General features: G+C 48.0%; 1 protein-coding gene across 1 annotated transcript; it reads left to right on the top strand.

Moving 5' to 3' along the window:
- The first annotated feature begins 954 nt into the window (after positions 1 to 954).
- On the top strand, positions 955 to 197,379 carry INCA1 (inhibitor of CDK, cyclin A1 interacting protein 1). Its single transcript, XM_086946634.1, has 6 exons — positions 955 to 1,041; positions 7,605 to 7,721; positions 68,091 to 68,130; positions 94,865 to 95,073; positions 178,422 to 178,611; positions 197,180 to 197,379. Exons 1-6 carry the CDS (start codon positions 995 to 997, stop codon positions 197,345 to 197,347), a joined length of 771 nt encoding a protein of 256 aa, XP_086802760.1. The 5' UTR covers positions 955 to 994; the 3' UTR covers positions 197,348 to 197,379.
- Positions 197,380 to 275,969: the final 78,590 nt, after the last annotated feature.

The following is a 275,969-nucleotide window of genomic DNA, read 5'->3' on the forward strand; positions in this document are numbered from 1 at the left end:
AGGGTGCCATGAACCCTATTGGAAGCAAGGACGATGAGCTTCCTTACCCTGGACCTGTATCAAGCCTTAGGTCAGGTCCAGTGCACCGCTTGAACCCCTAGGCACAGATGCTACTGCAGCACTAATGAGAGCTACAACCCTGCTTACAGCTCTCGGAATCCATCTTGCCCCACTCAGAGTTATACTCACTCCCTTGAGAACAAATAGTGCATATTATTTTGCTAGAAGGAAAACATTTTTCGACCTTCCCTCTGCTTGCCAGTCTTCATTCCAGCATGACTATGACAGATTGAATGGTGGAGAAGGAAACGTTATTTACTTGTAATAGCAGTTCTACAGCATTGATATCTTTCACAAATTCAGATGTGACCTTACCTGCTCCCATTTTGCTTTTAGAAGGTTAACTTGTATGCCTTGTCCACTGCTATGAAATGTGACAGAAAGTAGTCGTTGTTGGCCGTGGAGTTCAGATCACCTCATTGTGTAGCATTTGGACAACGTACAGTGAGGTGTATGTTCAACTAAATAAGCACAACAGTATTGACAGTCAGCCGTATTAATATTGGTCCTGCTGTGTACAATGGTGTGGGAATGTTTCAAGCATTAGAATCTAAGAAGCTTTCCCCAGTTCATTTTCCATAGGATATCAAGCAGTGTTACATAAATCAATAGGTTGAGAGGATGAAACATAATGCATACAAGTCAGGTAATGAATGCTGCCCTCTCTTTCTCTCTTTTTCTCTCTCTCTGTCTCTCTGTCTCTCTCTCTCTCTGTCTCTCTCTCTCTCTCTCTCTCTCTCTCTCTCTCTCTCTCTATATATATATATATATATATATATATATATATATATATACATATATATACGTTCATATTTATATATTTAATTTGAATATGTACATGTTTCAGGTACACAAAGTCTGCTGCATCGATTTAGTGAGACAGGTGTTGACAGGTGTTGCTTCATACGAGAACTGTGTCCATAGATTACAGATCATGATGGAAGAGGAGAATATGGATGAAAATTTGATCCCGTTTGCAAAGTAAGTTAGAATAATTAAAAAAAATCCAATGGTTTCTATTTTGCGTGGGCAATACAATGTTTTCATCTCTCATTTCCGCATATATAGTGCAAAGGTAATATGACTTTAGGTCAGAAAATGTGAGAAATTCTTATTGCACAATTGTGTCTGAAAAATATAATCACATACTTTCAGTAGTACCAAGGTATTATCGTATTATCGCACCATATTAAAAGTACCCCTTTTCTGGTGGTAATGCGGAACACGAGATGAGAAAACCACTCTTTCCTAGCAAATGGGTTAGAGGTAGATATAGGGAAGATCTTTCAATTTCTCGATGGTTCTCTTTGCTGTGTCATGTGTTATTTTATCCGGAATGGTGCTCCCCTTCAGCCTGTCACTGCTCCCCTCCCCACTTTCTTCAGTGGTCTGGGTCTCTGCTTCCTCGTCTCCAAGATCCTTCTCTAGTCCCTGTAACATTTCTCTCCTTCTCCATTGTTCTTTGCTTCCCCTGCTTCTCTTCTCCTCTCCTCTCCTCTCCTGTCCTCCTTTCCCCCCTCCTCCGGCATCATCCCTTGTTGAGGCAGACCAACCGCACACAGGGATAGTTAAAAAAACCTGCATTTTGTTTCAACCTCCCTTTACACCATCCTACAGAGAGCTCTTCAAAGTTAAATGTAAGCTCATTGATATAAACCTAGATAGTCCTGTCTGAGTGTAAGGACACCTAGACTTTTGTCCAGATATATGTATTTATAATAATCTTCTGGCAGTGTAGGTAGACACCCCAGTGTTGAACAGTTCAGTGACACTCCATAAGTCATTGACTGGCTAGCTTTAATTGCATTTATATGTAGAAAACTACAGTGCTGTACATAACATATAAGCCACGTTGCAGCATTTAACATAGAATGTGTTATACAGTGAAACATCTGTGGTAACTGAAAAAAATGAAGGGAAAGGTGCATGTCAGGTTAAAAGTGCACCAGTCTCATTCAGCATGCACTGTAACTTTAAGAGAGCCTACAGCTTCCTTTACCCAGCATGCACTTTAATTGGCAGTTTGATTTACAGCATCAGTTTAATGTTTTCAGCTCATGCTGACTCGAACTCAGGACACTTCAGATGTCTTCAGAAAAGTGTTTTGATATTCACACAATATCTTTTGAAGAATAAAATATATTCCCTGTCTTTTTCACCTCTATGTAATTATCTTCTCCTCGTTGTGACCTTACTTTTTGTACAGTGCACCAAATGGGGGAGAGAGAAGGTTGTTTCTGATCCTCATGATCTGCATGTGGTCTGTCTTTTAGCTTCTTATTCTGTTAGAGACCTTCCACATCCTCAAAGAATGACAAACAGGGCGCTTAAGTACAGTGAAGAAATACGCCTGAAAGGCTAACTGGAAGTACTCAAGAGCTGAAGTGGAAAATAAGAGAAAGAGGAAAAAAGACAGGACCTACTCAACTGCACCAGGCTCTTTCAGTGTAAAGGACACCCACTGAGGAAGATCCAGGGAAAAGAAACATCAGAAGCATCCCCACCATCGCCCCAGACACTCCTATACATCTGGAGAGCACAGTTTGTCTTTGATCTTGAAGCCATTGGCAGTGACGTGTTCACAGTCGACAGACTCTATAGTTCAATCGTGTCCACACCAATGGCTCAAATACAATATCTGCATCCATGATACCAATTCCATCGATGCTGAGACCAGTGCCTACGATGGCGAAGGTTACCACACTGATGACCTGTCCTACTGCGAAAAAGGGGATGAGGACAGTAAGGAGGGCTGCTCACTCTAACACAAAGGTCTTCAAACGTTTGAATACCGAGACCCCCGTCAACATTTTGAGGTGTAAGGACACGCTCCTGACAAAAATTTCTAAACCTGTAGGCAGGGCTAATGGAATTTTGAGGCAGGTGAGGACCAAATTGCGCAACAGGCTTGACTCAATTGTGTGGGAAGAAAATGTAAATGATGTTATGTGATACCACGTATTTTGGGATAGCATTTCTTCATTATTTTGACATTTTTTACACACAGTAACACTGAGGAAATAGTTCACCCCATCAGTACCCATTTATAACCAGAATGCAGCAATTAACATCAGAAAGATTTCTAGTCAACCTTTGTGACGGGCCTTGCACTCTACAGGAATAAGTGTTGCCACATTAGAAGCTCACCTGGCCCTGGCCGGGAGAAGCAGGGGTCCTGGCGGGTTTGTGCAGAGTTAAGCAGTTCACCCATGCAGCTTTCCTCTCACCCCCTCCCTTCCATCCCTCTCTCCTCTTCTCTCCCAACCCCATATCTCTCACTTTGCAGGCCATTTTCTTTCACTCCTTTTTACAACTGCTGAACTGTCCCCATTCAACCTCTCACTTCACCTTTAAGCACCTCTTGCCATTCTGTCTTTTCACTGCCCTCATCTCTAACAGTCTCTCGCATTTATCTCATGGCCTCTCTGGTCCCATCACCTCCCGTGCATCTCAGCACTTCTCATTCACCTCGTCTCTCCATTCCACTGTTTGTCTATTTGTATTGTACACATCTCCAGTCCCCCATTCATCTTTCACATCTCCCCTTTGTTCTAACAGAAGCCCTCACCTTTGGCTCACACTCACTTCTTGTGTGTCCACACTTCTATTCTGCAATTCACATTTCTCCTGCCCGACCTCTTCAATCGAATCCTCTCACTCCCTTGCTGTCCTCTCTCATCCTCTCATCTCTCTCCTCTCAGCAAGCATACGGGTCGGACCCGTATGCTCCTCTCGCCCTGTGCCACTCTGCTTATTGTTCCCTAATTCAGGAAGGCACGAATTGTCTGTCTCGCTGTTTTGGTGCAGGCCGCGCAGTTATGGAACTTGCACCCTCCTTTGCTTCGCTCCATGAAGAATCTATTATCCTTTAGGAAGATGTAAAAACCTGGCTCTATGCTCTGTAGGTCCGCCCATTTGGCTGGTTCTCCTTCTCCTTCTGTGTGTTTCTCATTTACCTTCAGGCAGCCAATGGTTGTTAGCCCCAGGACATCTTTTGGTAACAGAGGCACACTACAAATGTAAATAATAATAATAGGCAAAAGCAGGGGAACACTCCCAGCCAGGGCTGGCACTAACACTGGTCGCACACGGTGCAACAGTCTTTTTTGGTGTCCCACCCCGTTTCCTCTTTCTCCATGAATTCCTTCACTGCCACTTGCCAACAATGCACCTCATCTCTCTACAGCACCTTTCAGACAAACATTTCATTTTTTATAGAGCTACTCATAGTTTACTCACACTCATTTCTGTGATCTACATGGTACATATTCTTTGTAGCAGGCACATTAACCCTCTGCATTGTGTGGGTGACGAGTGCCCATGTGAGTGCACAGTGAGCGATGCAACAGTGTGAGAGTAGGGTAAGAGGAGTGACTGCAGGGTGAGTGAGGTGTCCGTATGAATTTAGTGCTAAGAGAAGGTTTTTGCAGGCTCTTTAAACAACACGTGGCAAGCATTTTTCTTTTGGCAACCCTACTTTATATTCCTTATCATGAAATGTATTCTCACACCAAAGCAGTAAATGTAACCTACATATGTAAGGAATAGGCAGAGTGGGGACCCAGGGGGTACTGGGACCATGAAAAAAACTAAGCCTCTGTAACCACTTTACAAAGGCATGTAAATATGCAAATAGTCTTTAAATACCTGTGAAAAGCTCAGGTGTGCCGGAGATAAGCCTCCAGACACTGCCCAGCCGAGCCCACAGCAGCTCCAGCTCGAGTTGCACTGCAGCAGCCCGGCTGAAACACAGCACGGGGGAAGAGGGGGGCTGAAGCCCTTGGGCCTCAGCAGAAGTGTGACTGGGAGCTCGACCCCCTTTGCATTGCTCCACGGCTCCCATGGGGGTCGCGCCCCACAGTTTGAAGACCCCAGCTCTAACAGGAGGGGCTTAGGTCGCATTACAAAGGTGGCAAAGCCTTTGAAGCTCCCTTCCATGGATGGCTGTTCCTGATTTCTGCTGGTAAAACAGTATGGTGCCTTGGGATGACAGCATGTCAGAATGTAGGGACATAGTCTCTCTACAACATCAGTATCCGTCGGCCCAAATCCTGGCTAGCACACAGTACCTCACCTAAACTCCTAATCTTCCCAGAAGTAGCCGGTGATTTTGGCAACCTAGCACATGACCCGCTAGTCCTCAAGGGCACTGTGTCCCTCACTCATGCATGCCCTTAGTAATCAAAAGAAAGACACAAAGAAAGCTTACAATACATTTATTAAAACTATCAAAGCAAATGTACTGTGATCTCTAGGCAGATGAAACTAAACAACGTAATTAGCATTACTATCAGGCTGTATAAAATATACATCCCCACCATGGTAAATGATCTATCTGCCTAGGCCTGCCCCTTCTGTGTTAGCAAAGGGATATATTAGTGATCTCTGGGAGTGGCAACAGACCCCATACCTGGTGTATGTAGTTAGGTGGTCCGCATCATTAGCTGGCATTCATTTCAGGACAGGTCTCTCTGCTGGGGACGAGACACAGTTTATATGATAAGAACTACTGTGATGCAAAGCTGCAGCTGTGCTATTGTGTTATGTCTAAAACATTAGGAGCTGTTGCTGATCGGTCAAAGAAAACAGTACACCATGTTGTTATGTATTCTAAGCAACCTTGGATAAAATGTGCAGACCGAATCCTGAGAAGAATCACTGAATAACAAACAACATGTACAGCATATTCCAAAAAGAATGTCACAAAAATAAATGTGTTATGTGTGGTTGTGCAAAGCAAAGGCAGCCTAAAACATCTAATATGCAAAACAAAGGGAGAACCAAAGTGGGCCAAGAAGGGAAATCACTACACCATTACATAGGCAATTAGAGTGAGTGAGTTACCAGCTACCACGGAGGAGGACGTTGTATTGCTTGCTGATCTAGGAACCAGGGGATGCTTTAGCTCACTTTATTAAGAGTGCCCAAGCAGGAGGATTAATATACATTTCCCCCACAACAAGCTAACAATAATAGATAGTCAGACAGAACCTTCATCCCATGCCTACTACCCTGGTTCCAGCTCTATTTGGACTATCATCCATATTTTGATGAGAATTATATGCACAATATTGAAATACCTTTCTATGAGTGTATTGGCAGAACGTGACTACAAATAGATATATACCGCTTAATAACAAGAACAACTCGGACAGACCAGATTCCTCCACAGAGAACTATTTGTTGAACAGGATGCCCCTTTGAGCACAGTAATACGTTACAGATATATCCACGTACCCAAATAACCACGGGAGAAGATATAAGAACACTATCTTATCTTTTATTTTGCCCTGAAGAAGTCCCAAGAGGACGAAACGCGTCGGCTGTAGCTCCTGTGTGTGTTTTTTCACTCTCAACTGAACTTAATAAAAGAACTCTTAAAGAACACAAGTAACAACTAATGTGATTTTTGCTGTTAACCTCATCAAAGTTATCAGTTTTTGCAAATTCTGAAGTGGTGCACCTTAACCTTGTTTAAAATGAATTACCAGCTTTATCTGCTATTGAGCCCTACTTGATTATCAGTCTCAACAGGGTAGTATTAAGAACACACCCCTCTTATCTCTCGAAAGTCATATCATAGTTCCATCTTAACCAAGCTATTTAATTCTCTGTGTTTTTCTCCAATCCATCATTCCAAGCAGAGAGATCTTTACCTTCTCTAGCTGTGGAGAGTCCTAAAGTTTATCTAGAAAAGACTAAGGGCCAGATGTACGACCCTTTCATTGAGTGCCTCACAATTTGCGACACATTGCGAGGAGCTAAATGAAATGTACAACAGTGTGTTTAAACTGTTTTGCGATTCCCAATGGGGTCGCAAATTGCAAAGCTCATTAATATTAATGAGCCTCTCGCAATTTGCGAGCCCATTGTGAATGCCAGCCCTCCCAGGGATGGTGGCCTGCTGGTCTCAGCAGACCACAATGTCTGAGACTGCTTTTTAATAAAGCAGATTTTTTTTAAATGCTGCCCGTTTTCCTTAAAGGAAAACGGGCCGCATTTAAAAAAAAACTAAAAAAAACGTTTTTGTTTCATTTTTTTAAGGGCAGGCAGTGGTCCCAGGGACCAGAGCCTGCCCTTAAAAAATTATTTCGCATGTATTTGCAAAGGGGAAGGGGTCTCCTGGGGACCCCTTCCCCTTTGCAAATGCATTACCACCTACAACATTTTACGATTGCAGCAGCCATGTCATAACTTTCTTTTGTTTTGTTTCCTTTTTAGCCATGCTGCAGAGCATTGCTAAAAACTATTGGAAAAATCAATAGGTCCCAAAGGCAAGACATATTGACTTTGCCAATGCCAATGCTTGTTCTTTTTAAAAAAAGAGAATCAAAAGTGACAAACACATTCCAAGTGCATTTTTGGGTTTGTGTTTAGTTCTAATTTGGATGTAAAAAAAGGAAATGGCTTGGATTCAGATATTTTTGCAAACTGTATTCCAAGATGCCATATATCAGGGGATTTATTCTTATATTCGTATGTGTGCATTTGCATAGACTTGTAACTACTATTGGTATAATTTATTATGTTTATTTTTTTCACAGGAGATCCAAGATGGTAAGCAGATATGGGTCTGAAAAAAGACTCACAGAGCTTACTAGTAATTGCAGTACCCAGTGCTACAGTGGTGAATTTTGGAACAGATTGGGACAACAGCCCAGGTGCCAAGCCTTTTAAATGATTAAATGATTTCTTAACTACTGTTTGCAGTGCTTCCAGATGTCTGTTAATAATTATTTTTTTCTGTGCATATACTTCTGGGTGGAATCTTTTTATGGACTTACATCGCAACACTGAGAGGGTAAAACATTTTCATGCTTAAAACCCATTTTACTTCCAGATCCTCAGCCGAAACAACTAAGATTAACAGGTGGACCATACTGTTATTTATTTTTCAAAGGCAACTTCCCGAAGCAGGGACTTGACTTTGAAAAACAATGCCCCTGATGTGCTGAGGGTTTTCTCCCAGCATGTGAAAGACATTTGAAAATTTGAGGTAGCAGTCTCAATGTTGCGGTCTTCCAAGGACTGGACCTTCTTCCTCTGTGAGAGTTGGTGGTCAGGTGCCAGTATTGGGGGACTGTAACAAGGTTTTCTTATGTTGGTGGATCCCTGTCTATGATGTTGGAGGACTACTACCAAGTTCATGTTCTCTAGTGTGGGGGGCTTCCCCTCCTGCATGTTCTTCTGTCTTGCTGCTGGAGGTGGACTTCTGGGCAGCAAATTTGATCTCTCAAGCTATTGTTCAATTGTCCTTGAGGTGCTTTAATGGCGAAAGGCCTTTTTCTGCTAATGAATCTTCCGATGAGACACTTTACTCCGTCACACTTATATCTTCGTGAGTATTGGCACAGTGGCTTGCAGTGCGTTGCTATTTCTTCAGGCAACCAAAGTAACAGAAAATGAAGTTACCATTTCATCCAGTGCTTTGCAGGTTACGACCCCAATAACGGCAGCAAGCTACAGCATCTGTGAATCCTTCTCTGCATTTAGCTGCAATGTTACAGGAACGAGGTCTGGAGATTCAGAAGTTATGGTGTAGGAACCCTACTTTGCTTCAGACTATTAGCATTTGAAATGTGGACCTTTCTGCAATAAGTATTCAGCTCCTTATTGCTCAGGACATCACATTAGTTGAGCACATTTTTAGATTTGCTAACAATATATTTTGCCTTTTGCCTGTTTTACTGGCTTCCACTCATCCCAAGTCGAGTTTTTTGTTTAGTTCCCTCTTTGGTGCCGCTTTGGCATGAGTCTGTGCCTCTGTGTCCTACTCAGATCCTTCCCTGAACTATTACTCAGGTTTCTTGACTCAGTTCAAGAGAATGTTTAAATGCCCTGATATTAGGTGCTCAGCAAAAGAGACCTGTGTGCCATTCAACAGGGAATTATGAATGTTTTCTTTTATGTTACCTAGTTTAGACAATTAGCTTGCAAAACGAGTTGAGAGAGCGTAAACAACACTTTTGATGAAAGATGAGGTATTAAAAGCCAAATGACCTTCCTTTTTGCTTGAGTTATTTGATGCTAGTTTATTATCTATATATCTTTATTTATATTTACTATAAAACATCACCTTCAAAAGACAATGTTGGAAAATGTAAGAGGTGCTGGTATGGTGGGTCCATCGCAGTGGTCATCTTGAAAAGCTGAATATCCAGTTGAGTAAGAGCATAGACAGGTGCCTTTATTGTGCTGACCCGTGTCATTAAGTAGAAGAGTGCACTCTGCAACCACCGAGGACTTCAGGAAAAACATAAACCTGTACTCTGTGAGGGAGATAGGAATGGCTATGTGGACTCCATTATTTAGCATCTTTAAACCCCATGGTCAAAGTCTGTTTTATCTTCAAATAATACTGCAATATAAAGGTCACTCACTTATTTCTCTGTCTGCTGTTCTGGATAGTGGATTATTGGGCATGTATGTAGTTGGAGCCTGGACTTTGGCTCAGCTAATACAATGAAAAATCAAACAAACTCTAGAAAAAGTGCAGATGGTTGATGGGTCCTTTTCAAAGAGATCAAATATCAACAAGATGGATATACGAGTAGATATTAAAACCCACCCAAAAATTGGATCATGTGGTATAGGTACTTATTATAGCACAAACTAAAACTCCTAATGTTATTACAGGAAGTAGAGAAAACAAATTCATTTACAAGTTGCTGAGATGTGCAACAAAAATTGCACAAGAATCAATAATGTACATACATTTTAATTATTTATTTAAAACCATTGTTAATATAAGAACAAAAACAAATTGTTTTGAAATTTTCTAGTGCAAATTTACAAAGTGCAAGTTCATATGATCACCAATATATTTCAAAACAGTAATTTCCTTGGCACATTGGTATAATTTTTTATATCTACTTCATTATTTCAAAAGACAAATAACAAATGCAAATTTAAAAAAGTGTAACATTAAAAACAGGGAAATTATCGACGCAGCGTTTTGGCAAACATTTGATAGCTCTTCACCTTCTTCAGGACAAAAATTATTTCAATTTATCGAATCAAATTATATTGAGACCTAAAAGAAGTTGTCTCTTGCTTGAAATTGCAAAAACACACAATGGAAGAGAACTGTATTCTTCTCCCGTGATACAATGATCGTGAGATTCTATGTGGTCGTCAATAGACTTTAAACGACACACGCTTTGACGTTGTTAATTAATTTATCATAACATTCAATAAAATGTTGGTGGCCCAAATGTATTAGGTAGAGTGTATAAAATATCTATGATAAAAGGGGTCAAACAGACAGCTTGCTTATTATAGTGCTGCCTGCAATGGGGTGGCCGTAATATTATTCAAGATTGGCCCTCCCTATTCTGGCAATCCAATCAGTATTGCCAAACTGCCACCTTACTTTGACGTATTGTTGTGTGGCTCGGTTATAGAAGCCCAGGTTGAACAATCACTGGACTCTGTACAATCATCTCACAGCTCTACCGGCCGTACGTCTCTATCCTCTAATTCCAAGTGTTTCAAACCTGGTTTGCATAGAATATTACGGCTACCCCATTGAATCAGTTTTTTCTGAGATTTATCAACTGTGTCTTTTAAGAGATTATCTATCAATACATTATGGTGTATCTAGAAGATGTTCTTATCTTATAAGAATCTTGAAGAACATTGGAAACAGGTGGCCTTTGTACTGTTAAAACTGCAACAACATCAACTGCCTTGCAGACTTGAAAAATGAGACTTCGAGCGGGGTCACATTCAATATCTTGGATTTAAAATATCAGCCAAATCGATTTCCATGAATCTAGGGATTCATGGAAATCATACTGGGTTGGCAATTACCTTCTAAGTTTATAGAGCTTCGCTGTATTTTTAGGCCTGGCCAATTTTGATCAATTGTTTATCTAGAACTTTGCCTATATGATGTCATATATTTTTAGATCCTCAAGAACCAAAGTAAGCCTTCACCTAAGCATCTGTATTAATATCTCCAGACCTGTCAAAAGGTTTTTGTTAGAGACGGACGCCCAAGAAAGAGCTATTGGGGCAATATTCTAACAGTTCTGAAAGGATGATAGCTTAGAACATCCAATTTGTTATATATCTCTTGTTAACCCATGCCAGTAAAATTATTCTGTTTTTGAGAGGGAGCTCAGATGAGTCAAGCCGGCATGTCTTCAGCAGTTTTATGTACATATGGGGTCCCGTGAACCATGCAAAGTCTGAAATGGCCATCAGAATGTAGGGCCTTTGTGTCAAATAATTTTTCCCATTCTGTGTATAAGGGATAGTTAGTTAGTACATCAGGGCCTTATTTTCTTCATAATATGCAATGTCATACCAGCTGGTATGCCTGCTGGTCCCACCTTTTTGCTCAATATGACTTCCGCATTATATGTATACTGGGTGCCTTCGAATATTATTGCAAATGCCTCATCCTGCAGCCATACAGTTGATCAATCTCAGCTAAGCCAACTTTTGTGCTTACATGTCAGGTCACCAATGAGATACATTCTTTTTTTTTAAAAACAAATTTTATTGAAGATTGTTTACAAGGTGCAGGCCCCTGTACTTCAGAGGTAACCGCAGGACATTAGAACCACGTCAATTATAGTACAATCTTGATTTCTGCCTTGAGAATAAGTCAACCATTGCATAATACAAAAGGAAACAAGGCCCCCCCAGCCCCGCCCAGTCCCCGAACCCCCCGCTCCCTCTGACCCCCCCCCTTGCCCCCCCCCCCCCCCGGTCGCATGGTCAACATACCCTGTTACTGGTTCAGTAGCAAATCCCTGAACACTATGTGTGTACCTGTCGGCATCCACTCTTCTCGCCTCTACCAGCGGGTCTTGGTCCACAGGAGGCTCTAGCCAGAGGCCTCTAAAGTCGGCCCACCTCTTCCAAATTTTGTAGCGTTTCTGTGGGCAGCCTCTGGCCATGAAGACCCGTTCTTCCAGTCCCATACAAAAGTCAAGCCCCCTCTTCCATGCTGCAACCGCCGGGGCTCAGGTGTCTTTCCAGGCTCTCGCCACATCCCTTTTAGCTAGCGTAAGGCCCAACAAAAGCAAGTGCCGCTTGTACACATTTCCACCCACCCCCTCCAAGACGTGCAGAAGCCCCAGTCGCGTTGTTCGGGGGAGTTCCCAAGCCCAGCACTTCAGACAAGCATTCCCACACTCCTCTCCAAAATCGAGCCAGGGCCGGGCAGCTCCACACCGTGTGTATAAATGTCTGTGCTTCCTGTCCACAACGCAAGCATTCCGGAGACTCTATTAGGCCTGCCCTCCATAAGCGGTGCCTGGTAAAATATGCCCTATGAAGATACTTAAATTGTATCAACCAAAGGCGTACTGAAATGGCTGCACCCCTAGGCCCCGCCAACGCTTCCCTCCAATCCTCCTCATCAAGGGCCCCCACGTCTTCCTCCCAGGAGTCCTTCAGTTTCCGTAGTGGCGTGGAGCAATGTGTGACTAAGGTTCGCTATATACTGGATATCTTTTTGGGACCTAACTCTCACATAAATACTTTGGCCTCTATGGGGCTAAACTCAGGAATAGATTCCAAACCCTCCTAGCTTGGTGAAAGTGCATGGCGGAATTGAAGGTAGCGAAAGAATTGGGTGCAGGGCATACAAAACTCCTGACTAAATTCCTGAAAGGACTTAAGGGTCACCCCTTTTACTACATACCCAGTGTGGATATCCCAATGTTATCCCATCCCCCAAATCCTTGTAGCGCTGCTAGGCCCGGGAATCTACCATTACGCCAAAGGGGGGTTTCAGTCGTTAACCTGTTCCACCATCCCATGCGCCGCAGGGCTTGCCTCCAAATTTGAAAGACTAACTGTGTGCCTGGTGTTAATATATTTTTTTTTAAGGAAGACCATGAGGAACATGGCGGCAGGCTGACGTCTGCCGTGGGAGCTCCAGACCGGGAGGTGGTTTTCCCCGAAGAGAAGACGGCGATAAAGGCTTGAGAACGGTGAGGGCAGAGCGGTCGCTTTGTAGTGCAATGCGAGCGGTATTTTGATGAGGCGTTTTTGTTTTTTGTTTTTCCTTGCTACGGAGAAAACGAGCAAGAGCAAGAGGTGGCGGCATCAATACTGGTCCGGAGCGCACCCGGCACTAGGACCCAGGGGAGACGGAGAGAACGAAGACGGAGTCAGAAAGCGAAGGCAGCCGGCGGGGGAGATAGTTACACAACGCTCTTCGGCAGTGTATTATGAGCTCATACAGGCTTCTTCCAGAACCCGATTCCGGTCTTAAGGACGGTAAAGTGAAAGGAACCAGTATCACTTTCGCCATACAAAAGGAGAGGAGGTATCTCGGCCATACAGTGCGGGGGTCAGGGGGCTGGGCTTATGCGTGGGGGCAAGCCAGGCGGCTGTTGGCAAGAGTAAGCCTCAGCTCGCCATTAATTAACAATTTCTCTTATCGCGCCTCGCTAAAGGAGGGGGAGGAAAAGGGGGTTCAAGCGTTTGGACACCAGAGGGGCATTGTTGTGCTGAAACTGAGCAGTGGAAGGGTAATATGTAAGCTGCAGCGTTTGTTAGGGGATAAGGGCATGGACTTAGGAGCAAGCTCGGTACCAGTGAATCTGCATACACACCCCTGGCAACAAGAGGAGATAGTCGTTCTCTCAGAGAGCCTGGTAGGGGAGGAGCATAAGAATAAGACTACCATTAAGGATAAGGAAAGGAATTCAGAGCCCTCTAACATACCCCCCCCCACACCCTCCCCCCCCCAAACCACTAGTCAGGAATAGGTATCAGTGGAGGTATCAGTTGAGGTCGAGATTCGCCTTACAGAAGACAGGAGCTGAGGTCCCTGGCACCGTCATTGCAGGGGCCATCCCTATCTCCCCGATAGGAAGAAGGAGGGGTAGGAGGAGTAATATTGTGGGGGAAGCAAACAAGCAAAAGCAAAAGCAGAAGTCCCTGAAGACGTGTGGGACAATCCCAAAGCCTACCCCTTCCTTAAAGGCCTATTTTAAAATAATGGGGAAGGTGGTTGACACCTCAACAGGGGGAGGGAGTGTCCCATGTCCCAGCTCTTCTGGATCCCCGGGCACATCCAGTTACCCCCGTCAAAGGACCCAAAAGGTACAGTCGCACCAAGCGTTAGAAGTTTAATAGATCATACTTCTCCTGATATACCTGGTGTTTCCTTTGCAGTGCCTCTTAAAAACAGCTATACGGTGTTGGGAGAGCTAGAGGATGCAATAAGTCAAGAGAGATCTGAAGAAGATCTAGTGCAAGTAGATGAAAACAGAGCAGAGGGAGTACTTATAGGGCAGAAGCCGGCACAAGCTGCTCAAGCTAGTCCCTTGCCTCCTGCAAGATTGCTGGAAACAGCCCCTGACGCAGGCTTGTCACAGGTTGGAGCTCTCCTTTTAAGTCTTAGAGAGGACTTATTGACAAAACTGGATCAGAAATTCGACACATCTGAGGCCAACCAAAAAATTATTCACGATCAGTGCGCCAGTTTGGAACCAAAAATTGGTGGATGTCAGTAAACGTACAGAGGTGCTTGAGGAAGATGTAAGCTTGTTAAAAGGAGCTTCTCAAAGACATGAAAGGGACATTGAAACACTAAGAGCACGAAATAGGGACCTACAGATGGACGTGGAAAGACTAGAAATCCACTCAAGAAGGAATAATTTGAAATTTTTGAAAATACCTGAAGGATTGGAAAATGGGGATGTTAAAGCCTTTATCTGCAAAATTCTCAGAGAGGGCGTCCTAAAAGACAGTCCAGAAATAGACCTTGAGAGAGAGATACAAAGAGCCCACAGAGATCCTTTTAGGCAGCGCTCAGGAAGGTCGGATCCACGAAAGATCTTGGTGAATTTTCTGTCCTTTTCGGTCAAAGAATTAATCTTGAGTAAAGCTCTGAAGGAAAAATCCTTACAATTAGGTTCAGTTAACTATCTGATCCACTCTGATGTGGGGAAGATAACAGCACAAAGGCAGTGGGAGTTGGGGAGTCGAATGCCTGAGCTGAGGAGTTTAGGGGCTCAGGTGCAGATGAAGTTCCCTGCTTTTCTGAGAGTGGTTTGGAAAAACAAAACTCACAATTTTAATTCTGTACAAGATGTTGACTCCTTTCTCACCTTGATGCGAGAGAAAACGTCTGAGTAAGAAATATAAAGTTGGTAGAATGTGGAAAGACCTAGAAAAACCCCGGGGGGGTAGAGATTAAAACCAGATTGATAAATAGTTTAGAATTCAGGTAAGGTGATCAACGGTGTGTGTTTTTTTTTTGGTGTGAGTAGTTTTCAAGAATAAGGAAAGAAATGGAAAGGAAAATAAGGAGGTTGAAAATAGAAAGAAAGAAGGGAAAAAAGAGGGAAATAATGTTTAAAAAAAAAAAAACTTTCTAAACACAAAGAGTATATAACTTGAAAAAGTAGGGAAGAGGGGAAGAAGAATTGTTTAATTAATCTAGCTTTTGTCGTATCCACAAAGTTAAGTAAACCACAAGGGTTACCACCTAGGGGTCTGGTGAGCTCCCGACTGGCGACAAGATCGCCGTAGGAGTAAAGGGGGGGGTTCCTCAGGGGAGGGGGGTAGGAGGGTGGGGAGCAGGGGGAAAAAGTAAAATAAATCCTCATATATGTTTGAAAGTAAATCATGCACAGGTAGGGAACTGGCTCAGAATGCTTAGAGTGATCTTAGAGATCTTAGAGAATTATGGCCAATACAACATGTAGCATAAAACTAATAAGCTGGAATGTCAATGGGTTAAGAGATAGGACTAAAGCAAGAAGGATCATTGGCTTTTTGTTTAGATCAGGGGCACATACCTGTTTACTAGAGGAGACACATGTGGAGAGGGAAGAATGCAATCAAATCTTTGGGAGATGTAGATGGGTCCAGGACATTTTCTCCTCGGGCTAAAGTGGTAGTACACGGGGGTGGCCATGATTATTAGAGCAGGTATGGAGATCAGGCTGATAAAACACGAAACAGACACCTCAGGCAGATGGTTGATAGCTTCCTTGATTGCAGGAAGTACCCCTTTTGTTTGTGCAGTCTACTATGGCCCGAACTTAGATGCTCCGGGGGCTCTGATGAAACTTAAAACCAACTTAATAGAGACAGTAGGCCCGATAATTGTAGGGGGAGATTTTAATCTTATTTTTGATAGAGATCTAGATAGAACATCAAGAGTGAGATTCCCCCCCCCCCCCCAAAAAAAAACAAGTCAAGAACTCAAGAACATCATGAGGGATTTTAATTTGATAGATATTTGGAGATTTAAAAACCCAGGGGGAAGAGATTATTCTTTTTATAGTAGAAGATACGGGCATCACTCTAGGATAGATTTTTTCGTGGTAGATAATAACCTCTCATCGGCAGTCGACTCTATATCATATGTTCCGGCAATTCTGTCAGACCACTCAATGGTGGAAATGGTGGTCAATTTAAAACAGGAAAAACTTCAAATGAGATGGACACTGGACCGGACGGTGCTATTAGAAGAAGAGGTCAGACAGAATTTAGTGACCCAGTCAGAAGAGTTTTTCAGGGCAAATACTGGGTCTGCAAGCAAACAAAAATGTTGGGAAACGTATAAAGCTTTTTTCCGAGGTTTGTTAACAACACTGATGATCAGGAGGAATAAAATGAGGAAAGAGAAAAGGGAAGCATGGATCTCAAGCATTAAGCTTAAGGAGCTGGAGTTACAGAAGGCATCGGCAGAGGAGTCGGATAACAGGCAAATTCTTCAGAGAGAGTTCGATGGTCTGCGAGCAGAATTTCAAGCAGGGTTGGACAAGGATTTGAAGGAAAAGTGGGACATTAGTAATCTACAGCAGTTTGCTTATGGTGAGAAGTGTGGGCGTCTCTTAGCCTGGAAGGCCCGAGCAGACAGAACAAGAAACCAGATAGACAGTTTGGTTTTGTCAAGCACAGGGGAAAAGACTAACGAGGATAACCGTATCAGGGAAGAAGCAAGGAGATATATGCAGTCTCTATATGGATCTAACTCCTCTCTGGGTAAGCAACAAGCAGATTCATGGTTTGCAAATGTTCAGCTCCCTGAGTTGTCTGAGTCAGACAGCTCTTACCTTAGTTCAGAAATTAAAGAAGGGGAAGTCAGGGCTCAGTTGGCGAAAATGGCTAAGGGTAAAGCTGCAGGCCCAGATGGGCTTCCAGTGGAGCTGTTTAAGATTGTTTTAGAGCAGATAGCAGGGGTTCTGACTCTTTTGTTTAATGAAGTCTTACTCAGGGGGGGGGGGGGCAGGTCCCTAGGTCATGGGCTGAGGCAACAGTCACATTACTGTTGAAGCCAAATAAGGACCCGAGTAGGATAGAGTCCTATAGGTCCATTTCATTACTAAATGTGGACTATAAAATATTTTCGGGGTGCTGGCTACGAGATTAGCAAAGGTAGTAAAATCAGTAGTACATTGTGACCAAAGGGGCTTCATTCCAGACAGGCAGCTCAATGAGTTGACCTTTCAAGTGGTGGCAGCGATGGATGTAGCTCAAGAAAAGAAGCAGCCTCTGACCATAGTAGCAGTAGACGCCGCGAAGGCATTTGACCAGGTAGACTGGGACTACCTTTGGATGGCGATGGAAAAATTTGGCTTTCCGAAGAAACTACATAACAGCCATTAAGCTTCTATACTTAGCCCCGACAGCAAAGGTGCTAGTAAATGGTTCACTGACTGAGCAGTTTCTTATCTTCCGAGGTACGAGACAGGGATGTCCCTTATCCCCCCTTTTGTTTGATCTATATATAGAGCCTTTTGTTTGTTTATTAAGAGCAGATCCAATAATTAAACCCTTCAAGATTGCGGATATGGAGTTGAAGCTGGCATTGTATGCTGATGATTTGTTAATGTTTACAACAAATCCGGATGAAGCGATTCCCAGACTATTAGAACTTGCAAAGGGGTTTGGTAATATTTCGGGGTATTCAATTAATGCCGAAAAGACTGAAATAATGGAATGGAATCAGCAGACCAGCTCAATGGGGAAGAAGAATAATATGAGGTATCTGGAAATCCATCTGGTCAATAAGATAGAAGAAATCCCCAAAATCAATTTAGAAAGGGTCATGAAAGACACAATCGCTTTATTACATCGCTGGTCCTCTCTACCGTTAAATATTTATGGGAGAGTGAACCTCCTGAAAATGATAGTGCTCCAGAAGGTAACTTTTTTATTTAATGCCATCCCATTATCTTTTCCAGTACCTTTAATTAAAAAACTCCAAGGAAAATTGGGCTCATTCATCTGGAATGCTAAAGGCCCGCGAATAGCATGGAAGAAATTAGGAAGAGGTCTCAAGACAGGAGGGCTTGCCTTTCCAGACTTAATGCTGTATTGCCACGCTTTTCATTTTAAGCATTTTAGAACTATGGCGGGCCGTATGGACCAATCATCAATGGGTGTGCTATTTTCTGCTCTATTAAAGGAGGTTCCTCAGGGAACAAGTTTCTTCCTTTACAAGTTTGGGGACCCAACATTTTTTTAAAAAGTGAGGTTGAAGATTTTAAGGTCAGCTTTGAAAAATTGGGTATTTGTAAGGAACAAACTAAATATTTCTTATTATGCGCCGCAGGCACCCATATGGGATTCACCGGGCCTTCCAGCCTGTCTAAACGATCAATTATCATTACCTTTGAAGCAGGCAGGGTTGGAGAGATGGGGAGACCTGCAGGGAGATGGCCAACTTTTAAGTTGGGACATACTGTCGAACCTAACTAGGGGGTCTCTGACGCGGTTTAAATATTACCAATTGTCAGGTTGGTGGGCAAAGAGACCTGGGACACCCAACGATAATAACCCCCCTAACCCCAAATTTGATGAGGTAGCCAGAAGGGGTAAGTGGAAAAGTCAAATATCTTTCTGGTATTCGGCAATGTTAGAGGGGGAGGATGTGACTGAGGCTGAAATCAGTAAATTGTGGTGTAATGCTCTTACCCCGGTTAACCGGTCCTTTATGGATTTCTGGCACGACTCCTTTAGGGTGTTAAACGCTGCAATTAAGCCGGCTGCGCTGAAAAGAAATCACTTATACACCATGTACAGGGTTTATATAACTCCGAAGAAACTGGCAAATTTTTCAAATATAGACTATAACTGCCTAAGGTGCGGCCTCTTGAGGGCAGATGATGTACATATGTTTATGGATTGCCCTGAACTGGCGGAATATTGGGGGAAGATAAAGGAATTTCTGGAAGAAGTTCTCTTAATGCCTATATCAGTACCAAAGTTTACAGTAATGTCTGGGCTTGTCACGAACTATCAGGTGAATGACCTTCCCACGAAATTTGTATTTTACATTATCCTGTTAGCAAGGCGCGAGATTTGCAGGGCATGGAAAGATCCAACTCCCCCTACCTTTGCTAACTGCCTGAGACAGATTATGTTAACTAGCAAATCAGATGTGGCATGTGATCCCAGAAGTGAGTCGAATGTTTGGGCAGCCTTGGTGGCATGGCAATCTCGATGATTGGTTTTCCAATGATTTGTCTGGAGCCCTGCTGGTTCCCCGTACTCCTAAGTAGCATGGGGCGCTCACAGATCGGCGAAAAAAAGGAGTTTGGAGGGGAAGGTAGTGGCTACTTGAGGGTACGGGTAAACCAACTTGCATCAGGCCAAACCAACGAGGGTCGGTGCAGAACGGCCAGCAGTGCATGGAGGAGCCAGTGTCCCATCAAGAGTTCCATGTGTGATATATGAGGATTACCAAAAAAAAAAAAAGGAAAGTTTGTATTGTCTAAGCTTTAATGACATCTACGGAACTAGACGTAACATAAAGGAAGACAACTTTAAGATTGCAACCTAATCTTTGCTTCCTTCTATAAGCTCTATTTATGCCTACTCCTGAGCTTCAACAAGAAGTCTTATACATGTGTGAAAATCCAAAAATTTGTGGACATTAAGGAATTAACGCTACATTGTACCTAGTACTTTGTTCCCTGTGGTGACCTTCATTCCAAGATGAGGTAAAGAACTATTGTGAGGAAGTAGCCGGTTTGGACGACAATCGTACCTTACCGTGGACTAACAATGGACTGCAACACCCACGATCCTTTACTGTTTCTTCTCAGGAAAGCGAGAACGCCGAGTACCGTAACCCGGAAGGGGAGGAGCATCAACCCGGAGGTGATACGGCAGAACGAATAACAGAACGCCATAAAAACGCAAGGGTGAAAACAATCAGCGTCCACGTTGAAGACGGAGAAAGGAGTACCGAGAAGGAGACCGAAGACGCGGGACCCGAGGAGACCCAGTTCAGCCCCGAACAGGACGTCGAAGACGACAGCTGGTGCGAGGACTGGTGGTGTCCGGTGGATGCTGGAGAGCGGCCGTGACTCTAGGAAGAGTTACGGCAGGGTTGGTGAGTGATACCGACTCAAGGGAAATTGTATTGGGAAGCGGGTGGAAGAAGACACGGGAAGGGAAATTGAGTGTTTATGACCGTTGCTAGTTAAGGGCACTATTCAATTGGGTAAAGCCAAATCCCGAGTATCCGTACGGGGTAGTTTAAAGTTCTTGATAATACGTTTCATCCTGACAGCCCTATTTCTTTTTGACACGGTACACGTTTGTCGAGTCTTGCCCTAAGCTCTGCGACTGATCGTATTTATGAGCACTCAGTACCTGCCTAGCCACTATATAGCTTCCGCCAATATCCTGAACTTCCCTTATCACTATTTTCTCCCACTTTCCCTTTCCCCACACGTTACCCGTCAGGTTTCTTTTTGTCCCTAGTCATGAAAGGTGTGGTGACGGTATTACTGCTGTCTCATAAACTTACTTTAGAGTTCTCACGATACCCTCCTTTATCTCCCTTCTCTTATGAGCCACCGGGGCAAACCGCCACGTCCTGAAGACCTGACGAAAACCGCCCGAGCCCTTTCATCGCCGGAAACCTCCCCGGGGACCTCAGAGGAAGAAGAAGACGACAAGTTTGAAGATTCCCTACCTACACCCGTTACCTCATCCGTTGTATTCAATAAACCTGTTTCCTTTAAACCACCACTACCGCCTCCACGCTTGTTTATCAGACCCGCCCTCTTACAACTATGTTTCCACATGTCCAGTCTGTGCTCAAGTAAAGGTGATACATTCCAAATTTTTGGGTTATCTAGGCCTTTACCTGTTTCTCTTCACCTGTATCATACAATGTTCACATTTCTTTGCTGATTTACCTCCTTTGAATGGTTACCAAGTCAATATGGTTACTGTAAGTATCTTTTCTAAAGTGGATACTTTTTCCCCATTCAAAGCAATGCCTTCTTCTACAGTTATGATGCAACAATTTGTTATTGATATCTTTCTACTATATGGATTGCCACATAATATTGTTTCAGACAAGGAGCATATGTTTCCTGTTTCGGGAAAACTCTTTCTACATCCTTGGGCTTTAAACACACATTTTCATCCCGGTACCATCCACTGACTTGTCGTAAATATTTAATTTACCGTCTTAATTTCTATGCAGGTAAGTACTTAATCAATAATAACTCAATCGGAAAGAAAGAAACAGAGTCCGTGGTGTTAGAGTTCTTAGGGGTTTTATTCCTTAAAAAGGAATCGTTCCGGAACTGGATATCAGGTTCCTGCAACCACAAAGGGTCCAGGAAGGGATAGAGCAATATTTTATTGACAATACATAGCTTATATACTTAATTTACACCATAGAAACCAATATAGGAGGCGTAACAGCTGAGAGAAGACAAGATAACAGCATCCACGTGTTACAAGTACGTAATCAGAAGGCGTGGACTAGGCGTGAACTAGAGGTGTGTGCTAGAAACGTCACAGGTAGGTGTCACATGGGGGTGGCACTAAACAGAAATGTTGCAATGTCAGCAGAAATCGGAGGCTTGGATGCGCGCGCAGCTGCATGACGTGTGATTGACGTGGAACTGGAGGGTGCAGGGGGCTTGACATTTACACTGACAGAAAGAGACAGAAGTCTGGCATGTCAGATCAGCTTGTACTTCTATCATATCTGATATCTGATGTTTGGGAACCATATTATCTGAACGGAAAAGGTCTCTGGGGCAGAAGCTATTCTATACTGACTGTGAGTGCGTGTATAAGCGCCTAAGTGTCTGCATGAGAAGCGTGGGGCATGGGCCTTCCATGGGAGCATGGTAACAGAGGCTATGAATTACTTGCACGGAGACAGGCCGGCCCTTTGGCTCTGCAGCTGGGGGATGTTTACTTAAACTAGTAGGCAGGAATGTATTTTCGAGGAGCGGAACAGATAATTTGAAGGTTGTAGTCAGTCTTGGCAGGCAGCAGGCTGAGCTAAGCGCGGTGGGCCGCGCTGGAAGTAAGTCAGAGTTCACGGGTACAGAGACAGCCTGGGCTGAGGCTTTCAGAGTCAGAAGCCAGAAAAAGGCTCGATGGCAGAAATTCAGGGCCTACTTTGCCAGAGCTGAAAAACGTGTAAAGTGCACTACAAAAAGACGTTGGCATAGCATACTTAGGAACGGACTATTCAACCCATTCAGGGTGGGTCTGAAAGAGGACATGTTAACGTTGGACGCAAATGTATTTGCGTCTTCATAGCTGGCACAGGAGGGAAGTTACATGCAATTTAAGCTGGTACATGGAGACGGTGGGGTACACGCTAGGGAACACAACTTGACCATAACATTTATATTTCCTCATTCCCTCCTTGTTCCCTACGGACCCTTCATGATATATCGATCCTCATGAATCGATCAGTTTGTTCTTGTAACATCATTTGCTCTTCTTTCTTTCTTTCACGTCTTGAAAGAAAACTGGAATGTTCAATGCATGAAGTGGCGCACAGTCCACAAATCGCTGGCCCACACTGCAAGCACAGGCAGCAACTGAATACTAGGACTAGGCCAATGCCTAGGAAGGATAGGATCTTCCATCCCCAAGCGGTTAACGTTGTCCAGAACCAACCGGACCAAGTCCAGGTGCCTGGATTCTGATGTATCAGATTAGCAATTTTATGAAGACGTGTAATAGCTTTGTATACAGATGGCGCGTTTTCTGGAATGAAAACCCAGCAACTTGACCCGATGACCTTACAGGCTCCACCTCTATCTGCCAAGATGACGTCAATAACAAGACGATTCTGAAGGACAACAACCCGCATGGCGGACTGCTCTTCGGTTAGGTTACCTAGGGCGGAGGCAGTTTCATTCACAACTGCTTCAAGTGTTCTAGTTAATCTGCGTATTAGTTTACTATTTTGGACGGGGCCCAAAAAGAAAAAGAATCCTTTATTAAAATCGGTGTATTGTTCCCATGCCGTTTCTGTGTAGTCGACAAGCCGGAGGTCTCTTCTGAGTCTATTCTTTACTATATTTGTATTTCTGTGATAATCAGGAGGAGCTAGAAAAACAGGTGGCAGAAGGAATGCAATATAACAGGTACCATCCCAATCCGGAGGTAAGCGTATGTATGCGGTATGACCACAAACAAAATAGGAATGACGGATAGCTTTAAAGGACGATTTACCATGATCACTGAATTCGACCACAGTAGTACATTTACTATGACCTAAGTGTACTGAACCTTTCTTCCTGACACATAATTCACCAGTGACTGGTAATACTGACATAGCGGGCAGAACTGGTGCAGCTTCGGATTCAATAGTAAGAATCATAAGGTTAATTGTGTAATTACTTAATCCATATACTTCATTTTCTAGATCAGTTCCTATTCTAGTGGGGAGTCCCTCCTTATCAGGGTAACAGACGTCGAGCAGGACTAAGTTCAAGTTTCCCCAAACCCAGCTCCCGTCGAAAACAGCAATATCAGGATCTAAGGAATTAATTATTTTAAACCATGCACCACAGGAGCCGTTGTGAGTGAACGGGTACGGAAAGAGGGGCAGAGCTCCCTTGTAATTCTGGTAGGGAGGGAGTCGGCCACATATCCAACAATTTGTAGCATTATTAGTCTGATGGGAATGATGTAGCATACTAATGAAAGTGTTGTTGCGCAGCGCAAGTCTGTAAGAAAGTTCATTTGGAGGTAACTCGCTAAAAGAATGTTCAGCAGAAACATTGTAAGCAGATTGTTCACGCTTGAAAATAGGGCAATAGATAGGAAGTAGTATACCTGCAACAATAATCAGAAGACTTAGAAAAAACATGATTAACAATGTCACTATACAGTGACTACGCAGTGATTTGCAGTATGTACGTTTCTTGAATTGTCTCTCTCTCTCTCTATCTCGATCTAGGGGATACATGTCAGAAACTATTTAACCGATTCACCTAGGGGAGGACTTAAACAATTAAACTGTCTGACTTGCTAGATCGGAGCTTTAGTCGATACTCCTCTTGGGGAGTTTTCTCTCGTTCGGAAACTTTAAAGTCACTAGGCTCGATACAGTCTTTGGAAGGGGTGGACGAGCCTGGGTCTGGTTTCAGTTCATTGCATAGTTTAATATGGCTCGTGTGGATCCACCCCTTTCTGCCCTCCACTTTCACTGCTGTCCTCGTAGTAAGAAGGACGGTCTTCGGCGCTTTCCAGCGGGGCTCCAGCGGACTTTTCCTGTCAAAGTTCCTTATTAACACCAGGTCGCCAGGACGGACATCATGCGGCTTTACATCAGTGTTGTCAGGGAAGGCTGCGGCAACCTGTGAACGACATGATTGGAGTGCAGACATCAAGGAGGCAAGGTAATCTGTCAACATATTGCAATCAACATCAGTAATTTTCTTAGGAATGGGCGTCCCCCACATATTCGGTGGTCTACCAAAGACCACTTCGTACGGTGATAGTCCGGATCTCGAGTGGGCAACCATTCTCATATAGAACAGTGCCACTGGCAGGGCGACTATCCAGTCGACCCCTTTCTCTTGACATATTTTACCAAGGCGGGTCTTTAATGTCTGGTTATGCCTCTCTACAAGGCCTGCGGCTTCGGGATGTCGGACACAATGGAATTTCCACTGATATCCTAGCAGCAAGGAAACTTGCTTCATTAATTCGGATGAGAATGGCTGTCCGTTATCTGAGTACACGACACGAGGCAAGCCGTACCGTGGGAAGAATTCACGAACCAGCTGCCTGGCAGTGGTCGGAGCAGTGTAATCTGGGACTGGATATGCTTCGGTCCAACGGGAAAGTGCACAAACAATTACGAGGACATATTTGAATCCTCGACAATGGTCCATCTGGATATAATCCATCTGGAGGACTTCAAAAGGGTGATCGGGAGGATGAAATCCACCTTGCTCTACAGGGACGCTTTTACCTGGATTGAACTGACAACAGATCATGCAAGTACGCACTTTCTGTTTTGCTGCTGCTCGTAAGTGTTTATTGCTCCAAAGATTTTGTAAACTGTCTAACATCGCTTTCTCTCCTAGATGTGCTGGACTATGTGCTGTATTGATCATGACTTGAACCATAGAATCAGGGAGAAACCATGTAGATTTTCCCTTCGTCATCCAACCTTGATCTGTCTGGATCCCTCCTAGTTCAGTCCATTTCTTTATTTCATCTGGGGTAGCATGTGTCTGAATATCGATTACATCTAGTGTGGGATCCCTGACTGTCATACAATTTGTCGGTCCTATTGTCTTTGTTATGTCAGTTGTCTGAGTGTGAGTCAATGCTGTATGTTTTGCTGTCTGGTCTGCCAGGTCGTACCTAACTAGGGGGTCTCTGACGCGGTTTAAATATTACCAATTGTCAGGTTGGTGGGCAACGAGACCTGGGACACCCAACGATAATAACCCCCCTGTTATGGCTGGATTTTCCGTTGAGATGGGATCAGCCCCCAGGGGCCCCTATGACCCAGCCAAAACGTACTCACCTTCCCTCCTTAGACAGTATTCACAATGGATAGATGTACGGATATATATATATATATAGGTCGTACCTAAGGATGGGGAATATACATAGATTTTCTACAATATCTTATTCACATCAGTTGGTCTCGCGGCCACCCCGACCCAGACCGTTCTACCCTAGGGCAGATCTGACACACAATCCGGTGCGTCTACACATGGGCCTGCAGAACCCAATGCTCCCTTTTCCAAACTGTTCGCAATCCTGCGAAACTACACGCTAGTTCGACCTCCTAGCGCTCTCACTTATTCAAGCCACAATCCTGTGGGTATCGGCACTGGTAATCCTCCCCAGTGTTCTCATTAACGCCGCATATCAACGACGACCACATTCCTATGAACAATTATTGGGATAATATCTCAGTTGTCTACTCGGGATAAAACTACAATAATAACTTTGAATATAGTTTCAAATTATATAGTGTACTCCCTGCTCTTGGCATCAAAGGTCCACTCACTCCCTCTTTATTCGATCACTATTTACCTGATCGGGATTTCACATCCGCTCACATAAACAACGCTCGGCTAGGAGATACATTTACCAAGATTGAACATGAACATGAGGCACACGATAATTCCATAAGAATTAGGATATTTATTAACAATAGACACAAATCACATTACTATGCAACATAACTTCTGCAAAGAAAAGGTAAAGATTAGAGTGCACATTCTATTAGAGTTAGGCGGAGGTCACCTGATTAGTGGGAAGTCTGGACTCGGCAGTCATCTAGGTTCCCTTCTCGTCTCTGTATCCTGGCTCGCCTTGCAGTCACCCCCAGCCGTCACAAGTACACGTCTGCACCGCTAGGCTCAACCTCGTCTGCTTCCCTTCAGGACACCGGAACCTTGCTGATTATTAGCTACCGTCTCTCTCTCTCTCTGTATCAGTGCGCTCCGCGCTGCTTCTCGTTCAGTCTTTCTCACAGAGTTTCGGTCTTAAATCTTTCTCAGACTTCAAAGATGGCGACTTGTCCACCATAAGATGAATAATGGCAGAGATGCTAACGGCTAGATGCCGCCTACGGACTAACTGACAAACTGACTAACACCTTCGCTAATATCAAAGCCCGTTCCTTCATGGAAATTCACGGCCAGTAACCTGCCGCCCACCAAATTCTTGTACCTCCCCGTACCAAGGACACTTTCCCAGCCGGCCGGCCTGAAGTTGTGTCTTCGGAGTGGAGAAAAATACATTCCTTCGATAAGGGCTAGCCTGAACCGGTTCTCTCCAAGCGAACAACAGCTTAAAACTAAAACACTACACTTGACCTAGAAAGCCTTCTCGGCTACCGGGCAGAAAGCAAAATGGAGTCTGTCTCGTTTAAGGCCTACGGAGCCCACAATATGCATAGCTCCATGGAAAATAGCCCAGCATGTTAGCAAATGAGCAAATCATAACTAATACTTATATATCTATCCCCTAACTTAAATTCATAAGCCTTACTTTAAGGAAAATGGCACGAAAATGCCCTAATATATGTAAGACAGGGGCCCTGTCTAAAGTCCTAGTCCCTATGCTATGGGGGTGATAGGCTGGAGTCACTCTCCATCATTCTCCCTCTCCAAAGAGCCAGCAGAAGGGCAGCCATTACATTACACCCCTTGACTCCAGTCTATTAACCACAAACTAAATGGAACTAACATCAGTAGAAGAATAATAGGAAACAAAATTAATCGATCTACGACCCTTACTAAGTCTAAAAAATTGGAGCAAGGAAGGGATGCACTGAATAAAGCAACAAATGGCTATCAGGATACAAATAGCGACAATAACCCTCCCTAAAATCTGTCGTAAGGAATGCAAGTCAGGCAGCCAATTAAAAAGCCAGTCAAAGAAACCCTGATCTATATGTTGTCTAATTTCTGCAGTCAAGTCGTGGAGTTTGTCAATATGGGATTGGATAGCTTTAGAATGGTCAGACAAGTTAAAACAGCACAGACCTTCAAAATCAGCCATGTTTCAGCAGAAGATAATCAATGGCGGCCCTGTTTTGCAAAATAGCTCTACGTTCACCTTGGGCATCTAATAAGAGGTCAGATAAAACAGTGGAAGTTTGGTTAATGGACTTAACCATCCAACAGGCCATTTTGCCGATTGTTTTGGCATTATAAACGGCCAATGCAGGCACTCCAATGATAGAAAAAGCTAAACCAAGGTACTCTGATCTGGAATGGAGATGAACAGAGGAATCACAATCTTCATGCAATGACATAGAATCACGTACAATACGGGAATGTGAAGTAGGATGTGAGGAAAACATTAACAAACTCAATCTAGTGATGGCACATGGGCCACCAGAAATATTGGCAGGAATATAGGGCCAAGATGAATTCCCGCAGGAGAAGAGCCATCCAGCTGGCAATAACATTGAACGATAATGGCTAGTGGCTACTAATAAACGTTTACAGGTCATATTATTTTTTACTGAAAGACATGAATTCGGAAGTCTCTTTGAACATAACAAACGTTGATGGGCTGAAAAGGAGGTAGCGGCTTGGAGCTTCAGCTTCAAGCACTCAGTAATAGCTTTAGGGTCACAAGTCATGATGAAACATAGGTCTCCAGGGGTAATATTAAAAGTAGTAATGCGGGAATGAATAGGGACATCAAGGTCTGGAAGAGCAGTACATGAGGGACAAAATTCGTGGGCCGCAAAATCACCCAGAATAACATTAGGTCGGGCATTAGATATATTAAAAATATGACGTAAAGTCTCAGTGGATGCAGGGACAGCAACCAAACAGGTCGCTAAAATTTCAGTGACTGATTTCATGGGCGTAAGACAGAAATGTGGAGAGTTCGTCACCCGCTTTGCGAGTGTAATCCAGAAATTGGTCGAAGTTGCCCACGCAGACCGCGGGGCTCGAATTATCCCATCAACCGGCGTCGGTGGATCCTCTCCTCTCCCGGCGTAGCAGGCCAAAAGGAGTCCAGCGCCGACACATCCTGCAGCAGCAATCCAAAGAATGATCTGAAAGAATACAAACACAGACCTTAATCATTCTCGTAAGTAACATTTATCAGCTGGGACAGCTTCCCAGCCATCTTTCCCTGGCTTCATCACCAAAACGGTGTTGTCATGACCGGTCGCAATAATATCAGCCTGTTCAGGAGGATTTTTAGGCGATTGCACCCATATCTTAGCTCCAGGAAGATCAGACGATCCGAAGCCTTTTTGTCCTCGCACAGTTAGCAACGTTGGGGCAGAGCCTTTTTTGATCTCACCACTGAAGACAGGCATAATCAGTAACTGAGCAACACGGTCAGACTTTTTGATGAACAAATCCGTCTCACTGCTATTAAGCAGGAGAACCTTAATCTCTCCCTGATAATCACTGTCAATTACTCCTCCGAGCACTTGCACACCTTTCAGGGCCAGGCCAGATCTTGGGGCAATTAATCCAAAGCTACCGGCAGGTATACAGACACCAATGCCAGTTTCAACAATGATTCGATCCTTTCCTGGAAATTTAGCATCATTTAAAGCATGCAGGTCGAGGCCTGCGGAACCTGGGGTTGCTCTACATGGAGCCAAAGCACCGGGGGTAATTTCCCAATACATGACAGTGTTCGATACAGAATTGGGTTTCGCATCAACATTTGGAGGAAACAAACGCATCAAAGGAGATTCAGCATGTAACAAAGGGCGATTATTTAAAATCAGTAAAGCTTGAAGTAGGACATCTCTCCACTGGCTGTAACGGTCATCAGTCAACTTGCGCAACTGTTCTTTCAACAAGCCATTCATTCTCTCAATCAGTCCTGAAGCTTGTGGGTAATATGGAATATGAAACACCCAATCAATATTATTTTCCGTACAGAATTCCTGCACCAATCTTCCACGAAAGTGGGATGCATTATCTGATTGAATCTGGAATGGGACACCATAGTACAGAATAATTAGCTCCAGGGTTTTAATTGTATTCACTTGGGTAGCGTTCTTGCAAGGGAAAGCGACCAAAAGGCCACTATAAGTATCAACCACTGTGCAAATATATTGACAATTTCTGCTCATAGGGAGCGGACCAATATAATCAATCTGCCAAATTTGGGCGGGCAATTTACCTCGATGTAAGTGACCTCGAACAATCTGAGGCACCTCTTTCTTCCTAGAATGCTGACAAACGGGACAATGTAGAATGACATCTTTTATTAAAGAAAAGGGAATATGAATTCCATTATCGGCAGCCCACCTGCTAGTGGCTTTCTCTCCAAAATGTCCTGCTTTCTGATGGGCCCACTTCGCCAATCCCGCCAAATCAGAATCCTGCATGTCAACCACTGCCTCAGAAATTTTAGACTGTTCATCTGCAATATTATGGAAAAATTTGTCAAGGGAGTCAATTGGAGTATGAGCATCCACGTGAAAGATTGTTACAGTACTCTGCGGGAGCAATTCCCAAATTTCTTGCCACAGTTCCTTGCCCCACAGTTCCTTTGAATGCAATTCCCAATTATGAGAATGCCATGTTGGCAACCACACCGCTAGTCCATTCGCAGTGGACCAGGAATCAGTGAAAATATGACATGTGCCAGGTAGTTCCTGTTTCAAAACTTGGTAAACTGCATAGAGTTCAGCATATTGACTACTCTTACCATCTCCAGTTGTGCTTAACAATTTCTGCGTAATCGGGTTGAATGAAACAGCTTTCCAATGTCTTTTGTCACCAATGAACTTCGCAGAACCATCCGTAAACCACACATGTTTTCTATCCTCCACGGACAGATCATCAAATGATTTACCCCACTTCACGGGAGACTCCTGCACCACGGGAACCGAACACTCACTTTCAGTCTCATTGGAGGGCGCCTGCGCCACTCGCTCATGTAAAACCGCCACACCTTTCGGACCCACACGTGCCCTGTCCTGAATGTACCATTTCCATTTAATCACACTAGCCTCCTGAGCATGTCCAATTCGGTGAGACTTCGGTGAACTCAAAACCCACTGCATAATGGGAATTTCAGGCCTCAAAATCACAGCATGGCCTAGGGTCAATTGCTCGGTATCCACCAGAGCCCAATAACAAGCAAGCAACTGTTTTTCAAAAGGTGAGTAACGCTCACCAGCCTCGGGTAATTTTTTGGTCCAAAAACCTAATGGCACTTTTTGTCTGCCCTGCTTTTGCCACAAACTCCAATTGGCATACAAGCCTTCCACGGACACATTCAAATCCACATCACCTTCACTCACGGGCCACAAATCCAAAGCATACTGAATAGCTTCTTTAGCCAAATTAAAGGCAGTCTGTTGAGGTTCACCCCATTCAAACGCATTCTTATTACGGGTGACTCGATACAGTGGAGCCAAGATTTGACTCAAATGGGGAATATGCTGACGCCAAAATCCAAACAAACCAATAAAGCATTGAGCCTCATTCCTGTTTCTGGGAACTGCAAAATCAAGTATTTTACGCTTTACTTGTGGGATCACTTCTCTGTGACCCTCATGCCAATTAATACCTAAAAATTTCACATTTTGGGATGGAGTTTGTAATTTGTCGGGATTAATTTCCCAGCCTTTCGCTCGCAAACAGTCAATGGTCTGATCTAAATGGGACTGTACCTGGTCTTGCGTTTCACCTTGAATCAAAATGTCGTCAATATAATGACAAACCTGAACTTGTGGATTCGTAGGCACTTCAGACAAATGCTCCGCCACCAGCCGGTGACAGATCGTAGGACTATGTATATAGCCTTGAGGAAGACTCCGGAACGTCATTTGACGTCCATTCCATGTAAAACTGAATTGTTCCTGACATTCGGGGGCAATCGGAATTGAAAAGAATGCATTAGCAATGTCAATAGAAGCATACCATGTACCTGGATGCTTTTGAATTCTTTGAATCAGCGTGACAATGTCAGGCACTGCAACAGTCAATTTAGGTGTATTTTTATTCAGTTCTCGATAATCAACAGTCATGCGCCAAGAATTGTCACTTTTGCGCACGGGCCAAACGGGATTATTCCAAGCAGATGTGACCGGAGTAATGACTCCCGCGTCAACCAAATCCTGAATAGTAGCAGTAATCTCTTCATGACCCCCTGGGATACGATACTGCTTCTGACAAACCACCTTCGTGGCCAAAGGTATTTTAATAGGTGGCATTCGTAAGCGGCCAACCCGTACGGGTCTGGTCGAAATGTACTGTCTAGTTCCAAATTGATAACAACCATCATCCAGATGCAAAGTCATTCCTTTCAAAATGTCAATTCCAATTATGAATTCCAAAAGTGGCACAACCAACACAGAGTATTCTCTACGAGGAATTCTACCAATTTTAATTTCGAGTGCAGTTTGAACTGCGGGTGTCTCTTTACCACCCAAACCAGTAATTGTAAAAGACTGTCCATGAAATTTTTTCGACTTACCATGAATTAAAGTGGCCTCCGCCCCAGTATCAACTAATGCTCGGGCCCTTTGGATATTACGATGTTTCCAAAAAATCTCAATATCTACATAGGGTCTGTAATCTCTGTGAGCCCACTTGCGTACCGGAGCTTGACCTATTTCCTAGTCCTTTTTCCCGCGTTCCGTCAACCAAGACAAATCAGGGTAAATGCTCTCAGTTTTCTTTGGTATCAATATTTCTTGTTCATATCCGTCTCCAGTACGAAACGGATTAGTGTCATGTTCAAAAAATTGTGAATTACGGTCAGAAAGTCTGTTACGATCCTCTCTCTTTCTCATGTCAGGGGAATAACTCCTTTCATCTTTTCGTCTGTTAGAAACACGCTCATCTCTCCCCCTCTCACGATCATCCTCTCTCCCCCTCCCGTCATTACGATGAGGGGATCCATCACGTTCATAACGCCGATCATCATTGCGATCAGAATTCACACGTCGCTTCTCATCACCACTGTCATCCGAACCACGATCATACTCATTCTTTCGCACACGACGGGCACCCTCCTTCCGATCCAAACCACGCTTACGAAACATGTCCCATAGGCGATTATTAGGCTCACCGTCAATGTCTTCCCTTTTGACACCATCAGCAATGAGAGCAAGAAACATGTCACGTCTAGAGAACTTATAGTCCCCACCAGTACGACCCTCAGGTCGAGATTGTCTTTCAGGTTTAAACCATTCACCCAGCTCACCAAGCTGACGAACAGACTCAAGCACAGCAGACAAAGGATTGCCAGTTTGGTTAATCAATAATGTCATCATGACCTGCTTGTAAGCAACAGGAGAAGAGCGGATAATGCGATTGCGCACAGAAGATGTTAAAAGACCATCCAATAACCTATCAGCAGTACTAAGAAAGATAGCAGTTTTCATGACTTCCTCCTTTAAACGTTGCGACGCATCGCGCAAAGTGTACCACGGTTTCTCATCAGTGGGCCAATCAGATTCAGTTGGATATTTATGATTACAGCCGTCAGACGCAAGCTGGAGCAAAGTAATTTGACCAGCACCATTATAGTTTCGAAAATGATCTTGAATCGTAGAATCAGAACTTAAAGAGCAAAACCGTAAGCAATCAACAGCATCAAGAAAAATACCGGCAGCGCCAAGTTCATAAAGACGCACCATCCAGGTAAGCAAGGCCTCACCAGGCCGTTGTCGAAATCGTTGTAAAATGTCACTAACTTCCTGCTGAGTAAAATCTTCAATACAATCTAGAGCTATACCAGCCGGGTTACCAGGGGCTTGTTGTAGTTTACGTCGAAACACAGGGTGAGCAGAAACTTCAGGAAGAGCTTCCGAGGAAGCCCTCATCTTAGATTTAGTATGGCAATCAGGGAAAGCTACGTCATCCGAACGGGAAGAACGAGCACGGTCACTAACAGGACCTAGATCAGTACATGAAGCAGATTTACAATCACGTCCGGAGCGAGAAGACTCGCGCTTGTCACCCTCCTCCGCCGAGGAGTCAGAAGTATGAGAATCCCAGATATTACCGTCCCACTCATCGGGGTTCCAATCCATTCCAGCTTTTGCTACATCCATACGCACTTTGCGTGTAGATACACGACCACGACGATGTTTATACTTATATCGTGCAATACGGACCGCAGCTCTTTCGGCAATGGTCTGATATGTTTCAAGTTTATCGGCAAGCAATTTATTTTGACAACGTAAAAGAGTATGCACATTTTGCAACTCAACACACTGTCCCTCCATGTCCTTAAACTGCTTTTGTAGCTGTACAAACCTCTCATGCAATATTCTATATGCATTAAGAACAATCCAACCTCTGCGTCCTAAAATAGGAAGCTCATCACCCTTCACTACTGGCGCTTTCTGCAAGCACGACACCACATCGGCAGGCTCCGCCTGCTCCAAGCATGAAGACCAATTTTCACTCAAACCAGTAGAATCGGCCCACTCACGGGCCAAAGCCTCGTAAGGGGTACATTCCCAGCCGGGAATCTGAATCGGTAACTTGAAAACCGACGATGATTTTTTCGCAAACATAATGACACAACAAAGTTATATACACAATTATAAACAAAATTATATACGTACAAGCCGAGCGCAAACCAACAAGATCAAAACAATACAATGCACACAGGCTTCGTAAACAGTTCGTGACGCCAGATGTTATGGCTGGATTTTCCGTTGAGATGGGATCAGCCCCCAGGGGCCCCTATGACCCAGCCAAAACGTACTCACCTTCCCTCCTTAGACAGTATTCACAATGGATAGATGTACGGATATATATATATATAGGTCGTACCTAAGGATGGGGAATATACATAGATTTTCTACAATATCTTATTCACATCAGTTGGTCTCGCGGCCACCCCGACCCAGACCGTTCTACCCTAGGGCAGATCTGACACACAATCCGGTGCGTCTACACATGGGCCTGCAGAACCCAATGCTCCCTTTTCCAAACTGTTCGCAATCCTGCGAAACTACACGCTAGTTCGACCTCCTAGCGCTCTCACTTATTCAAGCCACAATCCTGTGGGTATCGGCACTGGTAATCCTCCCCAGTGTTCTCATTAACGCCGCATATCAACGACGACCACATTCCTATGAACAATTATTGGGATAATATCTCAGTTGTCTACTCGGGATAAAACTACAATAATAACTTTGAATATAGTTTCAAATTATATAGTGTACTCCCTGCTCTTGGCATCAAAGGTCCACTCACTCCCTCTTTATTCGATCACTATTTACCTGATCGGGATTTCACATCCGCTCACATAAACAACGCTCGGCTAGGAGATACATTTACCAAGATTGAACATGAACATGAGGCACACGATAATTCCATAAGAATTAGGATATTTATTAACAATAGACACAAATCACATTACTATGCAACATAACTTCTGCAAAGAAAAGGTAAAGATTAGAGTGCACATTCTATTAGAGTTAGGCGGAGGTCACCTGATTAGTGGGAAGTCTGGACTCGGCAGTCATCTAGGTTCCCTTCTCGTCTCTGTATCCTGGCTCGCCTTGCAGTCACCCCCAGCCGTCACAAGTACACGTCTGCACCGCTAGGCTCAACCTCGTCTGCTTCCCTTCAGGACACCGGAACCTTGCTGATTATTAGCTACCGTCTCTCTCTCTCTCTGTATCAGTGCGCTCCGCGCTGCTTCTCGTTCAGTCTTTCTCAGAGAGTTTTGGTCTTAAATCTTTCTCAGACTTCAAAGATGGCGACTTGTCCACCATAAGATGAATAATGGCAGAGATGCTAACGGCTAGATGCCGCCTACGGACTAACTGACAAACTGACTAACACCTTCGCTAATATCAAAGCCCGTTCCTTCATGGAAATTCACGGCCAGTAACCTGCCGCCCACCAAATTCTTGTACCTCCCCGTACCAAGGACACTTTCCCAGCCGGCCGGCCTGAAGTTGTGTCTTCGGAGTGGAGAAATATACATTCCTTCGATAAGGGCTAGCCTGAACCGGTTCTCTCCAAGCGAACAACAGCTTAAAACTAAAACACTACACTTGACCTAGAAAGCCTTCTCGGCTACCGGGCAGAAAGCAAAATGGAGTCTGTCTCGTTTAAGGCCTACGGAGCCCACAATATGCATAGCTCCATGGAAAATAGCCCAGCATGTTAGCAAATGAGCAAATCATAACTAATACTTATATATCTATCCCCTAACTTAAATTCATAAGCCTTACTTTAAGGAAAATGGCACGAAAATGCCCTAATATATGTAAGACAGGGGCCCTGTCAAAAGTCCTAGTCCCTATGCTATGGGGGTGATAGGCTGGAGTCACTCTCCATCATTCTCCCTCTCCAAAGAGCCAGCAGAAGGGCAGCCATTACATTACACCCCTTGACTCCAGTCTATTAACCACAAACTAAATGGAACTAACATCAGTAGAAGAATAATAGGAAACAAAATTAATCGATCTACGACCCTTACTAAGTCTAAAAAATTGGAGCAAGGAAGGGATGCACTGAATAAAGCAACAAATGGCTATCAGGATACAAATAGCGACAATAACCCTCCCTAAAATCTGTCGTAAGGAATGCAAGTCAGGCAGCCAATTAAAAAGCCAGTCAAAGAAACCCTGATCTATATGTTGTCTAATTTCTGCAGTCAAGTCGTGGAGTTTGTCAATATGGGATTGGATAGCTTTAGAATGGTCAGACAAGTTAAAACAGCACAGACCTTCAAAATCAGCCATGTTTCAGCAGAAGATAATCAATGGCGGCCCTGTTTTGCAAAATAGCTCTACGTTCACCTTGGGCATCTAATAAGAGGTCAGATAAAACAGTGGAAGTTTGGTTAATGGACTTAACCATCCAACAGGCCATTTTGCCGATTGTTTTGGCATTATAAACGGCCAATGCAGGCACTCCAATGATAGAAAAAGCTAAACCAAGGTACTCTGATCTGGAATGGAGATGAACAGAGGAATCACAATCTTCATGCAATGACATAGAATCACGTACAATACGGGAATGTGAAGTAGGATGTGAGGAAAACATTAACAAACTCAATCTAGTGATGGCACATGGGCCACCAGAAATATTGGCAGGAATATAGGGCCAAGATGAATTCCCGCAGGAGAAGAGCCATCCAGCTGGCAATAACATTGAACGATAATGGCTAGTGGCTACTAATAAACGTTTACAGGTCATATTATTTTTTACTGAAAGACATGAATTCGGAAGTCTCTTTGAACATAACAAACGTTGATGGGCTGAAAAGGAGGTAGCGGCTTGGAGCTTCAGCTTCAAGCACTCAGTAATAGCTTTAGGGTCACAAGTCATGATGAAACATAGGTCTCCAGGGGTAATATTAAAAGTAGTAATGCGGGAATGAATAGGGACATCAAGGTCTGGAAGAGCAGTACATGAGGGACAAAATTCGTGGGCCGCAAAATCACCCAGAATAACATTAGGTCGGGCATTAGATATATTAAAAATATGACGTAAAGTCTCAGTGGATGCAGGGACAGCAACCAAACAGGTCGCTAAAATGTCAGTGACTGATTTCATGGGCGTAAGACAGAAATGTGGAGAGTTCGTCACCCGCTTTGCGAGTGTAATCCAGAAATTGGTCGAAGTTGCCCACGCAGACCGCGGGGCTCGAATTATCCCATCAACCGGCGTCGGTGGATCCTCTCCTCTCCCGGCGTAGCAGGCCAAAAGGAGTCCAGCGCCGACACATCCTGCAGCAGCAATCCAAAGAATGATCTGAAAGAATACAAACACAGACCTTAATCATTCTCGTAAGTAACATTTATCAGCTGGGACAGCTTCCCAGCCATCTTTCCCTGGCTTCATCACCAAAACGGTGTTGTCATGACCGGTCGCAATAATATCAGCCTGTTCAGGAGGATTTTTAGGCGATTGCACCCATATCTTAGCTCCAGGAAGATCAGACGATCCGAAGCCTTTTTGTCCTCGCACAGTTAGCAACGTTGGGGCAGAGCCTTTTTTGATCTCACCACTGAAGACAGGCATAATCAGTAACTGAGCAACACGGTCAGACTTTTTGATGAACAAATCCGTCTCTCTGCTATTAAGCAGGAGAACCTTAATCTCTCCCTGATAATCACTGTCAATTACTCCTCCGAGCACTTGCACACCTTTCAGGGCCAGGCCAGATCTAGGGGCAATTAATCCAAAGCTACCGGCAGGTATACAGACACCAATGCCAGTTTCAACAATGATTCGATCCTTTCCTGGAAATTTAGCATCATTTAAAGCATGCAGGTCGAGGCCTGCGGAACCTGGGGTTGCTCTACATGGAGCCAAAGCACCGGGGGTAATTTCCCAATACATGACAGTGTTCGATACAGAATTGGGTTTCGCATCAACATTTGGAGGAAACAAACGCATCAAAGGAGATTCAGCATGTAACAAAGGGCGATTATTTAAAATCAGTAAAGCTTGAAGTAGGACATCTCTCCACTGGCTGTAACGGTCATCAGTCAACTTGCGCAACTGTTCTTTCAACAAGCCATTCATTCTCTCAATCAGTCCTGAAGCTTGTGGGTAATATGGAATATGAAACACCCAATCAATATTATTTTCCGTACAGAATTCCTGCACCAATCTTCCACGAAAGTGGGATGCATTATCTGATTGAATCTGGAATGGGACACCATAGTACAGAATAATTAGCTCCAGGGTTTTAATTGTATTCACTTGGGTAGCGTTCTTGCAAGGGAAAGCGACCAAAAGGCCACTATAAGTATCAACCAATATATTGACAATTTCTGCTCATAGGGAGCGGACCAATATAATCAATCTGCCAAATTTGGGCGGGCAATTTACCTCGATGTAAGTGACCTCGAACAATCTGAGGCACCTCTTTCTTCCTAGAATGCTGACAAACGGGACAATGTAGAATGACATCTTTTATTAAAGAAAAGGGAATATGAATTCCATTATCGGCAGCCCACCTGCTAGTGGCTTTCTCTCCAAAATGTCCTGCTTTCTGATGGGCCCACTTCGCCAATCCCGCCAAATCAGAATCCTGCATGTCAACCACTGCCTCAGAAATTTTAGACTGTTCATCTGCAATATTATGGAAAAATTTGTCAAGGGAGTCAATTGGAGTATGAGCATCCACGTGAAAGATTGTTACAGTACTCTGCGGGAGCAATTCCCAAATTTCTTGCCACAGTTCCTTGCCCCACAGTTCCTTTGAATGCAATTCCCAATTATGAGAATGCCATGTTGGCAACCACACCGCTAGTCCATTCGCAGTGGACCAGGAATCAGTGAAAATATGACATGTGCCAGGTAGTTCCTGTTTCAAAACTTGGTAAACTGCATAGAGTTCAGCATATTGACTACTCTTACCATCTCCAGTTGTGCTTAACAATTTCTGCGTAATCGGGTTGAATGAAACAGCTTTCCAATGTCTTTTGTCACCAATGAACTTCGCAGAACCATCCGTAAACCACACATGTTTTCTATCCTCCACGGACAGATCATCAAATGATTTACCCCACTTCACGGGAGACTCCTGCACCACGGGAACCGAACACTCACTTTCAGTCTCATTGGAGGGCGCCTGCGCCACTCGCTCATGTAAAACCGCCACACCTTTCGGACCCACACGTGCCCTGTCCTGAATGTACCATTTCCATTTAATCACACTAGCCTCCTGAGCATGTCCAATTCGGTGAGACTTCGGTGAACTCAAAACCCACTGCATAATGGGAATTTCAGGCCTCAAAATCACAGCATGGCCTAGGGTCAATTGCTCGGTATCCACCAGAGCCCAATAACAAGCAAGCAACTGTTTTTCAAAAGGTGAGTAACGCTCACCAGCCTCGGGTAATTTTTTGGTCCAAAAACCTAATGGCACTTTTTGTCTGCCCTGCTTTTGCCACAAACTCCAATTGGCATACAAGCCTTCCACGGACACATTCAAATCCACATCACCTTCACTCACGGGCCACAAATCCAAAGCATACTGAATAGCTTCTTTAGCCAAATTAAAGGCAGTCTGTTGAGGTTCACCCCATTCAAACGCATTCTTTTTACGGGTGACTCGATACAGTGGAGCCAAGATTTGACTCAAATGGGGAATATGCTGACGCCAAAATCCAAACAAACCAATAAAGCATTGAGCCTCTTTCCTGTTTCTGGGAACTGCAAAATCAAGTATTTTACGCTTTACTTGTGGGATCACTTCTCTGTGACCCTCATGCCAATTAATACCTAAAAATTTCACATTTTGGGATGGAGTTTGTAATTTGTCGGGATTAATTTCCCAGCCTTTCGCTCGCAAACAGTCAATGATCTGATCTAAATGGGACTGTACCTGGTCTTGCGTTTCACCTTGAATCAAAATGTCGTCAATATAATGACAAACCTGAACTTGTGGATTCGTAGGCACTTCAGACAAATGCTCCGCCACCAGCCGGTGACAGATCGTAGGACTATGTATATAGCCTTGAGGAAGACTCCGGAACGTCATTTGACGTCCATTCCATGTAAAACTGAATTGTTCCTGACATTCGGGGGCAATCGGAATTGAAAAGAATGCATTAGCAATGTCAATAGAAGCATACCATGTACCTGGATGCTTTTGAATTCTTTGAATCAGCGTGACAATGTCAGGCACTGCAACAGTCAATTTAGGTGTATTTTTATTCAGTTCTCGATAATCAACAGTCATGCGCCAAGAATTGTCACTTTTGCGCACGGGCCAAACGGGATTATTCCAAGCAGATGTGACCGGAGTAATGACTCCCGCGTCAACCAAATCCTGAATAGTAGCAGTAATCTCTTCATGACCCCCTGGGATACGATACTGCTTCTGACAAACCACCTTCGTGGCCAAAGGTATTTTAATAGGTGGCATTCGTAAGCGGCCAACCCGTACGGGTCTGGTCGAAATGTACTGTCTAGTTCCAAATTGATAACAACCATCATCCAGATGCAAAGTCATTCCTTTCAAAATGTCAATTCCAATTATGAATTCCAAAAGTGGCACAACCAACACAGAGTATTCTCTACGAGGAATTCTACCAATTTTAATTTCGAGTGCAGTTTGAACTGCGGGTGTCTCTTTACCACCCAAACCAGTAATTGTAAAAGACTGTCCATGAAATTTTTTCGACTTACCATGAATTAAAGTGGCCTCCGCCCCAGTATCAACTAATGCTCGGGCCCTTTGGATATTACGATGTTTCCAAAAAATCTCAATATCTACATAGGGTCTGTAATCTCTGTGAGCCCACTTGCGTACCGGAGCTTGACCTATTTCCTAGTCCTTTTTCCCGCGTTCCGTCAACCAAGACAAATCAGGGTAAATGCTCTCAGTTTTCTTTGGTATCAATATTTCTTGTTCATATCCGTCTCCAGTACGAAACGGATTAGTGTCATGTTCAAAAAATTGTGAATTACGGTCAGAAAGTCTGTTACGATCCTCTCTCTTTCTCATGTCAGGGGAATAACTCCTTTCATCTTTTCGTCTGTTAGAAACACGCTCATCTCTCCCCCTCTCACGATCATCCTCTCTCCCCCTCCCGTCATTACGATGAGGGGATCCATCACGTTCATAACGCCGATCATCATTGCGATCAGAATTCACACGTCGCTTCTCATCACCACTGTCATCCGAACCACGATCATACTCATTCTTTCGCACACGACGGGCACCCTCCTTCCGATCCAAACCACGCTTACGAAACATGTCCCATAGGCGATTATTAGGCTCACCGTCAATGTCTTCCCTTTTGACACCATCAGCAATGAGAGCAAGAAACATGTCACGTCTAGAGAACTTATAGTCCCCACCAGTACGACCCTCAGGTCGAGATTGTCTTTCAGGTTTAAACCATTCACCCAGCTCACCAAGCTGACGAACAGACTCAAGCACAGCAGACAAAGGATTGCCAGTTTGGTTAATCAATAATGTCATCATGACCTGCTTGTAAGCAACAGGAGAAGAGCGGATAATGCGATTGCGCACAGAAGATGTTAAAAGACCATCCAATAACCTATCAGCAGTACTAAGAAAGATAGCAGTTTTCATGACTTCCTCCTTTAAACGTTGCGACGCATCGCGCAAAGTGTACCACGGTTTCTCATCAGTGGGCCAATCAGATTCAGTTGGATATTTATGATTACAGCCGTCAGACGCAAGCTGGAGCAAAGTAATTTGACCAGCACCATTATAGTTTCGAAAATGATCTTGAATCGTAGAATCAGAACTTAAAGAGCAAAACCGTAAGCAATCAACAGCATCAAGAAAAATACCGGCAGCGCCAAGTTCATAAAGACGCACCATCCAGGTAAGCAAGGCCTCACCAGGCCGTTGTCGAAATCGTTGTAAAATGTCACTAACTTCCTGCTGAGTAAAATCTTCAATACAATCTAGAGCTATACCAGCCGGGTTACCAGGGGCTTGTTGTAGTTTACGTCGAAACACAGGGTGAGCAGAAACTTCAGGAAGAGCTTCCGAGGAAGCCCTCATCTTAGATTTAGTATGGCAATCAGGGCAAGCTACGTCATCCGAACGGGAAGAACGAGCACGGTCACTAACAGGACCTAGATCAGTACATGAAGCAGATTTACAATCACGTCCGGAGCGAGAAGACTCGCGCTTGTCACCCTCCTCCGCCGAGGAGTCAGAAGTATGAGAATCCCAGATATTACCGTCCCACTCATCGGGGTTCCAATCCATTCCAGCTTTTGCTACAACCATACGCACTTTGCGTGTAGATACACGACCACGACGATGTTTATACTTATATCGTGCAATACGGACCGCAGCTCTTTCGGCAATGGTCTGATATGTTTCAAGTTTATCGGCAAGCAATTTATTTTGACAACGTAAAAGAGTATGCGCATTTTGCAACTCAACACACTGTCCCTCCATGTCCTTAAACTGCTTTTGTAGCTGTACAAACCTCTCATGCAATATTCTATATGCATTAAGAACAATCCAACCTCTGCGTCCTAAAATAGGAAGCTCATCACCCTTCACTACTGGCGCTTTCTGCAAGCACGACACCACATCGGCAGGCTCCGCCTGCTCCAAGCATGAAGACCAATTTTCACTCAAACCAGTAGAATCGGCCCACTCACGGGCCAAAGCCTCGTAAGGGGTACATTCCCAGCCGGGAATCTGAATCGGTAACTTGAAAACCGACGATGATTTTTTCGCAAACATAATGACACAACAAAGTTATATACACAATTATAAACAAAATTATATACGTACAAGCCGAGCGCAAACCAACAAGATCAAAACAATACAATGCACACAGGCTTCGTAAACAGTTCGTGACGCCAGATGTTATGGCTGGATTTTCCGTTGAGATGGGATCAGCCCCCAGGGGCCCCTATGACCCAGCCAAAACGTACTCACCTTCCCTCCTTAGACAGTATTCACAATGGATAGATGTACGGATATATATATATATAGGTCGTACCTAAGGATGGGGAATATACATAGATTTTCTACAATATCTTATTCACATCAGTTGGTCTCGCGGCCACCCCGACCCAGACCGTTCTACCCTAGGGCAGATCTGACACACAATCCGGTGCGTCTACACATGGGCCTGCAGAACCCAATGCTCCCTTTTCCAAACTGTTCGCAATCCTGCGAAACTACACGCTAGTTCGACCTCCTAGCGCTCTCACTTATTCAAGCCACAATCCTGTGGGTATCGGCACTGGTAATCCTCCCCAGTGTTCTCATTAACGCCGCATATCAACGACGACCACATTCCTATGAACAATTATTGGGATAATATCTCAGTTGTCTACTCGGGATAAAACTACAATAATAACTTTGAATATAGTTTCAAATTATATAGTGTACTCCCTGCTCTTGGCATCAAAGGTCCACTCACTCCCTCTTTATTCGATCACTATTTACCTGATCGGGATTTCACATCCGCTCACATAAACAACGCTCGGCTAGGAGATACATTTACCAAGATTGAACATGAACATGAGGCACACGATAATTCCATAAGAATTAGGATATTTATTAACAATAGACACAAATCACATTACTATGCAACATAACTTCTGCAAAGAAAAGGTAAAGATTAGAGTGCACATTCTATTAGAGTTAGGCGGAGGTCACCTGATTAGTGGGAAGTCTGGACTCGGCAGTCATCTAGGTTCCCTTCTCGTCTCTGTATCCTGGCTCGCCTTGCAGTCACCCCCAGCCGTCACAAGTACACGTCTGCACCGCTAGGCTCAACCTCGTCTGCTTCCCTTCAGGACACCGGAACCTTGCTGATTATTAGCTACCGTCTCTCTCTCTCTCTGTATCAGTGCGCTCCGCGCTGCTTCTCGTTCAGTCTTTCTAAGAGAGTTTCGGTCTTAAATCTTTCTCAGACTTCAAAGATGGCGACTTGTCCACCATAAGATGAATAATGGCAGAGATGCTAACGGCTAGATGCCGCCTACGGACTAACTGACTAACTGACTAACACCTTCGCTAATATCAAAGCCCGTTCCTTCATGGAAATTCACGGCCAGTAACCTGCCGCCCACCAAATTCTTGTACCTCCCCGTACCAAGGACACTTTCCCAGCCGGCCGGCCTGAAGTTGTGTCTTCGGAGTGGAGAAAAATACATTCCTTCGATAAGGGCTAGCCTGAACCGGTTCTCTCCAAGCGAACAACAGCTTAAAACTAAAACACTACACTTGACCTAGAAAGCCTTCTCGGCTACCGGGCAGAAAGCAAAATGGAGTCTGTCTCGTTTAAGGCCTACGGAGCCCACAATATGCATAGCTCCATGGAAAATAGCCCAGCATGTTAGCAAATGAGCAAATCATAACTAATACTTATATATCTATCCCCTAACTTAAATTCATAAGCCTTACTTTAAGGAAAATGGCACGAAAATGCCCTAATATATGTAAGACAGGGGGCCTGTCAAAAGTCCTAGTCCCTATGCTATGGGGGTGATAGGCTGGAGTCACTCTCCATCATTCTCCCTCTCCAAAGAGCCAGCAGAAGGGCAGCCATTACATTACACCCCTTGACTCCAGTCTATTAACCACAAACTAAATGGAACTAACATCAGTAGAAGAATAATAGGAAACAAAATTAATCGATCTACGACCCTTACTAAGTCTAAAAAATTGGAGCAAGGAAGGGATGCACTGAATAAAGCAACAAATGGCTATCAGGATACAAATAGCGACAATAACCCTCCCTAAAATCTGTCGTAAGGAATGCAAGTCAGGCAGCCAATTAAAAAGCCAGTCAAAGAAACCCTGATCTATATGTTGTCTAATTTCTGCAGTCAAGTCGTGGAGTTTGTCAATATGGGATTGGATAGCTTTAGAATGGTCAGACAAGTTAAAACAGCACAGACCTTCAAAATCAGCCATGTTTCAGCAGAAGATAATCAATGGCGGCCCTGTTTTGCAAAATAGCTCTACGTTCACCTTGGGCATCTAATAAGAGGTCAGATAAAACAGTGGAAGTTTGGTTAATGGACTTAACCATCCAACAGGCCATTTTGCCGATTGTTTTGGCATTATAAACGGCCAATGCAGGCACTCCAATGATAGAAAAAGCTAAACCAAGGTACTCTGATCTGGAATGGAGATGAACAGAGGAATCACAATCTTCATGCAATGACATAGAATCACGTACAATACGGGAATGTGAAGTAGGATGTGAGGAAAACATTAACAAACTCAATCTAGTGATGGCACATGGGCCACCAGAAATATTGGCAGGAATATAGGGCCAAGATGAATTCCCGCAGGAGAAGAGCCATCCAGCTGGCAATAACATTGAACGATAATGGCTAGTGGCTACTAATAAACGTTTACAGGTCATATTATTTTTTACTGAAAGACATGAATTCGGAAGTCTCTTTGAACATAACAAACGTTGATGGGCTGAAAAGGAGGTAGCGGCTTGGAGCTTCAGCTTCAAGCACTCAGTAATAGCTTTAGGGTCACAAGTCATGATGAAACATAGGTCTCCAGGGGTAATATTAAAAGTAGTAATGCGGGAATGAATAGGGACATCAAGGTCTGGAAGAGCAGTACATGAGGGACAAAATTCGTGGGCCGCAAAATCACCCAGAATAACATTAGGTCGGGCATTAGATATATTAAAAATATGACGTAAAGTCTCAGTGGATGCAGGGACAGCAACCAAACAGGTCGCTAAAATGTCAGTGACTGATTTCATGGGCGTAAGACAGAAATGTGGAGAGTTCGTCACCCGCTTTGCGAGTGTAATCCAGAAATTGGTCGAAGTTGCCCACGCAGACCGCGGGGCTCGAATTATCCCATCAACCGGCGTCGGTGGATCCTCTCCTCTCCCGGCGTAGCAGGCCAAAAGGAGTCCAGCGCCGACACATCCTGCAGCAGCAATCCAAAGAATGATCTGAAAGAATACAAACACAGACCTTAATCATTCTCGTAAGTAACATTTATCAGCTGGGACAGCTTCCCAGCCATCTTTCCCTGGCTTCATCACCAAAACGGTGTTGTCATGACCGGTCGCAATAATATCAGCCTGTTCAGGAGGATTTTTAGGCGATTGCACCCATATCTTAGCTCCAGGAAGATCAGACGATCCGAAGCCTTTTTGTCCTCGCACAGTTAGCAACGTTGGGGCAGAGCCTTTTTTGATCTCACCACTGAAGACAGGCATAATCAGTAACTGAGCAACACGGTCAGACTTTTTGATGAACAAATCCGTCTCACTGCTATTAAGCAGGAGAACCTTAATCTCTCCCTGATAATCACTGTCAATTACTCCTCCGAGCACTTGCACACCTTTCAGGGCCAGGCCAGATCTAGGGGCAATTAATCCAAAGCTACCGGCAGGTATACAGACACCAATGCCAGTTTCAACAATGATTCGATCCTTTCCTGGAAATTTAGCATCATTTAAAGCATGCAGGTCGAGGCCTGCGGAACCTGGGGTTGCTCTACATGGAGCCAAAGCACCGGGGGTAATTTCCCAATACATGACAGTGTTCGATACAGAATTGGGTTTCGCATCAACATTTGGAGGAAACAAACGCATCAAAGGAGATTCAGCATGTAACAAAGGGCGATTATTTAAAATCAGTAAAGCTTGAAGTAGGACATCTCTCCACTGGCTGTAACGGTCATCAGTCAACTTGCGCAACTGTTCTTTCAACAAGCCATTCATTCTCTCAATCAGTCCTGAAGCTTGTGGGTAATATGGAATATGAAACACCCAATCAATATTATTTTCCGTACAGAATTCCTGCACCAATCTTCCACGAAAGTGGGATGCATTATCTGATTGAATCTGGAATGGGACACCATAGTACAGAATAATTAGCTCCAGGGTTTTAATTGTATTCACTTGGGTAGCGTTCTTGCAAGGGAAAGCGACCAAAAGGCCACTATAAGTATCAACCACTGTGCAAATATATTGACAATTTCTGCTCATAGGGAGCGGACCAATATAATCAATCTGCCAAATTTGGGCGGGCAATTTACCTCGATGTAAGTGACCTCGAACAATCTGAGGCACCTCTTTCTTCCTAGAATGCTGACAAACGGAACAATGTAGAATGACATCTTTTATTAAAGAAAAGGGAATATGAATTCCATTATCGGCAGCCCACCTGCTAGTGGCTTTCTCTCCAAAATGTCCTGCTTTCTGATGGGCCCACTTCGCCAATCCCGCCAAATCAGAATCCTGCATGTCAACCACTGCCTCAGAAATTTTAGACTGTTCATCTGCAATATTATGGAAAAATTTGTCAAGGGAGTCAATTGGAGTATGAGCATCCACGTGAAAGATTGTTACAGTACTCTGCGGGGGCAATTCCCAAATTTCTTGCCACAGTTCCTTGCCCCACAGTTCCTTTGAATGCAATTCCCAATTATGAGAATGCCATGTTGGCAACCACACCGCTAGTCCATTCGCAGTGGACCAGGAATCAGTGAAAATATGACATGTGCCAGGTAGTTCCTGTTTCAAAACTTGGTAAACTGCATAGAGTTCAGCATATTGACTACTCTTACCATCTCCAGTTGTGCTTAACAATTTCTGCGTAATCGGGTTGAATGAAACAGCTTTCCAATGTCTTTTGTCACCAATGAACTTCGCAGAACCATCCGTAAACCACACATGTTTTCTATCCTCCACGGACAGATCATCAAATGATTTACCCCACTTCACGGGAGACTCCTGCACCACGGGAACCGAACACTCACTTTCAGTCTCATTGGAGGGCGCCTGCGCCTCTCGCTCATGTAAAATCGCCACACCTTTCGGACCCACACGTGCCCTGTCCTGAATGTACCATTTCCATTTAATCACACTAGCCTCCTGAGCATGTCCAATTCGGTGAGACTTCGGTGAACTCAAAACCCACTGCATAATGGGAATTTCAGGCCTCAAAATCACAGCATGGCCTAGGGTCAATTGCTCGGTATCCACCAGAGCCCAATAACAAGCAAGCAACTGTTTTTCAAAAGGTGAGTAACGCTCACCAGCCTCGGGTAATTTTTTGGTCCAAAAACCTAATGGCACTTTTTGTCTGCCCTGCTTTTGCCACAAACTCCAATTGGCATACAAGCCTTCCACGGACACATTCAAATCCACATCACCTTCACTCACGGGCCACAAATCCAAAGCATACTGAATAGCTTCTTTAGCCAAATTAAAGGCAGTCTGTTGAGGTTCACCCCATTCAAACGCATTCTTTTTACGGGTGACTCGATACAGTGGAGCCAAGATTTGACTCAAATGGGGAATATGCTGACGCCAAAATCCAAACAAACCAATAAAGCATTGAGCCTCTTTCCTGTTTCTGGGAACTGCAAAATCAAGTATTTTACGCTTTACTTGTGGGATCACTTCTCTGTGACCCTCATGCCAATTAATACCTAAAAATTTCACATTTTGGGATGGAGTTTGTAATTTGTCGGGATTAATTTCCCAGCCTTTCGCTCGCAAACAGTCAATGATCTGATCTAAATGGGACTGTACCTGGTCTTGCGTTTCACCTTGAATCAAAATGTCGTCAATATAATGACAAACCTGAACTTGTGGATTCGTAGGCACTTCAGACAAATGCTCCGCCACCAGCCGGTGACAGATCGTAGGACTATGTATATAGCCTTGAGGAAGACTCCGGAACGTCATTTGACGTCCATTCCATGTAAAACTGAATTGTTCCTGACATTCGGGGGCAATCGGAATTGAAAAGAATGCATTAGCAATGTCAATAGAAGCATACCATGTACCAGGATGCTTTTGAATTCTTTGAATCAGCGTGACAATGTCAGGCACTGCAACAGTCAATTTAGGTGTATTTTTATTCAGTTCTCGATAATCAACAGTCATGCGCCAAGAATTGTCACTTTTGCGCACGGGCCAAACGGGATTATTCCAAGCAGATGTGACCGGAGTAATGACTCCCGCGTCAACCAAATCCTGAATAGTAGCAGTAATCTCTTCATGACCCCCTGGGATACGATACTGCTTCTGACAAACCACCTTCGTGGCCAAAGGTATTTTAATAGGTGGCATTCGTAAGCGGCCAACCCGTACGGGTCTGGTCGAAATGTACTGTCTAGTTCCAAATTGATAACAACCATCATCCAGATGCAAAGTCATTCCTTTCAAAATGTCAATTCCAATTATGAATTCCAAAAGTGGCACAACCAACACAGAGTATTCTCTACGAGGAATTCTACCAATTTTAATTTCGAGTGCAGTTTGAACTGCGGGTGTCTCTTTACCACCCAAACCAGTAATTGTAAAAGACTTTCCATGAAATTTTTTCGACTTACCATGAATTAAAGTGGCCTCTGCCCCAGTATCAACTAATGCTCGGGCCCTTTGGATATTACGATGTTTCCAAAAAATCTCAATATCTACATAGGGTCTGTAATCTCTGTGAGCCCACTTGCGTACCGGAGCTTGACCTATTTCCTAGTCCTTTTTCCCGCGTTCCGTCAACCAAGACAAATCAGGGTAAATGCTCTCAGTTTTCTTTGGTATCAATATTTCTTGTTCATATCCGTCTCCAGTACGAAACGGATTAGTGTCATGTTCAAAAAATTGTGAATTACGGTCAGAAAGTCTGTTACGATCCTCTCTCTTTCTCATGTCAGGGGAATAACTCCTTTCATCTTTTCGTCTGTTAGAAACACGCTCATCTCTCCCCCTCTCACGATCATCCTCTCTCCCCCTCCCGTCATTACGATGAGGGGATCCATCACGTTCATAACGCCGATCATCATTGCGATCAGAATTCACACGTCGCTTCTCATCACCACTGTCATCCGAACCACGATCATACTCATTCTTTCGCACACGACGGGCACCCTCCTTCCGATCCAAACCACGCTTACGAAACATGTCCCATAGGCGATTATTAGGCTCACCGTCAATGTCTTCCCTTTTGACACCATCAGCAATGAGAGCAAGAAACATGTCACGTCTAGAGAACTTATAGTCCCCACCAGTACGACCCTCAGGTCGAGATTGTCTTTCAGGTTTAAACCATTCACCCAGCTCACCAAGCTGACGAACAGACTCAAGCACAGCAGACAAAGGATTGCCAGTTTGGTTAATCAATAATGTCATCATGACCTGCTTGTAAGCAACAGGAGAAGAGCGGATAATGCGATTGCGCACAGAAGATGTTAAAAGACCATCCAATAACCTATCAGCAGTACTAAGAAAGATAGCAGTTTTCATGACTTCCTCCTTTAAACGTTGCGACGCATCGCGCAAAGTGTACCACGGTTTCTCATCAGTGGGCCAATCAGATTCAGTTGGATATTTATGATTACAGCCGTCAGACGCAAGCTGGAGCAAAGTAATTTGACCAGCACCATTATAGTTTCGAAAATGATCTTGAATCGTAGAATCAGAACTTAAAGAGCAAAACCGTAAGCAATCAACAGCATCAAGAAAAATACCGGCTGCGCCAAGTTCATAAAGACGCACCATCCAGGTAAGCAAGGCCTCACCAGGCCGTTGTCGAAATCGTTGTAAAATGTCACTAACTTCCTGCTGAGTAAAATCTTCAATACAATCTAGAGCTATACCAGCCGGGTTACCAGGGGCTTGTTGTAGTTTACGTCGAAACACAGGGTGAGCAGAAACTTCAGGAAGAGCTTCCGAGGAAGCCCTCATCTTAGATTTAGTATGGCAATCAGGGCAAGCTACGTCATCCGAACGGGAAGAACGAGCACGGTCACTAACAGGACCTAGATCAGTACATGAAGCAGATTTACAATCACGTCCGGAGCGAGAAGACTCGCGCTTGTCACCCTCCTCCGCCGAGGAGTCAGAAGTATGAGAATCCCAGATATTACCGTCCCACTCATCGGGGTTCCAATCCATTCCAGCTTTTGCTACAACCATACGCACTTTGCGTGTAGATACACGACCACGACGATGTTTATACTTATATCGTGCAATACGGACCGCAGCTCTTTCGGCAATGGTCTGATATGTTTCAAGTTTATCGGCAAGCAATTTATTTTGACAACGTAAAAGAGTATGCGCATTTTGCAACTCAACACACTGTCCCTCCATGTCCTTAAACTGCTTTTGTAGCTGTACAAACCTCTCATGCAATATTCTATATGCATTAAGAACAATCCAACCTCTGCGTCCTAAAATAGGAAGCTCATCACCCTTCACTACTGGCGCTTTCTGCAAGCACGACACCACATCGGCAGGCTCCGCCTGCTCCAAGCATGAAGACCAATTTTCACTCAAACCAGTAGAATCGGCCCACTCACGGGCCAAAGCCTCGTAAGGGGTACATTCCCAGCCGGGAATCTGAATCGGTAACTTGAAAACCGACAATGATTTTTTCGCAAACATAATGACACAACAAAGTTATATACACAATTATAAACAAAATTATATACGTACAAGCCGAGCGCAAACCAACAAGATCAAAACAATACAATGCACACAGGCTTCGTAAACAGTTCGTGACGCCAGATGTTATGGCTGGATTTTCCGTTGAGATGGGATCAGCCCCCAGGGGCCCCTATGACCCAGCCAAAACGTACTCACCTTCCCTCCTTAGACAGTATTCACAATGGATAGATGTACGGATATATATATATATAGGTCGTACCTAAGGATGGGGAATATACATAGATTTTCTACAATATCTTATTCACATCAGTTGGTCTCGCGGCCACCCCGACCCAGACCGTTCTACCCTAGGGCAGATCTGACACACAATCCGGTGCGTCTACACATGGGCCTGCAGAACCCAATGCTCCCTTTTCCAAACTGTTCGCAATCCTGCGAAACTACACGCTAGTTCGACCTCCTAGCGCTCTCACTTATTCAAGCCACAATCCTGTGGGTATCGGCACTGGTAATCCTCCCCAGTGTTCTCATTAACGCCGCATATCAACGACGACCACATTCCTATGAACAATTATTGGGATAATATCTCAGTTGTCTACTCGGGATAAAACTACAATAATAACTTTGAATATAGTTTCAAATTATATAGTGTACTCCCTGCTCTTGGCATCAAAGGTCCACTCACTCCCTCTTTATTCGATCACTATTTACCTGATCGGGATTTCACATCCGCTCACATAAACAACGCTCGGCTAGGAGATACATTTACCAAGATTGAACATGAACATGAGGCACACGATAATTCCATAAGAATTAGGATATTTATTAACAATAGACACAAATCACATTACTATGCAACATAACTTCTGCAAAGAAAAGGTAAAGATTAGAGTGCACATTCTATTAGAGTTAGGCGGAGGTCACCTGATTAGTGGGAAGTCTGGACTCGGCAGTCATCTAGGTTCCCTTCTCGTCTCTGTATCCTGGCTCGCCTTGCAGTCACCCCCAGCCGTCACAAGTACACGTCTGCACCGCTAGGCTCAACCTCGTCTGCTTCCCTTCAGGACACCGGAACCTTGCTGATTATTAGCTACCGTCTCTCTCTCTCTCTGTATCAGTGCGCTCCGCGCTGCTTCTCGTTCAGTCTTTCTCAGAGAGTTTCGGTCTTAAATCTTTCTCAGACTTCAAAGATGGCGACTTGTCCACCATAAGATGAATAATGGCAGAGATGCTAACGGCTAGATGCCGCCTACGGACTAACTGACTAACTGACTAACACCTTCGCTAATATCAAAGCCCGTTCCTTCATGGAAATTCACGGCCAGTAACCTGCCGCCCACCAAATTCTTGTACCTCCCCGTACCAAGGACACTTTCCCAGCCGGCCGGCCTGAAGTTGTGTCTTCGGAGTGGAGAAAAATACATTCCTTCGATAAGGGCTAGCCTGAACCGGTTCTCTCCAAGCGAACAACAGCTTAAAACTAAAACACTACACTTGACCTAGAAAGCCTTCTCGGCTACCGGGCAGAAAGCAAAATGGAGTCTGTCTCGTTTAAGGCCTACGGAGCCCACAATATGCATAGCTCCATGGAAAATAGCCCAGCATGTTAGCAAATGAGCAAATCATAACTAATACTTATATATCTATCCCCTAACTTAAATTCATAAGCCTTACTTTAAGGAAAATGGCACGAAAATGCCCTAATATATGTAAGACAGGGGCCCTGTCTAAAGTCCTAGTCCCTATGCTATGGGGGTGATAGGCTGGAGTCACTCTCCATCATTCTCCCTCTCCAAAGAGCCAGCAGAAGGGCAGCCATTACACCCCCTAACCCCAAATTTGATGAGGTAGCCAGAAGGGGTAAGTGGAAAAGTCAAATATCTTTCTGGTATTCGGCAATGTTAGAGGGGGAGGATGTGACTGAGGCTGAAATCAGTAAATTGTGGTGTAATGCTCTTACCCCGGTTAACCGGTCCTTTATGGATTTCTGGCACGACTCCTTTAGGGTGTTAAACGCTGCAATTAAGCCGGCTGCGCTGAAAAGAAATCACTTATATACCATGTACAGGGTTTATATAACTCCGAAGAAACTGGCAAATTTTTCAAATATAGACTATAACTGCCTAAGGTGCGGCCTCTTGAGGGCAGATGATGTACATATGTTTATGGATTGCCCTGAACTGGCGGAATATTGGGGGAAGATAAAGGAATTTCTGGAAGAAGTTCTCTTAATGCCTATATCAGTACCAAAGTTTACAGTAATGTCTGGGCTTGTCACGAACTATCAGGTGAATGACCTTCCCACGAAATTTGTATTTTACATTATCCTGTTAGCAAGGCGCGAGATTTGCAGGGCATGGAAAGATCCAACTCCCCCTACCTTTGCTAACTGCCTGAGACAGATTATGTTAACTAGCAAATCAGATGTGGCATGTGATCCCAGAAGTGAGTCGAATGTTTGGGCAGCCTTGGTGGCATGGCAATCTCGATGATTGGTTTTCCAATGATTTGTCTGGAGCCCTGCTGGTTCCCCGTACTCCTAAGTAGCATGGGGCGCTCACAGATCGGCGAAAAAAAGGAGTTTGGAGGGGAAGGTAGTGGCTACTTGAGGGTACGGGTAAACCAACTTGCATCAGGCCAAACCAACGAGGGTCGGTGCAGAACGGCCAGCAGTGCATGGAGGAGCCAGTGTCCCATCAAGAGTTCCATGTGTGATATATGAGGATTACCAAAAAAAAAAAAAGGAAAGTTTGTATTGTCTAAGCTTTAATGACATCTACGGAACTAGACGTAACATAAAGGAAGACAACTTTAAGATTGCAACCTAATCTTTGCTTCCTTCTATAAGCTCTATTTATGCCTACTCCTGAGCTTCAACAAGAAGTCTTATACATGTGTGAAAATCCCAAAATTTGTGGACATTAAGGAATTAACGCTACATTGTACCTAGTACTTTGTTCCCTGTGGTGACCTTCATTCCAAGATGAGGTAAAGAACTATTGTGAGGAAGTAGCCGGTTTGGACGACAATCGTACCTTACCGTGGACTAACAATGGACTGCAACACCCACGATCCTTTACTGTTTCTTCTCAGGAAAGCGAGAATGCCGAGTACCGTAACCCGGAAGGGGAGGAGCATCAACCCGGAGGTGATACGGCAGAACGAATAACAGAACGCCATAAAAACGCAAGGGTGAAAACAATCAGCGTCCACGTTGAAGACGGAGAAAGGAGTACCGAGAAGGAGACCGAAGACGCGGGACCCGAGGAGACCCAGTTCAGCACCGAACAGGACGTCGAAGACGACAGCTGGTGCGAGGACTGGTGGTGTCCGGTGGATGCTGGAGAGCGGCCGTGACTCTAGGAAGAGTTACGGCAGGGTTGGTGAGTGATACCGACTCAAGGGAAATTGTATTGGGAAGCGGGTGGAAGAAGACACGGGAAGGGAAATTGAGTGTTTATGACCGTTGCTAGTTAAGGGCACTATTCAATTGGGTAAAGCCAAATCCCGAGTATCCGTACGGGGTAGTTTAAAGTTCTTGATAATACGTTTCATCCTGACAGCCCTATTTCTTTTTGACACGGTACACGTTTGTCGAGTCTTGCCCTAAGCTCTGCGACTGATCGTATTTATGAGCACTCAGTACCTGCCTAGCCACTATATAGCTTCCGCCAATATCCTGAACTTCCCTTATCACTATTTTCTCCCACTTTCCCTTTCCCCACACGTTACCCGTCCGGTTTCTTTTTGTCCCTAGTCACGAAAGGTGTGGTGACGGTATTACTGCTGTCTCATAAACTTACTTTAGAGTTCTCACGATACCCTCCTTTATCTCCCTTCTCTTATGAGCCACCGGGGCAAACCGCCACGTCCTGAAGACCTGACGAAAACCGCCCGAGCCCTTTCATCGCCGGAAACCTCCCCGGGGACCTCAGAGGAAGAAGAAGACGACAAGTTTGAAGATTCCCTACCTACACCCGTTACCTCATCCGTTGTATTCAATAAACCTGTTTCCTTTAAACCACCACTACCGCCTCCACGCTTGTTTATCAGACCCGCCCTCTTACAACTATGTTTCCACATGTCCAGTCTGTGCTCAAGTAAAGGTGATACATTCCAAATTTTTGGGTTATCTAGGCCTTTACCTGTTTCTCTTCACCTGTATCATACAATGTTCACATTTCTTTGCTGACCTTTGAATGGTTACCAAGTCAATATGGTTACTGTAAGTATCTTTTCTAAAGTGGATACTTTTTCTCCATTCAAAGCAATGCCTTCTTCTACAGTTATGATGCAACAATTTGTTATTGATATCTTTCTACTATATGGATTGCCACATAATATTGTTTCAGACAAGGAGCATATGTTTCCTGTTTCGGGAAAACTCTTTCTACATCCTTGGCCTTTAAACACACATTTTCATCCCGGTACCATCCACTGACTAATGGCCAAACGGACTGTGAGCCACAGTTTGGAGCAGCAATGACACAAAAAATAACTGGTTAGCATACCTAAACATTGTTGAATTTACATATAATAAAACCATATACTCAGCCTCCAAAGTTTCTTTCTTCTTTTTATGAGGACTTTATCTATACTTCTCTTTTATCCCTCATATTTGCACTTCAGTCCCAGCTGCTTCAGACTTCATAGAACTTTTGATAGAACAAAGACAAATAGTTAATAAAAACATATTATCACCAAAAGAATCTATGAAGAGGCCTGCAGATCCTCATAGATCTCCAACTCCAACCTGAGCATCTTGTGATGAGATCTGGGTATCCTCATGATTCCTTTGTAACAGATGTTTCCTGTGAAGTTCAAACCACAATATTTTGGCCCTTTTCCAATCATCAAAGAGGTCAGCACTGTCACATTTCAACATTGTTTACCATGTTCTAGGATAATATATCCACTTTTTCACATATCGGAGTTCACACTTTTATTTTAAATACTTCTTATTGCAACCTTTTATTGCACTACGACCCTACCAACGTTCATGGTCTAATAAAGAAGTCTGTGATTCCTGGCCTTTTTAGGGATCGATTGCACCTTCTAGTGGACTGTTTAAAGATGCATTTATTTGAAGATTTAGGAGGTGTTCATATATACAATTATGCCAATTACTTACACACAGAATATCAGTATAAAGATACTTCTCTCGTAGGAGATTTCCAGTTTTAGTCATAAGCACTGAATAGTCCCACCCATGTGCGGGGACCCTAGAGCACTTCAATACATCTTCTTAAGTGTAGACGTTTGCCTTTCTTGAGGAAGGCCTGAAAAGACACTTACGATAGAGGCAGATTCTGCAGCCGTTATACCTAGGGTACAATGGCCAAATTCTTCATCATGAAGACAAAAAAGGGCCAGAATGTAGTAAAAAGGGACGATTTGAGATGATTTGAAAATAGCATAAATCTCCCTCACACACCCTTTTGTAAGATAGAGATGAAGGAGAGCAGGACAAAGTAGCCTTGTAGGTTGTCATTGGCTGACAAAGAAACGGGGCCTTTAAGAACCCAGAGACCACCAGTATTCCATCACGCACAGCAGATCGCAGTTACTTCAGTTCTTTTTTAAGACGATGTGAGAGCATATGTGTTAGAAATGGGATCCCTGGCTGGCCAGGGCTTGCGCCAAAGTCAGTCAGAGACCACCACTCCTAAGTCAGGGCAAGGGAGTTACACGCCAAGATAACCCCTGCTCACCCTCTAGGTAACGTGACACGAGCAGCAAGGCTAAACTTGGAGGCTATGTGAGTTAAGTATTTGCGCACGCACCCCAGCAACAACACCCAAGGCCCACCACAAAGGTAACTCCACACAAGGTTATATATAAACATAGCCTTTGTATTGTACCAAACACATTAGATAAAAACACACACTTTATAATGTGCCAACAGGCACGGGCAGAATTTACAGGGGATATGTACAAGACAGGGCCACATGGACCACTGTCAGGAATATGCACTTTTAGATTTAGTACTTGGTAGAATTTGCCCTTGTAGGAATAATCACTGTAGCACCAAATAGAACATAAAGCACACAACCAGTAACTACTGGTAAAGGTTAAGTACCACCTACGCAACCCTATCCACCTTAGGAACAGGTCATGCAGGGAACCAGGACCTCACTAGCACCACCTGTACTAGAAAGAACAACCACCTAAGTATCACAATACCTGTAGGGGTATAAGCACATTACACATGATGCATCACAACACATTCAGAGGTGCAGGGAAGGAAAACACATGAAGCAGAACCTACATTCATCGGTGTAAAAACAAGGCACATGACGCATGGAAAACACATTCAGAGGTGCAGGAGAACACAATTGTGTAGAAATGACAATAGTCACTACCTGTGACTGTCCCTAGGCCCTCTGGCCTTGTTGGGGCTAGGACTCCCTGTGTCCCAATGTCAGAGGGTCCTAAACGTGGCAGCTGCCTACTAAGTGCTGGACAGCTGTGTAGACACTGATGGGGCCAGCGTTGGAGCCTCCCAGGCACTGAACCAAACGATTGCCCTCTGAGCCCCTCTGGTCTCTACAACAACTGATTGCCCCCTAGAGCCTCCCTGGGCTCACAACAAGGTGGGGGGCAAGGTGGGAGCGGCCCGCTGCCTTCTGGGGTTGCTCTACCACAGAAACAGAATGCCCCCGGAGCCTCTGGGGCTCGTAGAAATAAATATGTCCCCACGAGCCTCTCTGGCTCATCAAACAAGAAATGCCGCCTGGAGTGTCCCGCTCTGGGACTTCAAATCAATAATGCCTCCTCTGGAGCCCTCGTGGCTCTGAGTAACCACAGAGCCCGGATCCTCTCTGGGCTCGAAAGCAAGAATGCGTCCCGAGCCTCTCTGGCTCCGCAACAGCAATGTGCCTTTGCGTAGGAGTCCCCCCTCCTGGGGGACTCGAGGTCGAGAAGATGCTGTCGGGGTGGGGGAGAACAATGGAGGCACCCCCTCCTCACTTTCCCGCCCGTCAGCACTCACCAGGAACAGCGCGTCTCCTCTGCACGGCGGCTCCTCTTCTTGGTGCGGGGCTCTCTCCGCACTTCGGGACCTCGTCGGTATCCTTGCACAAGCAGCGCGGGGCTCTCCTTCAGGCACCAGAGCCCCGCCTGCACCTGCAGCCACTCTGCTTCTTGCTTCCGGGTGTACCAAGGTCCCGCCCCGGCCTGCCTGACTTCCGGTTCGGCCGGGCGGCGACGGGGACAACTTCGCAGGGCAATGCCGGGTGGACACCGGCCTCAAAGATCAATAAATCGCTCCCAAAGCGCTAGTGAAAAAATAAAGCCAAGGTCCTTGGCAGGGTGGGCACCTGCCAGGGGACTTTAAAATCGGCAAAAAGCGGAGTGGGCTCCCGCGCCGCTCCTCACGCAAAATGCGAGCCAAAGAAATGCCGGGTGGGCACCGGCCAAAGCACACGAAGCGCTCCCAAGCGCTACAGACAGGTACAGCGCTCCCAGGTGCTTTAAAGCAGAAATCAAGTGCTCCCAGCGCTTAAGGGAACAAAAAGTCCAGCAAAGTTCTTTTAGGCAGGCAGGGGGGCAAGGCTGGGACCAGAGCCAGCTCACTGGGCCTCCAGGCAGGGAGGCAGTCCAAGTGGCGGTCCTCCTGGCGCCCAGCACAGCAACAGCCCCTCTCAGACAGGATCCTGGAACAGAACACCTTGTGTGGGGACACAGCCCCCCTTTTTTTTTTACACCTTTTCCCTTTGTCTTTGCTCAGGGTGAGGGGGAAAACCAGTCACAGCTGGTTTTGGAGCACCCTTGATGTGCTCAGCCCCTCCCTCTATTCACTGACAGGGCTAGGGTCATTCGACGCACCACAGGGGGCGGAGCCAGCATTTTGTGGGGAAAGCCCAACCCTATGCAGGACCCAGGTGCACTCCTCCCCAGCCATCAGCATGCTAATCTCCACACTCACCACCGGGCAGACCCATCCAGACTCCTGGAGCCAGGCTCACCAGCCAGCTCCAGCCAATCACACGCCAGACACATTTTACACTAATATGCCAACTCCTAGAAGTGGCACTTCCACACAAGACACAATCATGCTACATACATCATTGCGAAGCATTCAATCACACGAGTCCGCACATACCAAACTCGAGCCTGCACTCCCCACGCATCAGGAACTAACATGGTCACATACATTCCCCATGCATTCCTATGGGAGGGCAGGCCATTCTCACACGCGCTGGGACACAGTGAAAGTGCGCTGAAACCAAAAAAATCACTTTACCAATTCACCATTAAAAGCAAAAAGTTTAGGGGTGAACCTGCCAGAAGGGCCAAGTCCAACAATATGTATATTGCATAAATACCTCTGTCCATTCCTCTGGGGAGTAAAGAGGGTTGCTTATGACTATAATGGAAATACCCTTACGAGAGAACTGGAGTTACAGGTAAGAAACTATTCATTCTCTCGTAGGGGAATGTGGGAGATCAGGTTTGATATACAGGCGAGGAGGCTGTATATAGGTGCGAATAAGTGATGGTTTATTTGCAACAGGTATAAAGTCAGGGGAAACAGATGTCTGAGGGTCACACTGTTCTTCTTCGGTTCTTTCCTCTTCTTCGGGTCTTGTGGAGGGCGATGTTCTAGGCTCCTCGTCGTCGGAGTCCAAGGGTTTTCCCCCGGAGGCTCATAAAAGAGGGAAAAGAAGAGCCGTCAGATCAAAGGTATCCTCGGGGAAGTAGTAAGGTTAACCCGTCACCACACCGTGCAGTGTTCTAGAGTTTATGAGGTATCGGATAACGAGTTGTGGGACTGTACAGTGATTAGGGAAGAAGTAATAACGTGGGAGAAAAGTAAAGGACTAGGATGGAATGACTTCAGTTTAAAAGGAGCACCTTCCGTTATTTCCAAACAAAACAAGGCACCTTACGACAGAATGGATAAAGGGATAAAGAACAAGATGTGGTTTCAGCTTAAGGGGTTGCCCTACACAGTGCTTCATACGCGGGATTAAGTTTACCAAATTCTAAGTGTTCAGGTTTTCCTCTCCCCGTGCCCCGTTCTTACCCACCCCCTCCCTCCAAGTCCCGTGGCACACCCCACTCACTGGCTCTGCCGTAACTCTCCTGAGTTACGGCCGCTCTCCAGCCTCCTCCGGGGTACTCCACCAGTCCTCACACCACGGCTCGTCCGGTTCTTCTTCCCCGACGTCTCCGACCCTGGATTCCTTTGTGCTGGTCCTTTCTCCTCGATACTCCGTCACCGCTTCTCCTTCTGGCGTCCTCTCCTCGTGTTCAGCACCATGTGAGTGACCCCCGTCCGTCTCACAATCCTGTTCTTTCATTGGCCTCTCGCAACTGCCTCCGGGGTTAGTCCCAACCCCTTCCGGGTTCTGGTCGCCAGCTCTCTGTGGAGAGACAGAAAGACGTCATGGACGTTGGTGTTTTGGATCTGGATTCCTTCCGATGTCCCGAATCCCATGAATAGCAGGCTGACCACGGGGAACCTCCGCCCATGGGGATATACCGGTAAGTCCTTCCTCACAGGGATTTCCATTTATAGTCATAAGCACTGATTTGAAGAATAGCAAGCCCATATCCACTGAGAGTAGTGGAGGGGACAGAGGATGAGCCAGAATGTTCAAGCAAAGAGATTTCTGAGGGAAGCCTGCTCTACTTAAGCGTCTGCTCTGGCATCAGAGTCTAGGTAGCAATGTTTTGTGAATGTATGAGCCGATTTCTAAAAGCAAGCCAGAGGTAAAGTGCCTGCCCTCCTCCTTTCAACATGATTAAATTGGTATACTATTAATTGGCATATTTAACTTACTTATACGTCCCTAGTATATGGTACATGATGTACCCAGGTCCTGGATGTTAAATGGTAGTAGTGGACTGCAGCACCTCTTCTGCCATCCACTACAATGGCAGTGCAATCATGACTTCACCCCAGCTGATGACACGCTGCTCCTGAGGCGAAAAGCCGGGAGAGCGCTCGTTTTTTTTAAAATTGTTCACTTGTGCATTATTGTGTTTTAAAAGCAAACTACTATCACCCCAAGCCTTTGGCAGTCAAAAGCGGACCCTCCGCAGACCAGTAACCGGCGCGCAAAGCGCTTGCCAGCGCCACGGCCGATTGATAGGCCACGCCCCCTTCGGAGGCCACGCCCACCGCCCTCAGCATTAAAGCGACGCTGAACACTAGCGTCTCCAGCTGATGACACGCTGCTCCTGAGGCGAAAAGCCGGGAGAGCGCTCGTTTTTTTAAAATTGTTCACTTGTGCATTATTGTGTTTTAAAAGCAAACTACTATCACCCCAAGCCTTTGGCAGTCAAAAGCGGACCCTCCGCAGACCAGTAACCGGCGCGCAAAGCGCTTGCCAGCGCCACGGCCGATTGATAGGCCACGCCCCCTTCGGAGGCCACGCCCACCGCCCTCAACATTAAAGCGACGCTGAACACTAGCGTCTCCAGCTGATGACACGCTGCTCCTGAGGCAAAAAGCCGGGAGAGCGCTCGTTTTTTTAAAATTGTTCACTTGTGCATTATTGTGTTTTAAAAGCAAACTACTATCACCCCAAGCCTTTGGCAGTCAAAAGCGGACCCTCCGCAGACCAGTAACCGGCGCGCAAAGCGCTTGCCAGCGCCACGGCCGATTGATAGGCCACGCCCCCTTCGGAGGCCACGCCCACCGCCCTCAGCAATAAAGCGACGCTGAACACTAGCGTCTCCAGCTGATGACACGCTGCTCCTGAGGCGAAAAGCCGGGAGAGCGCTCGTTTTTTTAAAATTGTTCACTTGTGCATTATTGTGTTTTAAAAGCAAACTACTATCACCCCAAGCCTTTGGCAGTCAAAAGCGGACCCTCCGCAGACCAGTAACCGGCGCGCAAAGCGCTTGCCAGCGCCACGGCCGATTGATAGGCCACGCCCCCTTCGGAGGCCACGCCCACCGCCCTCAGCATTAAAGCGACGCTGAACACTAGCGTCTCCAGCTGATGACACGCTGCTCCTGAGGCGAAAAGCCGGGAGAGCGCTCGTTTTTTTAAAATTGTTCACTTGTGCATTATTGTGTTTTAAAAGCAAACTACTATCACCCCAAGCCTTTGGCAGTCAAAAGCGGACCCTCCGCAGACCAGTAACCGGCGCGCAAAGCGCTTGCCAGCGCCACGGCCGATTGATAGGCCACGCCCCCTTCGGAGGCCACGCCCACCGCCCTCAGCATTAAAGCGACGCTGAACACTAGCGTCTCCAGCTGATGACACGCTGCTCCTGAGGCGAAAAGCCGGGAGAGCGCTCGTTTTTTTAAAATTGTTCACTTGTGCATTATTGTGTTTTAAAAGCAAACTACTATCACCCCAAGCCTTTGGCAGTCAAAAGCGGACCCTCCGCAGACCAGTAACCGGCGCGCAAAGCGCTTGCCAGCGCCACGGCCGATTGATAGGCCACGCCCCCTTCGGAGGCCACGCCCACCGCCCTCAGCATTAAAGCGACGCTGAACACTAGCGTCTCCAGCTGATGACACGCTGCTCCTGAGGCGAAAAGCCGGGAGAGCGCTCGTTTTTTTAAAATTGTTCACTTGTGCATTATTGTGTTTTAAAAGCAAACTACTATCACCCCAAGCCTTTGGCAGTCAAAAGCGGACCCTCCGCAGACCAGTAACCGGCGCGCAAAGCGCTTGCCAGCGCCACGGCCGATTGATAGGCCACGCCCCCTTCGGAGGCCACGCCCACCGCCCTCTATTTACCATTCCATAAATATGTGCCTCCCCAGGAAGCGCAGCGGACGAGCGCAGCGGGCGCGACGTTTGCGCGCCGAAGGCGCGCCTAAGGAAAGCCCGTCTGCGCCCGTCCGCGACCGACCGAGGCCCGAGGCCATACACCCTGCTCCTCGCATTCAATACTCCCACTCGCAACTCACTGCTCATCAAGGCAAGTGGACTCTTTCTGCCGCCATCTTAGTTCGTATTTCTAATCTTGGACTACTAACTTCACATGATTCAGTCCACACCAATTTCTTGTCTTCGCCCCTTAAGACCAGTTCCTCTAATTCGCTCCAAGATGTCCTCCCCCCCACAGCAATTAATGCTGTGTATCTAAATACAAGATCGGCTGTAAAACACCAGCTCGATCTTTTCACCCTACTGGAATCCCTTAAACCTGACTTATTATTTCTCACCGAGACCTGGTTCTCGGACAGTTCTCTTCCCTCCCTGCTGGCGATACTCCCCCCGACCTACTATGCCATTCGAACCGACCGCTCCTCGGGCAGGCCTGGTGGAGGGGTAGCTCTGATCGCCCGTAAGGAGCTTACTTTTCACCCTCTAGCTTCCCCCTCCATGGGAATCTCAGACTGCTTAGTGGTTCGATCCCTCTCCTTTACTCCCCCTCTGACTTGTGTCCTCGTGTACCGACCCCCGTCTTCCCCTCAAACGTTCCTTCCCTGCTTCCAAGACCTAATGGCGACTCTGGTTGTTAACCACTCTTCCATCATTGTTCTGGGAGATTTTAATTTCTGGCCCTCCGACCCGGCGGAATGCGCCACATCCAAGGAATTCTCAGAATCTCTTCAGTCGCTCAACTTTACATCAGTCGTCAATGCTCCCACACATAGGTTGGGACATATCCTGGACCAAATCTGGCAACGCGATTGCCCGGTCAGTTCTCTTTCCATCTCCCCATGTCCATGGTCGGATCACTCACAGATCACTTTTTCCCTATCCCCTGTTCCACCACCCAAGCCCACTCCTGTGAGGAATGTCTGGGCGCGCTCATGGAATCGTGTCGACATCGAAGCCCTATCGACCCTCCTCTCTTCTTCCAGCCCCAATTTGACCGCGCTACCCTCCGCCGGTCAGGTAGACGCTATTACCAATTGGCTGCGAGCCGGGTGCGATACCGTCGCCCCTTTAAAACGCATCGCAACCAAACGTCCTAAAGATGCAAATCGCTGGTTCTCAGACGATCTAAAGATCCAAAAACTCGCTCTCCGTCAAGCCGAACGACAATGGAGACGAAACTACTGCCCCATTGCCAAAACCCGGTATACTGAACTCCTCACTCAGTATAAGAAAGCTATATTAGACTCAAAGAAAAACTATTTCTCTTCCAAAATCCAACTCGCGGAGAACCGGCCAAGAGAAATCTTTTCTATCGTCCAAGACCTCGCCTTTTCCGATAGAGCTTCACTCAAACCATCACCGTCTCAAACGCTCTGCGACTCACTCAATCGCTTCTTCCTAGACAAAATCACCAAAATTAAAATCAAAATTCCCCCTCCATCCCCGACCTTCACCGACTACCGACGTCCTCCAGCCACTGCTCATTTGGACTCAATTCCCCCCCTATCGACCGAGTCATTTCTCTCTATTCTTCCGCTGGTCAAGTCCGGCTCCCCGCTGGACCCCTGCCCTGCCTATATCCTAAAGCAGATCTACACCTTCTGTCCCGCACCACCCCTAATGCTCCTCAACAACTCACTGGCTCAGGGCATCGTTACCCCTGCACTCAAATCGGCAGTGATCGTACCGATCCTAAAAAAACCTGGAGCAGATCCTTCCGACCCTGCCAACTTCCGCCCAATCTCCCTCTTGCCTTTCCTGGCAAAGGTATTGGAACGACATGTGGTAAAAACTCTGAGCGAGTTCGTGGAAAGCCACGGTGTTTTGGCCTCAAGACAGGCCGGCTTCCGCCCTGCCCACTCAACTGAGTCCGTTATAACATCGGTCCTGGACAACCTCCGTCAAGGAATGGACACCAATCAACAACAGGCCCTGATCCTCTTAGATCTTTCCGCCGCATTCGACACCGTGGACCATACCATCTTACTCTCACGTGTCGAGGCGGCGCGAATCCGAGGAACAGCCCTACTATGGCTATCCTCCTTTTTGAGTGGGCGGACACAGGCGGTTCGTCTGGGAGAGTTTTCCGCAGATTCCTTACCCATCCAGTGCGGTGTCCCCCAGGGTTCCTCTTTATCCCCCCTTTTATTTAATCTTTACATCGCCCCCCTTATTTTTGCTTTACAGCAGCTGGAGGTCTCTGTGTACAACTATGCAGACGACCTCCAGCTTATTTTCCACCTTTCCTCTGCCCCCGAGTCTATATCAAAGGTTCAGTCCATCATGACCTTCATCCAGGACTGGATGAATTTCAACCACCTGAAACTCAACCCCGATAAAACGGAGTTGGTGTTGACGGGTGGTTGCTCCAGTCCCTGGTCCTCCTCCTTCTGGCCCCCCTCATTAGGTCCCCCACCCACTCCTGTAACCTCTGTCAAAACCCTTGGTTTCAAAATAAATAACCAACTTTCCCTACACTCCCAAGTCTCTGCTGTGGTTTCTTCAGCCTTTCTCTCACTCAGGACTATCCGCAGAGTCTCACGATTTTTCGCCCCAGACGCGCTCAAACTAATTCTTATGGCCATGGTGACATCTCGCCTAGATTATGGCAATGTCCTTTATCATGGCATGCCCGATTACCTTATGAGGCGCCTCCAGCTGGTTCAAAATCAGGCCGCTCGGCTGGTTTTTAACCTTTCTAAATCACACCATGTAACTCCTCTCCTCTTTTCTCTCCACTGGCTCCCTGTCCGGCAGCGCGTCTTATTCAAGCTCGGCTGCACCATCTTTAAAGCCAGGACAGGTTCTGCCCCTGCCTTCATTAACTCGGCTATTCAAACCTACACTCCCTCACGAGACCTCCGATCCTCCTCCCACCACCTTCTCGTGGTTCCCCGCTTCAAACGGAAGAAGTGGGGTGGCTCCAAATTTGCAACCACGGGCCCAGCTTTTTGGAATTCTCTCCCATTGCTCCTCAGAACCTGCACCCAATACCCCCTCTTCCGCAGAGACCTTAAGACCTTCCTTTTTACCCAAGCCTTCCCATCCTGAATCTTCTCCTCTCCCCTTTTCCGACCCGCCGAGTAGCTGTTGCCAGTGAGCGCCAAGAAACCGCCAGGTGTACGAGCGCTATACAAAACCCTTCAAATTCAAATTCAAATTCAAATTCACTTCAGACCTATAGTTGTAGCCTGACTGTAGCAGTGAAAAACTGCAATTTGACCTGTCAAAATACCCTTTTGAAAGGTAAAACCCTCCCTTTTTTAATATTAATAAGTCACCTCTTTGTAGGACTTGTCAACCACAAAGCAGGGTGCATGGTATGTAAAAGTAGGACATATAGAAATTTAATATTAATATTTTCCTATACTGACTAGTACTCAAAAGCTATTTTCACTGTGACAGGCCTAGCTGTCCTATGTGGAAAACCTGAGTACAGACTAAAATCCTAATACTGTATCACAGGAAAGGGACTAGCTAGAAAAATAACTACCCAACTATGTTTTAATAGTTATTAAAATTGAAGTCAATGGTGAAGTCGGATTTTAAATAAATAATAAGGAAAACTAACTTTTAGAAAGTTACCTTTTCCCTGTCTGAAGTTCCTGGAGGCTAATTTGCATTTGCTCTCCAACTTCTTCCAGCCAGAAATTAGCATTTGATTAGGTTAAAATGCCCCCTAGGAGCAAACAATAGTCTAACCTAAATGGACAGAAGTAACTCCTCTGAACCTCACCGAATAGGCAGGATGGGGGCTCTGGTCATCTTCAATGACACTACAGTATCACATCTTGCTGCACTGTCAAGTCCTGCTTGTCAGCTCTGCTGGGTTTGCATATATTATGGGTGCTCAATTGAAAGGTAGAAAATAAAATGTTTGACAATTCTTGTGTTCACTGGCTGGCTGCTGGAGATCCCTTCTTTTGTTCTACCAGACCCCTGTCTCTGGGTTTATTGTGGGTATAGTGACTGCTTCAAACTGGATGTTTGAGTTAGATGTGGGAGGGCAGTAAGTTAACCATGCTCTACATACCCTCCCCAGCCCCCAGAGCCCAAGTTTAGTTTGCCTAAAGACTTTTACTCTCTTGAAGCAGCACCCACCGCAATGTTAAACATACAGGATGTGACCGCCAGGGTGGCGGTCACCTCCTAATCTGCACGGAGGGACCGCCTCTGCCCCTGCGGACGGTCCCTCCTACTCTGGGGTGGCGGACGGACGAAGGTCCGTCCGCCATCCTAATGAGGCCCTAAGTGAGGTTGGGTTTGGTTAAGAGGGAAAATAGTTGAACATTCTAGACTCCTGCCAAACAGAATACATTTACTTGTTTGTTTTTTTCCTACATAGTGAAGTTCTTGCTTTGAGTTGGGGTAAGGTCCTGAGGCTTTGTATTATGCTTGCCAGTGTTTTGGAGGTATTCCAGATTTGGAGATCCGTGAAGGAGCTCAAAGATCATGACAAGAACTTTCAAATTAGACCCTTGACCAAAACTTGAGCCAGTGGAGTTTCCTGTCAATCTGTCTTTTATGTAAAACCACGAGAAAGTCTAAAGCATATCAAATGTACGTAAATTACCAAATCTTGGTACAGTCGTTACTGGTATGCGACAATTTATTGCCTATGTAATTCACTTCATTACTCTTGAGATGTAGGTATGGGTCATTAGTTGTTCTGATAAATTAATCATTTAAACTTCCTATTTTCTAGCGCACACTGGATGGAAGAATACAGGACATCGCCAGCACTGGTATGTTCCTAGAGGAAAATATAGCAGCATTTATAAAAAATATATATATCTTGAAATGTTTTAGTGACAAATGTTGTAGTTGAATATTAGGGCAAAGACAAACCAATAAATGCAACACAGAAGAAAGTGACTGTTGATGGCAGCAACAAAACTAAGTGTCCTTCCGCCTGGTTGGAATTCTGGAATCCACACTACAAATATGTTTGGCCTGCAATACCTCAAAATGGTTGTATATGCATTTTCCTATAGTAAAATTAAGGTAATACAATAAGTACTTAAAAATATTTCAATTCAGTCAGATTTGCAAAAGTTTTTTTAAGTTAAAACACAAACTATATATCTAATGTGTTTTACACAGATCTTGAAATGGTTCCGTTTCATTCTATGAATAGCATCTCCACTTTTACCTCGCCAGGCAACCCTAACCTCACATAAACCATTCCTTATGTTTCTATCTTGTTATCTTCTTTAATTTTTATAGGAATATCTTTATCCATGAACAGTTTCCAGGAATGCACGTTTCAGTGTTCATTCAAAAACATTTTCTAGCCTGTTGTGGGAAAACAAGGTAAACTGTTTTAAGACGGTCCCTGAATACCCCATCTTCTCTTCCACTAAATCTAATAGCCTGTCATGTTTAACAGTATCACATGCAGAAGGTAAGTCAAGGAGGATTAGAAGGCACTCTTCACTCTGATCTAGCATTTTTAGCATGTTGTCAGCTATGTGCGTGAGTGCTGACTCAGTACTATGGCTCTGCCAGAAGCCAGTTTGGAGTTGGTCTAGAAGTTGAAATTGCTCTATGTGGTTGCAGAGTTGAACCTGGATATGCTTCTCAAGGAGTTTCGCCAAAGTGGGAATATTGGAGATTCTGCAAAAATTATTAGGGTTTGAGCCATCTGCATTAGGTTTTTTTCAGGATGGGGGTTACCTGTCCTACTTTTAGGCAGTCGAGGATAGTGCCTTGATGAAGAGAGGCATTTGCTATCTTGGTCTTGAGTGGTAGTATAGAGGATTTGATCTCTCTGAAGAAATGTGGTGGTAGCGGGTTCATGAAGTGATTTGAAGGTTTCAATGCTGTAAGAAAGTTGTGGATTTTGCTTTCATTGAGGGATATGAATGTTTGCCATGAAGCATTGTTTATGGGGGAGTTCCCAGGGAGGCTGAGCTTCTGGGATATAGGTGGAGGAGGCAGAATGGCATGAGGAGTAACCGGAAAGAGCTTCATCTTTGCTTGCTAATCTTTTTCAATTTTTTGGGTTTTGTCAACGAAGAAGGAAGCAAAATCCTCACAGCTAGGAAGCATACTGGACCCATTACAAGCTGGATTAGGATGATTATTTGATTGTTGTTTGACAAGTTCAAAAAGTTTTTGGGGATTTTTTTTGCTAGATCCAGTTGGGTTCTGAAGAAATTAGTTTTGAAACTTCTGATTTGTTTGTTGCTGGTATTTTTCACGGATATTAAGCGTCTTAGGTAAACAATGGACGTTGAGAATCTCCAAGCTCTTTCGGCTATTGTCTCCGATTGCATTTTTCCTCATTTAGGCTGTAGCTGAACCAAGGTTTAGAGTCTTTGGTGGATATTCTTTTTAATTGTAAGGGCACAGTCGAGTCTAGGATGTTCAAGATAGAGGAATTGCAGTGGTCTGTGAGGACATAGACAACAAATCATGTCATCCTGGGGAGTCAGGATGTTGTTATTTAGGGCAGACAGATCTTTAAGGTTTACATTTTGCAGACTTCTATTCCTTTATTTAGGTGTTTTTAGTTGGGACTTTTTAGCACTCACCTTCTGTGCGATGAGGAAGGTGCTACCATGGTTATCTGTCCAATCACAAGGGACAATAGATTCAAGTCGGATTTTGTCAGTTTTAGAGATAATAAAGTCAAAGGTCTCTCCCTTGATGTGTGCACGGCTGTCTCTGAACTGGGTCAGCCCGATATAGAAACATTTTAAAGCTGTTCATTGCATGGTCATTCAATTCATTCCAGTGTAGGTTGAAGTCTCCAAGGAAATGCTGGGTAAAATGTTGATCAGTGCTGGTGGAGATGATTTCCATGATTTGTTTAATGAATGGTAGATTGTCTCCTGGTGGATGGTAGATCGCGTGAAGTTTGCAAATGAATCTATTGTTGTTAGTAATATCGATGCATAAGTATTCGCAAGTGGGCAGTGCAACAATTTGGGACTGTTTCACAGAGATTGTGTTATGGTAGCTAAAGGCAACTCCCCTGCCCTGTCTGCTAGCTCTATCTATTCTAATGATGTTGTGACTTGGGGGGACTAGTAAGTCTAGAATAGGAGAGATGCATCTTTAAGCCATGTTTCTGTTAAGGATCACAAGTTTGAGTTCATGTGTGCGGAAGAGGTCGGAAATATCTGGTGCATGTGTCACCGCCAATATGCAGTTGAGGAGCATGCACTTTAGTTGAGAAGTGGAGTTAACTGAGGGATTATGATTGATGTTAGTAGGTTTAAGTCTTTGTTTATCGTTTTCCATCTAAGACGAGGATCAAGAGGGAGGTGGGAATGTGGCCTAATGAAGAGGTCCATGGCATGAGCATGGTTTCCAGTACAGATCTTTTTGGGCCTGATGGACCTTTGATTGACCACCAGCTCTTCCGTGATAGAAGTAAGGTTCCGTAACTCTGCCTTGAGTTGACTAAGATTAAGAGTGATATCATCTAGTTTAGATTCCAGCAAGCATGGTAAGGCGTGATCATGCTGTGAGGGAGGAGGCCTAGAGTAGAAGGGCAGCCCTGGGAAATGGTATGGAAGTTACGTCAACAAACAGGGGGGAACGAGGTCACTGTCCCTATCGTAGGAGGCTCAGGAGCTGTGGGAGTGGGTTAAAGCACACGGTATAACCCTAAGAGCAGAGCATGTCAAGGGACTTCAGAACACTTTGACCGACACCCTCAGCAGATCTCTCTCAGGATGTAACAAGTGGGAGCTGGAGCACGAGCAGATGGAGAAGATCTTTCGCGTTTGGGGCAAGCCAAAACTAGATCTGTTTGCAACAAGAGAGAACACCAAATGCCTTTACTACGCCAGCAGATTCCCTCAATGGGGGTCAAGAGGGAATGCCCTGTCCATGCGATGGTCAGGGATTTATACGTACGCTTTTCCCCCCCAATACCATTGATACTGAAAGTGCTTCAAAAGATGAAGAGGGAATGTTGCAGTCTAATCCTGATCGCACCTCGCTGGCCGAGATAATATTGGTTTCAAGAGCTACTCTTATTATCACAGGAACACCCTGTTCGTCTACTTCCAACACTCATGATGTTGACAAGGGAAAAGGGTCAAATACTACACCCAGATCCACAGTCGCTTCACTTGCACGCATGGCTCCTGACTTCCTAGAATTTAAAGATCTAAAAATATCTTAGGATTGTCATGAAATTCTATCTAACTCTCGTGTCCAGAGTACAGTCAGGACGTATCGCTTAAAGTGGAAATGAATCGTCATTGGTGTGAGGCAAATGATATTCATCCAATCCAAGCTCCTGCGGAGGATATCCTTCCTTATTTGCTATCTATGGTCAAAGCGGGACTTGTGTTCTCCTCTATCAAGGTTCATTTCCCTGCAATTTCCAGATTCCGAAAGAGCTCTAACAAACCTTCACTTTGCTCTTCATCACTTATCAAACAATTTTTAAAAGGACTTTTTCGAGTCTTTCCTCCGATTTGGCCACCACCTTGTAGCGATCATGGGTACCCCGATACAGAAGGGCACGCACATACATCACAGGCACTTATCACTTTCCCCGGTTGTGAATGCCACGAATGTGAAACGCAGGTATTTACAGGGAACTACAAGTCCCAAGAAGCCTAGGGGCTAGGCTGCAGGAAATAGGCGTATAGAGGAGGATTCAGTTTCCTACTTAAGCCCCGCCTCCGCTAACAACAGGGCTTGGCAAACTGCCGAAGGAGCTTTCCACGGACCTGACATGCCGTGTTCCTGACTTTCCCCGTTTGTTTGTGGTAAGAAGAAGCTGCCACCTGTAGCCTTGTTTAAATTCACCAGCGCTAGCCTGCACCCGTTCGCTACGCCTATTTTCTGTTTCTGAAGCACCTCCGGGTCGGAAAGGTGCTTGCATCTTCGTTTGGAGCAGAACGAGAGAACGCTTTCCGCTTTCCTTGCTGCTTTTCCTTGTCTTGCCTAACGAGCGAGTGAAGTGCTTCAGGAATTACTGGCACAGCGCGTGTAGCGCTTGGATCCTTGTGTACCGACCATTTGGGGATCAGCGCACGGAGCGTTTATGGGCATTCCGTGGACAGAGGCGGACCCCCTTTTGAACCAGAGCGCGTTGAGTGGCGCAAAATCACACCAGTCTGGAGTGTGGCACTTGAGAGTCGGAGTGTAGGAAGGGGGAGGCTCTAGTTGGCGCAGTGTAGCACTAGCGACAAGCAGGGACTCTCTCTTCCTCGTCAGGGCTCAGGGTTACCTTCCAGACAACCTCTGCTTACCCTCTAGGTAGTGTGGCTTAAGCAGTCGTTAGGCTAATCTTTGGGGCACATAGGGTTAAACATTTGCAATATCACACCATCACAACCAACCCACCAGACAATGACACCAAACTGTATTTGTAAAAATATATATCTTCATATAGATTTCAAGCAGGTTTGTAAATACAGTTATCAAACTTTCAATAGCGGTTCCAGGTTACTTAAGTTCAGGTTGCCACAGTTCTTTCTTAGCAATAAGCAATCTTTTGGGCCGTCTGCCCAGGTTCAGTAAGGTTCAGTGTCTTGTAGCGCCTCAGTGCGCTTTCCGCTGTCTCTGCTCGCTTCAGAGAGGAGATCGGGCCTCGAGGACCAGGAGCTGTGCGAGCCTCGGTTTCAGAGGCGGCTCGCGTCAGGAGCAGATAGCGCGGTGCGAGCTCGAGTTGCAGGACGCTCGCACCATGAGGATACAACACAGTACCTTTCAAATTCTTGTGGAGCGGGCGGCTTCCAGGGGAGCTGTCCCACGTCGCGTTGCTTTTCCGGGGTCGCTGTTCGCTGCGGCTCTCAGCCGGGCAGGTCACGGGTCATCCGGGGCGGCGGTGTTCAGTGGCGGCAGGGTCCTTCCTTCGTCGTTCGCTCCGACCCTGGCGGTGGCGGTTGTGTGGTGGCGGCCAGTGGCAGTACGGTCCCCAAGTGCAGGACGTACCCAGCCAAAGTGCCGGTTGCAGCTGTGCGCTCACAGCGGAGCTGTCGGGCAGGATACCGACCAGAGGGGAGTTATCACAGGGCGGCTGCCCGTCTTCGCAGGTGGATTGACGGCTCGAAGCGCAGTCAATTCGGGAGCTTGGACCGGACGGGTCCTCCTTCGCGTTGCTCTCGGGCTCCCGGTGCAGATGCGGTCACGGTGTTCGGGCCAGCGGCGGCTGGACCTCACGTTGCTCTCGCTGTTGCTTTGGGCCTCGGTCACGGTGCTTGGGGGGATGTCGATGCCTTGGATTACGGGGAGCGTGGCAGGATTGCCCAACGCTCCCAGACTCCTCTGTCAGTACTGCGGCGATCAGCAGCACCCACAGTCGCTTTCTTCAGGGTGTAGCGCCCACTGGTCCTGGGGCGCTGGTCAGGGGGCAAGTTCAGCAGCAAGCCCTTGGAGATCTTTCAGCAGAGTTTGGCACAAAGTTTCACAAAGCAAAAGTCTTCTTGTAGTCTTTTCTTTTCCTCTCCTTCTGCAGCAAGGCACCAGACACAGGCAAGAGACAGCACTCTTCCTTGTCCTTCCCGGTCCTTCTCGTCGGGCAGAGTTCCTTCTGTAGCCCAAACAGGATCTAATTTACAAGGAGCAAGGCTCCTTCTTTTATACTGCATTTCTTTTGTTCTTGCAGGCCAGGGGGGCCTTTGCATAGCCACTTTCAGTCCTTGAGTACTCTGGTGGGTGTAATCCGGCTTCTGCTTTCAGTGTGAGGGGCAGGCGCATCAGACGCCCCACAGGAGGTGGAGCCAGCATTGTGTGGACAGGGGTAGCCAGAAGTACCTTGTGGATGGGGCTTCGCCCTTCCTGGGCCAGGTGTCGGCTGAGTCATCAGTCGCTCCCCAGGAGGGTGGAGCCAGCATTGTGGTGGCAGAGCACAGCAAGATTCAGAGTCAAGAGCCACTCCTACCTCCCACTAAGGTGTAATCTGCGCATTCACCACCTGTCATCCCCCAGCCCTGTCACTCACACATCCCAGACAGTCAGATCCACATACCAGCAGAGGCGGGCTGAAATGGTTAGGCAAGCAAATGCTAACTTTCTAAAAGTAGCATTTGCAAACACAGGATATTAAATTAAACTTTACTAAAAGAAGTATTTTATCATCCTGAGTTCAGGGATACTAAACATGACTCTCTACCATGCTCCCTGAGCCTGCTGGGATTATAGAGTGTAATAATTCCAGCAGCCCATTCTGGCCTAACGGAAGCAGGTAGCCTTACAATAGTGAAATACGAATTTAGTTGTAATTCACTACTAGGACATGCCACACACATCAGGGCTTGTCCTACCTTACACCTACAATGCACCCTGCCCGCAGGCCTACCATAGGGGTGACTAATATGCAGTCAAGGGAAGGTTCAGGGGCTGGCGAGTGGGTGCACTTGCCCAGCCGGCATGACAGTCGAGACTGCACGCGGGGTCTGCAATGGCAGACCCTAGACACATCTTAAGGCTGCTTCTGTGGGTGGCGCAACCAGCGCTGCAGGCCCACTAGCAGTATTGGCATCTACAAGCCCTGGCACTCCTGGTGCGCTTTACTAGGGACTAACAGTAAATCCAATGCACCAATCATGGACATCAATCACATGTACAATTTACAGTAGGGAGCACTTGCACTGCGGCACGGGTCGGCCGTGGCGCAGTGCCCTGAGTATCGGAAAACCAGCAAAACATCGGAGGCACACCAGCAAAAAGTGGAAGGGAAACTCACGCCAAGGTGCCAGGTCTAACATGTGTCCCCTCCAGCTGAAATGTGGGGGGAACTACCCTTCCCCAGGGAGTTCCACATCACTAAGGTGGAAAAATCTGGACAGACCGTCAGCGTTGGCGTGATCTGTGCCAGGGTGGTGTTCCACCGTAAAGTCCATACTCTGTAGAGAAATGGACCACCTCAACAGTTTCGGGTTCTCACCCCTCATTTGCATCAACCATCTGAGGGGCCTGTGGTCCGTCTGAACTCGGAAGTGAGACCCAAACAAGTAGGGTCTTAGCTTCTTCAGCGCCCAGACCACAGCAAATGCTTCACGCTCTATTGCACTCCACCTACTTTCCAGTGGAAGTAACCTCCTACTGATGAAGGCTACGGGTTGGTCAAAGCCCTCCTCGGTCATCTGTGAAAGAACAGCCCCTACACCATGCTCTGAAGCGTCTGTTTGCACTATGAATTCCTTGGAGAAATCAGGAGCCAGGAGCACGGGCGCCGTGCACATGGCAGTCTTCAGGGTGTCAAAAGCCTTCTGACAGGTGTCAGTCCAAATCACATTCCTGGGCTGCTTCTTCGAAGTCAGCTCTGTCAAGGGGGTCACAATCGTGCCATAGCCCTTGACAAACCTCCTGTAATACCCAGTGAGCCCCAGGAAGGCTCTCACTGCAGTCTGGGTCTTGGGGGGTTCCCAAGCCAGGATGGTCTCGATTTTGGGTTGCAAGGGTGCTACCTTGCCACTCCCCACTTGGTGTCCCAAGTACACCACGGAACCCTGCCCAATCTGGCACTTGCTGGCCTTGATTGTGAGGCCTGCTCTGCGCAGGACCATCAACACTTCCCAGAGGTGTCGCAGGTGATCTGGCCAGGTGCCACTGAACACCGCGATGTCATCCAGGTAGGCGGCACTGAACTCATCCAGCCCAGCCAACACCTGGTTGACCAATCTCTGAAAGGTGGCAGGGGCATTCTTCATTCCAAATGGCATAACCCGGAACTGGAAATGCCCATCTGGTGTAGAGAATGCTGACCTCTCCTTTGCCCCATCGGTCAAGGCGATCTGCCAGTACCCAGACGTTAAATCAAACGTGCTGAGGAACTTGGTAGCCCCTAGCCGATCAATGAGCTCATCAGCTCTGGGGATGGGGTGCGCGTCAGTCTTCGTGACTGAATTGAGTCCTCTGTAGTCCACACAGAACCGGAGTTCGGGTGTGGCTCCCGGCGCAGCAGCCTTTGGGACCAAGACCACGGGGCTGTACCAAGGACTGCTGGAAGACTCAACCACCCCAAGGGCAAGCATCTTGGAGACCTCCTCCTTGATGCAGGCCCGGACCCTGTCAGTCACTCTGTAAGCCTTATGCTTCACAGGTAAGCTGTCTCCTGTGTCCACATCATGGACGCACCAATCTGTCAAGTTTCGTCGCGCCTCCAAGATCAACGAGCTCCGCCGTGGAAGAAACTACATTACCCAGAGGGCTTAGCGGCAGAGAGGCGGAGCATAAATAGACGCCACTTCCTGGAGCCGGCGTCGGATATTCCGGTTCGTGTTTCCATTGCGTTCCTGGCGACTCTTCTGTGAGGTGTGTTTTGAGCTGTTGGTGAATCATTTGCAGGTTGGTGTGTTCATTTCCGACGCTGCTTCGTCATTCCTGTCCTCCGTTGGAGAGCCTTGTCTTCGGCTATTGCGGAGGACGGTTGCAGTTTTTTGGCATTGTTTTCTTCCGTTCTGTCCTCCGTTGGCGAGCCTTGTCATCGGCTATTGCGGAGGATAGATAGAGAGTGTCCCTGGTGTTTGGATCGTGTCTCCGTTAATGAGCTCACCCCCCCCTAGTGCTCGGGCTCTTGCGGAGTACACGCTTTGTTTGGCTTCTTCCCGTTTCCTCCGTTGGCGAGCCTTCTTGCCCCGGCTATTGCGGAGGAAACCGTTGTTTATCTTTAGTTCCAAGACCCTCTGTTGGACAGCCTTCTTGCACCGGCTATTGCAGAGGGTCTTCATTATCATATTCCTTTGCTGGGACATCGAGATTACCTCATCGGACTTCAATGGCATACAGGTAACCCTTGTCTCCAGTGTTTGTGGGTGACGTAACCCTTACATTTACTTTGGGAGAGTAACTGTATAACTGCTTACCTGCTACTATACGTAGACTTGGATACACGTTTCTTCAGGGCTCTGAAGATCAAGAGTAGGGTACGTAGTGTTGTTTTCTTTCCCTCATATCAGTATTCACTAGTGCAGGGTCATAGGGGGGGTGTTTTACTATCGTGTTTTATATTTACAGGGAAAGGCAAGAACAGGCTGACTTACGTAATCTCAGTATAGAGAGGCATATTCTGAGTTCAGGCGGTCAGCTTTCTGCATACAGGTATAGCAGGATATAGTCTGAGTGGTATTGTGCCTATAGTGCATACTTATAGACTTGACACCAATCCCTTGTTTGTTTCTTTCTTCGCAGCTCTCCCTCCCTGCTGTCCCCATCCTATCCTCCCTGTTTATTATTTTTGCCCTCACCTGATCCTTCCTTAGCCCACGGCTATTATAGCATTCTGGGCTTGGATAGATCTGGAGGTGGCCTACTTGTACCACAAGCTGATCCTGAGGACGGAGAGGATAACACAATCTGTGACACTCGGAACCAGGGAGAACAGATCTGGAAACTGCCCCAGCAACTGGCGGCAGTCTTCCTGTTGTTCGGGGGTCAGGGTGGGTGAGAGGTTAACTCCATCCACTGACCCGTCTTTCTCACAGGCCACTAAGAGGTCAGGAAGAGGCTCCGACTCCTCTTCCATTCCATCATCAGTTGCCAACAACATGCCCACTTCGGACCTTCTTAAGTGGGGCTTGAGGCGGTTGACATGTAGGACCCTCAAAGGGTTCCTGGGCGTCTTCATGTCCACCAAGTATGTCACTGGGCTCTTGCGCTCCACAACCTCAAATTGACCTGTCCACTTATCCTGAAGGGCACAGGGTTCCACTGGGGCCAGGACATACACCTCTTGTCCAGGCTGAAGCTCGACCAGAGTGGCATTCTGGTCGTACCACCGCTTCATCTCCTCCTGGCTTGCTTCCAGATTTGCCTCGGCAAGTTGTCTGAAGCGCCTGGTTTGGTTTCTGAAGGCCAGCATGTAGCTATATACATTCTGGGGAGGTTTCCTGGGAGATTGCTCCCAGCCTTCCTTTACCAAACTCAGTGGTCCTCTCACGGGGTGACCGTACAGCAGTTCAAAGGGGCTGAACCCTAGGGACTTCTGGGGTACCTCGCAATACGCAAAGAGCAGGCATGGTAAGAGGACGTCCCACTTACGCCTCATTGGACCTTCTAGGCCCATGATCATGCCTTTCAGGGTTCGGTTGAACCTTTCAACCAACCCGTTTCCTTGGGGATGGTAAGGCGTGGTGAACTTGTAGGTTACACCACACACTTGCCAAAGGGACTTCATATACTTGGATATGAAGTTGGTCCCCCTGTCGCTCACCACCTCTAGAGGGAATCCTACTCGTGAGAAAATTCCCATCAGTGCACGTCCCACCACGGGGGCCGTCACTGTCCTCAGGGGGATGGCTTCAGGGTACCGGGTGGCATGGTCCACCAAGACCAGGATGAACCTGTTGCCCATGGCTGTCTTGGGGTCCAGAGGCCCAACAATGTCAATACCCACTCGTTGGAATGGCGTACCGACCACAGGGAAGGGTTGGAGGGGAGCCTTGTTCCTTCCTCCGCTCTTCCCACTTGCCTGGCAAGTCGGACAGGTCCTACAATGAGCGTCTGAGCTCTTGTGCATTTGGGGCCAGTAAAAGTGGGTGACAAGCCTGTCACAGGTCTTGTCCATCCCCAAATGTCCTGCTAAAGGCACATCGTGAGCCAGACCCAGTAGGAAGGCTCTGAACTTCTGGGGTACCACCAGCACACGGGCTGACCCAGGTTCAGCAGCCTTAGGCTCTGAATACAGGAGGTCGTTCTCCCAGTACACGTAATGTGTTTTGGCCTGAACACCATTGGCCTGGTCTGCAGCCTGCTGCCGCATACCCACGAGAGAAGGGCATTCTTTCTGCTCCTTGCAGAATTCCTCCCTGGAGGGTCCTCCTTCTTGCTGTTAATGGGTCAGCTCAGGCAGGTCCCCCAGTTCAGCAATCTGTTCCCCTGTAGGCTCCAGGGCATCCCCCTCAAGGTCTGCTTCCTCCTGGACCGTGGGAACTTCAGGGGCCGGTTTCCCGCGCCCCTTGCGCCTTCTCCCTAAGGCCGGTTCCTGGGCCTCTCCTTCAGGCCCCAGGACCTCTTGATCACCCCTACTGGCTGCCATTGACCGGGTGGTCACGCACGCCCAGTCAGGCAGACCCACCATCCGTAGGTGAGTCGTCTTCTCCACCTTTTCCCAAGGGGAGTGCTCCAAGTCATTCCCTAGCAAACAGTCAACAGGCATGGTTTTCCTCACACAGACCTGCAGAGTACCAGAGACCCCCCCCCCCACTCGAAGGGAACTTGAGCCATCGGACACTGACTCTCTGAATTATCAGCGTTGATAACCCTACAGTAGGCATGGGGTACAACCTGCTCTTGAGACACCAGGTGCTGCCTCACTGCAGTCACACTGGCTCCTGTATCTCTAAGAGCCTCAGCTTCCTTACCATTGATGATCACCACCAGCCCATATTTCTTAGTGTTAGAGGGCAGGTAGTTTGTAGGGATCATCTCACTGTCTCCTAGTGAGACTAGGGTCATGTGAACGGGATCTCCACCCCCCGGGACCATCACTTCTTCTCCTAAGTGAACACTAGTCACTTGACGGGGCGGAGCACCAGTGGGTGCTGGTTTTCCAAACAGGCGACACTTGGGGTCACTGGATATGTGCCCCGGCTCACCACATTTGAAACAATTGAAGGGCCCCTTTGGAACAGGTCTACCTGTCGGGGCCCCATTCTGCTTTGGGGGTGGGGGAGGCTGAGAACCTTTCTGCTGGTCCCCTTGGGGATTACTTTGGGGGCCTTTTTGGAACCCTTTCTGTTTTCCCTTCTCCCCCCCACTCTTCTGCTGGGGACCCTGCCCACCCTTGGCAGAGTCTCCCACTGGACCCTTGTGGACCCTGGTGCTGAGCCAGCGGTCCGCCTCCTCAGCAAGCTTCCTCGGGTTGGACAGCTTGCTATCGATCAGGTGCTGGCGTAGCTCAGGAAAACAGTGATCAGACAAGTGCTCCCATGCAATTAAATCAAAGAGACCTTGAAAATCATTCACTTTGCTACCCTTCACCCAACCATCCAGTGCTCTGCAAAAGTAAGTCACATACTCCACATACGTATTCCCAGGCCGCTTAGTACATCCCCTAAACGTCTGTCTATACATTTCAGGGGTAAGCCCATACCTGTTCATTAAAGCTTCTTTCATGTGGGAATAGGATCTCTGATTTTCAACGGGCAAATCTAGCAGGGTATCTCGCCCTTCGCCAAGGAACCTTCCCCACAACCCCGCTCCCCAATCCTTGTCAGGGACCCGGTGGGAGGACATGGCTACCTCGTATGCCCTAAACCACTGTCCTATGTCATCCCCCTTAAAGAACTCTTTAACTACATCCTTGGGGATGTGCACTCTTGACTCTACCTGCACCGGCGTTGTGCTGCCACCAGAGGGAGGATGATCCAAGTTTCTCTCCTTTAGACTCATCTCCCTCATTTTCAATTCGTAATCCATTTGGTGCTTTCGCTCTTCTAGCGCCATTCTTTTGGTTTCAAGCTCCAGTTGGATTTTTAATTCTGCCAGCTTCCTTTCATGATCCCTCGTTTCCTTCCTGTCCGCCAGCTCCTCTGGCGACAGGCCTTTACCAAAGCTGTGCACGCTGTCTTGCCTTTCGAGATCCACCAGATCCACAGGTGCCCCCTGCTCCTCAGTGGCATCCTGATCCTCAAGGGCATCTTGAGCCTCCGGGGACTTTCTGGACTCTATCCAGGCTTTCAGGGCCTTGTAGAGCTCTGGCTTGTTCTTGCAACCGGCGTGCGGAACCTTGAGTTTTTTGCAAAAAAACTTCAGCTCATTCTTTGAGTATTTGTCCAGCTTTGCTGCATCCCATTCCACCTCCAACATCTCAGAGGTCGTGGACTCCGCTCCATCCAGGCTCTTCGTGCCCGGCATGGTTTCTTCGCTAGGGATCTTCTCTCTGCAAAATTACAATAAAACCTGTGGCCAAGTAACTGGACTGAAATCACTGTGCAATGGTCAGAAGTTAAGGTATAGACACTGCAAATGTAAATTCGAAAATCCTCACCGCTGCGTCCAATGTAGGAAGGGGGAGGCTCTAGTTGGCGCAGTGTAGCACTAGCGACAAGCAGGGACTCTCTCTTCCTCGTCAGGGCTGAGGGTTACCTTCCAGACAACCTCTGCTTACCCTCTAGGTAGTGTGGCTTAAGCAGTCGTTAGGCTAATCTTTGGGGCACATAGGGTTAAACATTTGCAATATCACACCATCACAACCAACCCATCACACAATGACACCAAACTGTATTTGTAAAAATATATATCTTTATATAGATTTCAAGCAGGTTTGTAAATACAGTTATCAAACTTTCAATAGCGGTTCCAGGTTACTTAAGTTCAGGTTGCCACAGTTCTTTCTTAGCAATAAGCAATCTTTTGGGCCGTCTGCCCAGGTTCAGTAAGGTTCAGTGTCTTGTAGCGCCTCAGTGCGCTTTCCGCTGTCTCTGCTCGCTTCAGAGAGGAGATCGGGCCTCGAGGACCAGGAGCTGTGCGAGCCTCGGTTTCAGAGGCGGCTCGCGTTGGGAGCAGATAGCGCGGTGCGAGCTCGAGTTGCAGGACGCTCGCACCGTGAGGATACAACACAGTACCTTTCAAATTCTTGTGGAGCGGGCGGCTTCCAGGGGAGCTGTCCCACGTCGCGTTGCTTTTCCGGGGTCGCTGTTCGCTGCGGCTCTCAGCCGGGCAGGTCACGGGTCATCCGGGGCGGCGGTGTTCAGTGGCGGCAGGGTCCTTCCTTCGTCGTTCGCTCCGACCCTGGCGGCGGCGGTTGTGTGGTGGCGGCCAGTGGCAGTACGGTCCCCAAGTGCAGGATGTACCCAGCCAAAGTGCCGGTTGCAGCTGTGCGCTCACAGCGGAGCTGTCGGGCAGGATACCGACCAGAGGGGAGTTATCACAGGGCGGCTGCCCATCTTCGCAGGTGGATTGACGGCTCGAAGCGCAGTCAATTCGGGAGCTTGGACCGGACGGGTCCTCCTTCGCGTTGCTCTCGGGCTCCCGGTGCAGATGCGGTCACGGTGTTCGGGCCAGCGGTGGCTGGACCTCACGTTGCTCTCGCTGTTGCTTTGGGCCTCGGTCACGGTGCTTGGGGGGATGTTGATGCCTTGGATTACGGGGAGCGTGGCAGGATTGCCCAACGCTCCCAGACTCCTCTGTCAGTACTGCGGCGATCAGCAGCACCCACAGTCGCTTTCTTCAGGGTGTAGCGCCCACTGGTCCTATGGCGCTGGTCAGGTGGCAAGTTCAGCAGCAAGCCCTTGGAGATCTTTCAGCAGAGTTTGGCACAAAGTTTCACAAAGCAAAAGTCTTCTTGTAGTCTTTTCTTTTCCTCTCCTTCTGCAGCAAGGCACCAGACACAGGCAAGAGACAGCACTCTTCCTTGTCCTTCCCGGTCCTTCTCGTCGGGCAGAGTTCCTTCTGTAGCCCAAACAGGATCTAATTTACAAGGAGCAAGGCTCCTTCTTTTATACTGCATTTCTTTTGTTCTCGCAGGCCAGGGGGGCCTTTGCATAGTCACTTTCAGTCCTTGAGTACTCTGGTGGGTGTAATCCGGCTTCTGCTTTCAGTGTGAGGGGCAGGCGCATCAGACGCCCCACAGGAGGTGGAGCCAGCATTGTGTGGACAGGAGTAGCCAGAAGTACCTTGTGGATGGGGCTTCGCCCTTCCTGGGCCAGTTGTCGGCTGAGTCATCAGTCGCTCCCCAGGAGGGTGGAGCCAGCATTGTGGTGGCAGATCACAGCAAGATTCAGAGTCAAGAGCCACTCCTACCTCACACTAAGGTGTAATCTGCGCATTCACCACCTGTCATCCCCCAGCCCTGTCACTCACACATCCCAGACAGTCAGATCCACATACCAGCAGAGGCGGGCTGAAATGGTTAGGCAAGCAAATGCTAACTTTCTAAAAGTAGCATTTGCAAACACAGGATATTAAATTAAACTTTACTAAAAGAAGTATTTTATCATCCTGAGTTCAGGCATACTAAACATGACTCTCTACCATGCTCCCTGAGCCTGCTGGGATTATAGAGTGTAATAATTCCAGCAGCCCATTCTGGCCTAACGGAAGCAGGTAGCCTTACAATAGTGAAATACGAATTTAGTTGTAATTCACTACTAGGACATGCCACACACATCAGGGCTTGTCCTACCTTACACCTACAATGCACCCTGCCCGCAGGCCTACCATAGGGGTGACTAATATGCAGTCAAGGGAAGGTTCAGGGGCTGGCGAGTGGGTGCACTTGCCCAGCCGGCATGACAGTCGAGACTGCAAGCGGGGTCTGCAATGGCAGACCCTAGACACATCTTAAGGCTGCTTCTGTGGGTGGCACAACCAGCGCTGCAGGCCCACTAGCAGTATTGGCATCTACAAGCCCTGGCACTCCTGGTGCGCTTTACTAGGGACTAACAGTAAATCCAATGCACCAATCATGGACATCAATCACATGTACAATTTACAGTAGGGAGCACTTGCACTGCGGCACGGGTCGGCCGTGGCGCAGTGCCCTGAGTATCGGAAAACCAGCAAAACATCGGAGGCACACCAGCAAAAAGTGGAAGGGAAACTCACGCCAAGGTGCCAGGTCTAACACGGAGACTGCGCAAAAAGGCGCTCTCCTCTCTAGGCACACACTTCTTCACTCTGCTTACCTGCCTCAATACCAAAGGAACCAGTCTTCTTGACAGGTATTCCAACGCTCGCCTGAGAGTCGGAGACTGCGCATAAAGGCGCTCTCCTCTCAGGGCGTGATACTGAATTATATTCGTAGTACCTTTGTTTTGAGGAGACACCTTGCTATATCCTGATGCCTTGCATTCCAGCAAGGGATACCTTCCAGTACAGCTTATTCCTGCGGTTCTCTTTATTTATCTTGGAAAGAACCCTTGACCTTATTTTCTGTAAGTAAAAGAGCATGTTCTGAATTCTTAAAGTTTGTATAGTGTGTATATGTGGTGCTTCTCATTCTACTCTTACTTTCTCTTACATACAGGGATCCCCGAAGGTGCTAGGAGAAGGTTACCCCACACCCTGTGCCGTAACAGGATATCTTTTGTTGTTTTATCCCCTTCCCTTTTCCCCTGGATACTTCTCTTCCCATAGTGTGGTATTTCATTGTGGTGAGGGCAGTGTTTAAGGGAGGTCGGGAACTACTCTTCACGGCATCGTTCCTGTTGGCTATACTAAAGGTTAGTGGCGTATGATACTTGGCGCTGCTGACATTTCCTCACACACCTCCGGAGTGGGACTTAAACACAGTTTTATCTCAGTTAATGAGAAGACCATTTGAGCCAATTCACAAGGCTAAGCTCAAAGTTTTTGACCTGGAGAGTGGCAATTTTATTAGCTCTTACTTCAGCCCGAAGAGTTAGTGAAATTCAAGCCTTCACCATTTCGGAACCCTTTTTACATTTCACTAGAGATTACTTGACTTTGCAGACAAACCCCAAATTCATCCCTAATGTACCGTCTCAATTCCATCTAAATCAGCCTGTAAAGCTTAAAACCTTCTTCCCGGACCCAGTTACGCCGGCAGAAAGAGCTTTACTCTCTCTTGACGTCAAGCGTTGCCTTAAATTGTATCTACAGAAGACTAAAGAAATCAGGTGATCCAAACAGTTATTTGTCGCCTATGGTCAAGCCACACTAGGACAGGCTGTAACGAAGGCAATCTATAGCCAGATGGATTGCTTCTGGTATTCATTTTTGCCATGATAAAGCCAACAAACCTTTACAAAGAAAGGTCAAAGCGCATTCCACCAGGACTATGGCGGCTTCTACTGCATTATTTGCCGCTGTTACATTAGAAAACATCTGTTGTGCTGCGACATGGAAGAATGTCCACACGTTCACGAAACACTACTGTCTACAGTCTGCGTCGCAGGACGATGCAGCGGTGGGACAAGCTGTTCTTCAACATCTTCTTCATTAAGGTTAGAATTATAATGTCTCTGATGTTGCATTTATTTATGTAGGGATATGAATATGTTTCTATTATCTTAACAGTTGTTAATTGATGGCTATTATTGCTCAGTATGTTACTGTACAATCAGTATTTCATTGTAAAGGGGTTTGGATACCTTATTAATATTCTAACCTTCCCGGATGTGTTGGGGAGTATATACACTCTGTCTCCCACCGGCGCAAAAAACACTATTTGGCTTACTGCTTGCTATTCTGATTCAAGCATGTGAATCTATGAAAGATACCCCAATACTGGATAAGAAAACAAGTTACTTACCTGTAACTACAGTTATCCAGTATTGGTATCTTTCATAGATTCACATGCACCCACCTCCTCCCTGGCGAGACAGTTCTCTATTTGGGATACCTACTTCTAACTTGTGCTAAGAAAATCTGAGGAGAACTGCCTCTTCTGGGAAGATTCTAGAGGGTGCTGGCAACTGATTGGTTGGAACTATTTTTTAGGTCTTTTCATATAATGAGGTAGATAGGCTACTACGTTTTGAGCCTTCTGGGCCTATTTTCTTTTAGCCTACTATTTTTTTTACTAAGGCACTGCTTTTGTGTATATATATATATATATATATTTTACTGTGGGACTCCCGCCTCGGCGACGGGGAATGATTCAGGCATGTGAATCTATGAAAGATATCAATACTGGATAATTGTAGTTACAGGTAAGTAACTTGTTTTCTTCCCCTAACGGTGAAAGATATTATGGAGGAACTGCGCCTTATTCGGCCATTTATGACTGACACACTACCACCAACCTTCAACGAATTGAAGATAAATGGTCTGGTCTTGATTCCAGGCTTTCAAACTTTAAACAAAAAGTTAACGACTCTCAAGATGTTGTAGTTAGAGTTGACGGTCTCACTTTAGAAGTTAATCAACTAAAAAAAAATTACAAAGGACTTGCAAAATCGCAATAGGCGCAACAATCTGTGCATTTATGGCATTCCGGAAGGTTCTGAAGGCTCAGACATGATTACTTTCTTGAAAACCCAAGTCCTTTAGATCATTGGCCTCCCTAAATCCATGGAATTCAACATTCAAAGAGCTCACAGACTGGTACCTCAGAGTGCATCTTCCTCTTCAAACCCAAGAGGTATAATTGCCTATGTCCTTCTATATTCAGATGTCATGGCTATTCTTCATGCTGCAAAACAACATAAGCAGATTCTATGGTCCGGTCACAGAATTTTCTTCAGCCAAGATGTCTCCAAGTCCACTGCCAACCGACGTAAGGAATTCCTCGACCTCAGACCCGCCTTGAGATCCATGAATGCACGTTATGGTTTAATCTATCCCTGTTTCTTCAAAGTTACTTACGAAGACAGAACTTTGAGTTTTGATGATCCAGCTGACCTCCGAAAGTTTATTCACTCTCACAAAAGAGAACTTATGGAATTGAGCAAACCCTAATTGTTCTGTTATTGTTTTCTCTGATTTGTTGTGTTTTGATGTTTAGTTAGTTTAATACAATTGTTTAACATTTCCTTGTTTATTCCTTTTCATGTTCCTCAGGTCTATCTTCTCTAGTGTTGCTGATGATGTTCCCCATCCATGTTGCCCTCGTGTATGTATCGTATGATTCATCCCGCTGCATTTTTTCCTAATGTTTGGTAAGCTCCCTTCATTTTGTCTCATTTGTTTACATCTTTCTCTTACCTCCATATTTTTATCTAGTCACATTTGGTAATCTTTTCCATCTCAGTGTTCTTCTTCTGTGTGGCTGTCTTGCCCTTCGCCGCCCCCCTCATACCTTAATGTCCTTTTCTTTGAAGTGTTCCTTGGCTTAAGCCTGCAGGCTTTTCATCATCTTCTTCTGAAGGAATCCTGTCCTCTTCCTTTTGTTTCTTTCTCTACTTCTTGTTTCTCATTTTTCGGCCCCTATTTCACTTCTGTGTCCACACATATTACTCTCTTCTTTAGACTTCTGCATTTTAGTATTACGCTTTTTCTCTGTTCTTCCCTCCATCTCTTACTTTGGTTTGTTTCAGTCAGATTTTATACTCTTCTCCTTTCTGGCTCTCTTCTTTTCTCTTTTACGATCTATTGGTTCCCTTCCATTTTACTTTATGGGTACCTTTTTCTCTGCATGTATCTTCTATTTCCCTATTGATTTTTAATTCATTTTTCCTAATTGTTCTTTCTCAATCTAGTGTATCCCCAGGTTACCTATCTTTCTATACCTCTTACTCATGAAAGGACTTCGTATAATTTCATGGAATGTTAAAGGCATGAGTAATCCTGTCAAGAAACAACGGGTATTATCTCACCTTGCCAGATTGAATTGTCATATAGCGATGTTGCAGAAATCACACCTTAAGTCACAAGACTTATCTTCGTTACGTAAACATTGGGTGGATGAGATTTTTTGCTCACCAGTTGTTAATAATAAGAATGGTGTGATAATTTTATTCCATAAATCACTGCATGTTCTCTTACAAAATGAGTTTATTGATACAAATGGTAGATGGTTATACTTAGATGTCAAAGTTAATAATAACCAATTCTCTTTTTGTAATGTATATGGTCCAAATGGTATTGATCTTTCTTTTTGAAGCGATTTTTCCACCTTCCTTTCCTCACATTCAGCTGAAAATTTGATTATGGGTGGGAATTGTAATCAACTTATGGATCCTTTCCTTGATCGTAAATCCCAAACTAGGTACATTCCAAATAAGATGCAAAAAGGATTCCTTAAAGCCATTACTACAAGGGGGTTAATAGATGCTTGGCGCACCTCACATCCTGACGTTCTAGAATTTTCTTTTTTTTCACCCATCCACAAATCCCACTCATGCATCGATTATATCTTTCTCACACAGCCTGTCTTACAATTGATGAATAAGGTAGAAATTGGTTCTATCCTCATTTCCGACTATGCCCCTGTTATTCTAGACATGGATTATCCCTCCTCATCTCCTACATCGTGACGGTGACGCTTTAACAATTCCCTTCTTTTAGACCTTCAATTCTCTGAACAGTTCACTTTATTCACTCAAGAGTTTTTTCTTCATAATCTTTCCCTCGTCCCTCAATTCCATCTTATTTGGGATGCTTTCAAAGCATCTGCTAGGGGTTTCATTATAGAATTTGTATCTCGGAAAAAAAAGAAAGCCCTCTCACACTCAACATTGCTTTTAAAACAAATCAAAATCTTAGAGCATAAGTACTTCACTACTAATTGCCCCAACACTTTACCCCTTCTTATTAAAGCCAAAATGCAATATAACAAGTTATCTTCGGATTCAGCTTGCAATTTTCTTCTTAAATTTAATACAAAAATGTTTGGTGGACGTAACAAAGCAGGAAGATCCCTAGCATATCTCAGAATCAAGAAACAAGAATCTAACATTGTAGCCATAAAAGATGATTCTGGGAATCTGCATCTTTCAGATGCCAATATACTTGAATGCTTTACTAAATAGTATTCCTCTCTTTACACTCCTGAAACCCATCCTTCTCCAGACCTCATTGACTCTTTTTTTCAGAATATGCCCAAACCCCCGGATAGTTCCCTTGATCTTTCATCTCTTGACGTCCCTATTTTTGAACGAGAACTTACAGAGGCTATTGCTCTCCTACCCAAAGATAAAACTCCGGGTCCGGACGGTTTTACTGTTCGATTTTTTTACATTTCAAAGCGTTCCTAGTTCTCCACCTCATGTCACTGATCAATTCTTTCTTGCTTGCTGGTGCGTCGCAGGGTTCCTTCACGCATGCAATGCTTTGTTTAATACCCAAGAAAGACAAAGATCCATCACTGTGCAAGAATGATAGGCCATTTTCCTTAATAATCACTGATTGCAAAATGTTTGCTAAACTCCTTGCCCTTCACATCAATAAGGTTATCCCCAATTTAGACAACATATATTAATCTGGCTTTGTTAAAGGACAATCATTCACAGATAACTCACATACTTTTCTTAACATCTTACATTTAGCTTCAAAGTCGGTCTCTCCTGTGGCGGCTATTACCTTGGATGCAGAAAAAGCATTCAATAGAGTTAGTTGGGATTTTATATTCGGTGCTTTAAGATGGCATGGTTTCAGCCCACCCAATATTATATTTATACAATTTTTATACTCGGCACCTACTACATCCGTCTGGGTAAATGGCTGTCAATCTCGATATTTTCCTCTCGTCAGGGGAAGTAGAAAGGGTTTTCCTCTTTCCCCCTTCTTTTCATTCTCGCCCTCAAACCTTTCCTAGAAACTATTAGATGTTCACCACAGTACACAGGGTTTCAATTTCATAACCTTGATATCAAATTTAAAGCATATGCATACAATATCTTGTTATTCATCTCTAACCCATCTGATTCCCTGCCGGCTTTCTTCTTCCTTTTACATGATTACTCCAATGTCTCCGGTTATAAATTGAATGTTGACAAATGAGAAAACCTGCCTTTAAATACATTTTGCCTCCCCTCCATGTTCCGGGATTCTGGCTTTGAATGGAACTCTTCGCATAATAAATGTTGAGGGGTTCTTTACTCCAACAGTTTCAAGGAAATTATTAAAATCAATCATACTAAAATTCTTAAGAAACTCTCTGCCCTCATAGATGGTCGGTCTCCACTTTTCCATTCTTGATGGGGTAGATTAACTACAATTAAGATTCTGCTTCTCCCAATCATTAATTTTTATCTCTCTATGCTTCCTGTATCTCTTCCTAATACCTTCTTTCGCACTATCAATAGTTCATTTACCAAGTTCCTTTGGAATAATCGTAAACCCAGAATTTCCTTGGCTCGCCTTCAACTTTCTAAAGGATTGGGTGGGGTTAATTTTCCTAACCTTAGACGATATCACTCGTCTTTCACCCTTAAACAAATTTGGACTTTTTTGTCTGACTCTACTGCTCCACCATGTACAGCATGGAGCGCCTTAGAACAGGCTTAGTATTCTCCTTTTTCCTTCCTTTTATCTATCCGTATTACTTCGCCTCCGAAACGTATTTCCTCTCCTACTTTCATTCCCTCCAGGGCCCTCGCGATCTCCTTATGTGGTTTTCATCTTCCTTCGGCTGAGCGTTCCCTATGCATCCCGATCCAGTATAATAAACATTTTAAGATTAACAATCGTGCCTTATTCTGGAAGGAATGGATTGATAAAGGCATTATCACCCCCCAACATCTGATGAAAGATGGTTCTTTTATGTCATTTACCGAACTCCAAACTTTATATGACATCTCCACTCAACACGCTCCTCATTATATTATACTTAAGGATGCTCTTACATGTTATTATTTCCAGGAAAACCCCATTGCTGCGCCGGAGCAGTGATCCCCTTGTAGGGATTCTATTGATTTTTCCACCCAATTTAAAGCTGCCACTATTTAAAAGATATTATCTCATTCCCTGCGATTAGAACTAAATATCCTTTGGAAATCTTATGGGGAAAAAGACTTAGACCTTGAACTCTCTCTTCAAACCTGGGACTCCCTATGGTCAAAAATCCATACCACCTCACATTCAGCCAGTACCCCACAGACCTTATATTATTTTTATAATAGATTATTTTTTACTCCTACTGACCTTTACAGATTCAAACTATTAGATTCTCCCAAGTGTTGGTCTTGTCCCAATGAAAAAGGGGATTTTCTTCACATGTTTTTTCATTGTCTCTTTGTTAAGTCCTTTTGGTGGTGTATCTGGTCAAAATTAAATTACATTTTATCTTCTAATGTCCCCTTCCACATTACACATGTTTTTCTGGGCAGCTTTTCCCCTGCTTGGGATACTCACAGTAATTATGGCAATTTTATTAACTAATTTTTAGCCATTTCGCTCCAGATCATTATCAATAATTGGAAAGACATCTCAAACATTTCATATCAAGCTTGGTTTGAATTTATTGTGTCATCATCACAGACTGGACCGAGCTTATGCTACCTCTACTGCACTGTTGATTAAAAGAGACTTATTTTGGTTGCCACTTACTAACTTTCTTTCCAGAGTACCAAATTGATTTTGCTTGTTGTATATTACATTGTTCTCATCATATATTTAACCTTGTCTTAACCCTGTTTTTGTTTGCATTACTTCCAGGACTCTTCTTTTCCTTTTCCTTTTTCTTCTCCTCTTCTCTCCCTCTTTTTCTCTCTTTCCTTCTTTCTTTTTCTCTTATACCTAAAATCTTTTAAAAATGCATTTACTCTTAGTACAGTTTTTATTCTATAAGAATATTGTTATGACTTTGTTTCTCACAACATGCTTTGCTTTACTCATATCCTATTGCTACATGACTTCTTTGTACTGATGTTTTACATTGTTTATTAATCCAATAAAGCATTCTAAACTCAAAAAGAAGGGCACCATAGGAGCGAGGTAGCATAGGTAATAATAATTGGCCAACTTTAGTGTTTTTATGTTTTAGTTTCCTAACCCTAATTCCATTAATTAAGCAGTGATTTTTAGGAATTTCTGAAGTTCTTTTAATTCTGTGCACCGGGGGTTAACAAGAGGGTCTGGCATGCAGCCAGGCCTTGCGAACAACCCACCTTGCGGCAAACTTTACTGCACAAGACCTATGGCTGTGTACAGTGTAATGCGCCGCAATGCCTTGCTTTCGCCCAGGTCCTGCGCAAAAAGTTCTTGCACAGCCAATCCCCACTGGGCATGGAGGCTTTTGGTTGTGTGCAGAAGTTGGCTGCAGGGATTGGCACTAGCATGGGTCCTGTGCCAAACCACCCAGCGGTCCGAACACTACTGCTCTTAGTCAAAGGTTTGGTTCTCCACTCAACTCACCATGCTGCTGCAGGATATGGCCTAGTAGTTGCACTTTTTTTTTTTTTTTTTTTACAAAAGCAGTCATTTGTTTCGGGGTCCAGTTCCCCAGACGCAGCTTTGTGAATTTGGAAGAACAACTGCATTTTTTTCACAAGTCTAGGGGTACCTCTGGGGCTCCTCTTATGGGCCAGGGGTCAGGTTTGCTGCCCTTGCCCCCTTACAGCCTGACTAATTTGTTTTTGTTCATAAGCAGGATCCAAGCCTTGAGTCCTTTTAAAACGACCACAACAGAAATGTTTATTGTGCAGCCGACCACAACAGTAATGTTTGTTTTGCAGCCGACCACAACAGAAATGTTTATTTTGCAGCCAACCAAACAGAGTGGGTCTCTGGACCACCATTGGAAAACAGTTGAAAATGTTCTTTTGCCCAGTGGTATTCATTTTTAAGTCGAACCAGGGCAGCGCATGTTGTGCTCTGCAAGGCATGCTGTATTAGAATATGAAAATGGAGCCCCACCAACTCTCCGCCCATATTTGTCATTGGTTTTTGTTATTGTCCTTCCTAAATGCTGCCTTCTGGTTTGGTAATAGGCTTGTTAGTTCCTCCTTAGTACCATCTTATCTTCATTTGTAAATTCCCTTGAGGGTTGGCCCTTACTTCGGCTGTTACACTGTATGTTTATTTTAGTCTGTAAGCACTATTTCTTTAATGGGTTTCTGCTCCTGCAGGCACTATGTGCTGTCACTTTCAAAGCAGTCCGGGATGATCACGGCTGCTGCTTTGCAATGAAATAGGTCTTGCATTTACGAGCATCTGAGCTACTACCATTATAAATGACGATGGCTTAAACTCTCGTAAATGCAAGACCTATTGCATTACAAATGTTTTTTGGGGTAAAACTGCTCCATACGGCGCTTTCACTTTAATGTCAGCCCACCCCTTTCTTTACTCATAGCTTGTCTAAAGAAAGGGACAGCTATTAAAGTGAAACCGCGGCATGAGGCACTTTTACCCCCAAAAAAGCATTTGTTTGTCAACTTGACAAACAGATGCTTTTTTTTTTTTGTAAAAGGGCCCCATACAGCGCTTTCACTTTAATGGCAGCCGCGCCCCTTTCTTTAGCTGTGGCTCGTCTACAGAAAGGGGTGTGGCGGACATAAATGTGAAAGTGCGGCATGGTTCATTTTTCCCAAAATTGCATTTGCAATGCAATAGGTCTCACATTTGCGAGAGTTTAAGCTATTTGCATTGTCATTTACAATGATGATAGCGCAAACTCTCGAAAATGCGAGGCCTATTGTATTGCAAATGCATGTGTTGACATGGCTTGGCAGTTCGGGCTGGACTGGTCCCATGAGGTACAGGGTCAGACTGATTTGCATATGGCCATGTCTGAACTGGGGTGGCAGAGTGAGCTAAAGAATGATGATGGATTACACCCAGATCATTTGACTGGGTGTAAGTGCTTGCAATGTTCAACACACCATCCATCATCCCCTTTGGTTTTGCTTTGCTCTCCCTAAGTTGGCAGGGTATGCCCAGACGTGGGTCCCTTGCTCACTTTGCAAGTGGATTCAAGATAGCCTGGCTGATGAGGGTTATGAACCCGAAACCGGTCACAGGATGCTTGTTTCCATTCCAGGGAAGACATGGCTTGGCAGTTCGGGCCGGACTGTGCCTATGAGGCACAGGGTCAGACTGATTTGCATATGGCCATGTCTGAACTGGGGTGGTGTAGTGAGCTAAAGAATGATGATGGATTAAACCCAGATCAGTTGACTGGTGGTGAGTGCTTTCAATGTTCAACACTCCGTCCATCATCCCCTTTAGTTTTGCTTCTGTTTTTTTTCTGGCAGTCTGAAAAATAATGGTCAAGATATATATCAAGTGAACTCTTCAAAGTCTGTACAACAGTTTTTCGTCTTACAAATATCTGGAGAAAAAAACTACTGAGTGAATTTACAGCTAACAATATAAATCCACTATTCTGTGTAAAGTTGTATTTTCATGCCAAGTTTGTTGCCAATCCAGCCAGCAGTTCTTGCTGCATAAAAGAGGAAAAAATTCTACTGCAATTAACATTGAAATCACTATGTTTTTGATCACACTTTCAACTTACTTTTTTCCCAAATGGATCTGCACAAAACGTCACCTGCCTAAACTAAGTCATTTTTACCAATTGGCTAACGTTTTTCCTGCAGAATCGTTACAATGTGCCAAAGTTACTCGCCACCAAAAATAGAACATGTAAAGTGAGATTGACCCCCGTTTTTGTGTGTGTAATTATATGTATCCACGTAGATTACTGGATCAAAAGAGAAGGACGTTTGTGTGTGTCAATGTGTGAACCGTTTTTATTATGGAACGAAAATAGAAGATGTTGCCTTTGCACAGGCATTTTATTTTTCAGTTCTAAAGATTTCTTTCCTTATTGTAATGTCCTGGTATGCGAGGGTAAAGGGAACTATTTTAATGTTTTGGGATGTAATTAACATAGCCACAAGGAAGAACTGATTTGACAGGAAAGTAACATTTTCTTTGGCCAGTGTGGTACTTCGAAATGTGTGATTAATATCTTTCATTCGAATTTACGTTCTTAAAAATCTTGAATGAATTAATTGTCCCGCCATTTTTTCTGCTAGCCTAATTAAAAAGGCCATCCAAATAATAATGTCTTTATGCAGCTCAAAACCCAAATCGACATCATCTAAATAAGCAAAGTATTAGAATGCCTAATGTGGGTGCTTGTTAGCAGTGCATGCCGGGTAAAGTGGCTGCTTCTTTCTCAACTCAGGATGGCCCATTTAATGAATGCATTCATCATTACAGCAAATTGTGAGCTAAAGACGAGCTCTTCATGTCTTTTTTTTATCCTAGATGTCAAATTATGCAGTCGAAAGACCTGATTCCCTAACAGACCTACCCTCGTTGCAAATAATTTCCATCCCCGAGAGACTCGTTTCTCCTTCAGAGCTGTGCAGAAACAAGAAGGGCAAGCAGAAGGGTCAAAAGAGAGACAGTAGTCATGTGATGTCGGTCTGCTGCCATCTAGAGGATCTCAGGAGAAGGCAAGCCACAATTGATCAGTAAGGCATTCTATTTATTTCAAACATGTTTCACTACGGTAGCTTAGGTCTAGATTTGAAAAATAGTTCACACCATGGGGTATAACGGTTTATTGTAATTTAAGAGCATTATTACGCAGATTGCTCAGTTAAATGGAAGGCTCTATCGTGATACCGAGGAGCACCTCAACTCTGCCCTCAACCGTTATCCTCCCCCCACCACAACCGACGGCAACTCCTCGCCCAACGCACTCCACAGATGGATTACTGACTGCGCAGACACCATCTCGCTCATCCGGAACTCCGACAGACAGCGCACCACGAAAGCCACCTTGTTCACCACTTACCTCTGAGAATCCAAGCGCACGTGCCAACGACTCGAGAAAGCTTGAAGGAACAGCAAAACCCCAGAAGCACCTCCGTCTGCAAGACCACCATGACAGAACACCACCACCTCATCCGAACCACAAAGAAGAACTTCATCCAGAATAGAATACTCACCAACTCACACAACTCTAAGAAATCTTCAGCATCATTCAAGAATTCACCAAATCCCCCAGCGAATCGTCCGACGTCCCTGCCTCCCAGACCTCTGCAACAAACTCTGGTCATACTCCATCTCAAGATCAGAACTCTCTACTTCAATGAGCAGAACGCAGACACCGACTCTACACCTCCAACCAACAATGCAACCCAGCCGACCATCACCGCCTGGACCCCCGTCACTGCAGAAGACACCACCAAAACCATGGGAAGTATACACTCAGGAGCACCCACCGACACCTGCCCGCCCCACATTTTCCACAGAGCTGCCTCCACCATCGCACCCAAACTACAACATACTATCAACTGCTTTCTTGAAACAGGCACTTTCCCCAATGACTGGAAACGCGCAGTGGTCAAGCCCCTCCTCAAGAAGCCCACCGCAGACCCAATGGACCTCAAGAACTACCGACACATCTCTCTCCTCCCCTTTGCAGCCAAAGTCACAGAGATCGTCAACAACAAGCTCACTAACATCATAGAAGCCAACTCGATCCTCAACTCTTCCCAACCTGGATTTCGTAGCAACCATAGCACCGATACCGCCCTCCTAGCCGTCATAGATGACATCCGTACCCTCCTGGAGGAGGGCCACATGGCCTCATCCTACTAGACCTTTCAGCAGAATTCGACACCGTCTCCCACCGCACACTAACTGCTAATCTCCATGATGTCGGCATCCGGGGAACCGCCCTCGTCTGGATTCGCTCCTTCCTCACCGCCAAACCCAAAGAATCAGACTCCCACCCTTCCGCTCCGTACCCACAGAGATCAGCTGCGGAGTACCCCAAGGATCCTCACTCAGCCCCACACTCTTCAACATTTACCTGGTCCCTCTCGCCACCATTGTAAGAAAACACGGACTCAGCATAGTATCCTATGCCTACGACACCCAGCTTATCCTCTCCCTCACCAACGAACCGAACGTCACCAGACCCAGCTTCCAGGAAGGTATAAAAGATGTCGCCTCCTAGATGAGCAACAGCTGCCTATAGCTCAACTCAGAGAAAATGAAAGTCCTCGTCCTCGGGTCCACCCTCTCAGCATGGGACAACACCTGGTGGCCCACCACCCTCGGCGAACTGCCCACACCCACAGACCACGCCTGCAAACTCGTCATCATACTCAACTCCTCCCTCACCCTGCACTGACAGATCAACGCAGTATCCTCCACACGCTTTAATACCCTCTGCATCCTCTCAAATGGAGCCCCCAAATCCCGAAGGATTGTCCCCCATGGACTCATAACCAGCAGACTGGACTACAGGAATGCCCTCTACTCTACTCCTCAAACTCCAGACAATCCAGAACGCCGCAGCTAGACTAGTACTCGGAATCCCACGACAAAACCACATCACCCAACACCTACGAGAACTCCACTGGCTCCCCGTTGAAAAGAGATTGTCCTTCAAGCTCCGCACTCACACCTACAAATCCCTTCACAACATCGGACCCCAATACCTCAATGAAAGAATCTCCTTCTACGCATCCAAGAAGAGCCTCCAATCCACCCATCTTGCCCTAGCCTGAAACCCACGCATACGCATAGCCAGAGAGAGGGAGCAATCCTTCTCCTACATCACAGCGAAGACCTGGACAAACTCCCTCTCAGCATCCGACAAATCCCCACACTGCAAGCCTTCAGGATGAGCCTCAAGACCTGGCTCTTTTGATGAGACGAAGCTGCGCTCTAACCTCCTCCACCCCAGTGCTTTGAAACCCTCACGGGTGAGTAATGCGCTTCACAAATCCCTGATTGATTGATAAATGACTATTAAATATGACTGAGTTCTACTGCCAATTTGTACTAACAAATGTAAACCTGAAACATGACCTGACGCATCTCAATAAAAAAGGGCCACACCCCCTTGCTATTTTATTCTGCATGAGCCCGTCGGACTCATGCAGTCGGATGTGCTGGTGATCCTCGGCTGGCTGTTTCTGATGCTCCTTTACAGTAGGGGCCTCGTTTGAGGTTTTTATTACCTTTTTGCTTTTACTGATTGGTTTTTCGTTTTCTTGCTGCTTTATTGGTTACCTCTTGGTGTCTGACTTTGGGAAACTGGCCACGGCTATTCAGGAGGAGATGGACTGCTCTGGCTTGCTTTTCCACATGGAACGTATATAAACAAACAATGGTTCGACAACTGTCCAACAAGATCCCATTAAAAAGTGAGAGCGTTTAGTAAATTCACGCTAAGGAGCTAAATGCATAGGGAATTTATACAATATTCATTTATTTGTAATTTTTGTTTTTCATAGAAAAAGTTTCAGGTGCTCACATAAGTGACAGTGTGCAGGACGTGACATAAGTGACCAAAAGTGAAACAAAACATCACATAACAACAAGATAAGTCCACATAAATATATACAATAAAACAGGGGAATTTTCTTCGCGTCTGCCTCTGGTTCTCGCCGTTTCTGGAATCCGGCTCCATCCTCCTCTGCGTCATTTCATTCTTCCCGGCAGTCCTCTAACAAAACTTTTCTGCTCGTCAACGCCAGTTCCGGCCCAGGAAATCTTCTGCCTTGGCTGGTCCCAAGCCTCCGGCAGATGCCTTCAAGAGAAAGTCCTGACATCGACTGTGTTTCGGCCGCAAGTCCTGTGGGCGGGAGGCTGTTGTCTTTCCTGGATGAATGTAAGGGATCTCTGGGCATTGACTATTATCAGGAGAGGCTATCTTATAGACTTTGTCGCCGTTCCTCCCGGCTGGGGCACCATCCTTACTCCTATCCCCAAGTCTCCGACAACGTGGGAGGCTCTTCTGGAGGGGGTTCGGGATCTTCTGTCGAAGAAGGCGATCGTTCCGGTCCCTCTGGCACAGCGGGGACAGGGATGTTATTCCATTTTGTTTCTGGTACAGAAGGTGTCAGGGGATTCCGGACGGTTCTGGACCTGAAGAGGGTGAATGGTTGGGTTCGGACCGTCCACTTCAAAATGGTGACTTTGCAGTCCATCATCCCGTTCGTGGGGTTCCGGGACTTCATGGCGTCTATCGATTTGCAGGACGCCTACCTTCATGTTCCTGTGGCTCGGACTCATCAGCAGTTTCTTCGTTTTGCGATTGGCAGCTTTGACTTCCAGTTTGCGGTTTTGCCATTCGGGCTGAAGTCCGCTCCTCGGGTCTTCACCAAGCTTTTGGCCCCTTTGGTGGCCCTGGTCCACTGTCAGGGGATATTTCTACATCCATATCTGGACGACTGGTTACTTCATTCTCCCTCTTTCCAGTTGACTCTCGATCACACAGAAGTGGTTCTGGTCGTTTTGAGGGAGCACGGCTTTCTTGTCAATCTGGGAAAGTCGTTCCTTGTTCCGTCCCAAGATCGTCTCTTCATTGAGGCCCGGTTTCGGACAGATTTGGGGGTGGTCACTCTGCCCGAGGCTCGGGTGGTCAAGATTCAGTCTCACATACTGTCTCTTCTGTCCGGACCAGTGCAGGTGGCAGCTCGTTGGCTCCAGGTTCAGGGGATATGGCGTCCACGTTTTTTCTAGTTCCATGGGCCAGGTTTCATTTGCACACGCTGATGGCTCATGTTCTGGCGCATTGGTCTCTCCATTGCCTTCCCCTCTCTTCTCCGATATCGGTTTCCCCTCAGATCATGACGGCTCTGGGTTGGTGGCTGGTTCGGGATCATCTGCTGAAGGGTGTCTCTCTCTCTCCTCCGGCTCCGGGTGTGGTGACCACGGATGCCAGCCTCTCGGGGTGGGGGGCCTGGCTGGGGGTTCATCAGTCCAGAGGCTTCTGGTCTCCCACTCAGAGCAGGATGTCATCAAACTGGAGGGAGTTGGAAGCGGTCCGTTTGGCTCTGTTGGCCTTCTCCCGGTTTCTGCAGGGTTCCGTGGTCCTGATCAGGACGGTCAACATCACTGCCATGGCTTACGTAAACAGACAAGGGGGGACCAGGTCCTCTTCTCTGGCCCTAGTGGCGAGGCGTTTTTGTTTGGGCGGAGTCTAATCTGTTGGCGCTCTCGGCGATCCATATTCGGGGGGGTGTCCAATTCCCTGGCGGATGCCCTCAGAGGGGCCATTCCGTCCTCTTTGGATTTCTGCCTTCGTCCGGAGTTGTTTGTGGCTCTGACGATGCGTTGGGGTGTTCCGGTGGTGGACCTCTTTGCGAATGTGGACAATGCCTTGGTGTCCCGCTTTGTCTCCCGCAGTCGGGAGGGGTCGGCCTAGGCGGTGGATGTTCTCTCCTGCCCTTGGCCCCGCGGGCTTCTGTATGCCTTTTCTCCTTTCCCCCTTCTTCTCCGCTTCCTGCTGCGGGTCCGCTCCTCGGGGGCTTCTGTGATTCTGGTGGCTCCGGCTTGGCCTCGTGCCTCCTGGTTTCCTCTCAAGTGGTGATGAGGTCGGAGGTGGAGTGGTTGCTGCCTCTGTCCCCGTCCCCTTTGATCTTCCCGGCGTTACAACAGGATGTTCTGGCCTGGATGCGCTTGGCGGCTTGGAGGTTGAATGCTTAGGTCTTCTGCGTCAAGGGGTTCCGGCTGGTTTGACCTCTACTCTGCAGGCGGCTAGGCGCGCGTCGACCAACAAGTCTTACCTGCGGCACTGGCGTTCTTTCAGTCGGTGGTGTCTTGTCAAGGGTTTGGACCCTACTTCCTCTTCTTTGTTTGAGGTGATGCTGTTTCTTCAGGAGGGTGCTGCCTTGGGCTTGAAGGTTTCTTCCCTTCGTTTGCAATGGACTGTTTTTAGGGCGTTTAGGAGCTCTTGGGGCAATCTCTCGGATTCTGAGGGGTTGGTCAGTCACCTTTTTAAGGGTTTGGGTAATGTTCTACCCCTCAGAGGCATTTTCCGACCTGGGATCTGTCTCTGGTCTTGGACGCCTTGATGTCCTCTCCCTTTGAGCCCTTACTTTATGTGGATCTGCGCCTGTTGTCCTTCAAGACTTTCTTTTTGGTGGCTATTTCCTCTGCTCGCCGCCTGGGTGAACTGGATGCTCTTTCTTCTAAACACCCTTTTTGTCTGGTTTTTGAGGACAGGATCGTGTTGCGGCCGATTCTTTCCTTTCGTCCTAAAGTTGACTCTCAGTTCCACAGGGATCAGGAGTTGGTTCTTCCTTCCTTTTTTGATTCCCCGTCCTCGGAGTCTGAGGTGCGGCTTCACTCTTTGGATGTTAGGAGCGCTCTCCTGGTCTATTTGGAGCGGGTCGCTCCTTTCAGTCTCTCAGATTCCCTTTTTGTTAATTTTGGTCCTGTGAATCGGGGTTTACGTCCTTCTACTCCTACCTTGAGTCGTTGGGTTCGTTCGCTGATTTCTTTGGCGTACAAGGAGAGGGGCACCTTTCTCCTTTGGGGGTTCAGGGTTGTTCCACTCGCTCCATGGCTGCTTCCTGTGCGGAGGTCCAAGGGGCTTCCATTTCTGCGATTTGCCGGGCTGCCGCCTGGGCTTCCCCGTTGACCTTTGCCTCTCATTACAGGATTGGACAGGAGGTTGACTGTTCTGATGTCTTTGGACACAGAGTTCTTTCCACTATGGTTCCTGAATAGTGGTTTTTCCCTTGTTTTCTGTGTTTTTTAATAAACCTGAGTTTTGCATACCTTCTTTGGTTGTCCTGTTTGGCTTTGTACATCTCATTTTGTAAGGAAGGGAAGCGAGGGAGGGACGATGAGGTAATGCTTCAATTACTTACCGGTAATTGCATTACTCTGAGTCCTACTCCCTCGCTTCCCTTACTTACATCCCTCCCTCCCTGATGGTCCAGGCCAACCTTTTGATGTGGTTTCGATCTATGTGGTATTACAGGAGGTGTGTGGGGGCTGGGACTATTTATAGTCCTCATGTGACAAATCACGTGGGTATGGGTGTCTGGTGAGGCAGGGACGCCTCATTTGTAAGTAAGGGAAGCGAGGGAGTAGGACTCAGAGTAATGCAATTTCTCCTCCAGGGGATACTCATTAAAGTCATAAGCACTGAATTATCTCCGCCCATAACTAATCCTACCCGTAAGTAATTGAAGCATTACAATCAGTGATAGCATGGTTAATGTTAAAAAGTTTCTAATTAAATGATTTACAAGGTGTTGATACATTGGACGATAAACCGCTACAATCAGATATCATAGGAGCGAGGTTAAAAATGTACATCAAACGACTTACAAACATTTTACATTTTGTCAGCACCACTGGAGTCAACAGCTGCTCTGATGACTAATAAAAAGAAAGAGCAAAGTACAGTATATAAAATAGCAGCAGGAGTTAGGCACAAAAGCCTGATAAGCCCACCAGGAACTAGCACCTCTATTACATTTTGCTACTGTGCTGATGCAGACAATTGCTCCAAACACTGGTAAATGCAAAGTGTAGAGTGCAATGTATAGAAAGACAGCAGACTTTTGTCAACAGAAGTAAGGTGCAGGAGCTTGATGTTCCCTAGGGAGGCTAGGGCCTTGCTTTCTCAGGCTACTTAAAACCAAGATAGACAAACTAACAAAGGTTTCATGGACGAGCTCGACGCTGAGGAAAAATCAAGAGAACCAAGTCCTAAGCTTTGAGGCAGAAACATGCTGTCACGCCGGCGGGAGGACCCGCTTCAATATATATCATGAGTCAAGAGAAAAGGCCTGAATTTAGAATCAGCAAGAGGACCGACATGAAGTCTGACTCTGGAGTAGAGCCAAAAAGCTCTGGCAATCAATAATGTTCCAAGGACAGAATTAAATGGCAAACTGACATGGAGACTGCTCAGTATGAAAACAAGAAAAGCTCTGGCACACTCCAGAAATGGCACTTTTATATGTTTTCAAACAGTGAAAGTCACGCTCATGACATTTTGTGAAATAAAGTAATGACAACAACCATAAACCATGATACATTAACTGTAACATTTCTAGAGAGTCCTTAAACAAAGCATAATTAAGGCTAACCATTAACCAAAAAACAAGAGAACAACATTATATCTTTGCATGTATTAAATACAGCGGACCCTTCAGAGTCAGGAACTGGAAATGTCATTGACTTGTTGCAAGAATGAGTACAGTCAAAACACAGCTTGAGAGGAAGTTACACAATAAATGTAAACTAATAAAGCTGGGAGGTGAAATGTGTTTAGTACTTTCAGAAATTAAAAACGGCACAAAGTGGCACTATGAAACAACTCTTTTGGGAGAAATTCAAGGAGCCAGGCTCGGTGTGGGGATCCACATTGGCAACCTCTGTCAGCACTCTGAGTGCAGAGGACATAATAGCAACTATCGACCACAAACAAATGATTAATAAAATCGCAAAGATTATTTCAGCGGAATAGGATCTCTGGGACCTAAGAGACCATTTTCATTGTAGTTGGGCGGTTGATTTATACTCCCATGAGCACCCCCTGAGTACTTGAGCCTGTCTCTTTCCAACCACTTAAAATTCTTGCTCATGATATTTTGCTTTAGCCTAATTCCACCAAGGTGCTATTGGTTTGGGAGAAAGAAGGAAGAAAATAACACTCAATGCAGATGGTGTAATCAAGCAGAGGAGTCGCTAACGCGTGTGATCTGTGTATGTGAAGGTTTAATAACCTTGAGGTGCCAATGGCTTTCTTCAATGTTTCAGACCCTAAATGTGAGGCCTTTTCATGGCAGTTGTATTAAACTACTTGAAAGGTGATTCTAGCCAGGTCAAAGGGCGGCGGTTTTGAAAGTTTCTGAAAGAAGCAAATGCAATCCAAAATGTTCATTAATGATTTTAGAGGTAACAGGAGCGAACTTGTATTGTATTGTAATTGCATTTATATAGAGCTTACTACCCCTGACGAGGCGTCAAAGCGCTTTTTCGGCGGGTGGCACGCTACTCCGGGACCCATTGCGGATTAGGGTTGAATTAGTATAGTGAAACATGCAAGTACATTTTAAGTGGTGGATAGGTTAGTCAGTTATTTGGATTTGGAATGATAGCAGAAGGATAGAGGAGGACAAATGTTTAAAGGATTAGTGGTGAATTAATATGGTGAAATATTAATTAATTAATTAATTGTGGGCTTCTAACGCGCTAGAATCGACTCCCGAAGGAGTATCTCTGCGCAGTAGACCACTGGGGAACCCGTCCTGGCTTTCCCTGTGAGATGGTCCCTACTGGGTATCTCCAAGGTGAAACCAGGGATCCCCGGCGTATGTGGGTGGCCGTTGTGGAGATGAGGCAAGCTAATGCCCAGAGTTGCCGAGTGTGATCCCTGGTTAGAATAGGCACCGAGGTGAGAATTATCAAGTCCGCTGACTCTGGTCCACGACCCTGCCGCGTCTGGAATTGAACCCTGGTCCCGGGCCGTCCTCTACTCCCGGGTCTGCTACCTCTAACCAGTGAGCCACACCACTCCACATCTGAGGTAATTTTAGTGGTGGATATTAGTCTGTTACTTGGAGTGAGAAGGATAGCGTAGGGATAAAAACGGAAGAAAGATTTGCATTCATATAGCACGTGTTACCCCTGATGGGTGTTGAAGCGCTTTTCTGGCGAGTAGCACACCACTCCGGAACCGATAAAGGATTAGTGTTGAAAATTAGTATAGTATAAATATGAAGTAATTTAAGTAGTAGATATGTTATTCAGTTATTTGGGCTGTATATTAGTATAGTTGAATATGGAATTTGAGAAGTGAACATGTTAGTCTGTTAATTTTGATTGAAAAGGATAGCGGAGGGGTAAAAGAGTGAAGGATTTTTTTTAGGTCTTAGCAGTAGAAAGAGGATTTTGGATAAGTAAAAAGGAGTTTTGGAGTGGAGGAGTCAGAGGGGAGAGTTTAGAAAGGTTTTTTTTAGGGGATCGGTGTAGTAAAAAGAGGTGTCAGATGATGCAAGGAGGGGTAGAGCAGGAGAGACTCTAGAATGGGTTATTTTTGGGGATCATAGTAGTGGTATGGGGTTTGAGATGAATGAGAGAGTGGATGTAGAGGATATATTGATAGATGTATAGGATGAGAGATAGGGTAGTGCATTGGAAGGAGTAGTAGAAAGAAGTTTGAGATGAGTCAGTAGGTTGGGATAGAAGATATATTGAGCGAAGTATAGGCTGAGAAATAGGGTAGTGCATTGGAAATGCTAAATTAGAAGAAAGTGATAAATATGTAGATCCATAAGTACATTGAAAGTATATAGATACATTAAGGGAGTAAGTATATTTAGATTAAATATATTGATAGAGGCACAGGATGGGAAATAGGGTAGTGCATTCGATATGCTTTTTCAGGAGAAAAGTAACAGACACACAGATCCAAGTACATGGAAGGAACATAGATGCACAATGCTCTGTTTGTGAAAGTGGATGGTGTGGGCTGGGTATTGCTAAATGAGAAAAAGGGCAGCATTTCTGGCCCTAGTCCCGACCAGTCTCGAACAGGCTCAAACATTCAACTACCCTTGTCCTCTCCGCCCTTAACAGGCTCAAACAGGCAACTACACTTGTCCTCTCCGCCCTTAACAGGCTCAAACAGGCAACTACCCTTGTTCTCTCTGCCTTTAACAGGCTCAAACAGGCAACTACCCTTGTCCTCTCAGCCCTTAGACTCGATGCCCGGGATGAGACGCCCTAACCCTGGCCTTTTATAGCCTTAGTAATCAGGTGACCCTTTCAGCCAATGGGAACCCTAGCCCTAACACTATCCAATCACAACACAAGCCCTAAAATCTAGAACCAATAGTAGACCAGGACCTTGCAGCCAATCTTAGCCCTAGTCCAAGCACCCAATCAGTTTTAAAACCCTGATCTCTACATCCAATAAAGACCTTAGCCCTACCAGTAGTCCCAACCCAAGTCCAAGCAGCCAATGGTACAGGTAGCCCTAGTCCCTACTTCCAATAGAAAGCCTAACCCTACTCTTAGTCCCACAACTAGTCCAACAACCAATCCCATCAGAAGCGCTAAATAGCTACTTCCAATTAAAGGTCTAACCCTAGCCCTAGTCCCACCCTACTCCCAACAACCAATAACATAGGAAGCCCTAGTCCCTACTTCCAATAGAAATCCTAACCCTAGCCCTAGTCCCAACCCTACAATGATTGAATCACAGACCCAGAAACCAATAAGAACCCTCAAATACCCAACCAAGGAGGACATTAACCCTAACCCAATAGAAAAACCAGGTTCAACCACCAATCAGTGTACACATGTGCCAAAAACTAGCAGACCATATAAGGTCCCAGCGACCTCAGACAAGGTTTGCTGGCCAAGGAGTTGGAAGCTGCTTCTCCTGTTCAGAATCTCCTAGGAGACAGACAGGCTCAATCCACACTTTAGACTTCTGCAGGTAAAGGCTTCTCTAACTCGAAATCTAACCATACTGTTTGAATAGAGCTTTACTCCCCCTGCTGGCCAAAAAACGAAGTGCACAGGCCCCAGTAAACACAGTTTAAACAGCTCACAGAAGCACCCTCTGATGTAGAATATCCCTGTTGCTGGGGGGGGGGGGGAGGCGTGGGGGGGACTGGCCTCACTGGCTTGTGAACACAAAATGATGGCTGGGGGTGCACTGTTTTAACAAACAGGTCTAGCACAGAGCAAAGGAGAAATTTGGAGGGAAAACAGATTTATCACCAAGGAATGAGAGGGACAAACTACAGAGGTAGGACTGCAAATCCCACAATTCAACACCTTAAATGCAAGCAATCATGGGCAGGGAAAAACCACAAGTTTAAAACACAAAACAGGTGATAAAATATGCAATCACAGGCAGGTCAAAACTGCAATTTTAAACAACAACCACATGCAAAGACAGTAATCACAGAAAGGGAAAATCGTTTTTTAAACAACTTTTGTTTTGGGAAGAGACAGCACTAGTCTGTCTCCTTACCACTTCCTGGACTCTACTCACTGCAACCTAGGGCACAGGTAGGCTGCAATTCACAAGATGGAGGAGAATGATTTGGGGTGCACCCAGCAAGGCCTTAAGGGGCCTGGGCAGGTGTGAGAGGAGGGCTCAGACTTGCCTGGTAGCTGAATAGCCAATGGTCCGCTGGTCTGGGGGTGGGGGCTGGGCAGCTGCTTCTACTGTTCAGAATCTCCTAGGAGACAGACAGGCTCAATCCACACTTTGGACTTCTTCAGGTAAAGGCTTCACTAACTCGAAATCTAACCATACTGTTTGAATAGAGCTTTACTCCCCCTGCTGGCCAAAAAACGAAGTGCACATTTCCCAGTAAATACAGAAGCACACTCTGATGTAGAATATCCCTGTTGCTGTGGGGGGAGGCAGGGGGGCTGGCCTCACTGGCTTGTGAACACAAAATGGCTGAGCCCTTCTGCAGCTTTCGGAACCATGTCCTTATAGCTGTTCGATGATATAGCCATACCATATACTCTTAAGTGCATTATAATCCTCACGGTTGATGCTAACTTTGGTTTGGCTTTATCAAAACATGTTGTGTAAGGTGTCAAACACTTTAGAATACTACCCCCGCCAGTTCTGGTGGCGGGGGTAGCATTCCACCCTTCTAGATGGAGCAGACATGTAGTTACTGCTTTACCCGGTTAAAGTTAAACAGAGCCTCAGCATCACAAAATGGATGCTGCTGCCACAGACACGAGTCTGACCTCCTGCAGCTGGACGAAACTCCGGCAAGGGAGACCTGGACAATAGGTTTTCTGTCGAGGGAGGTGCTAGCACATCCCCAGACAGCCTGTAGTGTATTGGGGCAGGGTGGGTTCAATGGAAAGATACTTTTCCAGACACTGCCTGGGGCACACAAGGTGCTCCATGCATAGCCCGGTTCAAACCAGTTGCTGAGGCACTCCAGCCCCGCTCTGGCGTGAAACTGGACAAAGGGAAAGGGGTGTAACCACCCCTTCTCAGGGTCCACCCATAGGAGGGACCTAGCAGGTAATCCAGCCCCTAAAATCAGTATAAAGATAGGAGCTGTGTCTAGAGACATTAGATTATCCTGGACTGAAACTCTGAAATGAAACTCTTGGACCATCGACGTTTTATACCGACTAGAAGACTGAAGACATCTCCCTTGTGGTCAAGGAGTGACCACCCTGTGCAAACAGGCTCCACCAGTAACTTGCTGGTTTGCTTTGTCGACGCTCCCGCCGGAACCCGAAGACTCAGCGACTCAGGAACTGGACTTTCAGACATCTCCGACTCCGATCCACATTCACAGCAAAGCTGAGACCTGTGGCGGACACGAGAGACGTGGGACCAGACACCCTGGACTACCTGCACTTTGCTAAATAGTGCAACGACCGAGGTACCCTCGAAGTTGTGCATTGGGGTTTGAAAAGCCCCAGACCAGAGTGCCATTTGCACCGAAGCTCAGCCCTCCACACTCCACGAGTGGCGCATGGGGCCTGCTCTTGCATTTCAGCTCGATGCGTCTTCCCGGTTGCTAGCCTGTTGGCTAGTTAGCCCTCCAAAGACTTTCTTTTGAAACTACACCACTTGCCTGGTTGCTCCGGGCTTGCTCCAGCTTCCCTGCAAAGGAGAAGCTCCCCAGACCTTGCTGGTCTGACCTGAAGCCAATCTTCCCTTCCTGCGTGGATTGCGTTTGCCAAGGCTCATAGGGTCCAATCCGGATACCGACACCACAGTCAACTAGATCCTTCAAGGGAAAGCTCGAATCCAGCTCCTCTTTGTCGTCGACACCTCCTGGTCCTCGTGGCAGCAGAGACAAGCTTCACCTTCTTCACCTGAAGCACTCAACATCACCTGGTTCCTTCCTGGTTCCTTCCTGGTCACTGGCTAGTGACCCAGACTCTGTCCCCTCTGCTTTCAGGTTCTTCCCATCTCTGGCCCACCCTTGGATCCACCCGGACACTTTTCTCCTGGTCGCCTGCAGCATTTCTTTGCAGCTCTCCATAGGAAACAGCGACAAAACCCGACACGAAAGAAGACCTATGACCCTGGCTTCCCTGGGTGAGGTAACTCGAGTACTCCGGTGCTCCCGTGGTGTTGACTCTCGAAGTGTCCTAGTTTGAAAGGGTTTTACCGTAGTCCATCCGGAAGTGTCCTTAATCAACTACTTTGTAACTTTTACGTTCCCATTATAACTCTATGGTAACTCCCGACTGTGTTTAGACACTGCACGCGTCTCCCGTGGGCCTCCTACTTCCAATCCTTTGGTTGGCCAGTGTAGCCCCAGCGATTCCCTAGGCTCTAGGCCTATTCACCATTCCTGAAGTGGTTCCTATACCACTTATGTAGTGTATGGTTCGTGAGGCCCCTAGGGCAGAATTTTATTTGTGCAACTTAAAGTATGCTTAATGAGTAACTTGTAATGTATCTCGATCTCTGACCTCCTAAAGAGTTCAGAGGGGTTGTGTTAGTAATAAATACATATATATTTTGTATATACCTTGTGTGGTGTCCTTTCATTTGGTATTCAAGGGATTATAATTGGTAAAACAGCTTGCTTTACATGCTCTCTGAAGTTTTAGCCTAAGACTGCTGGTCCATGCTACCACTAGGATAGCTGATCTATAAGGTTGACATTACAACCACCATCAATAAGGGTCGTTTAGACTGGTGCAAGGTGCCCACTAGAATAGTGGACATCATATACCAGGCTAACTTCTCACACATGTTGAATTGGCTACCCCCAATGGGCATAAGCTGACTTACTTATAAGTCCCTAGTATATGGTACCAAGGATGCCCAGGACATGTAAGACAGAGTGCCCCCCAGGGCTGCAGCACTGGTTGTGCCACCCTGTGTGGGACAAAGTACAAAATGGCTCCCAGCATGCCACTGTAGCCTAGAAGAGTTTTATACTGTTAGTTCGACTTTGCCATTTAAATTAATGGCAAAGCCCTCATTTGCCTTAACAATATATTTAAGTCTCCCCTAAGGAAGGCCTGTGTAGGCCTGAGGCAGGGAGCTATCTGTTATTAAGTTGGACATATGCTTTGAATCTGTCCTGACCTCAACACATCTAAATTGTTGTTTTGCTGTGGAAAACTTAGTAGTCCCATTGGGTAACACAGAGTTACCGGCTGAACCCTCAGCCTGGCTAACTTCTGAATGGGACTACTAAAATGGGTACTTCAAGGTATCAAATTAATCGTGGCATTAAACCCGATTTGGTGCCCAAATCGAATTAAAAGTCACTTTTAAAGAAAAGCAACTTTTAGAAAGTTGCCACTCTGTAGCCGGGTTTGTCCAATGGCCTCACACCATTACTGGCCACTAGACAGCTTTCTGCCCTGCTTGGGAGTAGTATGAACAAGTCTCAGGCTTAGGAATAACGGTAGCCTGCTACAGGGGGAGATATTACCTTCCCCTTGGAGGAAGCCACTATGGGTGTGTACTAAATGGGCCATTCATGTGGTCAAGTACCCCATGATGACCGTCGACTGTCACCATCCCAGATGGATTGTAGTGTGTTATTTCATTCAATTATATTGCATATGCCTGCCTAGTGAGAATAGTTATGAAATAGGGCAGTGTCCCTTTCTTTTGAGACCTTATTATCGACTTTGACACAGTCTTCTGTCAATCTTATTCTTTGACTTTATCTTGATTTACAGCAGGGCTTACCATTGGCTTTGACATGATCTCAGGTTACCTTGTGTACTAATTTAGTTTTGCTCTAGCTTCTTTACGTGCATGACAACACTTGCAGGACTGACTCCATTTTCTTGACTGTCGCCATTTTCTGAGCTTCACAAGGTGGGGAGGGCATGTTTTGCTCCCCACTTGTTTTTCGCACCTCACAGACCAGAACGAACTGGATGTTATCGAAGGAATGTACAAACTTCACCTCAAAGCCAAAATACAGAGGCTTGGCCAGCTACTGTCTTGACCTTGACGCTAACTGGTACGTCCCAGCCCGGTTAACTCTATGAGAAGGGGTCAAGGCTATCTTGAAGCTTTGTTTCTTGATTGAAACAGTACTAAAGCGAGGGGCCTCCACGGGCTAGATGGAAGTTCACCACAGAATAGACGTATTGCTGGGGGATCGGTTGGAATGCTGTGTCCTGACTGAACTCTCGTCTGGCTGCAGTATTGGATTCCTCTCAGTTTGGTTGGCGAGAGATGGCTTGGAAGCATCGCTCGGTGAGGTGTTTCTAACCACACTCTTTACTATTTTCTTTCTATTCTGTCTATATCTTGTTGTCTTTCTTTCCTTTAGTTCTCATTCTTTTCATTCATTATTGAATGTATATATTGCATTTTATTTTTGGTATCCTATTGTTACTTGAGAGTCTGCCATGACTAATGCTTTCGCCTGCCCGTGTTGAAGTAGTGTATGAATAAAAGTCATATGTGTTATATTCCATATGTTTGGATTGGTATCATTATCTTGCCTCAGTGGAGGGCTGGGGTTTGCCTCGGCCTGAGGGAGTAGTGTGGGTAAGATCTGTCCTTTTGGTGAAAAGCAGATTCCAGAACTGCGAAGCAGCCTTTGATGGGCAAATGGCTATCCGACTCCTGAGTGGTTGCTCCTTTGTTCAAATAGACACGTTGGTTGCGGGAACAGAGAGGGGAGACCAGTGCCCAAATCAGTTTTCCCTTTGGCATGTATTCCACAGGTAGCTACACCTCTAGGGTGGGCTACCAAGCTCTTAACATCCATGGAAGGAATCAGACATCTTGGGATGGGGCAGAATTGTGAAGTCTGGGATTGCTAGATGCCATACATAGCAGGAGGTCATCACAGGGTGGAGGAATCTAGAAGCCCATTAATTGGTGAACTCATAATTCCCTCCAAGGCACATTCTGGGTATAAATATGGCACACCTGGCAACCTGAACCTCAGATCATGCCAGAGCTGGAGGAAGGACTGATGAAGGATTGCCCTGTTGACCCCTGGACCTTGCAAAAGAGGCTGCACCTTCTGCTGGACTGCACCCTCTGCACCATTGGCTAGCAAAGGGAGGACTGTTCCGGTAGCTCCTGGCTCGAGGAAAAGATGCTCTTGAGCTGCAGACCAAAGAAGTGATTATAATAATAATAATATTAATAATAATAAAAGGCATTTGCAGAGCGTGCAGCTACCCCAAATGGGGTGTCCCAGTGCTATAATAGACAGTGATCAAGGCAGAGGACAGCGCAAGACTGGTCATTCCGATTAAAAATCCAGGTCTTCAAGGCCCTGCTGAATTCCTGTTCGGACTGCATCATCCGTAAGTGGGGGTGGGGGGAAGGTTGTTCCAACATTTTGTGGTACCCACTTCGAAAGTTAAGCCTCCCATTCTTGCTTTCACAAAGCGCGGTGTAGAGAGTAAGCGTTTGTGATTGGACCGCAGAGGTCTGTCTTGTTGATAGGGGCGGAGTCTCCTTCTCAGATAGATAGGGCCTCTCCCTTTTGTCTGCTCGAGAGGCAAATGTCAGTGCCTGAAATTCAATCCGCTTGGCTTTCGATAGCCAGTGCAGTTGTCTGAGGTAAGGAGAAATGTGGTGTTGAAGCGGGACACCACAGACCAGTCGTGCTGCTGCATTTTGAATGCTCTGGAGTCTATGGATCAGTCCAAGCGGTAGACCCATGTACAGGCCGGTCGCATAGATGGGAAGTGATTAAAGAATGGACCACGGTTTTGCAGGTTGAGTCAGGCAGAAGGGTTATAAATTTACTGATGGTTTTAATTTTGCCAAAACAAATTGCCAAAACCGATTGTACATGGGTCGTGAGGGACAGATCTTTGTCCCACCTCACAACCAGATTTTTGACCGAGTCTTTTGGGATGGGGGCATCACCCAGCTCCAATGGCCACCATACATAGGACAGGGAGTTCGGTTGATTAAAAAACAAAACCTCTGTCATGTCTGCATTAAGTTTTACAAAATTGCGGTTCATCCAGTCAGCAATGTTTTTGAGACTTTTTTTAGTGGGTCAAAGGTGGAATCAGATACTCCGCTAAAAGAAAACAGCAGCTGAGTATCATTTGCGTAGGATGTCACCTTAATCCCCATTTTGGTAATAAGCTCCGCCAAGGTTGTTAAATAAACATTGAAGAGAAGCGGGCTCAGGGCTTAACCCTGGGGTACCTCCCATTTCAGAGGTTTGGCAGGCGAGGTAAAGGGGTGGGTCAGGACCTGTTGGTTTCGGCCATGCAAAAAAGATTTCAACCAGTTCACAGCTGGACCCTGGATGCCTATGTCCTTCAGGTGGTCTAATAAGATGGAATGAGACACAGTGTTGAATGCTGCAGATAAATCTAACAACAGCACCAACATGGCCTTAGCACCTCCATCCACAGGGCGAAAGCCGGACTGAGACTCATGTACGAGGTTATTAGACTCGATAAACGCTGCCAATTGCTGGTGTACTAATTTCTCTAAAACTTTTGACGGGAGCAGGGAAATCAGCCTATAGTTGCTGGTGACTTCGGGGTCGGCTTTGGCTTTCGTCAAAATCGGAAGAAGAAACGCATACTTCCAAGCTGAAGGATAAACACCCTGTCTAATAGACGAATTCCAGATGGTATTTAGGTGGGGGTTGAGACACTCCGTGAGGGAACTGTATAGTTTGGCTGGCCATGGGTCACCCAGGGACCTTGATTAGCATATCTGAAGCTCTGTCAGAGATGCTTCCATGGAGATCTCAGCAAAATCTTAGAAAACTGGCCTAGGAGTCTGGCCAGGTTTATGAGCATATTTTCTTCCCCGAAGGACGGCAAGCTGCTGGGAAGGACGTATAAATCAGAGCAAATCTTTCCTCGAAGAAATCAGAGATTTTTTTACACAGTTTCTGTGAGGGGGACAAGCGTAAGTGAGTGCAACTGGATTCTGAAAGCCTTCACTATTTAAAAATGTTCCCTAGAAGAGTTCTTAGCGCTAGTAATGCGTTCAGCAAAGAAGTCTCTCTTTTTATAATAAGGAGTTTATGATAATCTTTGAGTGCTGCCCGATAACAGGCTTGGCTTTCTCGAGAGTAGGTTAGTTTCCAGCTGTGTTGCAATCTTCTACATTCTGATTTTTTTGCTCTGATATCCTCAGAAAACCAGGGCGCCCCCCTCCAGAGCCTGGAGGGGGACGTTCTCGCAGAGTTTACAGGTCTAAAAGGGGCCATTGAGTCGAGAGCATCACTGACCCATTTGTTGAGATTTGTGATGCTAGTCTCTAAATTATTAGATAAAGAGGGCAGGGAGTTCTGCAGGTTTTGCGAGAGAGACTCTGGGGTCACCCTAATCCAATTCCTTCTAAAATCTTTTGGGATGGAGTTTGGGAAGGGTTCTCCTTTCGCTTTTCAAGTGTATCCGAAAAGGGATCTGGAAGTGGTCTGACCAGATCACCAGTTCAGGAGGATGGACTGTCATGTCGGGAAGGTTTGAGCAAATAAGGTCTAGAGTGTGACCAGCCTTATGTGTGGGAAATAACACACATTGCGTTAGATTGCAGCCGGCCATAGTGGAAATGAAGTTAGTACTGTGCGGGCAGGTAGGATCATCCACATGAAAGTTAAGATCACCTAGCATCGTGAAGTTAGAGTACCTAGTGCTGGCCTGGGTGATATAATCCACCAGAGGGGGGTGGATTTAAGGCTGCAGGCAGGCAGTCTATAAAGCAGGAGCCCCGAGTAGGAGGTGGATGCAGAGAGTTTTATACAGAAGGGAAGACCTTCAATGTTATCAATCTGCACAAAGTTGGAAGTGGCGATCTCCCATATCACTTTAGGGATGATCGCTAACCCCCCCCCTGGCTTCTTGCTTTGTCTATTAACACAAACTATGCCATATCCCCCGGGGATAGCTAGAGTCACTGCAGTATTGGAATCTTCTCATAGCCAAGCCTCATTCAAGAACATAAGGTCCCATTTGTGTCTGCAAGGGACTGATGTATGTCCAAGGCGTGCTGGGGCAGAGATCTACAGTTGATTAAGCAAGCTTTTAGCTCCACAACCAAAGGGGTCTTAGCAAGGTTACCACACAGACCCTTAAGTAGCCCCATGTTGCGACTGGTGGAAGTAGTAAACCCACAGCCCTGACATAGACTGCATTGAACCCTCAGGTGCAAGACGAGTTGGATTGCAGCAGGTGGGAAATCTGAGGGCAAATAGCTTCTCATGACTCCAACTAAGCAGGGGATCCCTGAGAATTTGGACAACATCACTGGCCCTGGCCGCCGCCCGGATACAGACGGGCACAGACGGGCTTGCCCTTTGCCCGCCCGCTGCGCGTCGGAGCCATCAAGCCCTAAAATAACCCGGCTCGGGGGAAGGCTAGAAGGTCACCCTGCCAAGATAGCTACCCGCAAATGGCCCACCGGAAGTACAAGGCATCAATGGTTTCCCCCAGTATTGGAACTTCCATAGATTCCCATGCTTTTGTATCATTCCCCGTCGTCAGAATGGGAGTCTCGGTAACAAAAAAATAACATAGCAATAGGTACAAAAGAGAGAGAAAAAGGCCTAGGCCTCATTCCCTTTTGTAGCATATTCACCTCTTTGTGTAAAAGAGATAAAACTAGGCATCAGCCAATCAGAAGAGCCTCACCCCTTCGAACCCTCCTGAAGGAACCTCAGAACCTCAGATTTTCTACCGCACGTTGTGCTAGGGCAGTGGTCTCCAACCGGTTGATCGCGAGCTACCGGTAGCTCGCCATGGTCCTGTGAGTAGCATTTTGATCTTGTAACCCTTTATTTTCTTTTAACGATTTTCGTCCTTTTTTAATAGCTGTTGCGCCCTCACCCAAACCAGCTGGTCTGATAGGCTTAACTGAGCTTAGCAGTGGGATAGGGGCGGGCTAAAGAGGATGACGTTGTTCGTCATCTGAGTCATCACTATGCCACCTGCCTTTCGCACCGAGGCACCGTGCTGCATGAAATGTGCCGGTGCAGAAAGAGGCCGGAAATCTTGCCAGCTTGGCAGTAGCGTGGCGCAGGCAGTAATGAACTTCTAACCTACCAGTACTTGCACCACCCGCCCCTCCCTAGCTACGCCACTGACCGCCTGCCTTTTTCAGGCTGCCACGGAATCTCTGATCTGCGTGGGAAGCAGCAACAGATCAATCGGTAAGCCATGTGCTAAAATATTTGTGGTGGCTTTATTAGTTGTGAGCAGTGACGGCTGGCGGGGCAGTGCAGGGGAAATTAACAAAAGCCGTCTGTCTGGCCTCAAAGGCTATTTTCTCCTGCTTGGTGTCACCTTGCCCCGTGATTCTTAAAATTAATTTGCACCAGGTATTGACAGTGTTGGGAACAGATTAATTGGATATTGGATGTTTCTCTACAGACAGCAATCGAGCAACATAAATATGTATTTGCATTTTAGAGAAGACCTTTATTCGTGTATTCCCGGCAGCAGGGGACAGAACTATGTAATTAGCGCCCACAAATAGTTTTGCAAATAAGCACTTTTACATTCATGGGGCCCTTTTTGTGGCATTTGGGACTTCCCTCGACCAGATCTCGTTTGGTTGTGTAATCTTGGCTAGAGGCTTGTTAAGCGACTGATCTAGTATCAGTTTCTGCTGGTCAATGTGAAAGTGAAATGAGTTCAATAATTTTAAACATGTGTAGTGCATTGTGTGAATGGATGGGTTGCCCCTTTTAGTTCAAGGGATAGTCAGTTGTCCATGGTGCATCCTGTACTGGCTGTTTTCAATACCACATTGCAAGTCAGGCAGTTAGCATGATTCACCTGCCGGTGTCATATATTAGGTAACTTTATTTGAAAGGTTCTCAGATGTATTTCGGTGTTAAGAGAGAAATATGCTTTTCAGCAGGTCAGCTGTCAGTACTGTGATGAGTATAGATTCAGTGCTTGGTTGCATGGTGAGGGTGTAAAGGGGTTTGTTATTGAAAGGGGAATTAATTAATACATTGCACAGAATGGGGTCATGATACCTTATCAGACTGAGTCCACCATTAGTTGCCCATGCAATAATTTGCTCTCAAAACTAAAGTTCAGCTGGGCATTTCAACATTAGTGGGCTCCTGCGCAGTGCACGCTCCGGATTACTCATTGGCGGGCCGAAGTTGTAGAGGAAGATCGAGGCAGGGAAGAATGGTGGGAGGCGCATGATCCAATGTCACCCCAGTTATATTTGATAAAAAAATATAATCAGCTAGCATGCTCCTTTAATTGTCCACAAGGCTTCATCTGTATGTATGTATGTATGTATAACACACTTATAAAGCACTTTCTGTCACCCTACGGGCATCCTGGCGCTGAGATCAAGCAGGTCCTGAAACACGATCAGAAAGGATCACAGAGCAATTATCCTAACCTAGGAAATAAATGAGTTTTTAGTAGTTTTTTAAAAGAAAGGAGGTCTCCTGAGCATCTGAGCAACAGTGGCAGATCGTTCCACAGCTTGGATGCCGTGATACCAAACGAACGGCCGCCCATTCGCTTTCTCCGGAATTTAGGAACAACCGCCAAATAGGCAGAGGCAGAATGGAGAGCTCTTGCGGGGTTGTACCAGGTGAACATCTCCTGTAAGGGCAATGGTCCCGAGCCATGTAAAGCCCGGAAGACCAGACAAAGCGCCTTGAATTCAATCCTTTGAGGGATAGGGAGCCAATGCAAGTCCCTAAGAGCTGCAGAAGATGAGTCAGAACGGCGGCGAGAGAGTGCTAACTTAGCCGCAAAATTCTGCACTCTTTGTAGCTTGCCTATTGCCATAGCAGGTGCCCCCAGAAGTAGTACATTGCAGTAATCCAATCTGCTTAGAATAATGCTGCGGACTACTTCTGGTCTGGCATTGACAGGGAGCAGAGGAAGTATCTTCCTTAGAGAGCGCAACAGGCCCATGCAGGTGGATACTGTTTTGTCAATGAAACCGTCCAGTTGAAGACTCGGTTCCATTGTCACTCCCAAATTCCGAACCGAGGTAGCTGCTGCCACCGTGCCCTGAAAAGAGGGGGGCCAGAAGTCCTGTGGTAAAGATCGAGGGACCCGGTCCACTGAGCAGTGTAGCACCTCTGTCTTAGAGCTGTTAAATTGCAGCGAGTTGTTACTCAGCCATGTTGCCGTGGTGACCATACAATGGTGAAAGGTCTCCAGGGACACCGCATTCTCCCCTTCAAAGGAGAAAATAAGCTGGGTGTCGTCAGCACAATTGGTGACTGAAATGCCAAATGTTTTTATTAGCTTGACCAGGGGTGGAGGTACAGATTAAAAAGAATACGGCTGATGGCCGAGCCCTGGGGTACTCCCTGACCGACCCTTTTAATGGTGGACTTAAAAGGGGGCAGGGCAACCACCTGATGTCTGTTGGCCAGGTATGAAACAAGCCAATCCCGGGCGATGCCCGTCACCCCAACTTCCTCCAATCTCCTGGTCAGGATGGCATGGCTGACCGTATCGAACACTGCCGACATGTCGAGCAGCACTAAAAAGGCTGCTCGTCCATGGTCGGCACGCGAACGAAGGTCACTCAGAACAGTCACCAAGGCTGATTCGGTTCCATGCGCTGGTCTGAAACCAAACTGCGCCGCGTCCAGGCAGTCATTAACTTCCAAAAAACTGGACAGTTGTCTAGTGACCAGTTTTTCCAGGATCTTAATCGGAAAGGGAAGTAATGATATGGGCCTGTAGTTGGTGGGGCATAAGGGATCCAGTGATTCTTTCTTCAATAATGGAGAAACAACTGCTAATTTCCAGCTGTCCGAGACCTGGGCAGAGCCAAGGGATTGGCAACAAATTGCGTGGAGAGGAGGATACAACTCTTCCCGAAAAGCTTTCCAGAGTTTGTGCGGGATTACATCAAGAGGGGATCCGGAGGATACACTATCCGCTAGTACACCAAACTCTGCAAAAGACGGGAGAGGAAAACTTTCCAGCCTGGCTTTCCCAGCCTCCAACTCCGATATGGGAGGAAGAGCAGCCTCAGGTGTCGTGGGATTTAGGTTGCTCAGAATGGTCGCGATCTTGTCTTCAAAGGCCTTTGCCAATGAATCGCATAGTAGCTGAGAGGCAGGGATAGCGGTAGTGGCGCAGGCCGGTCGTGACAGCTCGTTGACAATTTTAAACAAAGCTTGTGCTTTGTTTGAGGCTGACAGTAAAGTTTCCTCCAAAAACCTCGCTTTTGCACACTTAATCTGTGCTTTGTAGGCTGCCAGTTCCTGTTTGAAGAGAATCTTATCCGAATCCAGATAATGTCTCCTCCATCTCCGCTCCGCCTGTTTACACTGCAGTTTAAGATTAAGAAGTTCCCTCGAAAACCATGGCATGGCGGTTTTTGTTCTGTCTCGCGTTTTTCTTATTGGAGCCAGCCTATCCAAATTGGTCTTAATTTGCTGGGTGAGCGTATTATAGCTTTCATCCGCGTTGTCAGCCAGCTGAAAAGCTTCAGTAAGCAGATTTGGAAGAATTGCGCCTCTCAGAAGCCTAGACCATTGTCTCCCTGTCCTGGCCATTCCTGTGTTACCAGTTTTAGAGCAGCCAGTCGGGAGAGCCACCGAAAAGAGGACTAGGGCATGGTCCGTCCAGCACTGCGGAAGGATATTGCTGACCTTTACCAGGCCAGCATCAGCAAAAACCAAATCCAGAACATGTCCCATCTGATGAGTCTTGGAAAGAACCAACTGCTCTAGTTTGATATTGCGACAAGCCTGTGTGAGATATGTAAAGGCTGAGTCTGTGGGTCCATCAGGCCACATATTAAAATCCTCCAATACCATCAATTTGGCGTGGGAGTTAGAGAGGTCATATATTAAATCAGTAAGGTCGGACACAGCCGAAGTACCGCCAGCCGGAGGTCTGTAACACAGGAGACCAGTTAGTAGTACCCCACCCTGTCCCTTCAAGGAGAACCCCATCAATTCATAGTTCTTGATTTGCTTGATTTCTAGCTGGGAGAAGTCCAATGAGTCCCTATAAATCAGTCCTACACCTCCTCCTCTAGCCCCAACGCGAGGGTTATGTCTAATCTTGTAGCCTGGGGGGCAGGCTTGTCCCAGTTCCATGCCGCTATCTGTCCTTGTCCATGTTTCAGTCATGAATAGGACGTCTAACTCATGTTGTTCTATGAGTAGCGCTATCTCTGTATGATGCCTGCATAAAGATCTCACATTCAGCAGGCCGCAGACCAGGGATTTGAGGGTTCCCTGGTCTGCGGACATGCAAATATGAGACCCTTGAATTATTTGTTGGCATCAAGGTCCAGCATGTGACTGGCAGTGGAGCAGCTCTTCTCCCTGAGCTCACTTGAATCTCACACGCACAGCCATATGCTGTGTCAGGTAGGCACTTTCACCTGTGGTGCTAAGGTGCTGTTGGGGCGCCAACAGTAGGTTTGGGCGACACAGCAAAAGAGACACATGTACTGCCCCAGCCTCACCAACTGCCCCAGTGGCTGTCAGGCCTCTGGATCATGCACCGCCAAGTCACCAAGCAGAACAGAGCTAATGCAGAATCACCAGATCACCATCCCCAGGCACCACTAGCAGCAAGTTTCGATCACAAGGAATCTGCTGTGCACCTCACAATGTGTACAAACTGTTTGGTTGAGCACTGCTTTCATGCAGCCATCATAGGTTAGCACCAGATTCTGCCACCCTTTATGTTTTTTAAAAGATCCATATATTTTGTGTACCAACACAGAATTTGTCAGATGTAATGGAAAGAAAACAGCCACTTGTTAAAAAAAATATTATTTTCACTTTTCAAGCGACGATTAATAATCGCTGAACTGATTTTTTCATTTTCTCTCCACGGGGAATTATTTAACTTCAGTGCATGTGCAAATCACAGTATGGTCTCTGAAGAAATGAGGCTTAAAGTCAATTAAGCTGCATATGGGGGTGTCTCTCATAAAAATGCGCGAGTTGCTTGGCATTTAGTAGCTCACAATGATTTTCACTGATCAGAAGTAGCTCTCACTTCAGAAAAGGTTGGAGACCCCTGTGCTAGGGAGTCTCCTTTGAGCTCTGCTCAACATCTACTCTTCAGAAGTTTTTCTTCAGGTTTTTTCTTCAGATTGTTAGCTGATCCTTCCAGGATGTCTGACAAAGAAAAGAAGAAGGCCCTTTTTAAGCCATGTTCCACATGTGGCAAGAAAAGACTTCATTGAGGATAAGCATAAAGACTGCATCTATTGCCTCTATCCTGATCACAAGGCTGCGGACTGTACGATCTGCCGCACCTTTTCAACCAAGACCCTCCGGGACTGTGAGGGTAGGCTTCTGACTTGGCTCCAGAAGTTGAAGTCCAGGAAGGATACTGTCTCCAGTGACAGTGAGGACTCTGCATCTGCGTCTTCAACAAGAAGGTCAGTCAAAAGGGGTAAGGGTTCCCCTTCTCCCTCTGTGGAGCCTCAAAAAAGACCCCCAGAGAGTCTGAGAGCCAGGGTCCAGGCAAATCTCCTCACCATGGTGAAAAGGAGAGGGTAGGGCCATCTACGCCTTCTAAGGGTTTGAAGACTGATCCAGCATTCAAAAAACCCTCTTCCCCATCTTCTGGAAAGACTGACAGAAGTTCCAAGGCGTCGTCGATGGAGGCTCCGTCGACGAAGAAAAAGAAGCCTAAACTGAAACTGGTTCCGTCGACGGGACAATCGACGACGACGGGATTGTCAACGAGGATGGAATCGTCAACGACAGCTACAACAGCGTCAATGAGGGAGTCGCCGACGACGGCATCGTCGATGAAGATGTCGACGACGACATCGTCAACGACGAGGGCGACGACGACAGTGTCGACGAGGGCCTCGATGACGACAACATTGACAACGACGACGGCGGGGATGTCGACAGTCTCGTCGTCAACGGCAGCGACGACGCCTATCTTGTCGAGTTTTCCTGTATCGCCGATGCATATTCCGTCGACGAAGCTGACGACGGCTGCATTTTCAGTTCCATCGTCGGCGGGACCGTCCACGATTTTGGCATCGGAGAAGAGAATCTCTATTTCAATGACCAGAATTACGACGGACATGACATCTCCCAGGAGGGTAACTCCCTTGCCACCAGCTCTGCTGTTTGATGAGGATGAGTCACAAGAGGATGATCAGGACTCATATGACTACGCTGACAGTCCTTCTCAACTTCTGGTCAAGTGCTAGGAGACTGATTCGGAAGGAGGGTATGACCAAGAAGATGATTATCATCATCATTCTGCCCAACCACAACAATATTCAGGTCAAGACATGGTTTCGGTTCCATCTTCTTTCCTGCAGGACCTACACAGGATGCTGCAGGATTACAAATCTAAAGCTGCAAAGCCTGCTCCGGCTCCAGTTGCGCAAGCCATGCCTGTCCCGGCTCCTACCTCAACAGCTGTTCCTGAAATACCAGCTCAGGTGTCCCCTCAGCCACAGGCACCAATTCCACAAGAGCCTTCCAGACCAGCAGACACCCATGATTATTCCTCGGATGAAGATCATAATTCGGACGATGGAGCTGATCAAGATTCTGAATGGGATGAGTACATCATTCCGGACCCTCCGTCTCCATGTCCGGATCCAGTGGAATACCTGCCAGCGGATATAGATGAATTCCATAAGCTGATGGAAAGAGAGACTGGCAGATTCAAGTTGGCAATGCCTGCGGTGGCCTCTGAATGTTTCTTGTATGATTTCAAGGAACCTTATAGGAAGACGACAAGGTCCATACCAATAGTGCAGCATCTGTGGGATGAAGGCCTTAAGGCAATGAAAAATCCAGCGACGGTGGTCCCTGTACTACCGCTTCTAGATAAAAAGTACAAAGTGCCTGACGATGGTCCAGCTGCCTTGACGGGCCACCGAAAACCGGACTCGGTAATTTCTCAAGCGGCGCAGAGAAAATCCTGCAACCCCTCTGCTCCTTTAACAACTCCAGACAAGGAAGGAAGGAGATTGGACAATGCCGGGAGTCTTCTGGTGCGGGCAGCTAATGCCCTAGCAATATTGGGCAGATACGACCGCCAACTATGGCACCGTTCCTGGATCAGCTTCCTCCAGATTCCAAAGCAGAGGCAAAATAGGTCTTACAAGAAGGGGAGGCTACATCAATGGAGGTCATTGACTGTGCCATGGACATTGCCACGACGGCGTTTCGTTCTCTGGCTGGAGCTGCGGTCCTTCGTCGCCAGGGGTGGCTGAAGGATACCTGGTTTCGACCCGAGATCCAAAATAAGATCCCGGATCTTCCTTTTGATAGAGAAGCACTATTCGGGAAATTGATTGACAACACTCTCCAAGACATCAAAAAGGACACTGAGACCGCCAGATCTTTGGGTGCGCTTCAGTACCGCAAGATTCATTTTAAAGGGTCCAGAGGCAAAAGTACAAACTAGAGAGGATCTTACCAACAACAGAGATACTCCACCTACGGCTCAGGTTCGCAACAATACCGCCAGCCTTATCAGCAAAGGCAGGGCCAATCCTCCAATTACTCTAGGTCTAACAACAGAGGAAAGCAGGCTCGCCAGGGACGTGATACGTCCAAGCGCCAATAGCGGCCTCCTGGCTCTTCCTACTGTACCCTCCTCCAAGAAGTCATCGGTGGGAGGCAGGGTATCCCAATACCTTAAGAATTGGTCCAAGATAACATCATATCATTGGGTGCTCAACATCATTCGAAATGGCCATACCTTAGAATTCACTCAAAACCCACCAACCAAGCCCCCTGCAGCCATTCCATCAAAACAACTGCATCTTCTGCTGCCCGAAGTTCATAAAATGCTCCTGAAGGGGGCAATAGAGCCAGTTCCCTCCTACCAAAAAGGACAGGGATTCTATTCCAGGTTCTTCCTGTTAAGGAAGACGCTGGAGAAATGGCGCCCCATTTTAGATCTCAGGGAGCTCAACGCCTATCACATCTCCCTGTCTTTCCGGATGGTCTCTCTTCAAGACATCCTGCGGCTGATCAATCCGGGGGATTTCATGGCCACGCTCGATCTCGAGGATGCGTACTTTCATGTACCGATTCACCTAACGCACAGAAGGTTTCTACGATTTACAGTAGCCAAGAGCCATTTTCAATTCAAGGTTTTACCCTTTGCACTTCGCTCAGCCCCGAGGATCTTCATGAAGGTGCTGGCGCCAGTAGCGGCATTCCTGCGAAGGAATCATTTTCAAGTCTTCCCTTACCTGGACGACTGGTTGCTGAAGGCCCCGCACAGGGGAGCTGCGCGGGACGCGGTTCAGGCATGTACAAACCTGATTCAAAATCTAGGACTCACTTTAAACAAAGACAAATCATCTCTGGTCCCAATCAGGAAGGCACGTTTCCTGGGAGCCATCCTGAACGCGAAATTCTCAAAAGCTTTTCCAACCCTAGAAAGGCGGGAAAAACTGCAGACCATAGCTCTGGACTTACGAAAAAGAAGGTGTCTTTCAGTACGCCGCTACAAATCTCTGCTGGGGGTAATTTCATCATGCATACCTCTGATTCCTCACTGCAGACTGCAAATGCGTCCTCTTCAGGAGCAACTGAACATCCAGTGGACACAGATTCACGGATCATTAGACGACAAGGTGGCCGTCACTCCAACAATGAAAAGAGCGGGGAGGAGCCAAGATGGCGGACGGGACAGACCCTTGAGCTCCCGGCTCCGTAAACCGTCTGGCTTCTTTTGGAAATCCTGATCATTTATCCTGACCTGCGCCGTCCTGCCTCGGTGAAATACTGGCACTGAAGTGACTGGCGTCTTTTTGGTACCCTTACCGGCGGATTTGGCGGCAGACTCTGTGTTTTTTCCGACCTCCGGCGCTTCCCCTGAACCCCGCGTGGATGGACGCCGCTGGACGCCGAGGGACGTGGACGGGGAGACGAGCTGGTGAAACGCTGACGACCACGGGGGAGTAGAGTGCTGCCCGGACGACTGGAGTCGGACCCTTCCATCTGGGTCAGACTCTCGCATTGCTGGTGGCGTGGACAACGTTGCAGCCCCCCACGGTTTGCTCTCCTCTGCCGCTCCGTAGAGAAACGGGCGGACTCCATCTTGGTGCGTCCTTCCTGCAGTGGACGGCCGATGTCCATGGGAAACGTGGAGGGCTCTCATCCTGTGCAGCCTCCGAGTTGTACACGGAGTTCCCCCGGCGGCTGCACCATTGCTTCTTTGGCTACCGCGCTCACCCCCGTATCGCCACTAACTGTTTGCAGCAGAGATGGACATGGCGCCTGCTCTTCCTGCCGAGACGCTGGCTGATCCTGGGTCTGCAGTGACTGTGGACCCATATGCCCCGGTGCCGGTGGCCGCGTCGAGGGAGCGGTGAGATAGCGCGGACCAGCTTTCGACGCGGAGTGACCCGACCTGTGGCGATATCCTGGCCGCCCTCATGGAACTGAAAGCGGCGATGCGGAGCACTGCCCGGGCACTGGCCCGGAGATTTGATGAGGCAATGCCTGACACGGGGCGATCTCGGCTGGATGATCCCCCGCCGACCTTGTTCTATCCTGGAGGGGATACAATGTTGCCGAATGAGGAGACGGGGGTGAGACATTCTCCTGGCTGCAAGGTACTGTGTCTACCCATCGACATTGTTACAGTAGCAGAGGCACCCGCTACTATTGACGAGATGACTTTGTCAACACGCTATCCACCGTGGCCCGGCAGATCATTTTCCTCGTCGAATGTCCCCCTCGCTGCCTCTATCCCTGGAGCCCCTGGGGTATGTTATTGCTGTGTTGGGGACCCAGCGGCACAAGGTGTCTTCATTGTTCCCTCTCCTTGTAAGCGGCCATCTTGCTTCTTTGTCCTGGTTAAAGGCGTCTCGCAGCAATGGACAGGCCCGGAGACATTCTGCCGATCCGGACAGGGTTGATGGACTGCATGTTGTCGCTTTGGTTTGATCGGCTGGCGGGGACCTGGACTGAAACACATTTTAAGATACTGGCTGAGTAGTTTTTAATATCCTGGTTTTTTTTTCGCTGCACGTCACTGTTGATTTCTCCTGTTGTCTATTTCTTCTGCTGGGGGGAGGACTTGTGCTGGACTGAGGTACTGGGTATTACTGATTCTGATCTGCCGGGTGTACAGTTTTTTGACATTGTGTGGTGCATGGCGCAGGAGACACTGACGGCGAGGGAGGCCGGGAGTTCGGTTGTTGGATGGGCTCCTCCCCACTTTTTCTTTTCCTGGGAGTAGTAGGGTGGTGTGTCCTTCTCTCTCTCCCTGGGTTCTACCGTGATTTTATGGACTTTTTCTTTTCTCTCTTTACTTGCTCTCTACATTTCGGGTTCTCTTTTTGGGGCGACAGACACACTGCTAGGGGGGGGGTAGGCCATAGCCTCGGCATGCGTGTAGGGTGGGGGGTCTTCTTCGGTTCGTTTTTTATTTCTATGGGCCTTCTTTTTCTCTTTTTCTGTTCTTCTTTCTTACGTGCTTTTTCCTGGGTCAGTGGGTGGGTATGGTGTTTGGAGGGTAACGGCGGGGGGGCACACCTCACTAGGTTTCCTCATCCTGGTATTCTAACTTCGTGCCGCCATTTTAGATTGTTTACTGTAAGTGGAATCTCCTGATGGACGTTGCCCATTTATTATTTAGATGTATGTTCTGTTCACTGATCCGTTCTAGCTTCTGTATCTCCTTATATATAAAATTATTTTAAAATTAACCTTATTATTTCCTGACACTTGGGGCACGTGGATTTACTGTAACACATATTGTATGCTTCTACATGCTGACGTGCTACCGAGTGGACGTATACTTTGCTACTGAGCTTTAAAAGTGTCGAGGCCGGCCGGATGGTTGTAGGCCCGTATTTGTTTTCTGAATAATGCTCAATAAAGGTTTACAAAAATTTAAAAAAAAAAAAACAATGAAAAGAGCGGCCCTGTGGTGAACAGACCAGAGAAACTTGTCCCAAGGTCTATCCTGCGTAAGTGATCCGTCTCCTCAAGTAGTGACAACGGATGCGTCGTTGGATGGTTGGGGTGCCTTGATGCAAGACCTGCATGTCAGTGGCATTTGGTCTCCTCACGATCGTCGGCTCCACATCAATCTCTTGGAGCTAAGAGCAATAAAACTGGCTCTACAAGCCTTTCTCCCTTGCCTAAAAGGTTCGCAAGTTCTCATCAGGACAGACAACACCACGGCCATGCATTACGTGAACAAGAAAGGAGGAACCAGGTCTCTCCTGTTGTCACAGGAAGCTCAAGAGATCTGAGAATGGGCGATCCTTCACAGGATGTCGCTGCAGGCAGAACACTTGCCAGGAATTCTTCACGAGAATGCCGACAGACTGAGCAGGTTATCCTCAGTAAGTCTCGAGTGGGAGCTAAACCAGCGAGTTCTAGAAGAGGTCTTCCGCCAGTAGGGCAGACCGGCAATAGATCTCTTTGCCACGCCGACCAACAAGAAATGCCGGTCTTATGCAAGCAGGCTTCACCACCGAGGATCATTGGGGAATGCGCTTCGATAGCCTGGTCAAGGACATTTGTCTACGCCGTTCCCCCCCATCTCACTGATCCCGAGGCTTATCAGGAAGATCAAAGTGGAACCATGCAGGATGATCTTGATAGCCCCTGCTTGGCCGAGACAGTTCTGGTACACGGAGCTCCATCTGTTGTCGCTAGCTCCTCCACTCCCCTTGGGGACTATTCCAGACCTTCTCACAATGTCCGAAGGACAGATTTGGCATCCAGATCCACAGTCATTACACCTGACAGCATGGCTCCTGAGCAGCGAGGATTTATGAATCTACCCATCTCGAACAAAATTAAAGAAGTCCTCTCCCAGGCGAGAGCTCCGTCCATGAACAAGACTTACCGCCTCAAATGGAAGAGATTTTGCATTTGGTGCAAGAGAGAGAAAATTGACCCCTTTTCTTCAAAACCTCATCAGCTTCTGCCTTATCTCTTGTCCTTGGCTAAGTCGGGGCTGGCTCATTCATCTATAAAAGTTCATTTGGCGGCAATTTCAAGATACAGACGGTCAGAGTCTGGACCTTTGTTGTGGTCTTCCAGGATTGTTAAGCAATTTCTAAAAGGCTTGTTCCAGATCTATCCATCAGTGAGGCCTCCGCCTCCTACTTGGCAACGGAATCTAGTCCTCACTCAACTCATGAAAAGCCCATTTGAACCAATTCATCGATCAGACATGAAGTTCCTTTCATGGAAATTGGCTCTCCTTCTTGCCCTCACATCGGCAAGACGTATTGGGGAATTGCAGGCTCTCACAATCCAAGAGCCTTTTCTGCAATTCAAAAGGAACACAGTTATCTTGAGAACTAACCCAAAATTCTTACCCAAAGTACCCTCTGACTTCCACTTGAACGAGCCGGTTGTTCTTAAGGCTTTCTTTCCTCAACCGGCTGCACCAGTGGAGAGGTCGCTACTTCTATTTGGATCGCACCAAAGGATTTCGGAAATCCTCTAAATTGTTTGTTGCTTTTGGTGGTCCGAGCAAGGGTCTCCCTCTGTCAAAGCAGGGGATTGCAAGATGGATTACCAATGCCATTCTACATTGCCATACTGCAGCAGGTAAACCACTGACTGGTAGGGTTCGAGCACATTCCACAAGATCAGTGGCTTCTTCAACAGCCCTCTTCGCGGGTGTGCAGATTAAGGACATTTGCAGAGCTGCTACCTGGAGCAGCGTCCATACCTTTACTAAGCATTACTGATGGAATCCTTACAACAAGAAGATATGGCAGTGGGCCAAGCAGTCCTGAGGAACCTCTTCCACTGTTTGGTAAGCTTTCCTTTCTATCCCACCTTCCGTTATTTTGCATATTTTGTATCTTTACGTCATGTTGGATATTGCAAAGTATGTTATGACACAAAATGTGTTTTTTATTGCTAACTGCTTGCTACTCTGATACAAAAGCATGGGAATCTATGAAAGTTCCAATACTGGGGCAAAAAAACAAGTTACTTACCTGTAATTTTAGTTCCCCAGTATTGGTAACTTTCATAGATTGCCATGCGCCCACCCACCTCCCAGGGGAAAGCTCAGCCTTCAGCAAATATGGTGACTGTTACACAATGGCTACGAAAATCTGTGGCTCTGAGGTTCCTTCAGGAGGGTTCTAAGGGGTGAGGCTCTTCTGATTGGCTGATGCCTAGTTTGGTCTCTTTTACACAAAGAGGTGGATATGCTACAAAAGGGAATGAGGCCTAGGCCTTTTTCTTTCTCTTTTGTACCTACTGCTATGTTATTTTTTTGTTACCGAGACTCCAATTCCGACGACGGGGAATGATACAAAAGCATGGGAATCTATGAAAGTTACCAATACTGGGGAACTAAAGTTACATGTAAGTAACTTGTTTTCATCTACCTCAAGTCCAGGATTCTCCCTCCACTCAATCAGCAAGGGTATTGCTGCGGTGGACTGGGGAGTAAGCGAGCAAGGAGGAGGCAAAACTTAAAGTGCAGGTAGGTTTACAAGAACGTTTAAAACAATAATAGCAGTTTAAAACAATACGAGCTAGAGAAAAGCGCTAACGCAGCATTGCCAGCAGAGAGTTACCTCTGCTTTTCAGTCCGCTACGCGTTGGCGCCATCAAGCCCTAAAATAGCCCGGCACGGGTGGAAGGCTAGAATGTCACCCTGCCAAGATGGCTGCCTGCAAATGGCCCACAGGAAGTGCAGGAGGTCATTGGTTTCTCCCTCAAGCCCGGGATTCTCCCTCCACTCAATCAGGAAGGGTACTGCTGCGGTGGACCAGGGAGTAAGCGAGTGAGGAGGAGGCGAAACCTAAAGTGCAGGTAGGTTAACAAGAACGTTTAACACAATAATAGAAGTTTAAAACAATACAAGCATGAGAAAAGCACTAACGCAGCATTGCCAGCAGAGCGTTACCTCTGCCTTTCCAAGGGTCATTCGACTGACCCCCTGGAACCAGCACCAGGGCCATCAAATCTGAAGTAGGCCAACCCGGTAAGTCAGTAGCCACTTCTAGAGAATTGCTGCTGACTGCTACTAGGCACACCAAGAGACCTATCATCGATGTCTAAATGTTGCACCAGAGTCTGCCACACCTGGGAGTGTCATCTTACTACAGATTTGTGGCCCAAGAGGGACACTAGCCTCCACCAAAAAATACCGCTGGACCCGCTGTGGACAGAGACCTTTAACCACTTTGCGGGGTGGCCTTCTACTGGCTCAAAGAGGACTTTGAGGGACACTGACCTCTGCTTCCAAAGTCACACCCCCTGGCCTATGGGCTGAGGAGCAACCTTCAGGACGACTCCATTTAAGTATATGGCGGTTGTTGTGTAAAGTTCAACACTGGACTGTAGAACACTTCTGTGACCAGGTACCAGTCCATATCATCCCTGGTGCCCCCCGGACCTTCTATCTGCCGGATTTAGTTGGGCCAGTGTAACCGAACACAACTTTTTCAAACTTTACGGTTACCAGTGCTTGTTTGAAGTTGTGACTAACAGAACTGAGATTTAAAAAAAATGTTATCTATAACTATGGACCCGCTGGAGAATTTTGCTCATCTTGGTCTTTAAAAATTAATTAAAAAATAATCTATTTTTATACATTGGTGTCGAATTTCTTTTGTGTTGTGTGACATTCTTATTTCGCTGTTTAGTGCTTTTAAATGCTTTCCATCCTCACCTTTTTTCCTTTAAGGCAGTGCATTTGTCTCTGATGGCTCTCCTTACCGAGAATAAGAATAGTACACTAAGGGCCAGATGTACGACCTAGAATTGCATGCGCAAATGGGTTTGTGACCCGTTTGCGCATGCAATTTCAGTCTTAGCCATGTACAATTCCTAAATAGCGATTCGTAATTCATTTGCGACTCTCTATTTAGGAATTGCAAGTCGCAATTAGTAAAGGTGCGTTCCATTCCTAATTGTGTCCGCAAATCAATGTACATATGTTTTGTGACCGCATCCAGAACACATATACCGATATCAGAAGCAAAAATATTGTTACACCTTTAAATAAACAAGTTTTGTCAAAAATATTTCCTCACACAATATCGACTACAATTATATTGCCAAAATAATTCCATTATCCTTAATAAACATATAATTACTACTTTTCACATGAAACAAATAAATATAATAAACATTAAACAATATATACGTGTTCTAACAAAAGAAAGTATGCGCTATCTTCAAAATAATTATAATTCACCCCTAGAAAAGTAACTAAATGCATAATAATATGAGCAAAAAATGACTTTCATAATTTACAAACATTTATGCAACAATATAAATAAATATATATATATATGCATATATATATATATGTATATATATATATATATCATATATCAAATAATATTCAAAAGTATCAAACTACATATTAAACACAATAAATAAATAAAATAGCATTAATCATGGAAGGACAATAATTGATAAAAAAAAACTCAAACCGATACTAAACTAATCAATAAAATCAAACTGTAAACAACTTAACCAATAAAATCACACAAACAATTACATCAACAATATAAAAGCACACACATTTTGTCAACTTAATACTGCAAAAATGACAAAAGCTTCAAGATGACAAATCTGTGCCAAATTCTCAGACCAGACCCCGAAAAAAGAAATATATACATCTCATCAACTATCTTGCAAAGTAAGTAAAACATATTCAAACCCAAACTTACTTTTATTTCAAATTAAAATTGTAATATTACAAATAATTAACAAAACACTTACCATCTTCTTTCTCTTTACATGTAATTACTAAAAGAAAATACTGCAACATAAAGAAAGTGTTAACCTGCCAAAAGACAACACCGATCACAAACCAGAAAAAAAACATTAAACTGTAAGGGGTCGATTCCGATGTCACTAAAAACACCACCCAATGATATTCGCAGGATGACCGACTCTTATCTGGAGCTTTTCTCTACAAATGAGCAAGTACGATGCGTATTACAGGCAAATTTCCGACCGAATCGTCGGCTCCGATTTGCGCTCTATTTAACAACAGAACAGGCCCAGGAAACACGGAAATCGAGTCATACGGAGGCTTTTCCCAACCAGTTTCCAGACATGCAAATACGATGCGTTTTTTCTACGCGTCGTACAGGGTGTCGCTTCCAGCACGTCACAGCATTCGAACGAGTCTGTTGTGTCGTGTTAATGCTTGGCTACATGGAGTCGTTCGCGTACGTGTCTGTCGCGTCGTGTATGTGCTTGGCTGTGTAGAATTGTTCGTGTACGTGTCTATTGGGTTGTGTTAATGCTGGAGTATGAGGCATCGTTCACATCCGAGTCTGCCGTGTAGTGTTAATGCTTGGCTACATAGAGTAGTTCGCGTACGAGTCTATCGCGTCAGGCTCCTTTCTTGCCGACTCGGCCGTAAAAAAAAAAATCCGTCCGAGTCGGCTGTAAATATCAAGCATCACATCGTACTCAGCCATTTGAAAGGCGTGTGTACGGTTCGGTCAGAAAATATGACAGCTCCATGTCGGGAAAAACGTTTGCCAGCGGAAATCGGAATCAGGCCCTTAGTGTATGTAAATTATTTTAAAATAGAAACTCACCCCAAAAACAAATAGAATAAACCCTAACAAACTCAACCTCTACAAACAACCAACAATTAAACATTTAAAATGAAACCGACGCTCTTTATTTTTCCAACAGAAAAAAGCACCTTTTCCACAATTCAACATCCCCAACAGAAAAGATGCAAAAAAGTGTGAAACATACATGTTAGTATAAATAATAAATGAAGTTGCAAAATTTTTCATGTAAATAACAAAGTTATAAAAAGAAAAATATGTTGTAATTATACAATTACACTATTTTTACACATGATAACAGAAAGGAAAGCAATTACTGGGCTGCATGGGCTACACCCATAGGCGGATGACACAGATAAAATTGGTGGGGCGGGTAAGTCGACATACGACATGAGAAGTAAAATTAAATAAAAAATAAAATCACTTATCTTGCGCTTGGCGTATCACCCCACTACACCTACAGCCAATAAAGTACATCGATCGAAAAAATGATTTGGAAATGCATAAAGGGCCGGATTACGAGTTCAGTACTCCATCGGACCCGCGAACCCATGGTGGTGTCCCTGGACCGCCAGACTGCTGGTCCACCTGCTGTAATATGAATACAGCGGCGGGACCACCACAGGACCGCCGCAATCGCTGGTGATCATGGATCACGTGGAAGTCAGAGGCCTAAATAAGTTTGCCGGGCCGTTGTGGCACCCCCAAGCAGATTTAGTGCTTAATTTGTGAAAAAATATGTGCCAGGGCTCTTGTCAAGAGGCCACTGCAGTTTCCACCACAAATTGCCCCTGAAAGGCTGCCAATGATAGTAATAACACAACAAATAGCTAGCACACTCCTACAAGTGTGATCATTCAGACTATTGCAAATCTCCAAAGCTAGAAGAATGGCATGTGCGGCAGGTAATAGTCATTTTTAATGGATATTGAATTAATAATTAACTGTTGTAGTCTTCTCTAAATTAGCCAGACAGTGCCACCTTGTGTCAGGGCTCAGTCCAGAACACTTGCATGTGTCAGGGACACTGGCAGCGACTGGTGCCAGGGAAGACAAATTAGGCAGAATACTGGGTACAGAGCTGCCCAAGATCACACAGCGAGTCAAAGGAGAAAGGGAATCCTAAGAGGAAGCTCTGTACAAGAGAATAAGAGTTAAGGCTCAGAAAGGACAGGTCCTCAGAGGTGATTTAGCATTCAGAAAAACTACACACAGGACAGATATAAGCCATATATATAAAACAACATTAACAATAAAGGGGATGTGGGGTAAAGCACTCGGGAGCTCCACATGGTAGTACCTCATCCACAATTGCTGTTACAGATACTGACTGCAAATACGCACATATAGGATATGCATGCAAAGGCAGGGTCTGTGGAGCTGATACCTATGGTGATGTTATAAATGTAACTCAAAGACAATACTCACAGTGAACAAGAAACACCACCTAGGGTGTCAGCTGTGCCCGTGGATCCTGGCGATCAAACAGTATCACACAAGGCAGTAACAGTAAGGTGGTAGAACTAAACACAAGCACAAAAGACAAGGAGCTAGCAAAGAGGAGTGCTTCATAGGAAAGAAAGGAAATCACAGGACACACTTGGCAGAAAGCAAGAAATAAACTTACAAGGTAATTCGGAGCAAGACAGCAGGAATAGAAAGACAGCAAACTAGGAACTGGAACCAAGGAAATGGGAAGAAAGGCAGGGATCAAAAAAGGATATACAGAAGTAGAGGCTACATGGGTATACCGGAATGGTGCAGGTTCAGGAATCAAGAAAACAAAGTAGCACTGAAGGCTGTGCTGGGGCAGGAACAAGAATTGGGCGGAGGCTCAAGAGTCAAGGTAGCACTGCATGCAGTGCTAGTTTAGGAACAGGGAATTACTAAAGCTCAGGAGTTAAGGTAGCACTGCAGGCACTGCTGGTTCAGGAGACAGGAAATAGCTACAGCTCAGGAAACAAGGAGTCAAGAGAGTACTGTAGGCAGTGCAAATCAGGAACAAGAAATAGCTGAAGCCCAGGAACAAAAACAAAGAATACCTATAGCTCAGGAAACAAGGTAACACTGCAGGCGGTGCTAATGCAGGCACAAGGAATAGCTATAGCTCAGGAATCAAGGAACAAGTAATAGCTATAGTTCAGGAATCAAGGAACAATGATTAACTATATCTCAGGAATCAAGGAATATCAAAAGTTCAGGAAACAAAGATCAGTCTCACCGGAACACACTACAATGACCAACACTGGACTGAAGGGAGCTGGGGCTTAAAAGAGCTCACAGTAGAGGAGCAACGCTAGCAACCAAGATGGCCGCTTAGGCTCCCGGCTCCGCCGACCTCTGTCTTCAGCCAGATAATCCTGTCATATATCCTGATCGTACGCCCGACCTCCGAGTAGATGAACCGTTGCTGAGTATGATGGAGCAATCCTGGGAATTTTATCGCCCTGATTGACGGAGTTGTGTCGTGTTTTGGATCTCGCCGTAACCCAGCGTGTGAGCCGGGGCCTCGAGTACTGGCCCAGCCGGGTTACAGTTGAACAACATCGGCCATGGGAATCTGACAGGGTCCGGTCTCTCGCAGTGGAGGTTATCCTAGCCCAATTCTGATGGCGGTCGTTTGGCCTGACTGATATCGAAGGAGTGGTGTAAATTTTCGTCTGTGGCTCTGTGGGGGGAGGCCCCGTCCTGGCGCCCCGGTTTGCCGCCCCCGGGGTTTGCTGGGTTGGGGCCCTTGCTTGCGGTAGCAGGACTCACACTGAGGCCGTTTGTCCGATGATGCACCCGCCGATGCCGTCCTCTCCACTCTTGCTTATTCCCCCGGAGAAACCGGACTCTCCGGGGAACACGCCTATGATTGAAATCGACAGAGCGGAGATGGGTCGGCCGAATTGTGAACCGTCATTGAAGACCGTATTGGCCGCAATTGGGGCACTTCATTCACATCTGGAAGCCATTGTTCATAAAATGATCGCTGGTATCATCGAAACTCGGCGCCCGAGTCCGGACCCTGATTTATCGCAAGAACAACAACGACCTGAATTTGCCACGAGGTACATAGTGCCGGAGGATGAGGACCCCGTGCTAGAAGAAGTGTTGATGCCCTTGGCTAGAACGCAGAGTGCTTGCGGACTTGGTTCTTTGACTGTATCGCAGCAATCACCATCGCTGCCGATTGAGACTGATCTACTTGGTTTTTCACTCCTGGGGACTTCCATTAGTGACTATCGTAAGGCAAACACGTCTTTTCCCTCCCTAGCGGTTTTCCTACATCTACGGAGGAAACAACATCTGGACTTCATGTTGGTGAGGGAGATCATATGTGTAGCTGAGGTTTGCAAAGACTCATCGTTTTTGACCTGTCCCAGACTGATCTTTATTGAACTCCTTTCGAACTTTGATTCTCCTGGGATTGTGATGGTGTTGTCAGACAGAGTTCACATGAGGGATCGGAAGGGCCAAGGATGAGATTGTTTGCCTGGGTCTGATTTCAGGGCTTTAGAGGACATGGGATCTGTTACCATAATATTTGCGGAAGGTTGGGCGGTGTTTAACATCTCCCATGTTTAGCTCTGTCTATACCCTCTGGCTACTTTTTGGTTTCTACAGGGGTTGTTCGTTGCGGGCGGGGAGGAAGGGAGACCGGGAGCCTGTATGAAACTCTGCTCCTCTGTTTTCTTTTCTACTTTTAGAACTTAGTTAGTTGGGGCGACAGGCACACTGCTAGTTGGGGTTAGGCGATAGCCATATGCAGGGGTGCAGGGTGGGGGGATGGGCCTATTGTTTCGTTTTGTTTTAGCTTTAGTTCTTATGGTTTCCTTTTTTTTCCCACTCTCTCTTTCAGTTTCTCTTCAATAATTTTGGGAATTATCCTGTACTTGTCTATCTTCTAGTATCTGGTGAACGTGCTTCTTTTACTATCCTGATTCTATGGGTGGATGGGTTCTGAGGATTTGCGCCTGAGTTGGGAGGTAGATTGAAATGTCGTAAATCCTGTTTTGAAATTATTAGTGCAGGCGTCTCACCTACTCCCTTATCGCATCGTGTTTATCCTGTTTTTGTACCGATTTGCCTATTATTATGTTTGAATGTATGACACCAGATATGTATTCCTTTGCCTTGTTTTAAAACAATAAAAAGATTTAAAATAAATAAATAATTAAAAGAGCTCACAGTAATCACATGCATTAGGTGTGAGCAGGCTAGCAGCAGCCAGCCACATGTGAGCTGCATTCCTCCACCCATCCTTGGCCTGCAGGGGTGGAGACAAAGCAATGAGCAGGGAATATTATAGGTCATTGAGTGTCAAACATGAGGAGGCTGGCTACAAGCATTAGCAGGCTAGGTTTTACAAAACTTGGCATGGACTGGAAATGGATGACAATTTGCAAGTAGAATCCAAATGACTGGAAGTCAGTATAAGCATGAAGTGGACGGTCTGGAAGCTTATTGGAACACTACAGAGCTCCACAATTCAGCCCCCTGGTGGTGGGCACGAGAATGCAGGGAGTGAATCGTGACACCTTGTGGCAGCATGTCTGGCAAAGCTCCGGTGCTGACAATTAAGTGCTGGTGCCGAGCACCGAAAACCACTGGCTCAAAATAAGCACTGAGCATACGAAGAGTTTTCTGACCGCCTCACTTTCAATGGTGGTTTGCCTGCCATTAAAAGTGTGGTGATGAGGAAACTTAGGGCGCCTACAGGGGCCTCCTGTTGCCTCAGGGCAATGGGAAACATGCAGGGGGGCACATTGTGTTACCCCCTGTCTGCAGGCACCCCCTTTCTGGCATGGCATGGAATTTACAGTCCATGCCGTGTAGGAACGGGCTTTGCAATTCTATTTGCTGTGCCTTTTTAATAGGCACCAATGTGGGAATGCTAAAAGACCGCTCGCCCACCAGACCAGAGGAAAACTCTTAATTTAGCAGGGGTCTGACTATGAGTTTGGCGCTGGCATGGCGGCCCGCTTCAGGACCGCCAAACTACTAATCAAGCCCTAAATATTGTTCTAATGCATGCTATCGCAGTCCTCTACAAAAGATGATGTTGTAATTCATGTAAGGGCACACACCTACCCCCCAAAGGTGAAATAGATGTAAGGGAGGTATTTGTATGATGTAAGAAAGGCAAGCACCAGCTAACAGAAGCCCACAACAAAAATCATGACCAACAAGATGGTGAGACAGATTGGTTGATTTTATGAAGAAAGAGGGGAGTAATAACAACTCAAAATATAGGGGTTGTGTGATATTGGCGCCCTTGGAGGTCTTGAAAAGTTTTTGCCACAATTTGTTCCAATGAGGAATAGACAATGTTTGGGATAGATCCTGTTCCCAGGCTAACTCAATATTATATTTATTCTGTGTGCTGGTAGATAAGAATAGAGTTTTATATATAAAGGAAGCACTTTGAATTGTGTCAGAAAAAGCTTGGTACAGGGGTGTATCAGGTGTGAATGAAACTGGAACTGGGTTAGATATGAAGTTTTCTAGACAATGCCGGAGAGCCTGAACAAAAATGTTATATTGTTGAATACAAGAATCAGGGAGATTAAATTTCTCTTACAATTGATGGAAGGGCAAAATCAAATTGTTACTTATCAATTGATTAACATAAAAAAGCCCTTTTCTCTCCAATGTTTGTAGTAAAATGATTTATGACGACATTTTATCTATTTATTAAACCATAGTGAAGAGACTAGGAAAGATTGATTACTGTAAAAAAAAAATGTTAAAGTGTATGCAAAAGGTATTGAGAATATTTCAAAATTGGGTATTTAGAGATAAAGGCACAATTGGTCATAAATACAACATCCTTTAAAGAAAAATCATTTAACAGTGAACATTCAGCAGTAACCCAAGATGGCCTAGGTAAATCTTGATAATCTTTAGACATAGCAAAAAATTGACAAATCAAAAAAGCGTTATGATATAGTCTAAAATCAGGAAATCGAACACCGCCCTCGGTTTTAGAACAAATTAATTTAGATAAAAATGTAGTACAAATAGAATTAATCTGTGTAAAAATTATAATTGGGGATTTTGAATGGTAACATTGAAAGTGTGAATAATACCTGGGGAACCATCAACATTTTAATCGATCTAGTCTGCCCCCACCAAGACAGAAATGAAGGAGAACAAGAGGCCAACAAATTACTAATTTTAAGTTTTAGAGCAGTACAATTGTGGGATAGTGTGTCATGAATGTTAGAAGAAAACTATGTTCCTAAGTATTTAATTTTTTGAGGGCACCATGTAAAGTTGGTTGAATCAAACATATGACGATAACATAGTGAATTTAAAGGTAAAATCTCAGTCTTGGAGAAATTTAGTTTATAACCTTAGACTTTGGAGAATGATTAAATCTCTTGTAAAAAGGGGGGAAAGTGAGGAAACAGGATTGGACATATAAATAAGGATATCGTCTGTATATGCAGAAAGTGTAATTTGATGGGATTTCAGTGTAAAACCAGTAATAAGGTTTTTTTTTCTAATACGTTTAAGGAAGGGTTCTAAGCATAGGAGAAAAAGTAATGGGGAAAGGGGGTACCCCTGGTGTGTACCTGTTTGAAGATGAAAATACAGGGAGAAGATACCGTTGACAAAAACACATGCTTTTGGAGCAGTATACAATAGTTTGACATATGAAATAAACTTTGGCCCAAACCTAAACCATTGTAAAGTGTGTATCATGAATTCCCAATTTATTCTGTCAAAGCTTTTTCAGCATCCAAAGATAGGGTGGCTAAGGGAAAGGGATATTTTCCTCCAAGGGTTAGAATATTGGAAAACATTCTGGCATTATCAGAAGCCAATCGTCCTTTGACAAAACCAGCCTGGTCTGGATTAATGAGAAGAGGAATAACTTTCTCCAAAGTGGATGCCAACATCTTTGCAAAAATATTACAAACCTAATTGATTAGGGATGTAGGACTAAAGTTTTAGCAAAAAGAGGAGTCTTTGTCAGTTTTGGGAATAACAACAATAAGGGCTTCTAAATAGAACCACAGTAGTTAGAATTGGATAGGAATGAATTAAAAAGCTCTAATAATTTAGGGGCAAAAATTGGGGAAAAGATTAAAAATAATTCAACTGAAAAGCCATCCTGACCCGGTGCCTTATATTTTTTCAAGGATTTGAAAGCATTGGATATTTCTTGAAGAGAAATATCCCCCTCCAGTGGTAAAAAGATATCAGCAAGAGATTTAGGTTTTGGAATATCTTGGAAGAAAGATACAAAATCTCCTTCAGAGGGATTAGTATTTTCTGTATATAAGAGATTGTAATAAGATTGAAATATGTCTATAATGTCAGAGTCAGATGTTAGGAGTTTAATGGTTGTTTCTGAATGTATATGTCAGGCTCCGTCGCACGACTCCTCGGGGCTGTGCTGAAAGCCCTTTACCCACACCCTCGTAACAATCCTGCTGTATGACTTGGTAACCACAAAATAGCAGAATGGTCCCGTGAGCGCGGGAAAGGAAGGGGACAGTGGGGAGGGAGATCTGAAACAACAGAAATAACATGATTTACAATAATGTCCACTTTCTTATCTTTCCCTCTCTTGCCTGCATACAACAAGTTATATAACAAGAGACCCCTGTGTGTCTACCCTCCTACCTGTAAAGAAAAATAGGAGGTCTTTATAAACAGGAGAGAGAGAGGCTAGGGTTCTATCCCAAATGGCAACCAACTGAAAGAGAACAAGGAAGAATATAAGGTGATGCTATCTTCCTCACGGAGTGCATGCACATTAGTTCAATACCTCACCTACCACTTTCTTTCAGTGTTCTGTCGTAGGCTGCACGTTTCCTTTTGATTAGATACCCCCCCTTGTAGGTTCTCTCCTGCACTGGAGAAAAGATAACAAAACAAAGTTGTCGGCAGACAAATAATATAACTAATCACTGAAGGTTGATTCACCCTCTTAACAGTTCAGCTCACACCTTTATGCGTGAATGTTCATGTGCAAATAAGAGTCTTTGACAATCCTTCGAAATCCCCAGAAGTCTATACACAATTAGTAGCTTGAGCCCAAACTACGTGTCACAGGAGAACAAGATTCAATAGAACCACAGTATGTTATGAACCCTCGTTCCGCTCCTGTAATAACCAAACACTCCAAAATTACATCAAGTTCTTTTCCCCGCAAGAGAATGCAGCCGCAGTTCTCAGCCAACGGGGAAAACAGACGTATTCACTCAGCCGAGTGAATCTCCAGAAACACACCCCGGAACACAGCCTGAAACCACTCCGAGAAAATCCAGGCAAATATCTTCACAATAGCTGTTACTCACAGTTGTGTCGGAATACTGTTCTCTACAAACCTCTTACCCGAACTTGGTAAGAATTATCGGCACCGACAGCAGCTGCTTCGTTGTTTTATTTCCGGGACTTGCATGGCAGCGTCGTTGCGTCGCGTAACCACTTGGCCCTCTGGGAAATGTAGTTCCAGTTGGTTGAGGTGCCAAATGCTACGCATTGCGCGGACAGCGTCCCGTTCGGAACCGTAATCCTGACAGTATAGGTCTGATATTATTACGTTGTGATTTAATTTTTAAATAATTTACTAACATTTTCCCTGCTTTGTTTTGGCTTCCTTGAAATTTTGATTTAATCTTAAGAAGGATGTTACAGGCATCCACAGTGGCAATTTTGTTCAGGGTAGATTTAGCTTTAATTAACTCTTGTAATGATGAGGAGGATTTGGACGAAAAATATTTATGTTCCAAAGTTTTAATTTGGAGTAGGGTTTCTTTATATTTAGCATTTAATACCTTTTTTTCTTAGAAGAGGGTGAGCAATAGTGAAGGCTCTAAATTATGCTTTAAATGCATACCAATTATTGTGAATTGAGGTATCCAAAGAATTGTTCAGCAGAAAAAATTAATAACTTAAAGAGTTCGCTTCTGATATAAAGGTTCGATCTGACAAAAGGTGATTGTTAAATCACCAGCGACCTTGTTTGCATTTAGTGAGGGACATATCAATAGAGGTAGAAACGGGAGCATGGTCAGAAATAAACATAGAACCAATTTCAGATGATTGGAGACAAGGTAGTTATGATTTAGAGATTAAAATATAATCAATACGAGACACTGTGTGCTGTACAAGAGAAAAAAAAGTAAATTCAGAGGCATCTGGATTACATGTTTTCCATATATCATATAAAGTTTGAGATGAAATGGCAGACTGAAATGATTTGTGGGTCGTATCTGGTTTAAGTTTACATTTAGATTTCCTGTCAGAAAAAGGGTCCAATTAGTTATTAAAATTACCACCAACCACTATATTAGAATTAGATATAGATAATAATTTCAATTTTACAGAATTCCAAAATTCAGGATCTGATTTAACAGGTCCATAAATATTAAAAAAGGTTATTTGCATTTTGTTTATGAGAGTGTCCATCAGCACCCAACGACCATTGGAATCACATTCTGATGACAATATTTGGCCATTATTAGATATGTGAAACAATATGGCAACCCCACCATGACGGTCAGTAGCAGGAGAAGAAACAATTTGATTGACCCATTTGCGTTTAAGTTTAATCGATTCTACATCATTGCAATGGGTTTCCTGTACAAAACCAACTTGGGCGGTAAGTTTAGCCAAATGAGACAATACCTTTTTGACGTTTGACAGGATGACCTAGACCACGCACATTCCATGAGACAACATTAATTATGTTGTTAGATTAGGGAGTACATGTGGAAACAGGAACACGAAACTGCAGGACCAACAAAAAAGAAAAAGAAAGACACCATTTATTATGTGATGAAGAAAAACTGCAAGAAGTAAAACATGTACAATAAAAAAGAACCAAAAGAAAGAGGAACCTACAGGTATCCAACGGAAAAGAGAGAAGAAAGGGGGAAGAGACAGAAAGAAGAAAAAAGTAAACAGATCAAGGAATAAAATCCAGATCTTTAAAGAAAAGTATGTTCGAGTTGAGAGGAGCATAGTGACGTCGAAGGACACGGATAACAGTGATAGAAAAAAACGAATAAAATGAGGACCTCATGAAGAAGAAGACAACGAATAATCAGAGAATGTCAACTAAGTAAAATTTTTGAACCCTATTAGCGCCCCTGTAATGTAAGAAAAGTCAAGAATTAGTATCCATGCCACAAGAGGAAATATGAAGAAAAAGTTTATGTTTATCAGGATCATCAAAGGAACGTGACCATCCATCATGTGTGATTTTACAGAGGCACGGATGAAGAATTCCATATTGGATGTTGAGATGTCTCATCTAAGGGCGTAGAGCACGGATTCTTTGTGTTAAGCATTTGTTGCATTGGAAACATCTTGAGAGATGAAGATATTATGGCCCGACCAGTTAAGACGACGTTTAAGTCTTAAAGCCTTCAGGACGTGCATGAGTTCGGTGAATTCCAGGAAAAGCATTATAATTCCACGTGGTTTGTTTTGAAGTAGGATGTAGACGATCAAGACAATGTGCTCTTTGTAAATTGAGGGGAGATGAAGATGACTGAAGATCTAAACGTTCTGGAAGGAGCTTCTGTAGAAATTATACCATGTCAGGACCTTCAATTTTCTCCGGAAGTCCATAAAAACGCAGATTATTTCTACGATTGCGATTTCCAAGATCCTCCATGTGGATTTTTTCTTTTTTGAAGGCTTTATTGACATTTGTGCAGTTTACACAGCATTTGCCTACAACCCGGAGGCGGGCTGCTATTGTTTCCCGTAATGTCATTTAACAATTGAGTTTCATTCCTGCGAAAAAGTTACAGTAAGAGTAGCAGTTTAACGACATTTATCAGTAGCACGGCAGCCTGTGTTAAAAGTTTAAGTGACGCCTTATTTTTTAGTTTTTATAAACTTAAATTAACTTGTGACTCGATAGATCATTTGAGCAGTTCACAACTTTGCATTCCACTTTTCCGACTTATGAGTAATCTTAGTTCGGTACTCCTGTACAGTCCATCGTTCTCAGCTCCTCCTGTTAAATTAAACTCCTGTTATCCCTCCTATTCCCGTCTCCTCCCAACCAGTACTCCAGCACTCCAATCCTAGTCTATTTCATCCTCTTCCTCTGAATCGTTCGTGTCCTCCTCTGACAGTGGTTCACATATATCCCTCCGATAACTATTCCACGGAAGCCATACCTTGTTCCACTTCCGAGGATTAGCCCTTTGTTTATACACAGCCCTCTCTATTACCATGTCAAGTCAAGTCAAGTCAAGAAATTTATATAGCGCGCCACATACCCATAGGGTCTCAAGGCGATTGAGGAAGGGTGGGGAATTACTTGTCGAATATCCAAGTTTTAAGTTGCTTTCTGAATGCTAGGTGGTTCTGAGTAAGGCGAAGGTAAGTGGGAAGTGAGTTCCAGGTTTTAGCTGCGAGGTAGGAGAAGGATCTACCTCCCATGGTGGTTTTGTTGATGCGAGGTACAGTGGCAAGGGCTTGGTTGGAGGATCGTAGCTGACGGGAGGGGGTGTAGAAGGACAGTCGTGTGTTGAGGCATTCGGGTCCAAGTTCGTAAAGTGCTTTGTGTGCGTGGGTTAGGAAACGGAAAGTAATCCTCTTATTTACGGGGAGCCAGTGGAGGTTTTTCAGGTGACCAGAGATGTGTTCTTTACGCGGGATGTCTAGTATGAGCCTGGCTGAAGCGTTCTGGATGCGTTGGAGTTTTTTCTGGAGTTTTGCGGTGGTACCTGCGTATAGGGTGTTTCCGTAGTCCAGGCGGCTCGTGACCAGTGCGTGGGTGACCGTTTTTCTAGTTTCGGTCGGGATCCAGCTAAATGTTTTTTTGAGCATGCGAAGAATGTTGAAGCAAGATGATGAAACGGCGTTGACTTGTCTGGTCATCGAGAGTGAGGAGTCCAGGATGACGCCCAGGTTCCGTGCGTGGTCCGTCGGGATGGGTGCTTTTCCAAGGGCTTCTGGCCACCAAGAGTCATCCCAGGCGGATGGGGAGGTGCCTAAGATGAGGACTTCTGTTTTGTTTGAGTTCAGTTTCAGACGGCTGTGCTTCATCCACTCGGCTACTTCTTTCATTCCTTCGTGTAAGTTGGTTTTGGCGGTGTTAGGGTCTTTGGTGAGTGAGAGGATCAGTTGAGTGTCGTCAGCGTAGGAGATGATGTTGAGATTGTGTTGGCGAGCGATGGCCGCAAGGGGGCTCATGTATACGTTGAAGAGGGTGGGGCTGAGTGACGATCCTTGTGGCACGCCGCAGATGACTTCAGAGGCCTCTGACTTGAATGGTGGGAGGCGGACTCTCTGGGTTCTTCCGGTGAGGAACGAGGTGATCCATTCCAGTGCTTTTCCTTGGATTCCGACGTTTCTGAGGCGCTGTTGAAGGGTGCTATGACAGACTGTGTCGAAGGCAGCGGAGAGGTCGAGGAGGATGAGGGCGACTGTGTCTCCATTGTCCAGTAGAGTTCGAATGTCGTCTGTTGCTGCGATAAGTGCGGTCTCAGTGCTGTGTTTGGCTCGGAAGCCGGACTGTGAGGGGTCGAGGGATTTGTTGGTTTCGAGGAAGGTGGCGAGCTGGTTGTTGACAGCTTTCTCGATGACTTTGGCCGGGAATGGAAGAAGCGAGATGGGGCGGTAGTTCTTGAGTTTGGTGGGGTCAGCTGTGGGTTTTTTCAGAAGGGCGCTGAGTTCTGCGTGTTTCCAGCTTTCCGGGAAGGTGGCGGAGCTAAGGGAGCAGTTGATGACATCTCGGAGGTGTGGTGCTATGATGGAATCTGCTTTGTTGAAGATGTGGTGAGGGCATGGGTCAGTTGGGGATCCTGAGTGGATGGAGTTCATCAGGCGGATGGTGTCCTCAGTGGAGATTGGGTTCCAGTCGTTAAGGATGTTCAAGGGGGGTGATGGTTCTGCAGAAGGTTGGGTGGGTTGGTCTCCGGGTCGGTTGTCAAAGCTGTTGTGGATGTCTGCGATTTTGTTGTGGAAGAAGGAAGCTAGGGAGTCGCAGAGGGCTTGGGAGGGGGTGATGTCGTTGGAGTTGGCAGATGGGTTGGTAAAATCTTTGACGATGTTGAATAATTCTTTGCTGTTGTGGGCGTTGTTATCTAGTCGGTCTTTGAATGCGGCTTTCTTGGCAGACCGGATTAGTTGGTGGTGTACGCGGGTGGCGTTTTTGGAGGCGTCCCTGGTGCTGGTGTTTGGGTCTTTTTTCCAGGCCTTTTCGAGGGAGCGACAGAGTTTCTTCGATTTCTTAAGATCATCATTGAACCAGGAGGCGTTTTTGTTGCCTAGTTTGCTTTGATGTTTTTTCAACGGTGCTAGGATGTCGGCGCTGTTGGATAGCCATTGGGTGAAGTTGATGGCTGCTTGGTCGGGGTCTGAGGAGTGGGCGGGGGGGTTTAGAAGAAGCGATGAGGAGATCTGGTTGATGGTGATTTTGTTCCAGTTTCTTCGCAGGGTGGGTAGAGGATGGTTGTGGATTGTGGTCTTCTTGTGGGTAAAGTGAACGCAGCTGTGGTCCGTCCAATGAAGAGCTGTGGTGTGACTGAATGAGACATGTTTGCTGGAGGTGAAGATGGGGTCGAGTGTGTGACCTGCAATGTGGGTGAAGGTAGTGACAATTTGTTTGAGTCCGAGGTTGGCAAGATTGTCCAGAAGGGTGGTGGCGCTGCTGTCGTTGTTCTTTTACAGGTGAAAATTGGGGTCTCCCAAAAGAATGTAGTCCTCGGAAGGGAGGGCGTGTGGGGTGATAAAGTCAGTTATGTCGTCACTGAATTGTGCACGGGGGCCTGGAGGCCGGTAGAGGAGGGTGCCTCTGAGTGTGGTCTTGGGGTCGGTGTGGATCTGGAAGTGGAGGTGTTCGGCGTTGGCAAGGTCGACGTCTGAGCTGGTTGAGATGCGGATGGAGTTCTTATGGACGATAGCGATGCCTCCTCCTGTTTGCTTGATGCGGTCCTTACGGATGATCTTGTATCCTTCCGGGATGGAAATGGTGATGTCTGGGGCTGAAGAGGCATTCATCCATGTTTCTGTTAGGAAGGCGACGTCCGGTGAGATGGTGTCTAGTAGATTCCAGAGGTCGATGGCGTGTCTGTGGACCGAGCGGGTGTTGAGTAGGATGCATTTTAGGTGGTTGGTGTCAGGTCTCTGATTGGTGTTGGTGGATGAGGAGTTGGTTTTGGTGCCGTCGAACTTGCAGGAGTTGCATGAGAAGGGTCCATGGGTATGTCCAGGAGCGGCTTGGACGCAGTTGGGGGAACGGCCGGGGTTGAGGGCTAGGAGGGTGGTGGCATCGTAAGAGATGTGAGTTGGCTGGGCATTACGGGAACCAGGGGGTCTGGCGCTGGGCGCGGTCCAGGCGCGGACGGGCGTAGACGGGCTTACCTTTGGCGCACCTTCGGCGCGCATGGGGCGCGAACGCTGCGCGTGGACGTTGCGTGTTAGGTCATTGGTCATAAATGGATGGTGGAGGGGGCGGAGCGTGGGAGGGGCAGCAGCTGGGAGGCGGTGGCGGGAGGAGGGGCGGACCAAGGGAAAACAACACAAAATGGAGGGTCAAAGGCGAGCACAGACAGGGGCAGCAAATGCGCAGAGTGTGCAGGAAAAAGAGCCTTAAACGCACCAACCAGTCTTAGTGTAGAGCAAATTAAAGTTACTGCCTCAGCGATGTCGCGCTACTAATTAAATAAATAAATGCGACAGTGCAGCGCTATTAATTAAATAAATAAATGCGACAGTGCAGCGCTATTAATTAAATAAATAAATGCGTCAGTGCAGCGCTAAGCGAGCAGAGATCTGCAGTGATGCTGGGTTCAGGTTAAGCAGAACTGAGAGCAAGAGATAAAACGATACCAGCGTGCAGGTCAGCAGGAGCGTGGGGGAGCAACCGGACTGAAGGAGGGTCCAGGCGGTCACAGTGAGCTCGGGAGCGAGGAAGGCTACAAATCGTGGGTGGGAGGGGCAGCAGCTGGGAGGCGGTGGCGGGAGGAGGGGCGGACCAGGGGAAAACAACACAAAATGGAGGGTCAAAGGCGAGCACAGACAGGGGCAGCAAATGCGCAGAGTGTGCAAGAAAAAGAGCCTTAAACGCACCAACCAGTCTTAGTGTAGCGCAAATTAAAGTTACTGCCTCAGCGATGTCGCGCTACTAATTAAATAAATAAATGCGACAGTGCAGCGCTACTAATTAAATAAATAAATGCGACAGTGCAGCGCTATTAATTAAATGAATAAATGCGTCAGTGCAGCGCTAAGCGAGCAGAGATCTGCAGTGATGCTGGGTTCAGGTTAAGCAGAACTGAGAGCAGGAGATAAAACGATACCAGCGTGCAGGTCAGCAGGAGCGTGGGGGAGCACCCGGACTGAAGGAGGGTCCATATTCCTACACCATTGTGCTCGGGTCGGGACCTCTATCGCCCCCCATTTCTGCGCTATATCACGCTTGGCCATCATGAAACCTATAACAGCCCATTGTTGTCCCTGGCGTGTCAGATCATTAGGCCCCCATATATTTAGCAGGCACATGCGTGGATCAGGTATGATCGACACCTCCAGTACTTGTGAAATCGTGCGCAGTACCTGCCTCCAGTATTCTACAATTAGTGGACAGTCCCACAGTGTGTGTAATAGTGTCCCTTCCTTACCACATCCTCTGAGGCAATATGGGTGATCTGCCCTATGCATTTTGTGTAATGTGGTCCTTGTATAATACACCCGATGTAGTATTTTAAATTGCACAAGTCTAAAGCGCGCTGAGATGCCAGCTTCCTTTGGAGAGGCCATTGCTTCATTCCATTCCGTCTCATCCATCTCCGCTATCTCACTTTCCCATTTTTCCTTCAAACTTTGCAAGGGGTCTGGCAGATTATTTAATAATGTCCGATACGTAAGGGAGGTGGCGCTTGTCTGCATGTAATCTGTCAACAGACGATCTTCTAGCGGGGATGATTCTGGGACATCTGTACCCGCTTCAATCGCTGCCAACAGTGCGTGTCTTATTTGGATGTAACGGTAAGTTTCATTGGTTCCCAGGCCGTACTGCTGCTGCAGCTGGTCAAAGGGAATCACTCCATCTCTAGTCCACAGGTCTCCTACCGTGGAGATGCCTATGTTGTCCCACTGTGTGAAACCTTTACTGTGTCGTAACTGTCCCAAGGCCTTGGAGTCCCATAGCGGTGTAAGTCTGGTTATAACACCCCCCCATTTCAGTGTCGCCTGCGCTTTGTGCCATATCGCCACCGTGTGCCTAGTAGGTCCCATGAGTTTGGCTAGAAGTCCCTTGTTGTATAACGGGGCCAAGAGAGTGTGCGTACCCAGTTGTGCTCTGTCTGCTAGGTAGACTGGGTCGTCCTGCGGCGCATGGAGCCACTGGTTGACAATCTTAAGATGAGCCGCCCAATAGTATAGTTGTAGATTAGGCAGGGCTATCCCACCACTGTACCAGTCTCTGACCAGCTTCCTGTATGCCACTCGAGCCGGTCGGTCCCCCCACAATAGTCCCGCGACCACTGAGGTCACTTTACGAAAATATGAAGATGGCACTAATACTGGTGTATTTTCCAATATATATATATGAAACGAGGCAGCGCCTTCATCCTAAATAAGGCCGCCCTTCCCAGTAACGTCAGTGGAAGTGACTTCCAGTGTCTTGCGTCCGCCTGAAGCCGCGTGAGCGGAGGCATCAAATTCAGGTCGTAGAAGGCTTTACTATCTCGAGTGATGACTATCCCCAAGTATTTGAATGTGTCATTCGTCACCATCAATGGGCAATCGGCTGGTAGATTTGGGGCGGGCCACTAAGTACATACACTACCGATTTAGTCCAGTTGATCTTGTATCCAGAGGTGTGTCCATGTCGATCACACAGTGCCAGCAACATCGGGATTCCCCTCTCTGGATCCGACATGTAGATTAGCATGTCGTCTGCGTACAATGAGACCCTGTCTTCCCAAGTGTCCCCCCACGGTATCCCTCTCAGCATCTGGGATGTTCGAAGGACCGCTGCTAACGGTTCCAGGACCAAAGCAAACAATAAGGGCGCGAGTGGGCATCCCTGCCGTGTCCCTCTCGCCAAGGAGATATCCCGAGAGCTATGTCCATTCGCCGCCACATGCGCCACCGGGTCAGTGTAGAGCAATCTAATCCAGGAAATAAATCTGGGGCCGAAGCCCATATGATCCAAAACTGCAAAAAGGTAGTTCCATTCTACCATGTCAAATGCCATTTGGGCATCCAGTGACAGGATAGCTGTCGGTTCCGTCAGCGATTGGGCCCGTGCCAGCACTCCGTGGAGTCTGCGGAGATTAAGCGCTGTGCTCCGATGCGGCATGAATCCCGACTGATCCGGATGGATCAGTTGTGCGAGATGGGGTAGCAATCTACTAGCCAGTAGTTTCGCCAATATTTTGGCCTCCGCGTTGAGGAGGGAAATAGGACGATAGGACGAGCACTCAAGCGGCGGTTTGCCTGGTTTCGGGATTGCCACAATGGTTGCAACCCGCTAGTCCAGGGGCAGAATCCCCCTTTTCAGGCTATCGTTATACATGTTTAACAACTGTGTGCACACCTCCTCAGATACGGTCTTAAACCATTCTACTGGGATCCCATTGGGGCCTACGGCTTTACCCGAGTTTAGTGCATTAATCGCCAGGCGAATCTTGTCAGTTGACAGGTCTGCGTCAAGTTCTCCCTTTGCCTCGAGCGACAGGGTCTGTGTCGGCACCCCGTGGAGCGCCATCGCCGCCTCCTCTTGTGCTATGGCCACCTCAGGGGTATATACTTTGTGAAAGTGGTCGGCCAGGGTTTCAATTATTACTGATGGGCGTGTATCCACCTCCCCGCTCGATCCTTTCAATTGCAGTATATGTTTGGTACCTCCCTTCTTTGTGTCTAGCCATGCCAGGAGTCTACTCGCCTTATCCCCAATATCATAGACTCTATGTGCTGTCGCTGCAATGTTCTCAACCGTCTTCCTACGAAGATGGTCGTCGTGAAGTCGCTGACAAAGCTGTAATATGTGCAGTGTACTCGTGGTTGGGTCTGACATGTGCGCCAAGTTCGCCTGCTCAAGTTCCAATTCCAGTTTAGCCAGTTCCTCCCTTTGGATGCGTTTATGTCCCGTGATTGATGCTATTGCCTGCCCTCTTAGGACCGTCTTGTATGCCTCCCACAGGATTGACGGTGAAGTCACCTAGGCCGTGTTCTCCGCAAAGTAGTATCGGGTAGCCTTTTTTAAGTCTTTACGTATGGTTGGTATCTTGAGGTAACCAGGGAAGATCGGGTATATTCGTTTTCTTGCTATGTCTGGACAGGATAGTGTTAGTGTCAGTGGTGAGTGGTCTGAGATGCCCCTGGGTTTAATTTTCACTTCATTCACGGTGAGGAGCCCATTCCCCAAAGCAAGAAAGTAATCAATACGGGACAGACTGTCATGAACAGCTGAATAATAGGTGTATTGTCTGTCCTCAGGATGCAACTGTCTCCAAAGGTCCACCAGACCCTGTGCCACTAGAAATTCGCTAAAGCGGGAGGAACCCGGGTTGGGCGTGCGAAGTGGAAATCTATCCTGCGCGTTATGCACCACCGCATTAAAATCTCCTCCTATGAGAAGATCTCCTTCTGGGAGTTCCAGTAGGAATTTCCCTAAGTCAGGAAGTGCGACTGTGTGAAGTGCTGGCGGGATATATACTGATACTAGTGTCAACGGCTTGCCCTCCCATTGTCCATGTGCCGCCGCGAAACGGCCTTGGTCGTCTGTTTTAGTGGATTGTAATATGAACCTGGATGACTTTTTTAGTAGTATGCCCGTGCCCCGTGACCCTGAAGTGAATTCTGAGTGTGCAATGATGTGGTACCCTCGCCTATCTAATGCCCGGCTAGCCGCACCCATCAAATGTGTTTCTTGCAGTAGAGCCACTGAAGGACTCAGCCTCCGGATGGCCTGCAAAACCAATCCACGTTTAATCTTGTCACCCAATCCCCGCACATTCCAGGACAGCAGCTGCAATGGTGGCACGGGCCCCCGCTCAGGTCCCCCGCCCGCTAGATCACTCGGTGTATCGTGTGCCATTGTCTGTGTGCAGCGGTAGGCCCTTGTGTACCCTTAGCTTACCCTGTCGTGTCATTTGTGGAACAGTCCATATACCGTTGTGTGTGTGCCATAGTAGATCCTTTCGAGTCGAACAGTGTGAACAGTTTGCTAACATTGTAAACAGACCCCTCCCCAACTCCCCCCTCCCTGCCCCCCAGCTACACAGACATGAAACCTCCCGCCACCCCAACTAAGCTGAGTGCTCAACCCGTTCCCCACACAAATGATACTTGCTTGATGGGGCGAAGGACTCTCCGGAGATGGCAGCCCCTCTCTCCAGGTGTCCCAGCCCGGTATCCAGTGACGGCCCATCTGGCCCTCCGCTGAGTTCTCAGGATGTCTTTACTCACCGGTAGTTATTGTTCCTCATTAACTTGTTCATCCGCGCCGTTTCTCACTTGCGATTGGTCTTCTGACTCATGTCGAGAATCTTGTGAGCTTCGAAGTCCTCCTGTTTTTAGAGTCTTGTTTGTTCTGTTCGAACGGCGCGGATGAGTGGCCGGCCGCCAACTGTCCAGCCAATCTCTGGCTATTTCAGGATTATCGAAAAATCAGGTCCTGTTGTCCACCACCACACGCAGCCTGGCCGGGAACAGCATTGAGTATGGAATCTCACGCTGTCTTAGTTCTTTTTTCACATCCAGGAACGTCTTTCTATGGCAGGCCACCTCCGCCGTATAGTCCGGAAAAAAGGCCAGTGTTGAGTTTTGAATTTTGACCGGCGGTGAGACTCGCGCTGCTTGCAAGATGGCGTCCCTGTCCCGGAAATTGAACAATCTGGCCAGAATCTGGTGTGGGGCCGCACTCGGCTTTGGTTGTCCCCCTGGGACCCGGTGCGCCCTTTCAACGGAAAAGAAAGCGGACAGGCCCTTAGGTTGGAGTTCTTTCTTTATTAACTCTTCCACGTAGAGGTCCATCGCTCTGGTACCTTCAGATTCTGGAACCCCTAGGATCCGGACGTTGTTCCTCCTAGAGCGCCCTTCCTGGTCGTCCAGCCTTTCGCGCAGCATCCTGTTCTCCGCTGTTATCTTCTCCACCGCTGATTGTAATTCCGAGACATCCTCGACCAGAGACTTTGTTACCACCTCCACGGAGCTCACCCTCTCCGACATTTTATGAAAGTCCGCCCTTATAAGGGTAATTTCGGTGGATATCGTGCCTATCGTTGCTTGTACCTGAGTCAGGGCTTTCATGACGTCATCTAGCATAGCTTTCTTCCCGCTCATGCCTTCTGCCGCCTTGCCCGTTGACGTTTTCCCATCCATCGGAGAGGACATGGTCTTATCACAGGCAAATTTATCGATTCTGGTCTGCGTAGTGCTGCCCTTTCCGCCTTTACCAGCCATGGTGATCAGCACTGTTGACGCGTAGGCTCTATACACAGTAGCGTTGGTCGCTGTGCAGAGGTGTACCTAAGCACACAGAGACAAGTTCAATAGATATGGTTCAACGTGCTCACACTGCAATCTTGCCACGCCGCACTGCCTGCACACCTGGTTAGGTTAGCAGTCACCCTGGTTCCAGTCTGGAGTATCCCAGCATGCGATGAGAGGCGCTAGATGTGTAAGCCAGCGTTGATAGTCTCTTGCCCCACGATCTAGTGTCTAATTAGGCCTTGGTTGGTGAGCGATGTCACTCCGTGAGGTTGTTGGAAGTATGTGCTGGCAGGCCGCACTGTGCGTCGCTCAGTTTGAGGTCAGTAACGCCTCTACCCAAGGTGCTGATGTCTCGTGCCCCCAGCCTCGCACCTGATGCTTAGCGTCGCGGCCCAGTGGGGAGCCTCTTCACTCCGCGCAGGTGTAGGGTTTGATGGATGGGTCCTTTACGTCGCGCTCACAGCGCTTGCGGTGCGCGTTGCTGGTTTTATCTGTCCGTCCTGTCCCTCCCCCTGACTCCGGCCGGGATACCACTCCCTTCAGTTGCTGTGTGCAGCGCCCCTGGTATACACCGGTGCCCCCGCCGTCCAATGTCCACCGTCAGTTACCTTGAGACATGGGGCGAGTTGTACTGCTCCAAGATGGCGGCACCATCCATACGCCGCCACTGTTACAGTCGGAGTCAGCCCGCCTCACAGTCCGCAGTGCCGCTCTTGCCACAACTGCTGCATTCCCGTGGCAGTCGCCGGTTACCCGCTGCTCTCCCCTATGCAGCGCTGCCAATAGTTGAGTGCCGGTGCCTGGTCATTCACGGACGGGCGCTTCCGGTGGATTGTGCCCAGGTCCGCCGCATTTCCGGCCGGGTCAGTCAGCAAGGAGAGCCCCTGGTCCGTATCTCCTTCCTAGGCCACGGCTGTCGTTGGTGATATCTTTGTCCCACGATGTCCGATTTCACTCAGCGGCAGCACGCCATGCACCGCCCGGTCCCGGGCGTCGGGTCACCCCTGCAGAGGTCTCTTAGTTACCGGATAATTGCACGGATTGTTGGAGAGGCTGCTCTATCCACGGAGCTCGCCTTTTAGGCAGCCGCCATTCTCAGCCGCTAGCCACGCTCCGTGTGGATTTTTAACTTTTTGTTAGAACCTGATCGACTTGCTCCCTGATTGCACTACATCACCCATAATGCATTATCAGGGAGCAGCGTTGTGTGCTGTCCCATGCTGCCTGGGACTGATCAGGTGACTGGGAGGTTCTTAAGCCTCCAGGTGCCTGCTAGCAGCGCTTGGCTTTCGTGCTAGCTTCCCCGACCTTGGTGCTGTATCTGAGTACTTCATGGGACCCTCAACTGTATTCTTGGTAGGAATTCGGACGACCGGCGAATTCGGATCCCTGCCGTGTTTTCAGCCTCATTTCTCTCTTTTCGGCTGTTCGGCAGCGTTTCTTGTGGGTTGGTTTCGAGGCATATCTAATTACCCTAGCCTCCTTCCGTTTGGCCGTGAACTCTCTCGACTGCCATCAAATTGTTGTACCCCCGCAAGCTGTACTATGATATTTACGTGAACGTGTGTGGATTTTAACACGATTCCCATTAATTAATGGACACGGTGCTCTTACTGTTGCGTTTCCTTTCGAGCACCCTTTCTTTTTTGTTTGTGGAAGCAGTGTCAAGAAACTTTATTGAACGCGAGGAAGCGTTAACACAAACCTGAACACTCGTGCTTCTGACGCTTTTGTTACCGCGCCCCTGGACTCTCAAGGCGCGTGATTAGTTTTCCGTTTGATGCAGTGTGATATTCTTGTCTACTGGTGCCTAATACAGCGTTTTCCTTTGGAACCACTGGAACATATAAATCGTTGGCAATCCTGCCTTTTTTATTTGGAGACTCAAGAAGAATTGTGAATATTATTTTGGCATCTCCTCATCACTCCTCATCAGTCCTTTATTCAGGTAAGCTTGGGATAGCACACACTCCTCCTAGAATACATGATTAAGATAATAAGAGCATTCTCACATTTCATGAAACCCTGTCCTTACCCTATCTGTTTTGTTTTCCCTGCAGACCCTGCTTCTTCTCCACCTTGAACACACATATTTTTGAGGAATTCTGATGTATGTGGGAATACATCAGTTTTGGGTCTCCTCTTTTTCGGGAACTACTTACCTCCTGTGAGTTCTCTGTTTTCACAGGGTGTTGCTAGTTTCTGGAAAGGTTAGACAATTGCTTTGCTCCTGGGGAATCGTGACTTCTGCTTGGGACTATGGAATAAACCCGACAGAAAGCCAAGCCCACGTTATTAAATCCCCCCAAGCGAAGACCAAGAGTTATTATCATGGATGAAAACATGTTAGGGGAAACCCCTGAAGCTACCATGAGAGAATTGGCGGCAGCAGTAGTTAATTTACAGACAGAATTGAAATTAGTTAAGAGTGACAATCAAAGACTAGTTTCTGAGCTTACGGTTCTAAAGACCCAAAGACAGTCGGAAGGCAAGGTTCTAGATACTAACCATAAATTCAAAAGAAGTTATATACAACCGGCCCGTTTTCAGATGCTATCCTCAGGTCAGTCTACGATACCATCAGAACCCTCCTCTTCTCCTGTCAATGTCACAGGTGTCACTCCTCCTCAGACCCCTCTGGCTATGCCTAAGAGATTAAGTGGGGATAACAATAAATACGGGGTTTTCATGAACCAGTGTCACCTGCAATTTCTCTGTAGAGCAGCTTCATTTCTGGATGATGCAGCTAAAGTGGCCTTCATTATTTCCTATCTCAGCGGTAATGCAGCGCTTTGGGCAGTACCCCTTGTAGAAAACGATGACCCCATTTTATATAACCTGAACCTCTTTAAGGATAGAATGAAGAGTTTGTTCGCTAGACACTCCTATATGCAAGCTAGCGATAATGAGTTACTGAACCTAAAACAAGGATCTAAAGATCTATTGACATATATTACCACCTTTAATAGATTGGTTACCGAGACTCATTGGCCAGAAGAGAAAAGGACCTCTTTATTCTACAGAGGACTCAAAGATGAGCTTAAAGACATCCTTTCTCAGATAGTGGATCCTCCAGAAGAATTCTCTGCATTTATAGATTTGGTGGTTAAATTAGATGATCGCCTGGCAGAGAGAAAAGGCGAAAAGACAAAGGAGAGTATACAAAATTCTTTTTAGCAAAAAATGAGAAGAAAGAACCTAGAGACACGAGTGAGCCCATGCAGATAGGAGGGGTTCGGGCCCCCTGACTCAGGAAGAAAAGGAGAAACGCAGGAAATTGAACCTGTGTCTATATTGTGAAAAGGGGGGCATTTCGCCCGCGAGTGTCCTGTCAAACCGAAAACTATAGTAAAGACTTCTTCTGGTAAATTGAGGATGACCATGCAGTTGGAAAACTAATTGACTTGGGATGTATGGAGGTCGCCTTCCCAAGTCCTTCCTCTGCACCGACCTCGTACTATTTGGCGAACACCTTAGCTACTGTCCCAAGACACTTTACGATTAATGTAGTCTTCATACTACCATCCCATTTGAGACATACCATGGCTATTCTTTTAGACTCCGGAGCCACAGGGAATTTTTTGGATATCTCCAGTGCTAAAGCCTTGGGATTAGGGTTTATTCCTAAAACTCATCATTAAAGGGTCAGAGCTGTAGACGGGTCAGAACTATCATCAGGCTTAATCAAATATCAAACTCCTGACATCATCTCGTTCTGTGATAATGGCCATTCAGAGTCCATAGTGTTCGATTTGATTGATACCCACAATTTTGGGGCAATATTAGGAGTCCCGTGGCTCCACAGACATAATCCATTCATAGATTGGGTGGCGAGAACTGTAACTTCCTATTGTCTCCACCATTGTTATCGAGAAAGAGCACACTGGCAGATGCCAATATATTGTGCTGTAGCGACACTCGATGGAGCTATGCTACCAGAAGAATATTCACAATTTTCTGATGTGTTTGTTGAGGTGAAGGCTACAGCATTACCACGCACAGACCATATGATTGTAGAATAGACTTAGTCCCAGGGGCAGATCTACCGGTCAGCCGTATCTATTCACTTACTGAACCAGAGCCCAAAAATGTATATGACTACTTACAGGACATGTTGAAGAAGGGGTTCATCAGACATTCTACCTCCCCTGTCTCCTCTCCTATTTTCTTTATTCCAAAAGTAGAAGGAGGTCTTAGAGCTTGTCTGGACTATCGCTCCTTAAATAAGGTCACTGTTAAGAATAAGTACCCCCTTCCTCTCATCTCTAACCTTTTGGATCAGGTGAGAAAAGCCACCATATAAACAAAACTAGATCTGAGAGGGGCATATCACCTGATCCGTATCAAGGAGGGTGATGAGTAGAAGACTGCCTCCCGTACCAAATTTGGACTATTTGAGTATTGCGTAATGCCATTTGGCTTATGCAATGCGCCGGCAGCCTTCCAATGCTTCATTAATGACATCTTACGAGAGTATTTGGATGTGTTCGTCTTCGTTTACATTGACGACATTTTAATTTACTCCCAAAACACTCAAGAACATGTCAAGTTGCTATTGAAGAAATTGCAGGAAAACCATCTCTTTGCTAAGTTAGACAAATGTCTGTTTCATACTAGCAGAGTAACCTTCTTGGGATTCATCCTTTCCCCAGAAGGTATTCATATGGATCCCGCCAAGGTATCAGCCATTGTAAATTGGAAAAGCCCCACCACAGTCAAGGAAGTACAATCCTTTCTGGGGTTCGCCAACTTTTATAGGAGGTTCATTCATCATTTTTATGATCTTATTACTCCTATCACTCGACTCGTAAAGCAGGGAGTGAAATTCAAATGGGATCCCTCCGCAGAGAAGGCTTTTCAAGTTCTAAAAAATTGCTTTTCCTCAGCTCCCATTGTCCGTCATGCAGACGAAACTCAGCCTTATTACGTAGAAGCAGACGCGTCACAATATGCGGTTGGAGGAGTGCTATCACAAAGGGTCACCCTGGCACTCTTCATCCTGTGGCCTATTTTTCCAAGACCCTCTCACAGGCTGAACAAAAGTATACTATAGGGCAAAGAGAACTCCTAGCTATTAAAATGGCTTTTCAAGAAAGGCGCCATTATCTTTTAGGGTCCCCTCATGTGATCACCATCTATTCTGACCATAGGAACCTGCAATACTTCAGAAACGTCAAGGCCTTGACGACGAGGCAGTTGAGGTGGGTGTCCTTTTTTTCAGAGTACGATTTCCTGATAACTTAAGACCAGGTCAGCAACAAGTGAATGCCGATGCCTTATCTCGTTTAGGAAAAGACAATAAGATTGCAGCAGAAAACCCAGTCTCTATCATTCCTTTTTTTTTTTTAAACTTTATTGTGCAATGTAAATATGGTTAAAAGTATGGGCCTACAACCACAGGGGCCGGCCGCTAGAGCATAAAAAGCAGTAGTTGAACATCACAAAGCAGCGACCGATCCCCTAGAGGTCCGGCAAAATACAGGATACAATTCTCAGTAACACAGGATGGAATCAGGATATAGTTATTTTTGTTTTTTAAGAAAAGAACAAAAAGAAAAAACAGACAAACAAATGTCAAGGCGGAGAGCATTATGGACCAAGTCGTGCTCCAACGGGGGGGGGGGACCCTCGATACAGGATAGATAACCAGGTAAGCAATGGAGATGGCCGGGGGGGTGGTCAGTGGGGAAGTCAGAAAATCAGGAAAAAGAGTAGATTCTTCCAGGAATGTCAGGATCAGGGGGATAGAGAAATGTCCGGATTTTCCTCAAACGGGGGTGTACAGATGTTCCCTCGATAAGCGTTCCATTGACCCCAGATTCTATTCCACGCCCTAGGCTTGCCCTTGCCAAATACACAGTTTTCTCTCTAAACATACACCAATCCATATTCTCCTTCCATACTGACATGGTGGGGGGCCGTTGGGAACCCCACAGCTGCGCAATATCCGTCTTTGCGATCATGTTCCCAAGGGCCGCCCACCGGGCCTGAGCGACGTTGTAATCATTCGGCTCCCACATATTCAACAAACATCTCCGAGCCTCAGGCAGCAGAGCGGCCCCAGTGACACACTCCATTACAGCATGCACACGAGTCCAATACGCAGCCACCTCCCTGTATTCCCAAATGATATGGAGGAAAGTAGCACTCAAACCACACCCGCGCTTGCATAACCCATCCGAGGAGAAGCCCATGGCAACCAAACGAGGACCAGTAACATACACCCGATGAAGAATTTTAAGTTGGACGAGACGGAGACGGGCGGGAATGGCAACCTCTTTCGGGGAGGTCAATGCTAACTGCCAGTCTTTGTCATCCAACTCCAATCCGTCTCCAGTCCAGGCCTCCCTGAGACGCACAAGGAGATCTGCCCCATTGTTGATTAACTTCTTATATATTAATGAAATCGTACTTTCGGGCAGATGACCATCGAGTATAGGGTCCTCAAGTGGGGAGGACTCGGGAACATTACTGTCGGCAGCGAAGACCGACGTTAAGGCATGGCGGACCTGTGCATACCTGAAAAACTCTCTATCACTCAACTCATACTCATTCTGAAGTACCTCAAAGGTCTTAACCGCGCCTTTCACCCAAAGGTCACCCACTCTGCTTATACCGATCATATCCCACTTCTCAAAACCTTTCGTTGTCCAGAGGCATCCCAGTCTTTCTGACGCATACAAAGGGGCCGCTCGTGTCAATCGATCGTTCCATCCCATGGCCGCATTTGCAGCCTTCCACACACGCACAGCAATCTTGGTGGATCCCGTTAGATTCCTCCCCGCTGTCCGAGAGTAGAGCGCCCTGTTGTAGTTACCGCCCGGCAACTGATGCTTATCCATCTCGAAAGCCAGATTTGGGCTGGGTGCATACATTGCGTGGTTGATTGCGGACAACTGGGAGGCCCAATAGTACCTCCTGATATCCGGGAGCACCATGCCCCCATTATACCAGGGGAGAGTTAGCTTTGCAAGAGCAATACGTGCGCGGCCGTAAGCCTGTAAGCCTTCCACCTCCCGAAAGTAGCTTGCCGGAATGACGTCGAACGAATTCTGGAGTGCGTATAAAAACCGAGGCAGAGACATCATTTTAAAGAGTGCGGCGCGGCCGAGCGGCGACAACGGCAATCTACGCCACCGAACCAGGTCTAGTTTCAACCTTCGGAGAGGAGGAAGGAGATTGTGCTCATAGCGGGCAGCCGGATCTAGCGATATAAAAATCCCCAAAAATTTGAAGCCGGATTGAGAGATCTGAATGGGAAATCTACTTGGTAATGGAGGAAGGCCGCCCGAGATGACATATACACAAGATTTAGACCAATTTATGATCAAGCCAGAATTCTTGCCGAACGAGGTGAGAACGTCAAACAAGACGTTAAGGGATTTACGAGGGGAGGTAAGGTACAAAAGAATATCGTCGGCATACAACGAGACCCGGTCCTCAAAATCGGGGGCCCACTGAATGCCCTTTATCGACGGCTCCCATCGGAGCCAGGCTTCAAGAGGCTCTAAAGCAAGAGCAAAGAGCATGGGGGACAGCGGGCACCCCTGTCTAGTACCCCTCCCGAGAGTGAAGGACTTGGACACTCGACCGTTGACCACCACCTGAGCCAGCGGTTCCCTATATAAAAGTTTCACACACCCAACAAATTCCAAACCAAAACCAAATTTCGCGAGTGCGGCCCAGAGATCAGGCCATTCTATCGTATCAAAGGCCATTGTGGCGTCCAAGGAAGCTAAGATGGCCGGCTCCGGAAGAGACCCCGCCCTCGCGAGAACACCATGTAGGCGCCGCAAGTTGAGAGCGGTGTTCCGATGTGGAATAAAACCGGATTGGTCCGGATGGATCAGGTCACAAATCACTGTAAGCAGACGATTGGCGAGAACCTTGGCAAGAACCTTAGGCTCAGCGTTCAACAGGGAGATAGGCCTGTACGATGCGCAGCGATCCCGAGGCTTGCCCTCCTTGGGAATTACCATGATCGTTGCCAAACGCTGGTCACAAGGGAGGGTGCCAAGGTCACGTGACTCCATAAACATATCGCGAAGATATGGTGCGACTTTATCCAGGCGCAATTTGCACAGCTCAATAGGCAAGCCGTTCGAGCCCATAGCCTTGCCCGAACGGAGAGAACGAATTGCGGTTGCAATCTCGTCTACAGACAACGGAGCCTCCATGCACTCTCACTCCTCCTCAGAAAGGCAGGGCAGCGCAATGTCGCGCAGCAATGAATGGGAGTCGTCCTCATCTCTATCAGACACCGGGGAGTACACAGCACGAAAATAATCCGCAAAACACTACACACAATCTCACTCGGGTCAGTCACACTCTCTCCCTCTAAAGTCTGAATCACAGGGACCACACGATTCGCTCTTTCCTTCTTGTCAAGCCACGCAATCAATTTACCCGCCTTATCCCCAACATCGTACAGTCTACTCTGCTGCTCCCTGTACATCGTCTTGGCAGCATCCGTGACAAGGGATTTATAGTCTAGCTGCTTCAGACCAAGGGCGTGGAGTCTGTCATGGGTAACGCCTGATTCTAGGTCAGCCTCCAATTCCAATATTTCCGCCTCAGGACTCACCACCCCCTGATTCCTAGCTTTCTTAGTTTCAGCTATTAAGGATAGGGCCTGTCCACGAATAACAGTCTTAAAAGCTTCCCACAGGGACACAGAGGAGGAAACAGACCCCTCGTTCTCCAGGAAATAGTGGTCTAGGGACTTTATCAGACTGTTACGGGTCTTGGGATTACGCAAGTACCAGGGGTTGATAGGGGCAATCCGCCCGCAGCGTTCACCCCAGTGTCCATGCAGAGCCACAATGGAGAATGATCCGAGATGCCCCGGGCCAGGTGTCTGATCTCCCTAACAGAGGAAGACTGGCAGCGGGCATAAGGATGTAGTCAAGTCTGGAGAGACTCCCGTGAGCCCCAGACTGAAAGGTGTACTGACTCTGTGTCGGATGCATTAACCTCCAGCAGTCTACCAGACCAAAGGTGTCCAAGAACCCACTAAGCCATGACTGGGAATTAGGAAAATCCCTGGGGGGGGTGACGATCCATAATGCCAGAGAGCACAGAATTAAAATCCCCACCCATAAGGAGAATGCAATCAGGGAGCTCCAGCATCACACGGCCAGCATCTGAGAAGGTAGAGGTCTGGAGACCCGGAGGAACAAATATAGTGAGCAGTGAAAGAGTCTTACCCTCCCACCTACCTGTGAGGGCGGCAGAACACCCTCTGTCGTCGAGGATTACATCATCAAACTCCAGAGGGAGAGAAGACCGAACCAGAATACCCACCCCTCTAGAACCAGTGGTGAACCCGGAGTGTACGACCAGGCGATAACCCCACCTATTCATAGCATGACACATATTCCCCACCAAATGCGTCTCCTGCAAAAGTACCACATCAGGAGACAAGCGACGCAGATACTGCAGTACCACACCCCGTTTTATGCGATCACCCAATCCATTGACATTCCAAGATATTAACCTCAACCCACTACCCCCCATCCCAACAAGTGATGCATGAGTCACCCCACAAAGAGCAGGACACTTGAAGTATAGAAGAAACCAATACGTCGCCTTGAGAAAGAAACACACACTCACAAACACCCCAACCCACCCCCCAACCAACACCCGTTACAACTCCCTCCTCCCTGCACCCCTGCAGTAGACTAAAAAGCCACCCCAACATGCAGTGTGCCTGTCGCCCTAACATTACCCACTGTACAAAAAGACCCTGGAGGAGGAAAGAGGCTCGTCCCTCCCGCCACCCAGAAGGGAACATCAGTGAAACATAGTATACAAAATAAATAGAACCCAGCTGAGCAATGTCTAGTATTCGGAGATCAGGGGCCGAAACATCACTTCTGTACAGGCTCACCACCCTCGGCACAACCAGGGTGCTCAGTCCGGTCGTTCCGGCCAGGCAGGGCATCCAGCCAGTCACTCACATTCTCCGGCCAGTCAAAAAAGAATGTCCATTCTTCGTACTCCACACGAAGCCTGGTAGGGAAAAGCATTGCGTACTTCAGTCGTAAGTCCCGGAGACGTCGCTTAGCTCCCTGAAAGCCCATCCTTCGTCTCTGGACGAGCTGAGTAAAGTCCGGGTAAAAGTTAACTGTGGAATTCTCAAATTTCACCGGGCCGCTCATTCTCGACGCCTGCAGGATAGCATCACGATCCCTGAAATGAAAAAGTTTGGCAATGATAGGCCTCGGAGGAGCGCCCGGCTTAGGCTTTCCACCCAGAACGCGATGGGCACGCTCCACTGCGAAGAACTTGCTCAGTCCAGAAGGGGCAAGGTGGTTCAGGACAAGATCTTCAACCAGGAGGTCAATCGAGTGAGTCTCGGGATTTTCCGGAACACCTATGACGCGTATGTTATTGCGTCTTGCCCTATTCTCAAAATCCTCCAGCCGATGGGACATTAGGTCATTAGCCGATTTCAAATTGCCAAGTTCGGTCTGAAGTTCCGACACATCGGCCATGAGGCTAGAAGTCTTCAGATCCATCGACTTCACCTTCTCGTTGATCTTGGACAGGTCGGCTCTGATCAGGGTGACATCGATGGCAACCGTGTCAATCTTATGAGCGAGAGCCTCATACTGCTGGCCGATGGTCTCCTTCATGTTGGTAATGGCGCCCATGATGTCCTGCAGGGACAGATCAGTAGGGGCGGTTGAGTCCTCCTTGGCGTCCTCCGGGGTACGGCTGGTGACTCCAGGGGATCCTTTGGGTTGAGTGTACCGGTCCATAACGTTGGATTGGACCGGTCCCCCACGAAGGGGCGTCTTAGTCTTCCGTTTCTCGGCTTCGCCCCTGGCTGCCATGCTGGAAGATGCGCCCCGGAGGGACCTGCGGGACCTAGTGAAAATGGCCGCCTGCGGGCAAGGCACCAACAGTCCACAAAAACTGGCTCGTGCGGCCAAGACAAAGACACGACTTGACCCAATCGGCGTAGATGGTAAAGTCTCACTCACACCGAATAGAGGCTGGCCAGATCCCCGACCAAGCGGAACCTTCTCGCAATCAGACCATGCCAGGACCCAGAAACGAAACCGAAAGTTGGAGTAGGGCTACTGGGGAAGACCCCACTGCCGTTGTTATTCAACTCCGTCCCGGCTTCACAAGTCGCCAAGTCCCCGGCTTGCCGCAGGGTGGGCCTCAAAAGTTCAAATCAATGTAATTTCGGTTCCCTGAGTCCGAATTAAAATCTGAAAAGAGTTATGAAGTCAGCCAAGGTTCCTCTTCAATAATCCGTCCAAGAATTCAGGATGTTGTCACTATAAGTTGCTAAGAGTGGCGAGGGTCCGGGGAGCTCTGTGCTCACGCGGCCATCACGAATGCTCGCGTAGCTCCTCCTCCCAGTCTCTATCATTCCTGAAGAGAAACTTATTGCATTAGGAGACAGTACCCTAAACAACAACACTTTCTTGGTACACCTGGAAAAGGCCTATGCTTCTTTGTCTAGAGAGGAATGGTTGAATAGAGCAGGCAACACCATAACAGACAATCTGTTCTTCCATCACAATAAATTGTTAATTCCCACGAAAGAAACCCAGACTATGATCATCCGATGATGTCATTCCCTACCGATGGCGGGACATCCAGGAGAAGTCAAGACGAGAAAGACATGTCAAAGATGGTTCTGGTGGAAAGACATGATCCAGGACATCGCTGATTATGTCAATACTTGTTCTGTTTGCGCCCGACAAAAGGCTTCCCACTGTGTCCCTGCTGGCCTCTTGCAACCTTTATCGGTACCAAATAGTCCTTGGTCAACCATTAGTATGGATTTTATCACTGATTTACCTGTAACAAAAGGGTACACTGTCATACTAGTGGTAGTATACTTATTCTCTAAGATGGCCTACTTCGTTCCCCTTAAAAAATTACCCACAGCCTTAGAACTCACTGAAACTTTCATACAGAATGTGGTACCGCTTCACGGATTGCCATTCGTGATTATTTCAGACAGAGGCCCCCAGTTTGTCTCCAAGATTTGGCAGAGTTTATGTAAAGGTCTTCACATAGACCACCGACTGTCCACTGCCTACCACCCCCAGACGGAAGGCCAAACTGAGCGAACCAATAAAACTTTAGAGCAATTCCTTAGGTGTTTGATTACAACCATCACAAATGACTGGGTCCAAGCATTGTCACTGGCCGAATTTGCCTATAACAACACCACACACTCGGTCTACAAGATATTCCCTTTCTTTTTCAAAACTGGTTACCACCCTAAATTCCTTCCTTTTGAATTACCTCCATCCGTTTCCCACACTCCAGCTGTGTCAGACCACCATGCTCATCTTTTGAAAATATGGAAACAGGCCAGAATTGAATTACTAGAAACCAAAGAAAAGATGAAAGTGCAAGCTGACAAATATAGACGCCCAGCTCCTAGTTATAAGTTATAACAATTGAGATCAGGTATGGTTATCCTCCAAAAAACTCAGATTAGAAGGCCCTCGGAAGCTCCAACCCAGGTATTTAGGCCCCTTCTCCATTGCCCAACTCATTAATCCTGTGGCAGTGAAATTGACTCTCCCTCCTGAGATGCAAATACATCCTGTTTTTCACACTTCCCTCTTAAAACCCTACACACCTCCCACAGATCCTTAAGCTCCACCCCCACCCTGCCCCCCAAGTGGAGAATTGGAATATGAAGTTCGGCGCATCCTAGATTCGCGTAGACACAGAGGCAAATTGCAATACCTAATTGATTGTGTAGGGTACTGCCCTGAAGACAGGACCTAGGAACCTGCTCAAAACGTACATGCCCCTGTTCTAGTCAGACGTTTTCATGCCTTACATCCATCAAAACCCAGACCTGTGATAAGACCTTTAGGGGGGAGAACTGTTAGAACCCGATCGACTTGCTCCCTGATTGCACTACATCACCCATAATGCATTATCAGGGAGCAGCGTTGTGTGCTGTGCCATGCTGCCTGGGACTGATCAGGTGACTGGGAGGTTCTTAAGCCTCCAGGTGCATTCTAGCAGCGCTTGGCTTTCGTGCTAGCTTCCCGACCTTGGTGTTGTTTCTGAGTACTTCGTGGGACCCTCAACTATATTCTTGGTAGGAATTCGTACGACCTGCGAATTCGGATCCCTGCCGTGTTTCCAGCCTCATTTCTCTCTTTTCGGCTGTTCGGCAATGTTTTTTGTGGGTTGGTTTCGAGGCATATCTAATTACCTTAGCCTCCTTCCGTGTGGCCGTAAACTCTCTCGACTGCCATCTCTGTGAAGAATCTCGAAGTGAGATGGGACTGTGGCCGTAAACTCTCTCGACTGCCATCTCTGTGAAGAATCTCGAAGTGAGATGGGACTCCAACCTCACTTTTCATCATCAAGTGCATACAGTCTCCGCTGCATGTTTAGCCAAGATTAGAATTATAAAAAAGTTCATTCACTTCCTGCCTAGTAACACCAGGAAGCTCGTAGTGCAGGCGTTAATCACCTCGGACCTGGACTACGCCAATGGCCTTTACTCTGGACTGTCTGCAGGGCTCAGTCATCGTCTCCAGACGGTACAGAATGCGGCTGTGCGACTGGTTGCCGGTCTCTCCCTACGAGAGCACATTACTCCCCACCGCCGCGAACTTCACTGGTTACCACTGCACAAAAGGGCAGAATTCAAAGCTTTGGTTTTAGCCCATCGAGCCATGCAAGGCAAAGGATCTGCCTACTTGTCCTCTTGCCTGACCCCTTATAATAACATCAGAACTCTACGCTCCTCGTCAAAAAATCTCCTTACTGTTCCTAGATTTAGGAAAACCCGCTCAGGTGGGAAAACTTTCCCAGTGTTGACAGCGGCCCTCTGGAATAAACTTCCCAATGCCATCCGGTTGATCAAGGATGAACAACCTTTCCGGAGAGCACTTAAAACTCACCTGTTCTGTTGATCGACTCACGCCTCAAATAACCATCTTAGGCTGTATGTAGTCACACAGGAGCGCCGGGACACGCCGTTGGGGTAGCTGTGCGCGATATCAAAATACACTAAATAAATAAATAAATCTCATCGTTGTACCCCCGCAAGCTGTACTATGATATTTACGTGAACATGTGTGGATTTTAACGCGATTCACATTAATTAATGGACACGGTGCTCTTACTGTTGCGTTTCCTTTCGAGCACCCTTTCTTTTTTGTTTGTGGAAGCATTGTCAAGAAACTTAATTGAACGCGAGGACGCGTTAACACAAACCTGAACACTCGTGCTTCTGACGCTTTTGTTACTGCGCCCCTGGACTCTCAAGGCACGTGATTAGTTTTCCGTTTGATGCAGTGTGATATTCTTGTCTGCTGGTGCCTAATACAGCGTTTTCCTTTGGAACCACTGTAACATATAAATTGTTGGCAATCCTGCCTTTTTTATTTGGAGACTCAAGAAGAATTGTGAATATTATTTTGGCATCTCCTCATCACTCATCAGTCCTTTATTCAGGTAAGCTTGGGATAGCACACACTCCTCCTAGAATACATTAAGATAATAAATGCATTCTCACATTTCATGAAACCCTGTCCCTACCTTATCTGTTTTATTTTACCTGCAGACCCTGCTTCTTCTCCACCTTGATCACACATATTTTTGAGGAATTCTGATGTATGTGAGAATACATCAGTTTTGGGTCTCCTCTTTTTCAGGAACTACTTACCTCCTGTGAGTTCTCTGTTTTCACAGGGTGTTGGTAGTTTCTGGAAAGGTTAGACAATTGCTTCGCTCCTGGAATCGCGACTTCTGCTTGGGACTACGGAATAATCCCGACACTTGTGGATTTCTTGTTCTAGTATTGGAATCTTTGAAGAAACATCTTGTAGGTCGCTTACCCGCTGTTCAAGTTCCAGAACCTTTCCCTCCATAACAATCCATCTTTCCTCAATCTGTTTTAATGTTTTCATTGGTAGTGGACATACAATCCCAAATAACAATCACATAACACATACATAAATAATAAAATATAACATTCCCATTGAAAACAAATAAAATTAATTATATGACTTACTGTTCTTTAACCGTAGATCATCCTCTGTATCCACATAGTCATAAAGTATAATGCACCTATATGGGAAAAATATTTTCCTAAATGAAATGCAAAGCTAAAACCAAGCCAATAGAGATCCATCAATGCAATCCAAAGTATCAAAGACCATAAAAAAAAAGTGTTTAGAAAAAGAAACGCTCCTAGAAATCCCCAAAAATCTGAAATCAAAGTAAAAAATATTGGTTGATTATAAACCAAAAGAAATTTCCTTAAATTTTTTTTTTTTAAAAAGGTAAATCCAAATGCCAATAGAACACGTTCATAGAGAAAAAGTTGCATAGTAAAAGAGGAAACCACGTGCAAAAAACATTGCATTCCCAAAAAAACATATACACTACACGTAGGCCCTGATTATGGGTTTGCCAGTCCGATAGACTACCAAACCCATGGTGGCTGTGCGGCAACTACCTAATTATGACTTTGGTGGTTACACTGCCATAGGACTGCTGCTACCGCCAGGGATTAACGATCCTTGGATATCTTGCAGTGGTCTGAGGACACAATATGCTGGTGGTTCAGCTGCTGCACCGCCAAGTATATTATGAGTTTCCTCACTGCCCTCCTTTTCATGGCGGTGAACCCACCATGAAAAGGGTGGATGTGAGGAAACTAAGGGAGACCTATAGGGCCCCCTGGTGCCTAGGTCCACAAGGGTGCATACAAGAGGGAACATGGTGTGCCCCCCCCCTGTCTTTCTGCACCCCCAGTTCCAGCATGGCATGGACTTTAAAGGCCATGCTGTGCTGGAATCGCTGTGGCAGTCCCGCGGTGCTGCCTTTCTAAGGCTCTCCTATGAGCCTTGGAAAGGCAGCGCCGTGAGCCAGCTGCCGCAGGACCCCCCACACGGATTACAACTTGTAATCCGACGGGCGGTGGAGTTTAACGGTGTGGTAGCAGTGCTGTGGTGTGCCGCCCCTCTCCCACACCACCAAACTAAGATTCGGGCCCTTAGTCATCAAAAGCAAGCAACATAACACAATATCTCATAACTTATTGAAACATTACTAAAACAGTGTACAAAATCCTAAACCAACACACTAGACGCTACAGTTAATACAACTACATTTACAAAAAACCAACAAACAACACTATAGCTAACCTCTAGACCTCTTCCCCATTCCCACAAAACCCTAAGAAAACCTTTAAAAGGAAATTACCTGGTCCGAAGAACAGCAGCACCTTATGCCACCTGGATCCTGAAAAATCGACTAAAAATAAGGCCAATGGACTACAAAATTGAAGGTAGCAGTAAAATAAATGGCCACTAAATGAAACTAAAAAAAAAGATTATATTCCTTAGAAATCACCATGTTGAATAAATATTTTAGAAAATGTAAAACAATTTTGAAACCTGTAAAGTGTGTAAAAAATTGTGAACAATTTAAAAATGAAAGCATAAATTAAATATTGGTATAAAAATGTACAATTATTTAAATGATACTGTAAAAATGTATGTTCACATTATGTAATGAATATGTGTATGAAACAATGTAATACATTTAAAAAAAGGTTAAACAGAACAAAACCTGAAAAATGTACAACATTCAATACTATGGAAATATGATTTACATTTTTTCATTTATTAATAAAACAAATATTGATTTTATTTATCAATATCAATATGTTGTTTAAACTAGAAATGTATGTTTAGAAATGTAAAAATGTACATTAAATAAACTTTGAAAAAATAAACATTGAAAAACGAGTTACATATCTTAATTCTATGACAATATGTAAATGATAATGTTATTTATTACAAATATAGCTGCTATTTAAATGATCTTTCTAAACACCAGCAATACTAATTAAATGACATAAACTGCTCCTAGCATATAGAAGTACAATTTAACAAAAGAATTTTATACGGAAATTTAATATTCACACTCCAACATTAACCATTTGAAAGAAAGCGTTGGAGACTAAAGGGGTGACATTTACTAGTCCCACTCCAATCTAATTCAATTTGGGGAACGTGTTGGACACAAACAGGGTGACATTTACTATTGCCTCTGCAATCTAAACCAAATCAGGGAAGGTGTTGAACATCTAAAGGTGGGACATTTACTACTCCCTCTCAAATCTAAAAAAATGTGGGGAAGGTGTTTGACTCCAAAGGGGTGACATTTGCTATTTCCACTACAATCTAAAGCCTTTTAGGTAAGGTGTTGGACAGTAAAAAATGTATATACACCATCAATACGCTATATTCACCCAGATTTTTCGATGTATTTAATAAAATAAAAATTACTTAGAATGCACAATAACCCAAACAAAAAACTAGGGGACCGATTTTACTTTGGCGGTGCTGCACCGGCTCTGCGCCAGCTCACCACTGCCAAAGCTGTGCAGGGACCTCGGCCAGATTCGAGTTAAACTCGTGTCTGGCGGACTTTTTCTGTCTTTTCTTTTGCCATTCCCATTGCAATGCCCTGGAAACGGTCACCGCCGTGGAAACACATAAAATTTCCAGAACGACATGGAGTGTGAAGTCCATGCTGCCCTGGAACTTGGAGTGCATGCAAACAGGGGGGCACCTTTTGTGCCCCCCTGAATGCATCCCCATAGCAGCTAGGACTTTAAAGGTGGTGAACCCGCCATGAAATGGATGGCGTAGGGGAAACTCATAATATGTTAGAAGGACCACAAAGGTTTAGACTTCCATATTATAGAGGCCTCTAGGCTGCGCCGCCGCTGTGGTTCCCTGGTGCAGCGATGGCTGGTCCTAAAAGCCACTTTGGAAAAGGGCGGACTGCCACTGCTGGGCCACTGGGAGTCTGGTGGTCAAAGACCGCCAGACACGAAATCAGGCACTATGTATTTAAAATTAAACTTCAACATATAAAATAGTATGTCAATCACTTTTGATAATTAATATATTTAATAAATATTTATGAGTATTCCTTAACTTTGAAATTTTACGTAAACATTCATAACCCAAAATGACAAATCATAACATAAAAAAATTGAACTAAATTAAAAATTGTATATAAAAATACATTTTATTACACTCAAATGAATACATTTTACAAGATATATTCCCAACAACAGAACTTACTTCAGTAATAAAAATAATAAAAATGTCGAAAATTTTAAATAAATAAACCTATAACATATACATATACAACAAAATCTCAATTTATGCACAATGAACAATACATATTTATTCTATTTTCATAATGTCATTATACAACATTAAAAAAATTAATATAAAAATAAATTATTTTTTCCAACAATTTATCAATATTAGAATTTTCAACATTTTCAAAAAGCCATACCAGTATTTTAAAATGGAAAAAAATAAAAAAAATGATAAATTAAAAAATTCTTTTGCAATAAAATATTTTTCAATTGGATATAATTTATTAATGCTTTCAAAATAATTATGAAATCTTTTTTTAGAAAAATGAATAAGGTAGCAAAATGAATTTAGAATTTCAGCAATATTAATTTGCATACCATTAAAATAATTAGCATTACATTTAAATTACAATATCCACTTTTTAAAGAGCTCCCCACCATTATCCCCTAAAAAGCCATTATCCTGCAACTAAAAAAAATGATATTCATTGTTGTTACACATTAATACAACTAAAAAGAGAAATGTAAAAAATGTCACTAATTGTGTTATTATCAATTTTAAAGATCTCATCTTGGCTCAAAAAATGTTCTCTGATGTGGTGCACACACGAGCAGGTCAAACTAGTATTAGTCTTCTTCCTTTGGGGTATTTTTATAAGTGAACACCTTAGGTTAGGCTGCTCTTCCCCTTCCCTCGTCACATCATCAAATACGCTCAAGTGTACCCCCCTATGGCATGCTTTGGTCTGATGGGCCTTATAGTGTTTCCGTGTTCAATCAGTTTGATGTTTTAGACCAAGTAGATAGACTACCCGGAGCGGCCTATTACGGGGAATTCAGGCAGAAGGAGGTTATCCCGGCCTCAGTTACCTTGGGGTCCCCTAACGATCTTGAACTGACAACTAATTCCCTGCAACCAATGTTGATTACTTGGAGGCCCCCGCAGGACCTGAAAAATCTAGCTTCTGCTCTCCGTCTTATCTACTGGAACATTGCTGGGATTCGGACCAAAATGGATGACGGGGACTGAGGATTTTTTATTAATAAATTCTATTTCTGCATTTTCCATGTGACTTGGGCGCTCACTAAAGTACATAGGCATGATTTCTTAACACATTGGGGTCCATTACGATGTTGAGCGGACAAAGTCCAGCCGCCATCGCAAGGGAGCCAGGTACCGACCGCCGAAGTTGCGGCGGTCCTGCCATGTGTATTAGGATGCGCACGCCACACTGGAGGCCGCATCCTGTGCCTTTTACATTGCGGGTGGATCTGCTGGCTGCAGATCTACTTGCAATGTAAAAGGACTGTGCACATCATAACATGCACTACATGGCAGGCACCACGTGGTGCCTTTCACGTAGTGCATTGCATGTGCACCCTCCCAACACTCTGCGGGGGATGTTCGTTGTTACAACGCATCTTGTAACAAGGTATGCCTTTACCACGCAAGTCTTACAACGCAAGTCGTTACGACTTGCGTTGGAGGGCGTGGATTTAGGAATCTTGTAATTTTATATTCCAACACCAGTCTCCGTAACGGTAGGGAAGGTGTTGGAATATAAAATTGCAAGATTCCTTATCCCACAGCGCCATCCAGCGCAAGTCGTAGTAACGACTTGCGTTGTAATAGCTGCGGGGTAAAGGCACTGCGGTGTAAAAACCGCGTCATAAACGATGTTCCCCCTCTGCGGGCCCACAAGTCCCCACAAGCAAGAACCGCATGGAAATGCAAATCTCTGCCTGCATCATAATATGGACCATATTATGCCCCTTTTCTGCCTGGTCGACGAGTTGACCTGTGGAAAAGCGGCGGACGGTCTTTCCGTCCGCCGTGGAACCCCCAGCCACACTAATATGGCGTGTGGTCAAAGCATTGATGGCGGGCGGATCGCCCACTCCGGGCCAGCGGTTGCTACCACCGGCTCGGCGGGGCGATCCGTCCGCCATCCTAATGGGCCCCATAGTATTGAAGCAGTGCCATCAGTAGAGTGTAGGCCAGCAGGAGGGCTTTTAATATGGTCTAAAATATCATTTGAGTGTACCACTAAGTAAATCAGTAATAACTTTTGTGACCTCCTAGTTCTTAGTTTGAAACCCAAGTCTGGGACCCTGTATTTGCTGATTAATATTTATAACAGGTCGACCTCTTTTACTAAACTCTCCCAGACTCTAAGAACTTTGAATGCATTTTTTGGTTGATTTTAGCCGTAGCCACAATGTGATTAACGCAGTAGATTTTAATGCTTCTTTTGAACCAAATACCCCATTTTTGGAATTAGTTAAGGAAGAGGATAAATCACGAAGGATACTCGTTCTTTGCGTCCATACGAAATCACCCAAAATGAATTCTGCTGTCCTCCTAATTATTGCTATAATGGTCTATTGGTATGAGACCATGTCATATTCGCTTTCCATCAGTTTTTGACGCAAAGCCTACGTTCATGAGGGGCTATTTCAAAATCCACACTGATTTTAACCTTTTGGATGTTCGGGCATAGCATGATATAAAAGATATAACAGTACTTGACTGCCATGATAGCGATACTTTTCCTATTGCACTAGTCTGGGACAAGTCACATATAAGGAACAGGTAGAGTCTAATCCCACCTGAACCATATAGTTCTGTGGTGTTTAGCAATAACAAACATAAGGTGAAATGGGAGGCTGTCTCCAGATCAAAAGAGGCCATAAACGAAATCTATAGGTTTGTATTAGATGAATTTCACATTTTTGAGTGTCATGCCTTATATCGCCTACCCAGATTATGATAATGCATGAAACTCTTTTCTAACAATTGTCAACTTATTTGTAAAGGACTGTAACAGTGGAAGGGAACTCCGGAGACCAAGAGTGAACAAGTGGTTCAATGAATCATGCATAATTGCCTAGAAGGCCCTAGTAAATACCCTAAAGAGTAAGCAAAGATCACTCATTGAGGAGAGTACACTAAGGGTATTCAAATATGTAAGGCCCAGTGGGAGACTGGTATAAGGGATGGCTTATTAGAGGTGGTTAGGCTCAGAGACAATAAGCATTTTTTTGGTATTTGGTTACACATAACGGTCATAGAGACCTAACTCACCCAGATTACCACATTGCCCCAGAAGTCTGGGTGAACCACTTCTCGACACTCTAGGGGGAGGCAAATTTAGACAATGAGTCATCAGAGACTTCACCAGCCTGTACTATAGGAGAGGATGTTAAGCCATTTACTCTAAAAGAACCTTTAGATAAACTTTAGTTGCAATCCAGGCCCTGAAATCTGGCAAAGCCCCTGGCTTGGACAGAATCCCTGCAGATGTATTCCATAGTGAACTTCAGATTTGGGGACCATATATAAATTGGCTGTCTAATGCATTGATGGCTGGAGCACCGATCCTGAGTTCCTGGAAAGGAGCGGAAATAATTCCCATTCATAAAAAGGGTGAATTATCTACACCAGGAAATTACAGACCCATAAATCAGTTTGATAACATTCAAAAAGACTATAGCATGCACATTTTATCTAGGCTATGGGACTGGATTTCCCAAGTTAAAGTTTTATCCCACTTACATGCGGGATTCAGATCCAACACTAGTACTATTGATCAGATTGTGAGGTTCCTGTCTATTAAGTGGAAGATAATAGACATTGATAGGGGGTTGTTGTATGTCGCCTTTGTGGATGTGCGAGCTGCATTCGATTTTGTCCCAAGGCCAAAACTTTGGGTGGTTTTGCATAAGATTGGGGTCCCATGGGGACTATTGTACCTAATACAGGCTTTATACACAGAAAACGTTGCGAGCGTTAGGTGGGGCCCTACAGGGGAACTGAGGGAAGATAGTCCAATCAGGAGAGGAGTAAGACAAGGGTGTGTTTTGTCTCCTTCACTTTCTTTTTTGTACATAAATGGTTTCGCCACCTATCTTTCAAATTACGAAAATGACTCCCCAAAGGTGAAGGATTATAAAATACAGTGTTTCCTTTTTGCAGATGAAACTCTGTTATTATCGAAGACTCTCCGTGGTCTATCTATTCTCTTGGACAAATATAATACTTTTTGTTCAGAGTATGGCCTGGAAATTAACAGAAACAAAACTAAGTACATGGTCTTTGGTGCCTGGACGAAAACAACCAAGAGTAAGGTATTCTTAGGAGGAGAGGCGAAGGGTTGGGTACATGAGTTTGACTAATAGGCGCAAGATTGAAAGATTCTCATAGATGGGTAGACCAGGTACAGAAAAGCGTTATGACTCTAAAACAAAGAGTAAGGCCTATCATAAGATTTGCCAGTAGATCACTCACTTTTGCTATCTCTCCCCTCCTTGGAGATATACAACATTCAGGCTTGTTGGGGAGCCATGTATGCTGCAGACCTATGGGGGCACTGCAACCTTAGTACCCTTGGAAAAGCCTTTATAAAGACCCTCCTGAGACTCCACACTAGTGCGCCGATGCTGTCAATTAAACTTGACTTAAACCTAAGATCAGTTTCTGACATTGCTATGTTGAGACCTATCCAATATTGGATAAGGCTCAAGACCAACGAAGATTTAGGACCCTATAAGGATTGTATCAGAGTCATATTTGATGATCACCATGTTGGGAAGATTCCCTGGCTTGTACATATTAAACTTTGGATATTTAAGTTGGGCCTGTAAGGTTTTTGGCTGCAGCTTTCTGCATTACTCCATGGTGCTCGTGACTTGTTGAAAACGTCCTTTTGGAACTTTGTGCTTCATCCCCTGGTATCCCGGTAGACTCCTTGTTGTTTAGGTGTGTATCTGAGTATGAGCCATAATTGAATATAGTTATTAACCCTGCTGCACATGCACTTTATTATAATATTTTACCGTTGGCCAGGTTTACTCGTTCCTGGACGCAAAAGGGAGACATATCAAATCTGCGCCCAGTGGATTGTCAAGTACCTGAGAATATGGAACACGTGTTTTTTCTGCAAGGCCTATGCTAAACCGTGATCACACTGGATTATTCCTCTATGTAAACTTCTCAGTTTTAGGGATTATGTAACACTAATACCAGAGACTGTGTGGTGTATTTAATCGTGAGATATCTGATGGCAATATGGTACATTAGGTCGAATTCATTTTGAAAATAGTAAGTTCAACTTTTGCATACTTATCATCCTGTCTCAAATGTGTTTACGATAGGCTTCAAATACTTTTTTATTGATGTCTCACCTAATTTGTTCATAGGATTTTACATGACCTCTTTGTAAATATTTTTAGCTTTGGGTTGCTTCTTTTTTTATTAACTTTTATAAATTAAAATTGTATGTATTTTAAAATATGATGGGATTTGTCTTGTTGGACTGTAATTGCCAAAATGAGTTTGTATTTCCTAGGAAAAAACTTTTTTTACATGAATTTGCATGCTTTTTTTCTTTAAATATTTTTTATATGATAGCGTTTATGGTTCTAAAATAAACCAAAATAAATGAAATATGATGATAAATTAGCATTACTTTTAAATTATGCTTGGCGGTACTGGTTACACCACCATGAAAACTGGCAGAGAGGAAACAACCTGGTGCCTCATGCCCTGTGGATGCACAGAGGGCCGCACAACATGAGCCCCCCTGTATGCATGCAACCAGTTCCTGCTTTACAGTCCATGCCATGCAGGAATTGTTTTTGGCGTTCTCATTGCGGTGCCCATCTGCAGGGCACCGCCGTGGGAATTTCAAACACAAAGCCAGCCAATCAGTAGGAAACGCCTTATCTGGTTGGCAGACTGACCACGGCTTTGGCGGTACAGCAGCGGGGCAGACCCGGTGCTGCACCTCCAAAGTTGTAATCAGACCTGTAGAGTCTCTACCAGATAAGGCGTTACCGAAGATAAGTAACTTGTTCATTAGCTGTAAAGGTACATCTGACAGTGAGTGCGGCCTACTGAAAATGTCCTTCATAGAGGTTCTTTTATTGCACTCCGGGTCGTAAAACAATTTCTGAAGGGGCTAATGAAAGTATATCTCCTGGTTACAAAAATGATCTGCACTTTGGGAACTAAATATGTTTTTCTCCAAGTTAATGTCTCTTCATTTTTAATCTATGCATAAGGCAATATGTGTCTTCAAAACAGCATTCTTAGTGGCTATTACATCAGTGAATAGAGTTTTCCACTGACAAAGCGTAATGGTGAGAAAGCACCCCTCTTCTGTGCACAAAGGAGTTTCTTGTGAAACAATCTGTTTCTATACTGATGTTCTTTAGTAACCCTTCTAGTTCGGAAAATCGGTCATTTCATACCCTAGACGTAAGGAAGGTCCTGAGGTTTTACTCAGAAAGATCTAAGTGGCCATACTTTACATTAAGAAACATTTCATTTCAATTTTTAAAGAGAAAGGTTCATTGTTGCCACGTGTGAAACTGTGGGCCTAGGAACACTTTTCCCTACCTCGTATTTTTTACTTTTTGAAAAAGGATTTACAGTGGTGTTTTAATCTTCTTTCTTAGCCCCAATAAGCTACGTGGGCTTTCCATTTAGAGAATGTCCTTGTCATGTTTATTTGATACATTGATTGCATTTAAATTCAGTGCTCCGCTATCTATACCTAGCATGTTTATCCTACCTTTCATTGAGGTGGTTCATTCTCAAAGTGAGTAAATCTATTTTGATGTCAGTGGACCTGAGGCTATTTCTCATTTCTAACAGGAGAGAGTGAGTATCCTCTTTGTCCTCATGAAGGGCCTCCCCACTGCAGTTCATTCTTATATTCCATCCTTGCTTCTCAGTGTCTTGTATGCAGAATCCAGCTCCTGGATCTACCACACTTACAAGAGCAGTCCAGGCCCAGAGGGAATGTTGCTCAACCAACATGATGGTACGAGCACTGTCCTGTCAACTCTTCAGGTGAGCTAATGGCCCCTAGTCCTGCCCAGCCTCTGGGGCCTCAGACAGACTCACTGCTGCAGCAGGTCCCCACTGCCAACACGTGCCTTTGAGATGCCACTGATGGGCCTCATTGCTGCAGCATTGGGCCCACAGAGGAGCATGCAAGTGACTGAGGTAAGCTTCGTAGATATACAGGTTTATATAAGGATTAGACCACCAATGGCGTAGAGCCCTCCACCACAACAGTCCCCCACCAGTGCACTCAAATTGACCAAATAAATGGATGGTCTGGAATGGATGCAACGTGGTAAAGGCAGCTGGGTGTCCACTACAAGAATATTCTTTCCTCTATGATGGGGAAGAATCTCATGCTTCAGCCACATCAGTCATAGCTAAGCTTCCATCGGTTGGCACTCCACCCTCTTCACCGTAGTTCTCTGCCAAACTACTGCAGACTAATCCATTTGGTGTTTGGGAGTGACAGTCACCACAGTCCTTTGTACAACCAGCAGGAACTCAGTCAGAGATGTTTAACCAGAGAGTCTTCATGTGAATCAAATGCAGTGTTGGCAGCTAGATTACAAGGACTGGCAAAATGCTCCCCTACACACCAGCCCCCACATAACACAGGTGCTACGACTGTCATAATGGGAGGCAACGTCTGGCCAGCACACTCAATGCTACCTCTTATGTTCTTGTATCTTTCATGCGGCAGTTGTCTCTGTGGTTCAGAGATCTGCGTCATATGTGCTATTTTGACAAATAAAATCTGTTTTTTTTTATTTGATTCTGATTGACTTACTTTAGAAGATAAATAGAATGAAATATATATTTTATGCAAGATGGAGGACTAGGTGTCCAAGTAACTTTGTCATCTAGATGTGACTTCTTTTGAAAAGCAGTTCTGTTTTTTTAGTGGAATTCTAAATGCTAGTAATTTACTGCCACATGGTGGGAAAGAAAGTAGGGAAATGTAATTGGACTATATAGGAAAATCTGGTACATTTTTGTAGCTGATGAAGGTACTTTACACTACTTAGTAACTAGTTCACATTTTGGGAAGCTAATTCCACAATCAAAATGCTACTGCTTAAAGGGAAAGTATTGACAAGCATTGTTCACTATAATGATACCTAGGGAAGGACAGAAAAACAGCTGGTCATCTTGGTACTCCCTAAATTAGGGCAATAGAGGTCACGACCAAGGCGCCGAAATATTGTCTTAGAAACTCCTTTAAACTGGGGATTGATGGCATGTTTGTCTAAATTATGTACAGGCTGAAGAAGCTGCATTGGGGTGGATATAGAACCCAGCCTCCCGCTGACTGTTTGGAAGAAGTAGACAGCTCTTCATCTGAAATCTACGTCTCTGAAGAAATGCAGAACCAAGAATCATTTAGTCACCTAGGCAAGCAAAGGGCATCTTCCTGGAACGTGGAGCAAAGCAGCTTTCTCAGAAATGGGCAGGTAAGACATTCATTCAGACATATGAAACATCTATGTATTTTCTTAGGATTTTGCTTTGGCAAAGTAGCCTAAGATAACTTTATTTTAACCTAAAAGGAAAGGAAGTAGCACCATCTTGGATTGGCCAGTTTCATACCATTATAATGAAATGTGTAGCAAAACCTCTGAGATCAGACAAGAAGTACTTTTTGGGAGATATGGGCCAAAAGTGTTGAGACCAAGAGGCTCATTTATATTTTTGCAGATTGGATTTTCTTTTTGTAAATAAAAAGTAATGCTCTCCTAGCAATGGGAGTCACCACCCTTGATTTTTACTGTCACTCACCACCAGGGTTTGGCTGGCGTTGACGGAGAGTAAAAACACATGGCTGCATGTCCGCTCATCCTGATTGGTTGGGCGTACATATAGCCATTTCTCCGACAGCCCTTTTTCAGCCAGGGCATGGGAGAGATTTGGCTATGACGATGACAGAGTATTCACTGCCATAGCCAAACCTGATGCCCCCAAACCGTTACAGAGTGTGAAGCATCCCACGCCTGCCACCAGAAGGGCAGGCTGGTGTTCGGAGATGCTGCTGCATCGATGAACAATGCACAGGGCAACCAGCAGCATAACAAGTAAGTAATCCTCACGTTGCTGCCTCTGAATATTGAATCTATTTGTACCTAATTCATACATGCAGCATTTGTGATACCTTATTTGGAGAGAACTCACTCTCGAAACTGACCTCACAATTGGAAAGGCTTCTTCAGAATGATGTTGTGCTGTTAGGGATGTATGTCGTTACAACGCATTTTTTACACCGCAACATCCATTACAACGCATACCATTACAACGCATGCCATTACAAGGAATTCTTTGAAACTACCTTTACAACGCATTCCACTACAACACATACTACATTTACAAAGCATACCATTACAACGCATACCATTACATTGCATGTATGGTAAGTATTGGATAGTGTTGGGGTAAAATTTACTATTCTAACTCCAGAGGGGTGCAACAGTAGGGTAAGTGTTGGATAGTGTAGGGGTAAACATTACTATTCTAACTCCTGGGGGATGCAACAGTAGGGTAAGTGTTGGATAGTGTAGGGGTAACAATTACTATTCTAACTCCAGGGGTGCAACAGTAGGGTAAGTATTGGATAGTGTAGGGGTAAAAACTACTATTCTAACTCCAGTGGGTGCAACAGTAGGGTAAGTGTTGGATAGTGTAGGGGTAACAATTACTATTCTAACTCCTGGGGGTGCAACAGTAGGGTTAGTGTTGGATAGTGTAGGGGTAACAATTACTATTCTAACTCCAGGGGGCGCAACAGTAGGGTAAGTATTGTATAGTGTAGGGGTAAAAATTACTATTCTAACTCCAGGGTGGGCAACAGTAGGGTAAGTATTGGATAGTGTAGGGGTAAACATTACTATTCTAACTCCAGGGGGTGCAACATAGGGTAAGTATTGGATAGTGTAGGGGTAAACATTACTATACTAACTCCAGGGGGTGCAATAGAAGGGTAAGTGTTGGATAGCGTAGGGGTAAAAATTACTATTCTAACTCCAGGGGGTGCAACAGTAGGGTAAGTGTTGGATAGTGTAGGGGTAACAATTACTATTCTAACTCCAGGGGGTGAAACAGTAGGGTAAGTATTGGATAGTGTAGGGGTAAAAATTACTATTGTAACGCCAGGGGGTGCAACAGTAGGGTAAGTATTGGATAGTGTAGGGGTAAAAACTACTATTCTAACTCCAGGGGGTGCAACAGTAGGGTAAGTGTTGGATAGTGTAGGGGTAACAATTACTATTCTAACTCCAGGGGGTGCAACAGTAGGGTAAGTATTGGATAGTGTAGGGGTAACAATTACTATTCTAACTCCAGGGGGTGCAACAGTAGGGTAAGTGTTGGATAGTGTAGGGGTAAAAATTACTATTCTAACTCCAGGTGGTGCAACAGTAGGGTAAGTGTTGGATAGTGTAGGTATGCGTTGTAATGGTATGCGTTGTAATGACTGCGTTGTAATGACATGCGTTGTAGTGGTATGCATTGTAGTGACATGCGTTGTAATGGTTGAGTTGTAATGGTATGCGTTGTAATGGATGTTGCGTTGTAAAAGTTTTGTTGTAAAGGTAGTGTGTTGTAAAAGTTGTGTTGTAAGTGTTGTTTCCCGCTGTTAGTCTCCGGCAGTGGATCTTACAGGTGCTTTAACTACCTTCCTTCCACCAAGCTAGGAATACTCAGAACATTTTCATAGCAATAGTAAAAGAATCACAAATATTACTGGAGAGTGTTCACCTCTGTAAGTATTTTCTGTTCCAGCTAATAAGGTGATTTTAATCTGCAACCTAGATGTCATCTTTAGTTTCACACTGCAAATCTGGGTGAGAGAATTTGCACATATAGCTTGCAATCAGGTCACTGGTTTTAACTATAAGACTCTTTCCATATCAGAGATATCACCTATGGTAAATATAAGAATATATTTTATATGCAGGGAGGTTCCAGACTCACATGTACATTAATTTCTGGGCCTGAATGAGGCTCTCACAGGGCCTGCTAGCTCTTGTCACAAGTTTGCAGAAACCCAGAAAAAGGACTTTTAAATTATTTTATGTGAATCAACTAGTGATTCTTAGTGTCTGTTACAACTTGCTAGCTAAGACTCCAGGGGGTGCAACAGTAGGGTAAGTGTTGGATAGTGTAGGGGTAACAATTACTATTCTAACTCCTGGGGGTGCAACAGTAGGGTTAGTGTTGGATAGTGTAGGGGTAACAATTACTATTCTAACTCCAGGGGGCGCAACAGTAGGGTAAGTATTGTATAGTGTAGGGGTAAAAATTACTATTCTAACTCCAGGGTGGGCAACAGTAGGGTAAGTATTGGATAGTGTAGGGGTAAACATTACTATTCTAACTCCAGGGGGTGCAACAGTAGGGTAAGTATTGGATAGTGTAGGGGTAAACATTACTATTCTAACTCCAGGGGGTGCAATAGAAGGGTAAGTGTTGGATAGCGTAGGGGTAAAAATTACTATTCTAACTCCAGGGGGTGCAACAGTAGGGTAAGTGTTGGATAGTGTAGGGGTAACAATTACTATTCTAACTCCAGGGGGTGAAACAGTAGGGTAAGTATTGGATAGTGTAGGGGTAAAAATTACTATTGTAACTCCAGGGGGTGCAACAGTAGGGTAAGTATTGGATAGTGTAGGGGTAAAAACTACTATTCTAACTCCAGGGGGTGCAACAGTAGGGTAAGTGTTGGATAGTGTAGGGGTAACAATTACTATTCTAACTCCAGGGGGTGCAACAGTAGGGTAAGTATTGGATAGTGTAGGGGTAACAATTACTATTCTAACTCCAGGGGGTGCAACAGTAGGGTAAGTATTGGATAGTGTAGGGGTAAAAATTACTATTCTAACTCCAGGGGGTGCAACAGTAGGGTAAGTATTGGATAGTGTAGGGGTAAAAATTACTATTCTAATTCCAGGGGGTGCAATAGTAGGGTAAGTATTGGATAGTGTAGGGGTAAAAATTACTATTCTAACTCCAGGGGGTGCAACAGTAGGATAAGTATTGGATAGTGTAGGTATGCGTTGTAATGGTATGCGTTGTAATGACTGCGTTGTAATGACATGCGTTGTAGTGGTATGCATTGTAGTGACATGCGTTGTAATGGTTGAGTTGTAATGGCATGCGTTGTAATGGATGTTGCGTTGTAAAAGTTTTGTTGTAAAGGTAGTGTGTTGTAAAAGTTGTGTTGTAAGTGTTGTTTCCCGCTGTTAGTCTCCGGCAGTGGATCTTACAGGTGCTTTAACTACCTTCCTTCCACCAAGCTAGGAATACTCAGAACATTTTCATAGCAATAGTAAAAGAATCACAATTATTACTGGAGAGTGTTCACCTCTGTAAGTATTTTCTGTTCCAGCTAATAAGGTGATTTTAATCTGCAACCTAGATGTCATCTTTAGTTTCACACTGCAAATCTGGGTGAGAGAATTTGCACATATAGCTTGCAATCAGGTCACTGGTTTTAACTATAAGACTCTTTCCATATCAGAGATATCACCTATGGTAAATATAAGAATATATTTTATATGCAGGGAGGTTCCAGACTCACATGTACATTAATTTCTGGGCCTGAATGAGGCTCTCACAGGGCCTGCTAGCTCTTGTCACAAGTTTGCAGAAACCCAGAAAAAGGACTTTTAAATTATTTTATGTGAATCAACTAGTGATTCTTAGTGTCTGTTACAACTCGCTAGCTAAGACTAATGCAGTGATTCAATCTGTCACATTGCGAGCTGTCTGCTTCCTGATGGTGTAAGAAAGAAGGTTCCCAGTAGAGCTATTATACATTTGCTTGCATTTATTATAGAAAAATCAGATGTAATGACATACAATGTCAGTTAATCACAATGCATGATCCATATCATTTGGTCAAATAAAAGTGTCCCAAGAAAGGAAAGGGGAGTGGGATAGCGTGATGCTGTGAAGGAAAAAGGACAGTGAGGGAGTAAAGTTCGTGACAATTTATATATTGCAATATTAATTTTGAATGCAATACAGTTTCATGGCTTCAGATCCCTGAGCCGAAGAAATTACATCTGATTTTTCTATAATAAATGCAAGCAAATGTATAATAGCTCTACTGGGACCCTTCTTTCTTACACCATATAGCACCCAGGTCCCATGTGGATTCCTCGGGTAGAACCCCCCTCTTAGATCAATTGTCTGCTTCCTGAGGCATTAGTCTAAAAGGGCTGTGTTACCCAAGTGATAGTTCTCCTGCTGAAGGATTGAGTCTTAGAGCCTACACTGGAGGTGCCGTGACGGTTGGGCCGCCGCACCAGTGGTCTGACTGCCCTATTACCAGTACAGTGGTTGGACCGCTTTGGGACCACCATAACCGCGTTCCCTAGAGGTGGCGTGGTGGCACCGCCAAGCATATTCTTAGTTTCCCCACCACCAGCCTCTTCATTGCGGTGAGCCCTCCATGAAAAGGCTGGCAGTGGGGAAACTGAGGAGGCCAGACAGGAGCCCCTGCTGCCCCAGAACACTGGGGTGCATGCAGGGAGGCCATGGTGTGCCCCCCGTGTGCATACATGCCCAGTTCCTGCATGGCATTCACTAAACTGTCCATGCCATGCAGGAACTTGCTTTGGCGTTCCTATTGCTGTGCCTCTTTCAAAGGTACCGCAGTGGAAACGCCAGAGGATCGTCCGCCAGACCTGGAGAAAACTCTTAATCTGGCAGGCGGTCGACATTGGCAGTGCAGAAGCGCGGCGGTGGTGTGACACCCTGCTCCACTGCCCCACTTCTGCACCGCCAAAGTCGTAATCAGCCCCACAGACCTTTCATAGACTCACATCCTTGAATCACTCCCCTTTAGCAGGCTGAGCACCCTTGGGAACCAAGGTAAGTATAACAGTGTACCACTACACTCAGCAACGTTATAGAAAACCACAGACTGCCTACAGACAGTTTACCTTATTGTGTGACCCTAACTTCAACCAATCAAGCCCCAGGTCCTCAGCTTTGATAGACACTTCCAACTGCCAGGCTTTCTACCGCATGCTCAGAGATTTTTTAAAAATGGTTCCTGGACGGTCATACCACTATAGAATGGTGGATCATCTGGCATAGTTTGTTTTTACATAAACATCTCCCATATCAGTAACAGTACTTTACATGATAAAAGGCTGCCAACACAGCAGGCAACTTTAGATTCGGAAGGAAAGCTGCAACAGCTTGGCCAATGTCTATCTATATTAATCCCTAGGTCCTTTAAATTCCTTTGCATCTGCCCTATATGGCGCTGAAACATATACCTTCTAATTTATATTTTCAATGAAGAAAGCATAGTCTTTCACGATATGAATCACAACGTTCTGTTTAAGGAATTTCCTAAGAATGCGGCTTATTGATTGCTCCTCCACCAGCATCTAATGTACCTTCATTTTAGCAGTTGATGCCTGGGCAAGAGATGAACATTGTGACTTTGTACGTGTTGTGAGCCGTTCTGAATACAATGTATTGTGTATTCTACCCATAAAATATACCACCGCCACAGAATAGTACTTTGCCCTTGAAAATACAATATTTAAATCCAGGGTGGAGAGCCTACTTTAATGTTAAACACTTCAGTCTTGTTGTTTCTGTGCCCGTTTTTGGTTACACTTTAAATATTGGAATGGTAAAAGAGTGGTCACCATTTTGACCGCGATATAACGACCCCCTCCTCACCCACACAGGTGGGACTCTTCTCAGACTTAGGTGAGGCCTTCACAAATATGAATGATGCAACCTTCCTCCTGTGGCTCTCAGTTTGTTTTTAAGTTTTGGTTTCATCTCTGATTTCTGATGATGTTGAGCCGTTCTGTGAGGTGTTTCAACATTGTGCTCTAAGTGCTCAAACCGCAGTGTCAAGACCGCAGGGTGATACCTTTTGGCACTCAGCAAAGCAAGGCCCAGAGGCTGAGCATCAGTGGCAAGAGAGTAAGTCTGCGGGTATAGATGGGTTCCCAACTCATGGGCCAGATGCTGTCAGAGCAGAGACAATTCTCACAGACCTGCAGCCTAGTTTGGAAAGGTGAATATAACAAATTGCTCACAGTTTTCATTTCAGACATCATTCAGTAAAGCTTTCGCCGATGTGTTAGTTATAAACTGGCAAAGCCTTTCACCCTTCAATTCTTCTGAGTTTAATCGCCAAATCAGATGCCTTTATATTGAGTAATTGTATAAACCATTCCTCTTTACAGCACATAGAAGTGACAGGAGTAAACGTTAAAGTACTAAATAGATTTAAAAAAACAATTATTGTTGGTTGAATTATTTAAGGAATTCCCAAGTCTTAGAAATGTATGTCTGTATTTGCACAAAGCAGTGTGCTCGTTTGACTGACACCACAATTCAACAAACTGGCCATTTTGTGAACCAGGCTGACTTTAATTGATGATTAATTTACCAGGCTCGCTCTCTAGCCATGTTTATTTTTGCGGAATTTTAAGTCCTATTCCCAAGTTCAGGTTTAGGTGCAGTTTGTAATTCCAGCAACCTTTTCAGTTATGATAAGAATAGTTAGATGAAGCAGAACATTTAAGCTAAGTAGTCTCTTGTATTTAATCTTCAAGAAGGCTGGCTTAGTATGTGGTTCACACTTATTTAAGAGATGCACTTACACTAATCCAGGCAACCCTTATGGGGATTTTAGTGCTCTTTGATAACCATAGAAAGCACTGAAAGACGCAGCGGTGGAGACCAGCCTTCAGGCTTATCTTGAAGGAGTGTTAAGCAGCTTGTTTTGCCAGTTTAATCATGTAATGTATGTTAACTAAAAAAGAACCACACACTGTTTATATAAAAATACTTCTATTTATTACACAACACTTACTAACACATTGCTATATCTCCTACCCAGAGATATCAACAAAATACACAAAAATACTTACATTGAAATAAGGTAAGTAGCACAAAATACAGTGGTTTCTGGAGGAGAGCAAACCATATATAATAAGAAAGTGAAATACAAACTGCAAAGGTGTGGGATTTGGACCCGAAGACCCAGAGGAGCCGGGGCCACAAGGACCCACCCAAGGGACATACCCAGGAACCCCACAGAGGTTGTGTGAAGAGTGGGAACACAGCTGTGTGCTCAATGGAAGTCAATGGATAAGTAGCAGTTTTGCAAAGAAAGACCCTTCTCAGAGGACCCCGAAGAATTCCTCTGGAGGATGGAAGGTTGGAGAGTTACCCGTGGATGCCCCAAGAACCACGGTACCTACAACATGGAAGCCAGGTGCATACGGGTGAAGAAACGTCGGAGACCTCCATAGACAACAATGGAAGACTTGAAGAAAAGTGCATCTGGGGAAGAAGGTGGAGAAGTCTGTTGGAATCCAAGGGTAGATTCTGGAAGTGAAGAACCTGTAAGCAGAGGGGATAGAGTCTATGCAACTCAGGTCTGACCAGGAGGCACAGAAAAGCAATGCCTACCGATGTTGGACAGCTCAGAAGAGTTGACGATGCCCTTGTTGCTGCAACTGTGAGGACCAGGCGATGCTGAGGAAAATCAGGAGCCATGCAAGAGCTGTCCCACGTCGGATGTCAGTTACTAGGTGGTCGGTGTCTGACAAGAGCAAATAAACAGGCCTTGGTAGCCACCACTGGCGTGGAGAGGGGAAAAGAAGTAACGTTGGGACCAGAAAGGTCCAAGGGTCTCACGACAAGCAGAATAGTTAGAGTGGGCCCCGTGCAAGCAAGCAAGCCCACTGAAGTAGGAGAAGACCCTCAGGAGGTCCCCCAGGCCTTAGTCATAGGAGTCTTCACCTAATTGAAACCCCGAGGATCAAGAGGTCTAGAACCGGGGGTCGACGTTTCTCCCTTAACGCTGCAAAACTATGGAATGCACTCCCACTCCATCTCCGCAGGAAACCCAGCTACCACGTCTTCCGTAAACAACTTAAAACTTTCCTATTCCCCTAATTTCTGTATTTCTGAGTACTGGTCATGCCTAGGGCTGGGAGGCCTCCGGGTAGCCATGCGCTATATAAGTGTCACTTTCATTTCATTTCATTTCAAAAGGACCTCGAGCAGCTCATCAAAGATGAAAGCCCATGGTGCAGAGGATGCGGCGAGGACGCTGTACTTGGCAGGCAGGAAGAGATGGTGGAGGCTGGAGCTTCTTGTAGCCCGGAGATCTCTGGAGTGCAGCGCCAATAAGCCTTGGCAATGGCAAGTCGACTTGGGACATCAGGAGCAGCAGACTGGTCAGCTTTGTTGCCGTGCCTGCAGATGCAGGGAATTTACTCCTTCACTCCAAGGGAGATTACTTTGGGTGTCCTTGATGCCCACAGATCTGTTAAAGATCCTGGAAGAGGCACAGACACAGACAACGAAGACTTGCAGAACCGCAAGACCAGGAGCAGCAGGAGACTTCCTGGATGTGGTCTCGGTTCCAGGCGAAGTCCAAGTGTCCAGGCGGTTGAAGAGTGACATGGTTTCAGGCTTGAGTCTTGCCCCATGACAAATCTGGCGACCCACCCACAGGTAAGTCCTGAAATACTCTAGGAAAGGGTTTAAAATAACTCAGGGGTCCCTCCCTAGAGGAGGGGCTGGACAGAGGGGAGGATACTCCTCTGTCCTTTGTCCAATTTTGCACCAGAGAGAGAGCCAAGGTCTCCTTGAACCGGATGAAACCAGGTTATGCAAGGAGGGCACCAATGGTGCCCTTCAAGGCCGGTGAAGCTGGCAAGTGCCCCCACCCCAGCCCGATACACTAAGTCCTGTCTGGGAGATGGTCACACCTCCCTGTGACAGGAAACCTATTGTTCTACCTTCCCCTGCTCGGGCTCAGCTCAGCAGCAGGAGGTCAGAATCGTGTCTGGGGTCAGAAGCAGCACTAGCTTGCTGGCAGACCTTGGAAGGCTGTTAGCGGGAGTATTGGGGGCTTCCTGGAGGAGCCTTTGACTGCATGGAATCATACTTCTAACACTGGTAATGGTGTTGGGGTATGATCCCAACATGTTTGATACCAGACATGCCCAGGTTCAGTACAGCCAGTATATAGTTAGCCATTGCCCAATGACGGATGGCCAATATCAAAATGGCCGGCTGCACTTACAAAGCCTGGAGAATCAACTCCGGAGTTTGTAGGGGTCTCCTGCTCATGCAGGGGCTCCCTCACACTTATAACCCAGCACCCTGCCTTCAGGATTGAAAGGCATGCCTTAGAGGTGACTTATAGGTTTTAAGTGTATTGACCTCAGATATAAAAAAAAACTATCGGCCATATTATCAAGAAAGGGCAATACATTATCGCCGCTTTTATCTGCAAGAAACTGCCGCTAAAGCGGCGATAATGGGCTTGATAATATGCCCTTGTTAATTCCCATAGCAGCCCAGGTTAACACCAGAACCAGTAAAGCAAGGGTCCTACTCGCAAACCCCCTGCACTCCAGGCACGTAGTGTAGATTCAGCGTGCAACATAAATCGTACCATCCCGTCATGACTGAATACAGGGATGGCCCAGCAACAATAGGCACAGCAATAGAGGAATCAGAACCCAACCAAACCAGGATAGAGAATAAACTGGAGAAAAACACAGTTGCAAGGTCCACCCCCTTTTGTGGATCAGTCATCTACATCAGACGTATTGTCAGGTGACTTGCGTCGTCGCCGCAGAGATCTGGCATATTCCATCGCCTGTTTTGGATTTGCGAAGATTTTGCCCCTGTTAGGCTCTCCGATGCGCAGCCTTGCAGGGTAAAGCATGGCATATGGGATCTGCTCTTTTAGCAACATCTTCTTTACATTTTGGAACTCTTTCCGAGCCGCCTGTACCTGCGCCGTAAAGTCTGGGTAGAATGAGAGGACGTTATTCTGATAAGTGATCATGCCGTTTTGCCTGGTGATGCGCAAAACAGAGTCCTGATCCCTAAAATTTAGTAAACGAGCGATTATTGGATATGGGGGCGCACCTGGAGGGAGGCGTGCCACCAAAGATCGGTGGGCCCGTTCGACAGCAAACATAAGGGACAGCTCGTCCGCACCACACACTTCACGCAGCATCGTTTCCATGTAATCTTCCAGGCGCCCCACATTCGTAGATTCTGGCAGGCCTAAGACGCTGATGTTATTGCGCCTCGATCTCGCCTCAATGTCCTCATTTGTAGCCTGTATAACCGCGAGGAGCTTTGTAATATCTGCAGTTTTTGCCGCTACTTGTTGCAGCCCGTCCTCCGTATCTGTTATTCGCTGCTCAGCATCCCCTATGCGTAACGCCTGTTTGTCCAGTTTCGCAGTTAAATGGTCCATACAGCCATTTAGGGCTTCAATCTTTCTGTCTATCGCCTGTAGACTGGCCTGTATGGCAGCCAGCGATTTCTTCAGCACCACGGTGCCTTGCGAAGCAGCGTCAAGTTCAGAATCAGAGGCTGCGTTTTGGGTAGCCTTGCAACCCTTCCAGAGCTCAAAAGTAAGGCGCGGTTGAGATTTATCCGGCTTGCCCATCTTGCAATCGCACAGTTACGATCTCGGGCGAGAAGTGTCCCAATAATGCCCTCTACGCTCTTAATCAAGTCACTCTTATGCACCCTCCAGGTCAGGTATAGTCCCATCCGAAAAGGCCTCTATTTCACTGTCTAGACAATGCTGGCCACTCCGCAAACAGTCACATTCAATTCATATCGTAGAAACACAGACGTACCACACAGGCACCCGGTACTTCAGCTACAAGATGGTGGGCCCCCCCACGCCCTGCAGCCATACAACCAGCAACAAACTGTTATGGCCCCGCCAGCTGCGCCCCACGTGGCACCCCTGCATCAGCCACCGAATGTCGTAGCACGAAACACACCAGGCAATGCCAGGGAGGTGGGGGGGGTTCAGTAATATGGACTAACGACGCTGTAATGATGTTTCTATAGTCCCAACTATATGTCCGGCAGGTCTGCACTGTCTCAGATGCCTCCAGCCTCCAAACTGCGCAATCCAGGCAAAACGAGAAGGCCCCCACTCAGGGAGCTCTAATTTCAGGCACAGAACCCACTCAGCCGACCAGATGCTTCTCAGGAGAAAGGAGTGCACCCTCTAATATGCATCCCAGGGGGCAAATGGTGGAGCGCGGTCAGCGAGGGCAGTGCCGTCACTCAGAGCGGGAACACCAGGTGAGGCACAGATCTCGTGGCCCACGCGCGGCCCAGTTCAGCAGCGGGCACGGCCGCTCGCCCAGATCCACGGCCCAGCACTCTCAGTCTCTCCCCCGCTCGCTCTCAGCAAATTTCAGCGCCCCCTCGGAAGCCCACTTAGCTTTTGGCCGCATGTCACTTTCGGCCGCAATCCACCGCCGCGATGTATGGCAGCTTCCGCACCTCTCAGCAGCGGCCGCAGGCAGAGGAGGATCGCAGCGGTCAGGTCCCTCAGCGCGCCTCCGCCATTACTTAGTGTGTCGGCCTGTCTCCTCCACCGCCAGACACCTATCGCGGTCCCCGCTGTGGTAGGCAGTCAAAAACACCGCAGCTGGTCAGGTTTCGTATCAGCAAAACTTTCCCAGTCTGGATTCACATCGACTGGCTCAGGATAGGCAGGATCATGTAGGATTAGTAACGGTGGCAGTCAGAACAGCACTACAGTGCTGCCATCTTGCCAAACGCTTCTCTGTAGACTTTACCTCCACAACACCCAGTTTTGCCAGTGACTTCGCTCCTCCTCCTTCTCCATTAGTGCCTTTGAGGTCTCAACCTCCATCAAAAGTACCTGTGGCACCAAAGAGATTCAAGTCTCCTCTGCCTAAGTCCAGATCTTTTCACAGATCAAGACCAAGATCTAGACACCGCTCTCAATACACCTCCTCTTCTAGACATTCTCCTAGACATAGACATTGATCTGCAACACGTTCCTCATGTTCAAGATCAATGAGGACTTCTGATAGAAGAAGGTTTTCGCCTCCTTTGACTGATTCTCTACCAACAAGAACAACACCAGTTGATGAAAACAACCCGTGCTCATCTAGAGAGCTAACAAAGTGAATATTTCCCTGCCAGCTCCTACAGCGAACCACGTCTGTGATTTTTTAGATGCTTCACCGGTGTTTGACCACAAGGCCACTATTTCAATTAGTTTGAGGCCTATTTGTGCCGGCGATGGGATTATTCCTTACGCCTGCCTCAAATTGATATGTCTTCATCTAGGCTCCAAAAAACGTACAGGCCTCTAGATCAGGAAGCCCTTTTTCTGCATTCAGATCCTCCTCCTTACTTTGCAGTGGGCTGAGACCAAAAAAATGTTTCATGCAATTGGTCCCTCATCTACAGTTCTACCTGACGTGGAAAGCTGAAAACTTGATTCTTTGGGACTTTAAATGTGTGTCTGTCTCCATGATGTCTGGCCAGATATAACAGATTGTTATGGTATTCACATCAGCAATTTGTTGACAATCTTCCAAGAGAACATAGAGAAGATTTAATTGAAATTTTGAACAACTGTATCATTTGTTTTCATATTTTTTTTTGACTGAACAAAAAATTCAGTTGTATAGCTCATACCAGTTTGGAATAAACAAAAGGATGCTTATAGAGAACAAAGAAAGGCATGATAGTGTCCAATCAAGTTATCAGTTCGGCTGCAGACCTTTGGCTACACATGGATATTATTCTTGGCTAAAACTAATGGCCCTCAAGCTAGAATCTCAACACCAGATCCTATATTCACCTTTCTCTGGCACAACTTTATTTGGAACTCGTACCGATGATGAAAGCCAAACTAGAGACCTTAAAGGCTGTTAGTCTGGAGAAAAAAACAAACAGAAAAAGTACTCCAGCAGAGCTTATGATCAGCAATATAACCAGCCTTAAGGCCTTTCCACCAACAAAGATACTAACCAAAAGATAGAGGAGGACTAGATTCCTGATGCTGTGTTACAAAAAGTGAATTTTTTTAAGATCCCGAGCCCAGGTATTGGAAATAATGCTGGAATTGGAGTACATGGACAAGAGTTCAATAATGCATACCCTATTGTATCTACCTTCAGGGCTCATTGGTTGGCAACTGATCAAACCACTGCTGGTGAAAGAGAAAAAGACAACCTCACACCTGGAGGTGGCTTGAAACCACTACTGGTGAAAGAGAAAAACACACCCTCACACTTGACAGTGGCCAGGCCAGTAAGGTTTCAAGCCATGCTCAAGCCAGATGTTTCTTTGGGCTATCAATCAAATCAAGCCAAGCTTTCATGTGCCCTCAAACCTGCACCCAGGCTCTTACCTCATTCTAAAAACTCCCTCTGGCACCATTTGTAGCAGACTTGGTGCTGGGCAGCTCAGTGAGGCTGTTTGGTTTAACATTTCTGACTACCCCTTGGAGAGGGTGGGGGCGGTGTTCAGATGAGCTGAGAGTGAGAACATGGAGTGCTGTGAAATTTCTGATAGAAGTGCATTATTATTGTGATTTTTAGGTCAACGCCTACAAGACAGTGCTGCTACCAGGTTGATAAAGACTTCTTGGGGATGTTCTGAAAGCTGACCTAAGAATGCATTACACCCATTGCTTACTATTAGTTTTGTGGCTTGTAACTCACATTTGCATCTTTCTATTTGCTGGGTTTATTTATTTTAGGCTGTCCAGCATGTCTTCGCCCATCCCGTGGATTACACCTGTTTACTGTATTCTTCCACGAGTGCTCGCTTTCCGTAAACTAGACTTTGAATTTTGTTTTCACCTTGTCACATTTGCTGTGCATTCAAAGATAGAGGTCAAATGTCATGTTCTCTCTTCCCTTCCGAGGGAGCTTGATGTTTATTTTTTTTTCTCTGAATTCGAAGTGAGAGGATTTATCTGACAATCATGGGTTGTGAAAGGAAAGGCTGTTTTCCAGCACACAACAAAAATTAAATGTACTGTGCAAATATTTCGGAATATATAAGAATTAGGAAGCACAAATGAAGCACTTTTTTTGTAATTCTGAAGTGTGCTGGAAACATATTTTAATACGATCAAAACAAATCAATACACTAGGTGATGCCATTTGTGCGCTGTATAGTTATATCGGTAAAACTGCATATTCTGCAAATGTAATGGTCATTTCAATTGCTAATTTGTTGTCTGTAATGGGCGTGTACTACCACTCGATGCATACTCCACTATACACCACTCAACTCTGCTCCACACTGCTCCATTCTGCTACACTCTACGATGCACACTACTCCACTCTATGTCACTCTACTCTACGCAAATCCACTCTATGCTACTCTACTCTACATCACTCCACTCTATGACACTCTACCTCACTCTGCTCCACTCTACGCCACTCCACTCTGACACTCTGCTTTACTCTATGCCACTCTGCGACACTCCATTCAACACCACTCCATGCCACTTAACTCCAGGCCATTCTGCTCAACTCGACGCCACTCTACTCCACTCTAACTCACGCTACGACACTCCACACCATACTATGACACTCCACAACACTCTATACCACTCTACTATGCTCTACAGAACTTCTCTCCACTCTACAACACTTTACTCCACTCTATGCTCAACCACTCGACGCTACTCCACTTTACGACACTCCACTCTACACCACTCAACTCTACAATACTGCATGACACTCCAATCTATCTTATTCCACGGTTTCCCACTACACTCAAAACCACTCCATTCTACGACACTCAACTGTACGACACTCCACTCTACTACACTCCACTACACTCTGCAACACTGTATTCCACTCTATGCCACTCCACTCTATGACACACTTCTCAACTCTACGACCTTCCACTGTGCAACACTTTACTCCACTCTACTTTACACCCCCCCACTCTAACCCCCTACACTCTGAAGCCCTCCACTCTACACCCCTCCACTCCATGGCACTCTGTCACACTAACCTGTATGACACTGCACCCCATTCCACTCATCTCCACTCAATCCAATCCACTCTATAACACTCTACGCCACTCTACAACACTTCACCCTACACCACTCCATGCCACTCTATGCCAGCTAACTCTAGGCCACTATACTCTACTCCAATCCACAACACTTTACTCCACTCTTCGCCCCGCCACTCTACGCCCTTATCCCTAATGCCCTCTCACTCTACGACATTCCATTCAAAGACACTCCACTCTACAAAATTCTACTCAGCTCTATGTCAAATACTCCACTCCACGCCACTCCACTCGACTCTACACCACTCTACTCCACTGTGCTCCACTCACAGCCACTCCACTCCCCACCACTCTACTCCACTCTGCGCAACTCCCCCTATGCCACTTCACTCCACTCTACTCTGTGACACACACTTCCAATATACACAACTCCCCTCTCCACCACTCTATGGCACCCCACTCTACAACACTCTATTCCATTTCACTCTATGACACTACTTCACTCTATGCCCCTACTCCACTCTATGCCCCTCCACTATACGTCCCTCCACTCTATACCACTCCATACTACATCACTCCTTTCTACACCACTACACTCTACACTACTTTTCTCCAATCTATATCACTCTACTCCACTGCACACCATAACGCCCCACTCTACCCCACGACACTCCACTCTACTCCACGGCTCCCGCTCCACTTTACTTCACGACACTCCTCTCTATGACCCTCCACTGTATGACACTACAATGTACAACACTTCGCTCAACTGCACTGCACGACACTCCTCTCCTCTCTACACCCCTCCACAACACTCAATTCTAGTAGTGTCTGAGAAGCACGGCATATCTAGAAGTCTCTAGCGGTATATCTCCTCTGTACCTGATCCCCACGAGCAGGAGTACATTCACAATGCCATTGAGCTGAACCAACAAAAGGGAAGGCTCATAAAAGAACAGTCTTGCTGAGGAATTGGGTGAGGGGTAAGATGCATCATTCCCCACTGCCCAGCCCCATGCCCCTATAATGGCTCCAAACTGACCAGCCGCATTAAAGGTGATGGGAGGAATGCTTGCAATCAGCGAACCAGTGCCAGTCACTTGAGGTAGCATTTGAATCCATTGTTCTTGAGCCCACCATACCACCTCTGTTTGGACCCAGCCATTTTCAAATCAGTCTTGACCCTGCCCCAGTAGGAACAGTACAACCCGAACTGCCCAGCCACGTTCTGCCTGAATCAGAATTCAAGCAACTCAATGCTGGTTTCACCCAGATTGAGACTCACCGTTCAGGTCTAGGGAGGAGGGAGTCAGTTCCAGGGGCACCGTCAGCACAAGACCATGTCTGGCCAACTTGGGGCGGTTCATCCAACACACAAATGGTGGTGGGAGGAAAGCTTTCAATAAGCCTAACCGCTGGCAATCGTTCGGGGTAGCCTTTCAACTGAATATTCTTTTGTCCACATTACCACCTCAGTTTGGGTCCAGCCATATGCACATTTGATCCTATTCCAATAGGACCAGTGCAGTTTGAACTGCCAGGCCAGGTCCTCCGTGAACCAGAACACAAGCAACCTATTGCGGTGTCACCCTGGTTTGGACTCGTCGGGCAGAATCAGCTTGGTTTCAGCAGCACAGTTAGCACAGGACCCACATCTGGGCATACTCTTGTCGCATAGGGTGATACATAAACACACAAAAAATCATGGGATGAAAGCTTGCTATATGTCTAACCACAGGCAATCGCTCAAGTGAGTATTCCACTGCCCCTCAGGGCTTTTCCGCACAAATGGACTGATAACAAACTATTGGAATGTCCAGCGTGTGGGGAAAAGGAGGAGTCTGTGCCCCATGTCCTTTTTTTTTGTCCATCCTATAAAAATCTTAGACAGCGGTGACTTACCCAATTATGCAGAAATGTGGGGCTCAATCAGTACCATCAGGCACTCAGGATCCTAAAATGTGATACCTCCCAGTCAGTTGTATTTTCTGTTTCTCGCTATTTATATGTCATGTGGCGGAGACGCTGGTCATTCATTAAGAACTAATCGTGTGGTCAATTATCTGCTTAACTTTGTTGGCCGCTAGGTATGTATGTCCTGATTTTACCTTATTTTTAACCTGTACATATTTTTATACACCTTAATAGTGCACTTTTATCTTTTTAGCCTGTGAGAAATGTAATTTGTGTATCTTTTACAACTAATGGATTTATTCATATTTGTCATGATGCTTTTTCATGAGTGTATTGGGTATTTTGCATCTTTTATGGTCTATGACCGAAATAAAGATTATTTGACCTGAGTATTCCAACCCATAGTTCTTTCTCCCACCATTGCACCTCAGTTTAGACCCAGGCATATGTAAATCAGTCTAGAGGCTGCTCCAATAGGAACGGCCCAGCCCGAACTGGCAGGCCAGGCCCTCCCTGAACCGAAATACAAGCCACCCAGGGTGGTTTCATCTTGATTGAGGCTCTTCAGTCCGGTGTAGCTTGCTTCCAGTTTGCATAAGGCGGGTCTCTGCCTGGAAACAGTGGTCTGGAATGCTGGCCTCAGTGGTGGCCAGTGGCTGAGATGAAGTCCCGCCTTCCTTCCATCACCTTACTTGCTGGAGTCCACGGTGATCCCACGGGTGGACACAGAATGTTTGGTGAGCGACAGCGCCCCTCGTGGCAGCAGAAGGCAGGGCGGCAGGGATCTCCACAGCAGGGTAGAACCTGGGAGTCGAGGCAGGGAGGTGAGGCCTCGATAAAGGAATGAGTGGGGCTGAGACTGAGAGGTCATGGAGCAAAGTCACCAGTGGTAGTGGGGTGTCTCTCATGGGCTGAGCTTTTTAAAACGCAGCCCTGTGTCTGAGACTGGCCATCTTGCTGCACAGGGTGTTTACTCATGGCTGCGCCCCGCTGCCAGCCCCACGCGACAAAGAACTCAGAGGATGAGCTGGGGTCACCGCCCTGTCCCTTTCCTGCCATCAGCAGCAGGGCGAGGTCCGGGCTGTGCTGCTCCTGGCTCTATCCCAGTGTGATGCAGGCAGCTTCCGGGAGGGCCCCGCTTGCATCTCTCTTCCGGGGCGGCGTGGCTGGTGCATGTGCACAAACCTTTGCCAGATCGATACCTTGTTGTTCTGTTTTCCTTCATTAGCGCTGCGTCCCTGAGGGTGCTGTGTTTTGTCGTTCCAGCTCCTGTATCCCCGATGGAGCCCGGAAGTGGAAGAGGCGTTCCTGGTCCCCGAAGAGCATCCCATGATGTCCTACGTCATGGCCACAGCAGACAGACACCGCGGGCCGCCGCCGGGGTGCCTCCCCCGGGAGGGACTCTGGGGCCCCCAGCACCAGCCCGAGGAATAGTCCCCGAGGGGGGAGAGGGCCGCACGGATGTGCACCAGAGAGGACTCCCTGCAGGCCACGCTCACCTCACTTACCCCCGCCAGGGTTATTTGTACAGTAAATTATATGCACCTGTTCGGTTACTGGATAGAAATAAAGGCCGCGGCCGCGTTTTAAAGCAAAGAACCCGTGGTCCCACTTCAGTGACCCCTGCTCTGGTGATCCAAGCTGACGATTCCGGGATTGGGAAATGTGTGGATGCAAGTGGAGTCCCAGCACTCATCAAGCTGTGACCCAGACGATGAGACAGAAAAACAGGCACTGGCAAAGCCAATAGGTCTCACCTATGGGAGAGCTATCAGCTTTGTCGTTGTCTTTTAGCCATGTTATGCAGCAGCGCGGCTGATTAGCATGGATAAAAGGAAAGTTAGAACAAAAGTATGATTAGGCGGCCAGCACTGGCGCCATGCCACAGCGTTTTTTCCCAGGTGGAATGGGGTGGGGTAAATACGCAAGCGAGGACCAGAAACAATGATGGGGAAAGGTGGGTGCACGGGTGCAGCCACAGGCAATAGGGTTAGGTGGATGGGGAAGAAGCAGCATGGAGAAAAATTGGGTGGGAGGAAAACCAGCAACACGGAGAAGGGGAAAGAAGCAACATGGAGAGGGGGAGTAGGAGGGAAAGAAGAAATAGTATCTCAATCAGAGTGCGAGCAGAGGACAAACACTAACCAGGAGGAAGCAATCTGTGCACTGTCAATGCCCCGCAGCAAGAACAGGAAGTGATGCTCTGCAGGAGCTGGCCAATTAGAGGCAGCAAAGAAGAGTGACAAAGACGCCAACAAATGGTAAGCAGTGGGCAGGATCCACGCCCTGTCGACAGGAGAGACCTGAAATGGAAGGAAGAAGAGAAAGACAGAAAACCGGTGCCCAAGAAAGAAAGCAGGGATGAGAAAGAACTGGCTAGAATGAGAAGAAGAGGCATGGAGTGTCTGGTTATAGTATAAAGTGGTATGAGGTGCAGTGTCTGACTGACCCATATGACAATAAGGCACTGCCCAGTGGGCTGGTCTGAGAGGTTAGTGAAGGGCGCTTTTTTGGCTGTTTGAGGGCCTGTTCTATGGACTGCTGGGCCGGTTGTTACGGTTGATTTCCCTGATATTAAAACATATAATGTCTGCAGCAAGCTCAAATCCATGCAGTTTTTCATACCTTGCAATACGTTTATAAAGTGCGGCTTTAGAAGCTCAAATGCCACAGTTTACTCACATGGACCACTTTGTTCACTTTCTTATTCACTAATGGGGTCCACTTTTATGTTGGGGCCTGTCCCGATTTTCTGTCCCAGTCCAACCCTGATAAAGTGGAATCAAAACTATACAGGCTTGGTATTTGGCACCTCTGGCATCCAATAGTGCCCTTCACTGGTTTCTGCGCACACATTTGGCCCAAAACTTCACAGATTAAGCACTGCCACTACTTATTTGATTCCTATTTGTAAAACCAGTTCTTATGTTATGACCCTCTTTGCACTTCCCTGTGCTTTCTTACTGGCAAGATGAGGTTTGAAAATAGTCAGGTGTACACGGCCAGCCCCAGATGGATGCAAACGTGAATTGACTTAGAGGTTAGCAATGCGTTTCTTGTAACATGGTGATATCAATGTTATGCCTATTACGATACATTAAAATGAATCCGGACAGTGGTATTGGGTTTAGATATAGCAGCGCCACATAGAATATTCACACACAATATCGTGTTTCAAACAATTATTTCACAGTGCTAAAAGGTGGGGAGAACCACCTAACCCCCCAGGACAAGCCTCAGCTTTCAAGAACATGTAACACTCCTTAGTACACGTATATCAATCTTTGTAGTAACACAAGTACGTAATATGTTCTGGAAGCAGAAACAGAAATAATAGACAATTATTTAATAAGTGCAAGTCTTCACAAATTGTTCTCTACAGAAAACACGTGTTTATATATAGATTGGTTTTGGGCTGTTATTATCAATGGGATGGTTTTTCCCAATACATACCTTGGTTTCTTTGTGTTTATACATTCACGCAGCCTTGAGAAAGTTGCCGGACGACCTCCCGATGCGACGAAACACGTGTTGGCTGTAGAGAACAATTTGTGAAGACTTGCACATATTAATTCGAACGTCTAAGAAGACAGAAGAACAATTCTTTGTCTATTATTTCTGTTTGTGCTTACTGAACATATTACGTACCTGTGTTACTACAAAGATTGATATACGTGTGCTAAGGAGTGTTATATATTACGATACATTAACACTGGTCTTGACTTTTTGCGGATTATTAATACTGACCCTTGAGATGCTGAAGGTGTCACCAGCTGGATCCACATAGAAAGCATTACTGCTGTGCAAAAGAAAAGGACAAGAGAGTATATCCACATAATACGCCAATCCCAATCGTCAGCGTGTTCCCCTATCCCATCAAAAAATGTGTGTTTACTTTCTCTGGTACTGAAGGGCAAGGAAAGTGTGCAGGTATAGTACAAGTATAAGAACGAAACAGTGCGTGGCATTGGAGGTACCCTGAAATATGGAAGCGGTAGCAATTTCATTGTAGGGAGAGGGATCATGTAAGAGGCTCTGGATACAATCGAAATGTGCTCTACTGATGACTATTTGATAAAAAGTTCACCTGAAGTTTCATTCCAACATCTTGAGAAAAAGCTGTGCTACCCCACCTGACCCTATCCTAAATCCCTCCCATTTATGTACAAGTGTTTCCCATGTTCCAGCCACTTCCTCCGGTCCTCCCAAATTTACCACTAAAATGTAGACCCATGTGTGGGGAAATCTCAGCACTGGAGGTGGAGATCTCCAAATAGACACGAAAGGCGAAGCGGAGGTGGAGATTTCCACACGCAGGTTTGTGAAATGCACTTTGTAGTACATGAATAGCCCTACTGTGGTAATACTGAACATACTACAAAGTGCAGTTTGTGAATACAGCCCAGAGTTTCCTAGCTGGATTTCCTGAAATCTGTTATGGATTTTACCCTCTCTCACTTCTCGTATACGCTATATGATAGTGGGGCCCTATGTATGTTGTGGAGCACCATAGTTCACAGACCCAGCGATAGAGGGTGCCTCTTTCATTGGTGTTGGATCCTTCCTGAAGCTCTGCCACTGGGTCTCTGACCTTTGCACTCTGATTGTGGTTGGGTATCCCAAAGGTTGCAGACAGGACATCTGCTAGTTGTTTTCAATATCCCATTACTGCCTTCTTCTAAATGTCTGAATCCACAGATTCACGTAGCATGAAGCACCATGGTTCACCCACCATAAAGAACACAACAGAAATAATGAAAATACATACATCAATTATTTAGAGTCCAAAACTCGGTATCCGTTACTAGAGTATCGATGCTGAGCTGTACACTGTACATACACACATTCACCAGAGCCAGATAACCAGACATCTGCCATTCGGGAGCATGCTTCTGGTAACAATCTCCTGTCCAGCACAGGTATCAGACAAAGACCCCATTACGAGTTGACTAGAAACGTTTCCCTCACTAGGATACCGCTCTGCACAGTTATAAATGGGCCCAGTGTCCCACAAACAGTTTTTTTGGGTGCAGGAACATTACAAATTGTAAAATCCATGTAGCAAAATCGCTTTGGGGTTGAGCTGCAAGTGCAGCCATGTCTTGGTCCCCAGCCTCTGCCCGACTATTTTCTAAGTCGCAACGGAGCATTTAATGCTGTGGCAATTAAAGCGTATAGTTTAGGCGCGAGAAGACTTGAATACCAAAGGTATCTGTAAAAGTGACTCACCAGGACGTCATTATGAAACCAGGAAAGAATGACTGTGTCAACGATTGATTGGGAAAAGATTTCCCTGTACCACTGAATGACACAAATATTTAATTAAAGTCACTTTTACACATCCCTTCGGTATTGTATTCTTCTTGCACACAGGAGATGTTTATTTATGTGTTTCTGATTTACATGGTGTTTCCATAATCTGTCCTGATGAAGACCCCTTGCTGATGCATTACTGACACTTTCTTCTGGCGAGTCGAAACGTCAACGGAATCCTTGTGTATGCCTGGATTCCAAAAGGTATTCTATTGAGACAACGGATTTTGTGAATACAGTACAAAGTCCTGTGGTTCTTGATGAGAGGGTGGGGACAAGATCAAGATGCTATTAAGCTGCTGGATATTACATCTACCTTGGGCTTGTCCCCTTATCTCTTCGGCCCGACCCATGACAAAGGTCATACGCTTGACCAGGTCTTTTCCACTTCACCTATTATGGCTATTACACTTCTGCCAGTATTATGGTCTGACCATTGTCTCGTCCATTTCCAAATATCTGCCACTGAGAAACCAGCTGTCAGTGCTATGAGACTACAGGGCAGTAGCTACAGGGCGTACCATCGGGTGACACCAGATCTGTTAGCTCAGGCCCTGGTGGACCATCCTCTGTCCTACACTGGTGATCTGGATAATGACCTTGACATTCTGCAGTCCTGGCTCCTAGCTAGATTGAATGAGCTAGCCCCATTACAGCCACCTAGATCTGATACCCAACGGATTTCGGCCCCATGGTTTACGGAGGAACTGGCCCATTCCCGTAGACAATGTAAAGTCGCCGAACGGGCGTGGAGAGCCCATTATGACACTGAGGCTAAACAGATTTATAAATCCATGATGAAATCCTATCATGATCTAATCTTACAGGGCAAGAAATGCTACTTTGCCAAAAGAATTGAGGAAGCGGCAAACTCCTGCAAGGAGATTTTCTCAATTGTTCGAGAATTTACTACCCCGCGTTCACCCTCAGTAGAGGATGCTCCGGCTGAGACCTGGGCCAACACCATTGCTAATTTTTTTACCACCAAAATTAGGCAAATACAGGACTCTTTTCCTCCAAGACCATCAGCTGACCCTCTGACTCTGCCGAACGAGACAGTTCATCTGTCTACCTCGGGCCCAGTTCTGCTAGACTTCCCGCCCCTTACGGTATCCTCATCCCTAGCTTTGATGAGGAACCTTAAATCTGGCTCACCGCGCGATCCTTGCCCAGCAAAATTTCTAGCGAGAATGGCAGATGTTGTCAACCCCATAGCCAATCCCATTCTTAACCTCTCCTTGAGTCAGGGAGCTCTGCCACACCCCAGGAAACAGGCTATGGTTATTCCTCTCCTTAAGAAGCCCAACCTGAACCCAGAAGCCCCATCCAATAACAGACCGATCTCGCTCCTCCCATCACTCACCAAAATCTTAGAGAAACACGTACATAGCGTGCTCTCTAACTTCCTGGAGTCGAATGAGCTACTCCATGAGTCCCAATCGGGCTTTCGATCGAACCTAAGCACCGAGAGGGCGCTCTTGGAAGTCTCGGAGATTGTGAAGGAGGTGCTGGATGCCGGAGGCAGGGTGATGTTAGTCATGTTAGACCTGTCGGCGGCGTTCGACACCGTCCCCCATGAGGATCTCCTCACTAGGCTACATGACATCGGTCTAGGGGGGACGGTGCTCAACTGGTTTCGTTCCTTCTTAGCCAACCGCCGACAGACGGTCTGGGTCTCATCTGGATCTGCCGAAATGCCGCCACTGGAAGTTGGAGTTCCTCAGGGCTCAGTATTGAGCCCTACTCTATTTAACATCCTCATGACCCCTCTGGCGACATTGGCGGAGTCCTATGGGGCCCGGATCGTCTCATATGCTGACGACACCCAGCTTCTTTTCACCTGCCGCAAGAGCGAAGATTTCAATGGAGAAAGTATCCGTGAATGCCTTCGGGCTGTTTTCAACTGGTTCCAACTGAGCAGCCTCAAGTGCAACTCGGATAAATCCGAGATACTTTTCTTCGGATGCCCATCGGAACCGGATTGGCATGGTTGGTGGCCTGCCGACATGTTCCCCCCAGCTCAGTCATCTAAATGGGCTAAGAACCTGGGAGTTAAAATTGACAATGAGCTCACGCTCAAATCCCAGGTGGCTACTCTCACAGGGACGTGTTTCGGTATCCTCAGGATGCTTCGAAAGTTCTTTCCTTTACTTTCTGAGGAACATCGGAGGATAACTGTACAGGCACTCATAGGATCCAGATTGGATTATGCTAATATTCTGTATCTGGGTCTGCCGGAATATCTCTTACAGCGCATGCAGGTGACCCAGAACGCTGCAGCCCGAGCGATTTATGGCCTGCATCGCCGTACTAGTGCCTCTAACCTGCTCCGATCCCTCCATTGGCTTCCTATACGGAAGAGGATAATGTTCAAGGCTATGACTCTAGCCCATAAAGCCCTGCATGCCAATGGTGCAAAATACCTCCAGAAGAGGCTGGACTTTTACCGGCCTGCACGATCTTTAAGATCGGAGTCATTGGCTCTGGCTGTGGTGCCACGTATAAAGAGGGCCCGACTGGGCGGTCGGTCCTTCAGATTCCTGGCCCCCCAGCTATGGAACTCCTTACCGCTGTCCCTGCGGGCCACATCTAATCTGCTTGCCTTTAGGAAGGGTCTAAAGACTTGGTTGTTCTCTGGTTAGTGCGCTTTCCCCTTGTTAGCCTCTGTCTTTTTTCTGTTATGTTTTTCCAGTCTTTTCCGGGTCTGGAGCACAAAGCGCCGGGACACTCCTTTGGAGTAGCCGTTGCGCTATACAAGACTCATATAACAACATAACAACATAACATACTGCGTGGAATTTCTGGCAGAAAACAAGGACAGGACCCAGAATTTATGATTGCCACTTTCCCCTCAAGTGGTTACACCCAAGGACCACTCGGTTCATCAATTGTATAGAGATGCGGTAGAGAGAACTTTGTGCCCAAAAATTCAGTCATGGTATCCTGTAATGTTCCAGTCCAAACGACATTCCTTTATTTGTATACTCATTTATTCAAAGTAGATCCAACGTCCTTAACTAAAATGTTGAAACAACAGCCTGTTTCATCATTTTATGCAGGTGCCCAGGGATTGGCTGCCTTCGACCAGAGCCCATCCCATCTCTGGGTGTTCTTCCGGATTCATGAGCGAGGTGGACTGCAGCAACTTTGAATATTCTGGCATTAACTTTAGTAGAGGTTTGGTGCTCAGGCTGTGTGTGTCTGGGCACAGAAAGAGTAGCTGTAAACTTGCTGACTCCTCCATTTTCCCAGTATGCAGCATATACCTTCACAAAGTAAGAAATCCTGACTTTTATTCCTGATTCTGCAGTTTAAAATAAAAGTATTTATTGAGGACAACTGAGAGCTCAATGTGAGGCAGGTGAAGGCCTGAGAGAACGAGAGATGCTGAACAAGGAAGAGGCAGAAGGATGAGAGAGGAGGGAATAGAGTGACTGGACAAGACAGTAGGGAATGGGGTGACAGCCGGAAAAAGAAAGATGGAACAGAAAGATAGGGTGTGAGAGGAGGAGGAAAGTGGTGGGTGAAGAAAGGATGAATACAGAGGTATAGGGTGTGAGAGAAGTGAGTCAGGATGAGAGAAAAAGATGAGTCCAAGTGATACCATAAGCGACCAGAAAGACAATGAGGTACGAGAGAGTAAAAGAACTGTAAGAAAGATAAGAGAGGAGAGTATACTTTAATGAGATGATAGGAAAGGAGGGAAGTGGGAGAAAGTATGTTGACTGATTGCGTGACAAAATTAGAGGGCGGGGCCTAGAGTGAGAGAGTATAGACTGATGAGGTGACTTTCTGTCAGGGTCGTTCGATTCAACAAGCTTTATTTGGTTAAAGTGTAGCAACCATAAAAGCAAATGTACATGCACAAATACTAAAATCCAGTTACAGCTTCAGAAAAGGCGGTAACATACAATCACAGTTCATAAAACATTACAATTCCATACTTTTCCTTGCATGGATTGATCTTAAAATAAATGTTGCAACGTAAAAACAAATCTCGGGCTCTCTTAGTGCAAACAGTAAACTCATAGCAGCATTGGTGGTTATGACGTGATATTTTTTAAACAGAGGTTTTAAATAAACAATTCGTAAATTCAAATACAAATCGCATAAAAGGAGAAAGTGCAAGGTGCTTTGTTTGGTATGCCAGGTTCTGGCAGGGTCCACTTGTCATCAGTGCAGTGGCCCAGTGACGTGAGGGGCCCTACGCCCCATAAATGTGCTTCTCTTTTACTAAGTAACTGCAGAGTGAAGGGGGTCCCATCCTTTGCTTGCATTAGGAACTACAGAACCCACTGTATAGAACTCACCACGCTGTCCCTTCTAAGAGTGGTTACGACAAGAGGAAGTCCCGCCCCTTTTTGTCCTCATAGGACACTGTAAACCCGAACCTCTGCGAGGTCTCCAAGACTTATAGTGAGAGGCCTCTTACTCAGTGGAGGAGCACGACAGGACAGCTCCCTTGACGCACTGCAGCAAACATTCATAGAAGACATCACACACATCCAAACACCACCAGACATTCATACCAGCAAGAGCACTGAGCTGACTGGCTTCACTTAGAAAATGTTGAAAGCAATTAGTAATAGCAAAACAGTTCACACACAACTCAATAAAATATGACTCCAATTTATGAAAATAGAGAACAATGTAAACAGGAAAATGACACCAAAACGACAAAAAATCCAATAAGGGCAAAAGAAGAAATGAATTTTTAACATTTTAAGCAAAAATAGCTCCAAAAAGCACTAGACGTCAATGCCAGTCAGCTAGTCTTGGAAGAACTGACCTAGCCTTAATATCAGGCCGACCGCAATGGAGCGAAGGCCGGATACGCCAACCAGATTCAACGCAGTCAGAGGTTATACTTTGGGACTTGGTCTTTTTTCTGGAACTCAGAATCTTTCGGCAGCAGGCGGGATCTGAGGATGGCTCCACAACGTTGGACAAGCTTTGGACGAGATCCCGTTGAAGCTGTTAGTTTTGGCTGGAAAAACTTAGAATAGAAAAATTGGAATTTTGCATCCAGCGAAGTCTCACTGGTCAGATACATTAGGCGCCTTTTCCTGGTCAAGATGTTATCTTTGGACTTAGACTATTTTACAGAGCTGGGAATCCTCCAGCGGAGCAAGGCTGCAGGCTGTATCCAAAGGGGACTTCGTGAGTCCAGATCCCTTCCTGGCGGGGTCCAGCTTCCGTCTGCTCCGGAACCCAAAGTTAGTGGTTAATCCAGTGGTTATTGGTTATTGACTTTCAGAGAAATGTGGGACATGTTGTGTGGGCAATTTGCAGAAATGCAGTAAAAAAGGTTACGGCAAACGTGCATATGACAGAGTAGGAGGTGCTCAGAGAGAGGAGGCACAAAGAGGGTGGAAAGGAAGGAAAGTCATTCAAAGAAGAAAAGGAGAAGGAAAATTGGACATTTTAAAATCAAGGTGGACATTTTCAGGCGGGGTTTAGGAACACAGAGAAGAGACTTTTGAGACAGCATGCAATCTGAGGGTGCACAACTGCAAAAAGAAGCATTACTATTTAGAATCAGGCGAACTCTGGGACATATTATCAAGAACAGAGTTAAAATTATCGCCCGTTTAGCGGCAGCCGCTAAAGCGGCGATAAGGGGCTTGATAATACGCCCTGGAGAATTCCAATAGAAGCCCAGGTTCACACCAGAACATGGGCTTCTATTGGAATTCTCAAGGGCGTATTATCAAGCCACTTATTGTCGCTTTAGCAGCAGTTTTCTGCCGCTAAACCGGCGATATTTTTTAACGACGTTCTTGATAATATGCCTCGATGCCGCTTCAGCAAGGACACCTGTTCAGCTGTTTTAGCGCTACATTAGATACGTTTGATAGGCACTAGAAGCAGGTGAGCTCTAGACACGGTTCAGCAAGGACAGCTGGTCAACTCATGAACTGAAGCATAAAGCAGAGGCTGGCGCATATATGGGGAATCTGGAGAGCTATAGGCGCCGCTGGAATAAAGCAGTAACCTCAGAATGAAAGGAACGTGAGAGCAGATACAGGAGAATAATGCAAACACTCAATGCAAACATGGAAATGGAGACGGTGCTGATGCTGAGGTCAGGCCTCCTGGGAGATACACACGCACGAAAGAGAATGCAACTCAGCTTAAAGGAGAGCACAGCGAGGACGTGCGGCTCAATATTCATTCATTCATTCTTGTTTTCATCCCCGGCTGCGAACATGCCCATCATGGCTGACAAGTGACAAGAAGAAACAACTAGGGCTGGCTCTAATCAGTAAGGCTGAGCCTAATCAATGAAACAACAAAAGAGAGATGCCAATACTGATAATTTCGTTCTCAAACCCTTTTATCAACCAGAAAAAAGTGTACTTCAAGACTGGGAAGTGCTATTAAATAGCCGTTTTATTCTCAAAATTTCATGAGAAAGGTACAATAATTTTAGACCTTGTTAAATATGGTAAACACCAAAGAAATTTTGTGACAAGGAAATGAAATAGGGACACAGCACAAGATAAAAATGGTGCACGGACAAAATATCGACGACAAAATATCGAATGGACAAAATATCGAGTTAAAAATATCGACAACAATAAAATATCGATAACAAAAATATCGTTGGTCAAAATATCGTATAAAATAATGATAAAAAAATATCGAGTACAAAAATATCGACTCAAAAAAATCGATAATATGTAGAAAAAAGGTTACAAAAAAAATATTAATAGTAATATAAATTGTAGTTAATGTTTAGGAGCGGGATGTTGGGTTAATAGGGGATAAGGGTGGGGAGTAATTTAATAATAATTAATTAATTAATATATGTTTGTAAATATTTTAATTAATAATTAATTGGTAATTAATTAATATTAATTAGTTAATTAATGAATATAATTTTGTTCATATTTTTAATTAGTAATTAATTGGTAATTAAATAATATTAATTAGTTAATTACATTAATTAGAGTAATTTATTTATATATATAATTTTTAGTTATTGTTAATTAATTAATTGGGGAAATGATATTAATTATTAAATTAAATTAATTACAGCTAATGTGCTAATATATTTACTTTATTGTTATTGTTAATTAATAATAATTTGGTAATTAAATAATATTAATTAATTTTGGGTAAAGGAGTATTTTTAGGGTTCAGGGTCAGTTTGGGGTTTTTGGGTAAAGGGGTATTTTTAGGGTTCAGGGTCAGTTTTCAGTTTTTGGGTAAAGGGGTATTTTTAGGGTTCAGGGTCAGTTTTCAGTTTTTGGGTAAAGGTATTTTTAGGGTTCAGGGTCAGTTTTCAGTTTTTGGGTAAAGGGGTATTTTTAGGGATCAGGGTCAGTTTTCAGTTTTTGGGTAAAGGGGTATTTTTAGGGTTCAGGGTCAGTTTTGGGTTTTTGGGTTAAGGGGTATTTTTAGAGTTCAGGGTCAGTTTTCAGTTTTTGGGTAAAGGGGTATTTTTAGGGTTCAGGGTCAGTTTGGGGTTTTTGGGTAAAGGGGTATTTTTAGGGTTCAGGGTCAGTTTTCAGTTCTTGGGTAAAGGGGTATTTTTTGGGTTCAGGGTCAGTTTTCCCTACTGTTGCACCCACTGGAGTGGGAATAGTAATTTTAACCCCTACGCTATCCAACGCTTTCCCTACGCTTGCACTCTTTGGAGTGGGAATAGTATTTTTTACACTTCTGGTATCGTACGGTAATATAATATTATCTTATTTAATTATAGTATGTTACTATATATATATGTTTTAACAAATAAGATTGTAAAAAATTATTTTTATTATTTTTATTTATTATTTAATTATTATAAGTTAATTTAAGTATTTTTAAGTATATTTTAGTAATTAAATTTGAATATTAATTTAATTTAACACTGTTTTTAATAAAGTCGATATTTTTTACAACTATATTATTGTAAACGATATTTTGTACTCGATATTTTTGTACTTACCTGTTTGTAGATACAAACTTGATATTTTGACTGTCGATATTTTGTCAACGATATTTTTGCAAGTCGATATTTTGTCCCTCGATATTATTTCAGTGATCCGATAAAAATATCAAACAACCAGTCATAAATCAACCATATCAGAGTCATTCCACAGACATTCATACATTCATACAGGGATACTTCACACTAACTGGAGAATTGATACACCAGTGGGGGGAGTAATAGGTCTGCTGTGAATCTCTGAAAAATTCAATTTCAAAATAATACACTCCTTTAGATCAAAAACAAATCAATGATTTCTAAATATTTACAAAAGTGAGTGTATAGTTGTCAGGACTAGCGCCAGAACAACCAAAGGCAGACAAAAAGCAGGGGGGGGGGGGCCTACGCGTTTCGAATCCCTCGTGGTCGATGCGCGGTGTGTAGCGGCCTGCGCCAGGAAATAGGGGTTTAGTACAAATGAACACTACACACTGCATGCTGGACTGATGTGCGCATGCGCGAAGTGATTAGCGCTGTACTCCACGCTGAAGGAACAAGCGACTGGACGGAACCTTCCAGTCTTGTAAGGCGCCCGTGGTGAATTTACAAGATACCGCTGGGGAACCACGCGATCAAGATCGAATTAGGCTTACAGAGCCCCGGGACTCCGGGTCCCGCGGCATTAAATGACATCATTCTTCTGCCACACAGGACACACTGATACTAAGGATCAAGGCTTCTTCGCCTTTACTCATGAGTTTGATTCCTGGATAGATTCCAACTGAAGAATCAGGCCCTGAGGAGAATCCCATCGACCACGAGGGATTCGAAACGCGTAGGCCCCCCCTGCTTTTTGTCTGCCTTTGGTTGTTCTGGCGCTAGAGTGCACTAGTCCTGACAACTATACACTCACTTTTGTAAATATTTAGAAATCATTGATTTGTTTTTGATCTAAAGGAGTGTATTATTTTGAAATTGAATTCTTCAGAGATTCACAGCAGACCTATTACTTCTCCCACTGGTGCATCAATTCTCCAGTTTGTGTGAAGTATCCCTGTATGAATGTATGAATGTCTGTGGTATGACTGTGATATGGTTGATTTATGACTGGTTGTTTGATATTTTTATCTTGTGCTGTGTCCCTATTTCATTTCCTTGTCACAAAATTTCTTTGGTGTTTACCATATTTAACAAGGTCTAAAATTATTGTACCTTTCTTATGAAATTTTGAGAATAAAACGGCTATTTAATAGCACTTCCCAGTCTTGAAGTACACTTTTTTCTGGTTGATAAAAGGGTTTGAGAACGAAATTATCAGTACTGGCATCTCTCTTTTGTTGTTTCATTGACAAGTGACAAGAGCAGCCGGGCGCTATCGACCTCAGCAGAAACACCACAATCTGCCATCCATGATATGTGTAAATCACGGCGGCCACTCGGAGGGCACCGCCTTGTGTGACCTTCTACCAAAGCGTAGAGCACCCGCGCTTGGCGCTGACCTGAGCACAGCACTGGCCCTCGGGCACAGCACAGGCTCTCGTGCACCGCACAGGCTCTCATGCACAGCACAGGCACTGGTGCACAGCAGAGGCCTTCGTGCACAGCACAGGCATTCGTACACAGCACAGGCGCTCGGGCACAGCGCAGGCGCTCGTGCACCGCACAGGCCTTCGTGCACAGCACAGGCATTCGTGCACAGCACTGGCCCTCGTGCACAGCACAGGCTCTCATTCACAGCACAGGCCCTCGTGCACAGCACAGGTGCTCGTGCACAGCAGAGGCGCTCGTGCACAGCACAGGCCCTCGGGCACAGCATAGGCTCTTGTGCACAGCACAGGCACTCGCGCACAGTACAGGTGCTCGTGCACCGCACAGGCTCTCGTGCACAGCACAGGCGCTCGTGCACCGCACAGGCCCTCGTGCACAGCACAGGCATTCGTGCACAACACTGGCCCTCGTGCACAGCACAGGCGTTCGTGCACAGCACAGGCACTCATGCACAGCACAGGCGCTCGTGCACAGCACAGGCATTCGTGCACAGCACAGGCGCTCGTGCACAGCACCGGCACTCGTGCACAGCACAGGCGCACGTGCACAGCACAGGCATTCGTGCACAGCACTGGCCCTCGTACACAGCACAGGCACTCGTGCACAGCACAGGCCCTTGTGCACAGCACAGGCTCTCGTGCACAGCACAGGCACTCGTGCACAGCACAGGAACTCGTGCACAGCACAGGAACTCGTGCACAGCACAGGCTCTCATGCACAGCACAGGCACTCGGGCTCAGCACAGGCACTTGTGCACAGCACAGGCACTCGGGCACAGCACAGGCACTCGTGCACAGCACAGGCACTCGTGCACAGCAGAGGTACTCGTGCACAGCCCAGACACTCGTGCACAGCAGAGGTACTCGTGCACAGCACAGGCATTCGTACACAGCACAGGCTCTCGTGCACAGCAGAGGTACTTGTGCACAGCACAGGCCCTCGTGCACAGCAGAGGCCCTCAGGCACAGCACAGGCTCTCGTGCACCGCACAGGCCCTCGTGCAAAGCACAGGCTCTCATGCACAGGCACTGGTGCACAGCACAGGCCTTCGTGCACAGCACAGGCTTTCGTGCACAGCACAGGCGCTCGTCCACAGCACAGGCGCTCGTGCGCCGCACAGGCCTTCGTGCACAGCACAGGCATTTGTGCACAGCACTGGCCCTCGTGCACAGCATAGGCTCTCATGCACAGCACAGGCCCTCATGCACTGCACAGGCGCTCGTGCACAGCAGAGGCACTCATGCACAGCACAGGCGCTCGTGCTCAGCACAGGCACTCGTGCACAGCACAGGCGCTTGTGCACAGCACAGGCACTCATGCACAGCACTAGCCCTCGTGCACAGCACAGGCCCTCATGCACAGCACAGGCACTCGTGCACAGCACAGGCACTCGTGGACAGCAGAGGTACTCGTGCACAGCACAGGCTCTCGTGCACAGCAGAGGTACTCGTGCACAGCACAGGCACTCGTGCACAGCACAGGCCCTCGTACACAGCACAGGCTCTCGTGCACAGCAGAGGTACTCGTGCACAGTGTAGGAAGGTGGATACCTGACTATGGTTGCCCCCAACTTTTTGCCTGGTGTTTTGCTGGTTTTCCGACTTAGTTGGCCTGGGACCCTGCCAATCAGGACCCCAGGCCTACTGCTTTCTCTGTAAAATGGATTCCATGTACCTTAGGTACATATCCAATTGGTACTGGGCCACCTTATCAGACCCTGTAACTCAGGGCATAGGTGTACCCAGGGCCTACCAGGGGCTGCAGCATGTATTATGCCACTCCTGGCTGGCCATCTAAATCTGACACAACTGGCTGTACGACAGCTGGGGCAAGGTGGTGTAATCACCCTTTGCTTTAGATATAGTATACCTATATCTAACCCTAAAAATGGACACACAGATTCCTATCAGTCACTCCTATGGCAGGCCTTGACAATCCTGAAGGCAGAGTGCTTGGAATCGTGTGAGATGGTGCTCTGGCATGAGCTGAGCCCGTTTGCAGCTTGCGGAACCAAGTCCTAATCGCTGTTCCATGATAACGCATACCATGTACTCTTAGCTGGTCTAACGGTTGACTTACAACCAATCATCATAAGGGTCGTTTGGAATGATACACAGTGATCACTAGAATAGTGAGCACTACATATCAGGCAAACTTCTCACACACAGCACAGGCACTCGTGGACATCAGAGGTACTCGTGCACAGCACATGCTCTCATGCACAGCACAGGCCCTCGTGCACAGCATAGTCTCTCGTGCACAGCGTCGGCCATCAGCTCCTGTGTGTCCATCCAGTGCGCCCTGTGTACAGATGTCCTATGTGTTGTGATGCTGCGCGCTCCTTGAGCTGATGTGACCTTGGAGTCAGGCGTTGGCGCGCGCACCCCGGCCAAGGCGCGCGCACAGCCCCCCCCCCCCCCCCCCCCCCCCCCCCGGGGAGCGCATCCATCATCGGGTGACGTTTATCACCAGGGGGAGGCTTTGGGGCTGATTAAAGGCCCCATCGATCGCTGCCGATGATCCATTGTCCGCATGGATCGGGGCGGAGGTCAGTGTCCGCTCTGGGGTCTGCTGACAGCTTCCTTCGCCAGCACGCACCGCGCGTGACACCCGAAAGGGGCGTGCGCCCCATTCACGCACTCTGCAGTTTACATTAAAGAAATGCTGAACACCAAAGAAAGCCCGTTCCGCAGATTGCAAGCCCACGCCTAGGTCTGTGACGTCTCGTGTGCCCTCTTCATCTATGTCACTCATAGCCCTGTCAATGGCGGCTTCATCAGAAGCCACCCTGGGTACGGTCAGGATTCTGTCATTGGCTGCTCCCCGCCTCCCGGGGGTACCTTTGCATTGAGAGGATTGAGCGGTCCACCTCGAGCCCGAAGAAACAGCTTCGAGTCTCGGCAGGGACGCTCAACACCCTGTGATTCTGGACACATCACGTAATCTCCCCGCGCCCAACACAAATGAATGAGCCAGTGGCCCGTCTGTAAGGCAACCGGTGCTCGCGTAAAGCGCTCTTGCAGCTTCAGGTCGAGTTCGCGCTACTTAAAGCTAAAAAAAGATGCATTTGTATCCATGGAGCTTGCGGAAATCTCGATACTAGTTTACCATATAGTTGGTGACACAGTCACATTGGGCCAACGCAAGACAGATTTCTTATTTTGTGTCAGGAAAAGCGTTCATTAGGTTTGTAGATTTGATCAGGCGGTTTTATTGGAAAAGGCTAGCTCCTTGAAACTCAAATCCGCACAGGGCTCTGGCCTCTCCTTTAAAACAGGAAGAGACCAGGCGTTCTTAAGTCTTCCAAATATGAACAGCTTGTCTGCATGGCCAGTCCATTTGGCTCCAGGCGCCATGCCAGCCCCCTGGCCTGACTCTCCCTGTGAATGTGGCGCCCTCTGCTGGCACGTGCCATCATTGCATGCTTATAAGCACCGGTGCGACCTGCACTGCCCGTGTACCCTCCATGTCTGAGACAGGCCCAGGCGCGCCTTTTCTGGCCTTAGCTTGACCAGGTAAGTGTCCACCGTCTACCCACCTCTATGTGTTTTTTAAACATCTTTTTATTAGGCCGGGTCCTGTGTTCGACCCCCATGGTCAAAAGTTCGAATCCCGGTGGGCCCACTCATCCTTTCATCCGTCTGAGGTCGATAAATGAGTACTTATGTTATTAAAGTTGGAATCATGCAATAATCACAGTTAATTATTTATTGCGAAATAGTCATAAAGTTGGGGATCGAGTTTTTATAGCCAACCTGTTTTATGTTTTGAATCTGATTAAAAACAAGCCCAGCAGGACACAGGCGCCCAGCACCCTCATGGTGGGGAGGAGGCCTCATTGCATAGCATAAACATATGGCCCTGTATGTAGGACTTTAATAATGAGTTATTTACAAATAACATCTTTCTGAGTAATTACTGTTAGCCAGAGTGGCCTAGTACTCATTTCATGCACCGTGAGTGGATGAAAGGCTGAGTAGACTTGCTGGGGCTAAGCCTGCTGGCTTCAAAGATCCCCGTGCCGTGCAGGAGCACACAGACCTTCACAGGACGGGTTGGCGTTGCGTGTGTCTCCCCTCGCAGACACACCGAGCCTTCACAGAGGCGGAGGCAGCGGCGCGCGCAGCACCGGGCTTTAACCGGCCATTAATGACCCAGCCGATCGATCATCCCGTATTAGTCATGAAAGTAACCGCCGTCAAATTGCTAATATATTCCCATTAACATCTATGCTTTCGGTGTGGGGAGGGTGTGTGTCAGGCAGTCTGCTGTGCTGTGCTGCGAGCCGGGGCAGTGCAGAGGGGAGAGAGACACACAACAACACAACACCGACACCGCATCCATGCGGGCCCTTCTCAGACATGGAGAGGGTACAGGGCAGGGTACAGGGACACCGCATCCATGCGGGCCCGTCTCAGACATGGAGAGGGTACAGGGCAGGGTACAGGGACACCGCATCCATGCGGGCCCTTCTCGGACATGGAGAGGGTACAGGGCAGGGTACAGGGACACCGCATCCATGCGGGCCCTTCTCGGACATGGAGAGGGTACAGGGCAGGGTACAGGGACACCGCATCCATGCGGGCCCTTCTCGGACATGGAGAGGGTACAGGGCAGGGTACAGGGACACCGCATCCAAGCGGGCCCTTCTCGGACATGGAGAGGGTACAGGGCAGGGTACAGGGACACCGCATCCATGCGGGCCCTTCTCGGACATGGAGAGGGTACAGGGCAGGGTACAGGGACACCGCATCCATGCGGGCCCTTCTCGGACATGGAGAGGGTACAGGGCAGGGTACAGGGACACCGCATCCATGCGGGCCCTTCTCGGACATGGAGAGGGTACAGGGCAGGGTACAGGGACACCGCATCCATGCGGGCCCTTCTCGGACATGGAGAGGGTACAGGGCAGGGTACAGGGACACCGCATCCATGCGGGCCCTTCTCGGACATGGAGAGGGTACAGGGCAGGGTACAGGGACACCGCATCCATGCGGACCCGTCTCAGACATTGAGAGGGTACAGGGCAGGGTACAGGGACACCGCATCCATGCGGGCCCTTCTCAGACATGGAGAGGGTACAGGGCAGGGTACAGGGACACCGCATCCATGCGGGCCCGTCTCAGACATTGAGAGGGTACAGGGCAGGGTACAGGGACACCGCATCCATGCGGGCCCTTCTCAGACATGGAGAGGGTACAGGGCAGGGTACAGGGACACCGCATCCATGCGGGCCCGTCTCAGACATGGAGAGGGTACAGGGCAGGGTACAGGGACACCGCATCCATGCGGGCCTGTCTCAGACATGGAGAGGGTACAGGGCAGGCGAGAGGCCTCTGAGACTACAAGAGCCCCTCTGGAGAGGCAGCCAGAAGAAGGGACGCCCCCAGGAAAGGAATACAGGGAACGCTGGGGTAAATATTCATGAATACAAGAACAGCACAGAGACGTCTGAGTGACATGACTGGGGGCTGTCGAGCTTTGCTAGTGATTACTTAGGCACACGTGTTGCCACAGTTTCACATAGGCACCTTCCATGTGTGTAGGGTGTGGCATCTGTTACACAGGGATCCTTGTGTCTCTGATGGTGGAGCAGGCGGGAGAGAGATTTTTGTGTCTCTGAAGGTGCCGCCTGCTTTATGCAGGAATCTTCGTTTCTGAGAGTGTATCCAGCATTCTTTTATAGAGACATAACATAACGCGTCGAGCACTGTCCGGCTCCTGTGTGCCTCCTCGTGTGGCAGTGATGGCCTGCGCGCATCCCTGCGTGACTTAGGAAAGGTGGCAAGGCTGACAGTTTATCGGGTTACTGACACACGGCGCAGCGCTACACAACACCACAATTCAAAGGTAGGCAATGGGCTTCTAAGGCAGTCCTTCACCCAGAGGATTGTGTTACAGACACACCCCTTACCGCAGCCCTGTTGGCACTCCTGTTGTGTCTCTGCATGCCACAGGGCAAAAATATTAGTGCCAGCCTAGAATGCAGGTCAATACGTTTCATGGCATTCATTTTAATGGGCGGTGTTTACATAGTTTCGTTGTTTTGCTGAGTTTATGGCCCCACACAGGGCAATCTATCTCTGTAACCTGTGGAAGTGACTGCAGGAATCTGTCCTGGTGCCAGGACAGGCGGATGACACTGCCCAGAGGCAGGGCGGTGGCACTGGACCCGAGGAAGACTTCTGAAGCTCACGGAACACTTCTTCTGAGCCCCTTGTATGTTTCTTAAACCTTCGCTGCTTCTCAGAAAATATGCACGGCTGTGCCAAGATAGGTAAAGAGCTATTTCAATAATTATCTGCATGCTGCCAGTCGGATACCAGCTTCGATGGGAACTGTCTTTGCAGCTAAGAGTGTTTCTGTACCACTGCAGCAGGAAACAAAATGACACAAAATAAAAGAGTGTCTATATTAGTGCAGTTCCAAGGAATAACAGGCACTCTTTCCACCTCAATGCAGGCCAAGCGAATACGATGTGTGGGGCGGGGGCATGTGACGGGCAAAGGTGGCGCAGATTATAGATGGTCGTGGAAGGCCCTAGGACCTCCACAATTGAGGAGCTGCGCCTTTTATGCTGACTAAACGCATGGTACAAGAGCATGTGTCACGTGCTCCCCCCAGAACACCGAAGGTGATCCCACCGCTGCATCTGAGGGCGCCAAGCCTTACGCAAATCACAGCACTGACACTGCAGCTCCCAATAACAAGCATTGGTGCCAGGAAATGAGGGTTCATCAGTGCCAGCCCGGCATACTAAATAGCCCCAGGCATTCGTGCTCTCCAGTATTGCAGGAACCATTCATTCAGCCATGAGGTACCTCTGTAAATAATCAGCTGTGTCATCTGAATAAATATGACTTTTGAGACTTGGCTGTAATGTGTTATTCCCTGTCCTGTTCCTGTTCTCGACACTTCACAGGTTGACTCGGTTCTCCTCTGAAAGGCTTCAGGCTGCGGTCAGAGTAGGGTCCGGTACCGAGGCGTGACACAGACTCACCAGCCCCCCTGCAGAAAGGGATGAGGGGCCCCTGGGTCGCCTATAGCACAGAGATATTCACTGGGCTTCGGCTGAATAGAAGTCCCCCTTGCAGGGTTGGGGCCCCTTGAAGATCGGGGTCCCCCTGGCACCACAGGGCTGCAGGGGCCTCGTAGCGCCCCAGGTCAGTTCTCCTTGAATCCGGCCCCGAGCCCCTGTCCCGGGAGGTCTCCACGAGGCTTGCTCCAGTTTAGCTGTGAGTTTATATCGCGCACAAAGGATTTATTTTAAAACTAAACAAAGAACAGGCAGCAAATGTCATCCCAGCAAGAGAAACAGGAGAACAGCCGCGCTTTGTTTTGCTTCCCGAGCTTGAGGCGGCATTCCCACAGCTGGGAACGAAGACTCACCTCCTGTGCTTATTCTTGACATCCATCTGAGTATCGTGCCATCCTGGAGGTGGAAACCCCTGCCCTGTGACGGGCATCCGGAGATGATGATGTCAGAACATGGGCACACACGCAGAATCCGTCCACGAGTGACAGCGCTGCGTGGAAGTGCGGGTGGAAATGACACGCTTCGGCCTGGGGCCAGAACATGAGGGCGCCACCGATGCCCATCTGCCGACGTCGGTTGCTTGGTGCCAGGGGGCACTTGCAGCTTAGGATGTCATTTCATGATTTGAGGGGACATGTTTCACGCTCGTATTGATCATGTGTTTCTGCTGCTGTCGCTGGTACCGCCAGAGTGCAACGCACGTGCAGCTGCTGTAACCTGTTGGATTCTGTAGGCTCTGCGTAAGTAAGAGGGCTGTAGAGGGCCGTGAGCTCCAAAGCTCCCGGGGAAAGCAAGATTTGCCTATTGCAACACAAAAAAAGGTTTTCTGAAAAACGTGCATACTTGCACGTTTGGCTCTCTATTCACAAAATATTTTTATGGAGGAGGATTCTACCAATCCCTCTTCAAAGAGTGGGTTTACTCAGTTGATCGAACCTACGCACGACTGGCAGCACGCAGAGAGTTAATATGAAGATTTTTACTCCAACCACTTTTACATTTCGCCAGTCAACCGATGAGGGCTCAGGCCTCTTGTGCCTGGCCTCATGCCTGCACCCGTGCATCAGGCCTGCCTCTGTCCTTAGCGTCCCAGGGCTCGGTCCTTCAGGCCTGCCTCTGCCCCAGGGCTCCGTGCTTCAGGCCTGCCTCTGCCCCAGGGCTCCGTGCCTCAGGCCTGCCTCCGTCCCAGGGCTCCGTGCACCAGGCCTGTCTCTGTCCCAGGGCTCCGTGCCTCAGGCCTGCCTCTGTCCCGGGGCTCCGTGCCTCAGGCCTGCCTCTGTCCCTAGTGTCCCAGGGCTCGGTCCTTCAGGCCTGCCTCTGCCCCAGGGCTCCGTGCATCAGGCCTGCCTCTGCCCCAGGGCTCCTGCCTCTGCCCCAGGGCTCCGTGCCTCAGGCCTGCCTCTGTCCCGGGGCTCCGTGCGTCAGGCCTGCCTCTGCCCCAGGGCTCCGTGCCTCAGGCCTGCCTCTGCCCCAGGGCTCCGTGCGTCAGGCCTGCCTCTGCCCCAGGGCTCCGTGCCCCAGGCCTGCCTCCGTCCCAGGGCTCCGTGCACCAGGCCTGTCTCTGTCCCAGGGCTCAGTGCCTCAGGCCTGCCTCTGCCCCAGGGCTCCGTGCCTCAGGCCTGCCTCTGTCCCGGGGCTCCGTGCCTCAGGCCTGCCTCTGCCCCAGGGCTCCGTGCCTCAGGCCTGCCTCTGCCCCAGGGCTCCGTGCCTCAGGCCTGACTCTGTCCCGGGGCTCCGTGCCTCAGGCCTGCCTCTGCCCCAGGGCTCCGTGCCTCAGGCCTGCCTCCGTCCCAGGGCTCCGTGCCTCAGGCCTGCCTCTGTCCCGGGGCTCCGTGCGTCAGGCCTGCCTCCGTCCCAGGGCTCCGTGCGTCAGGCCTGCCTCCGTCCCAGGGCTCTGTGCTTCAGGCCTGCCTCCGTCCCAGGGCTCCGTACATCAGGCCTGCCTCCGTCACAGGGCTCCTGTGCATCAGGCCTGCCTCCGCCCCAGGGCTCCTGTGCCTCAGGCCTGCCTCCATCCCAGGGCTCCGTGCCTCAGGCCTGACTCCGTCCCAGGGCTCTGTGCCTCAGGTCTGCCTCCGTCCCGGGGCTCCGTGCGTCAGGCCTGCCTCTGTCCGGGGGCTCCGTGCGTCAGGCCTGCCTCCGTCCCTGGGCTCCGTACATCAGGCCTGCCTCCGTCCCAGGGCTCCTGTGCATCAGGCCTGCCTCCGCCCCAGGGCTCCTGTGCCTCAGGCCTGCCTCCATCCCAGCGCTCCGTGCCTCAGGCCTGACTCCGTCCCAGGGCTCTGTGCCTCAGGTCTGCCTCCGTCCCAGGGCTCCTGTGCATCAGGCCTGCCTCTTTCCCGGGGCTCTGTGCCTCAGGCCTGCCTCCGTCCCAGGGCTCCGTGCCTCAGGCCTGCCTCCGTCCCAGGGCTCCGTGCGTCAGGCCTGCCTCCGTCCCTGGGCTCCGTACATCAGGCCTGCCTCCGTCCCAGGGCTCCTGTGCATCAGGCCTGCCTCCGCCCCAGGGCTCCTGTGCCTCAGGCCTGCCTCCATCCCAGGGCTCCGTGCCTCAGGCCTGACTCCGTCCCAGGGCTCTGTGCCTCAGGTCTGCCTCCGTCCCAGGGCTCCTGTGCATCAGGCCTGCCTCTGTCCCGGGGCTCTGTGCCTCAGGCCTGCCTCCGTCCCAGGGCTCCGTGCCTCAGGCCTGACTCCGTCCCAGGGCTCAGTGCCTTTGTCCCCTCCGTCCCAGGGCTCCGTGCCTCAGGCCTGCCTCCATCCCAGGGCTCCGTGCCTCAGGCCTGCCTCTGTCCCGGGGCTCCGTGCGTCAGGCCTGCCTCCGTCCCAGGGCTCCGTGCCTCAGGCCTGCCAACGTCCCAGGGCTCCGTGCCTCAGGCCTGCCTCCGTCCCAGGGCTCCGTGTCTCAGGCCTGCCTCTGTCCCGGGGCTCCGTGCCTCAGGCCTGCCTCCGTCCCAGGGCTCCGTACATCAGGCCTGCCTCTGTCCCGGGGCTCCGTGCCTCAGGCCTGCCTCTGTTCCGGGGCTCCGTGCCTCAGGCCTGCCTCTGCCCCAGGGCTCCGTGCCTCAGGCCTGCCTCTGGCCCGGGGCTCCGTGCCTCAGGCCTGCCTTTGCCCCAGGGCTCCGTGCCTCAGGCCTGCCTCCGTCCCAGGGCTCCGTGCCTCAGGCCTTCCTCTGCCCCAGGGCTCCGTGCATCAGGCCTGCCTCTGCCCCAGGGCTCCGTGCCTCAGGCCTGCCTCCGTCCCAGGGCTCTGTGCACCAGGCCTGTCTCTGTCCCAGGGCTCCGTGCCTCAGGCCTGCCTCCGTCCCAGGGCTCCGTGCACCAGGCCTGTCTCTGTCCCAGGGCTCCGTGCCTCAGGCCTGCCTCTGTCCCGGGGCTCCGTGCGTCAGGCCTGCCTCCGTCCCAGGGCTCCGTGCCTCAGGCCTGCCTCCGTCCCAGGGCTCCGTGCGTCAGGCCTGCCTCTGTCCCGGGGCTCCGTGCGTCAGGCCTGCCTCCGTCCCAGGGCTCCGTACATCAGGCCTGCCTCCGTCCCAGGGCTCCTGTGCATCAGGCCTGCCTCCGCCCCAGGGCTCCTGTGCCTCAGGCCTGCCTCCATCCCAGGGCTCCGTGCCTCAGGCCTGACTCCGTCCCAGGGCTCTGTGCCTCAGGTCTGCCTCCGTCCCGGGGCTCCGTGCGTCAGGCCTGCCTCTGTCCCGGGGCTCCGTGCCTCAGGCCTGCCTCCGTCCCAGGACTCCGTGCCTCAGGCCTGCCTCCGTCCCGGGGCTCCGTGCCTCAGGCCTGCCTCTGTCCCAGGGCTCCGTGCGTCAGGCCTGCCTCCGTCCCGGGGCTCCGTGCCTCAGGCCTGCCTCCGTCCCGGGGCTCCATGCCTCAGGCCTGCCTCTGTCCCGGGGCTCCGTGCGTCAGGCCTGCCTCCGTCCCGCGGCTCCGTGCCTCAGGCCTGCCTCTGTCCCAGGGCTCCGTGCGTCAGGCCTGCCTCCGTCCCAGGGCTCCGTGCCACAGGCCTGCCTCCGTCCCAGGGCTCCTGTGCATCAGGCCTGCCTCTGTCCCGGGGCTCTGTGCCTCAGGCCTGCCTCCATCCCAGGGCTCCGTGCCTCAGGCCTGACTCTGTCCCAGGGCTCAGTGCCTCTGTCCCCTCCGTCCCAGGGCTCCGTGCCTCAGGCCTGCCTCTGTCCCAGGGCTCCTGTGCATCAGGCCTGCCTCCGTCCCAGGGCTCCGTGCATCAGGCCTGCCAACGTCCCAGGGCTCCGTGCCTCAGGCCTGCCTCCGTCCCAGGGCTCCGTGCCACAGGCCTGCCTCCGTCCCAGGGCTCCTGTGCATCAGGCCTGCCTCTGTCCCGGGGCTCTGTGCCTCAGGCCTGCCTCCATCCCAGGGCTCCGTGCCTCAGGCCTGACTCCGTCCCGGGGCTCCGTGCCTCTGTCCCCTCCGTCCCAGGGCTCCGTGCCTCAGGCCTGACTCCGTCCCGGGGCTCCGTGCCTCTGTCCCCTCCGTCCCAGGGCTCCGTGCCTCAGGCCTGCCTCTGTCCCGGGGCTCCGTGTGTCAGGCCTGCCAACGTCCCAGGGCTCCGTGCCTCAGGCCTGCCTCCGTCCCAGGGCTCCGTGCATCAGGCCTGCCAACGTCCCAGGGCTCCGTGCCTCAGGCCTGCCTCCGTCCCGGGGCTCCGTGCCTCAGGCCTGCCTCTGTCCCGGGGCTCCGTGCCCCAGGCCTGCCTCTGCCCCAGGGCTCCGTGCATCAGGCCTGCCTCTGCCCCAGGGCTCCGTGCCTCAGGCCTGCCTCCGTCCCAGGGCTCCGTGCACCAGGCCTGTCTCTGTCCCAGGGCTCCGTGCCTCAGGCCTGCCTCCGTCCCAGGGCTCCGTGCACCAGGCCTGCCTCCGTCCCGGGGCTCCGTGCCTCAGGCCTGCCTCTGTCCCAGGACTCCGTGCCTCAGGCCTGCCTCCGTCCCGGGGCTCCGTGCCTCAGGCCTGCCTCTGTCCCGGGGCTCCGTGCGTCAGGCCTGCCTCCGTCCCGGGGCTCCGTGCCTCAGGCCTGCCTCTGTCCCAGGGCTCCGTGCGTCAGGCCTGCCTCCGTCCCAGGGCTCCTGTGCATCAGGCCTGCCTCTGTCCCGGGGCTCTGTGCCTCAGGCCTGCCTCCGTCCCAGGGCTCCGTGCCTCAGGCCTGACTCCGTCCCAGGGCTCAGTGCCTCTGTCCCCTCCGTCCCAGGGCTCCGTGCCTCAGGCCTGCCTCTGTCCCAGGGCTCCTGTGCATCAGGCCTGCCTCCGTCCCAGGGCTCCGTGCATCAGGCCTGCCTCCGTCCCAGGGCTCCGTGCCTCAGGCCTGCCTCCGTCCCAGGACTCCGTGCCTCAGGCCTGCCTCCGTCCCGGGGCTCCGTGCCTCAGGCCTGCCTCTGTCCCGGGGCTCCGTGCCTCAGGCCTGCCTCTGTCCCTAGTGTCCCAGGGCTCGGTCCTTCAGGCCTGCCTCTGCCCCAGGGCTCCGTGCATCAGGCCTGCCTCTGCCCCAGGGCTCCGTGCCTCAGGCCTGCCTCTGCCCCAGGGCTCCGTGCATCAGGCCTTCCTCTGCCCCAGGGCTCCGTGCCTCAGGCCTGCCTCTGTCCCAGGGCTCCGTGCCTCAGGCCTGCCTCTGCCCCAGGGCTGCGTGCCTCAGGCCTGCCTCTGCCCCAGGGCTCCGTGCCTCAGGCCTGCCTCTGTCCCGGGGCTCCGTGCCTCAGGCCTGCCTCTGCCCCAGGGCTCCGTGCCTCAGGCCTGCCTCTGCCCCAGGGCTCCGTGCCTCAGGCCTGACTCTGTCCCGGGGCTCCGTGCCTCAGGCCTGCCTCTGCCCCAGGGCTCCGTGCCTCAGGCCTGCCTCCGTCCCAGGGCTCCGTGCCTCAGGCCTGCCTCTGTCCTGGGGCTCCGTGCGTCAGGCCTGCCTCCGTCCCAGGGCTCCGTGCGTCAGGCCTGCCTCCGTCCCAGGGCTCCGTGCCTCAGGCCTGCCTCCGTCCCAGGGCTCCGTACATCAGGCCTGCCTCCGTCCCAGGGCTCTGTGCCTCAGGTCTGCCTCCGTCCCGGGGCTCCGTGCGTCAGGCCTGCCTCCGTCCCAGGGCTCCGTACATCAGGCCTGCCTCCGTCACAGGGCTCCTGTGCATCAGGCCTGCCTCCGTCCCAGGGCTCCTGTGCCTCAGGCCTGCCTCCATCCCAGGGCTCCGTGCCTCAGGCCTGCCTCCGTCCCAGGGCTCTGTGCCTCAGGTCTGCCTCCGTCCCGGGGCTCCGTGCGTCAGGCCTGCCTCTGTCCGGGGGCTCCGTGCGTCAGGCCTGCCTCCGTCCCTGGGCTCCGTACATCAGGCCTGCCTCCGTCCCAGGGCTCCTGTGCATCAGGCCTGCCTCCGCCCTAGGGCTCCTGTGCCTCAGGCCTGCCTCCATCCCAGGGCTCCGTGCCTCAGGCCTGACTCCGTCCCAGGGCTCTGTGCCTCAGGTCTGCCTCCGTCCCAGGGCTCCTGTGCATCAGGCCTGCCTCTGTCCCGGGGCTCTGTGCCTCAGGCCTGCCTCCGTCCCAGGGCTCCGTGCCTCAGGCCTGACTCCGTCCCAGGGCTCAGTGCCTCTGTCCCCTCCGTCCCAGGGCTCCGTGCCTCAGGCCTGCCTCCATCCCAGGGCTCCGTGCCTCAGGCCTGCCTCTGTCCCGGGGCTCCGTGCGTCAGGCCTGCCTCCGTCCCAGGGCTCCGTGCCTCAGGCCTGCCAACGTCCCAGGGCTCCGTGCCTCAGGCCTGCCTCCGTCCCAGGGCTCCGTGCCTCAGGCCTGCCTCTGTCCCGGGGCTCCGTGCCTCAGGCCTGCCTCCGTCCCAGGGCTCCGTGCCTCAGGCCTGCCTCCGTCCCAGGGCTCCGTACATCAGGCCTGCCTCTGTCCCGGGGCTCCGTGCCTCAGGCCTGCCTCTGTTCCGGGGCTCCGTGCCTCAGGCCTGCCTCTGCCCCAGGGCTCCGTGCCTCAGGCCTGCCTCTGTCCCGGGGCTCCGTGCCTCAGGCCTGCCTTTGCCCCAGGGCTCCGTGCCTCAGGCCTGCCTCCGTCCCAGGGCTCCGTGCCTCAGGCCTGCCTCTGCCCCAGGGCTCCGTGCATCAGGCCTGCCTCTGCCCCAGGGCTCCGTGCCTCAGGCCTGCCTCCATCCCAGGGCTCCGTGCCTCAGGCCTGCCTCTGTCCCGGGGCTCCGTGCGTCAGGCCTGCCTCCGTCCCAGGGCTCCGTGCCTCAGGCCTGCCAACGTCCCAGGGCTCCGTGCCTCAGGCCTGCCTCCGTCCCAGGGCTCCGTGCCTCAGGCCTGCCTCTGTCCCGGGGCTCCGTGCCTCAGGCCTGCCTCCGTCCCAGGGCTCCGTGCCTCAGGCCTGCCTCCGTCCCAGGGCTCCGTACATCAGGCCTGCCTCTGTCCCGGGGCTCCGTGCCTCAGGCCTGCCTCTGTTCCGGGGCTCCGTGCCTCAGGCCTGCCTCTGCCCCAGGGCTCCGTGCCTCAGGCCTGCCTCTGTCCCGGGGCTCCGTGCCTCAGGCCTGCCTTTGCCCCAGGGCTCCGTGCCTCAGGCCTGCCTCCGTCCCAGGGCTCCGTGCCTCAGGCCTGCCTCTGCCCCAGGGCTCCGTGCATCAGGCCTGCCTCTGCCCCAGGGCTCCGTGCCTCAGGCCTGCCACCGTCCCAGGGCTCCGTGCACCAGGCCTGTCTCTGTCCCAGGGCTCCGTGCCTCAGGCCTGCCTCCGTCCCAGGGCTCCGTGCACCAGGCCTGTCTCTGTCCCAGGGCTCCGTGCCTCAGGCCTGCCTCTGTCCCGGGGCTCCGTGCGTCAGGCCTGCCTCCGTCCCAGGGCTCCGTGCCTCAGGCCTGCCTCCGTCCCAGGGCTCCGTGCGTCAGGCCTGCCTCTGTCCCGGGGCTCCGTGCGTCAGGCCTGCCTCCGTCCCAGGGCTCCGTACATCAGGCCTGCCTCCGTCCCAGGGCTCCTGTGCATCAGGCCTGCCTCCGCCCCAGGGCTCCTGTGCCTCAGGCCTGCCTCCATCCCAGGGCTCCGTGCCTCAGGCCTGACTCCGTCCCAGGGCTCTGTGCCTCAGGTCTGCCTCCGTCCCGGGGCTCCGTGCGTCAGGCCTGCCTCCGTCCCGGGGCTCCGTGCCTCAGGCCTGCCTCCGTCCCAGGACTCCGTGCCTCAGGCCTGCCTCCGTCCCGGGGCTCCGTGCCTCAGGCATGCCTCTGTCCCAGGGCTCCGTGCGTCAGGCCTGCCTCCGTCCCGGGGCTCCGTGCCTCAGGCCTGCCTCCGTCCCGGGGCTCCATGCCTCAGGCCTGCCTCTGTCCCGGGGCTCCGTGCGTCAGGCCTGCCTCCGTCCCGCGGCTCCGTGCCTCAGGCCTGCCTCTGTCCCAGGGCTCCGTGCGTCAGGCCTGCCTCCGTCCCAGGGCTCCGTGCCACAGGCCTGCCTCCGTCCCAGGGCTCCTTTGCATCAGGCCTGCCTCTGTCCCGGGGCTCTGTACCTCAGGCCTGCCTCCATCCCAGGGCTCCGTGCCTCAGGCCTGACTCTGTCCCAGGGCTCAGTGCCTCTGTCCCCTCCGTCCCAGGGCTCCGTGCCTCAGGCCTGCCTCTGTCCCAGGGCTCCTGTGCATCAGGCCTGCCTCCGTCCCAGGGCTCCGTGCATCAGGCCTGCCAACGTCCCAGGGCTCCGTGCCTCAGGCCTGCCTCCGTCCCAGGGCTCCGTGCCACAGGCTTGCCTCCGTCCCAGGGCTCCTGTGCATCAGGCCTGCCTCTGTCCCGGGGCTCTGTGCCTCAGGCCTGCCTCCATCCCAGGGCTCCGTGCCTCAGGCCTGACTCCGTCCCGGGGCTCCGTGCCTCTGTCCCCTCCGTCCCAGGGCTCCGTGCCTCAGGCCTGACTCCGTCCCGGGGCTCCGTGCCTCTGTCCCCTCCGTCCCAGGGCTCCGTGCCTCAGGCCTGCCTCTGTCCCGGGGCTCCGTGCGTCAGGCCTGCCAACGTCCCAGGGCTCCGTGCCTCAGGCCTGCCTCTGTCCCAGGGCTCCGTGCATCAGGCCTGCCAACGTCCCAGGGCTCCGTGCCTCAGGCCTGCCTCCGTCCCGGGGCTCCGTGCCTCAGGCCTGCCTCTGTCCCGGGGCTCCGTGCCTCAGGCCTGCCTCTGCCCCAGGGCTCCGTGCATCAGGCCTGCCTCTGCCCCAGGGCTCCGTGCCTCAGGCCTGCCTCCGTCCCAGGGCTCCGTGCACCAGGCCTGTCTCTGTCCCAGGGCTCCGTGCCTCAGGCCTGCCTCCGTCCCAGGGCTCCGTGCACCAGGCCTGCCTCCGTCCCAGGGCTCCGTGCGTCAGGCCTGCCTCTGTCCCGGGGCTCCGTGCGTCAGGCCTGCCTCCGTCCCAGGGCTCCGTACATCAGGCCTGCCTCCGTCCCAGGGCTCCTGTGCATCAGGCCTGCCTCCGCCCCAGGGCTCCTGTGCCTCAGGCCTGCCTCCATCCCAGGGCTCCGTGCCTCAGGCCTGACTCCGTCCCAGGGCTCTGTGCCTCAGGTCTGCCTCCGTCCCGGGGCTCCGTGCGTCAGGCCTGCCTCTGTCCCGGGGCTCCGTGCGTCAGGCCTGCCTCCGTCCCAGGGCTCCGTACATCAGGCCTGCCTCCGTCCCAGGGCTCCGTGCCTCAGGCCTGCCTCCGTCCCAGGACTCCGTGCCTCAGGCCTGCCTCTGTCCCAGGGCTCCGTGCGTCAGGCCTGCCTCCGTCCCGGGGCTCCGTGCCTCAGGCCTGCCTCTGTCCCAGGACTCCGTGCCTCAGGCCTGCCTCCGTCCCGGGGCTCCGTGCCTCAGGCCTGCCTCTGTCCCGGGGCTCCGTGCGTCAGGCCTGCCTCCGTCCCGGGGCTCCGTGCCTCAGGCCTGCCTCTGTCCCAGGGCTCCGTGCGTCAGGCCTGCCTCCGTCCCAGGGCTCCTGTGCATCAGGCCTGCCTCTGTCCCGGGGCTCTGTGCCTCAGGCCTGCCTCCGTCCCAGGGCTCCGTGCCTCAGGCCTGACTCCGTCCCAGGGCTCAGTGCCTCTGTCCCCTCCGTCCCAGGGCTCCGTGCCTCAGGCCTGCCTCCGTCCCAGGGCTACTGTGCATCAGGCCTGCCTCAGTCCCAGGGCTCCGTGCATCAGGCCTGCCTCCGTCCCAGGGCTCCGTGCCTCAGGCCTGCCTCCGTCCCAGGACTCCGTGCCTCAGGCCTGCCTCCGTCCCGGGGCTCCGTGCCTCAGGCCTGCCTCTGTCCCGGGGCTCCGTGCCTCAGGCCTGCCTCTGTCCCAGGGCTCCGTGCGTCAGGCCTGCCTCCGTCCCAGGGCTCGTGCCTCCGGCCTGCCTTCGTCCCAGGGCTCATGCCACAGGCCTGCCTCCGTCCCAGGGCTCCTGTGCCTCAGGCCTGCCTCCATCCCAGGGCTCCGTGCCTCAGGCCTGACTCCGTCCCAGGGCTCAGTGCCTCTGTCCCTCCGTCCCAGGGCTCTGTGCCTCAGGCCTGCCTCTGTCCCAGGGCTCCTGTGCCTCAGGCCTGCCTCCGTCCCAGGGCAGGCTCCGTGCCTCAGGCCTACCTCTGTCCCGGGGCTCTGTGCCTCAGGCCTGCCTCCGTCCCAGGGCTCCGTGCATCAGGCCTGCCTCTGCCCCAGGGCTCCGTGCCTCAGGCCTGCCTCCGTCCCAGGGCTCCTGTGCCTCAGGCCTGCCTCCATCCCAGGGCTCCGTGCCTCAGGCCTGACTCCGTCCCAGGGCTCAGTGCCTCTGTCCCTCCGTCCCAGGGCTCTGTGCCTCAGGCCTGCCTCTGTCCCAGGGCTCCTGTGCCTCAGGCCTGCCTCCGTCCCAGGGCAGGCTCCGTGCCTCAGGCCTGCCTCTGTCCCGGGGCTCTGTGCCTCAGGCCTGCCTCCGTCCCAGGGCTCCGTGCATCAGGCCTGCCTCTGCCCCAGGGCTCCGTGCCTCAGGCCTGCCTCCGTCCCAGGGCTCCTGTGCCTCAGGCCTGCCTCCGTCCCAGGACTCCGTGCCTTAGGCCTGCCTCCGTCCCGGGGCTCCGTGCCTCAGGCCTGCCTCTGTCCCGGGGCTCCGTGCCTCAGGCCTGCCTCTGTCCCGGGGCTCCGTGCCTCAGGCCTGCCTCTGTCCCAGGGCTCCGTGCGTCAGGCCTGCCTCCGTCCCAGGGCTCGTGCCTCCGGCCTGCCTCCGTCCCAGGGCTCATGCCACAGACCTGCCTCCGTCCCAGGGCTCCTGTGCCTCAGGCCTGCCTCCATCCCAGGGCTCCGTGCCTCAGGCCTGACTCCGTCCCAGGGCTCAGTGCCTCTGTCCCTCCGTCCCAGGGCTCCGTGCCTCAGGCCTGCCTCTGTCCCAGGGCTCCTGTGCCTCAGGCCTGCCTCCGTCCCAGGGCAGGCTCCGTGCCTCAGGCTTGCCTCCGTCCCAGGGCTCCGTGCGTCAGGCCTGCCTCTGTCCCGGGGCTCCGTGCGTCAGGCCTGCCTCCGTCCCAGGGCTCCGTACATCAGGCCTGCCTCCGTCCCAGGGCTCCTGTGCATCAGGCCTGCCTCTGCCCCAGGGCTCCTGTGCCTCAGGCCTGCCTCCATCCCAGGGCTCCGTGCCTCAGGCCTGACTCCGTCCCAGGGCTCTGTGCCTCAGGTCTGCCTCCGTCCCGCCGGGCTCCGTGCGTCAGGCCTGCCTCTGTCCCGGGGCTCCGTGCGTCAGGCCTGCCTCCGTCCCAGGGCTCTGTACATCAGGCCTGCCTCCGTCCCAGGGCTCCGTGCCTCAGGCCTGCCTCCGTCCCAGGACTCCGTGCCTCAGGCCTGCCTCTGTCCCAGGGCTCCGTGCGTCAGGCCTGCCTCCGTCCCGGGGCTCCGTGCCTCAGGCCTGCCTCTGTCCCAGGACTCCGTGCCTCAGGCCTGCCTCCGTCCCTGGGCTCCGTGCCTCAGGCCTGCCTCTGTCCCGGGGCTCCGTGCGTCAGGCCTGCCTCCGTCCCGGGGCTCCTTGCCTCAGGCCTGCCTCTGTCCCAGGGCTCCGTGCGTCAGGCCTGCCTCCGTCCCAGGGCTCCTGTGCATCAGGCCTGCCTCTGTCCCGGGGCTCTGTGCCTCAGGCCTGCCTCAGGCCCAGGGCTCCGTGCCTCAGGCCTGACTCCGTCCCAGGGCTCAGTGCCTCTGTCCCCTCCGTCCCAGGGCTCCGTGCCTCAGGCCTGCCTCTGTCCCAGGGCTCCTGTGCATCAGGCCTGCCTCCGTCCCAGGGCTCCGTGCATCAGGCCTGCCTCCGTCTCAGGGCTCCGTGCCTCAGGCCTGCCTCCGTCCCAGGACTCCATGCCTCAGGCCTGCCTCCGTCCCGGGGCTCCGTGCCTCAGGCCTGCCTCTGTCCCGGGGCTCCGTGCCTCAGGTCTGCCTCTGTCCCGGGGCTCCGTGCCTCAGGCCTGCCTCTGTCCCAGGGCTCCGTGCGTCAGGCCTGCCTCCGTCCCAGGGCTCGTGCCTCCGGCCTGCCTTCGTCCCAGGGCTCATGCCACAGGCCTGCCTCCGTCCCAGGGCTCCTGTGCCTCAGGCCTGCCTCCATCCCAGGGCTCCGTGCCTCAGGCCTGACTCCGTCCCAGGGCTCAGTGCCTCTGTCCCTCCGTCCCAGGGCTCTGTGCCTCAGGCCTGCCTCTGTCCCAGGGCTCCTGTGCCTCAGGCCTGCCTCCGTCCCAGGGCAGGCTCCGTGCCTCAGGCCTGCCTCTGTCCCGGGGCTCTGTGCCTCAGGCCTGCCTCCGTCCCAGGGCTCCGTGCATCAGGCCTGCCTCCGTCCCAGGGCTCCGTGCATCAAGCCTGCCTCCGTCCCAGGGCTCAGTGCCTCTGTCCCTCCATCCCAGGGCTCTGTGCCTCAGGCCTGCCTCTGTCCCAGGGCTCCTGTGCCTCAGGCCTGCCTCCGTCCCAGGGCAGGCTCCGTGCCTCAGGCCTGCCTCTGTCCCGGGGCTCTGTGCCTCAGGCCTGCCTCCGTCCCAGGGCTCCGTGCATCAGGCCTGCCTCCGTCCCAGGGCTCCGTGCCTCAGGCCTGACTCCGTCCCAGGGCTCAGTGCCTCTGTCCCTCCATCCCAGGGCTCTGTGCCTCAGGCCTGCCTCTGTCCCAGGGCTCCTGTGCCTCAGGCCTGCCTCCGTCCCAGGGCAGGCTCCGTGCCTCAGGCCTGCCTCTGTCCCGGGGCTCTGTGCCTCAGGCCTGCCTCCGTCCCAGGGCTCCGTGCATCAGGCCTGCCTCTGCCCCAGGGCTCCGTGCCTCAGGCCTGCCTCCGTCCCAGGGCTCCTGTGCCTCAGGCCTGCCTCCATCCCAGGGCTCCGTGCCTCAGGCCTGACTCCGTCCCAGGGCTCAGTGCCTCTGTCCCTCCGTCCCAGGGCTCTGTGCCTCAGGCCTGCCTCTGTCCCAGGGCTCCTGTGCCTCAGGCCTGACTCCGTCCCAGGGCTCAGTGCCTCTGTCCCTCCGTCCCAGGGCTCCGTGCCTCAGGCCTGCCTCCGTCCCAGGGCTCCTGTGCCTCAGGCCTGCCTCCGTCCCAGGACTCCGTGCCTCAGGCCTGCCTCAGGCCCGGGGCCCCGTGCCTCAGGCCTGCCTCTGTCCCGGGGCTCCGTGCCTCAGGCCTGCCTCTGTCCCGGGGCTCCGTGCCTCAGGCCTGCCTCTGTCCCAGGGCTCCGTGCGTCAGGCCTGCCTCCGTCCCAGGGCTCGTGCCTCCGGCCTGCCTCCGTCCCAGGGCTCATGCCACAGACCTGCCTCCGTCCCAGGGCTCCTGTGCCTCAGGCCTGCCTCCATCCCAGGGCTCCGTGCCTCAGGCCTGACTCCGTCCCAGGGCTCAGTGCCTCTGTCCCTCCGTCCCAGGGCTCCGTGCCTCAGGCCTGCCTCTGTCCCAGGGCTCCTGTGCCTCAGGCCTGCCTCCGTCCCAGGGCTCCGTACATCAGGCCTGCCTCTGTCCCGGGGCTCCGTGCCTCAGGCCTGCCTCTGTTCCGGGGCTCCGTGCCTCAGGCCTGCCTCCGTCCCAGGGCTCCGTGCGTCAGGCCTGCCTCTGTCCCGGGGCTCCGTGCGTCAGGCCTGCCTTCGTCCCAGGGCTCCGTACATCAGGCCTGCCTCCGTCCCAGGGCTCCGTGCCTCAGGCCTGCCTCTGTCCCGGGGCTCCGTGCGTCAGGCCTGCCTCCGTCCCAGGGCTCCGTACATCAGGCCTGCCTCCGTCCCAGGACTCCGTGCCTCAGGCCTGCCTCCGTCCCAGGGCTCCTGTGCCTCAGGCCTGCCTCCATCCCAGGGCTCATGCCTCAGGCCTGCCTCCGTCCCAGGACTCCGTGCCTCAGGCCTGCCTCCGTCCCAGGGCTCCTGTGCATCAGGCCTGCCTCCGTCCCAGGGCTCCGTACATCAGGCCTGCCTCCGTCCCAGGGCTCCGTGCCTCAGGCCTGCCTCCATCCCAGGTCTCCGTGCCTCAGGCCTGCCTCCATCCCAGGGCTCCGTGCCTCAGGCCTGACTCCGTCCCAGGGCTCTGTGCCTCAGGTCTGCCTCCGTCCCAGGGCTCTGTGCCTCAGGCCTGCCTCCGTCCCAGGGCTCCGTACATCAGGCCTGCCTCTGTCCCAGGGCTCTGTGCCTCAGGCCTGCCTCCGTCCCAGGGCTCCGTACATCAGGCCTGACTCCGTCCCAGGGCTCCGTGCCTCAGGCCTGCCTCCATCCCAGGGCTCCGTGCCTCAGGCCTGCCTCCATCCCAGGGCTCCGTGCCTCAGGCCTGCCTCCGCCCCAGGGCTCCGTGCGTCAGGCCTGCCTCCGTCCCAGGGCTCCGTGCCTCAGGCCTGCCTCCGTCCCAGGGCTCCGTGCGTCAGGCCTGCCTCTGTCCCGGGGCTCCGTGCGTCAGGCCTGCCTCCGTCCCAGGGCTCCGTACATCAGGCCTGCCTCCGTCCCAGGGCTCCGTGCCTCAGGCCTGCCTCTGTCCCGGGGCTCCGTGCGTCAGGCCTGCCTCCGTCCCAGGGCTCCGTACATCAGGCCTGCCTCCGTCCCAGGACTCCGTGCCTCAGGCCTGCCTCCGTCCCAGGGCTCCTGTGCCTCAGGCCTGCCTCCATCCCAGGGCTCATGCCTCAGGCCTGCCTCCGTCCCAGGACTCCGTGCCTCAGGCCTGCCTCCGTCCCAGGGCTCCTGTGCATCAGGCCTGCCTCCGTCCCAGGGCTCCGTACATCAGGCCTGCCTCCGTCCCAGGGCTCCGTGCCTCAGGCCTGCCTCCATCCCAGGGCTCTGTGCCTCAGGCCTGCCTCCGTCCCAGGGCTCCGTACATCAGGCCTGCCTCTGTCCCAGGGCTCTGTGCCTCAGGCCTGCCTCCGTCCCAGGGCTCCGTACATCAGGCCTGACTTTGTCCCAGGGCTCCGTGCCTCAGGCCTGCCTCCATCCCAGGGCTCCGTGCCTCAGGCCTGCCTCCATCCCAGGGCTCCGTGCCTCAGGCCTGCCCCCGCCCCAGGGCTCCGTGCGTCAGGCCTGCCTCCGTCCCAGGGCTCCGTGCCTCAGGCCTGCCTCTGCCCCAGGGCTCCGTGCCTCAGGCCTGCCTCCGCCCCAGGGCTCCGTGCCTCAGACCTGCCGCCGTCCCTGGGTTCCGGTGCCTCCGTCCCAGGGCTCTGTGCCTCGGGTCTGCCTCCGTCCCAGGGCTCTGTGCCTCAGGCCTGCCTCCGTCCCAGGGCTCCGTACATCAGGCCTGCCTCTGTCCCAGGGCTCTGTGCCTCAGGCCTGCCTCCGTCCCAGGGCTCCGTACATCAGGCCTGACTCCGTCCCAGGGCTCCGTGCCTCAGGCCTGCCTCCATCCCAGGGCTCCGTGCCTCAGGCCTGCCTCCATCCCAGGGCTCCGTGCCTCAGGCCTGCCTCCGCCCCAGGGCTCCGTGCGTCAGGCCTGCCTCCGTCCCAGGGCTCCGTGCCTCAGGCCTGCCTCCGTCCCAGGGCTCTGTGCGTCAGGCCTGCCTCTGTCCCGGGGCTCCGTGCGTCAGGCCTGCCTCCGTCCCAGGGCTCCGTACATCAGGCCTGCCTCCGTCCCAGGGCTCCGTGCCTCAGGCCTGCCTCTGTCCCGGGACTCCGTGCCTCAGGCCTGCCTCCGTCCCAGGGCTCCTGTGCCTCAGGCCTGCCTCCATCCCAGGGCTCGTGCCTCAGGCCTGCCTCCGTCCCAGGACTCCGTGCCTCAGGCCTGCCTCCGTCCCAGGGCTCCTGTGCATCAGGCCTGCCTCCGTCCCAGGGCTCCGTACATCAGGCCTGCCTCCGTCCCAGGGCTCCGTGCCTCAGGCCTGCCTCCATCCCAGGGCTCTGTGCCTCAGGCCTGCCTCCGTCCCAGGGCTCCGTACATCAGGCCTGCCTCTGTCCCAGGGCTCCTGTGCATCAGGCCTGCCTCCGTCCCAGGGCTCCGTACATCAGGCCTGCCTCCGTCCCAGGGCTCCGTGCCTCAGGCCTGCCTCCATCCCAGGGCTCTGTGCCTCAGGCCTGCCTCCGTCCCAGGGCTCCGTACATCAGGCCTGCCTCTGTCCCAGGGCTCTGTGCCTCAGGCCTGCCTCCGTCCCAGGGCTCCGTACATCAGGCCTGACTCCGTCCCAGGGCTCCGTGCCTCAGGCCTGCCTCCATCCCAGGGCTCCGTGCCTCAGGCCTGCCTCCATCCCAGGGCTCCGTGCCTCAGGCCTGCCTCCGCCCCAGGGCTCCGTGCGTCAGGCCTGCCTCTGTCCCAGGGCTCCGTGCCTCAGGCCTGCCTCTGCCCCAGGGCTCCGTGCCTCAGGCCTGCCTCCGCCCCAGGGCTCCGTGCCTCAGACCTGCCGCCGTCCCTGGGTTCCGGTGCCTCCGTCCCAGGGCTCTGTGCCTCAGGTCTGCCTCCGTCCCAGGGCTCTGTGCCTCAGGCCTGCCTCCGTCCCAGGGCTCCGTACATCAGGCCTGCCTCTGTCCCAGGGCTCTGTGCCTCAGGCCTGCCTCCATCCCAGGGCTCCGTGCCTCAGGCCTGCCTCCGTCCCAGGGCTCCGTGCCTCAGACCTGCCGCCGTCCCAGGGCTCCGTGCCTCAGACCTGCCTCCGTCCCGGGGCCCCGTGCCTCAGGCCTGCCTTCGTCCCAGGGCTCCGTGCCTCAGGCCTGCCTCTGTCCCGGGGCCCCGTGCCTCAGGCCTGCCTCCGTCCCAGGGCTCATGCCTCAGGCCTGCCTCCGTCCCAGGGCTCCGTGCCTCAGACCTGCCGCCGTCCCAGGGCTCCGTGCCTCAGACCTGCCTCCGTCCCGGGGCCCCGTGCCTCAGGCCTGCCTCCGCCCCAGGGCTCCGTGCCTCAGGCCTGCCTCTGTCCCGGGGCTCCGTGCGTCAGGCCTGCCTCCGTTCCAGGGCTCCGTGCCTCAGGCCTGCCTCCGTCCCAGGGCTCCGTACATCAGGCCTGCCTCTGTCCCAGGGCTATGTGCCTCAGGCCTGCCTCCGTCCCAGGGCTCCGTACATCAGGCCTGACTCCGTCCCAGGGCTCCGTGCCTCAGGCCTGCCTCCATCCCAGGGCTCCGTGCCTCAGGCCTGCCTCCGCCCCAGGGCTCCGTGCGTCAGGCCTGCCTCTGTCCCAGGGCTCCGTGCCTCAGGCCTGCCTCTGCCCCAGGGCTCCGTGCCTCAGGCCTGCCTCCGCCCCAGGGCTCCGTGCCTCAGACCTGCCGCCGTCCCTGGGTTCCGGTGCCTCCGTCCCAGGGCTCTGTGCCTCAGGTCTGCCTCCGTCCCAGGGCTCTGTGCCTCAGGCCTGCCTCCGTCCCAGGGCTCCGTACATCAGGCCTGCCTCTGTCCCAGGGCTCTGTGCCTCAGGCCTGCCTCCATCCCAGGGCTCCGTGCCTCAGGCCTGCCTCCGTCCCAGGGCTCATGCCTCAGGCCTGCCTCTGCCCCAGGGCTCCGTGCCTCAGGCCTGCCTCGGTCCCAGGGCTCCGTGCCTCCGTCCCCTCCGTCCCAGGGCTCCGTGCCTCAGGCCTGCCTCCGTCCCAGGGCTCCGTGCCTCAGGCCTGCCTCGGTCCCAGGGCTCCGTGCCTCCGTCCCCTCCGTCCCAGGGCTCCGTGCCTCAGGCCTGCCTCCGTCCCAGGGCTCCGTGCCTCAGACCTGCCGCCGTCCCAGGGCTCCGTGCCTCAGACCTGCCTCCGTCCCGGGGCCCCGTGCCTCAGGCCTGCCTTCGTCCCAGGGCTCCGTGCCTCAGGCCTGCCTCTGTCCCGGGGCCCCGTGCCTCAGGCCTGCCTCCGCCCCAGGGCTCCGTGCCTCAGGCCTGCCTCTGTCCCGGGGCTCCGTGCGTCAGGCCTGCCTCCGTTCCAGGGCTCGGCTCCGCGGCTGTTCAAAGCAATCACAGAAAGATCCGAGCACGGAAGAATCGATGGAGCCGCTGAAGCCCGCAGATAAAAACTCAATTAGCGCGTCCCAGGCCTTCGATTATTTATGGCCGGGATGTGACCAGGACGTGTCCGGTGCCAGCCTCCCGGCCGGGCACACAGCTGTACCCGGGGTCACTGAGCCGCAGTCACAGCCCTGGTGCCCGAGGTCCAGGGTGGCATTGACGGCCGGACTGAGACAGGGACGTGTCTCAGGCCTGCCCCCCCCGCAGAGAGCTTTGCTGCCTGGGCCTTAGAGCCCCCCCCCCCCATCAACCCTCCTCCCTCCCGTCCCGCAGGTCTCTGACGATCTGAAGGGAAACCCCGGCCAAGCTTGGCAACGCAAAGGCCTCAAAACAAAACACCTTCCCCCCGAGATGCGCCATGCATGGGGGGCCACCTCCCAAAGAAAACTCCCGGCCATTTGCTCATGTTTTAAAATACGCAGAGCCCCGGACAAAATGGATCTTCAAATGAAGCCATCTGTATTCATTTGTAGTGGGACTTTTCTGTCTTCGATTCCTTATCAGCCAGGGATGATTGAAGCAGCTCCTCTCCCCTCTATGCACTGTTAGAAGTTAGAGCTGGTGCTGTGAACTTCCTAATCCGTGCACTGGCGGGGACATTAAAATACCAGGCATGACGGTGGAAAAACAGACAGGTGGCAACTCTGGCCATGCATGCTACTTGAGAGTCAGCGCGTGAACAGAGCCCACACGTGCTCAGAGGCCTGCGTGTCCCTCTCACAGCTCTTCATCCACCACACTGCTAAGCACTGCAGCAGCCGATCACACGGGGACCATAGCTGGGAGGTCATCACACGCAACCTCGACTCCCTAAACAGAGAGTGGGTTAAGACATTACCGACAGGAGCGCGTTCAACGCCACCCTCAGACGCTACCACCAACAGCGCTACTCTGATGGACCACGTTGATGCCAACACCAACAGAAGCAAAGACACCTTCGCCATCGTGACGGATTTCACCTCACCAGCAGCGGCTCCAACTCAGCCACCCCCTCGCAGGACTTCTGCAACAATCGCTCTGAATTCTCCCGCAACAAAATCACCGCCATTCACAGCAACTGAAACCTGCAACCGGACCCACCAGACCTCGCCAAACGCCCTCCGATCTTATTCAAAGAACCAATGCTAACCACATGACCTGTCATCACCACAGAAGAAACCGCCACCACCATGAAGTTCATCCACTCATGGGCCCCATCGGACCCCTGGCCCCACCGCGTCTACTTCAGAGGACTGCAAACCATCAGCGCCATGCTCACCCATTCTGAAAGCCTTCACCTCTTCCACAACCTTCCCAGATGCTTGGAAGCACACAACTGCCTCCCATTGCTGAAGAAACCCTCTGCGGACCCTTTAACGCCTGCCAACTATGGAACGAGCTCCCTGCTTCCGGCAAAGGTCTTAAAAATAATCCTCAACAAACCCCTCACCGAATACCTCAACAATCACCAACTCCTCAACACCACTCAGTCTGGTTTCTGACCCAACCGCAGCAACAAAACTGCCCATCTGAGCACCAAACCACAGCATTCAGACCAATCACGACACTGCTATCTTTAGCGTTGTGATTGGCTAGAAGAGTCTGGAAGCCTGGGTGCCTACTGCTCCTCCATCATGGCAAGAAGGACGGAGGAGAGGTGACCACCGGTAAAGTAATTTTACATTTTTTTTTTTTAAAACCCTCTCCCCCCACCACCACTGCTGCCCCGAAGCAGCCGATACTGTTTGATAGCACATTTGACAGGCAACCCCTCTTTCTCAACTATGGCAGAGATGCATTCTCTCGGGTAGAGGTTTTGACTGGTAAAAATCGCAGGTCAGTTAAAAGGGCAGGCCAAGAAGCTATGTCGTACCCTCGAGAAAACTTGGAGAAAAAACCCAACCACTAACAACCTGACCACCTTCAAGGACGCCTCCCGCAAACACCACCAACTGATCCGATCCACCAAGAAATCAGCATTCAAGGATCGACTCGACAACAACACCCACAACAGCAAAGAATTATTCTGTAGTAGGGGATCTCTGTGTATAGTCATAATCTAGTGAATAGTCCCGCCCATGTGCGCGGACCACGGAGCAATCAAAAATAATCTCTTAAGCTGTCAAAACATGCAGACCTGCATAGACACTTAAGAGAGAATTTAAAGACAGATAATGCAGCCTATATCCACAGGCTACACTGTCCAATACTTCAACTAGAAATTCCACCAAAAACCACAACAGCACAGCCTGTCCAGGGTTTTCCACAGAGAAAACCTTGCCTTTAACAGCAAAGCCCTCTGGAATGATAGAGAGGAAGGAGTGGACAGACAAGCCCCATAGGCTGCCATTATGTGGCTCAAAACAGGATACTGTGCCTTTAAGAGAACTTTCCAGAAGCCTCACAGTATCCCAGAATGCAGTGCAGGTCCCTTTCACCTTCAGTTCTTTTTTCCGGCTCCTGCTAGCAGGACCCTGGAGCATTAGCTCTTCTTTTTTGAGTTTTTTCTATACAATTTTTGTGATATTTTTGGATTTTTGTAGCTTCACTCGACGTCTTTGGCCTTTATCTGCATTCTGCTGTGTTTTTTTGGCAGAATTTCTGCAGTCTTCTTGTCTTTAGACTATTTCTAGTCTGACAAGTGCTTTGTCTGCAGCTGAACTGAAGGCCAAAGCTGAAGCTCACAGGGTTTGTACTCTGTGCTTGCCTGTGTCTTTGGACACCTGTCTTCTCTGTACCTTCTTTTCTAGGGGGCTTCGGCTTCCAGGTTTCAAACAGAGGAGTTTGAAGGCATCTTCAGCCTCTGGGTGAGGTGAGGGTAGGTCCTCTACCTAGTCACATGCTGTGATCTCTGGGGTTATCCCCAGTAAGGGCACGTCTGAGCCATGACGTGGTTCCAGTCTGCGCCAGGGCCGTCATGGAGTGCCTCGACGTCATGGAGTGCCTCGACGTCATGGAGTGCCTCGACTTCATGGAGTGCCTCGACGTCATGGGGTGCCTCGACGTCATGGGGTGCCTGGACGTCATGGGGTGCCTGGACGTCATGGAGTGCCTGGACGTCATGGAGTGCCTCGGCGTCGACGTCAGCCTCGACGTTGACGTCATGGAGTGCCTCGACGTCGACGTCATGGAGTGCCTCGACGTCATGGAGTGCCTCGACGTCATGGAGTGCCTCGACGTCGACGTCATGGAGTGCCTCGCCGTCGACGTCATGGAGTGCCTCGCCGTCGACGTCATGGAGTGCCTCAACGTCGATGTCATGGAGTGCTTTGACGTCGACGTCATGGAGTGCCTCAACGTCGACGTCATGGGGTGTCTCTGTCATGGAGTACCTCGACGTCATGGAGTGCCTCGACGTCATGGGGTGCCTCGACGTCATAGGGTGCCTCGACGTCATGGGGTGCCTCGACGTCTGGGGTGCCTCGACGTCGTGGGGTGCCTCTACGTCATGGGGTGCCTCGACGTCATGGAGCAGTGATGCTCGACGTCATGGAGCGGTGATGCTCGACGTCATGGAGCGGTGATGCTCGACGTCATGGAGCAGGGATGTTCGACGTCATGGGGCAGGGATGCTCGATGTCATGGGGCAGTGATGCTCGACGTCATGGGACAGTGAGGCTCGACGTCATGGAGCGGTGAGGCTCGACGTCATGGAGCAGTGATGCTCCTTTTGGGGCATTGGTCGCTTGGGCTATGCTCTCTTCCGTTGGGTCCGGACGTCACCGTTAGGGATGGCTCGGCGTCTCCGTGTTTGACACCGTAGTGACATTTTGACGTCTGGTTGTTGGTTGTTGTAGAGACAGTCACTGTCTTAGTGATGGTGACATCGTAGTGAGGTCGACGTCATGGGTTACAGCCGCAGAATACTGCCGGCTCTTGACGCCTGGGTCTTGTTCCAGGCCTCGCTCCTTGGTGAGCCTCCCTTCGTGAGAGGGGACTTTGTGTTCCCGGCACCTTCCACTCACGGCGCAGAGCAGTTGATCAGCGTCGAGGAACCCTTCTGATGGGGAGTTTGTGGTTACTCACCACGTGTAAGCGAGGGACGTTGATCCTTTTGCTTAGTTTTGAGTACTTGCATACCTGCACGTCTGCTAGGTCGCCTCCTGCTCAACCACCACTGGTGAGACCACCGGGGATGTTTCAGAATCCTCTCGGTTCCCTCTTCCGCCCACCACCCCAGGGGCCTTTCGCCCCTCAGTCTGCGAATCCCCGTGCCTTGATGCCAGGGATGCGTCTTCCATGAGTACGGGGAGTCTCTCTCCGACTCTTTACTGGTTGGCTGGACTTACCTTTCCTCCACTACCGCCTGACAGGAGGTTCTGGCTCCGACCGTGCTCCTGACTTGGTCGCAGGGGTGGCGGCATGTAGACCTCGTGCTGTGGCCCGCTGTTGTTGGACCGTTGTTGTGAGATCCCTCTGTGGGGGTGTTTTCTTCACGGATTTGTGGTTCCTCTGCCGAGAGACAGGAGGGAAGCCTTACAAGAGGTGGTCTAATGGGCCTGATAGTTTCGGATCTAGGCATCGGTGTCGGAGCAGAGTTTTTTCTCTCCTGCCGACCCCCAGGTATTGTGGGTTTGTCCTACGTTGCCATACTTATATTCGCCTGACGTCTCTGCAGCCTGCGGCTCAGCAGTGTGCTTCTACTCTCCCGTTCTTTGGGCAACCCTTGGGCTGCCATGAGAGTAGTGAGTGGCTCGCATGAAGTCTGAATCGGAGTCTTTTGGACGGCTGTAGGTTTGAGGCATGGAGAACGGCCTGAGGCCTTCTGCCCTTTCTAGCGGCGTTTTTCCTCCCAGGATTTGCCGGTGGTCCCGGGCCGCCATTTAATGCTTTACAAGTATATTGTGCGCATACGCGGGAGAGCTTGTTGCTCCTTGGCGAACAAAGGCCGGCTGGGTCTAAGTCAGTCTTCGGTTCATCGGCCCTCCTCCAGCACTTCCTCCGGTCGGCTCGCGGTTTCAGCTGCGCGAGCTCTAAGCAGAGGCCGTTATCCTGTTTAGGACAAGGGCAATAGAGGACGTACCTCTGTCTCAAAGGGAAAGAGGTCTGTACTCCCGGTTCTTTCTGGTTCGCAAGAAGGACAAGAACGAGTTCAGGCCCGTTCTGGATTTGCGACAAGCAAGCAAGTGGATTCGCAGAAGAGGAATTTCGCATGCTGTCGTTGCATCAGGTTTATACTCAGCTGCAACAGAGAGATTGGCTCGGTGCCATAGATCTACAGGATGCATACTCCCATGTGCTCATTGCACATGAACACAGGAAGTTCCTGCGATTCCAAGTCGGCGCCCATCATTATCAGTACACAGTACTCCCAATCGGGCTGGTCTGCGCCCAGACCATTCTCGAAGTGCATGGCAGTGGTAGCTGCACGCCTGAGGAAAAACGAGGTGGTTTCTCTAACCGTACCTGGACGATTGTTTGATCAAGGCCTCCTCCTTCTCGGAAGCTCAGGCACACTTCCAGAGGACGTGCGTTCTCTTGAACGAGCAGGGTTTGCACATCAACATGTCCAAGTCTGTCCCCATTCCGGTCCAGTGCATACAGTACTTGGGAGCCTCCGTCAATACGCTGTCAGCAAGCGTGTCTCCTTCGGAGGAGAGACGATTATCTCTCCTTAAGAAGGCTCAGGCTCTTGTGACCGCCCCATCTACAACAGTGAAGACTGTGTCTTCTCTACTGGGGTCGATGGCCTCTTGTATATTCCTCACGCCACACGCACGGCTGCTCATGAGACCTTTGCAGGAGTGCTTGGAGGATCAGTGGGATTAGAGGAAAGGATCTTTGGGCGACAAGATACGACTGTCTCTGCGTGCTCTTCAGTCTCTGAAGTGGTAGTGTTCAGCGGAGAATCTCCTAAGACGGGTTCCCTTTCACAAGGACATTTCCACACAGACTGCCGTGACGGATGCGTCTCCCCACGGCTGGGGGGCGCTTTCCGGAGAATTGCAGATACAAGGAACGTGGTCCCCGATGGAGTCCACGTATAACATCATTTTCCGGGAACTCAGAGCTGTTCACTTGGCACTGAAGGCGTTTCTTCCGTCCTTCCAGACCAACTCTCTGCTTGTACAGACTGACAATACGACCACAATGTATTACCTCAACAAGCAGGGGGGTTCGAGATCGCGCACTCTGTCGCAGGAGGCGCGGGCGGTCTGGCGCTGGTTTTTATCCAGAGGACTGACTCTAACGGCTACCCATCTGCCAGGTGTGCAGAATGTTCAGGCAGACGTGCTGAGCAGACTGATTCAGGAAAACCACGAATGGGTCATAAACGACGAAGTACTAGGAGAAGTCTTCGGCAAATGCCGAGACTTCGCCTCCAGGTACTGCCTGTGGGGAAGCTGGGGAATGCGTTCTGGATTAACTGGTCGATCAGCTTTCTGTACGCTTTTCCACCCTTTCCCTTGATTCCGGCGGTGTTCATCAAGCTGTCCCAGTCCAGGGCGCGGATGATCCTGATTGCCCCGGAATGGCCCAGACAGTGGTGGTTCACGGACCTGCTTCACCGGTCGCTCCGTCCTCTCATACGGCGGCCTTGCAGGCCGGACCTTCTCACAAAGTTCAGGGGGCAGATGTTGCACCCCAACCTCTCGTCTTTGAGTTTGGCTGCATGGCTCCTGAGATAGTGTAATATGGCCATTTGAATCTACCAGAAGTTTGTATGGACATACTGAAGGAGGCTAAGCATACTTCCACTAGGACTTCTTATGCTTACAAGTGGAAGAGGGTTTTGCATCTGGTGCAAGTCCAAGGACCATGACCTGACGACGTGTAAGGAAGATGTCATCCTTCCGTATCTTCTACACCTGGCGCAGTTGGGCTTTAATGTCCGATCCATTACGGTTCATCTTGCTGCGCTGACTGCCTACAGGAAATGCCCTTCAGACTTCCTTCTTCCAGATCCCTGTGATCAAAGACTTTTTGGAAGGCTGGAAGAAAGCATTCCCTCCTGTCTGGCTTCCTTCGCCTTCATGGGATTTGAATGTGGTGCTGTCCAGATTGATGAAGGAGCCTTTTGAACCTATTCATAAGGCTTCGTTGCAGCATCTGTCCTGGAAGGCGGCGTTCCTCGTGGCCATCACATCGGGCCGCAGGGGGAGTGATATTCAGGCGTTGTGTTGCCAAGAACCTTATACTGTATTTCATGCTGCTAAGGTTGTTACGCATACTCACCCTAAATTTCTTCCAAAGGTTATTTCTGATTTTCATGTCAACCAGACAATAACTTTGCCTACGTTTGTTCAGAATCCTGCATCTCCAGCGGAAAGGTCCCTACATTCCCTGGATGTTAGGAGGGTGTTGGAATTTTATCTGGCTAAAACCAGAGATATTCGTGGTTCAGATCAATTGTTTGTCAATTATGGATCAGTCAGGACCGGTCTTGCTACCTCAAAACAGTCCATCTCTAGGTGGATTGTGTCCTGTATACAATTGTGTTACCAAAGGCTAATACGACCTTAGGAGGTAAACCTAAGGCTCATTCCACCAGGGGCAAAGCTGCCACGACTGCTTTGCTACTTAATGTTCCGATTGCAGAAATCTGCAAGGCCGCCACTTGGAAGTCGGTCCATACCTTGGCTAAGCATTACTGTCTGGACTCTGATGCCAGGGCAGACGCTCAGGTTGGGCAGGCTTCGCTGCGAAATCGGTTTGCACAGTAGTGGTGTTATTTCTCGGTTCTCCACCGCCGCTTTGGTGTGGGGATGGGCTTGCCATTCTATTCACTAGATTATGACTATACACAGAGATCCCCTACTACAGAAGGAGTAGTTTCTGTCCTGTAACTCCAGTTCTGTAGTAGGGGTATCTCTGTTATAGTCATAAGCGCCCGCCCTCCTCCCCGGTGGAGAGAGATATTCATGTAAGGAATGCTACAGGTCTGGCGTGTTACGCCTTCAAAAAGAACTGAAGGTGAAAGGGACCTGCACTGCATTCTGGGATACTGTGAGGCTTCTGGAAAGTTCTCTTAAAGGCACAGTATCCTGTTTTGAGCCACATAATGGCAGCCTATGGGGCTTGTCTGTCCACTCCTTCCTCTCTATCATTCCAGAGGGTTTTGCTGTTAAAGGCAAGGTTTTCTCTGTGGAAAACCCTGGACAGGCTGTGCTGTTGTGGTTTTTGGTGGAATTTCTAGTTGAAGTATTGGACAGTGTAGCCTGTGGATATAGGCTGCATTATCTGTCTTTAAATTCTCTCTTAAGTGTCTATGCAGGTCTGCATGTTTTGACAGTTTAAGAGATTATTTTTGATTGCTCCGGGGTCCGCGCACATGGGCGGGACTATTCACTAGATTATGACTATAACAGAGATACCCCTACTACAGAACTGGAGTTACAGGACAGAAACTACTCCTTCAACATTGTCAGAGAATTTACCAACCCCACCGCCGGCACCAACGACATCACTCCCTCCCAAGACCTCTGCGACTCCCTATCCTCTTTCTTCCACAACAAAATCGCCGACATTCATAACAGCTTTGGAAACCTATCCGAAGAACAACCACTCCACCCACCTCCAAACCAAAACAGCACTCTCACAACCTTTGCGCCTGGAACCCAATCATGACTGAAGACACCATCCGTCTGATGAACTCCATCCACTCAGGATCACCAACCGACCTATGTCCCCACCATATTTTCAACAAAGCAGACTCCATCATCGCACCCCATCTTTGCAATGTCATCAACTGCTCCTTCAACACCGCTACCTTCCCAGAAAGCTGGAAACATGCCGAACTCAGCGCCCTCCTGAAGAAACCCACAGCGAACCCTTCTGAACTTAAGAACTACCGCCCCATCTCACTCCTCCCCTTCCCGGCCAAAGTCATTGAGAAAGCCGCCAATAGTCAGCTTGCCGCATTCCTTGAATCCAACAATTCACTTGACCCCTCACAGTCCGGCTTCCGAGCCAAACACGGGACCGAAACCGCCCTCATCGCTGCTACAGACGACATCCGAACGCTACTGGACAACGGAGAAACAGTTGCCCTCATCCTACTTGACCTCTCCGCTGCCTTCAACACAGTCTGTCATAACACCCTCATACAATGCCTCAGCAACATCGGAATACAAGGAAAAGCGCTGGACTGGATCATCTCGTTCCTCGCCGGAAGAACCCAGAGAGTCCGCCTCCCCCATTCAAATCAGAGGCAACCAAAATCATCTGCGGCGTACCACAAGGATCTTCACTCAGTCCCACCCTCTTCAATGTGTACATGAGTCCCCTCGCATCCATTGCGCGACAACACAACCTCAACATCATCTCCTACGCTGACGACACCCAGCTGAACCTCTCCCTCACCAAAGACCCTAATACCGCCAAAACCAATCTACACGATGGAATGAAAGAAGTAGCCGAATGGATGAAGAACAGTCGTTTAAAACTAAACTCGGATAAAACGGAAGTCCTCATCTTAGGATCATCCCCCTCTGCATGGGACGACTCGTGGTGGCCACCGGCTCTGGGCACAGCACCCATACCTACAGATCACGCACGTAACCTGGGCTTCATCCTAGACTCCTCCCTATCGATGAGCAGACAAGTCAACGCCGTCTCACCATCTTGCTTCAACATCCTACGCATGCTCAAAAAAATCTTCCGCTGGATCCCCACCGAAACAAGAAAGACAGTCACCCACGCACTAGACACTAGCCGACTAGATTATGGAAACACCCTCTAAGCCGGAACCACAGCCAAACTACAGAAAAAACTCCAACGCATCCAAAACGCCTCAGCCAGACTTATACTGGACATCCCCCGTCAAGCTCACATTTCCGGCCATCTGAAAGATCTCCACTGCCTTTCCGTCAACAAAAGAATAACGTTCCGTCTCCTCACCCACGCACACAAGGCCCTCTACGCCCTAGGACCCGAATGCCTCAACAAACGACTATCCTTCTACACACCCACCCGCCAACTACGTTCATCCAATCAAGCCCTCGCCACTATCCCGCGCATCAATAGATCCACCATGGGAGGAAGATCTTTCTCCTATTTAGCGGCCAAAACCTGGAATTCTCTCCCCACTCACCTCCGCCTCACACAGAACCACCTCTCCTTCAGAAAGCAGCTAAAAACCTGGCTATTCGATAAGTGATGCACCCACCCTCACTCAAGCGCCTTGAGACCCTCTGGGTGAGTAGTGCGCTATACAAATTACTGAACTTGAACTTGAACTTGAGAACCTTGGGATCAACCTTCATTAATAGCCTACTAACCCAGGGAAGGCTTGCAAATCGTCTCTGTCTTTGGAAAAGGAACCTCGAGAACAGGTAAGACTTTTTCTGATTGTGGATGTATTAGGCCTTGTCCTCATAAACAGCCTAAATATTTTTCTTGTTTGGCGGCTAAATGACTCTTCCTTGGGTTTACTTTAGGTCTTTCATCCCTAATGCCTGTAAGACAGCCCACATATGTCTTATATGTTCCTCCCAAGAGGTGCTATAGATGATTATGTCATCAATATGTGCATAGGTATTGTGGGGTCTTAATATGGTGCTCATCAATCTGGAACGCGGCAAGAGCCCAGTGTAATCCAAAGGGTAAGACAGTGAATTGGTAAAGACCTCCTGGAGTGGAAAAGGCAATTTTTTCATTATCATTAGGGTAAACTTGGAGAAACCTGAAAACCACGGAAAGCACGGAACAACCACAAGAGCGTCCTTAATGAATACCACCAGCGCATAAGAGACACCAAACGGACATTCATAAGAGACAAAGTCCAGTCCAACGTAACCAACACCAAGGAACTGTTCAACGTCATACCGCAGTTCGCAAAACCCACCTGTGAAGCCACAGACATCACACCTTCCCAGGAACTCTGCGACAAGCTCCGCTCCTACTTCCATCTTAAGATCAAAGCCCCCCACGACAACGTCAGCGAACCAACGACGAGCACCACCCCCCTACCCACTGCCGCTGATAAGCCGACCATCACGTCTTGGGATCCCTCTACCGTCAAACCCATCACAGCGACCATGAAGAAAACACACTCAGGAGCCCCAACACACCCCTGCCTACTGCACATCTTCCACAGAGCCGCCACCGTCATCGCATCTGAACTAGGACGCACCATCAACGCCTCCTTCAAATCAGGCATCTGCCCAGATGAATGGAAAGAGGCAGAGGTAAAAGTCCTCCTCAAGAACCATCGGCCAGTCTCTCTCCTCCCCTTGGTGGCCAAAGTCACAGAGAGACTCGTAAACGCCCAGCTGACCACCTTCATAGACGAAACTCCATCCTGGACGTCTCCCAGTCTGGATTCCGCAGCAACCACAGCACCGAGACCACCCTCGCCGCCACTGATGAAATCCACATGCTACTCGACCAGGGACTCACCGCGGCCCTCATCCTTCTAGACCTATCTGAAGCCTTTGACACCGTTTCTCATCGCACTCTCGCAGCCAGACTATATGACGCGGGAATACAAGGAGCCGCCCTCGACTGGATCCAATCCTTTCTCTCCGGCAGAACCCAGAGGATCTGACTCCCTCCCTACCTCTCCAAACCCACGGAGATCAACTGCAGAATACCCCAGGGATCATCACTCAGCCCTACACTTTTCAACATCTACATGGCCCTCCTCGCCGCCATCGTCAGACAGCATGGGCTCAACATCGTATCCTACATCGACGACACCCAGCTCATCCTCTCACTCAAGAAGTATCCCGAAGACACCAGACTCTGTTTCCAGGAAGGTATGAAGAATGTGGCAGCCTGGATGAAGAACAGCTGCTTGAAGCTAAACTCAGAGAAGACAGAGGTCCTCATCCTCGGTCCCTGCACCTCCACCTGGGACAACACCTGGTGGCCCTCCACCCTCGGGAGCCCACCCACCCCTACAGACCACGCTCAGAACCTCAGCATCATCCTTGACTCCTCCCTCTCCATGAACCGCCAGATCAACGCCGTCGCCTCCGCTAGTTTTAACTGCGTTTGCATCCTCTGTAAGACCTTCAAGAGGATCCCCCGACTGCCGAAGTACCGTCACCCACGCACTCACTACCAGCTGACTGGACTACGGCAATGGCCTCTACGCCGGAATCAACAAGACTCTTCTGCATATGCTCCAGACCTTCCAGAACACCGCATCCAGACTCATCCTCTGGACACCGCGCCATGAGCACATGGCCCAACACCTCCGAGGCCTCCACTGGCTCCCTGTCGAGAAGAGGGTCACCTTCAAACTCTTCACCCACTCCTACAAATCCCTCCACGACATCAGACCCAAATACCTCAACAAGAGAGTTTCCTTCCACGTACCAAAGAGGAAACTCTGCTCCGCCGACCTCACCCTGGCAGAGGTCCTCCGCATCCGCAGAAACAGAACCTGCGGGAGAGCCTACTCCTACATCGCAGCCAAAATCTGGAACAAGCTCCCGGTGAACATCAGATGCTTCCCGACTCTGCACACTTTCAGGAAGGACCACAAGACCTGGCTCTTCGACTAATCTGGAGCCGCCCCCACCCCGCCCCAGCGTCTTGAGACCCTCACGGGTGAGTAGCGCACTTTACAAACCCCTGATTGATTGATTGATTGATTGATACATTCATTGATTGATTGTTAAAAAGTATCTGCCAGCACCCTTTATACAAGTCTAGAGTACTAATGTATTGAGCATGTGCCAGTCTTTCGATCTTCTTATCAATGTAGAGCAGTGGACGAGTGTCAAACTTGGAGATTTTATTGACTTCTCGAAAGTCTATGCAAAACCAGATAGTACCATCCAGCTTTGGGACCAACACAGAAATAAAATATATGTCAAGCTACATTCTCCTACTGGTACAACCAGCCAGACAGTGCACACGCTGCCCGCTCAGTCTTCCTGAACTTCTCAGCTGACCATAGTCTCTTCGCTTTTAGAAGAGAACACACTATGTAGGGTATGCTTTGGATTTTTAATGATTCCTTCACAGCCCTTCACCCTCCCAAAATGTCTATCGCAAGGAATACAATGCACGGCGAGCGGCGCACCTCTACCTTACCTGCTCATCCCTGCACATGCTGTCCGCTTGGCCATCCTGAAACTTCTCAGCTGACTGTAATTATTTTTATACCAACTCCCGGTTAGCTGCACTAGATTCCAATTACCTTCACTAGACGCCTCCTTAAAAGCGCGACCAGCTTGCCTTTCTACACTTACAGGTAGACAGAGGAGGGTAGGTCCCGGTTAATGCACCACGAGATCCACAAGAGTAATTGACTATATTTTACCTGTGCTTTGGCCACTACCTTTGGCTTCTAAACGAGGCCTTGCACTTTACTCACAAGTATATGGCTTGTGTACCAGTCTTTCTCTCCTCAGCAAGGTGCTGTCCTCTGCCTTACCTAAGGGGTATCACTAACTCACCTCTCCGGGAAGTCTACCCTTTACTTTAAAATTACCCAGTTTTATACCTGTGAAAGGCCTGGGTGACCTTTCACTTTAGTGGTATTTGTGGAATGATCACTTCACACTACTTCTGATAGTGTCCTTTTTTAACCTCTCCACATGTGTTGTGTCACTGTTGAACAGTTCAGTATTTTATGTGTGTGTATCATGACTCTGGACACCCTTATTGAGCGCAACCAGCCTTTCCTGTCTCATGCTGCACCAATGGGCAGCTAAATGCTAGCACTGTACAGGATGCTTTTTCCCTACATCAAGCACTGTGAGCCCGCCGGACCCGCTTCTGGCAGCATCTCCCTTATGGCTGTCGTCCTAATTTTTCCTTACAGGTTGGATCCCCCTTCCTGCACTGCAGCAGGTGTAGTATAACTAATTTGGATTGGAAACCCTTCGCTACCACCTTGGGTCCAATCCTCTGTAGGATAGGTATTAACCTGGTCCAGAATAAATGCAACTGACCCTCCAGGCACCAAGGCATGAAACATGTTGACCTTATCCAACACTTACTGATGCTATCCTAGTACATTATTATCAACGAAAGCTCCCTTGTTAGGTCTCCCCTACGCAGCGCGCATGCGCTGCATATGAAGGAGACCTTTAGAAATTGATTCTGTTTTTCGGGCAAAAACGTGCATGCATTGCATTGCTTTGAATGGCAACGCATGCACGTTTGGCGATTCCCTTACGGGAGCAAGCTTTGAAACCATCTGTATGTAATTAACAGATGGTTCCTGCTCGCTCCCGCAAGGTAAACAGGTGCAGGCCCCCTCCTCTCTCCCCTACCCCTGCTGCCTCCTCCTCTCCTCATCAAACTTGCTTTTATTTTTCTTTCAGCGCGAGGCCCGCGCGCTTGTTTTTCCGCCTTTCGCTGTATTTCTTATTGATTGGCCTTACATTTTCTACACTCTTTTTTCCTTTTCACTTTTATTATTTCTCCCTCTTTCATTTTATCACGGTTAAGCTAATAACATTGTTACTTTTCTCTTTCTCTTTATTTCTTCTCCGTTGTTATCCCACGGTCTCCCTTATTGCATTTATTTCTTTGGGCATCTCTGTGGCTTTTTCCCGCTACACCTTCAGTGCTCTACACAGTGGTACCTCCTATTTTTGACTCAACTCGGTTGTCCTTTATATTGCCCCAGCCTCCCCCTGTCTCGCGCTTGTACTAACTAGTTCTATCACTTGGTTTGACGTATCTGTTTTGTATATAATTTTAACGACACATTGGCTTTTGTACAGCACTGTATGCCTATGGGTAAGTATTATATTAACAAGTTGCACACAGATTATTATTACAGACTTACATGAATATCGTCCTCTCACCCTTAATTCACCCCATCCTTCAAACAGACAATCCCCGCGCCCCTAACTCCCTTGCACCTATGGAATTCCGTTCATTCCCAACCCCACCCTCTGTCTCCCCCTCTACAATGTCCCCAGCTGCCTTTTCCCCTTTTTGATGGGGCAAAAGGCACCTCCACCTGGGACAACACCTGATGGCCCTCCACCCTTGGGAGCCCACCCACCCCTACAAACCACGCTCAGAACCTCAGAATCATCCTTGACTCCTCCCTCTCCATGAACCGCCAGATCAACGCCGTCGCCTCCACTAGTTTCAACTGCCTTTGCATCCTCTGTAAGACCTTCAAGTGGATCCCCCCGACTGCCGAAGGACAGTCACCCACGCACTCATTACCAGCTAACTGGACTACAGCAATGGCCTCTACGCCGGAATCAACAAGACTCTTCTGCACATGCTCCAGACCTTCCAGAACACCGCATCCAGACTTATCCTCTGGACACCGCGCCATGAGCACATGACCCAACACCTCCGAGGCCTCCACTGGCTCCCCGTCGAGAAGAGGGTCACCTTCAAACTCTTCACCCACTCCTACAAATCCCTCCACGACATCGAACCCAAATACCTCAATGAGAGAGTTTCCTTCCACGTACCCAAGAGGAAACTCCGCTTCGCTGACTTCACCCTGGCAGAGGTCCTCCGCATCCGCAGAAACAGAACCGGCGGGAGAGCTTACTCCTACATCGCAGCCAAAATCTGGAACGAGCTCCCGGTGAATATCAGATGCTTCCCGACTCTGCACACTTTCAGGAAGGACCTCAAGACCTGGCTCTTCGACTGATCTGGAGCCGCCCCCACCCCGCCCCAGCGTCTTGAGACCCTCACGGGTAAGTAGCGCGCTTTACAAACCCCTGATTGATTGATTGATTGATTGTTAAGTAGTATCTGTCAGCACCCTTTACACAAGTCTAGAGTACTAATGTATTGAGCATGTGCCAGTCTTTCGATCATCTTAACAATGTAGAGCAGTGGATGAGTGTCAAACTTGGAGATTTTATTGACTTCTCGAAAATCCATGCAAAACCGGATAGTACCATCCAGCTTTGGGACCAACACAGAAATAAAATATATGTCAAGCTACATTCTCCTACTGGTACAACCAGCCAGACAGACAGTGCACACGCTGCCCGCTCAGTCTTTCTGAACTTCTCAGCTGACCATAGTCTCTTCTCTTTTAGAAGAGAACACACTATGTAGGGTATCCTTTGGATTTTTAATGATTCCTTCACAGCCCTTCACCCTTCCAAAATGTCCATCGCAAGGAATACAATGCACGGCGAGCAGCGCACCTCTACCTTACCTGCTCATCCCTGCACATGCTGTCCTCTTGGCCATCCTGAAACTTCTCAGCTGACTGCAATTATTTTTATACCAACTCCCGGTTAGCTGCACTAGATTCCAATTACCTTCACTAGACGCCTCCTTAAAAGCGCGACCAGCTTGCCTTTCTACACTTACAGGTAGACAGAGGAGGGTAGGTCCCGGTTAATGCACCACGAGATCCACAAGAGTAATTGACTATATTTTACCTGTACTTTGGCCACTACCTTTGGCTTCTAAACGAGGCCTTGCACGTTACTCACAAGTATATGGCTTGTGTACCAGTCTTCTCCCCTCAGCAAGGTGCTGTCCTCTGCCTTACCTAAGGGGTATCACTAACTCACCTCTCCGGGAAGTCTACCCTTAACTTTAATATTACCCAGTTTTATACCTGTGAAAGGCCTGGGTGACCTTTCACATTAGTGGTATTTGTGGAATGATCACTTCACACTACTTCTGATAGTGTCCATTTTTAACCTCTCCACATGTGTTGTATCACTGTTGAACAGTTCAGTATTTTATGTGTGTGTATCATGACTCTGGACATCCTTATTGAGCGCAACCAGCCTTTCCTGTCTCATGCTGCACCAATGGGCAGCTAAATGCTAGCACTGTACAGGATGCTTTTTCCCTACATCAAGCACTGTGAGCCCGCCGGACCCGCTTCTGGCAGCATCTCCCTTATGGCTGTCGTCCTAATTTTTCCTTACAGGTTGGATCCCCCTTCCTGCACTGCAGCAGGTGTAGTATAACTAATTTGGATTGGAAACCCTTCGCTACCACCTTGGGTCCAATCCTCTGTAGGATAGGTATTAACCTGGTCCAGAATAAATGCAACTGACCCTCCAGGCACCAAGGCATGAAACATGTTGACCTTATCCAACACTTACTGATGCTATCCTAGTACATTATTATCAACGAAAGCTCCCTTGTTAGGTCTCCCCTACGCAGCGCGCATGCGCTGCATATGAAGGAGACCTTTAGAAATCGATTCTGTTTTTCAGGCAAAAACGTGCATGCATTGCATTGCTTTGAATGGCAACGCATGCACGTTTGGCGATTCCCTTACGGGAGCAAGCTTTGAAACCATCTGTATGTAATTAACAGATGGTTCCTGCTCGCTCCCGCAAGGTAAACAGGTGCAGGCCCCCTCCTCTCTCCCCTACCCCTGCTGCCTCCTCCTCTCCTCATCAAACTTGCTTTTATTTTTCTTTCAGCGCGAGGCCCGCGCGCTTGTTTTTCCGCCTTTCGCTGTATTTCTTATTGATTGGCCTTACATTTTCTACACTCTTTTTTCCTTTTCACTTGTATTATTTCTCCCTCTTTCATTTTATCACGGTTAAGCTAATAACATTGTTACTTTTCTCTTTCTCTTTATTTCTTCTCCGTTGTTATCCCACGGTCTCCCTTATTGCATTTATTTCTTTGGGCATCTCTGTGGCTTTTTCCCGCTACACCTTCAGTGCTCTACACAGTGGTACCTCCTATTTTTGACTCAACTCGGTTGTCCTTTATATTACCCCAGCCTCCCCCTGTCTCGCGCTTGTACTAACTAGTTCTATCACTTGGTTTGACGTATCTGTTTTGTATATAATTTTAACGACACATTGGCTTTTGTACAGCACTGTATGCCTATGGGTAAGTATTATATTAACAAGTTGCACACAGATTATTATTACAGACTTACATGAATATCGTCCTCTCACCCTTAATTCACCCCATCCTTCAAACAGACAATCCCCGCGCCCCTAACTCCCTTGCACCTATGGAATTCCGTTCATTCCCAACCCCACCCTCTGTCTCCCCCTCTACAATGTCCCCAGCTGCCTTTTCCCCTTTTTGATGGGGCAAAAGGCACCTCCACCTGGGACAACACCTGATGGCCCTCCACCCTTGGGAGCCCACCCACCCCTACAAACCACGCTCAGAACCTCAGAATCATCCTTGACTCCTCCCTCTCCATGAACCGCCAGATCAACGCCGTCGCCTCCACTAGTTTCAACTGCCTTTGCATCCTCTGTAAGACCTTCAAGTGGATCCCCCCGACTGCCGAAGGACAGTCACCCACGCACTCATTACCAGCTAACTGGACTACAGCAATGGCCTCTACGCCGGAATCAACAAGACTCTTCTGCACATGCTCCAGACCTTCCAGAACACCGCATCCAGACTTATCCTCTGGACACCGCGCCATGAGCACATGACCCAACACCTCCGAGGCCTCCACTGGCTCCCCGTCGAGAAGAGGGTCACCTTCAAACTCTTCACCCACTCCTACAAATCCCTCCACGACATCGAACCCAAATACCTCAATGAGAGAGTTTCCTTCCACGTACCCAAGAGGAAACTCCTCTTCGCTGACTTCACCCTGGCAGAGGTCCTCCGCATCCGCAGAAACAGAACCGGCGGGAGAGCTTACTCCTACATCGCAGCCAAAATCTGGAACGAGCTCCCGGTGAATATCAGATGCTTCCCGACTCTGCACACTTTCAGGAAGGACCTCAAGACCTGGCTCTTCGACTGATCTGGAGCCGCCCCCACCCCGCTCCAGCGTCTTGAGACCCTCACGGGTGAGTAGCGCGCTTTACAAACCCCTGATTGATTGATTGATTGATTGATTGTTAAGTAGTATCTGCCAGCACCCTTTACACAAGTCTAGAGTACTAATGTATTGAGCATGTGCCAGTTTTTCGATCATCTTAACAATGTAGAGCAGTGGATGAGTGTCAAACTTGGAGATTTTATTGACTTCTCGAAAATCCATGCAAAACCGGATAGTACCATCCAGCTTTGGGACCAACACAGAAATAAAATATATGTCAAGCTACATTCTCCTACTGGTACAACCAGCCAGACAGACAGTGCACACGCTGCCCGCTCAGTCTTTCTGAACTTCTCAGCTGACCATAGTCTCTTCTCTTTTAGAAGAGAACACACTATGTAGGGTATCCTTTGGATTTTTAATGATTCCTTCACAGCCCTTCACCCTTCCAAAATGTCTATCGCAAGGAATACAATGCACGGCGAGCAGCGCACCTCTACCATACCTGCTTGGCCATCCTGAAACTTCTCAGCTGACTGTAATTATTTTTATACCATCTCCCGGTTAGCTGCACTAGATTCCAATTACCTTCACTAGACGCCTCCTTAAAAGCGCGACCAGCTTGCCATTCTACACTTACAGGTAGACAAAAGAGGGTAGGTCCCGGTTAATGCACCACGAGATCCACAAGAGTAATTGACTATATTTTACCTGTGCTTTGGCCACTACCTTTGGCTTCTAAACGAGGCCTTGCACGTTACTCACAAGTATATGGCTTGTGTACCAGTCTTCTCCCCTCAGCAAGGTGCTGTCCTCTGCCTTACCTAAGGGGTATCACTAACTCACCTCTCCGGGAAGTCTACCCTTTACTTTAAAATTACCCAGTTTTATACCTGTGAAAGGCCTGGGTGACCTTTCACATTAGTGGTATTTGTGGAATGATCACTTCACACTACTTCTGATAGTGTCCTTTTTTAACCTCTCCACATGTGTTGTATCACTGTTGAACAGTTCAGTATTTTATGTGTGTGTATCATGACTCTGGACATCCTTATTGAGCACAACCAGCCTTTCCTGTCTCATGCTGCACCAATGGGCAGCTAAATGCTAGCACTGTACAGGATGCTTTTTCCCTACATCAAGCACTGTGAGCCCGCCGGACCCGCTTCTGGCAGCATCTCCCTTATGGCTGTCGTCCTAATTTTTCCTTACAGGTTGGATCCCCCTTCCTGCACTGCAGCAGGTGCAGTATAACTAATTTGGATTGGAAACCCTTCGCTACCACCTTGGGTCCAATCCTCTGTAGGATAGGTATTAACCTGGTCCAGAATAAATGCAACTGACCCTCCAGGCACCAAGGCATGAAACATGTTGACCTTATCCAACACTTACTGATGCTATCCTAGTACATTATTATCAACGAAAGCTCCCTTGTTAGGTCTCCCCTACGCAGCGCGCATGCGCTGCATATGAAGGAGACCTTTAGAAATCGATTCTGTTTTTCAGGCAAAAACGTGCATGCATTGCATTGCTTTGAATGGCAACGCATGCACGTTTGGCGATTCCCTTACGGGAGCAAGCTTTGAAACCATCTGTATGTAATTAACAGATGGTTCCTGCTCGCTCCCGCAAGGTAAACAGGTGCAGGCCCCCTCCTCTCTCCCCTACCCCTGCTGCCTCCTCCTCTCCTCATCAAACTTGCTTTTTTTTTCTTTCAGCGCGAGGCCCGCGCGCTTGTTTTTCCGCCTTTCGCTGTATTTCTTATTGATTGGACTTACATTTTCTACACTCTTTTTTCCTTTTCACTTTTATTACAACTCGGTTGTCCTTTAATATTAACCCAGCCTCCCCCTGTCTCGCGCTTGTACTAACTAGTTCTATCGCTTGGTTTGAAGCATCTGTTTTGTATATAATTTTAACGACACATTGGCGTTTGTACAGCACTGTATGCCTATGGGTAAGTATTATATTAACAAGTTGCACACAGATTATTATTGCAGACTTATATCGTCCTCTCACCCTTAATTCACCCCATCCTTCAAACAGGCAATCCCCACGCCCCTAACTCCCTTGCACCTATGGAATTCCGTTCATTCTTAACCCCACCCTCTATCTCCCCCTCTACAATGTCCCCAGCTGTCTTTTCCCCCTTTTGATTTCAACTGCTCTCTCTGTAGAACTCCCATAATCCCCCTCACCCTCCATCCACCGTCCCCTCAGAGTTGTCTGCCTTTACCTTGTTACCTCGTCTGTGGAAGGATCCAGTCCTGCGGTCCTACTGGTGTGGGAGCGGCATGCGAGTGATGAGGGAGCACTGGTACAGCCCGCGCTCCCACCTTGCAGGCACCTCCCCCGTAAGCAGACCGGTGCCAACAAGGCTCAGGAGGCCTCTGCCTCCCCTACACCCTCTGCGGCCTCTCTGCAGGGGCAGGCTGAGGGCAATAAAGCTCTTGAATAGTGCGTCCCGTGGAAAAAAGCAGCCTCTAGGTGTCCGTGAGTTCCGGTTTGGGTGTACCGGGGCCATGACTGACAGTTCTGGAGTTCCGGCCGAAGGCGGAACGAGTTTCTCACAGTGCCCCTCAGAGAATCATAAAGAAGGATATTATGAATACATGCTCACCCAAACCTTTGCCCCTCTGCAGAGCACAGATCAATGGTGTGCGCCAACTGAAATTGTGATTCCATGTGAAAATGTGTGACGGAGACACAGCTGTTAAAGTACTGACAGACTGTGGTGTGGGTGGGGATGGTAAGGTGAAGGAAGTTGATGCAGGAGGGAGTGAAATGAGGGTGATGAAGAGGAAAGAGATGAGGTTTGCACACGGAGAGTTTTACAATGATATGATAAAGGAAGAAAAGGGGCATGTGTCTAACCAAGAGACTGCAGAAGAAAGTGGTGAAAGAAAGAGGATTATGGGAATGACCGAGCATTCCAAAGGCCACTACCCCTTCCGCAGGTTGAATTCACAGTTTTATAATTGAAATATTTCCCAATCTAGTTACTCACAGCACTTTTTCTATCCTTACTCCTTTATCTGATACTGCTACCACGCATCGGCAAAGAGAATAGTTCTTTATCTTGTTTTAGACACTTAGCCATTATTGTGTGATATCCGTGAATGCAATTAAACTCACAGAGAGGCATCCAAATAATGGCTGAAAGGCACAATGGGCAGCACTGGGTTTTAGGAGAGAGAGGTTGAGTGCCAGGCAGCAAAGGTGATGCCTAATCCAGATGCCTGGTAGTGATGCTGGGCGAAGGATCCTTTGGTGACTGATCGGCAGCGCGTGTTGATGCTTGGCACGAATGCCCAGCAGAGACGTCAAGTGGTCGATTGCCAAGTAATGGTCGAGTGACATGTTATGCGAAGCACAGGAGTTTGGTTTGCACACTTTATGCCATGCCCATAATTACACAGGCCACACCTTTTGTGAAGGATTGCTAGTTACGCTTCTTAGGCCACACTCGTTGCGAGACCACCCCTCCCTACTTACTTCACCCTCAGAGCGCTGACATGGTATGGAAAGAAGGGACTAGGAGAGAGGAAATAAAGAAGCCAGTGAGAGAGAATGGGAGTGAAGGGATTTGTGAAAGGAGTTGCCTTCTAAACAACCATTTGCCATGCAATATGTCTTGCTTGCATTTGCGAGAGTTTAAGCTATTGGCATTGTGAATGACAATGCCTTTTATTTATCTGTTTTGAAAACCCACACATAAATAAAAGGCATTGTTATTTACAATGCCAACAGCTCAATCTATCGCAAATGTGAGATGTATTGCATTGCAAATGCTTGGTATGTGAAGGAGGCAGACAGGGTGACGGAAATATACGCAGGGAACAGTAAATGAAAATACAGTGTACAGCCGGGAGAAGGACGACGGGGTCGGGCCTCCCATCGATTTTTTTATTTTATTTTTATATGTGTTTTTATATAGCGCAAACTTTACCCGCAGGTGTCAGAGCACGTGACAATAGAACCAGTTACATTACATATGGACTTCAGAGTACATGAATAACATAAAAGATATCGTACACCCCCTTAACCAACATGCAAACACATTTCTCTCACACATGCACGAAGCAATGGTTAGTCCTTCACCCCCTAAAAACTGCAGAGGCCTTCTAGGCAAACTCCAGAAAATTACTTTTTATCTTTAGGTCCACTGCTGTCAGTAGTATAAAAAGACGCAGGCTATCCTGAAGTTCTCCTGTTCTATGGACCAAACTAATACACCTGGTCCCTGCTAGAACCCACAAAAGTACTTGTGCGGGACTGCACTACCACTTACACAAATGCACTGCCCTGCCAGTACCATGCCAACCTCCATAAAAGAATATCTGATCCATGCTGTATCCCATCTAACTAACACAAAACATGGGGCTGCGAGGCCTCCGGGTAGTTATGCGCTATATAAGTGGAATTTTTCATTTCATTTCATTTATTTATGAGGCTGTGCGTCACTTTTATGCCGCCAGTGTCACTTTCTGTGACGCACCAGCCGCGTAAAAAATGTGGCTTGTTGCACCATATTTACAAAGTGACGCATCTAGGTAGATGTGTCTCTTTGTAAACCCCTGCGCCACATTATAGCTGCCCCATGGAGAAGTGTGGCTCACTGGTTAGAGCGGCAGACTCTGAAGCAGAGATCAGGCCTGGGACCAGGGTTCAATTCCCGACGCGGCCTGGTGCAGGACCAATGTCAGCGGGCCTGATAAATCTTGCCTCAGTGCCAGTCTAACCATGGGGTCCCACGCTGCAACTCTGGGCAATAGCTTGCTTAATCTCCACTCCGGCCCCATCACCGCCGGGGATGCCTGGCTGCACCTTGGGGATGCCCAGTAAAGGGACCATCTCACAGGGAAAGCCAGGACGGGCTCCCCAGTGGTACAGCGCTGGGACGCTTCCGGGTAAACATGAGCTCTTTAAATCCAACATTCATTCATTCATTCAATGTATGCAGTGGGGGCATTCTGACGCAGGAAAGGGTCACAGCTTGACATTGGTGTCACCCATGGAGAACCTTTCAAACAGGAAAAAACTGCCCCACCGAAACAGCTATTTAAGAGACGGTGCATGTGGCTTGACAGCGCCCTAAGATGTGCATGTTTATTGGTAGTAGACATTCTGATCAGATTTTGAGAACCTTTGCTGCTCTCTTTTTCAGGTGCCAAAGGCCGAAAAAAGGAAGGTGGTAAAAGCAGGGCAAGAGAAACCATATATGAATATTAATAAAATATTTCTCAAACGGGTTTAAAGGATTTTAAGTTTTCCGAGTATCCCATGGTTGCTGGAATTTCCCTTTAAATAGGTTGGCCAGGCGTCCCGGATTTGCCAGGACAGTCCCGGTTTTGAGCAGCTGTCCTGGCAGATTTCGGCATATTTGGCTCGTGTTCCGGTTTTTAGTCAGGGTTAACTGAAATCAGTGAGAAACAATTTATTAGGGGTTCCATAGCAGAGATAGTAAGCAGCCGTTATAAGTAAGCGCTTTTATTAACAGGTATGATGAGGGCTGTTATTCTTTGCCACTTTGTTGGTGTGAAATTGTAGTCCTTCCTCTATTTTTGCAAAATGTACCGGTTTTTGGATCACAAGCTCTGGTCACCGTACCCTTGAAGCCTTTGAGTGACTGTGGACTTCACCTGACTTAGTGACAGACAAAAACAAGCATTGGCATAACCATAGGTCTCGTCTTTGGAACTTGATGTTATAGCACCAAAGATAGTGGGCTTGTTTTTTTCTGTGTCAAGGGAACCACTGCTTCATTAAAAAAAATGGGGGATCCCTTAGACTCTTTTAACCACAGGACACATGCACCCCCTCACCTGCACTTATCATATGGCAAAGATCAAAAGATCTCTGCTAAAGAGCCCCCATTGAGGGGCCCGACGGGCACTGCAGCACCGGCCCGACGAGAAGCACCCTATGATGAAGCATGACACCCTTCGTGCGGGTGAGGTGACTCAGATCTGATCACTCGTATCCACTCCAGGATCCCTCTGGTCGTTTCATGGATCCACCTGTGAGCCCGCCGCCTTGAACGAGGAACTGCATCCTTCTTGAAACTTGACTGCATTTCTTTTAAGCCAGACTTCTCCTGGAAGTCTGCCCTGTTATGTGACATTGATTTCCAACCCCCTGCTAACAATTTTAAAATGTCTGAATATTTGTTTGAATTACTTGCACATTTACCTTTCAATTTATGGCCCACGGGTGCTAACAATGTGGAGTGGAGTCTTTCTATCGACCCTCTAACAATAAAGACAACTCCTCCTGTTCCACAGTATCCTCTAAAGCTGAAGCAGGAATTAGATCTTATTAAGGAATTAGATCTTATAAAGGGCCTTTTAGTACCAATCACTGGCAATTATTAACACTTCTATTTTCCCTAGGAAAGGAGGGAAAAAACAATGTATTTAGGTTTGTTCAATATTTGACATCTATCAGTATTGTGATTATCCCCAGATTCCCTTCAGTCCCCAACCATGCCACCATCATTTCCTGTATCCCTGCTAATGCCGAATTGTTCACTGTGGTGGATTTGTGTTCCGCCTTTTTTCCCTATCTGTTCATCAAGAGAGTCGGTTACTCTTTGTTTTCTCATTCAGTATATACCAAATGCTGAGGGGAGACTTCCTCAAGGCTTTAAAGAATCCCTTTCAAGACTTGCCTAGGCTTTAAAAACGGATTCAGACACCTTGGTCTTTCTCGGAAACAACACTTTGGTCCAGTAGGTTGATGATGTTTTTCTTGCCTATTACTTTAGACCAATGCAAAGGTCCCTCTGTTTATCTGCTCACTGAATTAGATAAGAAAGTGCACAAGGATTCAAAAGAAAAACTGCAATTTTGTCTTATCCTTGTCTAGTGTCTAGGTGGTGAGATCTCCGCTTGAAAGTACAATCTACCGACAGAGCGGATTGACGCCAGCCATAAGTTATCACGTCCAGTAACTGCCTCCTTGGTGCAAATGTTCTTAGGTATGTCTGGGTTTTGTAGGAAATGGATCCATGGGTAGGAAGGCTAAAGTTAAACCTTTGATAAAAAGGACACCCCTGAAACCTTGCAAGGGTGTAAAGAAGTTGAACATGTAATTGTGCAAATAAAACAAGCTCTTGCCTTTGCACCCGCATTGAGGCTTCCTGATTACACAAAACCGTCTATTATGAATGGGAAGGGTTTTCCCTTGAACTATTGGTGCAGGGTCATGGTAATCCGAAAAGGCCTATAACATACTACTTCTCTGTCTAGACCCCGTTGCTACAGGGTTCTCTCCAAGTTCCTGCTCTGTAACCGCTGCTGCCCACCTTGTTGAAGCCTCGTGCAAATATTATACTGAGTTCTCACCTCGATTGTGACCGTTCCTCATTCTGTTTTGCTCAGCACCTTCCCACGGCCAGACTGTCTCAATAGAAGGCCCTATGGCTGTCTACCATACTACCCTGATTCACAGCCACATCCCAAACCCTGCATTTCTAATCCCCACCAGAGAGGAGGGAGAACCCCTTGGTTGTCTTGTGATAACCGAACATTTGACAAAGCCCTGCATTGATCCTACAGATGCTCCTATACCAAATTGTGAAATAATTTACTTTGTAGATTGGTCACGTACTAGAAATAAGGAGGGCGAACTTGTTGCTGGATATGGTGTAATCACTATATGTCAACCTATTGAGAACCACTGTTCAGTCAATATGAGATATGCTGTGGCGGCTCCTCCGCAATGGCGGAGGTGCGTTGGCCCACTGCCTGGCTCAAAGCCAGCAAATGCAAAATAAAAAGATGTTCTTGCATAGTTTTATTTTACATTTGCCAGCACTTAGCCAGTGTTGTTGGGAGGGGCGAGGTCGAGGCATGGGAGGGGAGAGGAGGAGTGCTTGTGCACTCTAATCCCTAAGTGCTCATGTGTTTGGCCGGCCGTCTCAGGTCGACCAAAACACACATGCACACTTAGGTTTTAACCAGCCCAGCTGCATTGAGCAGCTGGGCTGGAGAAACCCCACAGACTCCCTGGTCTGGTCTGGGCGTCTTTCCTGCTAGCTCTGACCAATACCTGCACTGCTCTGCAGCGCAGGGTTTGGACAGGGAGTCTGTCCCAGGGGCTGCTGGGGATGAATGACCTCTCACACAGAAAGGGGCCCCTGAATCTGATAGCTGGCAGAGGGAACATGAGAAGGAGACTACTGACAATACAAAAGACACCACTCTGCCCAAAAATTACTTAATCTGGTGCTAACAGGTCACCGGTAAAGAGAACCAGGTCCTAGAAACCAATGGCCCTCCCAAATAGGATATATTCAAGTGAGTAGGAAAAAGTATATAATTTTATTTACATTATGTAATCACTACAATGCCAAATTCATGAAGATGAGTCTCACAAAGATCAATATACATCATGAGTCACACACACTCATTCTATCAAACCAACCAGACATACACATGCTCAGACATACTCAAACACCCCATCAGGTGACAATTCATTGGATCACAATAGAAGTATTTAGGTGATGCCAGGAGTCTTCCCCCAAACATACTAACAGATATCAAATATCAATGTAATAAGAGCAATTAAGCAGGAGGGAACAGCAATCCCCAACTGATCATACAGTTCAAAAATAAAATTTCTTCTCTAGGAAGGAGATAGATGCAGGGGAGACACAAAGGCTCCAGCGCCAACGCGCGTTTCGGTGTCAAACCCGGATCTGGGTCACACCTTCATCAGGGCGAAGCAAAGCAGTGTGGGACTCATGAAGTTAACTATAATAAGTGAAGAGGGTTCTCAGGCGCTCATACAAATTTACACCAATAAATCTAGTATGATACAATTACACATATCCTGCGGTGCATTCAAAAAGAGAGAACATACACTCTAATTCTTCTAAGTTTCAATCAAGGATTGAAAAAGCATTTTACAATTTCTGAAGCCCACGCAAATTATAACAACAAGACAGTACAATAATATGAAAGAACAAAAGATTTTGTTTCGTTGGGCTTGTCCGGTCTTTTATTTTACAAAATCTTCCATTCCCTTATGCCAACGTGTTTCGTCGTCATTGGATATGAACCCTACGACTTCCTCAGGGCAGGAAGTAATACAGATAATGTTGTTGTAATACACAAAAGATTAAACAAACATGTACTTTACATGATGTAAGCCCGAAAATAACCTCTGTGCATCAAGGGACTAGTCAAAACAGAGAAGTTGTGCAAATGTTCCATGCTCAAATAAAATACATAAGCAAAGTATACAAAACATCCATACATTATCAAAGTTCAAAGATGTGAACCTAATATTTGCATAAACATCCAATTCCATAATATCACCGACTGTAAGTGAATCTGCACAAAACCATAAGAACAGCCAATGTACAGTTAATGTTGATGAACCACAAGTGACTACATGCTCCATTACAACACGAATGCATTAGAAATTAAAAGGATGGTACCTTAATAAATTACTCCAGAACCATCTCTGCAAAAATCAAATTGACAAAAATAACCTAAATTAGCTACTAATGAAAATGAACCAACGAATGTCTGCCTTTCAGCCCCAGTAGAAAGGAGGACCAGATCAAGTGCTCTCCTATGATGAGACCAGACACTCAAAGCCAACGCGCCGTGCCTAATCCTGGACCGAATCAGCTTGCATCTTGCCCACTGCAGCTGGACGGAGATGTGCCCACCTTCTGTCACCGTTACCACCTTTGCCTAAGGTGATTGGAAGGTCACTTGACACTGGATTTTTCTGTGGGTTTGGCCCTTCCTCTTTGTCTCTGGTTTGATCATCTGGCTTTCTTTGTGGTATCTGATCTTTGTCAGGAAGCTCCGGCTGGTCAGTTACAATGGGAGGGCCACATCACCTCTGCTTTGGGATCACCATTGGGTCTACCATGAAGAAAGCTAGCTGCAACTTCTCTAAAAGAACCACCAAGCTGTGAAACCTTCCTCTTGCTGGATCTCCACTCATATACCAGCTGATAGAAAAAGTGTGGCTCCTTGGTTCTCTGTGCTGTACTCTTTGTGAGACACAGAATGTCACGGTCTATGTAGGGGACAGTACATGTGACTCTGTCCTAAACACCATTCCAGGATGGGAGGAGTCTAATTTGATTTGGGATCCCTAATGTCTTTTGCAGAACTCAGGGCAGAATATAATCTTCCGGTGGGACAATTTCTGGGTCATGGGGTATTACACGAAGCAATAACAACTACATGGGAGCAGGTGCTTGTAGCGTCCCCCTCAGTCCAGGAGCATGCAAATGAATACTCCACACAAGGAGCTCTGGATTGTATGTCTTTATTCCTCTGCACACAATCACAATCTGCTCTCTGATTACGTCATAACCGTTAACAACCACACCTTAACACCTGCCAGCAAGTTGCGTACGTCCTCTCTTAAGTCCGCCCAGAACTGCAAGGGTCCTAGCACACATAGTCTCACGACACTACATTGCTGACTGAAATTGAAACCGACAGCACACTGCAGATATTAATATCAAGGAAGATTTAGGTGTATAATCAGTAACATATATCAGTCTGAAACTAAAACAGTATATGGCTGTTTTACAATCAGGATGGGAGGAGGACTTGGGGATTATGCTGACAGAGAGGGGGTGGGCAGCTGTGCTCAGACACGTTCCTGGAGTTTCCCAGAACTACTCTTTGAAGCTCATTCAGTTCAGCTATGTTCGGCGAAGCTGCTTAATGCCAGCTAGATTTCACAGAATACTCCCCGCGGTGTCAGCGATTGCCCTCGCTGCGTGACTCCTGATGCCTCTTTTTATCACATGGTTTGGCAGTGCCCTTTATTAAATGTATAATGAGAGCAAGTGCGGGAGTTGATGGTCAGGCGTGCCTGCTGGGTCTTATGCCCAGCCTCATGCCCAGACACGGGGGGCAGAACCAAACCTGCATTATTGAGCTAGATGTACTACTTTCACGAAGAGCAATTTCACCCTCCTACAAGCCACTACACTCACCATTGCTGACAAGCTGGTGAGCTCAGGGTCCCAATTGAGCCCAGGTGGAGGAGGCAGTGATTAGACGCTTTGCTTATAGGGCTTGGAGATGGATGGAGCTGACAGAATGGGGTACATTAATGCTTAAACTTCCCCACAAATCCAAGGATAACATCCATAGGCTGGAGGTCTGGCTAGAGACTTTGGGTGTTGATGCTTACATGTGGGGCTGTGCTCTACCTTTGTGCTGCCAGGGGTATGATGGAACTGCTGTCTGTCTCCTTGTGGACCAATCACAGCTCATTTCTATATTCTTTCATTGAAGTTGTTTAATGTGGTACAATATTACCAATGCATGTCCCACCTGCGGAACAATGAATTGCACCTTAAAGAAAGTATTGTGTTATAAGGCACATGGCAAGAACAGTGTCGTACTACACACCATCATCGGGATGTATCCATTCGTAAGTAAAATGACTGCTACTTCTGAGATGCAGGACAATAATGTTCCTATTTCTGTTTGTTTGCAAATGATAAAAACACATTTAAAAAGGAAGGGAAGCGCCCACCACCATTCCTGTTACTAGTGGACCAAACCTAAGGATCTTGTCGCACACGCAGTATAGGCCACATTGCTAGCAAACAGAAAAATGACCTAAGCAGACAAATCTGAACTTACTAGGAACTGCATACCCCTGTGACCTTGCTCAACATTCGGACCTGACTTTGGCAAAAAAAACCTCTTTGCAATCTGAGAGTTTACTGGAAATCCAGCAGGTTAGTTACTAAGATAAATGCAATGGTGGAGGTATGTTTCAAGCCTAATGATCTAGTGGCTTTTCTTTAGGACCATAAAAACTGAATTTACACAGTGACTGGGCTTTCAATATATGAGTTCATTTGTGTTACTCCCAGCCACCTATACTTCTTTTTGTATCAATATAAGTAAAAACAACTTTTGAGAAGATCTGCAGTGCAGACAAAATGTTGAACAGACACACCCAACACCTCAGTCAGCATCCATCAGCAAATGGATCACATCAAGAGTAGCATCAGGGAACTACACAAAATGACACATTCCTTTTTGTTAGGCACAGGGAGATTAAATGATTTGCCCAGAATCATAGGATGTTCAGCGTCGTTGCAGAGACTTGAACCCAGTTCCCCAGATTCAAGGTCGACCACCCTAGCCATTAGACCAACTCCTCTCCTCTCTCTTTATGTTCAGGTGAGGCAGACAGGTGCTACACAGGCAATAAATGCCCAGGTGTTTGGCTGCCTGAGCTGACCTTTGCCGGACTGAGGATCTCACAGCCCTGTGGGCGTAATCCTCTCAACCCTGTTAAGCACCTTGAGGTCCACCCCCTCATGATGAGGGGGAGCTTCACTGAACGCAGGACATGGGCACTTCAGTTTTAAGCTCTGAAGTACCCTGTGCTGAGTGTCAATCGGTAAAACCTCGTCACAGAGAGGAGTGGGGTCATCAACTATCACACTGACCCCAGCCCACTCTGTGACGAGTAAGGGACTACTGCCTCCTCTCATTGGCTGCCAAGGTCAGCCAACAAGAGGAAGCAGCAGTCCCAACCCCCCCAAGAACTTCTGACCTTCACCACAGCAGCGCTGTACTTTAAAAGAAATGTTTAGTGTGTGCATGTGTAGTGCATGCGTGTGTGTGCATGTATGAAAGTATGCATGTGTATTAGTGCATGTGTGCTGTGAATGGGTTTGTGCATGTGCTAGTAAATGGCGGGTGTATGCCTGCATCCTTTTCCAAATGGGCCATATTTGAGGTTGCTGAAACCTTATGGTACTCGGGTAAATTTAGGTGTTCAGATGGGGAAATGTGAGCTAGCTAGTAACCAGGCCAACACTTCCTGGTGATATGTGCGAAGCGAGTTTCCATATTCTGATGTTTATGTTGTCCAGATACACAGTCCTACTTAATTCATATGAACCGTATAACATCTTCTCACTCGACTCATCCCAAACCTCTCTGACTGCTATTACCTTCCAAACATCCTTTTCAAACTTCCTCCTCTTTTTATCCAATTCACCTAACAGGCTCACTGAAGTAATAACTCAGATGTGTTTCTTTAGTCAACAGGAAGTTTATTTGGCAACAACTGTATGACAACTTCTCTAGGTTCCAATGTAAACAGAATCTGAACCTCCGTGACCACATCATTTAAACATTCATTACATAGCAAACATTCCTCTGTATTAAAGTCACAATAGATCTCCTTCGCATATATAAGGTAGAAGTATATATACACAACAACAGGACAGGGACCAACACAGACACAAGGGTTAGGGGAAAACTCACTCAAGCACACAACCGGAAAGGAGAAAACAACAAACAAACGGATATTAAGCTATACAGATCCAACAACTAATAACAAAAATGTAATCAGCCATGAATGACAATAAGAGAGGGAGGTTACTTACCCACTCATGAAATCCTGCATCCAAACTGTGGTCTGCAAATTGAATAACTGTTCGACTCTCCAAAGTTGTGGCATTTGCCTATTAGATGAAAGAAAAAAGGGAGAAGTATCTCCTGCACATCCCTGTGTACTCTATGCCCAATCCTAATTACCACTTCCTAATCCTCTACTACTGTCCTGAAAATCGGCTTCTAATATGGAAGACAAGCCACTGCATCTTTCATCTCCCTCCTTTGAACATGTACACACGCCACCCCTCCGATATAATGCCACCCGTCTTAAATTCCATGTCTGGATATTTTCACATTTTACCAGATTTTCACCCACAAATTGTAAGCGATATGGGCTATCCAATTTGGACAATCTCTGGCCTCATCTACTTGTTTTGAATTGGACCCACTCTCCCTGCATTATCTTACGGCCCATTTGTCTACTGTTATATGTTGTTCCACCTATAATTTCTCATATCCATGCCGGTATCAGATTTGTACCTGGAGATCTATTCCAAAGACACTTTCAGAACAAATTCCTTCATTCTCAGACCCCGCCAGGAAGTTTGTTAGTCATTGTAAATGTGTTATATTTATTTATTTTTTGTACATTCCTTGCTTGTTATGTTTGTTATTAAGTTCCTTTTACCTGCTGTGTTTGATTCTGTGTCCTGCTATTTTTGTACATTCTATTTTGTAACATTTCTCTCATGTAACATAACTGGTTCATTTACATTACATTACATTTAATTGTACAGCGTCTGACACCTTTGGGTAAAGTCCGCGCTTTATAAAAATGCATAAAATAAATAAAAAAATATATATATATCATCTCAAAAGCGGACTAACCTGTGTTAGGGTTTACCATGGTGCGATGCGCCTGCAACATGCGTAGTCATCAGGGTTGTTGCACTTGGTCAAGTCATCAGCAAAATTGTAGCAATCATTCTGATGCGTTTCAACCCTGTGACACCTTCCAGGTAAGGAACTACAGCCAATTCCTCTAGATTTCAAAATAAACAAAACCAGGGCCCCGTAATCACATCATTGGTACATTCATTAGATAGTCATCGTTCTTTTGTATTAACATCACAGTACGCACATGTTCATTACTCCCAACAACAGCTCACAATTTCCTTTTCGAATCCATTTCAATTATTCTACACCTATTCAAAACACTACTAAATGCATGAGAATTCAAAAGCACAAACTGAAACTCACAACTAGTCAACAGAGGAAAACAGGAAGCACATATTACTAATTTACTATTCAACTCAAATCTTGGGTTCCAGAGTAGCATGCTACTCGCTGCAAAGTCCTTCAACGCCACGTCAGGGGTATGTAGAATCGGGCAGTATGACAAAGCAAGGCGGCAGCAAGATGTATGATAAAACAAGTTGGTTTATTCCAGAGAAAAATCCATAAGGATGGACCCACGGCTATCAGTTCAGATGCTCAGGAGAACGCTCAGAGGGAACGGACCTTTCTCCTGGCAACTAGAGATAGGTTCAAAAACAGAACATTCTATTACACAATAATAGAGAAGGCAAGTATAGTACATTAAATGACATAGTGAATAACATTTCATAATACATAAGATTAACATATGAAATAGGACACTACCTCACCTTCCCCCTATAAAATGAAAATTAAGATAAATCATAATCATTAAAACAGAGTGGTAATCTAGAAACCCTTCTAGCACACACAGGTTCCGAACAAGACGAGGAACCTGACAAGCCTGGACACTGTGAACACTGTAGGATCAGTCTGAGAGATTGGTGTACAGAGCACAGAGTCAAATGGTGAGTTTACCTTAACAAGTAAACTCTGAAGAACACTGTGAACTATCAAGTGGAACCAAATGAGAGTCAGAAGAGGGTACAACTGAGTGAGAAGATACCCCACCCAATGTTCCCTCTAATTTTTTTCCTCTGTGTGCGGCAGTGGAAGGTCTCTGTGCTCTACAACCATGGCTATGTGCGCCAGGAACCGAACCTCGTGTGTCTGCGGCGCCAAATGCCACTCGTTTTTGGTGCCCTCCTGCCCTCTGTCCCACTCATTTTTTGTGCCTTTCTGCCCTCTGTCCCACTCGTTTTTGGTGCCCTCCTGCCCTCTGTTCCACTCGTTTTTGGTGCCCTCCTGCCCTCTATCCCACTCGCTTTTGGTGCCCTTCTGCCCCACTCGTTTTTAGTGCCTTTGGTGGATAGCATTGACTGGTTTGACTCGAAAAATCTTCTAAGTGTGAAGTTTTGGAAACTTAAAATATTCACATAAAATCAACCGAATTCCTAAGTACTCACCTGTGATCAGGAGAGAAGCTAGTACTGTACATTGAAGCCCAGTACTGAACCGCAAAAGTAATCCTTACCGGGTTTACTAGTAATCTGAATTTTCTCCGTAGGAATCCATTGTCTGCTTTTCTATGAAATTTCTTGTCTACTTTTGAAAACTTGAAAAATTCTTTAAAAATCATACGAAATACTGAAACGAAATTGCTTACCTGTTTTAAGTTCAGACCCCAGTGCTGGACCCAGGAGCCCAGTACTGGATTACCAAAGTAACAAGATCGTACTTTACCTGCATCCTGAATTTTCTCCCATTGGATATCATTGCCAAATTTCTGTTGAAAAGTTTTCAAGTGTGAACTTTTAAAATAGCTTTATATTCCTGAAAAATCACTGCAATACCTAAAACGTTTTTACTAAACTGTTTTCAGCTTAGACCCCAGGACTGAATCTAAGAGCCAGTCCTGGAACTACCAAAGTAATCTACAAAGTAATCAACTGTGTTTATATAAGAAAATCCATTGAGCTCAATGCTAAATTGTGTTTAGAATTGTGTTGCCTACTGCAACCCCTGTACCTATTGTGTTTACAAAGTTTATTGCCTTTCTGCAAAGTACTCATCTGAGACCTATCAGGTTGAGAACAGTAAATTTTGATACCTGTTAGTTCTAGAAATAAAACAACTATATCTTTGATATAAAAACAATTGGCCTGGAGTTCAGTCTTCGAGTGTGTGAAACCTTTTGCTGACTGCGTGTGTACAACAAATGCTTTACAATGTCCTCTGGTACTGCCTTACTGCTCGACCAAGCTACCACTTTAGAGAGTAAGGTCACACCTGGCTTTAACCTCTGTTATACCTCTGGGGTTTGTGGACTCTATACACACTGTACCTTATTCTGGTTCCATATATATAGAGCCACTTTCTCACAGTGCTCTCTTAATGGCATCGAAAAGAAAGCTGGGCGACTGAGCAAGCACGCGGCCTATGGGGAACTGTGGCAGGAACCACTCCTGGGACACCTGCTTGACTGAGGGTCTCGACATTTAATCTGGAAGTTCAAGACTCCTTCACCATGTCCATTACCAGAGAAAGTTTTTTTGGTTTAACTGTAGATGTGTCCTTTCTGCATTTGACAAAAGACAAATACACAACAAAAGTTGTAGGAGCCTTGTAACTTTGAAGAAAGCAGGCCAATGGACACCATACCCCTCTGCATACACAAGCACCACAACCCGCCTCTATGCAGGGATCCAGCACATCATGGCAGTATCAACAATACCAGATGCAACTCTTTTGACGATTAGCTAAGGGAAACGACCAGACCTCCATGAGGGCCGCATCAACCTCTAAGTGATTATCTAAAGCAAGACCCAACAAACGACAAGAGGTTGTGCAAACTAAGGGGTTTTCTCCTTGAGTGGAGAAAGATCACCTCAGACAAGTGAATCTTAGGTTAGACCACTGAATGTAAAACCCAAAAAAAGGCTTTACTAGGTACTATAATTTTAAACTCCGGCAATGCATGTGAAAAGTGTTGCAGAAACCAGCCACAGAGGAAGTCTTGTTGGAAGAAAGCAACCCAGGAATATACCCTGTACGTCCTGGCTCCGAAATAGGACTTGGCACAGAGGCTCATCATAGACCCAATATTCTGGAACAGGTTTATAAAAGCTAAATGAATCAAGAGGACCCCTTTCCAAGATGTTATGCCCATGCTGAAAGAGGGTGCGGGGACTACATGGTGACCATACATATCCAGTAGGCCTACTTCCAGAGGCCAATGAAGAGTAGCCACAAGAGATACCCCAGGTTTGTGGTGAACAATCAACATTACCAGTTCAAAGATTCCTTTTGAAGGCCATTCCCAAGGATTTTTGTGAAATGCCTTGCAGTGGTGGCAACTCACTTGAGTAGGCGGGGGATACATCAGTACCCCTACCTAAATGACTGGATGGTAAGTGAGCTTGATGAGAAACTGCAAATATTGTAGACAGAGGGTAATTTAAACTTGACACAAATTGGGTTTATCACTTAACATTGAGAAATCCTCCCCACGTATGGTAAAAAAAGCTACTTCTGGCAATAACCCTGATATCAAACAAAGAGGAGGGCTTTCCCAGTACAGAAGAGTCCTAGCATTGACACAGCAAACTCTCTTCTACCAGCAGGGACAGGCGAATGGAAACGTTGCTGGGAATGATGGCTTCATAAATTCCACTAGTCCCAGTTTGACAGAATCCACATAACGCCTATCCAAGAGTGGCTACAAAACCATTTGTCCCTAGTGACTGAGAGCATCTAATGGTGGGAAGGTACAACAGAGAATGCAATAATAGAATGCACAGGATGTCTCAGTAGACAGGCTATTCATAAAACAGTCCACTCCATCCCCCTTCTAGTGATCATCACAAAAGATACATTGTTGTTTACACATATTTATGAGAGGTGTCGCATCACTGCGACACTTCTCAGTGCGCCCTCCTTGAGACAGCATTGATGCGTCATATTTACTGTATGACGCATCATGTCGCAAGGAAGGACATACGTATGTTACATTTTCAAGGTTTCAGTGTAGTTACGAGTGACATTCGGCAACCAAATGTGTTACACTTAGAGTGACACTTTCTCGCAAGCAGACTCAAGCAATGAAGTCCATGGAAAAAGATACATATTATGAATTACACACTTTTGAGTAAGGAGAAGCTTAAAAAAATATATTGAAGCTGCTTCAAAACTACTAAAATGGAAGGTCATTAACCTAGAAATGTAATTGGGACTTTGATGGGAAGTAGGCCGGCTGATCAGACTTCCTAAGACAATGGCCTTGGTGGGGGCAAGGGTGGAATTGCAAATTCCATTGTTCTAGGCATTGCAGATCCATAATTAGCAGATTTTCGAACTTCAAATAGTGCTCATTTACATGTGACCTTATATATGATATACAAAGTTGTTTTTTTCAGGTTTCTACCGAATAGTCACTTCCAATTGCGAAACGTCCCCTCATGCAAGGTATACTTTTGATTTTTTGAGCTACACATTCTCACAGAAACGAATTTCCATCTGTGCCACCAAGTAGTTTATTGTTTTCAGTAAATTCATGGCAGTCATGCACCAATTAAGCTAATTGCTTTCATGACATTTTCTGACCGGGTCAAAAGTATCACTGTACTCTACAACCTACGGACGTAGACCCTTGGTAGTTTATTTTGCTCATTATAATTATTTAAACTTGTAAGCTGTACATTTCTGTAGAATATAAGATGTGAACGGCATTTCTATAGTTAAAGTGGAACCCACCAGTCGGAGATAACTAAGCACAGCTGGCCTTACACTGGGCTCCCTAAAGGAGATGAGCTGTATGAAGGGCGGCAGCCTGCAGGCTGCAGCCCAACTGTGGATGCTATTTCAATTTAGCTTTCAGAAAGAGGCTGGTACTGGTTTGGCTCACAATCAGCCGCCAACCGCGCTCCCTTAAGAGAAGACATTTAGCAAGTCTGACAAGCGCGGAGAATCACGACGCGCGCACTTAGGACCAGGCCTCTCCGGACCCCGCCCCTGGTCTCTAGTGGTTGGTCGGGCGGACGGCCCAATCGGCGTCCGGCCGACCCATTTCCGGGTCAGGCGATATCGGGACCTGGGGGCCAGGGGGGCGGAGACCTTTGGCCTATTTAGGGTCAACTCCCTGTGACTGGGGTCTCTGTTCCCGCTATCACTCCTGGATACCTGACTGCTCACGCCGGCACCTGGCCATTCTCGTGATCCAGGCCGGCAATTAACAAATGTTTTCACAAAGGGCCACAAACAGCCCGCAGCCACAGCCCATCTATTTTCTTTCCCCCAAACACGGAATTGCCGTTTTCGCGCCGCTGGCGTTTTAAACGCGGCGGTGCGAAAGCACTCACAGGATGTGTGCGCGCTTTCCTCTGGACTCTGCGCGCTCGGGTCAGCAAGGTGTGCACTCGCGAGTTATAGGAAACACTGACCCCACCTAAATCAGAATTACCAGCTTCATAAACAAAAGAATCATCACCAACAGTAGTATGAGATGTCAAATAAATCTCTTTCTGAACATCAGAGATTGCAATTGCATGAAGGAAGGAGGGTGAATGGACCAGAGAAATCCAAGACTACTTTAACCCAAGGACCATCCGGTAGAGAAACTGGACGCAAAGTTGTATGGGCTGTTTCCCAGTGTTTATCAGACATAATGCACTGACGACACAAATAGTCAAAAGAAGATACTTGCACTTTCACAGCAGGCCACCAATAATGCTTCCTTAGCTTTTTGCAAGTGGCTGTGATCCCCAAGTGCCCTTCATGAGCCATTTCTATTAACCCTGGCCTAAGTGAAGAAAGAGAAATTAATTTACCAATTCTGGGGCACAATCGGTTTTGAATAGGGAGTGCAGGAGAGACTTGAGCAAAAGGTCTCAAATCATCAGAAAGATTACGCAAAGGAGGCCAACTGTTCCTGGTGTGCTCCACAACTCTCTTGAGAACGCCATCTTGGGGGGCAGCTTCCAACCAGTCTTTCTCAGAAATAACATTACAGCAAGGAGAAACAGCATCTAGAGCAGCTACTACAAGTTCACAGTCTCACTGATATCATCATCGAAAGGAAGATGTAAATGTGAAAGGCAGTCAACCTGAAAATTCTTCCCATCTTGTATGTACTTGATGATGAAATCTTGTTCTTGCAGTTTTGAAAGCAAACAGACAAGGCGGCAAGACATTTTACCAAGACCATTACCTTGTAGAAGAAACACAAGTGATTGGTGTATATTTCAAATGAACAGCCCCACAAGTATGTTTTGAAGTTCTGGAAAGCCCAGCCACAAGCCAACGCTTCTCTTTCTAAATGTGCTGTAGTCTGACTCAGCTTCTGAAAGAGTTTTAGATGTAAACGCTATGGTGATTTCCTTACCATTGACTCTTTGCCTCAACACTGCACCAATGCCTTTCATGCAGGCATCTACCGAGATTATGCATTATTGACCAGGAACAAAAAGACTAAGAGCAGGGGCATTAACTATCAGTTGTTTGACACTAGTAAAAGCTTCATTAATCTAACCAGTCCACAAGAATGTAACACTTTTCTTGAGCAGCTGTCTTAAAAGCTGACCTGCACAAGCGTAAGATGGTACAAAATGTGCATAATACTCACAGAGACCCATAGGTGTTCTTAAAGAATCTCTGTCAGCTGGAGCAGGAGCCTTTAAAATAGCTTCAACATTGTAAAACTTCAGTTTGATGCCATTAGCTGTTATGGTGTGACCAAGATAATCTACGTTTTGAACTAAAAATGTACACTTTGCAGACTGAACAGTTATGCCTTTAGAGTTTAGAATGTCTAGTACTCTGTCCAAAACCGAGAAATGTTCTTCTTTAGTCTCAGTAAAGATAAGAATATCATCCTGGGAGGCTTGGACGTTATTTAGATCTTTAAAAAGAATGTCCATAACCTTCTAAAAAACGCTGCCCGCTGAAGCAAGACCAAATGGTAGCCTTGAGGTCTTATAAGCCCCGGAGGGAGTTAAAAAAGTATTAAGATCTTGGGACTTAGTACTTAAGGCTATCTGATGGTAAGCAGAGGGCAAATCTATGGTCGAAAAATACTTGGCCTGGCCTGTTAGATAACATTTCTTGAATATGAGGGAGTGGGTGACAATCCACAATTATGTTGCAATTCAAGGACCTCAAATCCACACAGA

The sequence above is a fragment of the Lissotriton vulgaris genome, chromosome 12 (assembly GCF_964263255.1).
Source record: "Lissotriton vulgaris chromosome 12, aLisVul1.2, whole genome shotgun sequence".
NCBI lineage: Eukaryota > Metazoa > Chordata > Amphibia > Caudata > Salamandridae > Lissotriton > Lissotriton vulgaris.

Bases quoted from the DNA above. Each gene is read 5' to 3' on its own strand.
- INCA1 (XM_086946634.1), top strand. From the start codon at position 995: ATGATGGAAGAGGAGAATATGGATGAAAATTTGATCCCGTTTGCAAA. The intron at 68,131-94,864 runs GTATGTTCCTAG...TTTTTATCCTAG, and splicing joins ACAGGACATCGCCAGCACTG to ATGTCAAATTATGCAGTCGA. The intron at 178,612-197,179 runs GTAAGACATTCA...TTGTCGTTCCAG, and splicing joins GCTTTCTCAGAAATGGGCAG to CTCCTGTATCCCCGATGGAG.